Consider the following 284406-nt stretch of genomic DNA (forward strand, 5'->3'; position numbering starts at 1 on the left):
CTTGGTTCAGAGCAGCCTGATCCTCTGATGTTCTACACTTTACAGGGATTACAGGTGTTGGTTTTCTTTCCACTGTGCAAGAGTAACCAAGGTACCCTCTGCCCGACCATTTGTATGCAGAAACCTGATCATATTTAATAATTCAGGACTATCTTGAAACCCCTCCAACAATTAGTCCCTTTAAGACCTCTGGCTTGACACTACTTAGTAACTGCTTGAAAACAAGAGAGCGTGTCTCTCCATTGGTGCTGCCCTCTCACGCTGACACTTAATAATATCAGCTTTTGAAGGGAGCTTTGGTGAGGGGGACAACTTTGGAAGCACGGAAAGGCATGAGAACAGCAGGTTTGTTGCAGTCTGGCTGCATTTTGTTCTCATTTTCTTAATTAATGTGCTTTTCTTCCCACTACTATCCCCACCACAGGTATAAATCTTAGCCAGAGATGACAGAAAATGTTGTGTGTGTGTGTGTGTGGGGGGGGGGGGGTAGAATTGACAAGGGAGCCTTGCTGGTAAATAATGCATGCCGCACACCTCAGAGTGTGACTAATCCAAACCTCTTGACACGAGATGGCCTAGGCTTATCTGCAGCATTAGCCTTGACACACATGTTATTTTCTATCTGCATAACTGTGCATTTTCTAGGATCTCAGCAGAATTCGATGGGCATTCATACAAACCGGCAGCACAGCAAAGAAAGTTGGAACCCTAACTGGAAACGTGCCTGAAGCACCGAGTGAACCTAAGAGTTCATTTGAGGTAAATATTTGGTTACAGTGTGTCATCGCGTTCGGTTATAGGCCAGAGAAACAACCTGTTCTCTGTGGGTGGCGACGAAGAACACACAAATCATCCCAAGAACGACTCTCAAGCAACAGCAGTGACAACTTTATTTAGGCTGAAAAATTCAATAACTGCTTCAGTGCTTCAACAGTAAAAAAAAAAGAAAAAAGAACTCGTTTCACAACATAGTAAACCTAACAGATGAACCCTGCTCTTTTAGTTTATGTGAAATATTCTGTGCTACTGGTAATTTCTACAAAAAGGATTATACAGTCATGCTGTTTCAATATTAGACCTCTATATAGAAGAAATTTTGAGTCCTACCTAAATATAATTAATCTATATTTCAAAATAATGTATCAAAACACTTGGGGTAACACTTTACTACTTAGTATTTTTTTTTAAATTGTACAAGTTGCATGATTTCAAACATAAATGATCTAAAGACAAATAATTCTTGAAGAAAAAAAAACAAAATTGTATAATTTTACGAGGTAAGTTCACTTAAAAAGTAAACGTTTAAATTTTATTTTGAAAGCTTATTTAATCGTTCCGTTTTTTGCTTTTTGTTTTTAAAAATTTCTTGTTATTATTTCAAAATTTAACGGAAAGATTTTGATCAGCTTCTGCTTTTAAAAATAAATGTTTTATGATTTAAAAGAAAAATTTCCGCTTTTCTTTTTTTAATTTGTGTTCATCTTTTAAGTTGTTTTTTTAAATTACTTTTAAGAATTCATCGTTTTCAAAATAAAAGACTTCAATCAATCAACAATAATTAAGTTTAATTATTTTTTAAATAAAAGATTCCACTCATTTTTTTCCATAAAATACTGTTTTCAATTGATATAATTGTCTTGAACAAAAATAAAAAGTACATTTTTACAGTTTTAGACGGAGCAGAAAATCTCTCCAGGGGCTTGTTTTAATCCAGTTTTTCATCACAGTATGAAAGCTAATATAATTACATTTTTATTTTACATTAATAACATATAACTTGTTCTGACACAGAACATTAACCAGATAATAAAAAAGTAGATCAGCAGAAAGAGCTGCGACTGCCAGATGTGACATGTGCGGCTCAGTCAGGTTGCTTTGTCCTCAGGGAAAGACACTGAAGAAATCCTTCTCATTAAAACTGCTGCAGTAAGAATTATGTCTTTTCTCTGGGCAACAATAAGTCAATTTAAAGTTTACCAGTCAGTTTTCAGCTTTTTTCCATTAACATCACTATGGAAACTAAAACACCCAATCAGTCTGGGATTCGCCAGGGAACGTCTCTGGTCTGGAGGTTTCTTTCTGTAGAAGGGCGACTCCTCCTCTCAGTCATGCTCCACCACCCGCACGCTTCATAGGATTAGATCTAAATTAAGATAGACTCTCCAAAAATATGTATGACACACAATGAACTGGCACAAAGGTTTAAAACAATGATGCTCATTAGACAAATTTACTGTATTTAGTTGGACTTTCTTAAAGGACTTTTTTTATTTGTTAATCAATTTAAGAATGTGTAAAGGTTTTTTATTTAAATTCATGTGCCCTTTTGGTTAATATCCACATTTGACAGTAATGATAAAGCTTTGAGTACTGCCTGCCTGTCTTTGTAATTCTAACCCCCTCCTACTTTATACTCCAACTACTTCAACCCCTTTTTTGTACCCTTTGTACCCATCTCACTCTTTTCCTTTTTTGTCCAGACAGCCAAGAAAAGTATGCAAATATGTCTAACACTAACCCACAATGCAAGTTTATTTTACCAGAATTTCTTTGGATCAATCTGGCTAAGAGAAACAACTGTAGAACAGCTTTAAAGATTAAATTACAATCATTTTAACCCGCTTTGAAAATAAAAATTGAAAGGTGGCATCTCTTTTAAAGCATCCAATAAAAAAATTTATGTTTTTTCCATGTATTTAGGATTTAAATACATTTTTTTAACACATTTAGTTTCTGATTGTTTATTGTCCTGGTTTTGAACTGAAATTGAAAAAAATAATTCTCGCATTTGTGTAAATAAATGACAGGCTTTGTTCACGTCACCGTCTTCTGAAAGGCAACTTTCATCGGATAATTAGAGCAATTAGGGATTCCCATGCTGCATCTCTGGTCATGAAGGATCTTCACGGTGATTATTATTATGTAACCCAACCTGGATGTGAACCAGCTTATCCTAATTATTATATCAGCTGGCTGGCATTAGACTATTGCTTGAGCCAGGTTACGTGGAAGAACGACTAATATAAACAAATGACAAAGAATGTCAGCAGAATGTGTGCTATTTTGAAACTGATAGGAATCTAACTGAGGAGATAAGCAGAAAAAAATAGTAAACACTTCACGGCTAAATGCATTTTTTTCATGAAGGCTTGAGGCAGGGGTGAATATCTTCAAGGTGCTATGAGGCGAGATGTGGAATAAGACTTCAAAAAGGCAAATGACAGACAAAAACATGCACACTCAGTTACTTCCACACTCAATTTATCATCACAGACCACCTTAATAGGTAACTTTCAGCACTGTGGGAGTCTGTAAGAAATTCCTTGTGTAAAAATACATAATAACCAATTGATTTTTGTTTATCAGGCAATGAAAGCAGTCACTTGAAGACCCCATAAGTTCTCACAAAGAGCTTTTCTTCTGTGTTAAATCTGCTTTTGTCGTCTGACTGAAAGGACAGATTAATGCACACCTTTAAATCACACCAGGTTCTTTGACTTCAGAAAGAAAACCGGAGCAGGACATGGGAGAGAAAAACAATACAAGAGGAACATTGTGAGTGCGACAGTATTGTTTCAACACAACCAAAACCAAAAACAAACACAAGATATGTAACAAAAAGCTCAGGCTCTGCTAGCAAAGCACAGATACCCCTTAGATCCAGTGTCTCAACCAAAAGCTCTTGTTTTCTAGTACACAGCGACAGAGACAGCAGACACGGCAGGTACGTGTTTGTGTCGGGCCGGGCTAAGCCCCTCAGACTCAGAGAGTCTTTTGACGTCTGCTCAGGTTCCTCGGGTTCTCAGGGTTGGACCTGAGTTCTGCTCCCTCATGACACTGGCCTTAATGGCCACAAACACAAACAGTAATTGTCATCCGCTCACACAAACAGGTCTGTAAACATGCTTGTACCTACGCGCACACACTGGCTGCAGCACCTCTCCCTTTTCATAGAGAGCATCCCAGTGGAATGCGGTGGTGTGTGTCTGACGCCACGCTAAGCCACCTCAGTCCTGCTGAGGAGTCTACTTTTGCAAGCCCTGTCGTCTGTGTCTAGCCATCACAATCATGAGAAAATCACTAGGTGCCTGCGGGGCACATCTCCCTGGTTACAGGTATGCCTGTTGACACATGCCAAATCCTCCTCTTTCTCCCAGGTTCGTGGTGAACACGCTGGAACGCCCTGTCTCAACCGCAGACATCACATAGGACTCAGATGGGCAGGGCAGGACATGTTGGGTCACGTGATGGAACCACTGCCTGCGTCGATTGCCTCATAAACACGCATGACTGCAAAGCCTCTGTTCTACCTTTGCACCAATCATGCTCACACGCTCCAGCACCTAAGCTGATTCACCAGCTAGGGTGCTCCTCGCCTCGGGGGAGCTCTGAGGCCTGCAGGTAGCAAAGGCTTGGCCTGATCAAGTCAAGCTGCTGATGGATGGGAGTGCTGGCACATTCCTGTGACAGGTGATGGGAGCAACTCCTATTTGATCTGCCTCTGAGTGCAGAGAGAAGAGGAAGAAGTTCAGAAATAACCTCTGCTCTGTGCATATTTCTTCCGGGAAGCCTGTGAGGTTGAGCACATGCTGCCAAGACCAGTTTGGAAACGACTCAAATCACCAATGGATAAAACAATATTCACATTAAGCCACCATTTAAAAAAAAGATTAAAGTTAATCAGCATAGTGAAGAGTTACAGTGTAATAAATTATTTTACAAGACACCTAGTGGGTGCTAAAACAAAAAAAAAATGTAATTGAGGCCTGAAGCATTCAAACAAAAACAATATTTAATCATTAAAGCTAAAGTCTTGCTGGGATATTTATGAAATATCCAAGAGGGAGGTGAAATTCAAATACCATTCAATTTCATTTCTACTTTTTTTCTTCTTTGCTTTTGAGTAGAGAAAATGTTTTTTATGTTTATGCTTCAGTTACCAAAGTTTCCCAAACTTTCTGATTGTATTTAGGTCATGAAATTTGAAAAAGAACTGCTTTGGATCACCTAAAACAGACAAAAATAATTATTTATTTAAAAAGAGAAGGGAATTTAAGCTAAGTCATATTCATATATATATATATATATATATATATATATATATATATATATATATATATATATATATATATATATATATATATATATATATATATATATATATATATATATATATATATATATATACATATATGGTCAAATCTCTCGTTATCTATCTATCTATCTATCTATCTATCTATCTATCTATCTATCTATCTATCTATCTATCTATCTATCTATCTATCTATCTATCTATCTATCTATCTATCTATCTATCTATCTATCTATCTATCTATCTATCTATCTATCTATCAATCTATCTATCTATCTATCTATCTATCTATCTATCTATCTATCTATCTATCTATCTATCTATCTATCTATCTATCTATCTATCTATCTATCTATCTATCTATCTATCTATCTATCTATCTATCTATCTATCTATCTATCTATCTATCTATCTATCTATCTATCTATCTATCTATCTTTATATATATACAAATACATATGTATTTGACCATACCAGTCTATCAGATTCAAGTAAAGAAATTTTAACCCAGATTTGATGCCGTGCGGCTGCAAACATTGGTTCCTCTTTTGAATGATCTGTTTTGATCGTGCCTGAGATTTCAATGCAAATGACCTTCAATTTGCATCAAAAACCGTAACACAAACCAAAGGTTGTAACTGACAGATTTTTTGGTTGAATTATTCAGAGTTGATCAGGTTCTACAGATGCAAAACGAGCCAGAATGATCCGATTCCTCAAGAAATTTTTATTCAGACCCCAAACTTAAATGACATGTTTCAACCCTTTAACACCAGCGATGTTGCTGATGACACCTAAATAACACACTCTTCTTTGAAAAATCGTAAACTATTGACCTGTTTTGCGATTAACGTGAATCAGCTGATTCAGACGCAGAGAAAAACGACTTTTTATATCGAATTCACAAACACGAGGCTGTTTTTCTCCTTGACGGAATCCTCTGGAACTATGTTAATTGCATTAACGGCTGAAGAGTTACATTATCCGAAAGAATGTAAACACTGGAGCTAAAGCTTCAATGTAAAACGTTTAGGAGATGGACTGTGATTTGTTGGACGAAAGTCTTTCTTTGTCTGTTCAAATGAATTAACTGACATGGAAATTTGCAAACTAAACTTTAAGTTTAGAATTCAATAGGAAAATACTAAAATGAACTAACAAACTGACTAAGCTAACCTGGACATCCCTGCCCTTAGACCCCCCTTTTGCGGTAAGAAAAAAATTCCTAAAAAAAAAACGGATTCCGGAAAAAATGAAGAAACCTAAGGGGTGCCCACATGAAGGAGGGATCCTCCTCCAGGACGGACATGCGATTTACCAGAACTCATAGAGAAGAATTAACTTATCTAACTCTACAACTACATATTTAAAGTCCAGCAGACGAGCTTCATCCGGACGGAGTTGGGGGGACAGTCGGGGGCGCAAGTCGAGCCGGCGACGGGATCCACAGCCAGGTGTAGGAGCAGGAGCAGAGACGAGGTACACGGCCAGGTACAGAGCAGAGACGAGGCAGAGGCAGGATCCACAGCCAGGTGTAGAAGCAGTAGTAGAGGCGAGCCAGAGGTTCAACCTGACGTGAACCTCGACAGCATGTCTCATTTTGCCCACAAAAACAAACAACATCCGAACTTTTGCAAAGATAGCTTTGCATATTGTAGAGCCTTACAAAAGCATTTTGACAATCACTGCTAGATCTGCACAGAAAGTGTGTCTGTGTTAGCCTGGGTGTGGTGCCGGCAGCGCAGAGTCTTCATGGAAGGGCAGTTCCTTACTTTGTGATGTCACAATGTGAGAACCCACTCGCTTTTGTGGATTAGGAGGGGCTGGTGCACGAGAGCAGGGATTTAAAGGAGCACTCAGAGATGCGAGAATGGATTGAAATACTCCTTTAGGGTTGTTTTTTGTGAGGAATTAACAATACATTACACTTAAAAGCTCAAAAACTTTGATTTTTTTTATTTATATATGAGCCCCTTAAATGAAGCTTGTAAAGTCTGAGAGGCATTTCTGATTTGGAAAGTACTTTTTGCAATCTCTGCAAGTATTGTTAGCAATAAGCAGGTCCCATTCTGGGAAGATGAGCAACTTATTTTAAAATGTTCAGTCTTGGAAATCTTTCCTACTGTAGAATAGATTATCAAAACAAAACACCACTTCCTTTATAGATGCTCAGCAGCTAAAAGTTTGGTTAAAGTTGACTATTTCAGCAGAAAGTCCTGTTTTGGCACAGCCAACATGCTTGCATGTGACATTAGACATTCTCCTATTCATTGTCAGTTATGCTTGAAACCACAATGCGTATATATCACAATTCATACTAAGTCAGCCAACCGCAAAGGCGAGCAGTGCCACAAAGCATTATGTCCACCTTAATTCTTCATTGTCTCCACTAGCCAACCATGATATCCCTTAAGTTTGGTAGAAAAGGCAGGTTTTCTGACTGAGTTACTTTTGTTAATGCAGGCATTTGTTTTGCCACCATAGTAACTAAATCCAGGCGTAGGAGGAAACAAGACCAAGCACAGAAACAGGAACAAGGAGATTCAGATGATCAGTTTGGCATTAAGGGATGAAAAAAAAAAAACCTACAGGACGAAACGGCTATCACCACTTCTGTCACCAAGAAAGAAATGCCAGAGCTTTCCTTGTTTGTTTTCCTCTTACAGGTATCTATCACACCGGTCCAGAGACACAGCAAGCTGTCTCACACCCTTGGCGATGTATTACATTTCAAAGCCAGGCTTGACACTTGGACAGGCAAGAGCAAGTCTGAAGCAATGTGGAGAGAAAGAACTGCATCCCCACCAAAAGAACTGCCTATTGTGTTTTTTCTGGAGCCTGTAAAAGAGGTGTTAAAATCATTTTTTCAATTTTTTTTTTTTTGGCACGTATAGCTGCTGTACCACGTGCTGTCTCTGTAAACAAAGCAGTCTTGTATTTGCTGCTGAGTGCTTGGCGCGCCATCTTTCTGGATCCGCTTAGAAAAAGCCTCGAAGAGAGGACATGCGATGAAGAAGTGTGTGTGTGCGCTCCTGTGAGCTTCTTTGAAACTCTGTGTTTAGTTGCACGTGTATTCGGGGAGTGGGATGAACTGCAGAGGGAAGGTGGTTCAAGCCACCGCCCTGACTGACTTCCAGGCTCCCCCCGGCAGAACCACAAACCCCCGCTTCCCTCCTTCTGCTCACCCCGAAATGGGCCGACGTCAGATTCAACAGAGCATCCGCGAAACAAACACAAACTCCCACTGTTCTCCTTTTTCGTGGCTTACAGTGGTTGTGCAAGACATTTGCTAGAAAATCCTTGTTTATATCCAAACCATCATACAGTAGAGCTACAAAGAGACACTGCAGCCCACGCCAGAGCCATTCAAAACATTACTGACCAACTTCTAAACACTGAAATTGAGCCTCAACCCAATGCAAGAGTCTGAACTTCAGAGAATCCCCTCACATGCATTGAGCATATCTGCAAATCAACTGGTAAAATGTGATTTAAAGAGTCATGAACGTGTTGTCTGGGTCCATACATTTGGCTGTACAAGGCTCTGGAGGGCTGGTCTCCTCATGTCCCAGCTCACTCATGTCCCCCTCCATAAACCTTCAGCACGCCTCCCAGTCTAAGCACTGCCACTCTGTAATTGTGGGGAAACCACAGCACACAGCCCCATATATAAATACTCCATTCTCCCAGCCTTGTCAAAATAAAGGTTGTGAGGGGGGAAAGAAAAAGGGCTTTTTTGAAGGGGAGCCTTCCCCCTGCTTTGGTGCTATTTTGGAGCTAACGCTTTACCTTGGGCTAAAACAGCATATGATACATGAAGACCCATTTGAGGAGGTTCCTTCTTTTATTTTTAAGCACGGCTCAGCATCAAAGGGTAAAAATAGAGCCGCTATCCTCTCTGGGAGCCGTAAAACCCTCCCGTTGAATGAAAAAAACTTTGATTCTTGTAAATATGTTGAAACAGTTCCTGCACCTTTTTTTTATATAGCGTGGCGCCTTTGTTACAACAGACAGACGAGCTGAGGTGACTGCGTCAAATAGGCATGAAGTTTTTGACGCACAGACAAAGACAGACACGAAGACCTGCAAAGCACTGCCTGAGCTATGTACACAAGCAGCCTGTTGACGTGCTGACTGCTTTGATCTGTGTCTTCTATGAGCAGACACTTCCTCATTATCTTTGCAGCCTACTCACCTGTCTGCGTCTGCACCAGAAAGAGTCTGCTCTAAACACTCTCCTTATAGGGAAGGCTGGTTTAAGAAGCTCCCTATGACCATGTCTTTCATCCTTAACAACCTCAATAGTCATTTCAAAATTTTAAAACGCTAACGTGATCCAGGAATATGTTTTAAAGACCCGCTCCAATGAAATCTGTGCTTATAACATGTTCTTGTATACCATCTTTCTGATGATCGAGTAAATATAAAATTAAGATCAAAATTCAGTCTCTTAGTATTTCTTCATTTAAATTGTCTTCAATCAGGAGAAGACGAGAAAAATGCAGTTTGAAAATGATCGTATTTGTGATAGAAAAAATACTTTGCATTCTGATGGATCCACTTAAAGACAGCTAGATCTATGCTTCAATATTGTTCGACTTTTTTGCTGTACTGGTAATGTTAGGTTGGGGTTGTGAGGGGCCGTAAGCTATATAGCAGGACAGAGTGTAAATGAAGGGATGATAGGAAATGAAGGTAAACTCACTCCACCCCAACAGTTCCGCCCACAACTCAGAGGGGAATTTCAAATGAACTACTGCCGCTCTGCTTTAACTAAGTCCTAGAAAGCGACAGTTTGTTTTAGACATTGGCTAATAAATGCATAATTAAAAGAACAATGGGAACACTTTAAAAAAATAGATTAAAAGATAATCGGAGTGGGACTTTAAAGCGATATTCTTTCAGTTTCACTACACGCTGATACAAATCTCAGAATTGCTTGGATAACTATCAAGGCACTCGTGAAGATAATAAACTCTACCATGGAAAAAAAGATATTTGAGTAACACTATACAAGTTGATATTATAATTATGACAAGATACTGACTGCAACAAAACTGGCCCTGTCTGTGTGACGTGGTGCTCCTTGGGTCTACCAACATGCAAGAACAAGTCTAAAGTCCTGGAAAGGACCACTTGATCTTAACATGCAGCATCTTTGAACTTTGAGTCTTGAACCTTGTTTTGCTGAAAACAGTTATCGTATATACCAACAGCAAATAGACAAATGTGGTTAAGTGTAATCATTAAAAGCAATTTAGCATTAATGTGCATAAAAGTAAAAGAGGAGGAAGGTTTTTTCAGAAACTGAAGTTGGATTTCAGAGGAATAAAGGAAAGACTTTTTGAAACTCTGGTGCTACAGATCTTGCTCTACGGATGAAGAATTCAGCAAAGGAACAAGGAAATTAATAGGCAGCAGAATGAAGGGTAAAAAAGAAGGCCGTCTTTACAGCTGGAGCTGGAACAAAAAGTCTTCCAGAAGTTCTTTTAATTGCATGCATTCAATACATTTTCATCACAAAGGAATTAAAAATTTGAGAGGAATGTTTGGAAACTAATATTTTTAGTTCTAAGCTTGGATCTTTCTCCAATCATACGTTCAAATCGTTCCGTAACTGTTCTATTTTGAAAACGAAAGAGAAAATTTATTTAAGGGGAAGAATTCAAATCAGCACTGACTCAGTGCATGCATTCACTAAACAATGTAAAGATGAGAGCCACATTCAGCAGACTGAAGGGACTTCATTTTGGCACTGTTTCTTAATCTTTTCACTTTGTTTGACCCACTTCTCCAACTCTGCCAGGGCAGGTACGTTTGCTGCATCAGCAAGGACTGCATTAAATTCAGGAAATCCGCTGGTCTGCTGTGATTAGCAGCGAAAAGCCAGTTTGCCTCCATAATTACAGAAAATGGCCTGCTAAGTTAAAAGCAGAGGTAATGCAGAAATGCGGGATATGGCTGAAGCAACCAAGTTGCAGTGAAATATCTGTGTCAGCCTGTTGTTACGTCATTTTGCAAACTGAAAATAAACAAAAAAATTACGATTTATCAAAGTTGTTTGTTATCTGTTTAACAAAAACAAAGCTTAAATGCAGAGGCTGTTGTACCCTGGGAATCTTGGAATCACAATGGTTGGTTGCAGCCAAGTGCTGCAAGTCATGTGTGTTTAATTAATGCTGGAGCGGTAATACTCCGCAGCACCATAAAAGCAACATTCTTTGCAGTTTGTTAGTTTTGCCCACTTAGCTTAGACTGACACCTTGCTAATTTGTAGGCTATTATTCTGCCAAGTGAAATATTATTCACAAGTTTGAAAATTCATGACTGTTTAAAATTTTTAATCAGTATTGGAAATCCAACCCATGTAACAACACGGTCAGAGCTACTTCCCCAAACCTTTTTGACTAATCTTTGCAGCATTATAACTTCTGCAACTATATTAGTTGTTTGGACAAAATCAAATCCCATTTTAATAAACATGCATAGAGGTAAGAAGAAAATACAACAATGGTATTGTTCAAAGGTCCCAGTCAAACCTCAACTCTGAAGCATTTTTTTTGAAGATTTGCAAAGATTTTGCATTAAAAAAATGCTTGCAAATGTCAATGAGATGGAGCATCGCAAAGCAGCAGTGCCAAAAAGAGGCCAAATAATTCTCAACTTTTTTTTTAATATGGAAAGATGTTTTACAGTAACTGTTGGGTTCTGGATTAACATAACAACAACAATTTGGAAAAATTTGGAAAATGTTGTTGTTTTAAAGACCCACTCAGATGAAAATGCCGTTTTTGGTGTTTTCAACATGTTCTTGTGGCGTTTTTCTGAGGATGGAAGACATACATAAAGAAAATTAAGCTCAAAACTCAATTTTTAAATAAATCTTTATCCAAATCGTTATTAAACAGGAACAGAAAAAAAACGGAGTTGATAAAGATTGTATTTGTGACGTTGAAAATAAACTGGGTGGGTCACAAACTCACTGTTCCGCTTATCAAAGAGCTCTCAGCAATGGGGAAGGGGGGTTGGCTATGCTCTGCACCAATGGCCCCGCCCACCACTCAGAGGTGAATTTCTAATGAACCACTGCCTCTCTGCAGATACTATGTCCTAGAAAACGCCACTGGGAACACTTTGAAAAAAAGATCAAAAGATGATCGGATTATGAAAAGATTATGTCAAAAGATGCTTCACTATAAAAAAAAGCAACAATTAACTGTCAGTCAAAACATTTCCGGAAACCTCCAAATGTATGATTGTTATATCTAATATTGTGTTCTGTAATACTGATTGTTTTCTTCTTTCCTGTTCTTTCATCTAAAGCTAAAATCCATATTTCCATTTACTGGTGTACCCCTCTTTTAACCTTGAAGTCACCATCCAAAGAGTCAAAATTTAAAGCAAGCACATTTCCTGGATGAAAATCCCACACATCACATATCATATGCACTTCCTTTTTATGCTCTCGCTCTCATGCACATAAAGTGGAGCAGCCATTGGGAGGAGGGAATGCCAGGAATGCTCCAAACCCGGGGCTGATGTTCTGACTCGTCCCAGACTTCATGTCGTCACCGCCGGGGTCTGTGGCCAGACCTCCCTGTGCCAGACCCACTGGCTCCAACACCCGCCCAGGCCGGCCGAGCTGCAGCTAGCGACCCATAATTAACCAACAAGCCGCACTGCAGAGCACATCCCTCCCCCTCCCCATGCTAGTACTGCAGGAGCCCCAGGAAACGTTTATGTGCCCTTGCAACGTTGCCTGTAGATATGGATGCTCAGGAAGATAAATTCATGTCTATTAACAGTGTTGCATCTTAAAGCTTAGCTTTTTGGCCTTTCAGTTTTGCAAGCTCCTAGGTTGCAAAGTGATAATTAAAGCCACCAATCTTGCACAAGATCAAAGACCCAAAGTTGAATGGTTGAACCATAAGAAAACAAGTATCTGGTACCTTTAGATGAAGAAGAGGTATTTGAATCTTACTGCATATTAAAAATAATGCCAAGGTACCTGTAATTGTCCCAAACTGGCATAATTAAGGCAGAGACGTCTGAAGGTACACTTGAAGAATAGGTTGTGATCATATTCATTCTTCTAAAGTCTGCTCTCTTGTTCAGACAGGAAGAGGCTTCTTTAGATCAGCCAGAGGGAATCTTGTACCAACCAAGCCAGGTATGTGTGAGCATTTGCACTAAACCATGACAGAAGTGCTTAAGATGTCTGATTTATCACTTTAGTATTTTGTTTAAAAGGCTAAACCAAAGGCAAACAAATTCTGATAACTTACTCAAATTAGATTAATAGAGACACTGCAATTGGTCGACTCTATTAAGAAGTGGACAAAAAGTCATAAACCTCAGCCCGTGCCTCCTCTTCCCTGTCAGAAGAGTCTCCTTCCCGCTGATGTGGGGTCACGGCTTGTAAATTTAACAGGGCTTCCTCAAGGAATACCTCATCTTTTGAAAGAGAAACAGGAAAATTACATGCTGCACAGCCCACTTGGTTTTTCACCCCCAATCTTGCACTATAATTTGTTACTGCAGCGGGTCGGCCTAAAATAACCTTAACCTAATATTCACAACATAAGAGAGCTTTTGAGTGATGCCGGAGGTCTCCCCTTGGGTGGCGGTGGACCGTCCTCATCCTGTGGGCGTTAGGAAGATTGTTTACTTGCTTACCTCTCTTAGATACATCAAACGCACGCAGGGAAGGTACTCATTTGAACTCCCCCTACATGAAACGTGCACTTCGCAATGCTCCAAGTAGTGTTTGTATGCAGTGAGCAGGATAAGATTTACTCTGAGTATATATACAAGTGCCTCAGCATCTTTTTCCAAGTCTACTGAGCTCAACCAGGAAACCACCAAGTGATGGGAATCAAAAGAAAATGGCCCATGATCTCACTTGAACCAAATGTTCCTAACAGACAGGTTTCTCACTCATCTAAAGCTCAGTTTTACTCCATATCCTCATCATATTTCCATGAACGGCAGCCTAGATAGTTTACCAGGAAGGTTAGAAGACGATTGGCTCATTAAACTTTGTGACATTATTCTCTCTTTAATCGCAGTCCTCATGAATTTGATTATAATTCATGATGCATCAAATGGTTTTTCCTTTCTTTTGTTGGATAAAACATGTAAATCAGTTGAGTGCATTATAAAGTTTAGCAGCTAATTGATGCAGGATTTCACCAAAGTCTAAAGCGGGTGGTTTGTTTTAACAGAACTGTTACCACACCAGGAAACACAACATGTACCTGTAGGCTTGATTGTAAAGCCAGAACTTCTTTATAAACCCACACATGTAGACACACTTGCTTTTCCCCACCATTCCCACTGCCTCTCTGCAACCCCCTCTCTGGTACCCACATGCACCACAGGTACCACACACACACTGGTTCTCATATGGAATATCGTGGGTGGTGCCGGACCGGTAGAGGACTCTGTAAATAGCTAGGGAGCAACCCCTCCATTTAAGCAACCCAAATTTCCTTTTCTGAGGTCTGCTGCCTGGGTTGAAAGTGCTGTGCAGCAAGCCTTCAGTCGCCACGGGAGACCACAGCGGCCACGCTGACAGCACTTCATAGGGACCACGGCAAGACTGAGGTGACCAGATGGCCCTTCACACACACACATCCCAAAACACGGGTGCATCGAGCCCTCACACACGCTTAATCCATACACTGTGAGCAATGCATCCATGCATGTTCATTACAGGCATCATCTCATGGGGAGATTTGTAGGTCACGCTCTCAAATTTTGCAACTGCTTTCCATCTTAGACTTGTCAAGAAGGGAGACAGTGGGTGGGAAGATGGGAGGATGCGGTGCATGTTTGTGTGTTTGGTTTGTAACTAAGTGAAGAGGATTGTTCTTGTAAGCATCTGTGCCATCATTTTGCATTTGATGAGAGGTGGAGATAAAGGTGCCTTTAGTCTGTTTGACTTAATGATTACTAACTTACTAACACTAACAAAGGTAAAGAGTTAGAAGGAGCATCTTCATAATTTCCCTGTTTTGAAGTCATGAAATTCCATTTAACACATGTCATGTTTACATCGGCTTTATATTTGCTTAAAAATTGTGGAACTATTTATTTGAAAACGTTTTCAGTTTTACTTCACTTGATATGAATTACTTTAAAAAAATGCAGAAACACAACTATGACCTTCCAAATTTTAGGCATTGTTGCATAAATTACATGTCTTTAAACAAATTTGTTTACAAATCTATTGTGCATTTGTCCATTTTTATTTTTTCAAAGTAGTCATCCTTGTCCTGAAAGGGCTCTGTACATGCACAGAGGAGCTTTACCTGCACTCCTTCCTCTGCCCACATCAGAAGGCCCCACCTCACAGTCAATTACCAGTTGTGCATGGACTGCAACGTATATGTGGGCGTTTAAAGTGGATGTTTGATTGGGAGTAAAATAAAGTGATGCATTGTAATTTGAAATCTTGAGGGTTTACAGGAGAAAAAAAAAGTTTTTTCTTTTAAAATAAAAAAGGACAAGAAGAACTGTCTGCTTTTCCCTGAACATTTAAAGTTATTGGGAATCTTATCATGCACCATGTAGGGTTTTCTGTTTTGGTAATTCAAATACTTTAAAAGTGTGAGATAACCGAGAAAACAATAGCCATAAAGTTATAAAAAATTTTAATACAGAAACTATTTTATCAAAAGAAGGAAACAAAGTAAGTCTTATTGCCTCTACGGACATATCGTGCATGTGCCAAAGCAGGTTCGTGATCACTAGTGTAGCCCATGGTGTTCACACTGGACAAGCAGGGAGGAGCTTCTTCTTCCTCCTCTTTTTCTACTGTTTCCTAGTGCATGTTCGTCACCTACAGTTGGTGCGAAATGACAACAAAGTGTAAATATCCCTCTCTTACTTCAGGCTTTTTCTTTCACAGCTCTTTTCCAATTTATGAAATATTTGGTGTACCAACCGCAACTATTAATTTCTCTTTCATGACCACTTCTCGAATTGTTGGCACTTCCGTGAATTGAAAGGGACACCATCCATAAGTCACTAACAAATCCAAGTTACTGGTTTAAATTGCAATGTGGGTTCTACAACCACACATTTCATAAAAACTTGTGTAGCTATGCATGAATGCCAGAGTTTTGCACTCAGAAGCCCGAAACACGCATTTAGGCATATTTACATGGAATTTTATTGGAGGTGGCCGCTTGAATGCATGTTGCAGAGGGCGGTGTGAACTTAACTTAAGACAGAGGTGTCCAAAACCAGACCTCAAGGGCCAGCTTACTGCTGGTCCAGCCCCGACTGAGGTTGTAGCTGAATTCCCACCCTAACCCCTAACTACTAAAAAACAATATAGTGCGGCACTTTGTAGTGCCGTTTATTAAAAAAGTACATTTAAATAAATGTTTTTGGTAAAAATTGTTCCGACGCAATGCTTTGTGGTCTATATTCGTCGATCTAGTGAGCATCAATGCACACTGGTTTTTCGCATATACTGGGAAATTTCCAGGGCACTCGATTTTGGAATTGTAGATTCGGACAGCGCTATAAAATGACGAACCCACTATATAGTGCAGCATATAGGGGTCAGGGTGGGAATTTGGACATACCCTTACAGTGAGGCAAAAAAGTACAAGGTCAGCCACCAATTGTGCAAGTTCTCTCACTTAAAAAGGCTTATAATTTTGATCATAGGTATACCTCATTGACAAAAGAAATCCAGAAAATCACATTGTCTAAATTTTTAAAGAATTTGTAAATCATGGTGGTAAATAAGTATGGGGTTACTTACAAACAAGCAAAATTTCTGGCTCTCACAGACCTGTAACTTCTTCTGTATGAGGATTCTCTGTCCTCCACTGGTTACCTGTATTAATGGCACCTGTTGCACTGGTTATCTATAGAAAAGACACCTGTCCATAACCTCAAAAAGTCACACTCCAAACTACACTATGGCCAAGAACAAAGAGCTGTCCAAGGACACCAGAAACAAAACTGTTGACCTGCACCAGGCTGGGAAGAATATCTGCAATAGGTAAGTAGCTTGATTTGAAGAAATCAACCGTGGGAGCAATGATTAGAAAATGGAAGATAAACAAGACCGATGATAATCTCCCTCCATCTCCCAGCAAGATCTCACCCCGTGGGGTCAGAATGATCACAAGAACGGTGAGCAAAAATCCCAGAATCACACGGGGGGACATAGTAAATGACACTAGGTCATTCACTTAGTTCTGTGATCCAAAATTGTACATTTTCATCACAGATTGTCTGAAACATGTAAAACGCCACCACAGAAAACACAGACAGCGATTGTTGAATTCAAAGCAGCTTATGACGTCTTAACTGAGGATATATTACCAACTATAAGGGTTTAAAAATAAGCAATCAAGTAATTCAAACCATAAGCACTTGAGTTGCACATTAATCCACATATACATTGGTGGGATGCTAATGCACAAGTACTGTTATACATGCACTAAACCAAGGAACACTTAGAAGTAATCCGGCTGTCAGTGGGGTCTTATTTGAGCTGTAGATGTGGCCTAAATGACTTTTTAAGACATTTTTATTTTTATTTTATTCATATTATTGAAACAAATATTAATAGATAAATGAACAAGCAAGGCAACAATATAGTTTGTGTTGCCATCTCACTTAAATCTAACATTAAATAATTATTAGGATTTTCCTTTGCTTTTAGAATAAAACCAATTGTTAACCTATCTAGATCAAAAAATGTTGAGCATATGTTTGTATTTTTGTCCATTTTTGATATTTTCTGCAACGGGAGAGCTTCTCTTGGTAAAGGTTTCTCTTCATAATTTTGCTTTTACTCTTTTACCGGTTGATAGAAATATCTGTGAAACAAAAAACTAAAAACATTGACAAATTTTTGTCATTTTGAAGCACAAAGCATGGTGAGAGCCCGTTTCTCGGACCGCTCTTTTACCCATCTAACAGGCTTGCAGGTCACGTAACTGAAAACCATCAATAATGGAATGAGCAACCCAGCTGTGCAAACACAGAAGCATGACTTCCAGTTTAAACACATGCTTAAAACTGACCTCTTCTATAGGTTCCTACGATTTGTTTTGATTCTCATTTTCCCTTTTCTATTTATATACCTCTTTCAAAAGTCCCCTTAGATAAAAAGGATCTTCTATAAAAATTATTGTGTGGGTAATTTAAAATAAAATGCTGAATCATTTCATGTTCGTTTCTTTATTTATTCTTTCTTTTCTGTATTTTTGATATTTTGCTTGCTTCCACTGTTCTACTCTCCTATTTTTTGGGGGGTGGGGTGGCTTGTACTGTCCTTTTTCCTCTCCAAACACCCCTTCAATTGATTTTTGGGTCAATTTATTTTTGAGTAAATCATACATTTTTTGTCCACGACAACTGAAAAGTTCATGCTGGTCAGACTCTCTTGTGTGCTGGGTTAGGGGAAAATTCTTTTTCAGGTTAAATAATTGGAGCTCAGGGATCAGAACCATCAATGTCAGTTAAGGTGTATTCAGACTGAACACATTTGGTTTACTTTAGTTTTCCCTGATAATCTGGAACGAATATTCAGTGTGAATGCGACCCAATCGGACCCTGGTCTGGGACCATGACACGCTCTTGAATTCAAGGTGGTCTCAGTTCATTTCTAATTGGATTAAGCATTGGTTCACTCATAGTTTTCTCAGTCTGAATAGACTCTGTGCTCGGAGTGGAACAACTGAACCATAATGGCCACCGCAGCAAGGCATTATGGGATGTAAACTTGGTAAAAATGTACAAATTTACAATTTAAAATTCACACAAACATTTATTCTGACATCATTTTTTGAAAAGTATTTCTCTGCAATCTGTGACTTTGACCTCACATGATTTTCAAGTTTACTGGAAGCCAAATGAAAGCTGATACGGTTGGATTATTACGGAACTACAACAAACAGTAAAACACAGAATTTTGGGCAGCTAAAGCAGTGAAACTGCAGTGACCATCCATGCCCGTCCCTCAAAGACCCTGTTTGTAGTGGAGAAGCAGATTTTGCCATTCACGTCCGTCGTCTTTACCCAAGACTATATTTTATGAGCCCTTCAGAGAGAACTCTTTGCTTCCTTTTCCTGTGGTTTGGCCAAGGCTGAGCTGTCGGGCGAGGGGAACAGCCAAACCCAAATGTAGATGCTCAACTTGGCAGTCTCTCCACAGAGTGTCCTAACCAGACAAAAGCAGGCAGAGAAATGCAGGGATTTATTTATATTCACTAAGCCTCTTTTTTTGGTATTACATACTAGACTTCCAGTCCCTGAGTGGATATCCCGTCTGAGGACGAAGACAGACGAATTGCTTTCCATTGACACATGCAGGGAACCTCTGAGATTAATCTATGATCCATATGCATTTATCAAGAGCACGTTTTGGATGTGTGGTCTACTCCTGTATACAACCCCTCTCTTTTTTCTGAACAGAAGGCCGGAGGTCTGTTTTTCATAAAGGGTCATGATTAACGGCAGACTTTAATATCATAAAAGCCTGACTCTTTTTTTATGATGGTCTACAATAACAGCATTAGAAATCTGCTGAAAAGTGATCAGCCTCTCTTCAGCAGGACTGACTTTAACACCATCAGCCCGATTATGGAGTCAGTCAGAGGATCTACCCCAGAAGTTTAGTGTGTGTGTTCAGACTCCAACACATGTTGGCCAACTTCCACTTCAGTTACATGTATATTTTAGCTTATTCTGAATGAATTGAATGACTTCCAACAGAAACTGGTTCAGACCTTTCCTGCTTGCATACAGGTAATGCATCTGTGTGGGAGAGCCCATAAATGAGTCAGCTATAGCTGTTTCTATATAGGCTTGGCAGCTGGGGAGGAGGTTTGCGGTTATATATGTTAACTCACAAAAGCACACACACAGTGGCTGCGGCGAGCTAGACCTCTCTGGTCAGGAGGAGATGCCAAGAGTTAGCCAGAGAGTGGAACACTGGGAGTCTTGTGCCTGATTTTGGAGCCTTTGGCTCTCTCCCGACCTTGCTTCAAAATACACTGCGGCTTCAAGGAACAGCACTCTCAGCAGCGGGGAGGCCAGGCATGGAAAAATTTAGATGCAACAAGAAAGAGAGAAAGAAAGTGAGGAAAAAGAAGCAGGGCAAAATGTATGTGCCCATTCACATTTGCAGCAGCGAGCATTTTTTAAAATGGTTTCAGCAAACTGTCAGAGAAGGCAGAAGCAGAACAATCTCTGAAAGTGAAAGAAAAACTGAGTGGAACGACACAACAGTTCAAACAATCTGGGGATTAAACAAGTGGTTTGATATAATGAGTTTCACCACAGACTTTACATACATGCCAGAGTTACTTTTGCTAAAGATTTAGCATTCAAATCATCAGTAAATACACTCACATGATCACTCATTCAGAAAACAATCATATAGCTGCCTGTTTGGCAACGTGTTTGCATTTGTTAGAGCGTAAGCCTGCTGATCCAGCAATTGTAAACATGACATAGACTGGTTGCTCTCACATCTCACATGACACCAAAAACATAATAACACCTTGTTTTGTTAATAGTGTGTGTTAGAGCCTCTGCACCCTGTAATCTATTCCCTTTCTGACACTGGTAATGGCTTGAAATATCAAAACGGCCAGCAGTGACACAATCCAACAAGCACAAATAGTATGTCATGCATTGACATAAACACTCTTGCACACCTTTTAGCATCAAATGAGCTCAACTAACCGAGAAAAAGGCTTCTTGTTTTAGTCAACAAGTGACCGTTCCTCTGTTGTAAGGCAAGGCAAGTTTATTTCACTTTTCAGATACAAAGCCAATTCAAAGTGCATCAACATTAACAGAAACATTTAAAAGAAATATTAAAGGGGTCATTGTGAAAGTAAATCTAGCATTTAAGAAAGTTATAAAAAACTGAATTTAAAGTAAGGGGGATGTAAACTTTTCAATAAACCAACTACCGGTAATCAAATGCAGCAGAGAACAGGTGAGTCTTTAACCTGGACTGAAATACACTGAATAGTTCAGATTAGATCATCTGGTTCAGTCTGTTCCAGATCTGTGGAGCACAGAACCTGAATGCACCTCACAACTCTAGGAGCTAACAAAAGACCAGATCCTAATGACCGGAGAGGTCTGGCTGGTAAGCACTGGGGTCAAAAGGTCAGGCACGTATTTTGATGCTTAACCATCTGCAACATAACCCTAAAATCTAACCTCTAGCAGACAGGCAGCCAGTGTAAAGACCTCAGAACTGAACTGAAGTGATCTACCGTTTTGGTCCTTGTGAGAACCTGGGCAGCAGAGTTCTGAATAAACTGCAGTCTCTTGATTGATTTTTTAGGTCGTCCTGAAAAAACACTGTTACAGTAGTCAAGTCAACTAAGGATGAACACACGGACTAGTTTTTCCAGGTCCTGCTTAGACAGCAGATCTTTAATCCATTAACATTTTTAAGATCATAGTACTCTGAGTTTGTGACAGCATTAATGTGGTTATCAAAATGTAGGTCTGTGACCATCACTAAACCCAATTTCCTGGCCTGGTTGGTGATTTTTAAGTGAATAGACTGAAGTTCTGTAGCAACCTCCAACCATTTCTTTTTAGCTCCAGAGAGAATAACCTCGGTTTTGTCTTTTGTTTAGCTGAAGTAAGTTGTGGTACTTCCAGACATGAATGTCCTCAATGCATTTACTAAGAGCCTGTACAGGCCCTCGGCCTCCTGGTGTCATTGTAATATATATCTTTGTGTCATCTGCATAGCTATGGTGACTAGTGTTCTTTGTAACCTGGGCCAGTGGGAGCATGTAGATGCTAAATAAAAGTGGCCCCAGGAGGGAGCCTTGGATAACTTCTCATGTAATTTCCGATGGCTCAGATGAGAAGTTAAACATTGACACAAAATACTTTCTGCTTCACAAGTACGCTTTGAACCAGTTTAGTGCTGATCAAAAACTATTATTCCCAAAGTCCCACCCCTTTCACATTTTGTATCACTGAAAAGCCCCAATTGTCCTCTGTAGATACCAAAAGGAGATCATTCAGCAGTATGTAGTGGTCGCAAATCTGTCCATTACAGACGACACATTTGGATTGCTGGTAGTCTGGAGGTTTAGGGAAAAGTCTCAGACACAGTCAGGACAGATGTGAGGTGTTAACGTTAGAAGTTGTGTTTCAAAGAAGATTCTAAAAGGAAAGTACACAGGTACAGGTTGAAGTGCAACCAGAAGTATCAAAGTCCCTGGGAATTCTTTTTAGACACCACAAGGAAAGCTTCAGCCATCCTTTCATCATTTTATTAGCATGACTTCTGTCTGCAAAGCAAGAGCAAACACTACCGCACTTCTTAAACAGAACACATCTGACAGGATGTTTGATCATTTCTGTGTGGCCCCATCCTGTCTATCTCAATGCTAATCCCTCCGCTCCAATACACAATTTAGTACACAAACCAGCATTCTTCAGCACCAGTATAAACAGATGAAACAGCCGGGAAGTCAGATTTAACTACGTTTTTGTTGTACTAGTCTGCAGGCCTTTAACTTTAAGACGTTATCCTATTTTAAAAGAACAAGTTTTTAAAATACAATTGCATAAATAGAAAATGTGCCTGAAATTCTATTGTGAAGTTTGGAATCCTCTTTAAGGCTTTGATAAAAGTTTGTTTAAGAAAAAAACAACACATTTTGCCAATTGTTTTTAAGTCATAGTTTTTAAGCCAATAAAGATTAGTAAATAGTTCTTAGTGTGTGAACATAACAAAAAATATATATATTTATTAGACCAGACCTCTATATTGCTCAGTTTTCAATGTCAATTTTTAGATCATTTAAAGTTCTACAGACTTTAAGCTGCGGTACAGTGGACAAGAGTACACAATCTCACGCCAAAAATATTTATTGAATGTTTATAACGCAAGCATTAACTTGAAAAATGTACACTGTGGGATCACATGATCAATTTGTTTGTTTTAGGGATTCTTAGCTCTACTTTTGCTACTTCTGTCTTTCCAGCAAAGCTTAACAGTTGTTAAAAACTCTGGTAAGGCTCTCCTAGTCCTGACAATTGGACTTTCACCTGTTAATCAGAAAGACAGTGAATGCAGGTGTGGGAGCAATTTTGATCTCAAATAAGATAAAACAGTAAAGTTAATGAAAAATGAATTCCTAGTAAATATGTCCAGTCTTTTGGCATCTATGACAGAAGTAAAGAGGACAAAGAAACTAGCTTGTGTCATAAGCCACCTAGCTGGTACCAGGTAAACTGTCCGGACTCCAGCTTTTTCTTTTAAACAGCAAACAGGAAAACAAACAAAACCCCTGCTTGAACGTTACCTACTCTTTGAGGGGATACAGATCCACTCCAACCATCTTTTGATCTATTTTCAAAACGTTTCCAGAGATCTTTTAATTAGTATTATGCCCTTGTTAGCCAAAATCTAAAAACTGGTGTTGTTTTCTAGGACAGTTTCTGCAGAGCAGCAGTAGTTTATTAGAAATTCATCTCTGAGTTGTGGGCAGGCCTGTTGGCAAGGAGCAACTCTGACCCCTTTTCCCCTCCCTGTTGCTGAGAGCTCTCTGTTTACACACTCTCACACTAGCTTACAGCCCCTCACACCCCCAACCTAACATTACCAGTGCGACAAAAATGGTGAGTGACATCGGAGCTGATCCATCAGTTCAGCTTTTATCCAGATTCCAGCTCAGACTATGAAAAGAAAGACGTACATGGATCTGTTTGTCTACAAGTGGATGCATCAGAATGCTGTGTATTTTCGAAGTCACACATACTTCCACTTTCGGCTTCTCCCATCAGGGGTCGCCACAGCAAACAAGTCGCATGGTAAATTTGGCAATGTTTTACGCCGGATGCCCTTCCTGACGCAACCTTCTCTAACCGGGCTTGAAACCGGCAGAGGTAGAGAAGGGAACAGGGAGCAGCCTGGAGTCGAACCCGGGTTTCACGGACGGAAGGCGCCGCAAACCAGCACGAGCACACATACAATCCTTTTAAACAGACTTTTCTTTTTTTCCCTGGTCCTTATTCACAACGATTTGACTAATGAAATTCTGAAAAGTGCAGTTTAAAGCCTAATTTTGCTTTACATGTGTCCTCCATTTTTAGAAAAATGCCACTAGAACATGTGAAGGACACCAAAAACACAATTTCTTTCATGTTCCAAAGTCATAATTCTTCAACAATGGGTTTCCAAACAATCAGACATTCTGTCATGACAAAAGTATTAACTGTAAAATAGTAAACATTTCACTTTTTTGTGTTTTATAAGACTGAGACATTAAAAAGTTGGTAAACACATAGAATAATTGTGGATTTTCATGGAAGACATAAATTCTATTTGGATTAGGATTAAAAGTGTCATCCATAAAGCAAGAACATTTGGTGATATGACGTAATTTTTCCTTTATAAAGTTTCTATGTACGCAAAAGTACTTCACTAAAGCAATGAGTGATGCCAGAGGATACAAAATCAAGCATACTTTGACTGCTGCTCACGCACATATCACATCTCTGCACACCTCAACACACCTCGTCAGACTTCAACACTGAGTGAGTTATGATGCGCAGGCACGCCTGTGGGTGACGGAGACGGACGGGCTGAAAGAAGAAGGAAAAAAAAAGACGTTCGGGAAAGTCACATAACAGAGAGGAGGCGTTGAGAGGAGAGGAAGGTGGGATGGAGGAGGAGGAAAAGCAGTGGCAGAGGAGGGGAGGGGGGCACAAGGAGTAAGGAGCTTGAGGAGCGCAGAAGGGAGGAGGAAGTGATGGGGGGGGGGGTGCTTCCTGTCGCCATTCCTGCCTGCCCACATAGACAGTCACAGAAAAAGCTGCAGTAAGAGAGTAGCTGGGCGGACTGCAGGCCACATGACATTCTCACAGAGTCCCTCGCTTCTCCTCAGCGCCGAGTGATGTGCTCGCACCCTCCCTTCTCGTTCCCTCCCCCTCGCCCTCCCTTCCTCAGCCCATCAAAGCTTTGACATGTCATCTTCCACCACAAAAACAGAGGTGGGAAGACTTGCTGGCGCTACCGCTGCCTCAGGGTGTCTGGCACTAAAGCTGACTGCAAATACAGCAGGGAGAGGAGGAGGAGGAGTAGGAGGAGTGGAGAGACAGAGAGAGAAAGACATAAAGAAGGAAGGGAAGGAAGAAGAAGGAGATGGAGACAGAAAACTCAAAAGAGAGACATGGATAGAAGCAGCTTGCAAGACAGTCTGCATTAAACAAGGCACATAAAGCCCTGGGCGTCAGAGTGTGTGTATGTTTGGACAAGAGCTGTTATTAAGGTGGAGAGACAAAAATGAGTCCTGTCTGTTTTTTTTCCTGTTGTGCTTTTTTTAAAGTCACACAAACAGACTTGCCACAACTAAACGAAGTTTAAGGAGAAGAATGGAGGGAAAATCTGAAAAACGAGAAGGCGGTTGGGGAGACTTTTAGATGCAGAGCCGGGACGCTTTTCTTGCTCTGTGGCCTGTCCCACCATCAGAACCACAAAAACACAATGACACCAATAAAGGTTGAACAAATGGCATAAATTGTTCTATGGCTAATGTGAAATGTAAGCCAACCACAGGCGTATAATTGAAACGATCTCCCGGATCTCATATGTAATTTTCTCCGGTTCGCTGTCATATTTTCTGTGACTTTAAATACAGACTATGGACGGCGCTTCTTTGTGAATAAGTGATCCCATGCCCACTGTTTGCTGCTCAGATACCACAACATTTGAAAACTGATTTAAAGACCAATTATGCACTTGGCTTTTGAACCTTTGAGGCTTTTGGGACCCAATTGGTAATTGGCTCCCCGACAAAGTAAGCGTATCGGACCCAAACGGGCCCAGCTGTGAGCAGAGTGTTGGAAAGGCCACAAGAGTCCAGCATGGCTAGTTAGGGGCCTCCAGGTACCCGCACACACAGATGAGGTGGATGCAGGTGGCTAGCAATAGAAGGCCCCCTGAAAATTAAAAAAAGAAGAAGTTTAAAATCTACAATTCCCAGAGCCCCACCCCTTTACATTTGGTATCACTGAAAATCCCCAAACATCCTGTGTGGATCCCAAATGGAGATAAGTCAGTACCATGCAGTGGTTGGGAGATATTCAGGTTTAGAAATGTCTACATAGGAAAAATGGGTCATGTCTGACAATAAAAGACTCAATCTTTGACTTTTTAAATAGAAGTTTAAATTATTAAAATGAACGAAAACTGAAAATGGATCTTCACATATCATGTCTGAATTAGGATATATAACTTGTTTTCGAATTGTAAAATAATCTCCATGGCAATATTATTATTAGGATTACACTTTGTTTTGATGGGATTGCTCATTTAAAAAAGTGCTTCTTTGTAGGGTTGTAGGATTCTCTTGGTCTAAGAAAATAAGTTGTTGTTCACCAAAATCATGACTAAGCTTTTTTGGGACACCTCACAATCTCATATTTAATATTTTCATCGTCTTAGTTTTGACACTGAACGGTAGGAGACCCTTTTAGAAATTACTTTTCCACAATTATGAAGTTAAAATAATTGTATTTCACATTTCAAATCCTTTGTGATCAATCAAAAGAACTTTATCTTGTCTTTAAATTACTTATTTTGGTAATTTAGTAGTAATTACATTTTGTACATAAAAGCAGACAAAAGCGCGAAATTAGAAAACAATTTTTTTGCTGTTATTCTGTTCCATGCCAAAAAATATACAAATATCTCTAATCTAAAGAGAAAGAGAACAAGCTGAGAACTAAAAATAAAACTCCAAAATTAATGTTTTTTCTGTTTTAAGAAGGAATCCGGGTAGTGGTTGCGTGTCCACCTCAGTCAGCGTTAGCATATTTTTTAAAACCAAACTGTATTTCCACACTTTAGGTCACTGACTTTGCTGAGGTATATTTGACGCACGACCAAAACAGACTCTGTGAAATGGTGACTTGTAATGGGACTTAATCTTATTGTTTCAAACTAAAACACCTTAAGATTGTTTTGTTTTTTTATTCAAATTCTTCTCTTTTTTCTAAAACAAAGTGATCAACTGTGGCTGACATCAGCAACTCAGCCTCAAAGCAAAGGACCATGAAAGAGAACAGAAGTTCAGCAACTCCAGGAAAGGTTACCACCCTTTTGATTCCAGAGCTGAAGACATTCAAACTTTCTCCATCATGAAAGCAGACACAAAATCTTTCACGAAGCAGGTCTTCATAGCCAAGCAGCCGAATAAAAGCCGGGTGTCAAATGTCCAATGGAGTGATGTAAAAGACATCAGAAGTGGAAATGCGGTCTCTGAAGCAATGGTTTTCTCCATTTGGCAGAAAAAAAGATGAATCTTGGTTAGAAAAAAATGCAGTACATCAACTGAGAAGTTTTTCTTTTCGTGTGCGCGAGCTCAGAAATTCATCCATTCCAGTGAAAGGAAGTTCTAGCGCTTCACCTAATCCAACAATTTCCGTTAAAACAATGATTCCAACTTTGATCTAAAAGTTTGGAGAAGCTTCCTTTCCTTTCCTGCATGACTCCATGCACTTGTTTGGGATAATCTAAACTCAACAGGACACTTTTTTTTTGTTTGAAGCTGATGACAGACAGCAAACAAGACTTATTTTTATTTTTAAAGTACATGTCTATATAAAAGGCCTGGAAAACACAGAGAAATAAAGTCTTTCACACTGTCAATACTTTTCTGATAGCATATGAAAAGCCTTCTTTTTCACTGACAATCAATTTGCGTGAAGTGGCTCATCTGACCACGACATTTTATTATATCGAAGAGTAGAGTTTTAGCATTGACAAGATTTTCATGGTGGCTGTGTTTGTGCGACAGAAAAAAAAATAGATGTTCGTTATACGTCATAAATACAAAAAAAACTTGAATTATTATCTTGCATAAAAATATAAAAGAGGTTTTTAAAAACCAAACTACTATCATATTTACTGCCAAGTGGGCATTGACCTGCACCAGTAAGTGAAAACTCTTTTGCATTCAAGTGTGAATTTATAGTCTGAGAACTGACAGGTAAATATTTTTATTGTTGTTAGCGATTTTTCGTCACATAAAGTATACTTCACCTCTTAAATTCACTTTGGCGTTGAAGCTTCTCTTCATGTGGAGAAAAGGAACACAAGCATAACTAAAGGTTTTCATTAAGTGATGCTTTTATGCATTGGAGATGCATAAAATGCTTTCGGAGTGTTGATAAAGCTCAACCTGCCAGATGTCTTGGTCATCCATCACTACAGAGCTCTCTACAGTCTTCCTGTGTCCTCATTTGAAACGTTGCATATAATGTTGCAAACCCAAGCATTTCCCCATGAATCCACGTCAGAATCAACCCCCCACCCCCACCCCCCAATGAGACCAAATCACCACAGTACCAGCCTGAAGCTCCTCATCTTCTCATGCAATGGCAGACAGTTGTATTTCATTCTCAGAGTCTTCAAGAGTCAAATTTATGGTTGTTTTCTAGAGAAACCACACTAAAGAGCTCCAGGGCTCTAAACTGGAAAAACCACTGGTGGAACAAGAGTTAGGAGAACGTCAGTGACAGGAACACAGCACGTCTTCGAAGATTGTACTCCCCCATATACTTTATGCTTGAAAAGTGATTAAACTCTATTCATTTTGTCCTGAAACTTAAAAATTACCGTGCAAATAGTTGGTGCCAAAGCACTTAATGGACTGCACCACTTTAAAATCCATATCATTGGGATGTTTCCTCATGAACATTCAATAATACAAAACACAACATCAAGCTTCTGACATAAAGTTAAAGAGTTTAGTGCTGATAATATTCTGAAATATGTTTAATTCTTATCCTTTGCCCCCTGTGGTTTTATTGATCCAGTCTTTCACCAAAAATGACTTCTAATAAAGGTTACTTAAGGCCAATCCAACAACAAATATGTTTGAGGTGGTAGAAATCTTACATAAGAGACACACAAAAAAGAGACAAGGAAAAAAGCACACCGCAAGAATTAACGACAATTTACAACATGTCACTGATCAAAACATTGCTTGTACATTCTTTCAGTTTTAAGTAGGCCAGTTAAACAGACAAAACCAGCATCACAAGAAAAACCCAAGATCCTTAGAGAAAAGTGTAGATGAAGCCTCCTCGGAGCAGCAAAAGCAGCAGAATGGCTTTTATTTGTGAGGTAACACTGCCTCCTTCTGGTTTGCAGCCCTCCCTTAACACAAACATTTGTGCAATCACAAATCCTCTCAAGAGGTGTTGAACCCTAATGTCAGACTGAGAATAAAAACCAAAGGCACACAACTTAATCACCAAACTTCTCCTGACAACAGAAGGTGTCTAAAAGGTGTAGAACAACTTTGTAGTGTCCTGAGGCAGGTGGGACTGAAGGTGCTGTACTGTCTAGCACATTTGCTCATTCAAGAAAGGCTTGATCATTTTTTGCTGCTTGATCAAATGTGTGTTGTCTTTTGTGAAGCACTTGGTCGTTTTTAAAATAAACCTACCATGACTCAATCCAAATAGTATTTTCCAATATTGATTATAATCAATTTAGTGATTTTATTTTAGAACAATTTTATAAAGGAATAGGTCAATAGGATTAACAACTTGCCACAGAAAGATAGAATGGATTGGATTGGATTGTAGGTAAATAAAATTGTTACACCACTGAAAATGCGTCAATCTGTCAAAGTTTCCACAAGTGTTGCATATTTCCAAAGCATGATGGGAACCTTACTGTACACACTGATTGGATAGTTGTATGTTTTGCCCAAACACATTTGTGTTGCCTAGATTTTGCAGAACGCTTTTAGTCACAAAGGTTTCATCACAAGAATATGTGCTATCTTAGATGACCCCACCCTTACATTGACGTGTTCTCCCTACCATGACAAAGGTGGATAATGGTGAAAAGATTTCATGTAATCCATGGACACCAGTGAAGATCACAAATCATTGAAAAAAAAAGTTTTAACGCACTGTCTAGTGGGTCTAGATGGCCCAACTCCCAATGTTAAAGTGCCTAGGATAGAACAAGGGTTACGGATATTAGGAAGAGGTAATCCGATCAAACCAGGCTCAACTTTTCCAAACCACTTTCAATGTCTTATTCATTACAAACTCCACCAATATGTCATGAATTGAAGGGCCACTTTGTGCTGTCAGTGAAGTCCCTCCAGCTCTGTGGCCTCTGTCAAATATTCCTGACAAAAACTGTTCCTGCTAAATGAGCAATGATAGGAATTATTCAAATAGAAAATATTAAAGATCTCTTAAAAGAATTATGCAGATTTGTTGTTCTCTCACAATTTTATTATCAAGATCTGAGGTTTTTCCTGAATCTGCTGTAGCCACTCCTTCAGCTTGGCGGTTACTGCCTCCGCTCTTAGCATACACCCACTTGATTGTGGCGCTCCATGTATGCTTTCCCTGCCAGCATCTTCCACCCAGCAGTTATGTGTTGGATTGTTTCAGGCGCCTCTTTACACAGCTACACCCTGGGTCTTTTTTGGTGTGGTAGATCTAAGCCTCTATTGCTCTGGTGCTCAGGGCTTGTTCCTGAGCTGCCAGGATGAGTGCTTCAGTGCTGTTCTGTGGTCCAGCCCTTTCCAGCCATTGGTAGGACTTCTTGATATCAGCCACTTTAGTTATGGTCCGGTGGTACATCCCATGCAGGGGCTTGTCCTCCCATGAGGATCTGTCCTCCAGCACTGGCTTGAGCTTGAAGTATTCACTCATCTTGGATGTTTCATCCTGGATAGTGGCTTCTACACTCACTAGTCCTCGGCTTCCTTCCCACGGGGCTAGCATACAGTCTCAGGGTGCACAGCATTAAGTTATCCACGAGTGTGGCATGGAGTCATAGGCTTTCTTGTAATCACTCCAGGCTGTGCACAGGTTGGTGTGTCGTGATCTGCAGTCTTGAGCAATGGTTCTGTCAACCAGGAGTTGGTGTTTGGCTCCTTTGGAATCTCTACCGATGCCCTTCAGTGCATTGCTTATGTATTAATGTGCCTATTTATTTTGGTTGCAATTGCAATTGTTTTATAGATTTTCCTTTCTGCATAGAAACTCTTTAAGGACCCCCTCTTGGTAAAATATTGTCTTTGGTGTTTTTAACATGTGCTTGTGGCATTTTTTTGATGATGAAGGACGTACATCAAGAAAATTAAGGTCTAATTTGCATTTCTGAGTACTTTTCTATTCAATGTGTTGTCCATCAGGGGCAGACAGGAAAATCTCAGTTGAAAAACATTCATTTGTGATTTAGAAAATGCGCTGGGTGTGCCACAACCTCCCTGATTCACTCTGTTCTAATGCACCCACTTGCATCTTTTCTGTCTGAGCTCTAAACTCTTTGGCTGGATAATTCAAATATCTTGCCATTATTGCTGCGTCGCCAATGTTAGGTTGGGGGTGTGAGGGGCTAGCGGGAGGGCGTGTAAATAGAGAGCTCTCAGGAATGGGGAGGGGAAGGGGAGATGGGGTTGTTCAATGCCAACAGTCCTGCCCACAACTCAGAAGTAAATGTTGTTTTTAACTTCTGCCGCTCTGCAAAAACTTTGAGTCTAAAGTTCAAAAAGATAACAGTATTTTTAGAGTGATTCGTCTTGTTTCTCCAATAATAAACTATTAAGTTGCTTATTAGCATGTCCACATTTGTCAGGGCGAAAAAAGCCAACAGTTTTCTTTTCCACTCCTTATTTTCTCACATGAATGACATTTGATGCAAATTGGGCCAGAGGTTAACTTCAATCTGAGCTCCCAGGCTTGAGTCGGCTGTCAGACAGCTGTCCAGATGCTGAAGTGATGCACCCTCACATGGAGATGCAACGTTCTCGGAGCTCTTTGTGACTCAGCCATTTCATATGCAGATGCTGTGCCTCTGATTCCTTTTGATTCGGCCCTCCACATTAGCGCTGGGCTAGACTATGTGCACACAAGGACTGTTCAGGTGTAATTGCCTTTCAGGCCTAATTGTCCCGGGCTTTTCTTGTGTTTGGAAGCACCTGTGTGAGGATCAAAGCATCTGATGTGTGTGTCAGCTTTGTTTCAAGTGGCTGTCCTCTCTGCGCACACATCGCAAAGTAATTGCCTCTCCAGAAATTTCTAGATCCAGAGACTGGAGCGCACTTCTTTCTGTCCATGCCTTTAAACGGCTAAGTAAGTATAGATCATAAAAATGGTTTAATAATGCTGTAATTATCTTGAGAGACACAAAATGATCCCACAATTATTCAGGAAAATATTGCAGTAAAATGCTGCAAAACTGCCCTTTTTTCATCACTTTAAGTTGTCTTAGGACTTAAAGGGATATCGCTATAAATCCAACTACCAGTAATATCAAAATAAACTCTTATAGTAAAGATAACTTGTTTTTTAAGTTTACTATATCCCCAGTTAACCACTGTTTATGTCAACAATAAAAACAAAACTGTAAAATCTTCAAGGTATACCCTCATATTTGACCCGGCGCCTGCCTGTTCTCAGTCATATCAAAGTCAGACGTGACAAAAAACAGAACAGACATCTAATAAAATGCACAATCTTCAAGGCAAATATTTGAATTTTGATATAATTTAACATGTTTTTCATCTCTGGCAGGAAATCCTTGCCAGTTACAGCCTCAGCCTTCAAATAAAAAAAATTGGTGTTTTATTCTGCACAGTATAATTGTGTAAATGTGACAGTAAAAACTGGTAAAAATGTCACAAAAGTGTAACTTTTGAGATCTGACAGCAGCAAGAGCGTAATTTGTAAGGAGGGGCCTTGGATAGCAAGGGGGCTTGAGGGTATAAATGCAGCCTGATTTTAACTGGAACAGACAACAGGATTCCATTTTACATCCTCTGATCCCCATTTGGAAACGCATTTTAACCTTTTTTTTTCCAGCTTCATCTTTTTTTCTGATTAAAGAAAACCTAAAATGGATACCTGGAAGATTCAACTGGTTGTTGTGACTTTTTGTGCATTGGTGCAAACTTATCAGGGTCTATTAAGTAGTGCAGAGCAGGCGAGAGGACTTTCCAATGAGTGGCAAGTAAGAGGAAGTCATTTAAGATAAAAAATAAAAATATTTTTTAAATCCAGTCTGGCTTGATTTGATCAAAATGAGTTGAAATCAATTGTTTTTTTTTCTGGCAGAGTGAGTCACTGGACATGAGGCTGAATAACCCAATGGAGGATCTGATGAAAAGATCTAAAGCTCTTCGTTTCTATGGACTTATGGGGAAGCGCTCAGGTAGGTCAGCATTCTGCATCTAGTCTGTCATTTAGCTTTTTTGACGACCTGTCCCTGAAAAAAAACAAAATGTGCTTTTTCTTTGTCATACAGTTACAAAGAAACCATTTCAATTTAACAGACGTAAGTGGGTTATTTTTTATTTCTAATCAATGTATTGCTTTATATCTGAAATGGGTTTGACATATCGGGCGTTATTGCATTATTCAGTTATTTTTAATGCTTGAATTAAAATAAAATCAAGTTAAAGTAGCTCCAATAATAAAATGTGGCACAGCATTAATGAAGTGTAATTCTTTAAGGCTTTCATTTTGTCCTTAATTTTGTAGGAAATAAAGGAGAGATGTTTGTGGGATTGATGGGAAGAAGCATTTCTAGTGGAGGTATGCAACCAAATTTAAATATGATTGTTTTTAATTGAAGATTAATTTCACAGGAAAAGCTTAAAAGGAGACTGTTCAGTTTAAATGATTTGAAAGGAAAAATATTTGGGTAATTTTTCTTTTCATTTTTGGCACAAGAAACATGAAATTTTGATCAAATTTGAGGGCTTTTATAGCGTTTTATTCTGATGTGTTTTTAATACATTAGGATTTAATTACCACACCTCTATTTTTACAATTAAATATTTTTTTCCAAGAGGTTTGGTGTTATTTTATTCCATGCTGAGCACCTTTGAGGAGTTTCAATGGGATATAAAAAAAGGAAATATTTGACTTGGTATTAAAAAAAAATGTTTATGCTTTTAAATCAAAGCTTGTTACAATGGAGAAACCATAAGGAAACCTTAAACCAAGTGGATAAACCCTTAAAAGGAAATCAAACTGTATTGCCGTTATAAAAAAATAACAATAAAGCAATTGATTAAGAATAAAAGAACCAGAAAATAGCAGTCTTATTAAAAAGTTCCTTTTTATTTTAGAATCTATAATCAGAGAGACGCCATCTGAAGCGTCCACTGAGATCCATGTTGCAGAGAAACCATACAGCAAAGGTATGATCCAATTGGTACAAAACCTGAGGTTGTTGTTTTTTTATGTGCATTTGTACAGTGGTATTGCATTTATCTTTTGTTCAAAAACAAATCAAAAATATCTCAAATTTGTCCTCTTTGTCTGCAGATTTACCAGAGGAATGGATTCAAATCCTGTACTAACGGAGCCACAAAAACACCTATACAACTGCACACCAACCAAAGACAAGGCAATCACTAGTCGTTTTTCTAAAAAAAAAAAAAAGATACCCTGCTTAGCTTCAGTTCATGCCGACGCTTGAGAAACAAACCGCCGTTTTTATGATACACATCAGAAATGAAAAGTATGCTGCAAACGGTAGTTCGTTAGCAAATACCACGTTCATGATTTCCACAACTCTAACATTCATAGATGAGAAGGTGAAGGCAGCTTGAAACAATCAGCTAACCCCATCATTTGACCTGAAACACTCCATCAATAAAGATATGAAATACAAAATTTAGAAAAAGTCTCTGAACAGAAGAAAGTAATGGCATAACAACGCAAAAGAAAGGAACACTGGTCTTTATTGAAAGCTTATGCATTTAGGCAACTTGGGGTTTTTGTGAGGCTGAAGGTGTTTGTCTTTCTCTTTTCCCCGTCCTTCTCAGTAGCCTGATGGTCTTGGCTCTTATGTCCCTTTGGGAGGGGTCCACTTGAGCGAGCTCGGGTCTATGGTTTTGTTGCTGTTACCTCGTTTGATCTCCTTTGCTTTCCACTCATCAATCAAGTCCTAAAAGGCAGAAAAAGAAACATTTTTCTTAATTTATATTCGTAAATACACAGGTGTATTATGAAAAGCAGGTTTTAAAGTCAAACAGACAATTATTTTGAATTAAAAATAATACATTTAGATGAATAATTACAACATCATAAAAGGTTTCCCTCATTTTTCCATCAACCGCTTCTTGAATTGTGGATTTGTAGTTGTCATGTCAACGGCACCAAAGCCACAAAGTGCGTTCGGCTTGAGGTTCTTTATGAGTGACTGACCTCGGGCTACACGAGGAAAAATAAGGCTACGTCCACGTTGGGGAAGAAAAACTCCAGATCTGTTAGTGGAGTCAATTACTTAGCCCTTGTGGGGTCCAGATGACCCCACTCCCAACGTTAACGTTGGGAGTGGGGTCATCTGGACCCCACAAGACAGCTTAGTGAAGTCAAACACACGTGCAGTGACGATTGGTCGACAGCGATGTTTTTACTTATTTTCGATGGCGGGCGATCTACCCACACTTCCCTTTGACATATTGGGCACCCCAGGTTTTAGACTAAATGGGACCCAATTCCTTTTATTGTAATAAAACTCAGCTTTCTGACCCCCCCCCCCCCCTGCCCTGCTTACCTGTCGTTTCAACACCAAGTGCTTTCCCTTCCAGTACTTCAGCATCTGCAGAGACTGCAGCGTGCTCACAATGTCCACAGGATTGACGGCGGTTTCCTGACTGATCTCTGCACACCAAGCAAACAGTAAAGCTGTAAATATGTTTGTTGTCTTGAATAAATACAAGCCGTTTGTGCATTGTTACACAGAACCGGTTTGGTCTTTTTTTTGTGTTTGTTTTTACACTCTGCAGTCGAGCACGACATTCGAACAAGACCTCTGCTCACCTTTGATGGAAATCTCTTTGCCTTGAAAGTTACACATGTATCTGAGTAAAACTTCCTTCCAGTAGCTTCTGTAGCTGATGAGACCCAGATCGGACAGAGGTCTCTCAGGGGAGCCCACCTTCTCCTCCACTTTGGACAACAGATAACCTGAAAAAAAGGTTTGGTAGCTTGATGAAAAAAATGTTTTAAAAAAAAAGTGAAACATTGGAACAAAATAAGGGGGCAAATTTACATTTCTCTCATGCTACGTTCACCGTGCCCTCGGCAATGCGTGTTCAAGCAACCACTTCCAATGAATAGTCTACGGAAACTTGCATTTCGGGCTTCTGTCCTCAAAATTCTACCGTGCAGCTACACAAATTCTTAAGTCTGTTTTTGGGCTCCATATGCAAAACGTGCTGCAAGTTAAATCAGTTGAACTTTGACCAATCAGGGACTTGGACATGGTAGGGATGTATGGGGTGGCGCCCTTTTCAACTCTCTTAAGTGCAGACTGTTTAAAAATGAATCATGAAGGACAAGTTAAAAATCGCTGTTTTTTTAGTGCGGCGTTATATTATTCCAAATCTTTCATGTATCGGAATAGAGCTGTGAAAGACAAAGATACGTGAGATTTGCACCGCTGCATCTCACACCGAGCCTCCTCCAACTGTGAGTGCGTGCGCTGATACACGACACATGCGCGGTATAACGTAACAGTAGATGAGAACAGCATTTAAACCTTTATTTTGTCATTTTTATTGTTCTGTAATTAATTTATCCCAGAAAAAGAACAAGGGTTGCATGGACCCCCTTTAGTCTTTCATTAATATGCAGATTTTGAAAGGCTTCCTGAAAAACCGTGTTACACCTTAAATGAAAATTGTGTTTTTGGAGTTTTTAACATGTTTTTGGGGCATTTTCTGATGATAGAGGACAAATTTACAGAAAGTTAACTGCATTTCTGAGTACCGTATTTTCCGGACTATAAGTCGCCCTTATTTTCATAGTTTGGTAAGGGGTGCGACTTATACTCCGCAGCGACTTATATTAGAAATAAATTGAAATAAATACATTGTTAACCCTCCTGTTATGTTCATTTGTGAGGAACAGAGATGATGTTTCTGGGTCAATTTGATGTATGAGGTATGTTAAGTGTTAAGAGTATGTTAAGTGACTCAGATAATCAGCAAACCTTTTTTACAATAAGATCTTGAAGGCTAACAACATAATATTCTATTTTCCAATGATTTCATAGATTCAGAAATGCAATAAAAATTACAACCGTTTCTACAAATACAGGATGAAAACAGAGTATTAGTTGGCCAATGATGCTTAATGAAAGGAATAAATAAATAAGTATGAGAAAGAATTACTGTGAAATTATGAGATAAACAGTCTGCTATGATTGTGTCACATGAGGTTGTGCAAGTTATTATATCTTGGTCTCAGATTTTGTCAAATAAATTTCCCGTCAAAATGCGACTTATAGTCCAGTGCGACTTATCTGTGTTTTTTTCTACTTTATAATGCATTTTTGGGCTGGTGCGACTTATACTCCGGAGCGACTTATAGTCCGGAAAATACGGTATTTCTTTATTCAAATGGTGAATCAGGTGCAGTTTGTAAAAGATTCTATTTGTGAACGTAGAAAATACTTTAAGTTGGGGATGTGAGGGGCTGTAAGCTAGCAGGAGAGCGTGTAAACAGCTCCCAGTCCAATTTCTAATAAACTCTTGCCGCTCTGCAGAAGCTGTGCCCTAGAAGACGACAGTTTTTTTTTATCTCGGCAAAAAAAAAAAAAAGCATCATCATCAATAAAAGACCAATGGAAACACTTTGAAAATGGATCAAAAGATGATAAGAGTGGGACTTTAAAATAGGGCTAGAAAGATAGAACAAATAAATGAGAAGCGGTGGAGTAAACACGCACTGAAATCGATGAGCATCTTTCCAAAGCCCTGCCTCATGTACTGTGGCATCGTCAGGATGCAGGACACGTTGTAGTTCAGAAATGAATTCTTCTCCTGGAAGCAAAACAAACCAAGATGTTTGCTTTTACATTTGTGAGGGAAACAGGTTTAGAGAAATAAACAAGCCTTCAAACTGTTGAGATAAGGTTCCATTGGTTCTATTCTTTTTCCAGCGTTTTTCCTTTACCTTGGAAAAATATCCCACTAAATGACAGCCTGTGTTGTCCGCCTCAGTCATAACGTAGAAGAGAAACGGCTCCACGTCATAATAGAGTGTTTTGTGGTCCAGGAAAAGCTTGGCGAGCAAACACAAGTTCTGGCAGTAGATCTGGAAACGACAGCATTGCTTCACCGTTTGCACTTTTACAGCTGAATTCAAGTTTGTTTTGGATGTTAAGATAAAATGTCTGAGATGTGAAAATGCTCACCTTATTCTTTTTGCCGTCGACTTCAAAAACGGATATGGAGCCTTTTCTGTACACCTCGTCTCCTGGGGGATGCTTCCACACACATTTGGCCTAAAGACACAACAAATCGTTCCCAGTGAGAATCAAATCCTAAATAGAATTGTATTATAAATTATTTTTTGGCCCCCAAAATGCATGGACTATCTTCATTTCTCTGATAAATGAAGTTTCTGGCCGTCTCACCATGTGTCTCCTGAGGATGGTTTGGCTCTTCATGTACTTGAGGCAGAACTCGCACACGTACAGGCGACCGAGGCGTGCGTACTCCTCCGGATAGGGCGAGTGGTACCAGGTGTCCAGCTCGAAGCGGCCAAACACGATAGTCTTGATCATGTTGTTCCCTTCCGTGATCTGACCCTGAATACGAAGCTTTTCCTGCGGAAGTCACAGACAGCAGGTGTCAGCATACGAGTTTTTAATCAGCCGAGGACAACAGGGGTCAAACGACGCCGTACCAGGTCTTCAGACGCTCGAGCCTGGGCCTTGCGGAAAAGCTCCAGGTCGTATTCACTGGTGATGTTCTCTAGCAGAGGTTCTCTGGTGTTCCCGTGTGTCTGCCGGTGCTCCTGTGGATCACAGGTTAGAACATGAGTTCTGAGCGAGACGGCATATAAAAAAAACCCGCAGAGCAATAAGAGTGTTGGCGGTGGTGGGATGTACCGTGTGTTTTTCTTTTTGCTCTTTCTGCTGCCCGGCGTTTCTTCCCTTCCTCATTTCAGCGACTTGCTCCTTGTATTTGCTCTGTTTTGGTGTTGGAGTCTGCAAAAACAAAACAATATTAAATAACCGACCTCACTCAAAACAGTCATAAACAATTATTGTTGTAAACAAGTTTAACTGTAGCCTTTTTTCTAAAAATTCAAACCAAAACTATAGTGTTGCCTCGCTATTTCACGGTTCATACTTCATGCAATTTTGGAAGTTTTTATTTTTTATGTTCCGCGTCCTGATTGGCTGTAGACCACTGTCAATCAATCTCCTCCATGCCATGTCTTCTGTACAGAATGCAGCCAGTTCGCCAAATCTACATAAATCTTCAACCACTTACAAATTTTTTGTTTTCGTTATTTTATTTTTATACAAAGGTTTGAACTTGTAGAGTTAAAAAAAAAAGTGAGAAAAAGTTCCTGTCTGAGACAAAGAGTATGAAGTATGCAATGAAGAGTTTTACAGCCTTTGTTGATTTTGTCTTGGGTTATTTTTAGAACACAACTCCAGCAATAAACAAGGAACCACTGTATTATTCTATTGGATTGAATCCCCTGCAGTGAGGATAAACGTTGAGGCGGCAAACCCGCTACCTGGTGACGGGTTGCGTGGCGTGAGCTGTTTTCTTCTTGCGTCTTTGCTTCCTCCTCTTGTTTCTCACGACTGATGGCTTTTACCTGACGATTTAATGATACGGTAGTTTTGACAAACACACAAAAAAGCTCTTGGAAATGAATTTAACTTAATCAAAAGTTGTTAATCTTTCCCATAATGCTGTAACAGCTCAATAAAGTCTGGAGGAAAAACAGTCAAATAAAATACTAACTTAAAACTGTACGATATGATTAAACAGAAACTGGATCATTGGTTTACTCACCTTGCACTCATCTGCAGAAAGATTGTGATAAAGAGGGCACCCTGATACGGCAAAATGGCGTTCGTGTTTCCCTGTTAAATGGCCTAAAAGGTTACAAGAAAAATGAAAAAGGGTTGCTGATTTTAAAACACGAAAGAGTTTGTAGAGAAAATGTGTGAGCAAGTTTTACCCAGTGAGTTACAGCCCGGGGTGGGGCATTTCATGTTGAAGTTGTAGGTTTCATGACAGCGGCGGCGTTTGGGTCGATGGGAGAGGTCTTTATCTGAATCTCTGCTGGCTTGGTCTTTGGTGTGGCTCTCATCGTGAGAGGCGTTTGGGCTGGAGATGTCCAGCTCCGATTCAGATGAGGGGGCATTTCCCGTGGGGGTCAGGGGTGGAGATTCGTCATGGTCGGCGGCTCGCTTCAGGTCTGGTGTATCTGATGGAAGAGAATCGAATAAATCCTTCAGAAGACTCATCTATTAGCATGGCATACGTTTGCCGCGCTGCGCTGACGAACCCTGAGAGCTTTGACTGAGGCGGGTGGAGGCTCGGGTGAGGCGCTGCCTCTTAGGCATGTTTCCATCACTCTCTGAGCTGTGGGTCTGTTCTCTTTCAGCAGAAGAGTCAGAGTCTTCCGTCCCGTCTGACACACTCCCGGCCATGGCTCTCTAACAAAAGAAAATAATCATTTATTCACTATTTTTAAGATAATTTTCAACAATATAAACAATGGAAAAAGAGAGGAAACATTGCTTAAAAGAGAGAGGAAAGAAGCAAACATAGTAATCTTGATATATATGATGAAATAATACCATTTATAATAACACCATTCTATTTATTCCTTTATTTTGTTAATTTTAAACAATCAATAGAAGATTTATAGGTTTTATTTTCCCCATTTTTTCTAGTTAAATAAAAAAACAAGACATTTCAATAAACAGTTTTTTTTGTAAGAAAAAGATTTATTTTGAAATATTTTTAATCTTATACACTAAATGCACCCAAACAAAAGAAAAGCACGTTTAAAAACAGTATATGTTTGACACATTTACACGATCAAGATTGCATTGTTTTCCAGATCTGCACGCTGATTAAACTACACAGATTACATAAACAAATACAGCATTTTTAATTTAAAAGGCAGCTTTACACACACACCAGCTTTTATCTTGAAATGAAAACGCCGGGCTTTATAATTGACAAAGAAATAAAACGAAGGCTAATGTTTGGATGGATCCGCCTAACGACAGCCACCAGCCAGTGTCTCATTTATTATCATGGTGCGGCGGCTGGAATCGTTACCAAATACTCTAAAGCACATTTTTTGTTGGAAGTCTTGTGATTAAGATCGCTCTTAAATTAATTTAACGTTATTGTGACGGTTTCCTGAATGGAAAATGGTCGAACATTCTAGCTAATAGTACCCGAATGGTCACACATCGCAGCTAACATCATGGCTAAAAGCTACACCTTAGTGCAACCTAAATGTGTTCTTACCTGTCGTCTGCGTGGCATGTTCACATTAAAACTAATAGTTTATTTGGGTTTAAAGAAAAACAACAACAAAGAGCAATAATGGTGGGAGAACGAAATGAAAAACAACACTTCTTAATGATTTTTTGTCATTGTTGCCGGGCTAACCTGCGCCAAATTCCCCACAGCGGTAGATTTGGGAAGTGCACTTCCTGTTGTAAATATTTTTTGTAAACCTCCTGACCAGCGGGGGGCGCTAAACTACATTTTCAACAACAAGCTTCATGAAAACAACTGTCAAGTACTTAGTAAACAAAAAATAATTCATCATATTGTTATTTATTCAAATGTGCTCTGTAAACATAATTTGTTACTCATTTACTGAAGTTTCCTTTTTTTTATCCCCCCGTTCATTTTCTTTATTCTTCTTCTTCTTATGTACGAATGTTAAGTTTTCTCAATAAAGTTTGCTTCAAAAATTGATGTCTTACATTTGACTAATCATAGCAAACAAATGTGTAATAAGATAAAAATTAACAATAAAAACACTAGCAAGGATATTAGATTAGGAAGTACCTTCTCATTGAAAAGCAGGAGTTCTAAAAATTATTTTTATTTTCTTTTTTTGCTTATATTGACATTGTAAAAAACCTATAGTTGTTTTAAAGAAAACGCAACCAATAAAACAGAATTATGACTAGTACAATTGCAAACTTTAATGCATCAATAATTCACAAAAATTACAACATTAAAAACACATTTTTTCAAAGATGTTCAAGGTTCAAGATGTTTAAGACATTGATTGATTGATTGATTGATTGATTGATTGATTGATTGATTGATTGATTGATTGATTGATTGATTGATTGATTGATTGATTGATCATTGCCATTGTCCATGGTACAATGCAAATGCCACGCAATAATTAAAAAAATAATTTTGCCATTATAAATTTGACAACTAAAATAATAATACATAATTTAAGAAAAAAATTGCATCAGTCTTTAAGAAAAAAAAGAAACAATTAAGAAATGATAAAATGGCTAAAACCAGGAAATAATTATCAATAAATACAAAAGAGGGCGGCACCATGTGACCAGAGTACCATGACTTTAAAAAAACAAACATCCACCCTTGGACACAAGTCTTGTGAGTGGATAACCAGTGTTTTACAAAACCTAGAAAAAGCATCTGCTTTCTCGAGAGTTCCACTGGCAGCCTGTAAAGGGTGGTGGAAGGGGGATTGTAACAGGTCAGACCCTCAGCAGCTGATACCAGCCACTCTATAAATAACCTACAGGGCCCCGCATTTGAGCACACTGACTGAGCAAACCCACACACTTCTTCATCTCCTGTGACTGAAAGGAATAGCAACAGTTCTCTTTTTGAACAAAAATGAATCAGCCTAAAATCACTCGACCTGGGGAGAGGTAATTGTTTTGCTTTATAAAATCTGTTCGGTGAAGGTGATCAAGGTTGTAACTTCTGAACATGTGTGTCTCATCAGCCAGCCTGCACATGCTCTGTGGTTTGACAGAAAGAAATATGTCACTGTCAACTTCTTGGTTCATAAACCTAAAGATGTTCAAGTTGATATCCAGATGGATAAAATGATTTTATGGTGAGCTAACAGGAATTTTCTGAATGAGAATGTGTCAGTGTGAGTCTTCTTTAACTTGCTAAAACATTACTTTCTTTGAACAGCTGCAAAAATGACACAGACGATGTTTTCTACAACGAGTTGTACTTTTACGACCAAATCCAGAAATTTGTAAGTGACTAGGTTTGTGGATCAAAAAAAAAAGCTGCAACTCCTATAATGTGCTGTTTTAATGTTAAATATTTTCACACCTGTTTATTAAATTCTAGGATTCCCGAGAGAGAGTCTATGACCGAACAATTAACGTCTTGCTGAGGAAGATGAAACCTGATTTTGCGTGGCCTCGTCTGCAGAAAGATCCTGCAAAGGTGAGGGATTTGGGAAAAATTAAACATACATTGAGATTCAAGCTGATTTGAGAACATATTCCTCTTTTCTATAGCCCAGTTGGATATCTGTGGACTTTGACAACTGGAGGGACTGGGAGCATGAAGAAGAGGAGGGAAAGGAAGAGTTTGACAAATATGCAGATGTGAGTGGAGACCTTGTTCAGATTTTGATGCCTTTATTTCCACAAAAGTCTTTGGTTTTAGGTTTTTAAATATTTTTTAAGTTGGCATCCATTAGTAATAATATGATTTTAATTTCTAGATGATCCAGGAAATGGCCCAAAATAAACCAGGAGGGGCACCAGACATGGGAGATCTAAGTGATGTTAGTGTTATGTTTTGTTTCATGAAAATATTCCTGTAAATATTTTTATTTTCATTTTTTAATCTGTTAGCGGAAATTGACATTAGTTTCTTTTTCTTTTCCTGCAGTCTGACTGATGCTACTCTTTGTCGCCTGGGGAACCAGAAGATGCAGATGCCTGTAATATTTGCTTGATGTGATTGTGTGTTTCCATAACTATATAGGGAAAAAAATCTGATCAATTTTGATAAAAGAAAGTCTTTAAAATTATTGTTTTATGCAATAATGTAAAATAATTTGTCTTTTTTAATTGTTTTAAGTTGTAACTAATTGGTATATTCTGTGATTGTGGATGTGATTCCCTGAAATAAATGAAAATCTCTTGTTTTTTGTAATTAATTTGAGTTTAATTTAGAAATAGCTTGAAATATTAAGTTAATAGCATTATGAATATAGTATTTTACTTTCCTTTCTTGGGTTTTTTCCTTTGTTAATATTCTGTACTTGCAGTAAGTAACACTGTTTTGTTTTATTGCTTAATATTATTTATTAAAATATTTCTTTTTAGCAATTCAAACCACAAAAGTTTTTTTTAAACGGTGAACATTTAAGCAGACTTTGGCTCAGGTTTTTCTTGCAAATAAAGAGACAACGCAGAGATTTCAGTTCTTGTCTTTAATGAAAAAACACTGTTAATGTCAATTACAAATTAATGTATTTATTTGTTGAAGAAAAAAAAAACACCAAAATAAATCTACTTGTTTGGTGTTTTTCAAACTATCTTTTACTTGAGTAACAGTTATTGCGGATTATTTTAATGCTGCAACTTAAATTTGGCTCTCTGAGAATAGAAGCAATAAAGTCATTAATTAGGTAAAATAGTTTGCTTCACATAACTGATCTACAAAGAGAAAATTTGACAAAAGAAAGAACATTTATCTTTTTATTTATTTTTGTTCGTTTGTTTATGAGAAAGGTGTTTTCTTGGTCACTACACCCCCGTCCAGAAGGGGGCGGTAATGCATTACCAAGCTGGCTGCCAACGGTGACTGTTGGAAAAAAAAAGTCAAACTTGTTATGTTTGGCCTCCTCAGGCATCCGTCCCAGACTGACAGCCGCCGGTAGTCGTTGTTCTGTTTCGTGAGTTTGTGCATTTTTAACAGCAAACTGATCAAAATGGCTTTTCAGTGTCAGCGAGACTGCTATATGACAGAGGTATGAACCTGTGAGACAACATGCATTCAAACGACCGTGATGTTTATGTCAGCTAGAACGGAGAAGCTACTCACTAGGCTAGCAGCACAGCAGCAGCTGCCAAGTTACATGCCATGGGGTTATTTTTGCTTAAAGTAATGCAATAAACCACTCCAAACCACTTTGCAAAAAGTATTACTTTTCTGTGAGCAGTGTAGAAATATACTCATCAAATGTAAACCACATTATCAATAAGTCTTACGTGGTTATGGTAGTGAAATTTCACAACTTTTTCACCTGGAGCTTAGTTGAGTAATGTGGTCTATAAAGGATTGGGATTTTTTTAATCCTTTCTTTCTTTCTTTATAAGTAAAACCTCTTGTCAGTTAAGAAAAGATCTTCTTGGCAGTTTGGTTTTTAATTGGGAGTTTGATCATCTGAATAACTGACAAGTTTGATCTGCACACACAGTTTTTTCCTTCATTGGTTTAAAAATGTTCACCTTTTCCTTTTTTCCCTGTTCCTCAGCTGATTAAATTGTATATTTGTACCCAAACGTCTGCCTCCTCACCAAAAAGTTTCTGACCCCTAACGTTTGCTTAAATCAGCCCAGATTTGAACAAGCCTTTTTTTTTATCTTGAAATTCATTCATTCTATTTTTTTTTTTTTTTTTTATACACTGTATTTTATCCCACGAAGGGAAATTCTTTCTCCGCATTTGACCCATCCCCTTGGGGAGCGGTGAGCTGCAGCCGAAACCTCGCTCGGGAGGCAGTAGCGTTAAGGGTCTTGCCTAAGGACCCTCACTGAGTGATGTGAACTGCTCGCCATTGATATGGTAATTGCCCCCAGTACCATTGCTCATTCCCCTCCGGGAATCGAACCCTGGTTTCCTGCATGGCAGCTTCCCACCTTACCAACCGAGCTACCCAGCCGGTTAATTCATCATTTATTCATCATTTATTCATTCATTCATTCATGACAAAAATAAAATAAAAAATGAATGAATGAATCTTGAAATTGCTGCAGAGAATAGGTTTTTACAGTTTGGATTCACACTCATTGGTTTTACACTGACTTTAAACTGTGGGATTTGATAACTGGGTAAAGTTCAGAAGCAATTATAGCAGCAGGAGAGGTCGGTGGAGAGACTGCATGAGAGCAATCTCATAAATTTATACAAGAAATGTGAGAGAGGAGAGATCTATCTAAACCAACTATCTTGAGCTTAAGATCCTACTGGAATAGTGAAAAACAAACATTTAAAAAGTGAAGAAGAAAAAAGGATTTTGTTTGACGGGGAAATTTTAGAGCCAGAAACGAGGAGCACATTGTTGAATCCATTGTAAAATTCAGAAGAATGAGCTGCAGAACTGTGTTCTGGATTTATGAGGACACAGTTTTTGGATCCTCCACTACTTTAGAGTAAATCTGGTCTAGTATTTAAGTCCTTAATTCTAATAAAGGTTTGTTTTGGTTGTTTTCAGTTCGTTACCTCTGTAGTATCATGCTGCCCTGCAGAGCTAAAACAAGAAGTGAATGGGAAGAAAGAAACCCTGAGAGGATTCAACGTTAAACTCCAAGATACCATCCTGTTTCCTGAGGGAGGAGGCCAGGTATGCAGGTTACTGAAAAGGTTTCTTCAGCGAGCATTTCCTTTTGAATCGTATGCAGTTTTGTGTTATTTCTCTGTAGCCAGACGATCGTGGGCTCATAGGGGAGGTCCCAGTTTTGAGGGTGAAGAGGCAAGGGCCGGACGCCTTACACTTTGTGGCTTCGCCGCTGGAGGAGGGTCAGGAGGTGCGTCTGAAGGTGGACTGGGACAGGAGGTTTGATCACATGCAGCAACACTCAGGTGAGGAGCAGAACTAAAGAAGCGATCTGCTGGAAACTTCCAAGTAAACTTGGACATGAAATAAAAATGAAAAAAGTGCATGAGTAAGGATTTTGAATGACTGTCTGCCGAAACAGTTACACACCTCAAAGGAAATTAGATATGTTATTATACTGTACCACATTCAACATAGGTTCTGCAGAACAGCAGTAGTTCATTAGAAATTCACCTCAGAGTTGAGGGCAAGTCCACCCCCCTTCCCCATCACCCAATAGGTTATGCGATCTCCTGCTAGCCTACAGACGTTTATTTTTCCTCTGCTCCTGATTCACAACAATTTGAATAAAAGACTCAGAAAGGCCTAATTTTCTTGACATATGTCCTCCTTTCCACAAGAACATGTTAAAAACACCATTTTCATCACATTGAGTCTTTAACAATACTAGCAGTTGACTTTTTTAGATTGATCTTTTACAGATTTGAGTCTGACATGTGTTGTTTTTGTCTGGGAAGACGCTCTCATCTGACAGTTAAACGCAAATCCTCTCTTTTTGTCCACACAGCTTTTTGCACAACACAGTTCAGGTTAGATTTCTGGCTAAAGTGACCAAACTTTTCCAAGGTACTGATGAGTCAGTGTGGTCATGCTGATTACACTGACACAATGGTTTCTCCTGATCTTCCTGCCATCAAGAACTCTGAAACTTCCAAAACCATTAACTCTATGACATCATTCACACATCACATACATAGTGAGAATAATTAAAGTACATAAAAACCGAAGTATACAGAATTTCCCCCAGACCTGACCCACACAGTTAAGAACACGTATGATAAAATATCGAATTGAAACCTTAAAACCACAAGTGCTGAAAATAGTTTCAGTATAATGCATTATCAATTCTCAAAAACAACAAAAAAAACTCTCAATTAATCTACAACAACTACTAGAAGTAGACACTTGTACCGAAATAATAGATACATTCATATAATTAATGTTCATGAAAGCAAGTAAGAAGAACGCCAATTTTGTTATTTCTATCTGAAGGACAACTGCTTTACAAAGATTTTCTCCTGCAAAAAAACCGAATCAGTTCTTGTTTAGCAGGGTGACCACTGCTGGAATAAATGAAAATCTGTAACGATTAGTTTTATGTTTGACTGCTCCAAATCGTTTGCCTGAAGGTAAACACTCAAATTCAAGGAACAGAAAGTGACCTGGGTCGTTTATTATTTTCTTTGCTAGACTAAGTGTTGTTTCCTCGTATGTGACTTGCAATGTTTGATGGTCCCTACAACCACAGATCTTGAGAGCTACGTTGAGTAGCTTGTAAATTTTCGTTTTATCTGTGACATCTAGTGCCCCAAACCACACTGCCAGTCTGGCTCGGAGCAAATGTTTCTGGATTCTCAGTTGTGGAGCCCTCACTGAACTAAACTATCTGTTTGTTTCTCCTTTTGCAGGTCAGCATTTAATCACAGCTCTGGCAGACAAAATGTTTGGCTACAAAACCACATCCTGGTACTTAACTACTGCATAGATGCTGTGCTTATTTGGTTATTGGAAACAAATATTTCTGCATTCATGCTTTGGGGGTTTTATTTTATTTTTTTCCAGGGAACTTGGTCATCAGAGAAGCACCATTGAGCTGGACACTCCCTGTGTGACACCGGCACAGCTTCAGGAACTAGAAGAAGCCGTGAACGAGAAGATCCGAGCTCACCTCCCCGTTAGCGTTCAGCTTCTTTCTGTAGATGATCCCGCTTTGGAAAAGGTATCTGATGTGACTTGGATCAGCTTTTTTGGATTGGTTTACTGATAAACGAGCATGCTTTTTTTCCACATTTGATATTCTTAACTGGCCTTTCCGTGTTTGTGAACCAGGTGAGGAGTCGGGGGTTGCCTGAGGACCATGCAGGACCCGTTCGGATCGTCAGCATAGTGGGCATTGACGAGAACATGTGCTGTGGAACGCATGTGTCAAACCTCAGTCACTTACAGGTACAACTTTAACGTCCAGAGACTGTCGGAGCAGCATCTGCACAAATAAGAAAACAAAAATATACTGTGAACCTGCTTTACTATTCCCATGTAAGAGTTTTAAACAGGCATTCTTCATGCTTTCATGGCTGTAATGTAGGTAATAAAGCTGCTGGGAACCGAAAAAGGAAAGAAAAACAAAACCAACCTGATCTTTCTCGCTGGAAGCAGAGTTCTAAAGTACGCAGAGAGAAGCTACAACACGGAGCGCTCGCTGGTGTCTTTGCTGAAGTAAGTTCTCCTCAAGTCTTTGAAGAACACCAGCATTTTGGATTCAACACATTGACGGAACCAGAAGGACTGACGCTTCTGTTGTGGGTCAACAGAACAGGACCCGATGAGCACGTCGAGGCCGTGGACAAGCTGCAGAAATCTGTTAAGCTGCTGCAAAAGGTAACAAGAATTTTGTCGTTATGTTGCTAAGATTTAAGGAGGAAATTGAAGGGGGTTGGACTCGCAGAACCATGTTTGGGTTATCACATTCTTACGCTCTCCTGTTACTGTAAAACTTTCTGCAGACCAACTTGAGCCTCCTGCGAGATCTGGCCGTCCTCATTGCCCAAAACTTTAGGAACGACCCTCAAAGGGGAAACTTCTTCAGTTTACACAAGTGAGAAATTTAAGGAACAACTCCATGAGTATTAATTCAGGATTTACTCTGCATAAATATTTTTTATTTTAAACAACGATATTGTCTTTCACAGAAAAGAGGGCGACAATGAGTTTATGAATATAATCGCCAATGAAATAAACACAGAGGTGAGTTCCCAGATTGTTTTTCCAGGTACTTGCAGATCAGGTCTTTTATTGAACCCATTTTTTGTGCTGCAGGAAACGTTGGTTTTCCTGACTGTTGGCGAGGAAAAAGGACCCGGTTTGTTCCTTCTGGCTGGACCGAGCAAACTGGTGACTGACACGGGATCTCAGTAAGAGAACCAAATATTCGTTTTGGTTCGTTTTCCGAAAAGAGTGTGCACTGAAGTCTTGTTTGTGCTCACCAGGGTTTTAGAGCTGCTTCAAGGGAAGGGCGCCGGGAAGAACGGGCGATTTCAAGGCAAAGCCACCAGCATGGCGAGGAGAGGAGAGGTGGAGGCTCTACTGAGGCGGCGCTGTCAACACGGCGGCTCTCAAGAAGAATAAACTCAATGAAAGGATTTAACACACGGAAAAGTCAAATCAATTATTTTCATAAAACTGAAACCGTAGATTTTTAATTTTTTTTGCATTGCTGGTATTGGAATAGATGTCTGAGATTAAATAAATCAAGAAAAATATGATCAAATTTGTCCTGTAAAGCCGTTTTTTTTTCTGACACCAGCAGTTTTCTGCACAATTTAATGGAGCAAAAGTTTTGTTAGACAGCAGAAAAAAAATAGCTTGTACACAAAGCCTTTTGATAATCACTTGAAGAAGAAGAAACTCAAAGAGGGAAGGATTTAACCCATGGAAACTGAAAACAAGCCAATATGGAAGACTTTATGACTTGAAATTCCAATTTGGAGACATTTCTGTTGCAGATTGTTGTTGTTTTTTTAAAGCTGTTTTTTTAATAGTTACAAATTTGGCTAAAATGAACTGGAATAATCTTTAATATTGTGCTAGAACACTTAAAATTGTCCATTACATCTATCTTGTGATGGATAAGCTGCTTTTTAAGGTACTTTGTGGTTTTTCAGCTCCGTCCATCCCCACCAGACTTGTTTTACAATAAGATCTCCTTCCACGTGAAAGCTCCATCAGTTGGTCCGTTCTCAGTGGAAACATGTTTTTTTTCTCAAATGTTGGTGTAAAAATGGTCAGTCTTATCCATCACAGCAGCTGTACTGGAGGCACGATGACTCTGCGGAAGTGACCAGAACATCCCATTGTGTAACGCCTTCCTTCTGTTTTGTGGCTCTTTTACCGTATGGGTCTCCAAACTGAATCAGTCTTCTTTTCTTTCATGCACTTCTTTTTTTTTTTCAGTGATGAAAGTCTTCCGGGAATTCCCGGAAATCCGGGTTTTTGAGCAAACCGAACGTACTTTCCGGGAAATAAAGACCTGATCTCTACGGACAAATCGCTTTCCGGATTAAGAAATGGTCTGAAATCAGCTAATTTTAGCTTTATTTTCTATATTTCTCCGCAGATCGCTTCCTCTATGGTCGTGGCCATCTCTCGTCTTCCCGGCCTAATTGACCAATGACGGGACGTTTTAGTTGCTTTCGGATGCGTCGACGGGTCTGATTGGCTCTGTCTGCACCACGTGGTCAGCGTGACTCGCTTCCCTAGAGACCAAATCTGGCGGACCCACGCTAAACTTTCACAAACACATCTGAAGAGTTTGCGATCAAATTTGTGTTAAAATAATGGCAGGCATCGTCATTATTGAGCATGGCCACGAGCTCAGTTGTGAGAAGACGATAAAAAACAAATTGAAGTGGTCTTGGCTGGAAAAAAAAGATTTTTAAGGTAGTGTAGGTCAAATACTTTTTTGTGTAAAATAATCTCAAAACCACATTTTGAAATAATTTCAATTTTAGTTTTGAGTTTCAGTTTTTATTTTGAATACATTTCTTTATCTAATTTATTTGTATTTCCTAATTACCATGATTTAGTTCAGTATAGTTGACATTAATTACAAGTATTTGATGGTTTGGACCCGCACTCCCTTAAAAAATAATGTTTACAATGTTTAGTTTAGTTTGTATGTTTGTTTTGATATTTCCCAGATTACTTAGTATTGGTGTTAAAGAATTGATGTATTATGTTATAGAATTATAGTTTAAAGCAGATCCCATATTTTGATGTAATTATAGTTTGAGAAAACAGTGCAAGTGGATGTTGTACATCAGTCATTTCTAAAGCAGAAATAATGTATAAATAACTGAGGTATTTTCATAGAATATCATAGTTACTGGTGTTCTTTTTGCCATTTGGGGCTTTGATGTTACTATATTTTAGCAATTGTATGTTTTGCAGCTTTAAGGAAAAGCGTAGATTGTAGGATTGTGTTACTTTGAGCAATTTTCCAAATTCTTTTTTAGGACCAGCAAGTCCTTAATGGAGAGTCAAACTAGGGGTTTGAATGACAAATCATGATGCTCCAATTAGTCTTAGTTTCTTGATAAAGAAGTGAATAACTAGCTGCCAGAATGCACCAGAATGCATCTAAGACCACGTATTTTTCCAAAATTTTGCTCTGTGCCCGCCATATCGCTCAAAGAAAAGTTCAGGGATTTTTTCCTTACCTGACTTTCATCACTGTTTTTTACTCTCTCAGGTTCTTTCCTTCATCTGAGCACCTCTGTGTTGGTATCGTTTACTCCTAATGTATGTTCTGTTTCACCTTTGCATATGCCCAAACCCTCCCAATCTTACTTTCTGGGTTTTTCTTTAAAAAACAAACATTTCTATCTGTAGATCCTTTCTTTTATTGTGAATGTTTGTAAATTTTTGAATCTGAATTCATCAACTAAATAATGTTAAGCGTATGTACACCTGCTGCCTATTAAAAACTGCATGAAACAAACCTAATCTTACTTTTGCATTTTGTCTTACATCACTGCTGAGTTTATTCATATAAAGCTCAAGCACAAAGCAAATAAACCAACACATTTTTTTATTTAAAAAAAAAAGGTAAAAACAAGATTTATGCTCCAAAATTCCTTTAATTTCAAAGATTTATAAAAATAAAATGAAAATAGACACAAGTTTGCCTCATGGATGCTACAGCTGCCCTGCGGGTAACCACATCAAGAAGAGAAAAATTGATAATCATGTCAGTCCAAAACCATCCTGAATGTTAAAAATAAAGCAAATTGAGAGAAATCTGGATTATTTATTCAATTAGGCGTGTTGCGTCATTTTTGTGCATGGGAAAAACATAGCATACATGAAATACATTTTTTGGAAAGCTTTAACACCAGAGTTGGGACTAGATTTTTATTTTAGCTTCACAAATCTTTCAAAAAACCCTGATTTAGTCAGGTTTTTCAATATTAGTTCTCAAATCTTGTTTTTTAATAAGGTACAAAAAATTTCCACCTGTGAAAAATGGCCCAGCAGACAGTTAACTTGACTGGGATTCTGCTCATATCAGAGGTATATTAAGTAAACGCTTGTTTTTTTCAATCCAGACATTTGGGGATCAAAAATACCAGCTAAGGTGAAGCAAAGACCAAAGTCGAGTACTTTTGATGGTTTTGTTACACGCGGCTGCAGTTCTTGTGCAAAACAATTCAGCAAAATTGGAACAGAGTCATGTTTGTTCAGAACTTGATGGATTTATATGGAATAACTTCCACAAAGATACAAAACATCAACCAAATGTTTGGCTTAAAAAAAAAGGAAAATAGAACAGTCTAAAAAACACAAAAGTGTCTATTGTGCTCATTTGCAAGTGATAAAAGTAGTGGTTTGTAAACAAATCCCAAATGTGCCTCTGCAGCAGCGGTCACATTAAGACTGTATATATATATTTTTTTCCTTTCCACATTAAGACTATATGAAACGTTGAGATAGTGCAAAACACTGAAGCAGCTCTGTGACAGATTGTTTTCAGCTGGATAAATGATTGTTTCTTTTAAGTGTTACCATGGCGACCCCTCCACTTGAGCATTACTGAAGGGGCTTCACAATCTTCATGGAGATGTAGTTCTATTAAAAAAAAACAAGGATTTAGTCAATGCTTATTACAGAAGATTCTGGAGTTTTTGTCCTGACTACTCACCGGTAGAGAGTACAACAGGATGGCGATGAAGAGGATAACTATAGTGAGGATGATAAGGGAGATGAAGAGGCATCTAAACCTTCTCCATACAATGAATTTCATGGTCTTGCAGGGGTTGGTGAACCAGAAGAAAGACGTTTCTGGGCGACTGGTGGAAAACGGAAGACATTTTTGTTAGAAGTCCACCTTTGAGCTTTCCTGAAACGCATCAGCTCACTTGTTTTTTTTGCTCTCTTACTTTGGAGGGTCCAGCCGCGGGTTCATGTTGGGTTCATCCCTTCCTTTTCCTGCAGGTCTCTCGTCTGCATCTGCTTCACTGATGATCTCCAGAGTCATCTCCACTTTGCCCTGCAAGACGGATGAGATGTTGCATTTTATTTTGAAATAAACCAACACGATACGTTAGTGAGCTCTGTTGGAGAGATCGGGAAGTTTCAGACGTATCAAATAAAAGGAACATTTGCAAGAAACCAACAAAAACCTTGGATTTGAGTAACCACAAAATACTTCAATATATAAATACATTTTCTTTGCATTTATTCATTTCTAACTTTAGTAAAATTTGAGCTGGTTACAGGGTTTTTTGTAGTAATGGGTAGACGAATCTATTGTTGTATCAAGAGGTATTGAGAATTTAAGTTCCAGACAAATAAATGATGTTCATAAAACCGAAACCTTTTTTTTGGGATTGCTAGGATGTGTAGGATTTGTTTTCTCAGTCTCACTATTCAAACCTTTGAATTGTCCAGCAGCTTCACCTAACCTTGCAAGAATAGCGGGTGCATTTTTCAGGTGTATACTTACTCCGAGAACCTTTTTCCCATCCTGCTCTATGGCACAAGGCCACCAGCCTCGGACAGCCTGCTGAGCAAAGAGAGATTTGACGTTGTCCAGTTTGTGTGGTCCTCCTGTTTCCTGCTTTTCCAACAGCTGCAGGGAACACTTCTCTGGAGACTTTGAAGGAGCAACCAACTTGTGCAAATCCAGCTCAACAGTACCTAGAACCACAATGAGTTGTTTTCATAAAATCCAAACATAGATTTTCCAGATTTTCAACAAAAAATATCAGCGTTTACCAAGGTAATCATCCAGGGAGAATTTGTCGTTATCCCATATCTGCACAGTTAGCTTGGGGGGAATCCTGAACTCCGTTTTGTCGAGACTCCAAAAGTGTTCCTGTTGGAAGAGAAGTATGGTTTTTACGTGAACCACACAAAAAAGAACTTTAATCGATCCCACAACAAGGGAACTGATTTGTTACCATAACTCCAAAAAAAGAGGATAATAAATAACAACAGATAATAAAAATATACAATAAATAACACGATGAAGTGCCCAGTGTCTTTGAGGAGTTGAATAACTGATTGGAGGAAAGATCTTTTTTATAAACCTTTTATTTATATAAATAAATAACCCATGGAATGAAGGGATTGTGTTTATAAAATGGTTTAGTTTTCCCATTTTTATGCAATCTTTTTGTTCAACCCATGGAATAAAAGATGAAAGTCTGCACTTCAATGGCATCTGAGTTGTTTTATTTAAAATTCACTGTGGTGATAATGTACAGAAACTGAATTAGAAAGAATTTCTATGTCCAAATATTTATGGTCCTGACTGTAGGTGACATCAGCGAAAATGCACCTTCATGCAGCAAAGGTGTTTCAGTCTCTGACTGAAGGAGCTGCTTAGTTACCGGTACTCAAAAAGCAGCTTTTTCTTACAAAATGCTGTAATGTGTACAAATGCTTTTTCTAAACTCTAACCCACTGGTGACAGTCTGAGGATAAAAGCTAATACTGCTCAATTTTGAAAGAGAATTACTCATATTTTAAGGTTAATTTTTTGTCTTTCTTTTATCGTCTGCTTACTATTTAAGATGACTATTTTTGGGCTGAAGGCCACCTTAAACCAGACATGGCAAAGTGCAATGTTTGGTGAAGTCAAATCTGGCCTAGAAGCTGTAAACTAGTTCATAGAGTTTAATGCAAACTAGTGGCATGACCACACAAATAGTCCAGCTCTATTTACAGTCAGTAGCCTCACCTTCCTGGAAACGAGGCAGAGTTGTTCAGCCGGCAGGTATTCAAAGCCAAAAATGAAGCGCCAGTTAAAGTTCCCATCTCCGTCCAGAGACCTGTAGTGGACATCGGTCTTCTGCTTGTCCTCCTCCATACCAGGCATCCAGCTAAATCACAGAACAACTCCAATCGGCAAACAGATAACTCCATTCGAACGCATTTTTGTTTCATAGCTTCAATTCAAAGCAGCAAAAAACGGATTTGAGAGATTTTAGTGGAGAAGAAACAAATTTATCTGTAAATATTTGGGGGGAAAAAATCAAATACCCTTTGACATATATGTCACTCATGCGTTCTCCAGTGATGCTAGTCTCATCCAGAGTCACATCTGTGGTGTTCCAGACGATAACACGCAGGAAAAACCTGAGCATTTAAAAGCAGTGGAGGTTAGTGTCTAACTGTAAGCGGACATGAACAGCGCAGGAGACGAAACTTACTTCTTTGGCTTGCGTGGTGTGATGTCAAAGGGAGGTCCGGGAAGTCCAATGTTTTTGGGGAAAACATCCACCCACATCTGAAGCTTCCCCTGAATTTAAGAGATTAAACTCATTTGAAAATACCTGCCAATATAAACGCAAATGACAAAAATGTGTGACATGTGGATCTTTATATGAACACAAAAATTAAGTTAAATTTCACTTTGGAGGTGGAAATAAGTGCTTATTTGCCAGTTTGGCAAGTAAAAGTACATTAATTTTCATAAACACTACTGCATAACAATGCATGCACATATTAGCTGCTTCTCTCCTGGCCTAAGCTTTTAGAAAAGTGGACTTAATAATAATTTTTTCGTAAATGTGATGTTAAAATCACTTTACTCTTTGTTAAAATGCCCACTGGAATCATCGTTTGAGCTATTTTTAAGGCGTTCTATGTGGTCTATTAATTATAATGATGATGCCGTTTTTAGCCCAAATAAAAAAACGTGTGTCGTTTACTAGGACATAGTTTCTGCAGAGCAGCAGGAATTCATTAGAAATTCAACCCCTCCTTTCCCTCCTCGTTGCTGAGAGCTGAAAGCAGGAAGTTTGTGGCCCGCCCAGGGTATTTTTTACATAGCAAACAAGCTCTTTTTGGAACTGAATTTTTTTTGTCTGCTCCTGAATCACGATTTGAATAAAGAAATGCTCAGAAATGCAAATTTGAGCTAATTTTTCTTATTATATTTCCTCCATCATGACAATACTACCAAAAGATCATATTAAAAGCACCAAAAAGAGAATTTACATCAGAGTGGGTATGAAAAAGAAAGAAAAATATATTCTTTATAGTCTGTTTCCTTCATTTCATCTTATATTTCTCTGGTTTAGCAGTTAACAGTGTTGTACACTATGGTAGAGTTTATTTGAAATATTATTTCAAATAGCTTCTACTGTTAAGTTTTATGAAACTGCTCAAGGTCTGCAAAATTTACAAAGACAGCTTTTAGCAGCAGAGGGAGGTAGTTATAACAGCCAATCAGATATTGGATTGGTAAACTAAGGCTGGAAGGCTGAGCCTTGTGATTGGATAAGAATTTGGGGGAAGCAGAGGAAAGTCACCAACTTATTTTCTTTTGTGCAAAAATGTTTGCAAAGATTTGTGCATTAGGCTGTTTGCCCAATCTCTGTATACTGAATGTTTCTGTTCATGGCTTTTTCTGAAATTAATGTGATAAAAAAAGCAAAAACAAATGGACGGTCTGAGTTAATGCCATTGGCATTCAATGTTAACAAAGAATAACTACCTCATGTAAATGAAACACATAGAGAAACTGTTCAGCAAAAATATTTACATGTTACTCAGGAAAAAAAGGAGGATGGATTTTATTTTCAAATGCGTGGGCAGTGAGCGAGAATGTTGGTCAGTGCGAACATTTGACTTTTATTTTTAACACTACAAGGCAGGCAGTGGGCATGGTGCATTGTGGGAATGTTGTTTTTTTTCTTCATTTTTGAGTGTGTCAAGATTTTAGTTACAGAAAAATGTGTTAGTTGTTAAGCTTTGTACAGTTTTTAGTGTTGTTTTGGGATCCGCAAGTCTATAAACTGAAGATTGTTTTAAGGTTTTTATTAAAATAAACTAGAAAACAGAATCACTGTACTGTTTTTGAATTTAAATTTTTTTTTTCCCTCCCAACTTCCCATGTTTACTTTCCATATTCCATAGTTTGGGAATCTATTGTCTATTTTGGGTAGTCATCATAAAGTTCATAAAGAGCGACATCTAACCTGGGAGAGGTTGGGTTGAAAGCTGCTGTAAAGAGTCCTGGTCTCCACATGTTCGGGGACAAGTGTCTGTGTTCTGAGCACGTGCAGACAGAGCCGTTCGTAGGCTGGACCCAAGTGCTGATGAATTTCTTTGTTGGTCTCTTTAAGGAAAAAGCAAAAAGTTGTTTCATGTATCTTTAAATAAAAAGAATTAGTAGATTTTTTTACATTTTTTTTCAGAAAAACTCACCAAACTGAGCCAAGGTGTAATCTTTTCCATTAAAAGTGAGCGACGTGCCGTTGTCTTCAGTTCTGGGTTTAGACAATCCCTTCAGTCGGGCCAAGTTCTCAAGGATCTGAGATGGTTTCAGTTGATCCCTCCACTGATTGACACCAGAACTTTGACATAAAAAGAAATAAAATGTCACAATTTAACTGAAACGTAACCTCCCTGAGTCCTGCAGCGTTACACTCAAGACTAACTCACATGCAGTAGGTTTGTGGAAGACCACAATAGGAGTTGTATCGGGACAGGAAGCGGTTCTCCAGGTCTATCACGGTGTCACCAACTTTCTCATCGCGAGTCAGCAGATCGTAGTCGTAGACTGAGATCTTCAGGTCCTTGTCTTGAGGCAGGAAACACGTCATCTCAAACATCCTAAATGGGATGGAGGAGAGTTGGAATGGATGCAATTGTTCACAAATCAATTAGTGTGAAGCTGTTACCTTCCAAACACAGGGTTTATTGTGTTGGGTAGGTAATTGTCTCTGTCTTCAATCGAATTCCTTCCCAAAGTGATCTTTATGTATGGATCACACTGAAAAGAGAGAAGATGTGAAATACTTGTTGTGAGAAAGATTTTTGTATTTGTTTTTTAGGCAATTGGATTCTCACTCGGCCGTTGTTGTCTTTGGGCTGCAGGTCTATTCCCCGAACAATGTATATCCTGACGAGACACTCCTGAGGTCCACTCTCAGGGAGCTCTCTGAACTGACGAGGTGGAGGTGCAATACCCGGATCATCTGGGAGGGGGTACACCTTGAAGGCACCCTAAAAATTCAAAAGCATGAGTTCAACTTTCATCATTTCAAAACTTTACTGCTTATTATTACACTACAAGCCAAATATTCTTTGTAGCTTCTTACCTTGAACTCTCCGACCACGGTGGGGTCCTCATCTCCATTGTCATTTTTGCCGCGTTGCAGTTTGAAAGTGTTGCAGAAGTCTGTCAACCCTTTGAATTCTGGGACATTCTCCAATTCATTGTCGTAAACCTGAAAATGTATACCTACATTTAAATAATCTGCAACTATAGAAGACAAACTTTTACCTTCCCGAGTAAAACCATCTGTGTTTACACAGACTCTGAGTGCACTGAGAAGAAGGCTTACTTTAAGGGTATCGTATCCTTTCTTGAGGTAAGGGCCGCATTTGTCCTGCTCGCCTGTTGAAGCGTAGAATTTACTCCACCAGTCAACTGTCTCTTTTTCCTAAAATCCAAGTACATTGAAATGTGATCCATAAAGGTTTAAGCACAAATATCTCTTGATGACATTGTGCCTTCAAAAAGACCCACTCTGATGAAAGTTACAGTATGTTTTAGGTGTTTTTATCATGTTCTCGTGGTCTTTTTCCTCTTTTTTTGATGATGGAGGACATATATTAAGAAAATTAAGCTCAAAATTGCATTTATTAGAAATTCTTTAATCAAATTATTATGAATCAGGTGTGGACGAATAAAATGCAGTTTGAAGTAGAGCGCAGGCAGGCCACAGGCTTCCTGCTCTGAGCTCTCACCAACGGGGAGAGGAAGGGGGGACGGGTTGCTCCAAGTTAACGATCCGGCCCAAAATTCAAATGTGTTTTTTTAATAAACTCCTGCCGCTCTGTGGAAACTGTGTCCTAAAAAACAATGTTTTTTTATTTTGGCTAAAGATGGTTAAATCATAACCAAAAGACCATTGGGAAAGCTTTTACAATAGATGATCAGAGTGGGTCTTTAGGTTTCTTGTTTTTCTTACCTTCTCTGCAAGCTTTGGAAAAAGAACAGAGAAGCAGTAAAAAAAAAAGTCAGAACCAAAGAAAAATATGACAAAAGGCATCAATGCAAAATGAGTGAATGCAAGTTGCTGCAAAGAAAAATGTTGATGAACTGATTTCAGCGTCATGATTGATGGTGATTCAGCAAAGGCGCAACAGGCAGCAAAGCAGACACACAAGCGCCCAAACGATGCTTCAAATAGGGACAAATATTTTATTTTGACCCTTCCAGTTAGCTGCATGACATTTAATTAGCAGAGGTACTGTGTCCAATTTCAGTTTTTTAATATAAAAAATGTTGAGTCGACAAGAAATTCCAAAGGATGTTATAGACACCACACAACAAAACCTATAGAGAATCTGTGTTTATCTGACTGATGCCAGTGTGTCCATAAACGTCTACCTGAACCACACAACAATAAAAAGATGTAGTTCTTAATATAATTAAAAACTGTCTCTATTTAAAGATTATTATTTAACCTCGTTTACACTGTGCGTTACGGTCCAGTCTAGTATGTTTCCATTATGAAATGGACCCATTCAACCAGACTGAACTGTACCATTTCAAAAAATGAAACAGACCGCTTGGGGCGAAGCTACTGTTAAACCCTTCGGATTGGCTGAAGGTCTATACGACAAAAGAAAGCTCCAAGAAAGCGTCTGTATTTCTCTTTGCCGCCTGCAATCTCCTTTGAGTGGAAGCACTCACCTGAATCGCTTGGACCATTCTAAACCGGACCGGACCGGACCGCTCAGTGGAAACAAGGTTTTTGTGATATAGATACTGCTTATGGAGAGAACTTTGGTGTCATTTAACGTTTGAATCTCGTTGCTTTTGTTACGCCCCTGCAGTGATCAAAATGATTGCACATGCTCATCTAAAACATTGAATTTGTTCATCAATCAAAGTGAAATTTCCAACATAGTCATGCGGACATAATGAAAGCTTTATGGATGATGCAGGAAGGACTGGGGATTCAGTGACGATAGTGCCAAGCCTTGTGAATTAGAAAGCAGTATTACAATTAATTATACATACAAAGTAAGAGGTAGGGGTAGCCATTTTGTTGACAGCAGTTGACATGCTGAACATAAGCTGTAAGCCAGAGAATTTGATCAAATTTGACAAGAATGTCAAATTTAAGAAGCAGGCTTTTTGACTAATTGTTAGAAGGAATCTGCAGTTACCTGAGCTTCCAGGAGGGGGCTCGACTCTTCCATGGTGATGGCAACGTCTTTGTGAGGAGAGGCCATCATAAGAGCCACTAGAAAAACAGAAAAACATTACTACATTACATTATGGCCTGCAGCAGCGCTGGACTACAAGAACTAAAACGTTTTTGCAATTGACTGCACCTACACATGCTGCCAAGTTACGTCTACAACCAAGGTTTCCTTGACCTTTGGCCTTGGGAAGATGAGCCATCTTGAACTCCCCCAAAAAAATTACCTTTACTAGCAGCTACATGTTTTAACTCCTCCCATAGCTTTCAATCTTTTGTCTGAAAGCTCCTTGAGCATTTCTGGAAACTTCTTGGGGGAAAAACAAAGTTTCATATAACGTTTGTATATTTTGAACGTCGAGCTCGCAAAAGTGGCCTTTCCCTGTTTCTTGCACGTTTAACGAGAATATTGTTAAATGTATGAAACCTTGACTCAAGGGAACTGAAATTATATGACAAATCATGTGACCATATTAAGAATGTGGGCATAAAAACCTCAGTTGCCAAGAAAATTCAAAGGGTTACTTTTGCCAATTGTTCAAAAATTGTTGCTTTCTTTTACTACAGTTTTTTTCCAATCAGCTCTTACTTTTGGAAGACCTGGCTCCCTCTGAAACGATGACATACGGGTCACATCTGAAGTCCTCCAGAGATGCAATCGTACACTGGCCAACCACAGGCTTCCTGCCAAACGGACGGTGGTCAATCACCTTCAGCACGATGGGAGGAGTGTACATCTCATCCTTCGGGAGGAGCTGTGCAAAAGCAAAGGATTGAGAAGAACTGTAAATATTTAACTAAAAAGATAAAACGGTTTTATGAAAAAGGACAGTGGCACATTGAAAGCAGTTAAGCCTTCATCAATCATTTTTGATCTCTTAATCCCACATTAGTGTTACTTTGTCTTTACCACTTTGATGAAGAGGATGTTGCCAGGAAAGTTGGGGCTCTTCTTCATGTTTTTGATGATTGCTGTCTCTACTCTTTGCCCTCCACACTCCACCACAAGACTGGGTGAGGACACAGATGCCAGCTGATAAGGTTTCATGTTCCTAAGGCCCCAAGCAAGAATCTAAAAAAACAAAAACACAATTTAGATGGCATTGCGAGAATAAAGTTGACAGGAAGTGTCCATGCTTGTACTTTACCTCCACTGCCGTGAGCTGCACCACAGGCCGAATGCCCTGTGGAACCATGTAGAGGTTCTCGGCTCTCATAGGAGGAAGCAAGGGAAGATCTGAGTCACCTGACTGGAGATAAAGAGTCGCAGTTTCCTCTCTTTTATTCTCATGGGATATTTTCAGTTTTACTACCATAATTTAATTATGTGTGGGTAAAGATTATATTAATTCTCACTTGTAAGTCCAAATATATTTTCATTATTTCCTATCATGCATGAAAATCATAATATAAACCTTTTTAATGGACTTAAAGTGTATTTTTACTACCTGCATTAGATTTCTTCAAGCTAGATTTAAGTTGTAAACTGTAAACTTTCTTTTTAGAGGATTGACTCTGCTTTATTTATAGCTGGACAAAGATTATTTCATCATTTTCAAAGCAAACCTTGTCTTTCAGGATGAGTTCAGCAGCCACAAGCACCTCCCCAGCCCTCTGTCCCTTCTGGATGATGGGATGCCAGAACAACCGGGGAGACTGGTCCATTTCTGGACTTAGCTTCACCAGTGGGGTGCAGATGCTACGGCCGAGCATCTCATCTTTCCCCTGCAGGGAATCACATACCATCAAGCTCACAAAGTATAACCAATGAGACAGATTTTTTAGTTTTATGCATTTTTTCAATGCAAAAAGGTAGAGACGGGGAATAAAAGCATGTTTTTTCTACTTGTAAAACACACCATGCAGATTCGAACTGGGTCAAGACACATGATTTAAGAGTATAAATGTTGAGCTATGACTTCATTTTACCACTTGATCTTCGTCATAGAACTCCAACACCACGTCAGGAGGACGGTGGGCGATCTTTTGAGGATCGCCGTAAATCTCCACGCTGTTGAAAATCAGAGTCTGGTCCCAGGTTGGGTTCAGTGTTGCTTTGAGCTTCTCTGTTGTCTTACTGACGTGCAGGAAAGACACGTGTGCGTACGGATCTGTAGTGGGGAGAAAATGCGATCTATAGTTACCTTTTCATGTACTTCCCTTCTATGAAGTGTCATCTCTGTTCAGCGTACGTCAAATCTTACCTGAAAAACTGTCTTTGTCCATAGACATCAGATTTCTTGCCTGGTAGACGTAGACACGGAGATGGTACATATATGACCCTAAAGAAAAGTGTGAAATGTTCTATTTTCCAATGTTTGTTGTCATGTGGTTATCTGTGTTTAATCTTCAGGCTTACTGTCAAATGTGCATGACACAGTGGGGGTGTTGGCGCCAAACATCTTGGTGGCGTTAGCTTTGGAGGTTTTCTCTTTCTCCTCTGTGTCAACGCCCTGCCAGGAAAACAAGCAAAGGTCTAATGTTCAACACATACAGGACTGTAGTGATGTTGAAAAAGAAAGTAAATATTTAAACATTTTTGTGTTTAACTAGTTGGGAGTTAGTTCCTGCTTTTATCATCTCATTTCCTCTGGTTAAACAAGACTACTTGTCCAACTGGATTCGGGTTTTCTATAAACCAAAGGATTCCTTTTCTATCTGTGGAACCAAACACCAGAATAATGCAGCGGTCTTTTTGCTCACCAGCGCTCCCTCCAGCTGAAAGATGGCACTGGCCCCAAGTCGATCTTCTGGTGCCATTTTTCGCCTCCACCGCCTTCGGCGAAACGTATCCGACGAACGCTCTTTTCTGTGAAATTTCCATCCAATCAGAGAAGAGAACTCCCAGCCCTCAGGGTCACCTTTATTTCTCCTCTGTCATAAAAAAAAGAACCATTTAACACTGTGGAATGTGACAACATGTTCAAGAAGAACATATGGTTTGCTTGATAGGATGATGTTTCTTTTTCTGAGCTGACCTCCATAGCTGATACTGAGGAAGATGCATCTCTTTTGCGAGGTCGAACCAGCCTCCTCCTGCGGTGGACATGGTATACCTTCTCTGCCGGGACCCAGGACAGGGGCTTGTCACCTGGAGGGATGGTCACTCCATATTCCCAGCCTTTAAAACATTCAATAATTATGTCATTTCAAAGCATTCTGGACACAGAAACTATTTACACATGTGCAAATAGGACAATTTTATGATGCAATTTCCCAATTTTCCTTTCAGTTTGAATAAAAAGTTCTTTAAAAGTAATGCTACAGGGGGAATATATGCACCTTGGTCATCCACTGCTCTGTTGATATCTACAGTCCAACTGTCCTCCCAAATCCAACCTGGAGGACAATCAAACTCTGATGGGTTGCGGCTCTTCTCCCCATTCTGAACAACACAAAATCCCAATTAGCTGTGAACGTTTGGTCAGTTTTATCAGATAGATGGGGTGAGGGAATGACATGGAACATGTTTACACACAGTTTCAGCCGTTGTACATCAATACTGATGAGCGTCTGTCAAACAAATATGAAGACAAAGACTATATCTGTTCTTAACCAGTCTGCCGTGGTGCATTTGCATGTTGATTTGCTGATCTCACCACATCAGTATATTGTTCAGATGCAGCTTTCCACTCTCCACCTGGGAAGCGGGTCTCATTTTGGAAAACCTCATCCATGAACTCAGTGTGTCCTGCGTCTGCCTCTGTGAGAAGGCTGCATCAAAGACATGAGCAAAACATTAAGATGGATCAGACTTTGGTGTTCTAGCGCACACTCTGGCCACATAAACCGCACACTATGGTGTCGAAAGATGATAGTAGGCTTTTTTGCATTACTGTAGTTTTATGATGACAGTAACAATTGACTGGATACGTGAACTGTACTGAGTGACTCCTCCCCCTGCCACAACCCCATAGACTTCTATAGAGAAATAAACGGCTGTTACTCAAGTCTTTCTATTTGTCTAAATAACCAATTTTGTGGCATCCCTGTCTTTTTTAACATGTTTCTGATAATCCTAATTTTTTTCATGATCATTTTTCTGCAGCACAAATAATAAACTGGCCAGCTAGATGCCTTAATAAAAGTATGTGGTCTCATGTCAAATGTTCGAATCGTTTGATTGATGTATTCACCCTCGCCCACTTTTATATTGTGTAAAAATGGTGACTGAATTTACTTAATTTTGTTGGTCACCCATTTTCTAACCTACCCTATAGCTTACATTAACAGTACATATGCTTGAGTTCAGTTGAAGTCTGTTGTGTTTAGATTTTTTCAATTTACAAGTACTTAAAGAAGAAAAAAGTACACTACTTTTGTACTAAAAACCCAATAACGGATTGCAATAGCATCAAAGCCAAGCAAGGATGTGAGTTAGTGTGGAGCCCAAAGAGTGATTGTTCTTGAGTTTACAGAGGGATATTAAAAAAAAGGAGCTGTAAATTTGTTGGGCACCGTCTGGCCTTTAATCACAGCCCACATCACAAGGAATGTAAACAAGACAAAAATAGACCACTTCCTTTCTAAGCACAACAGCATGCTTAGAAGAAAAGCACAGTAACAAACAGTAATGTTGAAGTTCCTCAAATGACCACTTGTGGCTGGTGTCAGACAGGAGTTTTGTATTGAATTCCATGTTAAAAAGCCGGAATTTATACCAAAAGACATAATCTATATATCCTGGTGTAAATAAGTTATCCAGAAAAATGGGGGGAGAGGAATATATATATTTTGAATTAGCTATCTTATTTTTAGTAGTGCTAAAATTTGGGACATATGAATGTGTCTTTTTTTGGGACATTTCAGCTTTACTTTGTTCCAACCAACTGAAGTTTTTAGAAAATTAATGAGGTGGGTGGAGCAAACTAAAGGCAATGCAGCCGTCCCAATCCAGTTTTGCCATTCAAATCCAGTGTGTGACGTCAGACACAATCCATCGAGTAAATACTTTTCTATTACCCTTTTTTTTTATTATGTGTTCGATTTTAGAAAAGAAGAGTTGTTAAATGGTCATCTCAAGCCAAACTCACGCTTTTTCTGGATCAATGAACCAGTCAGATTCCCACTCCCATCCTCTGGGTGGAATGAAGTACTCTTGTTTCAGCTTCAGTTTGCCTGTAACATCAGAAAATTTGTGGCGCCCCACGAGTCCTGTGGTTCCCCAGTTCCCGAAGACTTTGGCCTGGTTTTCATACTAGAATCCGAGAAGAAGAAAACTATTATTTCCAGAGAAACTTTGTGAGTGGAGACACGGTTGATCATAGTTTGCTTTGTGGGAAAGGTTGATAAAAGAAGGTTAAGTTTCAGATTAACATACCAGCTCGGCAAACACGCTGAATGTTCCCTCTGAGTATGAGTTGAACTTTTTCTCATCTGCAGAGAGGCCCAGCCACATGCTGACTCTAATCTGAACAGGCACCTTCAACCCTTTGGCCTTGTCCATGGGATACTGCAGGGATCACAACCAAAATCCAGCAACTGAGATGAAATCCAAAGAATGTGATTCATAATTTACAGTTTTATACGCTGTTGTGGCTAATATGTACCTTTAAAAAGACAGTCTGTGTTTTTCCGCAGTTTTTTCCGCAGGCCTGCTCACTGTATGTCGAAAACAAGATTTCGTGGGCTGGAATACGACTGTACGCCACCCTCTTCTCACCTCGCAGCATCCAGATGACCACGTCGGGCATGCTGTTTTGTGGCTGAAAGAAGTAAAAAAAACACATGAAGCCGTGCTGGACGGAAGATCCACAGAAGATCACAAAAAACTAAATTAGTGCATAAAAATAAAATATATTAGGTTTGTTTAATGTGCGTGTACCTCCTCAGCAAGCTGTTTGAGTTTGTCAACCCAGGTTTCTATGTCGGACAGGGTGTCACGGATCTCAGAGGCCTCTTGTCTCATACGCAAGACTGCTTCTTTTATGCTGTTTAAGGTGATGTCTCTCCGTTTTTTCAGTTGGATGTCCAAGGATGTCAGATTGGAGCAGCCCTCCAACTCAGGTGTTGGAAATCTTTCAGAGAAAATTGGATTTTCAGTTTTGTCAAAACAAAAACACACATTTTTATAAAATCCCTTTTGCCCGGGAGATATCGTTTGTGCTGGCAATACGAGAATGTTTTAAGTCCACAATTGGATCAAACCAAACACTAATTAAATCTCTGACACGTTTGTCTGTCATTTAGTTTAGGTAGTTGCAGTTCATAAAAAATCAGAACAAAGAGGAGCAACAGAGATGAATTGCTTGAAGTGTGCTGTGATGCCCGCTCCATTTACCGTTCTAGGTCTTCGATCAGCTGGTCAAGAAGCTGCAGCCACACTTCTGCAAGTTTGTTGTCCGGGACTTTAGCCAAAATGGCAACTTTAAATGCCTCCAGGTTGGATTGCTGCAGCAACAAAATAGATGAGCATTTTCTTCTTCCATGGGTATTCATACACACATTTCAGGCTTTAGGTTAAACCCAAATATCGGCAGGTTTTTTAGGATTTCAGAAAATAAATGTGCAACAATACCAGACGGTGAGTTATGCAGAGGATGATGTTGACAGCATTCAGGCGGTGACTGATGTCTTCCCAGAAGGACGTGAGCACGACCACTGGTTTAGTGTTTGCCCACGGTAGGTAGTAGTACTGGTTGCCTAGGTGATGAGTATCAGATACGGCCATTTCACTGCGTGACCACTCACTAAATGATAGTAATTATCCAAAGGAGATTCCGTCACTGACCATCGAACACAGCACAGCTGTACTGGGTGGTGGAGGCCAGAGGTTTGCAGGTGGTGTCCAATTTGTTTCCATAATTACCGATGCTGACTTCAAACTGGATTGGTTCTCCAGGTTCTTGGATCATGGAGGCGCTGTGGAAGACTGCGCAGAGACAGTATTTTCTCCTCCTCTGGTACTTCTGATCAAGGAAAGGATGCACACAAGAAAAGTCGGTTAAAAACATCTGACTTGAGGGGATAAATGGACACAAAATTGAGATGATACTTGTTCTCTTGACTACCAAAAAACCCTTTAAAAAAGAGAAGCACTGATGTATTTTGTATGTGATAAACATTCCATGTACCTGTACAACCAGGATGTCGTCACTGTGGATGTTGTCTATTGTTTTTTCTGCTTTCTCATCCAGTTTTGTGGACAGCTCTACCAAAATCCTGCCTCTGTAGGCAACTCCTTCTCCCTGTACCCAAAAAAAACATTTGCAGGATTCCTCAGAAATCCACAGCATTAAGGAAAGTCACAATTTGTTGATTAATACCTTGCCAAAGTTGAGGTCATCATAAGGATCTGGCAGGCCTGTGAACTCTCTGGGGCTGCCGTACAGATTGATGTAACAGGGTCCAAACACAGGCAGGAATCCCACCTCAGATTCTACTGGGTTCCCTGGGAAGATGTTTACCACGTTAAGTATTATTCCTTACACATTATGCTCAACAAAAGCCACACAAAGCTGTAATGTTGTAAGTACAGGTTAGCATTTCGTGATGCTGGTGAAGCAGGAGGCAGTGACACTGACGGGACATGGGTTTGCTGGACATTAAAAAGGAAAATCTGAAAAAAATCATTAGCTTGTAAAGACATAAATGAGTTTGTGAAGCAGCTTGATCATGCAATATCATTGACTGTTTATGAGATCTGGACATACAGTAGTGCCTCTTCTCCACTGGTGTTCCCAAACAGGAAGTACCTGCTGGTTCCAAAAAATCTCCTCCCCAAAACAAGTTAAAACAAAAAGAATACATGATATTTTCCTTTGTTGTAAGTGAATAAATCTGACAATGGAACTGGAAGAATTTGCCTTAGTAAGATTTTTTTTAAACCCATTTGTGATGTCCTGCCTTTTTAAGTAGTAATAAAATATTTTATTTAGCTATAATTACTCCTATTTTGGTCAATTACTCTGGTAATTGGTCTTAAAATCACAAGGTTTTGCTAAAAAATAATTTTATATCTTTAAAATAGGTATATTAAACACTTTCCCCCCAAATAGGTCTTATTCTTATTAAGTGCTACAACTGTCCAAATATTTAGATTATATTCCTCCTTAGAAAAGAGTAGAATTACTCATTTAAATTTTCATTTTTCTTAAAAAAAATAACATTTACTTTAAACGTTTGTTCTGTTGTTGTTAAATGCTTTTGTACTTGTTGATCATTGCTAAAAACAGTATGATTTCCACTTAAATGCCTACAAGATTTATTGTCTTCAAACAAATCTTTCCATCTTAATGAGAAGTAACTAGTTTAGTCTTTTATCAGGTCTTTTAAGATAATTAAATTAGAAACCAGACACAAATATTTGGTTACATTTTATGTTTTTGAGGAGTAAGCCATTTTGATGATGTCACACTTTGTCAAGTTCCCATACACAGTCAATTTGCACACAAAAAGTTAGAAATTGAGCATGCACAACACACTTGTCAGTTGCATTGCAAGCAACACGTAAAAAAAATGTTAAAAAAAGTGCACGGATAAACCTTCATAGGATGGTCTTTCAGCATTTCCAGCATGTTCTTCTAATCCAGAAAAAAAGGGACATTTCAATATAATAATCAAAATAAATAAATAAAACCAAAAGCAAATGTCTGCTCATCTGTATCCACAAAAAAAGCAAAAAAAAGGGAAATAAATAATACCTTCTATCTCTCCACCAGATGAAGCAATCTTTGCCAGGTCCAGGTATGTGGTGCCCACAGCATCATTTCCTGTCAGGCGATCCCTAAGATGAAGTGTTACACAACTCATTTCATAAAATGCTACAATGTGCAATCATAAAAATCTAAAATGCTTCTCTTTTTCTCATTCTTTCCTATAATCAACGAACTTGTAGTCTGAAAATGAAAAATCCCCTGACACAAAATCAGAATGTTTAATCAGCACCTTTTTAGGGCCCACTTTTCTGACCTTTTTTCCTTATTTCCCTCCAGCCTTCCTGAGTTAACTCACCGCCCAAAAAAAACACAACTTATTAAAGGAAAGGGAGGGGACGCTACCGTCACCGTGCTCCATTAGTGGCCAGTGTCAGGAGATGGAACTGACAAATGGAATGCAGCTAACCAGTGTGCTACACTTTGTTGGGCACGAAGAGCAGAAGAAACAACAATGTAGCTTATTTCCGATCAACTTACCAATCAAAGACGGTCAGCTTGACGCGCTCACACATGGATGGGAACTGAAAAAGACAAAAATGAGCGGAAATAAAAAAAACAGAGCTTTAAGAGTCTGCCTGTGTGTTTTTCTTGCTTTAGATCGTCATGACTTGTTACCTTGACTTGAAGGTGCAGCACTTGGTTCCACTCTGGGTTTGCATTCTTCTCAATGATCTGAGTGCACAACTGGAGAGACAAAAATCCCTCACGCTTGTTTTCCCTTCAAACAGAAACAGTATCACATGTATTTTTTCATTAGATCTGTCATGAACCTTCTTGCCAGCGAAGCGAGCCTCGAGGAAGGGATCTACTAGATTCTTCTTGTTTTCTTCTGCTCCAAAAATCTCTTTTATGCTCTGGACAAACGCATCATCCACTGAAAATTAAAAAAGGGGATAAATATGTATTTTTTATTATTTATAATGTAACATTTTTGAAAAAATTACTTTTTCATTACAGAAAAAGTCAAATTTTACACAATCAAAGGTTAGTTCACAAAAGACTCAACTGAAATCAAGTTAAACCTTGAATAGGGAACTAAACTGATTCAAGATCCACTCCGATCATCTTTTGAGCTACTTTAAAGAATTCTCACCGGCCTTTCCTATTATGATTATGCCGTTTTTAGCCAAAATCCCAAAAATCTTACCGCCCTTGGAAACATGCATTCAAGCAAGCACTTACAATAACATGTACAGTAAACATACATTTCAGGCTCCTGCATTAAAAACTCTTGCGCCGCAAGCAACCCCTTTTTTTGGCTTTACGTACAAAACGCATGGCCATTGAACACGCAGTGCAAGTAAAACCAATAAACTTTGACCAATAAGGAACTCAAATTTGATATTGAATCATGGATGGTGTCCCTTATATTTCACGGAAATGCCAACTGTTAGAAGAGTGTGGTTTGTGTTCGGCTGGAATTGTACGACACCAAGTCTTTCATATGTCACAGTAGAGCTGTAAAAAGAAAAAGCCTGGAGGGAGATTTGCAAAACCTGCCCCACTTCAACATTTCACACCAAGCCCTTTTTCAACTGAAGGTGGCAGACATGCTCTAGTAAACATTGGAAAAAGAAGAAGAAGTCCCTTCCTGCTTGTCCAACGTTAACACCACGGGTTTAACTCACATTCTTGTGTTAGTAGCTTAAGAACTCATACTCTGAGTTACCCTGCACTGACGTCCCATCATCCATCTGTTCACACGCTCTCCCGCTAGGTTATAACCCTTCAAACACGCAACCTAACAATACCGGCGCAACAAACATGGTGAGAAATATCCGAGCTATACAGCCGTAAGCACTATCAAGCCGTACACAGTCAAATGGACGAAAAAAATGAAGACATCCATGGATCTAGTCGTCCATAAGTGTATTTTCTACGTCACAAAGACGCTCCTCTTCAAACTGCATGTTTCATCTGCCGATGATTCACAATGATTTGAATAAAGAATCACTCAAAAATGTAATTGTGAGCTTCATTTTCATAATATATCTCCTCCATCATCGGAAAAATGCTACCAGAACACATTAAAAGCAGAATTATCATCAGAAGGGGTCTTTATTAACATGTGGACCTCATCTTACTTTGGGGAATGTCCTCTGCCCTGAAGACCTTCAATGACAAGGTTGCCCATCGCAGAGTCATACCCGCTGGCAGAAGCAGATTACTCTCTATGTCATCCTGGTCATCATCACAATCCCTCTTCTCAACCTACGCATAAAAAAAACAGGCAAAATGTCAGATTACACAAAGACTGAGGAACTTGGCATCACTAAATGCTGTGAGTTGAGGTGAGTCAACTTTACCAAAGGCTCATCGCCGGTTCCGATGACAAAGAGGCTGACTTTGAGGTAGCCTTTAGCGCCGGAGCTGCTGTCGTCTGGGTCATTCAGAAGGAGCCATTTCCTCATAACACAATGGGCTACACCATGGGACAAAAGAGTCATAACTCTCCCCATTCAATACAGTAGAACCCAGGATTTGACTAATAGTACAAACCAACTTTTCAAGCATTTCAAGGATTAGATTCATGAATTAATATGATTTCTATTTAGTTTTTCTTATACTTGGAATTAGTAGAACATGAAACAAGTTTTATTTTTTAAATATATTTTTTTATTTTGTTTTCTTTTCACAATTCATCCCAGCTAATCTGTCTTTACTTCCCCTTTTTGTGACAATGAACTTGATTCATTCTGGAGCCTAAATCACAACTTAAAGCCAAAATAGTCCGGCTTGAGCATATTTTTAGATAGTTTTAGGAAATTCAAACGAGTCATGAACAAATCATTGACTTATCACCATTTGAGCTGAAAATATTGCTAAATATTAGCCAAAATATGTGTTTTTCAGTTACACATTTACACGGGAATCATACAGGAACCATGCTCCTCTGTGCATTCAGTCAAATTTTGTTAACTTATTTTAGTTTTGTTATTTTATTTCTGGCAAATGTCTAAAGATGCTACAACTACAAATATTTTAAAATTAAATACCAATGAGGGACATTGTGCGCTTCACAAAGCAAAAATAATAATTAACTGAATAAAAAAGGTGCTGTTTAGATTTGGCTCACCTGGTTCATCATAAACATATCCAACATCCAACTGTGTAAAAGAAGGAGAGACCAATCAAACATCACTTTTTCTTTCACCCTTTGTCATTTTCTGGTGGGATTTCGTGACGCTACTGACCTTGAATTCTCCCATAAGGCTGTCGGCCCTCAGCGAGTAGGAGTTATACACCTGAATAGGAGGAAAACCACAAACTAACAACATGCTCACACTTTCAAAGGTCTAAAACATTGACATTTATTTTACTTACCCTGAAGCTGATGCTCTGCTCAAAGAGGTCTGATGGTAGCATGTGAACATTGTAGAAGAACATCTACAAAGAAGACAAAGTTAGTAAAAGACACCCCTGATCTTGGTTAAAATATGTTTCTAGATGTTATTTGTGTTTTCTATTATAATACATAAATTGTAATGTAGCTGTGGTGGGGCCGTATACCTCATCAAAGAAAGGATTGTTTCCACTCTTGATCCTTGTTCTGTGTGTTTGGCCACACACGTGCACCTTTACCACCGGTTTGATGTTGTTGCCAGGCAACTGACGGGCTTCAACGACACGAACACGGATCTAGATGACAGTCCAAAGAAGTGTCAAATTATTCTATTCTGACTCATTTAAGCAAATAAATTAAAAAAAAACAACCACTTTATTTTACTTAAATTCATGTGAAAAAGATGTCAAATTAATAAGTTTTGTTTTACAAAACTTGAAAGGGGTTAAAAAAAACTTCCATGGCATGCTGTCAAGTCATGTGAAAACATTAAGGCATAACACAGAAAGTATTTTTTAATTGTTTTTCTATCATATTTTGACCAATTCAAAGAATGAAATCAATCAACAATAGTTAATTTCTACACAAAAAAAGGACAATTTTATTTTGAAAATCTAACGTTAAAATGTCATAACCTATTATCTACAGCTTAAATACAGTTATTTTTGCACCAATTCACAGCAAATGTCTCAGAGGAAAGAAATTAAATGAGTCTAATTCAAATAAAATCCTATTTTATCTGATTTAGATTATTATTATCAACTCATACTAGACAATTTTAAATATTTAAATCTATTTACACTTTTAGTTGGAACCACGCTATAGTTTACCAAACTGTATTTTAAAAAAGCCCAGGTAAACAACAAGACATTTTATAAAATTCCAATTTCATGAAAATTTGTCTCAACATGTAATCTGTAGATTTAATCACATTTTTTCTTCTCAATCTTAAAATCAGTGATAAAACAAACAAAAGTAAACAACTGTGATCTACCAACTCTTTCTTGCTACCAAGGTCATCTGCAGGTGAATACAAACATTCAACAGCAGCTAAAGGAGCTAAATTGTCAACCTAAAAGACTCCGACTCACCTGGAAGTCCTGAGGCTTAGTCGCGAGTCGATGGCGACTCTGTCCTCTTGTCAGCCGTTGGCGAACATTGGCAGACTGTTTTATGGAAGAGGGGACTCCAGCGGAGCCGCTTTGGCCTAAATCTGTGGCAGTCTCACCGTCATTCTCATCACCTCCAGCCTCACCTGGTATCACAAGGTCAAAACAAACCAGAGATCAAACACATGTCGATTTAAAGGTGGAACCAGTGTGAGAAATAGGCGACCTCCATCAGCTGCAGTTTCCCCAGCCGGAGGATTATTGGGGTTTGGTGCAGCATTCGCTGGAGGGTCGTAGGCAACCACGAGGTTGATTGTAGCCTTGAAAGAAGTGAAAAAGCGTATTTTTTCTGTAAAAACATCTTTATTCAAAAAATAAAAAACATGCTGAAAAGATGAAACCTACCCCAATGTTCTGCCCATTTTCCCCGAGCAAAGGAACATTTTTAGACGGCAGGGATCTCACTTGACCAGCGGCCAGATCTCTCAAAGGGATTTTGGCTGACCCAATATGTCTAAAAAAGCACAGAGGGACATCCTTAAGCACAAATTAGATTAAAAACCATCAATATATGTTAATAACATTGAATGAAAAATGTTTTTTATGCACAGTTCGTCCAAAAGCCCTGCTCAGGCAACACGCAGTAGCTAGATAAAAGAAATGCTTTGTACAATAATGGAGTCACATTCACAAAAGGGCCACCACCAAGAGCTAACATGCCCTGGTGTTCAAACAAATCCACCTCCTGAGTCAAAACACACACTCTTTAAGGTGATGCTTTGATAACCAGGGGCTACCTGCAAACACTTATACTTCTCTTTCCATTTTTATTTTCCATTCCAAAAACCTTTAAACACGAAGAACTCGGGCGCTATTTCATTGTAAACTGGACGCTCATAATGCAGTGATTTTGTAACTGCATATGTTCAACTTCTATCTATAGAAATCTATTTCCTTTCTGTACATGAGGTGGACTTTTGAAGGGGTGGATGTACCATAAATATGTGCCACAGGGAAAAGATTTAAAAGTGTTTTTATATAAATCATTTCAAGACAGTTATTTCATTCTGGAAATACCCCTACGTTTTGAATTTTCCTAAATTAAGAAATTTCCCAATACAGAACATTACAAAATAAAAGTTGTTTCCAGTATTTTTTTTAAAAAAAAGCTATAAAGCACTCAAACAAATTAGTTTTTGGTTTGGCAGAATTCCTCAATAATGATAACCTTTGCTTTCCTGCACTTTTAGGCTTGACCATGTACTCTCTCTGCTCATTTTAAATTGCAAACGGAGAAAAACCACAAGCAAATTTCTGCCATCTCTCCTTCACTCTGCTCTTGCCTCTGTTTGTAGAAGTCATGACTAATTTCTTTCTTAAAGTCCCACTCTGATGATAACGATGTTTTGGTGTTTTTTTTTTTTAAGTGGCATTTTTCTAATAAAGAAAATTTTGCTTAAAATGGTCTTTTATAAGTCTGTCTTTATTCCAAGATTTAGGAAATTTTTGAAATTATGATTATTATTTTAGCCAAAGCAATACATATTTTCTGCAGTTTTATTGGCTTAGGTTATTAGAGATTCACCACTGAGTTGTGGGCGGGACTGTTGGCAGGGAGCAACCCCGCCCCCCTTCCTATTGCTGAGAGCGTGGAGCAGTGACATAGTGGCATATTTTATACGTCACAGATACGATCTTTTTCAATCAGCATTTCTTCGTCTGCACCCGTTTCATAACGTTGTGAATAGAGAAATACTCAGAAATGCAATTTCAAGCTTAATTTTCCTTACATGCTGTATTTCCTTCATTATCAGAATAATGTCACAAGAACCTGTTAAAAAACCCAAAATGTCAAGAAATTTAGCAACTAAGCATATATATTTGACCAAAACACACTAAATGATCACAAAATAGAAATGTCAGTTTAAATACAGAGTGGTTAATGACTACTCCTTCTAATTAAATGTTAAATATCATCCAAACTGGTGAAAAAATGTTTTTTTCTAGCTTCTGTCTTTAAATTCTGGCTGTTCCTTTGCTGTGTTTCATGCCGTCAAATGATTTCCTCTTTATGTCTATAGAAATGAATCACATTCTGTGACTACAGAACTGCAGTTTTTAATAGGCTTGAACTAAGAATACAACAGAAAACCTTATTTGTCAGTTAAAGTCACACGACTGTTTAAGATGCTGTGATTAACTCTATGCTGGATGGAGATGCCTCATTTTATTGTCAATGACAAATATGACTCAGTTCATGGGGAAAAAAACAAACTTCCCTAGTTACATTTTAAGGAACTTATACCCAAACATAATATTTAAAGATATTCTGTGAACTTAATTGTTAATTCTAAGCTGCAGGCTATTTTAAAAAGAATACTAAAGCAGCTCCTTTTCTGGTCATGTTACTTTTCACTGAGGCATGTTAACTTTCAGCCTCAGCCTCAGCCGAGGGGGAGTTCTCCATTACTTTCTGCTGAAATATTTTAGGATTGCTAAAGCACAACTCCAGCCAACTTTAATAATCTTGATTCTCATCTACACACTGATGATGCAGACCGGAACTGGACCGAGCTGGGACAGTGCAGATCTGTTCATTCTGGGTTGAACAGTGGGTAAAAATCTCTGAACATGTATGAAATCAAATGACCCAACATTTTTGCCTCAGAGATTACATCTAAAGTGGAAGCAAGAACATGTTTTGGCATCGAAGCGCCAAGGGCAGAAAACCTCAGATTTTCCTGAACTTTAGTTTTTTTTTTTTTCATTAAATTGTTAGAAGGTTAGCTTGTTTTACTCCCTCGTGCTGCCTGGCAACAGGAAATTACCCAGTGCAGCAGCTGGAAAACTATTTATGAGTTAGAAGTCCTACTTGGCCTCCACTCTGTGGGTCTTTAGGGAATGTGTCAGCCAGCCCGGTGGAAAACGTGACTCACTTTTTCATGGCTGCAAGACACTTAAAGACCTACACCCTAAGGATGACTGTCCCATGCACAAAGTAACTCTCCAAATCTGTGCATGCCCAGTGGTATTTTCATCTTCTTTTTGTTGTTCTTACAGACAAAACTTTGATCTTGATAATAAGTGAGATGGAGGAAACCCTCTTTGTAGTCCGTCCTGATCGTTGACACATGTGTTTGTGCTTAGAGGATATTTATGGGGTTGTCAAGCAGCCTTTAACATTACAGCATGTCTGCTTACAGCAGTTTTTCTTACAGTTTCTCTGCTGGACAAACAGTGGGGCAGAAATCCCAGAGAGCCAGAATACAAACACTGATTCAACCATCCATTGTTGCCCAATAAGGATAAATCATCCCACACAGGCCAGCAAGTCTGAGCTTGGTAGGCTGGGCGTGAGAGGGGGAAAAATCTCTGCACAGCTCACCATGATAGCTCTCATTGTGCAAACATCTATCAGTGATGATGATGACATTGAGTTTTAGCACTAGGCATGTTCTGACAAAGGGATTAGCGATGTGCTCGAAAAGGTTTTTAGACTTTAACTGGCTTATGTGATTCCTTTAGCAATGACCTTGCCCTGAAAAAACGTGTATTCGTGCAGCTAAACCATCAGTTAACCTGTTAAATGGGACCTACTTGCACAGATAAACTAAATAAATGAAAGACAAAGCTATAATACTGTGTTAAAGAACCACTCCGATGGAAAACTGTGTTTTTCCAACCTGTTATTGTGGCAAATTTCTAATGATATAGAAAGAAAATTAAGCTAAGAATTGCATTTTTTACGTAGAAAAAATACATTGGGCGGGCCCAAGCTTCTTGCTCCGCCCCATTCTGATGCCTCCACTTGTTGACACATAGATTCATGATCGTCTTTGTCTTCCTCGTCTGCGCTGGAATCTGGATTTAAATTGTACGGCTGGACAGCTATAATGTTGTTTGCCATTTTGGTTGCACTGGTAATGTTGGGTAGGGGGTGTGAGGGGCTGTAAGCTAGCGGGAGAGCACATAAAGAGAGAGTTCAGCTATAGATGATGGGATGTAGTGCTGCGCCAACAGTCCTACCTACAACTCAGAGGCTCATTTCTTACATGACCATTGCTGCCACTTAAAATCTTTCAATTTGTTCAAAAATCCACCTTATAATCCGGTGTACCTTTGGTATGAGTTCTGGTTGTGCTTCAGGACTTTAAAGTAACTTGTTGTGGTACACGGATCTCAAAAAATCTTTTAAAATGTTTTAAATAGACTTTGTTAAACTGTGAAACTGAGCCGCTTGATGGATTGTTGGAGCATTATGGGTGCTGTAGTCTTGTGGACTGAAACAACCGTTTGTTTATGAGTAGAATAAAGTTTAAGTTACTTCTTTTACATTATTACTTTTCTTTAACCACAGAGCAATGAAGGGATAAAAAAGCCACATGTGGCTCTGGAGCCTCAAGTTGAAGACCCTTGTTCTAGATTTTGCCATTAATCAGGTTTTATATGATTTTCTGTTGATTGTTTTTGTATTTTTTGTCAATTTAAAGCTCAGTCTGTGACATTGTGCATTTTTCTTTCATCAGCCGAGTGATCTTTTTTGTCCATGTGAGCATTTCCTAGAAACTCTTAACTCAAACAAGTCAAGTTTGCTTTGAGATCCAGTAAGAAGTGACTCTCTCATCGCTGTAATCAGCCTGTTACTCAAACAAAAGTGTGGGATTAGTGTCTGTGCCAGAATTGCACTTACATGTTTCTTCCAATGGTTTCATAGTCTTTCACAACCACTTCGAGGAAGGAGCTGGAGTCCAGCGGAGAGCCTTTTAAGTCAAACTCTAGCACCTACAACAGAAGATGTCGTGTTCAGTCGCGGCTCTAAAGGCCGGGACGAATCGATGTTGGGAATTTATCAGTCAGTTGGTGCAAACGAGGGTTTGTGACGCTCATTTTTGCATCCATGCTGTGACAGTCATGTGATGTTTACACTGTGCTGCAGTGACAGTGGGAATAACCCAATCAGGGAACTCATGTGATGCATTCAATTGATAATGTGCAGAAAAGGAACTGATCAAAATTGATTAAAAACCAATGCAAAAAGGGTGCATTTGTCATAGTTAATTACCTCATTCCATACAGGATTCAGCTCATTGTCAATCCGTTTGGTTTTCTTCTTGTCATCTGAAAGTCAAATCATTTATTTGAAAACTGTCACTTTGTCCAAAGTGATAAGAGTTTAAAATCATACTATCTAATTAAAAATAACAAAGCATTTTGTTTGCATGGACAGCCACTGATATCTGCAGTTGAAGATGCTGTCTAATAAAAATGAAAGGAATAAAAAAAAAACCTATATGATGAAATTGGATAATTGGCCCATGGAAAAGTACTCCATTCAATACTAGGCTGTGTTTTGCAATACACTTAAACAGCTGAAGGCTGCCATAGTTTCAAACTTGCTCTTCTCTATCACTGCCATCTTTTTTCATAAACTGTTTGTGCTCCAGCTGACACTCCCCAAATCCCATCCACTGCATTATAGTGAGAAATGATTTAGAATCCAATTTAACTTCAGAAATACAATAATCCACTGGTTATTTTTTTCACGATTTAAATGTACATGATGGAAACCCTTAGCAAAATGTAGTACACTTGACATTTACTTTAATTATTATACTTGAGTATACAAGTGTGGAAAATAAACTATACACCATGATAATAGTGCATGAAGTATCCTAATGTAATGTAGACTACTTTTACAGCACAGTTAACAAATATCTGGAGGAGTTTTTATTTCTAAATAATGCATTCATCAACCAGAAGTATACAAATACATTTAATAAATTAAATGGATGACTTTTGGAACTTACCTTTATATATCACGGTGGCAATCGGGTCAGGACTCCCAAGTTTCTTTTTGGGGAGTCCTTTGGCTGACTCCACCACCACCCGCAGCATTTTAGAAAAAACGTATTCAAAAACAACTCCCGCAACTTTAAGTTAAAAAAGAATATTAAGAATAATAATAAAACATGCGAGGTCTAGACCAGACAGCCGAGCTTCTGCTTCATCATTGGAGTAGAAGATAGAGGAGGACAGGGAGGGTGGGGGGACCGCTCACGGGGATATGATTAAGTATGAGCTTCAACTAAACATCCCAGCCAACAGGGCGGGTTTTTAAAACAGGAAATAGCTCATTTTAGGAGAAAAAACATAGTTTTTATTCACGACTTTGAGATTTTCTTATAAAATAAAGAAAAGGGAAAAGAATTAAAAAGTTACAAAAGTTGAAAGAATCGACCAAGTTTGCGTCAATGTTGCCGTTGCGCCCTCTAGCGGTTGAAGTGGGTAAAGCAGACAAAAGAACAACCCACAAGTTACTTCCTACATTACTTATTAATGCAATTTAAAAGTAATAATTTACTTTAAGATATTATTGTCACAGATTTGTAATTTGCAACATGACTTTACTTTTACTTTTAAGTTAGTTTGTCATTCCTGGAGAGGAGTAGGACATACAACAGGAAGTGACAAAAGGGGTGATACAGTTGGATAATTACTACAAATTACAGCCAATAAACTGCATTTTTAGTGAAATGAATGCAAAGCAAGACTGACCCTCAGCTTAAGTCAGTGTAGTCCATAAAATCAAGATATGGTCCACCTGCTTATTAGAAAAAAGCTGAACACTAAATAGAATATCTGAGACATGATTGTCTCAGAAAAAGCACAAAAGTAACGGAAAATTACTTTACTTTTTAAACAATAGCTAGACGAATATGCTCTGAAAGAAATGTGCTCAACACACCTATTAGGAACACAAAAATTAAATCAACTGGGCTGCTTTTTTAAGCCAAATATAAAAATGGTGTGTTGTTGTCTTGTGTTATAGTTTTGAATGTTGCATAAACGTTTTCTGCAAGAAATCTTCATTCATAAAGTTTATATTTTTATGGGGGAACAACTGCAGAATTATAATAATAATTTCAAGGGAAATGATTTCTGATCATAATTTTAAATACACTGAAGGTCAAACATAATTTGACCCTAAATGTCACTTGTAGAAATCTTTGTCGTCTAAGTTCATTCTTTTTATCATAATACTTTTTTTTCTACTCAGTCATTTCATTTGTTATGGTCAAATTTGTGTAAACTAAATTAATTCTTGAATATTTTAAAGTTTTTTTATTTAATTTATTCAGATTATAACATGTTTTGGCCTTGACTTTAGTGGGTAACGCGTGCAACTGTAGCTTCATTTATCGATTCATTCTTACAGGTCTCTTTTTTTGTTTGTTTACAGACAAACTTTCATAGTAAATTTGGATTTCTTGAGCTAAGATTTAGTCATGAACGTTGAAGACCATATCATTTTAAACAACAAGGATTTTATCACCTTTTTTTTGGACAAAAATTAACTCAAACAAGCTTGAATTGTCTTTTCCAACAGTAAGACTCAGCAGAAAACAATGGAACAAACGTTTCTCTTACTATATTCTGTTCCTGGTTTCTCTATATTGATCAAAAATCTGTAAAACATAAAAAATAAACAGGTGGATCTGTTTGTTTTTTCCTGCAGTTACGGTTTTGGTTAGAGTAGCTCTGAACACGGCACAGACCTCAACATGTTAAGTTACTGATCTCATCTCCTTTGGGTCATGAATGCTTGGCCTCTTTCAATGAATAACCCAGTCAGGTCTGGGACTCTGTTGCCCTCCAGCAGACCGGCAGATATTTAAGAGTCCTTCAGCTCCCCATCGTCCTATTGACTTTCTCTGTTTGGTTTTACGTCTGATGGATGGCGTCAGGATCAGCCAATGAGGACATTCCTTTCCTGTCTGTGGACAACAGGTTTTGTTTAAGGTTGACATGACGAAGAGAACTGGAGGAACATAAAAGCTCTGCACAAGCAGATTTGGGGATTTAGAGCTCGACAGCAGAATGTTGTATTTTTTCGATCTACTTAGATATTATTACACTTCATCATTTGTGATGTTATCTTAAGTTACCTTATAGCGAAGACCTTTTAGATTAGGAGTATGGCTGGTTTAAGAAACTGGAAGGATCTATGGATGCTTTATGAGACGGAGGAGCAATATACCAGGTTTCCGTGAGTTTATATAACCTTCTTTTTTTTATTTTTATGCATCAGATAAGATAAGATAAGATAAGATAAGATAAGATAAGATAAGATAAGATAAGATAAGATAAGATAAGATAAGATAAGATAAGATAAGATAAGATAAGATAAGATAAGATAAGATAAGATAAGATAAGATAAGATAAGATAAGATAAGATAAGATAAGATAAGATAAGATAAGATAAGATAAGATAAATATAAGCATGTTTGCTATGTGCATGAGCCATTTGTCTGCAGTGTGGAAAGAAAAAGTAATTAATAATAATAAATACCCAAGTAAACAGCACACACACATATACATAAGTATTAGCCAGGACAGAGTACTGCCTCTAGGATTAGCTATAACTATATCATAGTCAGAAAAAATCTGTTTTTTTTAATCTATTTGTTTGTTAAATTTGCCTTTAAAAGTATTATTAGCTCTTATTATAGGCTAAAAAGGATATCTGCAGTTTCTAGTATCCCTTGTGCTATCTTAGATGACCCCACTCTAACATTGACGTGTTCTCCTTACCATCACAAAGGTGGATAAAGGTTCTAAGATTTCATGTAATCCATGGACACCAGTGAAGATCACAAATCACTGAAGAAAAAAGGTTCAGCGCACTGCCTAGGATAGCACAAGCAATAACTTTTTTCAATAACTTTTAAAAAGATTTCAGCAGTATTTCCACATTGGGGCGCCACAAACCAGCTTCTGTTATCCATTAACGTCAAATTTCTCTGATTCTCTGATTTTTGACTTCATTCCTACAGAGAGCTTAGTGTGGCACCAATTCCTCAATGCAGCTATAACTCAAAAGTTGCTTTAAAAAAATGACAATCAAGTGCTGTACTGACATACTGCTCGGACTAAGATATATAAGGTGGTAGAAAGTGGCAGGATCTGCTGTTAAATTGAATTCAGAGACATTTATGTCTGACTAACTTTAATTTCTGCTAACATGAGGTTTTTTTCCTATTTCGGTGCAGTGATCAAGCTTCCGGTGCCAGTCCTGCAGAGAAACTCGACCTCGAGCTGCTGCAGCGACTACTGAATGCATTCAATTCTCCAAAAGTTGGACTGCAGACAAACACGTCAAAGGGAAGGAGCGGCGGTCCAGACAAACAGCCTGGAATAAAGCTGGAAGAATTCAAAAAGTCACTGAGTTCTGTGACTTGTAGTGAAGAATCCTGGATAGAAGAATTGTTCTGTGAGGTACACAGAATCAAGTTTTGCCATTTAAAGTGAAAAAAGAAATCTATTACACAACATAATAAATCAGCTTTGAAATAAAATGCATTATTATTATTATTATTGTGGTTAATAACCACAACAATAATAATAATGTCCAGTTTATCTCGGCCTCCAGTCAGCTGGTGTGAATTCTAAGCTACCAAACTCTATTTTTCTCCTTAGATTGACATCAGCCACGCTGGGGAAGTAACATGGCAGCAGCTGTGCTCTTATTTACTTCAAGAGTACAAAGAAAGACAGCGAGCGTCCACTCCCCCAGCTGCTCTGCTGGACGCCCAGCCACAGTTCACACTCTGCTCCCAGAACAAGGTAACTCTGGAGCCCTTCAGTCACAGAGGAGCATCTTATGGCTTTTTCCTGACAATGGAGGACATATTTAAAAAAAACGAAGCTGCATTTCTAAGTATTTCTTAATTCTTATCATGATAAATGAGAAAAAAACTGCATTTGAAGAGCATGTAGAAAACCTCCAACCTCCGCTCCATTCTTTGAAACGCTAGATCCATGTACACCTTTGCCGTCCTTGTTTGAGCTGGCATCTGGCTCAAAACTGTCCGGCTGGATAGCTCTGATATTGTTTGTTCACCTTTTGGCACATCCCTTCAGGGGGCACCACAGCAAAGTAAATTTCACTGATTCGCCCAGGGGGGTTAGGAAGACATTTTTACACTGGATGCTCCTTCTGACACAATCCTGTCTTTAATCTGGACTTGAGACCGGCACAGGCGGGCCCAGACTTGTGACTATGTAGCCCCTTCGTGTCAACATAGTTAGGCAACAGGGCAAAGGGTCTTGCCCTAGAATCCATTCTGGAGGAACCTCCTCTCCTCACCTGGGAAACAAACCCTGATTTCTCATGTGCCAGTCCTACTCACAGCCAATCGAGCCATCCAGCCCCTGGAGCAAGGTTGTTCTGCACCAATAGTCTCACCAACAACTCAGAAGCAAATTTATAATGACTCCAGCCACTCTGGAGAAACTATGTCCTAGAAAACTACTTTTTTGGCTAAAAACCGTATGATCATAATTAAAAGACCGCTGGGAACACTTCATCTGAGATTATCGAAGTGGGATTTTAAAGTAACAGTACATATGTCAACTTTTGAGTATATATAATTGAATGCAGCAAAGAAGTTGTGGGTCTTTAACCTGGATTTATATAAACAGTGTTTCATAAAAAAACACAAGTATTTGCCCAGTCGAACCAGTCAGTCTGTTGTCTGTATCATTTCTTCTCAGCGGGAGCCAACAGTTCGTATTCTTTCCATTTCCCAACAACCTCCACTCCGCTACATCACTGTCAGTAAAGGGGGTCACATCACCGTCTGGAGCAGCAGCCTGCGCATCCTCCAAACCTTCATGGTGAGCCTCATGAAGAGATTCCTTCAAACATCGTCAGACAGATGCAGCACGCCCCCCATTTCCCCTTTGTTCACCAGGTTTCTGGAGATCCAGAACACTCAAGCAGGCTCAGAGGCTGGGTCACCGATGCTGCGTACATGAGAGGCCTCCACAGGGTTGCCATAGTGACCGACCACAGGGATGCACACTTTGTCAAAGTTTCTCCAACTGACATTTTTGAGGACGTCCATCTTTTTGGTAGTTTGGTAAATGTGTGAAAACTGAAACGTTGGCAAATAACAAGAACATTGATTATAATCTGTTGGGTTTCAGGGTTTCGATGTGTTCTCACAGCTGTTTGTTTTGGGTTTGACTCTCAGGTAGGACTGCTGTTTAATTTATTTATTTATTTTTGATGTTCAACTAATGTTTGACTCGAAGGCGAAGAATTCATCCCTTTAATCTAAGAGGTTTTCTCTCCAAGCGCCCAGAGCAACCCCCACTGCTGCTCCTGGGAGATGAAAAAGGAGGAGTTCACTTGATGTGGTTTCTGAACACATCTAAAGGCCTTTTTAAGAGAGCATCCAAGACAGAAAGAGGCCCACAAAGAATACTTTTCTCAGTAGGTGCTATCTTTTGTGTTGTGCTATTTCAGTTGAATTGCTTCTCACAAAACAGAGATTCAAGGAGCTTTGACCTGCTGCTGCTGCACTTTCCTCCATTTTCTTATCTCAAAAGGACCTTGATGATCACGACAACATGGTCTCCTGTCGTCACATCGCCAACATCCACAGAGCAGCAATCAACAGGGTGATGTTTGACCCCGGCGCCAATGTCATCATGACATCATCGGAGAGTGAAACCACATCTGTGGTCTTTATGAAGGTGTCAATGAAGCAGGAGCCATATATTTGGAAATTTAGCCAGGTAATTTGCATCATATTCTCATAGCAGAATTAAATTCTGGACATTTATCAGTTGTTTGAAATAATATGATGGTGTTTTGGGTCACAGTGACCCTGATAGTAAGGATCGGAAAAACGAGTTTGGAAAGCAACCTTTAGTTTGAAGTCAGTTAATGATTTATATAGACTTTAGATGAGTTGTTGCACTTTTTTGAGAACCTACTAGTTTTTATTTTCTTAAAGAAGTCAACCCTGCAAAAAGAAAGTGAATTTTATTGCTTGCAAGTTGTTACTTATAATGAGACATCAAAATCTAGGTAAGGTGTTTCACCCAAGCATTCAAAAAGGAAAAAAAACAAGCTTAAAAAGGTTAACTGTGAGATAAACTTCAAACTATATGTTCTATAGCCAAATAAGAAGTATTTTTTGCTAGTTTTAAGTAAATAGTTTTTATTTTCTAAGTTTTTAAAGGAACTAACTGAGGTTAAATTTGATTACAGGGACCGAAAACTAGTGTCATAAGTGGAAATGACTCATCTTAGAACAGAATTTGGGCAAAATGAGAATCTGATCCTAAATCTAATCAAATCTAAAACTAACATTTTTAACACATCAATCAAAATTTGTGTTCCTAAAATAATGATAATTAATGCCAGTCTAACTTTTTAACATTTATTGAGCCCTTCCGAGCTCAATAAAGTTTGAAGCAAAACGATTTGCATGTATTTTAATTACAATTTCCTTGTTTTTTAAAATCTAATGGACACAAAAATTCTCAATGGTGCTAATTTTGAGGAAAACCTGGAGATAAGGGATGTTTGTGCCATTAATCCAAGCCCAAAACTTACCGTTTTCAGTGTAAAACTTTTGTGCTCAAAACGTTATTTTGCATTTGAAGAAGAAAAATAAGCGCAAACAAAACTTTTTTAATCTTGAAATATAAAAACATGTTCAAACCAAACGATTTTTACTCAAGTGTAATTCTGGCACCACGTTTAACGTTTTTTTAGAAGTTCTCAAAAGAGTGACTGTTGGGCTTGGAATAACGACAGGTGTGGAGCAAAGAGAAGTTAAAACAACTTAAACAGGGTTGTAAACTTTGCAAGGATCAAACGGTTTGCGGTGAAGATGCCACACTATTGTGTGAGACGCCAACCAATTAAAAATGAGGCGCATGCAATCGTTAAACGGGGCAGTGGTACTTCCTGTTTTGTTCAATGACTTTTTCATGACCACACCAAGCTCAGAACGAAAATCCTGTTAAAATCCTGTTGTTTCAAACAAAAATTCATTCTTATTGCTTAACTTTCTTCTCTTTTACTCCATTTGCAGGGAGCATTGTGCTTTGACTACAGTTCCTCTCTGCAGCTGTTGGTCACGGGAGGTAAGGACAGAAAAATCCGACTGTGGAGCCGATATGTGACCTTTAGTCCTTTAGCTGTGCTGCAGGGTCACCAGGCCTCTGTGATGGATGTTGCAATCTATCAGCCTGTTGAGCAGATCTTCAGCTACTCCAGAGACTCTGTGAGTCTTTGAACATTCAAAGCTTTAGCTCTAAAGTGTCTCAGACTTTCATCAAAACTGCGTTTGTTCTCTCGTTAGGAGCTGAGGGTTTGGGATGTTTCCACTCATGTCTGTCTGAAAACGATCCCACTGCAGTTTCCGTGCTTGCAGCCCAGTCGCATCCCCGAGCACGCCACTTTTCCTTTCCTGCTGCTGAGCCCCCCTTTTCCTGAGCAGACGTACCCTCATTTAATTGTGTGCTGCAAAGACTACCTGGCACGCTTCCGTTTGGCTAGAAAAGGAAGCAGAGTGGGTGGCTGGTTGACAGCTGAGGGAAGGGAATTTGGAGGAGAAAGTTCTGGATCTGTCTCCTGTACTCTGTACAACCCCACCCTGAGACAGGTGGTGACGGGACACAGCGACTCATCAGTGTGCCTGTGGGACGTTCAGACCGGGAGGATGGGTCTTTGCATTTTCCATGCTCATGGAGAGAAAAGGCTCACCCGCATGGAGCTGGACTCGTCTCACAGAAAGCTGATCACTGCGGCTTCCAACGGCACCATTAAGGTTTAAAACTGCATCCAATTAATTCCATTTTACCCCAATAAAAAGCTATAATTGAAAAGCTTTTTCTCAAGCAGGTGTGGAATTTACTGAATGGCCACAACTTGCTCAAGCTGGAGCCTTTTTCAAACTCAGAGGTCACCGGCCTGGTCTGTCTCCATGACAACCAGCTGCTTGCAGCGGGATGGAGCCAGCAGATTGTTCAGTACGACATTGCAAAAGCCACGGTAAACGTTTGAAGCGATAAAAAAACAAGAAAAGAGTCATTAAGCACCACAAAAGCAGAAATGTCTTCTTCATCTCAGGCAGAATAGAAGTAAATCTAAGGCGTATTGGGGAAAAATGAGTCACTGGAAGTTATTTCTTTAATTGTTAACTAGAAATGCTAAAATAATTACAAGAAATGTGTCTCTTTATTGCAATAATTGCTTTCTCCTAAAATCTGAGGTGTTTTTGTTTCTGTAAATTTGATCTTTATACCTCAACGACTTTTTCAGGGTCAGGCAGGTCTGACTGAACTGCGTTCCAGGTTTAATAGAAACAAACACAAAACAGTTTTTGAAAAACAGATTCTCCTAACATGCACGTAAGTGAGCTGTGGGAGGAAAATGGAGAATACAAAGCAATATAATTACAACCACAATGTGAGCTATGTGCATTTTCAATAAAAGCATTGCAGTCTGCATTATGGAGAGAAATTCTGCCATATTTTAATCTATAAAATGTTGTTTGCAAGCTTCGAGTTATTTTTGGCTGTAGATTTTTAATTGAATTGAAATTATTTACTCTAAATTATTTCCACAATTGGGCTATATCGTGAAAACTGCATGGTCGTGACGGCTTTGCAAGCTGGTAATTATTTGTCTTTTATTGATTATGATTTTTAAATAAAGTCATATATAGAATTAGGCAAGCTATCCAACATGAAAAGAAAATAATGAAGGGATTTCTTTAAAAGTCAATGCGTTTGCATGAAAAATAAAAGATTGTTTTTAAAGGGTACATCCAAAATAAAAATTTTATTTAGTAACACAAAAAAACTTCAGTTGCCAAAATGACATAATGGACATAAAAGCTTTGGTTGATGGAAAAAAAGGCATTTGAAGAGTAAGTAAACACTTAACCTTAGAAAGCTTAACAGGTTGTGGAATAGTTTCAGATATTAACCACTTTATTGGTGCTGAATGTTATGCCGGGAGGATCCTGACCTTGTTTCTTAGTCCAATATTATTTCTTAAGCAAATAATCCAATGTCTTGTTCCAAAGTTTCCTCCAACCCTTTTGATTTCTTTACTTCTTGACTTTGTTCGGCTCACTTATCGGTTCTCAGTGGTCTAACAGACCTTGGTCTTCAACTGCATGATCCTGCAGCATCAAGTGTGGTACTCATATGATCAGTGATCACCAGTGATGATTTTTGAGGAAGAACTGGATTATCAACAAATCCTTATTTTTCTTAATAGTCTCTGCATAAAGACTTTATCATAAAAAACACTGAAAATACCAACAAGAAGACATTGATTCAGTCTGCAGGAACAGAGCTCACAGCTCTCACTAAGAGTACTCCAGCTTTAGAGTGCATATAAAGGGGCTTACCCACCCCAGGCATGGAGAGAAAAGTTCATGCAGCCTTTGAGCTCATGTTAGCTGACAGCAAGCAGCATAAAGGTTTTTTTTTTCATTTTGGGACTTTACTTGTGACAGAAAACGTCTAAAACTAGCATAAAAAAAACTGGCACAGAAGAATCCTCTCAACATGATACAATCTTCATTTCTGTCTGTACTGAGCTTTGTAGGACTCTGAAGTGAACATAAAGATCTCCTGGGAGTCCAGCGAGGTTTCCAAGTCCAACATCGTGACCATGGGCCTGTGTGCTTCTCTGGGAGTTGTTGCCACTGCAAATCACGATGGAGATATAATAATATGGAGAATAGACACACAAAAGCCTTTGCTCCAACTACACAATGAAACACAGTAAGATGAGGCTTTTATTTGTATGTCGGTCATCAGGTTTCCATGGATTATTCATAGTTCAGCTGTTTTATTTAAGTATTTCACAATTAAAAATGTAACATAAAAAATAGATCTATTTTGTATTTTATTTTAGAAAATCAAGTTAGTTTTTTTCAAATACCTAAAATTCTGAATAAGATTAAATGTCCAAACTTTGGTTTCTGAAAGAAATTCTGCATATTTTAATGACATCCTCCAGTCAAAATCATTGCTGGTAGTAAGTAGGATATGACAAAAACATAGTTTTTATTTTTTATTTTTTTTTTTTTTTGTATTTACTTACAGATCCACTCTAATAAAAATAGTGTTTTTGGTGGTCTTGTGGCATTTTTCTGATGGTTGAGGATATTTATACAGAAATTTAAGCTTAAAATAGCATTTTTAAGCATTTCAGGAAGTGGGGTGGGGTTTCTCTGCACCAATGGTCCCACCCACACCTTAGAGGTGAATTTTTAATTAACTCCTGCAGAAAATATGTCCTAGAAAACTACACTTTTTGTTGGGCTAAAACCCACATAATCACAATTTAAATACCACTGGGAATGTTTTAAGAACTAGATCAAAAGATGGTTAGAGTGGTTCTTTATTGGAAATTGTTTTAAAAGCAGGTCTACGAATTAGTGAACATTGACTATGAAACTGAATCTGCATATAATAAGTATCCACAGTGTAGGAGATGAACCTACAATAAAATCATCACCAAAAGCAAAAAAAGCAAAGCCAAGTAAATGAACCACATTGGGCATAACGACCTGTTTTTGCTTGATTTCTTGTGTGCATGCAGAGAAAAAGAGCTTGTGGACAGCCTCCTCTTTCTCCAGCCTCAAGCTAGAAATGAGGAGTCCAAAACTCAAGTTGTCCTGGTGTCCTCTCAAGCTGGCTGTGTGTGTTTCCGGAACATCACTGGAGAACATCATGTTTATGGTGAGCAGAGAAAAAGGGTGCAGCAGTCAAGCAACGACCAGCTGATAAACATCTGTCAGTTGCTACAACTTAAAGATGGATTAACACGCAGCACAAGCTCTGACAGTCGAGCTGAACTGTCGAATTGGCCTCCCGCCGGTCCCATTCTTGGCAAGCCACAACTATGTCTCTTTCCAGATCCCATCTGTGTTTAGTGGTGTGGGATTCAAGTCCTGTGACCAATGCGTATGTGTACGGGCCTGCTTGGGTTTGTTTGTACGAGTGCAAGTGAACCGTTGCAACTCTGCATCTGTGGGTCTCTGAGAATTCATGCAGACAAGACAAAGATCCTTTGGAGTGGGGGCTCGTCTGGGGTTATTTTAAGGGTTCACCCCACAGTTTTACATTTCAAAAAATCCTTCTGCTCCTAAAAGCTACTACAATTCAGTTAATGCAAAGCATAAAATAGTGTTTTTGAGTTAAATTAGATCAAAAGCCAAAGTTTAAATAAGTAACTCAAACCCAGTCCTGAATTTGAAGCCAATCTGAAAATACTAGAAGCTCCTTGAAGGACCATTGGAGGAAGGTCACAAAAGGGAAAACTTTCCCATCAAATCCAAGATTAAATTACTCCTAAAATAAACTTGTATATCAAGTGTTTTCAAAACTCTTGCAGTGTTTCTTGCTTTATTTTACTTTCCTGACATCTGTGTAAGATTTGAAATAATTTTTGCTAAGCAAGTTATGAACACATAGAATTTAAAGCATTGCATGAATCGTGGGCAAAAACCGCTCCCAAAGCCGCCCCCTTTCGACCCGTCTTCACTGGGTGCGCGGTCGCTACACCTCCCTCACTATCCCCTTCTGCCCCTGCCACCCTGGTCAGAGCTGCATGCGACAAATTCATTAAAAAAAGTTTTTTTTTCAATAAATGTTGGCTTTTTTGTTTTATCTTTATAGCAACCATTTAATTTTTTGGGTGACAAACATATCTGTGACATTTTTAGAACAATCAGCAAAAGTAAATTTTGGAATTTTCTTGGCAAGGGAAGATTTTTTTATTAACCATGCCCACAATCCTAATACATTCAAGTACTATGTGGTATCATTTTGTTTAGCTTGAGCCAAGGATTCATGTATTAAAGTTTCACAGTTTTCCAGTAAAAAATATGGGAGCAATAGGGGAACGCCACTTTTGCACAATCTGCCAGCTTTAAAACCAACACTTTTTGCTCGAATAGTTTCCCAATGATGCTCGAGGAGTTATGAGGTGATAGATCAAAATCCCTACGAGGAGTTTAAATCTGGAGCTGGTACTAAAGGGGGATTTTTCATTTTAATTTAATACGTCAGCCTCTTCCCGAGGCCACAGGTGTGCTAAAATGTGAAAAACAAAATGGTTGCCGAGCTGTGGGTCCTGTGGCCATCCCATAATAATTTTAAAACTTCCTGTCAGTATCCCAGACATAAGTGTTGTGGTTTTGTTAGTGGAATTTGAAATATTCTTTTGAGCCCCATAAGAGATTTTGGCTCCATTTTAATGGTTTATCCCGTTGTGATGTGCTTTTTTTTGGGGGGGGGGGGGGGGGGTCACTATATCAAAAATTAATTTTTACCGGGTACTAGGTCTGTGCACATCTTGGTGAGATTTTGAGTATGTGGTGAGGGCAAATCTTGTTCAACGTTTCTTGCAGTCCAGGACCTAAAAAGGGTTTTTTTGTTGTTTCCTGATCCATGGCTGCATGATAACATTGTCCCCCCCCATCTCAGGAAAATTCTATGTTCCGGAGCAACTAGGCCAGCGTGTGCTTAGTCTGAGCTCAGATCAGAATAAAAACAGCATCCTGGTCTCAGGTGACACAACGGGCTGCCTCCAGATCTGGGACATTTCTTCCTATGCTCTGGAACTCCAACATGAGGTGAGCTGTAGTCAATACCAATGAAACTGAAGGTGTGTGCTTTACAGTTTGTCCCAAAGTAAGTGATCGTTTCTCATCCGTGCAGCCGTTTTCAGAGAAACCGCCTCTGCTTCAAAGATGGACGGCTTACAAAATGCCACTGAGACATGTTGAGGTTCTGGAGGTGGCGGACATGCTGCTCATCCTCGCAGCATCAGACGATGGTTCTGCTGGACTCTGGACAACAGGCGGCAAGCATGTGGGTCATTTTGGGCAGAAGGTGATCCGGAATATCGCAGATTCAACTACCTATCTCAGGTGAAGCAGGATGCTACAACATTGAAGGAAATGTTACCAGTTCAACATGAACAATAGCATAAAAGACAAAGCTAAGGGAATAAAGAAGATAAAACATTCAACGCATGGTCTTTTGGAACTAAGATTAACATTACCTTTTGATCATTTAAAATCATTCACTAAAATGGTTATTTGATCACTCAAACAGAAATACTGGTTTAGGAATATATAAATAAATAAATAAAAGTAGTAGAATTGTAAAATAGGGTTCAAATTGTCACTTTTCAACAATGAAACAGTGATGCTACGTTCAAATCGGCCTCAGCAATGCACGTTCAAACACCAGTTTCAATTTAAAGTCTATGTAATCGCATGTGAATATGCATTTTTGGGCTTCCATGTCCAAAATTCTCATGATCATCTGTCGCTACAAAAGACTGAACAAAAGTTCAGTCCAGTTTCGGGCTCCACGTAATAAACGCGCATCATTAAACAATTGAACCTGGTTAGACTTTGACCAATCAGGGACTCTGATTTAGTACTGACGTATGAATGGTTTCCATTTGAATTCAATGCAAATAACAAAACAAAACAAAAAACTGCACAAGTAGCACAATGATTCACAACCCAAATGATGATACAATAATTCTTATCCTAATGACCTTCTTTCTCCAGAATCCCGTTTCTTGGCAAAAATGTTGTCTTTTTTTTAAACATACTGCACAAATGTTTTGCTTCATTTTTTTTATAACTTTGAACTTATTTATGCTGACAAACAACAAAGGTGTGTGTAGGAGACCCATTCAAAAAAGGAAATAATTTAGCAAATCATGGAAAATTGTAAGGAATGTATTTTTTACCATTGTGCCTCCAAGTTTAATCTTCAGCAGCTTTAAACAGTTTTAAAGCCTTCATCTACTTAAATATTTTGCTTGAATGATCCAGACTATTGCGACCTTTCTAAAATGCATATTTTGACTCGCCAAAATGGCTCACATAGAGAACCTCTGTGTTTTCAGTCTGAAAATTTCACGGCAACCTTTTTCATTTGGAGGCTCTGACCTGTTTTCTTAGTGAAACTGATATCATAAAAACCTTTTTTGGCCAGACCTTAAAAACAGTCCCAAATTGATTTACTTTATTGACATATTTCCTTTTTCCCCCCGTCTCCTTCTGCTGCAGACATGGCTCCAGATTGCACGAGCCAACAGTTTCTGTGTTGGATCTGTCGAATAAGTCCCACAAAGTTGCTAACATGTCTGGAGACTTAATATAAATGTAAACAACTCAATTTAGTCCTAACAATTTCCACATGGGAACTGCCAACAACTAACTGTTAAGCGTTTTGCACCACAGAACAATGAAGATGTCAGCTGTGTCTCCATTTACAAATCCCTTTGCAGGCGTGTCTGACACTGTAAATGTGTGTTGTTAATCATGCACATGTTGAAACAGAGGTTTATATTATTTACTGAAGCAGGGTTAGCATACATGGAAGCAAGTATAACCCTCAAACCTGTCTACTTTCAGGGTATGGATTTTTATTAATTCCAATAATCTCTCACAACACAACTCCGCTTCTATGACCACATGTTTCTACTGCTATTTTTTCATTTTTGATTGCAAAACAGCTATTTAAAATGTCAGTGTTGAACAATCTAGGTCAATTATGAGAGTTTCTGTGTATCTCAATGAGGGAAGTCGGAGCATTCCTCACATTCTCCTCCGCAAATGTTTGGAGCTCCACTCTGAAACATGTTATGCCTATAAGACGCTGCAAGATTTTTAAAGGGACCAACATTAACAAAGTTAAACTCTATTTATATTATCATTATTAAGTGTTTGTCAAAAAAAATGTATTTTGTTTTTATATTCGCTTACAGGGAGTTCACAATTATCCAGATTTTGTCCTCCTTCATTCCGCTTAAGCATTCATTCATCATTATGGAGAAATCTGATTAATTTGTTCCAGAAGACAGCATATCTGAGTTTATAAAGAAAAGTCTTCATTAATTGTTGAATCTAATAGTTTATATTTCTCATAGTTTAAAATGAGTTCAGACAGTAAACTACTCAGATGTGTCCGTTTTGTCAAAGATCAGAACAGAAAAAAGGTGTTAAAGTCAGTATTTTAACCAACTTAAGTGATCGATTTTGATAGAACACACAAAAAATATAGAATTTTATTTGATCTTAACCTCAAAATTATTCATCTTTACTCAAAATGTATGGGATTAACACCAGCATGTGACGTGATGAACATGAAACAAAGAAAAAGATAACTTGGCTGCGGAATGATTATTTAACCTGCTTCATAAAACGCTAATGTTAAAATATGAGCTCTCAGAGAACACTTTAACAATGTTTTCTACAAAGCTCTCTGTAAAAAGTGTTACTAGCTTTTTTTGGTTTTCCTCAGTGGCTGTGTTCATTTTCCAGATTTGTCTGGGTGTGGTATCACAAACTAATAGAGTTCAGCTTTCACTGTCTGGGAAGAAAAGTGAGTTTCTGTTTAAAAATAGACAACATGAACTTTGTTTTCCTGCCTTCCTGGTTTCGTTCCGACCCGAGTTAGAAAACGTCTGTCTGTATGTGTTACTCTGTGACGATGGGTTTCCACTTCAGAATCAAGGTTTGATGAGAAGTTGACACATTTTCTACATAGTGTTTCCCCTAAATTATCTTTTAGTTTATGTTTCATTTAGTTTTAGAACTTTCTGTGCTTACTTTTTAAATAATTTCAATGTGTAATATATATTTATTTTTATTAGCCGGTAATGGTTTACTAGCTCAGACAAAATATTGGTAATAAAGTGAGTCTGTAATGTGAAAGAATACAGTATATAGCTAAATCTGTGTTTGGATTTGATTATAAATAATTCAAAAATTGTGTCTATTTCCGATATTTGTCATTTGAAAGGATTAACTGCAGTTTTCTTTTGTTTCTCTGAGGCCAAAAGGAATACTTGGATGTTACTTTATCAAACCAACAGTGTAACAAGCCTTGCTCTCACTCAAATGTTCATGGGTGAGGTTAAAAATAAACATGAAAATGTCTGTCAAGTTTTAGTTCAAACACTTGACTGCAGTGGAAAATGTCATGAAGTCAAGGAAAGATGCGGAAACTTTAAGGAAAACAACAACTGTGCTTCAAGAAGTCGCGGAGTGCCGCGATCAAACTATACAAGAGGAGAAAACATAAAGTGCTTTGTGTTCCTTGTTTATGGCTGCCATGACAACCAAGTGAAAGTGCATCAACACTGCTAAGGTTTGTGATCTTCAAAACAAAGAAGAGGAATGAAGATTATGAGGTTCATTTCATTTAATAAAGGTGTGTTTCAATCCATGGAAACTATGCTCTTCTGCTCAGTTAATTTCTTCCATTATAAATACAGTTTAAATTCTTGGGAGTTATGCTGATTTATGGATATATTTAAGACTAATTATAACCTAGAGGTCTCCAAAAGAAGGTATGCTTTGCTGGTGAGTCCAAACAAACAAACAAAAAATAGATAAAAATTAGAAGTTTTGTTAGAAAATAAGTTTAAAAACACTATTGAATATGACAATACTAATGTTAAACATGGTGACACTGGTCCAGAAAGTCAAATGATTATAATAATAAGCTTACTAACTAAAGTTTGACAAACACCAGAGTGCTGAGCAAGAAACACATTTAAGGAAAAACATAAAACTTGTCAAATATAGAGCTGTCAACTAACAATGATTTCATTTGTCATCTTTACATTTTAGAAAAACTAAGAAATGTATTTTTTCTTTCAAGAAAGTTGTACATCCTTTCAGAAATCAGTAAAAATAAATAAATGTGCGTTTTTTTAATACAGAAAAGCAAAAGAGAATCTCCTTTGGTGTTAAATAAATGGGAACAAGTTTCTACCTTTACTGCTGTCTCTCATTCATTTTTCATTCAAACTTGTTTGTATCTTCAGCACTTGTGAATGAATTTCTCTTCAGTTTTACCTTCAGTATGTGACTATCAACTGCAGCGCTGTCTTCTCTCATTGTCCTGCTACTGTTTGTTATTATTTACAACTATTTTGTCTGAATTTTAATGAAATATTGAAATTTCCCTTTGATATTACTAATTTGATGTTTATTATCCCTAAAGTTAAGCCAATAATAAAGATGGCCCCAAAAACAAACATCGACCACGTGCATATTGGGTATTTCCACCGTTTGCAGCAATGACAGCTTGTCTCATGCTCCTCGCCAACCTCATGTTATGTTGTTCTGAGGCGTTCCACCCTTCCTCAAGTGCTACGCGCAGTTCTGCCAGGTCACTTGGGGGTCCAGTCATCCAATCTCTGCTTCAGCTGGTCCCAGACGGGACCTCACATCTAGTAAACGGGAATGCAACTGTTTGGCGTTTTCTAAACCATGTCTGAGTACAGAGGTCCTTAGGTACTGCTCATGGTTGTGGTCTGTCACAAACTCTGACAGTAGTTCTCTGTCTTGATGCAAGTTCAGCTGCAACATCTGACTGCCTACTACCAGTCCAAAGGCTCGCTATTGCCAAGTGGCGCTGCTTGTAGGTTATGTGATGTTGTTCATTACTTTGTTTTGATTCGATTACAAACAATATATGCTTTTTATACCGACAGAATGTTTAAATTGATGCCACACTGACAAGGGTTTTCTTTTAGATTTTTTTGGTTTTTGCCCCAATAAGTGAGCCACAAAGTGAGACCATTATGTGGACAAAATGAGGTGTTTACGACCACAGTACAATTACCTTCCTATACCCAAAATCTGTGAATTGAAACAAGCACCGTACGATTTCCACCAAGTTTTTTTGAATGGTGTAAATGAGCTTCTAAATGCTAATTTACACTTTGAAGCTTGACTCTTACGTTTGACATTGGACTAGTGTCTGACTTGTGAGAATCCACTCATTCTATTTCACTGCTTTTCCTTCACCATGAGATATTGTCTAAATTAATCCTCTGGAGGTTTATTTTTGACAGAAACACAAACATTAGCCTCCTCCAGTCATCCCAACAAAAAGCAACCTGCTCTGATCATCACAACCCAACTGAACCACACAGGTTTCTCAGCAGCACTCCCACTTGTGTCCTACTTTAGTTTGTCTATGTATAATTGATTTTAAAACTTCTCAGCCTGGATCGCTTTAAGTGTTGGTTTGAGAGTTCTGTGTGGGAAGCGGCACAATCAGTGTTTATGTCTCGAGTTCTCGGTGGATAAATATGAGCAGAATCAACCATGACAAGTGGAAAGGGCTTTCTTTCCCCAAGAAACCACTGATGCTTCACTAACGAACCCAATTGTCTGAACTCTGTTAAGCTGACTCATTAATACAAAGAGTTTAAAATTAAATACAATAGAAAAAACACCCTCACTCTGCAGATCTTGTGAAAGCACTTTTCCCAGGGTTTCTGCAGAATCAGCAGAAACTAAAAATGGGAGTGATGTGGTAACTTGTTTTCCTGACCCAACCGTACTTTGTGCAGATATTTACTTTCAGACAATAGCTCATCATTTTGCGTTGTAACTGCGGTCTTTGAAAAAGAAGAAAATGTTCACAGATCTTAGTCATCTGCCTTGTGTGTAAACAAATCAGAGGCTCTGTATCTGCAGAGGCTGTGACGTTCAGTTTTTGGGTTATCCATTCTTAATCATGAATACTACATTTTCAGCATTTATTTTTATGTTGGTTGAAAAAAAAACCTCACATATACCTTTTTTTTTGCTTCTCTTAACTAGCATGAGTGATGCCCCACCCGTTCTCTTGTGTTTGGTACTCACTTTCCTAGCTCAATCCATCATTTCCTGTCATTTATGCAGCTTATTGTTTTTAGTTAGGACCATTGACTGCATATGAGAACTGGACTGAGTGACCCCTCCCTCCTGGCGTTCCAAACAGGAAGTGCCCGCTGGCTCAAAAAGGCCGAAATTCCACAGACTTCTACAGAGAAATGTCTAATATTTAAAACATTTGATTGACAGATTTGCACGAGCTGCCTTTCAAGTGGTAGGGGTGTGGACTCCCAACAAGCTCACTCCTGATTGGCAAGAGTGGTTGCCATTAAAATGATGACTCAGACCGATTAGGACCAATCACTGCTTACCGGCAACGGCTGGCTCCAACATGACGTCCATATCATAAGAAATGGGCGTCTAAATTGACTTTAATTCATTTGGAGCTGGAATTAAACCCTTTTCTATGGGTGATGTCACACTTACTCGGTCCAGTTCTCAGATACAGGCCATGGTTGGGACTTATGCATGGAGTTTACTCAACAAAAGTTATAAATACAGTAAAATGAGTTTAGTTTAGTTTGGTCCGCTCACCTGTGGGGAAAAAACCAAAAACAGCTTAAGAGCTCATTTATTAAAAGCTGTTTAGGTAGGAACATTTTGTACTTGCTGATTAGCTTAAATTTACAGAAGAGAATGTGGAGCTTGAAATCAACCCAGTTGGATTTAAATTAGTAAAAAAAAAAAAAAAATCTAAGTCCTGGGTAATGAATTTTTTAGTTTCCTCATTCACAGAGTTACACTTTTTTTGACAACTGCTAATTAAACACATGCAAATTTAAGGCTGATGAGACCAGTGAGCCCTTTTCTAAACAGCATTTTTTCATCTGCTCCTGATTCATGATTATTTGAATAAAAAATCCTCAAAAAGGCCATTTTAAACCCAAATTTCTTTTTATTTGTCCTCCATTGTGAAAAAGAGGACATAAGAACATGTCAAAAATACCAAAACCACAATTTTCTTTCTCATTTAGGAAATCGATTTGTGGCAAATTCAACTGACCAACTTTAATTCGTACGGTGGTGTGAGAAAGTTTGGACACCCCTGATAATTTTCAAGATTTTTCTTCATAAATCATTGGTTGTTCGGATCATCAATTTCAGTTAAATACATCATATAGCAGATGAACACAGTGATATTTAAGAAGTGAAATGAAGTTTATTGGATTTAAAGAAACTATAATAAGAAACAATGATTACTTAAACAAAAATAGGCATGTGCGTAAATTTGGGCACCCCGGTTGTTTTATGGATTTGACTACCTTTAGCAATAATTATTGGAACACTAAATTTGTTTTACAAGCTTATTGGCCCTTGACCTACATACACATGTGAAGCCAATCATAAGAAGAGGTATTTAAGGTGGCCAAGAGCAATTTTGCAGGGGTGCCCAAACTTTCTCACACCACTGTAAATCTGCATTTTGTGAAGAAGTGAAAACAAGTGAAATGTTCATAGAAATGGTTTAATCCAGCTAAAAGAAATAAACTGCATCCACTGCTTGGTATGATAATAAGACACAGCTCTTCCAACTGGACAGCAAACATGATTTTAACTAGATCAGTGCTTTAAAAAATGTAATTATCTGTGCTTTTTTAGCCCCGCCGGCCAATCATAGTCAGAGATTTCCTGGCATTGGGGGTACGTAGAAGAAAAGATGCTAATTGAAACAAGGTTTGGGAAAGTAAACTCGTAATGAGAAACACATATTTGATCTTGAGACCATGTTTATTATAAATAAATGCTGACATGATTCATATTCAGTCTTCCTTTCACTTGTATCCCTCATCAACAGCAGATTCTCTCGACCTTTTCCTGTGGAGAAAATAAAAGACCCCGGAGAGCTGCTTCCAGACGCGTAAGTCCACACACATACAAGCACATCCAGATGACAGATGTTCCAAAATACCACAATAACAGCAATGCAATAAAATTGCCCCGTGAGAACTCCGCTGCCTCTCCGTGAAGCTGTTAAAAACGTTTTTAGCCGATGCATGTGTTTTTACAGGAATCAGGTGGCAGACTACAGAAATGCTGGCGTGTGATCACTGGGCGGTGTTATTTTTACTGTGTTTCCTCATTTAAAGTTGAGCAAGACCTTTTTTCTCTTTTTTTTAGCACTGCTTTTCTGTGCTTCTCTGTAGATCAGCGCGTCAGGGGGAGAAAAAGCGAGGGATTTGTGAGGACGGCAACTGCAGAGGGAAGGAAAGTGCAGCTGGGAATTTCTGCCTGAAGCTAGACAGACTGGAGATCAGTGGTGAAAAGTAAGTAAGGCGAAAGGGAAAAGAGAGAATGAGGGGAAAGCAAAAGAAGACAAAAGTTTGAAGCTTGGCTGATGTGAAGTATGGTGAAGAGAGGGAAGGCGAGGGGAAAAATAGATTTAAAGAGCTGAAGAAGTGAAAGATTCCAGAAAGGAGGAAGGATGAGAAGATGAGAGAGAAAAAAAAGGATGTTTTCTACACATCGTAGGTTCATCAGAGTGAAGACCCCAGAAGGACAGTTTCATTCAGCTCTTGTCTGATAAGCCTTCCAGCTTCAGAGGATTTCCTCTATCTGTCTGCCCTCCTTTGTTGTGTTCACATGTTTCAATCTGCAAAGCTGTGATTGGCTGTCCACATGCACACCTGCACACACAACGCTGACTAGAAGCACACAAATGCTCCTCCTCGGAGCAGCAGGTCCCTGGAAGCGAACTGTCAGGGACTGCCGCTGACACACGCTCGCTCTCAGCCTTCTCTTTAGCTGCTGCCAAAGGAGGAGGAGGAGGAGGAGGAGGAGGAGAAGTGAAGCTGGAAGGGAGCAGACTTAAGCAAAGACAGACTCGAGGAGCTGAGAGACTTGGACAAACCTGTCGGTGTGGGAGGCTGGAGGACACCTGCAAGTGATGCCTTTGCGGACTCTGCTTTAGCATCTTATAGTCAGCTTTTTTTTTTTTTTAATCCGATTCCCATTTTGCTTTTAAAGATGCGAAGAGATCGTTTCCTTGTGGCTGCAACCCTCACAGCTCTGTTCTCCGCTGATCTATATTTCATCCTCCTGCCAAAGCTGTGGACCTTCATGCAAACACCGGGACACTTTTGCTCATGCGGCTCCAAAAATTTCAGCCTTTCTGCACCTGAGGGTCTTGGCCCTCCACAGCTCTCCAACTGGACATTTACAACACCTCTGGATGATACAACTACATCCCAAATGGCTGATGGAAGCTCCAAGCTGGAGAAGCTGTTTGCTCATCCCCTTTATAACATTCAAATTCCACCGCTGGCGCCAGAAGAGAGCCTGCTGCAGGTCGAGCAGCTGAACGAATACTACATGAAGAAAGTGTCTCACTGGGAAAGGTCAGTTTCTGTTTAGTCGGGACGCTTTTGATCATATCTTCTGCAGAGCTTTGCAGTTTTTGCCTGTGTTGGGTGCTTTGTGAGCACGTGCTGAAACGTGCTGAAGGTCAGTGACACAACGGCCGATCCCCTTCAGGAACACAGGAACACAAATACAAGAATGCACTTTGTTCACGCACCCGCAGACAAGCTGTCTGTGGGATGTTTACACCAAACGAAACCGGGTTTAAGTCTCTCACAAACATGTCATTTTGAACCACTTTAAACTGCTTGAAATCTTAATCCTCAGAAGATTTACTCAGAAGCCTGCTCGGTATCCCAGCACACTCCCTAAGGATTGCAGATTCTGGGCTCTTATTGTGAAAAATAATGGTAAATGAACAATGAATTTGATGTCGTTGAGCTGTCAGATTTACAACCCATTGCAACAATTTAGTATTTTCCTATTGAATTCTATGTATTCAATCCTTTTGATTTTCTTGTTTTACTTTTCCAATTATCTATACGAAGCCCGTCGAGACGACTGTTGTTGTGAATTTGGGCTATACAAATAAAATTGAATTGAATTGAATTGCAACAGCATCTCCAGGAGGCAGCAGAAACCCCTGAGGGGGTTCCCCTGTTTAATCGACGCTCTGGTTTGCCCTTTTCCGGTCCCTTCAGGTTGCTCAGGGACAGAACAGGTCGACCGACCTGCAAAAAAACTTGCTTCCCCCTTCACTTCATTGCCTAAGTTTACTGTCCAGCCTGTGATGGGGTTTGTTTGGGTTAAAAATGAGCGTCCCACTCGGTGCGGTCAGCTTTGACCCTGAGCTGCCCCTCTCACCACAGGCTTATTTCTGCTGCTGCCAACCAATTTTTACAGAAAAGAAGCAGACAGAAAACTAAATAAAAGTGTAAAACAGAAGCCAAATAGTCTGTCCTTGCAGTGAAAATTGTCCTCATAAATCTTCACTGCAAACGACAGCTCTTCTGTTTGGGCACATGTTGCTAAATCCTCACTGACGCACAGATCTGTTAGTGAGGTTTCACACCTTCACTTGAGGAGTCTTAGATCATTAAGCTCACACAAAGTTCAGCGCAGGCTTAGATTTACTTGCACGTTGTAGAAAATCACGAATCAAGTTAAATCTCCACATCATTTTCAAATTATGGCTTCATTTTTCTGATGATGGAGGACACATATGAACAAGATTTATTCAAATCGTTGTGAATCATGAGCAGACGAAGAGATGCTGTTTGAAAAACAGTTTATTTGTGACATAGAAAAAATGCCACAAGCTCCCCGCTCCGCTCCATTCTGATGCATCCGTGTACGTCTTTGTTCTGTACGGCTGGATAACTCTGCTATTGCTCACCCTTTTTGTTACACCAGTAATGGTAGTTTGGTGGGTGTGATGGGCTGTAAGCCAGCAGGGGAGCACAAAAACATGGAGCTCTCAGTTATGGGTGATGGGAAGGGGGGTGCTCTGCGCCACAACTCAGTTCATTTTGATCTAAAAACCTTGTTTTTAGATCAAAATGAACTAAAATTGGGTACATAAAAATACAAACTTTTAATTAACTAACTATACTGTATTTAGACCAAGCAAAAAAGGTTCATTATTGGGCTGTATAGCATTCAATTTGAAGTAATTCTATCTTACAGTTAGCTTTATAAGCTTATTTGCACTTTTTGAATGCTTCTGTGGAACTTCCTGTTTCTATATTTTGATATCTTATTGTAAGATTTATTGCCAAGAAAAACTTACCTGCTGCATAGACAGATAATTTTACTATTTGCTAGTGATTTAATTTTTAAGATTATTGTTCTTTTCCAATTTTTATGTTACCTCTTTTTGCTGTGTAATGAACTCCTGCCTCTCAGCAGAAACTATGTCCTTAACACAGCTCTGATTTCTTTTCTTTTTTTTTCTAAAAATGGCATAGTTATAATTAAAAGACCACTGGGAATGCTTTGAAAATAGATGGAAAGATGACCAGAGTGAGACTTTTATGCAAAAATTGAAAAGCTAAAACTTTTATGAAACAGCAAGGAAAATAAATTCTTAATGGTCTGATTTAATCTAAGAAATGTAACTAACTTCGGGATAAAGCCATTTTCAAACAAAAATGGTGGCAAATATATTTTTATTTATGTGAATAAACGTGGTCTAAGCTGGTTTTAGTCTGTAAGTTCAGAGAAAAGGTGTGTGCTTTTTTTGTGTTTTGTTTACATGTTAAATGTAGCGAGTGGTTGTGTCAGCTTCTAATTCCCCTCTGTTTCTTTTTTTAATCCTTAGACATCTGAAACTCTACAAAGAGGTGGCAGTTTTATCGAACATCACTGTGAAGCTGCAGGAAATGACCTATGACCCCGACGCCAGTTGGCTCAACTTTCACCTGGGAATAAACCGCTATGCTCTTTACTCGCGCGATGACCCCGCTGTCCTCCAGCTTCTCAAGGACATGAGCAACTTGACAATAGTCAATGCAGGTGACACAAAACAATCTGGTTGCATAAAACTCACAACTATTTTGTTTGGGCAACTAATATATTTTCTGGCAGATTACACTCAGGATGAAAAAGCCCTGAAAGGAGCTTGCGACTGCACACAAGGTATAGTCCAAACGTCTTTTGTTGTCTTTGACTTACACTGTTTGGCTCTAAAAAGCCTCTTTGTTTCCTTTTCTTTTTCTTTTTTACTGCGCCACCAAAGACAGGCCCACAGCTGCTTTGGCGATAGTGCAGATTTTTTTTTTTTTCACTTGGCACCGGGATTCAGAATTCTTTTGTGTACAAGACTGTTGCTGCAGGGCACAAATGCCAAACGTTGGTTTAAGTTCAAAGGCACATTTCTCGATTAAACGCTTGATGTCTGCGTGTTCCAAAGGAGACGTCCGCACACCTGCTTCAAAAACAGCATGACAGCTCAGACTGCGAAAGTGACGGTCCATGACAGGAAATTTAAAAAAAAAAGATGTTTTCTTGTGGCTGCTTCATCGTTTTCATCTTGAAATTGGGACATTATTCAGAAAAAAGGGGGGAAATTTGCATTTTCTTTTATTGAATGTCTTTGTCCTGTTAGATTTTGCTCAACCACACACACATTGCTTACTGCCAAGAAGAAACAAAGTCCAAAAACAATCCATCCACTGCATTTCATTTCCCTTTCATTTTGGAGGACAGCTCACCAGCCGCTTGTGGCACTTTTTTATTCTTTTCCTAGAAATGTTTTGAATGCAAACACGACTTGATTGATAACTTTTTTAAGACGCAGAGTGTTTTATGGAAAGCAGCAGATGGAGAAGGTTGGGATTATTCCAGCTGTCTTCCACAGAAAAGACACGTTTGTTAGTATATTTCTTGCGCTTTGGTATAAAAAAATTGAAAAATATTGCATTAGTTTGTTTGGAAACATTTCCTAAATAATTTAAAGGAAGTGTGGTTTTAAAATTTTCGAAATAATTCAGAAAATGTTCTTTGCTTTTCTCTGTTTTAAGTGGTGAAACCCAGCGGGCATCACCTGAAGCTGGCTCTGAAACTGCGTAACTTTGCCAAAGCCATGTTCAAACCAATGAGGTGAGGACTAAATGGGTTCAACTGTGAAACAAGACAAAATGGATCTGATTACACAAAAACAGGTAGCAGGAAAATAGAAAAAAAAACACTAGAAGGTAGCTAAATCATTTTTACATATCAGGAAACCTTTTAATAAGATATAAAAATCTAGAAATAATGAGTTTTGTTCAATAAAGGGAGAATAAGTTAAAAAAAAACTATTAGATAGAATTACTTCCAATTGAATGTTCTAACCTTCAATAACAAGTATTTATTTGCTAATTCTAAGCAAATGGTTTGGATTTTTCGAGTTTTTTTAAACTTAATTGTAGTTTGTTTTGATATCAGTGACAAAAAACTGGTTTATTAAGTGGAAATGCCTCATTTTAAAGCAAAAATGAACAAAATGAGGAAACAATCTTAGTACAAGTTGGCCAATCTTAATAAATCCTCATAAATCCTGTAAAACTGACACTTTAAAACTTTTTTGTTTCTAAAATAATGACAATGAATTCCAAATGTTGAACTTTAAAATAAGACCTTTAAAATTAAACCAGTGCAAATTTAGTTTTTTGAGTCTTAAATGAAGTTTCTCTGTTGCCACTAGTTTGGAACAAAATGATTTAGATACATTTAAGCATAATTTTTCTTATTTTTCGATCCTAGCTTTCAATGGGACATACGATTCTTGACTGTTTTTAAGAAAACCATGTAAAGGTGTAGAGCAAAGTTAAGGTAAAATGACTTAAACCTGGTAAAATATCTTGAATGTCTAAAAACAAGGCTTTAAATCTTTGAAAAAATCAAACAGTTTGAAGTGAAGAATAACAAAGTAGAGCGTTTAATCTAAAAACAACAAAAATGCAGCTTAATAATATTGTAAAATCTGAAGACATGCAGGAAAATCCCAAACCAGTCAGGTGTCAAAAGGTTTGTTAAATGTAAATGTTCAATTGCAAAACAAGTGGAAGACTTGAGGAGTAAATGTATGAGGCCTGGCATCAGTGAGACCACACAACAGCGCAGTGATCTCAAGCAAAGGAGCAAATCTAGCGCGACAATAGCTGGTTCAAAACCACAAAATGAAGCAGATCTGAACACTTTGGATGTAATTTAGCCTAATACAAAATTAATAAATCTACAAACACACCCCTTTTTTAGGCTGTGTTTAAAGCAGCTGGTGTGACTGCATGATTTTAATGAATGCATATATGACACGCTCCATATTATTTAAAAGCAGCTAAATCATCTGTTTGGCAGTTGAAATTGCAGCATGTGTCTTGATGATTACATGCTGCAGGCTAATGTAACAGTCGTCTTCATCTGTGTTTGTGTCTCAGGCAGCAGAGAGATGAAGAGACGCCCGACGACTTCTTTTATTTTGTCGACTTCCAGAGACACAACGCTGAGATCGCAGCTTTTCACCTGGACAGGTGAGAAGGCTTTGATAACTACATGTTTGTTTTCTTTTTTCGGTCAATAAAGTCAGGTGAAAGTGCAGGGAACCTCAGTTAAAGGAGCATATTTGTCTTTGAATTATTCATTTATTTTAACAATTGTTGAAAATGTAAAACATTTAATGGTTTAAATACATTTAACTAGTGGAGCAAATAAGCAAACAGCAGGATTTTAGTGTTTCTAGGAAACAGCTGCAGACTAAAAGGTGGAGCAAAATGCAAGTCCACAACCTTCTTCTTAATTGCAGTCTTTTATTTTTTTTTAACATACAGCAAAAACTGAATCTTAAGAAAATAAAAGACCATTGTTTCAGGAAAATTTGTCTTGCACGAAAAATAATCTCATCAACAAAGTTTTTTGATAGCAAAATAATCTTAGTTCTTAGTTTATACAAATAAATCTTGGTAAGATCCTTTTTTTACCCTTTGGTAGATCTTTTTTTCATCTAAATAAATTGTGTAACCCTTGTGCTATCCTAGGCACTTTACCATTGGGAGTTGGGTCATCTAGACCCACTAGACAGTGCTCTGGACCTTTTTTCTTCAATGATTTGTGATCTTCACTGGTGTCCATGTTATCCATGGACACCAGTTATCCAGTTACCTTTGTCATGGTAGGGAGAACACGTCAATGCAAGGGGGGGGGTCATCTAAGATAGCACAAGGGATACACTTAAATCAATTTTGGACTTATTTGCAGAGCTGTTTTTAGCATGTCAGCACGCAGACGTTTGCATGCAGCTTAAAGCTGCTCCCATGTTTAGGTGACGGACGCCTCAAGAGAATTGTGGGATGTCAGTCGATCTGTTTTCAGCATGGGAGCCTTCTTGGGAATATTAGGAATGGGGATGGTTTCTTTTTTTATTTTTAGAAAAGACAGTTATTTGTTGTCGATGAAAAAAAAAAAGTTTCCACAGTGATTGCAACACCAAATAAAATCCAGGGTTTCCCAACTCACTACTAACCACGGTTTGAACTTAACACTCACTTTGAGTAAGTGCACTAAGCTGAGGTGAACTGATTCCCTCTGAAACACAGTCATCCAGGCTAGACGGTATCATTAAGAGGCCACACACAGTGAAGTCATCACTTCACCAGACGAGGCTGAAAACAGCAGGAGTGCCACGTCAGACACCGAAACAATTACTGCAGACGCTGCAACCTGCTGCTGAAAGGCAGATATCTTCATAATTATAGCGTGAGATTATTTGGCAGTTTCACATTTAGTTTTGTGTGTGTGTTAATGTGTCACACTGTGTTACCCTTTCACTGTTGTGACTGTCTTGGCTGCCAGGAGCTCTCATCATTATCACTTTCAATCAGGGCTGGTTGAACGCCGGCAGTTTTAGAAACAGCTTCACACCCGGATTGTCTGATTACCGTCAGCGTGGCTGAAATGTGGCCTTAAGGAAGACATAAACTCTTCACGGAGTCCGTGAGCACGGCCAGACAGAAAACACAGCAGGAATCTGTCAGGAAGTTGCATGCATGGTGATAATCAGCTTAATAGAAGAAGATAAAAATACAAATGACATAAAACTGTCATCATCTTAATGTTAGCAAGAACTGTTCTCCTCACACTGGAGGAAGTGGACTAAATATGTTGGCGAAGTTGTTAAGATGATTTATCTCATTTATAAAATGATCCTGCAGTTTAAGACAAGCTAATTATGAACTTTTATACCGGAAATCTTCCCTATATCAAACGTGAGTATTTCCAGATGATGACACATGTCGAGACCGTGTCTGATTGACAGTTTAGTTGACTGAATATTCAAAACTACTGTTTAGCGTCTTTTCTATGCGAAAAAAAGCAGCACTCTTGTTTTTTGAGGGGCTTCTCATGAAACTATTCCTCTTTATGAACACTGCAAGCATAAAAGCTCATGGTTTTAGAGGAATGTCTGTTTGGGTTTGTCAATTTAGCATTTTTTTTCTGCGTTTCTTTGGTAAAACAAGAAGAAATTGCTGGTTTTCAGTCATTATGTCTATAATTAGTCTGATTTTAATTACAAATAGTGTTGGAAGAACAATATTTTTCAGCTGACTCATGGCTAGAATCACTAATTGAGAAGCATCTCTGTGGAAATAGCAGGAACAAACTAAAACTCAAGAGAAATAAACAACAACAACAGCCTGATATAAATAGGATAAATAGCTAATTACAGTCTGAGAATTTCAGACATAACAGATTCTAAATGTCTTCTGAAAGAAACGTGTCAAATAAAACCTGTTGGAAATTTTAAAACTGTGATGAATCTCCATTAATGTCATTCAACTGTCTGTTAGAATTCTAGATTTTAGGAGGGTCCCACCAGTCGCCGGCAGAATAGTCAACGTCTCAGGAGAAGTTCTCCAAGTGACCCTCAATGATGACCTACGAGCGGTTTTCTTCACCTCACCAGGTACCAACTGCCTCACAAAGATGTCCACATCTGGCTCATTTGGTGCCTTCATCAACAAAAAATTAAACAACCGAATTGTCAGATTTATGGCTTAAACTTTGGTAAATAAAACCTGCACTTCTACTTTCTCCTTGATGATTATCTTTGATTTGATCTGAAAGTAACAAAAGATCCCAGTTTAAATTGATGCCTGGGTTCTTTTTAGAATACCTCTTTTTAAATTAAGCTCCACAAAGTACCTTTTTTAGTGAGCTGATAGCTTTTGTTGGGGTGTTATTTTAAAACACCAAGTACAAATGAATTTCCCAGATGCTGCTCTGTCGTAGTCGTGGTGCTAAATGCTGAACTGTGGATTAATTTGAGTCAGATGTGGTTTGATAAACACAACGGCATAAGACTGAGATGAGATTTTATCATCCCAGTTCTTACTAAAGGAGGAATTTTGGAAACCGTTTCACTCTGATGTATTAATGCAAAAGAAAGAAAACTCAGGGCACAAAGTCTAGAGTTTTTTTTATTATTTATTTATCTTTTATGTTAGATAATTTCCTTGTGGTTTGAATTTTGCAAACATTTTAAAAGCTTGAAAATCGAATCATTTCACATCAGTTTTGGAAGCAGCCCTGAGGTGTGGAACATGATCTCTATTAGACACAAACACAGTCCAGAAGTCTTTCTCACATAAAGCAAAGTTTTCTAATGATGATGAGCTACTTCAGTTTAATCTGCCTTTCAACATCTAATCTTCTCCCTGACTTGTGCGTCCTCAAACAGCAAACAACACGTGCTTCTTTGCAAAGTGCCTGTACGTTTGTAAGACCGAATATGCCGTGTGTGGGAACCCCGACCTGCTGGAGGGGTCGCTCGCCGCGTACCTGCCCGGCCTCAGCATCGCCCCCCGCCTCTCCATCCCCAACCCCTGGACGCGCTCCTACTCCTTCACTGGACGCCAGGAGTAAGAGGAGTCATTTATTTCAACATCTTTTTGACTGTTTAAATCAGGGGTGTCCAAAACTTTTGCAAAGAGGACCAGATTTGGTGAGGTGAACCAATCAGCCTGCATTCTTTAAACCCTTACAACATTAAATGCAAAACAAACTTTTTATATATTGGAAATTTTTTTGCAACAGATGGAACAGAACATCAGCTAAATAAACTACTTTAAATTTCATGTTTAAAGGCCTTGTACCATTTTTTTCCACTCAGCTTGGATGGCTCGTCTTTTAGTGCCACTTGATAATAAACTCCTTGACAACAGCCAGTCTATTAGCATATTGAGGCCTGTTCACGCAGCTACTACGTGCATCTTGCCCATATTGCACAGATGAAAGTTGGTCATACGTGAATACATGTGGAAAAAGTTAGAAAAGTTTGGGTTTTATGCAAAATTTACGCAGATGTATCACAAATAAACCACGTTAACACCACGCAAAGAACACGTAAACAGCGTAGAACATGATGTGTGCGTGATTATTGCGCTGTTTATATGCAATTAATTAGTGATTTGTGAGTCAATTATGTAAATTTAGTAGGTTATGTGTGTCGTATACGCGATATACATCGGTGGTGCATGCGTAAAAAGTCTGTTAGACATTCGTGGAACGGTCATGGAAAGCCACAAATTTGTGTATACATCTAACAGAAAGTCACGCACTATTGTGTTAGATTTGCGTAATAATTGCACATAAACTAGGTAAAATGTGTATAAACTGCATAATTCTCAACCAACCAAAAATTCTGAATGTCTCAAAACCGAATTCCAAGAAACCACATCGACGAATGACGAACACAAGAAACATTTATGAATATTGTATATCAAGCATGGATCACCTAAATCTCATCTGTGGAAAATGTGCAAGACATTCGTGGCAGCTTTTTTTAAGCTTTGTAGAAAAAAATAACAAAAGCGATATTATGAAATGAAATCTCGAGCCTCTCAAATTGTTTACGCCCGCCTTTCTGGAGCATGAAGACCAAAATCTTTCTTGTTTCCACGCTACTTTTTGGAAAACTCAGGTTTTAACAAATCTTACTAAATGCCACGGATCATAACTCATTCATATGTTGGATCTGAAGAGTTCTGAGTTTCGTCCAGTTGGTTTTAATATCAATAACAATAATAAAACTATTGATCCTTTCATTTGTAATGGTCATCCTAAATCCAAAGTCTTCTGTGCCCTTCTCACCGCCCCCATATAAAATGTTTTAGGTTCAAAAGCATAATTTAACCAATTGTAATCAATAAATTGTACACACCGTTTATTGAAAGTGCTTTGGGACGCATATTGATTTTATGACAGGAAATTTTAATGGACATGCCTGATCTTAAGTAAAAAAAAAAAAATGTTCAATTGCAATTTTCCAACGGTCATTGCAACAAAGCCCTTGCACAACATGATTGCTGAAATGAATCTTTCATTCCTCTGTCATCTTCCTGGTGTTTTTCTTCCAGGTGGGAAGTGAATCCATTCTTCTGCGACGCAATAAAGCAGCTGCATCCTTATAACTCAGGCAACCGGCTCCTCAACATTATCGACATGTCCATCTTTGACTTTCTGATTGGTATTTACTTCCGCTGTTTAATAACTTTTGATTAAAGCAGTTTGGTTGCAGTTTGGTTTTGTTTTTTGTCCTTCCAGGCAACATGGACAGACACCACTATGAAATTTTTACCAAATTTGGAGATGAAGGTTTTCTTCTCCACTTGGACAATGCCAGAGGGTGAGTCAGCTCTGGATTATTGTGGAATGATGCATTGCTGCTCCTCTTAAACACACAATTCCTCTATCGATCAGGTTTGGGAAGCACTCTAAGGATGAGATGTCCATCCTGGCTCCATTATCTCAGTGCTGCATGTGAGCTCTTCTGCTGCAGATTTAAAGTAAACCGATAAAAGCTTTCATTTTTACTCACTTGCCACCATTTTTTTTTTTTTCTTTTTCAGGATAAAACGCTCCACGCTGCTCAGACTGCAGCTCCTGGCCCAATCTGAGTTCAGGTTGAGTGATGTGATGATGGAGTCCCTCAAGACAGATCTGTTACGGCCGGTTCTGACCAAGCCACACCTCCTGGCTCTGGACCGCAGGTTGCAGAAGGTTCTCCGAACGGTCCAGCGCTGCGTCCGGAGGTTCGGGAAGGAGGAAGTGATCACCAGTGACTTTATTAAACCCACAGCTGAGACTCAGACTGTGACACAGAAAACAGAGCCCAGGTAACACAGGGCCAAACCAAAGCAGCGCGGCTCATTCTTAAGACTTCATGATGAAGTGCATCCTCGTTTTGAGCCTCGGAGGCTTTGATTTTTTTCTAAAACCTTAAATAAACAAATGCAACCTGACGAGGGAATTATATTGAAAGGTATTTCCAACGTGAACCACTTCACCATAAGGAAAGTAATGCATTTACATTGACTTGACCACAACTGTTAGCCTCAAAATTCACATGAGTTTCAATCTTTCTGAAATAAGCGGCAGAGAAGAGAACAGAAGTTCTGAAGAGATTTTGTTCTTTTTTTAAATAACAGAGGTGTGAGTGGAGGGGAAAAGTGCTGCCTATTAAGAAATCCTTGTCGTTTACTCCACCCTGTTTCCCAGACGTGTAATCTCCTGTTTCATCATAATTTAAACACTTTCCTGTCCTGTCAACTGCAGACAGGCTGAGACAATGGAAAAATTGGCAACATTTCACAATTTTTGCCCTTTATCTTGCAACTTTAGCAATTGTGGGTTGCATTTTTTTGGCAATAAATCCCTAGTTTGTTTGTTTTTGGGCTCTCATCTCACACATTGAGAAAACAAACGGGTTTTTAGAGAATTACTAAATTGATTTTGGAATAAATAAAAGTTTAAAAACGTACAAATCTTTTTTTTTAAAAACATAAATGAAAATAATTTTTGCCTTTTTTTAAGTTTTCTATCCTTCACATAAAGTAGCAAAATGTCTCCCTCTAGTGGACAGATGTGGTATCCAACGTTTTACACAAACCAGACAAGAAAAACTTTCTTTTGCTAAAGATTGGACAAAACTGTTATATATTTCACTAAAACAAAAACAACAAACACAAATTCAATTCAATACAAATAACACAAAAGTCCAAAAACTGAAGCTCCACCTTTAATTTCTGTCATATTCAACTGACAACTGTGGAGTTTAAAGCAAAAAAAAAACAATCAAGCTGAATGATTTTTTTACTTTTTATTGCTTAAACTGCCATCTGGAACAATCTATACCAAAAGGATAAACATCTTTGCACACAGAAGTCAAACTAAATACATGGGAAATAGAAAAAGAATGGTCCTCTGGCGGCCTGCAGCTGCTTGTGCTGCACACCGAGCAAACTCACTGAAGGTCAGGCTCGCAGGAGTGACTGCATACTACAATAAGCCCAGGTAAAGTAAGCTAAGGCAAACCGGGACAATTGCAGAGTGGCTGGAAATGCTGTGGATCGATGCCGCTATTTACACGAAAACGGCTTTAATGAACGTTTCCTATGGATCGGGCGGGATGTGCCGTCAACGGAAATCGCCTCCACGAGAAGAACTGAGAGGGTGACTGGGAGTTCAATCGGCATTCGGGCTACGCCAACCGAACCGAAACGAAGCCAACGCCTCGAACGAGCGAGGCAAACACTGACAGCATGAAGGAATGAAGAGTTAAGAATATAATCCAGACGTGATTCGGACGCGATATATTTATAAAAAGTAAAAATTAAGAACGAAAAGTAAGAGATGCTAAATAGTCACGAAGCATTGAAGCTGTAACAAACCCCCCTTCACCAGGTCACCGGGCTCTGAAGCAAAACCACGTCAACCTGCAGCCTCCTCTCCAACTCAGCAACGACACGCATCTCAAACCGACAACCCCGTCAATCACTGTTTTTGGGGGGGTTTCTTTTTCCCCCCCTGTCACATTTTTACACAATACAATTACATACTGTTATGTCAGTTGACAAGAAGAAGCATTTATTTAATCATTTGTGGCACTGGACACCTACAATAGAATTTATGGAAAAATAAATGTTTACAAAAGACAGTTAAACATTTTTTTTAAGTTCACTCCGAACCATTTTTACCATAAGTAATATAACTTTCTGACTATATTCTGCTCACATTTGGATTACAAACCATAGCAGAAGTTAATTTTGAAGGAAGCTGAATACTGAAACTCACTTTAATACTCTTTTTTTTCTTCCTATTTCCACGGTTAGAGTATTCAAGGCAGTTCTTTCAGGGTCTTTACAATAATTAAAGAGGACATTAAGAATAACAACTACTTCCTGCTGGAGTTCCAGGAAACAGATTACGCACTGCATTTTCCATGGCTATGCATCTCAGCGCCGTGAAAAAAAATCATTTAACATTTGGCACTAGCCTGGCAGCTGCACACACAAAAAATTAAATTGTACAAGCTTTCTCAAAACGAAGCAAATCAGACACGCTGTTGTCTCCTCGTACGATTAAAAAAAAATAAAAGCGCAATTAAATGTGTAACATTGGAGCTGGAACCTAAAATAAAAAATAAAAGGTGCAACAACGTTCTTCCTGCTTTCGACAGTTCTTGATCTCTGCTATGTGAACCTAATCGGGTGTCAAAAAGGAAGCCGAGTAATCTTCCCCTCGATCTGTGACGTAACGAACACTGAAAGCGCCGGCCGGGTCTGATTGTCTGTCTCTGAAGTCCTTCAGATCTCTCGTTTCAAAGGAAAAATTCACAGGTATTTACACAAATGAGAAAAACCGTGCCTACAAGGTAGCGTACAGCAGCTGGTAGAAGCGCTGGTGAGTGGCCAAAAATCACCTCTGCGAGGCGGGTGTAACAGCAAAACCATCTGTGTGTGTGTGTGTGTGTTAAACAAAGAGAGGGCCAAAAGAGAGGAAAAGAAAAAGCAAATTGCATTGGAGGACCCTGGGTCTGAGAGGACGGAGGGTGAGAGGTGAGGGCAGCAGAGAAGGGGAGGACAAGCGCTCCCTCAGACGGACAGCGACACAAAGCTGTTGTACTGTTGGATGTTGCGTTTGAGTATGTCCGAGCAAGGGCCCAGGACCCGCTCGAAGCGAGGCCGGTCGAGCTTAACGCACTTCAGGGGGCCGCGGGCGACCACGGTGGCGGCGCGGGGCCGGTTCATCAGCAGAGCGATCTCACCTGGTGAACGACGGCACAGTTTCAGAAACAGGCAGATCCATTGGACGATAATCCACGCCTCGGCTCTTACCAAAGTAATCCGAAGGGCCTAATCTCCCCACTTCAACAAACTCCTCGTGCTCCGAGCGGCGCTGCAAAACGGCTGCAGAACCCTGAAAACAAGCAGACGCCTCATCCCGTCAGCCACACGCTAACAGCTTTGTCAACAATTCAAGAATCTTCTTTGACATCTGACTACTGAAATGATGCAGGAGCTCATTAAAAATGCTGAAAACATTCAGCAACAATGGTTTACGTGTCCCGTATTCTTCGTTCTTTTGCATAGTTTGGCCAATAGTGCGACGTATGCTAAGGTTCACATTGGGCTTGGAATGACACAAACACAAAAACACAAACCTGTGCACATTTCAAGCTTCCGCATTCAAAAGCGGCTCAGGTGGTTGAGCAGGTCGTCCATTGATCGAAGGGTCGTCGGGGTCGATCCCCCCTCCCCCCAGCCCACTGTCGTTGTGTCCTAGGGCAGGACACTTCACCCTCCCTGCCTCCAAGGTGGCTCCAAAATAAATGAACCTGCCCTCTCCACATCATCCGTGTCTTCCATGCGTTGTAAATGAGGTATACAGTGAGCCTAAATTGATGGTAGCCCCTCCCACATGCAACGTGTGTCAAAAGAGGCGGTGGCTGCAATTTTGTCGTCTCCATCAGGTTCGGTGTGAACGCAGCAGTTTGTTGGTTTTAGCTGGTTTGTTCAGAAGTTGCACTTTTCTCCCAAACGTACGACGGAAACTCCAGAGCGACTTATATATATGAGGAACTTATACTATGAAGAAATGCGGTAATAATTTTAAGCCTTTAACACACAGTCTTTGATTTACTGTAACTTATCAAATGTTTATGCTACATTCTGTTACAGTAGTCGACAGAATGTCAACACTGAAGCTTCTGTGTTAAAGCATTAACCTGCGTGATTTGGCACCAATGAAACAATCTGATCGATTCGCGTTCATCCGTAGAAGAGTGAGCTACCTCCAAGATGATGAAGAACTCGTCTCCAGGCTCTCCCTGCACCACGATCTTTTGTCCATCCTCAAACTGGACCGGTTCCAAGGCATCGGCGACTGTCAGACGCTCCCACTTGTCGAGAGACTCTGAAACCGGACGAGTTTCCAGATGAGCAGACAGACACCTTCATGGTCTTTCATGGATGAAGAAGACTTGAAAGAATGCAACCCACCTAAAATGGAGACTTTCCTGAGGAACTCTTCGTACATCTTCCTCTTTCTCAAAGTGCTTCCCTAAAGAGACAGACAACTGTGTAAATGAAACCCAACACAACCAGAAGTGGTTGTGGTTCCAGCGACAGAAGAAACAGCGGCCTCACCATGAGTATTCTCCGGTAGCTGTCTCTGTCGATGCCCCACAGCTTCACGTTGGTCTTGGCTTTGACCGTGGCCGCTCTGGGGGTGCCGTAGATCAGCGCCAGTTCTCCGAAGCTTCCTCCTTCGCCAATGCTGGTCACCCATTCGTTGTTCACGTACACCTGTCGGAGCAGAAAGGTAGTAAGTAGATCGGACAAATGTCCCAGAAAAAGCCACGAGGCGGATACTTACGTCCATTTCTCCTTGGTCGATGACGTAGAAATTGTCACCTTCGTCACCTGAGAGAACAGAAAAATCCAGCGTGTCAGACATGAAGGTTTCAACACATCGCTCAACTTTTCCCCGTCAGTCTGACCTTGAAGAATAACGGTTTCTCCAGCAATATAGGTGACTGGAAACATTGCGTCAAAAATGTCACTAGAAAGAAAAGATTCATTTGATTATCCAAAAAGTTGCAATCCATACCGATGTTTAAGGTGAAAATGTTATCCGTACCTCCTCTCATTGTCATCCAGATGTGCAAAGAGAACATTCTTTTCTATAGCTTTAGCCAGAGCAGCCATTGTTTTGTAGTCTTTAGGAATGACCTGGAATCCCAGGTAGAAAGTGGTTAGAGGAGGTTTTCCCCTCATCCGTTCCTCACCGCCGACTTGAGTTTTTACCTTTCTGACATACGACGCTGCATCCTCCTCTGTGTACACCTCTGCGCTGAAGGCTCCTCTTCGCCTGCGACCCTTCACCACAGGGTTCATGGGGGGAGACACCTCCTCGTCACGCGAGTCCGAGCGAGAACTGCCGGCCTTCTGCTGGTTCTGAATCTGCTTGGCCTCCTCCTTTTAAGGCGGTTAAGAAACTGAGTCAGCGACGGCACTCACAACCTCAAGAATGAAACTCATTAGACAAAAAAAATAGAAAATAACCAGCTCTTCTAATTTTACTGCAAAAAGTTGCAGGTTTGGTGCAAAAAAGTTTGACCCAAATTGTAGAAGATTTCAGATTCTGCCTTTTATGGCTGCGTTAGTCTGCCGATAGAAATGAACTCTCCTCAGCTGAGATCACGTGACTTTATCAGCAAATGTGGTTTTATGCATTTGGCAGAATGTCAAAAACATAAGAGTGCAGAAAGTCTGCACTCCAGTGAGCATGGGCACATCCCAGCCTCCGGGTTCTGAGGAGACCGAGGGTTCTGGTCATGAAGGTCCCCCTTCCTCCCCGACGAGGAAACCTGCTCCTCTGCGTTCAAAGACAAAGGGATTTTCTTGGCTCTGGGTACGACTAATTAATTTAACGGCTAACTTTTTCTCAGTGTTTGAGAAACACGTCACTAAATTCTCCTGACTTCATGTCAAGTTCTAAGAAAACTGTTTTAATGGCATTTACAGTGTCAATGCTCGACTATTTCAAACTGCCGCTGAAATAAAGCTTTCAGTTTTTGACTAAATGTGCTGGAGAAGCAAAAACAACACAGAAAAACCAAAGAAAATAAGTTATTTGATTTAATTTCACTTGTGTGGCTATAGGTTGTATTTAGGCCTGCACAATATACCGCAAATTTATCGTTATCGCAATATCCACTTCTGCAATATGCATATCGCAAAAGACAGTGAAAATCGCAATAAATCGTAAACCTTAAATGTGTTAATACAACCTTATGGCAGCTTAAAGCATTTAACAAATCAAATAAATCCCTTTATGCTTTGACCAATCAGATGGACGCCTTCACCTTGTTGACCAATCGGATGGAGGCCTATTATGTTAGATGTATGTCTCTTATGTCAACGAGGGTCATTTGGAGTATAATTTTTAAACTGTTGCAATTAAATGGGAATGATGTTTTTGTTTATTTTTTTATTTGTTTATATAACGCAAATTATACCGTTATCGCAATATTAACCTTAAATATCGCATATTGCGAGTTTTCCTCATATCGTGCAGCCCTAGTTGTATTTATTCAACAGTTTAGGGGAAAAAGAAACAAGACAAACAATTGAAGGTAGTGATTATGGAGACGGACATCACAGCCAAAAGCTTGTTTTGCAACAAGCACTTTAACAATTACCTGATATTTACAGTAAATCTTTCTAAGATGGCTTCCTCAAGCGCTCAGGTTTGTGTGAACAGAAGGTTTTTTTCAAAATGTGTCAAATATTTTGCATTTAAAAACTCTAAAATCACGTCTTTACGTGTTTGTTTTTTTGTTACAATCTGTTTTTATAAACTTCTGGGTATATAACAAGTCAAGGGTTTGGTTTCAGACACTGGTAAAAGCTAAAAAGATTTTTTTAAATGCCCCTGCAGAGTTAAGAAAAGACATTTTTTGATTTTTTTTTTGTTTTGTGTTTTGTTATTTAATGTTTACTTATTTAACTTTTTTGGTTTGCCTACTATACAATCAGAAAAAAATGCAAAAATGGATATAAAAATGTGCATATATCAATATATACGCACATGCTTTAGCACACTGACAGAAAAACACATAACTTTAGAAGCCCACACCAGTGAAAATACTGTGTTTATGTTTTTAACAGGTTCTTGTGGCATTTTTCTGATGACATATTAAAATCAAAATTGCATTACTGAGTATTTCTTTATTCATACTGTTGTGAAACAGACGCTAACGACAAAAGATTGTCTTTATGGCGTAGAAAATACTCCATGAGCTCCCTGTGCTGAGCTCTCAGCATTGAGGACGGAATTGGTCTGCGCCAACGGTCCCGTCCACAACTCAGAGGTGAATTTCTAAGGAGCTACTGACGCTCTGCGCTCTACAGGTTTTTTCAATTTGGCTAAAAACAATATAGTCATAGTTAAAAGACGGCTGGAAATACTCTTAAAATAGATCAAAAAATGATCTGAACAGAACAGATTGTATATGTTTAATGCTAAATAAAACATATACAAATAAATACATAATAAATAATATGATCTTCTTCAGCAAGTCATTTTCATCTTCTTCCATTTTGTCCCTTTCGGGGTCACGGGGCTGACGAAGGCAGGGGACATCCTGGACAGGTCGCCAGTCTGTCGCAGGGCCACATATCACACACTCTCACACTCAGCCAGGACTTGAACCGGGGGACTTCTTGCTATGACGCAAGAGTGCTAACCACTGTGCCACCGTGCAGCCCCTTCTTCAGCCAGTGTGAAAGTTAAATAAGAACTCACGGCTTAGTCACAGTCTTTGAAGACTGTGACTAAGCCGTGAGTTCTGGGATGCTCATCCTAACATCTGTCCACTAAAAGTTACAGTTTAAGGGCAAACCAACCTTCTCCAGCCTCTCGAAGTACTCCCGGAGGAAAGCCATGGGCCTGTCGGGCCTGGAGGTGCACAGCTGGACAATGCAGTCCTTCAGCAACTGCTGGATGTTGTGTTTCTGCACGTACTGCTCACACTCCCTCAGACTCCGCTCCTCCTCGCTGCTCGTGCTTCCAGATGCCATGACGACAACCGCAACCCTGCTCTGTGACCTCTACCCTTGTGCTGGAGTGGGGAAAAGAAAAAGAAAAACAGCTGGATGTCAAATCAGCAACGTGGGATTCACAGATTCAGTGATGTAAATTTAAAACTTTCTTCTCAAGATGGGGAGGAAAACAAAAAAGATAGGCAGAGACCAATGTCATGAGAGACAAAGACAACCCAAGAGCTCAAAAACAGGATGAGTACAACCACAGAGCAAAAAGTGGTCATATGATACGATCAAACATATCTCACTAAAGAGATCAAACTGAAAGAGAGCAACGAAATCTGTATTAAGGAGGCATAACTGAACAATATTAAACAAATATGTTGGGCATTAAAGATCAGGGATTAAATTCTCCATAAGAATGAACTCTCTCATTCTAGAATTGAAAAATCCTCTGGAAGAAAGGGTGAAATAATCATGAAATATTAGTTATTTTTACTTTGATGTACATTTTTAGGTTACACTACCGCTTAAGAGCTAAAGAGCCTGAATAAAGCTTGACCAACTGTGATCTCAGTCATGGTTTCAGATGCATTTCTAAAGCCTAGTTGGGATCAATGTGTGCCCTTTAGATGAATAAAAGGTCAAGGACGAGGCCCGGGGAACAAATCAAACTATGCGCTTTGTCTTCTCCACAGTCATTCTCCACGCACACACACCAATAATAGGAGGGAGATTACGAACCATGTGATCAAAAATGAGTCTGGCATCGTTTTACTGTAGCTAACTACGACAGGAGGTAGAAACTTGAGTTTGGTTTAGTCCAAACTAGAGCAAAATACAAGCCAGACAATAATCTGTTCAGGTCTGATGTGTTATTTAGGAATAAATACATTGTCTATTGTGTTTGCATCTATTACATTTATCTAATAACAGAGTAATAAAATATTAAATGCAAATGTTTTGTCTCATTAAATTACATGGAGAAGCGTTAACGACAGAAACAGTACGTATTTAGCAAAAACAATGTGATGTCATGTAACTAACTGTAAGGATGCATTACAATGAATTATACTTAAAAAAAACTACATGCAGAAAACAACAGTTTATTTACAACCACGGAAATATGTTAGCTTATGTTCCTCGAGCCTCGTCTACTAGCGTCAGGATAGCTAGTTCGACAAGCAGAAAGCAACAGCCAAGTCAACTACAGCCAGAGGATTACATTAAAAACACACACAAAAATCGATTCTTATTACTATGATGAGTTATTTCTTTGTCCAATTTAAGATCCTAATCGACTATCTGTGGCCTACGGTGTGCCGTAATGAGCGCGTCTCGTGTGATGCCTAGCTGGCTAGCTCAGTGCAAAGGCAAAGCTCCCCTTCAATGACGCCATCTTGAGTTCTAGCATAAACAAACGAGGAACGAAGGAAACAAATTTCACCCATTTAAAGGTCAAACGCTCCACGCGCCGAAACAACAAAAACACTCACTTGAAACTGTAAAATCCCACCGAGCCTTTCGACAGACACTCGGTAGATTAGATATTTTATAAAGCGCCCCGTTACCCGATCCTCCTCCTCACTTCGATTTTTTTCCTGGCCCTGGACCGCTGCCCCACCGGATACGGTTGAGGACCAATCAACAGCCGTCATTGACGTCAATCCTTCTCGTTCTGACATATGAGCCCGTTTCCCCTGGCAACCTTAAAGCGATCGCACCAAATTTTGATTTAAAGTATAGGTTTAAAAGTTTTTATTTTTCAGAAAAAAAAGGATTCTGTTTCTAAATAGTACTGAATCCTACACTACGAAAAAGCTGTTAGAACAGTTGACACATGGTCACATTCGAGACTTTCGCAGAATCCCTTATCTTTATTATTATTTTTTTTATTTATTTTACCTGTTTTATCTTGCTATTATTATGGCTTTTTTCCCATTTTTGTTTATTTTTCTGGTAAATGTCAAAATGTTGTCATTTGCACAGTGTTTCAATGTTTGATAGTCGGTTACAGAATATTTGTTAATAAAGTTGATTAGAAAAATAAATGTTTCCTCTTTTTTTTCAACTTCACTTTTTATTTTATTTTAAAAACTAAATAAATCAACTTATACTTGCATTTATTTACTTACTTTGGAAAATGAAAACGTTACAAGTCAAATAAGAAGACAACATAGAGGACGGACAAAAAAAACAACAAAGTAGTTGAACAAAGAAACAACAAAAGTAGTTGAAACAGAACCAAAAGACACAATTTTTGGGGAGAAATTAACAAATAAAATCCAGCAGAACAAGTTTTCATAAGCCAAGGTTCATGTAGAATTTGCATAAAGCTCTATGACAAATAAAATTGACGTAATTTATAGAATTTAACCAAAAGGGGGGTTGTTTTTGAGTTGGCTTTCCTTGTGCTATCCAATGAAATCACCAAAACATTTCCTCCTGACAAAACCCGAGGTGCCCCTGACCAATCAACAGTAACATTTTTCCAAGAAGGCGGGTCTTATTTGATGTCTCGCTGCTTTGTCCAATCATATGGCAGCTTGGAAAGATCTAGCCAATGAAATGCGGCTAAAGACAAACTAGTTTGTTCCCATTAGCCAATGGTGACTCACCTCAAAATGACGCATCATCCCATCAGCTGTTTTTGTTTTGTTGTATTAACGTTCTTAATAACACATTAATATCACATTTGAAACTAGCGGACAACAGATTAGCTATCCCGGTAGAGCAGTTGGCGGTTTTTAAAACCCGTTCGGGATATTACTGTCGGCGGGTGATGCGTGCTGTCCGGGGGAAGCTGGCAGGACAAGATTCGGGTCCATAAACTAAGAGTGCGACTAGTGCGAGCGTGGCGCTTGATCGGGAAGCAGAGAAGGGGAAGCGGACTCCAGTGTTGATCGTCCCCAAGCCCACGGCCTCCGACCTCGGAAAGGCCGGGGTCCGCCGCGAACTGGGCGGCTGAGATGGAGTCCCAGGACGCGCCGGAGAGCCCCGGACTACACCGAGGCTTCATCTGTGCCTCGTTCAACCAAGACACCACGTAAGCGACCTGCGGCCCAGAATCTGGGGTCCTTGGTCGGTGCACCTGGGTTTTGCAGTTCATTTCACAGAAACCTTTCTTACTCAGCTCGACAGAAGATGCCCGGTGGGACTAGCGAACAACTCAAACAGTTAAACTCCCAGAAGAGCTGGAAAGGAGGCCACCGTGTTAATCTGCAGGCCCTGTTGCACACCAAAGTGCTGTTTGGCAACACAACTAAACTTGTTGCTGCTGTGTTATTAAGCATATGTGTGTGGAAACACACCCCAGACGCTTAATAGAACCTGTTAATAATTAAAATGTGAATTATATATATATTTTAAAAAAACACTCTTTCAGACTTAATTTTATTTGGGGGAAATATAAGATCTGCCCCTTAAAATAGTTCAAAAATAGTGGTAAAATTGTCACCTTTCATAAAAACCTGACCTGGGATTTGACTTAAACACAAAACAGGTGGTCAAACCGTCCTTCTTATCTCTGTGACATTCTGTATTTGTCATCTCCAGTCAGGATAACACAAATGAGGCCTTTTTCATGGAGCCCTTTGTTAAAGCCATCCCAAACAAAAAACAGAAACTTTAAGACATGCCATGTTTCTCTAATAAAGAAATAAAATTGCTGTGAATATATCAGAAAAAGACTAACTCAAGCAGTTGTTTTGTTAGTACATAATACTTTGTCAAAAATATAAACGAAATTTTCTAAAAACAGTTGCTGAGTTCACTTTTCTGTAGAAAAAACCCCTCATAATGATCAGTTTGTGGGTCATGGAGTTCGGCTAAGAATCCGTTTGACTGATAAGATCTTCTGTGTTTGTGTATGTTCTTTTAGTTCCTTGTCTGTGGGCACCAAAACTGGTTACCGGCTCTTTTCTGTCACAGCGGTGGACAAACTGGAATGCATCCACGAGGGAGGTATAAGGAAAACTGCTCTGCACTGCACTAAATGACTCTCTGAATTAAAATTTGTGTTTTTGCTTGTTTAAGTAATTCAGTTTACACATAGCAAGTGTTTTGTGACCCTACGTGTGTGTCACACCTCAAATATTATCTAAACTGTGGTTAGATGATTCAGAAGTGCCGCTGAATATGTTTCCTGCAGCGTTTATATTCCAGACAAATGATTTAAAGTAATTCAAATAATACTTTTAGGACCCACTCCAATGAAAATGGTGTTTTTGACTCGTTCTTGTTGCATTTTTCTCACGACAGAGGACATATACGAAGAAATGTCAACTTAAAATTGCATTTCTGAATATTTCTTTATTCAAATCCTTGTGAATCAGGAGCAAAGAAAAAATGCTGTTCTACAATCGGCGGGGCTCCCTGCTCTGCTCCATTCCGATACATCCACTTCCAGACAAATAGATCCATCTTTGTTTTCCTCGACCGTTCTGGCATCTGGCTCTAAACTGTACACCTGGATAGCTCCGATGTTGCTCGCCCTTTTTGTTGCATTGGTAATGTTAGTTTGGGGGTGTGAGGGGCTGTGAGCTAGCGGGAGAGCGTGTAAACAAAGGGATCACGGGAAGTGAGGCAAAGCGCAACAGTCCCACCCACAACTCAGTTCAATTTCTAAAGAACTCCTGCTGCTCTGCAGAAACAACACCCCACAGGCATTGTTAATGTGGGCTAAAAACTATCAGGTGCAGCTCAGGCAGACACAATGGTGGAGTCAGGGAGTGGCAGATTCAGAGTTTTTAATATAAGTTCAGGAGGCCATCCAAAAAGAGGAATAAATCAGGAACTAAAGCTCTAGAACTCTGGAGAGACGGCTGGATTACGCGCAGTGAAAGAAAGACAATCTGGCACTGGCTTGAGAAGAAGCACTGCTTATATAGGGAAGACAATGAGGCACAGGTGGAGCACATTAGGGAGGAAACAGATCACACAGCAGGAACTGGAAATGAAGACAGAGAAAAGGCAGGACTTCAAAATAAAACAGGAAGTGACAGCCAGAGGGCTAACTAGTCCTGACAAAAATGGCATAATTTTAATTAAATGACCATCGGGAATGCCTGGAAAATAGATCAATAGATGATCACAGGGGGGCTTTAAATTAGTTGCATAAAGTAAAAATGCCCTAAGTGACTTGTGTGTTTTTTCTCAAGCGGAATGTCCGGACATCTACATTGTGGAGCGGCTGTTCTCCAGCAGCTTGGTGGTGGTGGTCAGTCTGTCCATGCCCAGGAGAATGAATGTTTACCACTTCAAGAAGGGCACAGAGATCTGTAACTACAGCTACTCCAACAACATCCTCTCTGTCAGGCTCAACAGACAGGTGAGAGCAGAGAAGTTTTTTTTTTTTCCTGTTTCTTCTTTGGACTTGCTGTTGAACTCTGTCCCCCGTTGTTTACCGTGCCAGCGGCTTGTGGTATGCCTGGAAGAGTCCATCTACATCCATAACATCAGAGACATGAAACTGCTCAAGACCCTCCTCAACACCCCCGTCAACCCATCAGGTACAGTCAAACTGCAGAGATGCATGTAAAGAATTGTTGTTGTTTGTTTGTTCAATTAAAGATTAAATAAATGCCCTAAAATATATTAAAGAAATTTCTCTGGATCGTTTAAATTAGAATGTTTTAGCTACTTTTCTAATAAAGGGCCGGGTAGAGGATGAAGTGTCACCCAGCTCTTTGACTGTTAGGCTACATTCAACACCAGGCATGTGTGTTCATGAACGCGCTTGAATGTAGGTTTTTGAATGGTGTCGTATAAGTAAAAGAAGCCTACCCCTCCCTCACTACCAAATCTGAGGCCCCAATTGGTCAAGTAAAGGTTAATGGCCAACGTAGTGTGCATTATTCAGAAATTAACCCACGGCATGGAAGCCTGAACCATCCGACACAAAGTGGAGGGCATTAACCCTGCTTATACCATGGTCACTTCCAAAAGAAATAAAAATTCAACCAGTTTTTAGTACCTTATACCTGTTATTTTTTTCGGTTTGTGTCTGTGTTTTCGGTAACGTGACAACGCGCCGCTCCGACCTCTGATCTCGACTGAAGGAAAGCGATATATATGCTGGTCGTCACAATGGCTTCAATAAAGCATCAGTTCAGAAAGAAAGTTCACCTCTTACCGCTTGTTTTTGTCCAGATTATAAAGCAAAAGTTTGTTTTAAAGAAACCAGTGAAGTGATATAGAACATTTAAGTTATGTGACCGGAACTTCTTTTTTAGGCGTGCATTATCACTGTGCATTATCACTTTTTAATACACACCCAGCAGCCAATCAGAATTGAGAATTCACCTTGACCATGGTATAGCCGGGTTTGACTATCAGTCCCCCTTCATGGGCCGAGCATTTTGTACATATAGCACAAAAACCGACTTGAAAACGTGTGCGGCGACTCTTGTGCACGAAAGTTTTACACGCAGAAGCCAAAAAACGCCCATACATGTGCGTTGACATAGACTTTTTATTGGAAGTGGTTACTGGAACAAATGTTTCTGAGCCCAGTGTGAACTTTGCATAGTTTTTAGCTTATATTTTAATGCAACTTTGCGATTAATTTAAGACCTAAATCATATATAAATTATGTAGAATACAAACATTTACAATATTAAACTAAAAGACAATAAAAGTAGTGCAAATCCACTGGTGCAGGAAGGAATTCATAAGACAAAAATTCACTCTGGTGAACAGAATTTCTCTTAACATGTTTAGGTTCACAATTGGAAAACAATATATGTAATCCTAAGAAACATTCTTTGAAGAATATTAAATACATTACACAAGTCTAATTATAACACTGAATTGAGAAGAAAGTGTTCTCACTACTCTGTTGTAGGCTTGTGTGCACTTTCTGTCAACCAGAGTAACTCCTACCTGGCGTACCCCGGCAGTGCCACCATGGGAGAGATAACCATCTACGATGCCAACAACCTGGTGAGGCTGTCATGTGTCAGCAGCACACGGATTTTCATGGGAAAGGGGGAGTCTAAGGACAGCAGAAAACATTTGTTTTCCTCTTTAGAGCACAGTGACTCTGATCCAGGCTCACGACAGCCCTCTGGCAGCCCTCACATTCAACGCCTCTGGCTCTAAACTAGCCAGCGCATCAGAGAAGGTGAAGATGTGGCGTGTGAACATGAACCTCTCTCTGACTTTTGCGAAGCTTCTGGTATTCAAATGAGTCTGGTTATCTCCCCCTCCTTACCTCCTCCTCCTCCTCAGGGCACTGTAATCAGAGTCTTCAGCATTCCTGAAGGTCAGAAGCTGTTTGAATTTCGACGAGGGATGAAGAGGTCGGTGCTCAAGTGTCCTTTAAATTCAACTGCATGACAAAAAAAAAATGAAGTTTGTTTTGCTTCAAACTCACTCATTGTTCTTTTTGTCCATTTCATGTGTGTTACAGATATGTTAGCATCAGCTCGCTGTCCTTCAGTGCAGACGCTCAGTTCCTGTGTGCGTCCAGCAACACGGAGACCGTCCACATATTCAAGCTAGAGCAGCACAGCCCCAGGTAAGAGCAGCAAAGCTGTCTCACCTGTTCCGAAGCCAACAGGGCAAATGCTCGTGTGTCAGGTGACCCACCAATTAACCCCCATGTAGTTTGCGCCAAACACTTTTACGGGTTGATTTTTTTTTTTTTTTTTTATTTCTTTATAATTAAAGACCCACTACAATCATCTTTGGATGATCGATGAGATAAATAAAGAGAAATAAGATCGACATGTTAACAAAAATACACAAAATATACAAAAAGGTGGAAAACATGACCTTTAAGCCAGTATTTTAGAGAAATGTTTGGGTTTAATGTAAGTAAAGATTTTTGAGACAGAAATGTTGAAAGGATCCATTTTTATGAAGTCTCAAATAACAATTCACCATTTTTAATCATTTTGTGTTTAAGTCAAGACGAAGAATCTCCAACATGGTCAGCATACGTTGGCAAAATGTTCACCGCGGCCAGCACCTACCTGCCCACCCACGTGTCGGACATGATGCACCAGGACCGAGCGTTTGCCACTGTACGTCTCAACATGTTTGGCTTGAAGAACATTTGTGCTCTTGCTACGTAAGGAAACAGAGAAGAATTTATCGCTCATTTAAAAGGGAATTCATGTGGAGATTTATTCCCGTTGGGTGTTTTTTGTTCACAGAATTCAGAAACTTCCCAGACTGCTGGCGGCGTCCTCAGACGGGTTTCTTTACATCTATAACGTGGATCCCCAGGATGGAGGCGAGTGTGTCCTCGTTCAGAAACACAGGTATGTTTTAGAGGCGGGGTTAGCTCAGGTGTTGGGTTCTCAGTTGTTAAGACTCTTCCTTCTTTCAATTTGCAGACTCTTTGAAACCAGCGGGGAGCAAGATGAACCAGAGGAAGAAGAGAGCCCAGAGGATGTCTGTCCACAGCCAGCCAGTCAGTCTTACGCCGCCACTGTGGCGCTCCCATCGACCCCGCCATCATCCACCACTCTCATAGGTAATCAGAACTGCAACAACGTACAGGCCGTTTAATTGGCCTGCTTTACTGTAACATATTTAACACATTGGAACCAACAGAGCAACTGTGAGATCAGCGAACTGTTTGAATATTCTGTGATTGGGATTTTATTTAATTAAAGAGTAAATATGGCAAATATTTACAGTTTTTTTGGACAAAAGCAATTTTTATTTTGATAAATGAGGTTGAAGATGAATGTCGATCAGACGGCTGCAGTGTGGAGCGGAGGACCGCTGAGCTCTTGGCTATCAGAAATCCAATAACCAGGGAATCAATTCTTATTTTATTTTGGAATGGGGACGGACAGGATTTTTCTAAAAGAACAAGCACCAGCGCTGTGTAAAACTTGTGGAAACTGCGCGGTTCACTGCGAGAGTCCCGCCTGCCGCCGTTAAAAGAGACGAGCAGTTCGAGTAGTCACACCTCCAACCGTGGAGCAGATTCCAGCCGAGCACAACACCTGATGTCCAGCTGGATCAAACTCTACTCCAAAAGACCTTTTTCTTTTATTCTTTTCCTCTGAGACAATAAGGAAAATTTGAGAAAAAAACAATTAAAAAAGCAGCAAAAAACTGAATTCCAAGAAAAATGTCAAATGAAGCAGTGCACCCAGAAGACTAAATCAAACTTTGTGGGCTTCCTGAAAAGTAAACCCACACAGGCAGACTGAAGTGAAGACAATGCCCTTATGACAACATAAGGAAGGCCACATCGCAGAGCTGTGAGGCCTATGATGAGCCTCTAGGAACAGAAACCTTTTGTGTGTGTGGTACAAAGAAATCGGTGAATTTTGCCTGTAGTTTTTCTTTCATTTTCATTCAAAAACATGTAAATTAGTTTGTCCAAACTTTTTTTTTTTTTTTTAATGAAATTACACCTAAAACCTTCATTCTATATAGTAAATACGATTCGTTGACCATTTTTTGGGCTTCCACAGCAAAATGAATCACCCTTTTCCTGCCAGAATTTTCTGTTTTTGTCTGCATTTAGTTCGAGTGCGTGAATACAACTGGGAAAAATTACAAAATAAAGATAGCGCCACATACGTGAGGTTGTGCTGATTAAAACAATACCAGCTATGTTTTTTTCTGTATAAATATACTTTTACATTTGACATAAACTCAAACTAAAGCTTTAACAGAAAAAACGACTAAACAGGCTACTTTGTTGTTCCAATAAAATTGATTTATCTAAATTTTAAAAAAGGCCATATTAGTGTCCGAACTAGGATATTATCATCGTTTGTAATCAAAATTTACTTTAAAAGGATGGTATTTTAATTTTATATAAATGTGACTATTTTAAAGTGTTATAAGCCGATCCAAGTATCTATTTTAAATAATGACGACTGTTTGTAAAGGCAGAGCAACGTTAAAAAATATCATGGTGGTCCAAGTAATCTACAGTTGGTTTTAGTCACTGTTCAAATGAATTGATTTTACTGAAACTGGGAAAATCTTTTTTTTTTCTTTTTTCTTTCAGGCTATTCTGAAGACGGTGGAGCCCAGAAGGGAGAAGTTATCCCAGAGCACGAACTGGCTGAAAGCCCCATTTGTCTGGATGACGAAAATGAGTTTCCTCCAGTTAGTAGTAACTAACCAAACCTTCCCAGCGTCTCGTGAGCTTCTCCCAACCCCGCTTTAATATCAAACGTGTTATTTATTTTGAGCGGGGAAGACGCGTTCTCAACGTGTTGACGCGCTGTGGCACTATTTTTGCTTTTTCGGGTCAAAATCTTAGAAATTTCCCGCTGTGTCTGTGTTTTCCGTTCACCCCTCTCACCAGGAGACCTCATGAGAAGTGTTCACAGCAGACAGTTCAAATAGAAATGTGCTTTGTAAAAGCATTAACATCAGTGTTAGGTAGATATTTCTGAAAATGATTGCTTAAAGCAAGAAACCTTTACAGCACGTAACATAACTGAAAGAGGCGAGAAGATACCGCTGTGGGTGGAAGGCTGAGTCTTCATGGGTTTAATTTTTTTGAATGAGCAGAAAGTCTGGATTAAATTTAGTAATCTTAGTCTCTATTCCTACTTCATGACCTGATTCAGGGGTCTGCAACATCAGGCTAATGCTTATTAAAAAAAAATAGATTACTTAGCTATTTCACACAGGATGTATTTTATTTTGAAAGGAACTTGGATTGTGCTGCTGTAAAATAAATTCAAATGGTTATAAATACATAGAGCACATTTTAACACAGTTATAATTCAATTATTTTAAATATTTAACAGCTAAATTTTATGAATGAGAGGCTTAGTGGCCACAAAAATATAAAAAACTGTAATTTAGTTTGGTCCAGAACCTGGCCCAAATGGCTTTTTCTAGTGTTAAAAGGTTGCAGACCCCTGACTTTATTTAACCCAAAGGTTAAATAACTCCATTAAAGATTTTCCAGATTTTTTTTATTAAAGAAGATGATCCTACATTGGATGTAGATCTTTGCACATTTCCTCATATGCAGTAACTGTAACTCGGGGTTACTGCTGATTGTGTGTCCATCCAGCATATTAGTTTCCAAAGATTCTTCCCGATTTCTCTCAGGATGACTTTAATTTGAGGATATTTCCCATTTTCCCTCGGGACCTGCTCACTTGAGACACTTTTAATTAGCGTATTTGGGTTGAGAAAGATGTTTAAAAGGTTTGAGTGAAAGATTTCCGTTTTGTAAGATTTTAAGTCCACTGAAGAAAAGCATTTTTAATTGCGCAAACCTTCAATTCAAATCTAAATAGGGTTTTGACGTCATCTGTCAACCAAACAAATTCTCCTTCCTTCCAGTGGATATAGTTTTGACAACATTTCTGATTATTTCAAACACAAACTCCAGCAATCCGTTACTTTTACCTGATTTAGGTATTTAAAGAAGGTAATAGCTGTTCATGAAGATTTGAGATGACGTTTATAGCATAATCACACTATTTCATTTTATATCTCATACTAAGTGCCGTAGGTGAGAAAATACATCTAAAAAAGGCCCATTGTCTGCACAGATAAAGCTCATCGTGCACACAAACATCCCAGTCTAAGGTCACCTGATATTTGCAGACCATGCTCAGTAAATTGTGGCTGTTGCAAAAAGTTTGAGAAGATTCCCATTTTTTATTTTCGTTTGGGTGTGTCATGTTGGATAAATCTGGTCAGTCTGGGTTTACCTGGTGGTTGCACAGGATGCTTACTAACTTTAGTTCACTCACAGTTTAGGGAGATTTTGTTCAAACAGTGAAGAAAACCGGCACATTTGTTTCAGAGCCAGTTTAGAATTCACGAAAAATATTTCCCAAAAAACTATGAAGATGGTGCCATAAATCAGGGCTGCTCATTCCTGGTCCTGGAGATCTACCACCCTGCCTGTTTTCCAGCTCTCCCTGCACTGCTTGCTGCTGATGACCCGGACCAGGTGTGTTCATTCAATCAGAATGTGGAGTCATCTGATGGAGCTAATCAGCAGCTAGCAGGACTTGGAGATCTGGAAAACAGTCAGGGTGGTAGATCTCCAGGACCAGGAATGAGCAGCCCTGCCATAAATCATTTCCACAAATCCAGAATTCTGATCTGAACACAGAGTGACGTGTCTGACCCAAAATTTAGAAAAATAAATCTATCTAACCTCAGAGCTAAACTTTCATAAACTCACAGGTTTCAAGTATTGAATAATTACAAGTTTCTTTATTTTATATTTTACTTTTTGAACTTCACATTCTGATGATGCTCATTTCTACAAACTGGAGTAAAAAAAAAGTGAAGGTTTTATAAACTTTACAGCCTATAAATGCCTGTAAATCACCTCGGTAACAGCTATAAGATCAAGTTCATAGGTCATCATATAAAAAAGAAGGATATTTAGCAACAAAAAAAGTGAGATATAGTCAAATTTGAAGCAAAATTAGAGGTTTCAGTCTCTGAGGAAAAGAACATCCAGAAGCTTTTAGACCTATGAGTAGGGTGGGGATGGAAGACGTGTCATACCTCATAAAGGTCGAATAAAAATGCATAAAGCATCATTCAAATTGTGACACATTTCGACGTTCTGAAGCAGCTATGATGCTAACTCTTGTAGCAGCAGATGTGAAAACGGAAGTCGCAAAGGTAACTTGATGTGTCTGGAAGAGCAGCAAATGGCAAAGTTACAGGTCCTTCCATTTCAGTAATACTTTGAGGACTTTTTTATATTTACCGAATGAATATTGAAAATATAAATCATAGTTATTTTTACGTTTGACGTATCAAATATTCCCGTCAAAACAAGTATTACACATCCACACATACTTACTGCATATAAGTAATTTATATCGAGGGTTTGTATTGTATGTATATAACATTTCTATAATGTACTTGTGTAGTACAAAAACTAGATAACAATGTGACTTGCCAAAAGATAGCAATGATAGTACACCTTTGAGCTGTGTTTATCCATTCAGTACAGAACTTTTAAAGCAGATACCCAATAAAATGTCATGAAACTTTTGCAAGGAGTGTTTTTTCTTTATTATATTCAGAATGTTTTTAAAAAGAAAGTAATTTTTGCTAAGTCTTATCAAACTGAGGCAAAAATCTCTCCTTTTTGGTTTCTTTCCTACTACTATTTTTCATTTATGATGTAATAAAAAATGATCTGCATTGTTGCACGCATTAAAAATCAAATTATTGATCTACAAGAGACAAATTCTGTTCCAAAATTGACCAAAGTTCAACTGCTGTTTGCACATCTGCTGGATAAGACATTGAACCTCAAAATAAAAAAGTAAAATGCAGCAAACATCCAGCACATCTCTTTTGGATCTTTGCTGCAGTGTTCATCCAAAAGAGATCTCCTGCAAACATCCAAAGGAGAGATCTGCTGGACAACATTGTGTTCAGATATTTGCACCAGTGTTTGTGTCTTCTCCGCCTCAGTCCAGGGTGTTGCACCGGCAAACAGCCTGCCTTCGATCGCAGCACGGTGCTGCTGATTCCTCCTTCCTGTAGTCCGCTGTGGACACTGACTTGTCAGTGGCGATGTCCCACAACAGCTCCTCCCTCCTGCGAGCGATCCTCTGTGCCACCGCCAGGTATTCGGGTGTCTGGACCTGCAGGGGTGTTTCCTCCGCCGTGTCACGCTCCAAATCAAATATCAGCGGCGGATCATGGAGCTGCGGGCGTCCTGTTGTCCCACCACAAGCCTCTGCTCCACCTGACAGGACATTCACTTCACATTTATCAATGTATGATTGCAACCTGTTAATATTAACTGAGCATGATGTTTTTAGGAGCATCCCTGCAAACTACCACCACCGTGATAAAATTCTTAACTCTAATGGTGACAGGGCACAACACGTGTTAAACATTAGGCCTCTACAGGCTCAGGAGATGGTTTCTCTGTGATTGCAGTAACAACGCGAGCTCGTTTGGTGGCCTGCATTTGCACCTGTGATGTAGAAAGCTTTGTATTTTCCAGCTCGAACCGTCTGCAGGTCCCCAAACTGTCCTGCAGCACCACTGTTGGGATGAAAGAGAAACTGCAAAAAGAATAAAAAAAAAAAAAAAAACATCTAATTCCAGTCAGACTTTATATTAGAAATGATGTTTGTACCTCATGACCCATGTGTTCCTGATGTAGGAGGACGTTGGTGGCGTCCATACCATCGTAGCGTCTGTCTGCTGGGGGGTTTATTCCTGCCAAGGAAAGAAGAGTCGGGAATATGTCCATGCCACTGTTGTAGGAGAAGAAAGATCAAAGCAACTTATCATTTATTTTACTGTAGTAGAAAAAAAAACATAATTTTAATGTTAAAGGTTTTTTTTCTTTACATAAGATACAAGATGATATGTGGTTCAACGATAAGACCAAAAAAAGGAAAAATACGTTTTCAACTGAGTATTTCTTGATTTTTTACTTTTTAAATTTCTTCTGCTTTGTTGAATTCATTTAAATATAAATAAGACTAAAAAAAACATATTTACGACACTCAGCATCACTCTGAGTTTTGGTACAGTGACTAATAAAGTCCTAGTAAGCAAAATAAGCAAAACACATTTTTGCTTCATGCTCATTTAAACTTTAACCCTTGTGCTATCCTAGGCACTTTAACATTGGGAGATGGGTCATCTGGACCCACTAGACAGTGCTCTGAACCTTTTTTCTTCATGATTTGTGATCTTCACTGGTGTCCATGGATTACATGAAATCTTTCCACCTTTGTCCACCTTTGTCATGGTAGGAAGTACACGTCAATGCAAGGGGGGGTGGGGTCATCTAAGATAGCACAAGGGTTAAGGGGGGGGAAAACTTGTTATTCCTCCTCGACTCAGGAGCTGTTTTTGTTCAACTGCAATACATATTTTAAATATTGCTTAAAAAAACTTTACATTCAAAACTGCAGCTATGGGATTTTTTTAAACTGGCTGCATTTTGGTCTTGAGTTTTTTTTAATTGTATTTATTATTGTTGATTAATTGATATTATTGATTTTATAAACAGATGCACCTTTTAATTTTCTCATATCAATCTATCTACAGGTATCTATCTATCTGTCTGCTTGCCTGCCTGTCTGTCTATCTTTATATCTGTCTGTCTGTCCATCCATCGCATGCATCTAGGAATTGGGCTAAGTGACTGTGACATCTCTCATCAGAAATGGTTTTCCGTCAGTTCCACCCTACGTAAGTTTAGTCGCCATTTTTTCTCGATATGGATGCTGCCATTTCAGCACTAAGCAGTGATTGGTCAGAGTCATTGTTTCTATGGCAACCACTCTCGCCAATCAGCAATGAGCTTCCTAGAAATCCACACCCCAATCAAACATTTTAACCCTTGTGCTATCCTATGACCCCACCCCCCTTGCATTGACGTGTTCTCCGTACCATGACAAAGGTGGATAAAGGTGGAAAGATATCATGTAATCCATGGACACCAGTGAAGATCACAAATCATTGAAGAAAAAAGGTTCAGAGCACTGTCTAGTGGGTCTAGATGACCCAACTCCCAACGTTAAAGTGCCTAGGATAGCACAAGGGTTAATTGTTGGACGTGAGACCTCCTACTTTAATTGAGGCATCTGATTGATCAGTTTAGTTTGAAAAATGGACACTACAGAAAATTAGGGTTAGCAGAAACATGTTTAAAGGGATAGCAGATCAAAAATGGTTATTCTGACAAACTGAATACATAATAACTTGTCATTTCTCTTTAGAAGTCTGTGGGATTCTGTTGTTTTTTTTGAGCCAGCAGGTAGTTCCTGTTTAGAATTCCAAGGGGTTCACTCAGTGCAATTTTCATATACAGTCAATGGGTTCTATACAGTAGTCCCAAAGCATCTTGAGAATCTGAAGCTGTCTAAACAAGTGGGTAATGTGAGCGTGCCTCAGCAGGGCCGAGCTGCTTGTGTTTTCAGGGATCCTGCCGGGCCAGTACGCCACTGCAGGCACCCTGTGACCTCCCTCCCACGTGGTCTGCTTTGCAGAACCTCCACCTGATGCACAGAAGAAGTCACAAAAGTTTAATGCATCCAAAAACTCCCACCATCCCTCAGCTGGAGTATCAAACTCATTTGACCCGTACCTTTGTTGGTCTGCCATTTTCCTGTAAAAGACCCAACACTTCCTGCATACTGGCACTTCTGCTCCCACGGTCCGTTGTCACCTAAAGCGTACAGACATTGTTTTAACGAGACAGCAGATTCTGAAAGGAAACATCCCATCCAGGTGACTAACCAGTGAACCAGATGAGAGTGTTGTTCTTATCTGTGTCATCAGAGGCACTTCTTATTGTCCCAACCAGAGAGTCCATTTCTTTAAGGCTGGAAGTGTAAACTCCTTCGCTGGCAGCTCCTGCAGGAGGTGGAGGAGCCAGTGGGACATGCATGTGAGCCAGTGCCATGTAGAGGAGATACGGCTGTCCTCGTGCACTGAAAATGTACAACGCTGTTTTAGAAGCTGCAAGACAAACCTTTTTTTTCCGTAAAAGTCCCTGTTTTATTCAGTCGTTCTATTCTGAAGAGTCCGATATCTACCTAGAGGTTTATAACCACAGGAACTGAATGTTCCGGACTAAGCATGCACCCTGATCTCTCTAAACACAGCAAACACGGCTAAGCAGGTGAAGAACAACACTGGTTTAAGGAGTCTCTGCAGGAGGAAAGACACTCCTCGAAAGCTTAACCTTCAGAGAACAGACTCCACCTCATGTGAGGCCAAACAATCTCTGGTTTCTGCTTGGTTCCTAAAACAAAATTTAACCTCTGGTATGACGGAATCTTTAGTAGCATTTAGAGAAATCAAATCAAATCAAATCAAACTTTATTTATAAAATAGCGTTTATCATGCATTTTGTGCAGCTCGAAGCGCTTTAACACTTAAAACAAAAAACACAACTTTAGAGTAAAAACCCAACCCACCCTTCACCCTTCCCACTCCCCTCCATTAAAACACATTAAAACACATGACCCACGACAATGAATATTGACTATGCAAGTTTAAAAAATAAATAAATAAGCAAACAAACAAACAAGTATGGCTTGGCTCTGCTGTGAGGAAACGGTATTTGGGAAAGTCTGGACGTTGTTGGTTTAACGCATCCGCAGTAAAAATTCAGTGGAGGTAGAATGCATCCAATAATAGTTGCCTGTCCACGACACACAGGCCCAAAACCTTATCGAAATTCTAGAAATGTCAAAAAAACAAAATTTTTTAATTATGCTGTTTCCATTAAATGATAATTAGGTGAATAGGCACAAACTAACCTACACGATAAGTCATTCAAAAACATGGATGTGAACAATACTTTGATTTACAGCAGATCCATTGAAAATTTCTGCCACGGCACAAGCGCTCATCATCATCTATCAAAGGAGACGTTCTTATTCAGGCCATGGAGCATCGAGCTCCTTACACGTGAAAGCGGCTACGGATGAAGCGATTTTGGAAAATGGTGGTTGGTGACTTTACAAAGGAGCTGTGGATCCGACTATTCCGAATACTTAACTTCTGATGAGCGGTGTGATGCTGTGGGACCTCTTTTGGCGCCCGCTGTGCAGCGCCCAAGACAGCCGGTTCCTACCAAGAAGTGCACTGCCATCCTGTTGTTGGTCGCGTAACCCATGTAATTCTAAATAGGTGTTTCCATTGCAGTTTTGCGAAATATGTCAATTTCGATCAACCGTAAGAACCACCTCCTTCAAGGGCAAAAACTTTATTTTGATAAATGTGAGTGAGGCGACTTCAAAACCAAACAGTCGCTGATGCTGGGTACGGGCATTGAGAGACGCGCTCAAAACACCATGAAGCATAACGAAGTTTGTATTTTGAAGTTTTAATAATGAAAAAAGAAGGTAATTAAATCCACTTATTATATTGTGATCAAAAAAGAAAAGAAAAAAAGACTCAAGAAAAAGCACAAAAGCGAAAAAAGCGTCAACAAAAAATACGTGGACGTTCCAGCTGGAAAACAGCATGGGTCACCCAAGCTTTCGCTGAAATCCAGCCTGCTGCAGAGCGTGAACCCACCATGGCTGCAGGAGGCCAGCTGTTTGCAGCTGCTAGCCACATGGGCTCATGCCCCAACCTCAAACACACAAATGCTCACCAGGACATTCTGTCCAACACAGCCTACTGTTACACTCCAAACTGGAGTTCCTGTGTTCAGCTCAGCTGCACGGATCGACTGTGGAACGACTTTGAAGCCCAAAGATTTAGCTAAAACATTTAGCTAAACCCTGACTGACGGAGTGCTGTGACTCACCTGCAAACCAGTGTTTGGAGTTACTCACTATGAAAATAATGGATAAAAACATCCTTTTTGTCATAATGAAGGAGCATAAGGCACTCCCACTGACTTTTTTATTGATACATGTTCAGCAACTTGTTTAACGACCTAATTTTGAAAAAGGTTTCAAGACCATGAGGCCAAAACAATTAAAAATTTGTCACAATTCAAATGTGTTCTTTGTCTCACATTCAGTCATTTTTAGATTGTTTAGATTCATTCGGACTTGTTTTATTGAGCCAAATTTCCTGTCAGGCTTTGCAGACACTTTAATATCTTTTTTCTTTTTCTCCAAGGTCTTTTTTCACTGTGCTAATACATGGGTCTCTCTTGTTGTTGGCAGATGTTTTGGTTTAATCCTTTAGAAGCACACAGGCCTTACATTCGAAACTTTAATTCTCCATATATTTTCTCGTTTTGCAATGTTAAATGTCCGTATTTTTACTTTATAGACTAAATTTTTGAAGATAAAAGAATGGTTCTACAACTAAACTTCCTTTGTTTTTCACTTGACCCAAAAATACTCTATTAGGAGTCATTATTGCATCATATTGCCTTCATTTTAGTGTTAAACACTTTACATTATATTTTACTTCTGCTGGTAGTATTACAGGTTTTTTTACAGGAATTATGGATAATGAAATTACGGAGCCCGTGTCCTGACATTGAAATATTAAAATATATCTTGTTCCCACAGATTAATATCTCGTTCGCACGAAATACTATTCCGTTCCCACAATATACTATTGCGTTCCCTCGAAATACTATTCCGTTCCCTCAAAATACTATTCCGTTCCCTCGAAATGATTAACTTGTGCGAACGCAATAATTAATCCGTTCGAACGCAATAATTATTCACGTCATAAGTCATTCACGCGGATATGCTCTCTGTACGCCGGCAAAAGCCGCTTTCAGCGGTAACTTCCGTGTCTCTGTGACCCACATTCGTTCAAAAAAGGAACATAAAAAACAAAAATGATCACTTTATTACTATCTCAATGAATATAAGAAAAATATCAAAAGATTTATGATAACTAGGCTGCTTTGTCTTACGATAGCTCCTGCTAGGCTACTACTAGCTCCGCCGCAGAGCTCTTTGATGTATGCCTGCATTTGAGCAATTGGCTGGTCGGTTGACAGACAGCTGATATTGTAGTTTAGCGTCCAAAAGGAATAATAATATTCAGGACTTAGTTAATCATTTCGAGGGAACGGAATAGTATTTTGAGGGAACGGAATAGTATTTCGTGCGAACGAGATAATAATCTGTGGGAACAAGATATATTTTAATATCTTAATGTCAGGACAAGGGCTCCGTATGAAATAGCACTCCATTGTCTTACTTAATAAATAATCTGCACTTGATCTATTAGGGAACGAATTAAAAGAATCAACTCAATAGAGGTGGGATTATATAAATTGGCTTCCACCCACTTCCTTCTAAGCATCAAATCAAACTATACTTGATTGTATTTGTCAATAATTATATCAGATACATCTAATGTGATGTGTGTGTGTACTTTTTGTTTCATTGCAAAATGTCTATTTATGATGAACAGTAATTATACTGTCAAAAAAAAGCATCATATATGAACATATATTCACTCGTGATTTTCTAATCAATATTACTTGATCACTGGAATGGATTTGATAAATCTGTGTTTCTATGAATTTTTTAGTGTAGTATTCAATTATTTTCTAATTCTTGAAGCAAACCAGTTAATCAAATCAAATCAAACAATTTCTGGGTCAGCAATTTTGTTAATTAAGAGGATAAAAAGTAATCTGTAATTTATTGAAATTTTTAAAATAACCCGCGCAACACTAATGCAACTAATACAAAATAATAAGATCTATGAGTTGGTTATGGGTTTGTGATTTTTGCATTATGTGAAGAACAAATTACATAAAAATGTGACCCAAGCTGCTTTATCAGACTAAAATGAAGGTCTTGCTTCATCCATTACCCTCTGTTTATATATCAAAACACAGTTCTCCTGTTATTTATCTCCTAACCCGTCCAAATGGGACTCTGATGTTTTTATTAAAAGACAGTCGGCATCTGGTGCTCCTCAGAAGGTACAACCCAACAAGGCTGTAAAAACACATTATCGTTCACTTTTAAAAACATGGACATTTTGTTCCACATGTAAATGCTGTGCTGTGCATTATACCTTGCATTGTGTATAATCTGGAGTGCAGCAGATTTGTATTGATCAGTGAGGCTCCACAGATCAAGAGGTTGCTCCACAATGCTGATGTTTTCAATCAGAGGAAGGGCCAGCTTGGAATAACACCCTCCATGCAGACTTCTACATTCAAGCAAAAGAACATAAGAAAAAAAAAAGGTTTACATTTTATACAAGTTTGTATTTAATGTTTGGCTTCCAAGGTTTCTGACGTTATGTAAAAAATGTGTGAAAAATCAGCTTTCTACGCTTTTTTTTTCTTAAACCTTTTTACGCACTTTCACTCTGGGTTTCAAACCACTAGACCCTCTTCAGGGGATTAGAAATAGATTTATTTTTACAAAGTTTGATATTTAGTGTAAAAATCCTTGATAAAATGTTGGTCAGGACAAAAGAAAATGTAACAAAGAGAACTTTTGAGGATTTTTACATGACCTTGAAAACGCAAGTTTAAAACTATTAAAAGAAATGGAAATAAAATCCTGTAAGCAACAAAAAATGTATAATTTAGGCAAAATCCTAAAATTGAATTCCGCCTTTAACCTTAAATATCTCTAAACTTACCAATCACATGAACTGTTTACAATGATGTAGAAATGACAAAAGCCCCCCTTCAGTGTAGGTTTCATTTAAAATGTTATATGAAGGTTTTTATCTTTTACATTTGTGATTCAAAACAAACATAACAAGAGATATGACTCATAATTGTGATTCCCCTTGGAAGAAATCCTTACGAGTGGAGCTTCGCCTGATTAACCCTTGTGCTATCCTATGACCCCCCCCTTACATTGACGTGTTCTCCCTACCATGACAAAGGTGGATAAAAGTGGAAAGATTTCATGTAATCCATGGACACCAGTGGAGATCACAAATCATTGAAGAAAAAAGGTTCAGAGCACTGTCTAGTGGGTCTAGATGACCCAACTCCCAATGTTTAAGTGCCTAGGATAGAACAAGGGTTACAACAAAGTTTAATGTGGATTTATACAACTATATCTTGTCTCTACATCTTTGATATTTGTTATAGAACATGAAAAAAGTTTTATTTCAATTTTTGGAGTTGAATGTACTACTCGGAATAGTTTTTTTTTACAGTTTCAGGTTCGTTGTGGAATTATTGTGTAATATAATCAAGAATATATCAATTTTAAAAAAAGACGAGGTTAGGTTGTACTAAATGGATGAAAAAGAAAAAAGGTTTCCTTTTACCAAATACAGAAACTTTTTTATGTGTTTCAAACATATTGGAAATGATAATACAGTCAATATGAACCGAACGTAAGGATGATACTAACAATAGAAGGACAAAAATACAGACATGTTGGAAATTGTGCAATTATCCAAGCCTGCCCCAAAAAAGACATTCAAAAACTTTTCATGTTCAAAGTTTAATACGGGTTATAAAAGGAAAAATACCCGTGCCTCATCAAATGAGATCCAGTTGATTCACAAGGAGGGCATTTGGGTAGATTATATCCTGGTTTATCAGTACATCCCATGTCGTTACTGTAAGGAATGCCCAGGTAGTAGTCAAAACCTGTGAGGGAGGCAGAGAAAATGCAGCAAACATTCAGGTCTCGACCCACAAACACAACACGCTTAAATGAAAGCTCATGATTTGTGATGCAATCAGGAAAAGCTGACAGCTTTTGTTTCAAAGTACGACTGATGATTGACGACACAAGACAACTGCAGCCGACTAGTTTACGAGTTCCCACAGCTGCCTGTCCTGCTAGGATCGTCGTGAGGACTTTTTCCTGCACATCTCTGTCAGGGTCGCTTGGCGGGTGAGGGGCTGGGGGTTGGGGGGGGGTCATCAGTCAGCTGAGGAAGAAACCAGCTGCTCGTTTTGTCTTTTGTCAAGACAGAGCTGGGCTTGTTTGTCACAGGTGACCCCGTTTTGTCGACTTGCTATAACAAGCTGAAGGCTGCAGGGGGTTTAGGAAGTCTGAGGTGTGGGACTGAAGTGGAAAAATACCCCCAAAACGTTTGTCAGGTCACGTTGTTGTGTAACAAGTTAATGTGATTTCATTTGGTTGTCAAGAGATCTTTTGTGTTTAGGACCCTTTTTCAGGAAGCTTACTCATAACGGAGAAATTAGGAGTCAAATTTGCATACATTCTCATGCTTATCAAAGCAATGGCTATTGGGTAACAAGCTTGCACACATCAATAACTTGTATGTCAAATAAATGCATGTCATTATTAATAGTTAAGGTGTTTACGTGTTTGATGGCTTGTGATAATTTGAAAGTTGGATGAAAATAAGTGAAAATATGTGCTGTTGGGCTTAGCTTTGCTGTGCATTTCCATGATCTGGTGCTCTCCTCTTTGTTTCTGTTAATTTTTGGGCAGAACTGGGTTTATCACATCATCACTTTGTCCGATTTCACCGATTTTGATTTTTTGGTTTTTCATTTCCAAGGACTGCAATTTTCTATAACCTGGGCACAATGCACCTTTTCCCATTTCACAATAGCAATATTTATCTGTGTCTTTTCCTTTTGTTAAACCCCTTAACTCAGAGTAAAAACATGTTAAAGATCAAAACGACAATTTAAAAAGCAATAAACTAATTAATAAAAAACAACAACATTACAGTTTGAAAATCAGTATTGTCCAGAAATCTACCAGTAAATGAAATGTTAAAAAATGGAACTAAATAATAAAACGAAAAAAGGAAGGTATCATGGGACCCCACTGACTGAATGATGGTGTTGGTTCACCTTTTCAACAGGAAGTTATTTCTTTAAGCTTCAGTCACTGCAAAAGTTGGCTGATTGCTCAATCAACTCTTTACTACAGTGGCCCAGAAGTTCAAATCAAATAAATCGCTCAACACAAAAACATAGTAAAGATCAATTAAAAAAGCAAAGCAAAAATCTTTCCATGTTGCTTCAATCTTTCAGCCAGTTGTGGGAACAGGTGGTTCCCCTCAGGAAGCAGGTAGACTCCACTGCCACAAATGGATCAATGGCTTTGTTCTTTTGTAGTGTTTTCTGTCTCTATCTTCTTTTGTTTTCAGCTGTAGTGGGAAGTTCTGTTTCTTTTTCTTCCCATCCTATATTTGTGTGCAGATTGGAGCCCAAATTGTCCATAGCACCTGATTGGCTGAGGACGTCCAGCTCAGGGTTTAAATACTGCCCCGTCATCTTTTGGTCCTTGTATTTTGGTTGTTTTTGTGTTGTTTTGAGTTACAGTACATTTCTAGCTTATTTTCAGCCTGGGTTTGTTTGTGATAGTTTTTGAATCGTTGAAGTATTTCATTTTTTCCTTTTAACCTTTATGTTACATCCTTTTACATGCCCCTAGACAGGGATGTAACACAGCCTTATGTGAAACCGAAGATCCTTAACTAAGCCACCTTCCTGTATGTCAGCCGCTTTGATGTTTGTTTGGTTGTGTGAATCCAAACTCAAAATTCATCTGTTTAATCCAGCTGGTTTGATTGTGTTTTTAATGTATATTTTTAGTGATTTTATTGGCTCTTGCTTTTTCTGTGCAGCATAATGGAGTTTTTTGAAAGAGGCCTTCAAAAAAAGTCGATTAGTATTATGTGTTTACAATATTTGGGTTATATGCATGAGGTGAACAGTTCTGCTGTAGACACCACTAAATTGTGAAAAATAAAAGAGAAGACATAGTAAATAGCATATACTTGGCTAGGTGGGAGTCGAACCTGCAATCTTCTAACCGTAGCTTGACTGCCCTACCGCTGCACCATTACCATCTAGACAGTACAAAATTGACCATCAGTTGATCAGGAAGTTGGAATCTTTCAAGGCGAACACAACAGGGTCACAAGAAATGTGAACAAAATTCCGAAAAGTGAATCAAAATGGTGAAAATAAGAAACCAGAAAAGGTAGGTATTATGCTGACGTTTGACGTTTGAATTTTTTCAAATGGCCGAATACTTATAAAAGTTTTATAATTAGAACGGACCGTATCCAGTGTTGCTTTATGCCAAATAACTTTCAGTCGAAATGATGGACAAACGTCTTTATTCAATCAGCGATATCCCAAAATACCGACCATTTCCAGTTTCTTGTGGTGTTCTTTCCATTTTGATTTCTGGATGCTACTTTCGTTTTGTTCTTTTTCTCCATATTTTAGTTGCTTGATATAAAAAAAAAATCATTTTTTTTAATTTACTAGTTGTGTTACTTTTTACATTTTCGTTGTAATCTTTAAAATGTTTTCATGTTGAGTGATTTGTGCTTCAGGGCGATGGTAGGGGTTTGGTAAATGTTGTCGGACTCAGAAAGGACACACTTCACCTCTCTTGGTTGGCCTGTATGGACCATTGTGTCCCAGGTGCCATTTCCCGATCATAGCTGTGTAATAACCTTCCTTCTGCAGCAGCTGGGGGAAGGTGACTTCAGACAGAGGTAATCCCGCCACAGACTCCACCGCAAAGTTATGGGTCACCCCGTTTCGGAGGCCGTAGCGGCCTGTCAGGATGGCCGCACGCGACGGAGAGCACGTCGAGGCCGGGGAGTGAAAGTCTGTCATCCTGTTAAAAAAAAAGAAAAAAAAAGAGGTGTTATTGTGAATAAATACAAACTCATGAAGTCACTTCACTCCCAACACTTCTCACTTCAGTCCTTGCGCAGCCATCAGGTTCAGATTAGGAGTGTTGTTGGACTTCCTCTCAGGCTGGTTGGCATCCAGGTCGCCCCAGCCCATGTCGTCTGCCAGGATGATGATGAAGTTAGGCCTTTTTGCTGGTTTGACCTCATGGGAAGCTGTGAGGAGCATTAAAGTCCATAACAACACCCAGACCAGGAGCAGCCAGATATGGAAGTCTGACATTTTGGGTCCAAACCTGCAAGGGGTTGCAAAGGTTCAACCATATTAAAACTTTTCATCCAAAAAAACAAAAAGTGTTTATGGAATATTTGCTGATTGCATAAAACGTCAAAGACAGATGTTACCCTCTGGGTGAGGGTCAGTTTATAAAAGTAAATAAACTGTTTTTTGTGATTAAATCCAATTTGTTTATTTTTTTTTCAACCTTTATTTGACCAGGAGGATCAGTTGAGAATAAGTTCTCATTTACAATGAAGACTTTTTGCTAAAAAAAACAAAACTACGGTGGCCCTGAAGTGCAAATCACATAAACAAATCACTCAACGCAAAATTACGAAGACAATTTAAAAAATCAAAAGAAATAATTAAATAAATAAAATTACATTTTAGAAATCAAAACAAAAGTACAAAAAAATGAAAGGAATAAAAATGAAATGTTCCAGAAAGCAAAAGTAGTTTTTAGAAATTAAAATGAAATGTTAAAAATTGGAGAAACCAGTGTGGGAAATCGCTGATTGGATAATTATGTCCAGTATTGCTTTATGCCATGAGTGATTTTTTAGTGTGATTTGAGCTTCGTGGCCACCGTAGAAAACACATTTTCCTAAAGATACAAGCCAGGAACTGAACACCCCTGACCTTGAACACCGGAACACTGGTACGTACATCATAAAAAATAAAGAACAATCAATACTCTCAAGATAAAGTTTGCTTTTTTTGGCTCTGAAAACACACCAACAGAATTAAATGGATTTAAAAAGGATAAAAAGTGTTTATACTTTTCTTTAGATTTTCACAAATGCTTTTATTTTGTTTTTTGTATGCAAAAAGTTACAGGTTTAAAACTCCATCTGGGGCAGTTAACATATGACAAACAATCAAAATGTTGAACATCTATTAATTCCAGATACATGAAAAATAAAAATAAAAAAGTAATTTAAAGTGTTGCCCTAAATTTAACAAAGTACACAACTTAAATTATTATCAGACACTGAGAACAGGACTAAGCAGGATTTTGAAAAAAACAAAGTACGGAAATCCTATAGAGAAAAACAAAGATTTATTACATTTCTTGTTAAACGTTGGTTATTTTTCACAGATTATTACACTAATAATGAGCTTTTTGTGACCCTTTTGCAACAGCTGGACATTCTGTAATCAGGTTTCTGCTAAAACAACTCCTCATGTTTCTGCCATCACACCAGTCTGTCCTGACAGGCCTGTAATTCACTCCGATCTTTGGATACCTGAGGAGGAAATGCCCAACCAGTGTCAAAACACATCAACCATGGCTGAAAGTTTTCAAAAAGATCAGCATTTACGGTTGATTATTAAACGTCATGTCGGGGATACGAGTTGATATTTTACATGTCAAATGTGCTGATTTCAGGTAAAGAAGGGGGGTGAATTCCCAAGTTCGAAGATGATTTGGGGCAAAGATGCAATCAAATATGACTCCACAGATCCAACAGGACAGTTATTAGGAATTGGAATAGCCAAAAACAGACACTTTTGAATGAACTGCCATAAGAATAAATTATTTTGTGTGACTTTATGTTCAAAAACAAACTTTTTATGCCTCTTTTTAGTAGTTCATGGTTGGATATCTGCTTCTTACATGTAAAACCAAAGTTTAAAACTCATCTGTTACACAAACTCGTGTTTTTAAAGTTCACCATATATTAACTGACAAGTCTGTGTAATAAGAAGGGGAGTTAATGGAGGCGCGCGGGGGGAACGGTGTTGGAACTGGCTGCAACCAGATTTTCTTTAACCCTTCTCCTGCCCCTCGTGGTTGTATTTTTGTGTCACGCAGAGCGTGTCTGTGCTAGGTTGTAGGGCGTGTGTCTTTGCGCGTGCACGCGCCTGCAAGTATGTTTCTTCATAAATGCGCGTGGACATGTACAGGAGGAAGCATAAAGCGCAATGACGCAGCGCGGCGCACAGTAGGATTACTGGAGAAACAAACAGCTGCGCGCACGGGTGAGACTGAAAACTTACAATCGGGTTATTGGGAAGCACGAGAAAACACGGCTTTCTAATTTGCTTGAATGAGTTTGAAACATTTTTAAAAACTGAAATGTCTGATTCAAACCGGCGACGTAAAAGTACTTACATAGAGTATGTAGTAAAGCGCGCGCTGCTGCGTCACCGGTAGTGAGACTGGCAACACGCGCTCATTCATTCAAACCCCCCCTATAGTCCGAACTATGAGATGGTAGCTCCACAATTTATTCGGTCATTTTCAATTTAATTTTTTTTTTTTTAATTGTTTTGGAACATGTTGTTCTTCAACTAAAATGTTTTGTTTATTTAAAAGAATATATATATATATATATATATATATATATATATATATATATATATATATATATATATATATATATATATATATATATATATATATATATATTATATATAGTATATGCTATATATATGCTTCAGTAAACAGGATGACCCAAGAAAAAAATAAATCATCTTTGTGCGTCAAAAAGATATAAAAGACAAATCAGAAAAAAACAAGGGGTGTGTTTACATTTTGTAACTTATTTACAAAATCCCATAGCGTGTTCATTCCATGCACATTATCAGACTAATAAAAGCACTTTTTTTTCTTTAATACCTTTACTTTATTATATTCATATTACATTTCTTTACCAAGACAAAATAAACATTTGCCACAGAAGGAAAAAGTTAAAATAATGAGAAAAAACCTCAAACAGCTTTTTAATGATCAGTTTGGATTAGAAACACATCCTTTAAACTTCAAACAAATGATTCAATGATTGAGCCTAAAAATCTTGCATTTAAATTGTGACACCAGAGATAATTAATCATAAATGCATGCAGAAAGCATCTCACATATATATCTGTTTATTGATAACAGTGAGCTTAAGTTTTTGTGGTAAATGAAACAGACACAAAAGGGGATAAATGTAAAGAATAATCTACAAGAATCAAAAAGATATGATGTTTTTTGGTTCTAAAACACCACAACAGAACATAAATGACTTCTAAAGGACAAAATGTTTTGCAATTTTCTTTAGTAATGCCACAAATATAGGTTTTTAACTTGTATTGAATTTTGTTCTTAAGTGACAAAAACACACAAACTCCAGATAAAAACTGAAGCCACAAGGGACCCAGTTGTTTATGTTACACCAACTAGATTGTGCAGCATTTGTGTTATTTTAATGCAAAACAATACAATAAAGGGTCAGTTAATGCATTTTCTTTTGAATTTATTGTAGACATTCTTTTTACTATGCTCCATAAAGAAACATATTTTACTGGAACAAAAACTGAGCTTAAGCCACTACTGTGTTTTTCCAACTATCTCTGCGGGGACGGTGTTTGTACAGTAAACATCAGTTGGTGAAATGCACAGAAGTATTTCATCTGAGAGGAGGACGCCAAATATTTCGGGTTTTACCTCCAGCCTCACCTGTAGAGACGGGTGGAAGGACTGATTTGTCTTTTGTTCCTACTGTGATCTCCTCCTCAATGCTGGTGAAGAAAAACAAGCTGACCCATGCGCGGCCGCTCCGTCCTCATCTGACTCCCAGCAGAATCCGGCCCCCTTTCTGCGCATGAGCGCAGCCTCGAACCCGAACTCTGATCTTCAGCGCTCTTTATTTAAAGCGGTGCAACAAGCACGTGAGGGAAGAACCTGCTGCTCGGTTTGGTTTGATCATATTCCTGGTTGTAAGCGTGAATGAAGGAGGAGAACTTCTTTTGATTGTGTCCTGCGTCTGTTTCCAGTGGTCTCCCTGCTAAATCTTTTTTAACCCTCTATTTGTACTGAAAGGTTTTGCATTGTTAAAAACTGACTTCTTCCTCCACAGGGAATGACACTGTGCAGATTTAAGAATTTAAAATTCCTGGGGCCCAACAAGTACTCCGAGGTGCCTGATGGAGGCTGGGGATGGGTGGTGGCTGTGGCTTTTTTCTTGGTGGAGATTTTCACTTATGGAACCATCAAGATTTTTGGAATCTTCCTGCTGGACCTGAAGACGGAGTTTAAGGAATCTAACAGTCGGATCTCCTGGGTGGTTTCCATCGCTGTCTTTGTCATGACCTTCAATGGTAGGGAGTCCTAGAGGGTTTTTGAAGCAGAAATAGACGCCTGATTAATGTGCTTACTGTTGTGCTGTAGGTCCTCTTGCTTCTGTGATGACAAACCGCTTTGGGTACCAGTTTGTCGTCATGATTGGAGGCTTACTTATTTGCTGTGGTACCATTGCCACCAGCTTTGCCAGCTCCATCAATCAAATCTACATCACATATGGATTTGTTGCAGGTAATAATTTAGCTTCTTCTGCCAAATTCTCCAATTTTGTTGACAATTTTTGAAATTGTATGTCATCAACTGTGCAGGCTTAGGCTACTGTCTGACCTACTTGCCCACGGTAACCATCCTCTCTAAGTACTTTAACCGTCGGCGGTCTCTGGTTGTGGCTGTGGCTTCCATTGGGGAGTCTCTGTCATTGTTTGCTCTGGCACCAGGTAAGAGATTCTGCAGGTCCTTTATGGTTGTGTATTCCAATAAGTAAGGATGAATTTATGGTAAACTGCTTAAAAAGGGTAAAAAGTAAAGCCTGCTACCATTGAAATGTTTTTTGTATGCATATTAAACAGCAAGTAATAAATAATGATATGAAATCTGTTTAGGGATTATAGTCTTTAGAGAAACTTATATAAAGATAAAAAGGATAAAATGAACACCTAAAAATGTAGTTTTTTTTGTTTTTGTTTTTAACAACTAGAACTCCCAACCCTACAAAAAAGTGGGCCTATAAAAGATGCATATTTTAATTGCCAAAAAGTTTTTATGTATTCTTAACCATAGTGGTATAAATGTCTTTTTTTCTTCCTGATTGTTAATTATTTTGATTATTTCTCATAACATATTAAAATTATATTGAATTTAAGATGTATTATTCGTCAGTCCCAGCTGACCCAGTCCCAGTTTATGCTCAGCTGATTACCAGCTGAGCATAAACTTTTGGGAAAAAGGCAAAACAAAAAGTATTTAGAAAAAGGGGGGAAAAAATGTAGGACTTTGCGACTAAAAAAGAAAAAAAGTTTGAGCCATTATGTACCCATAACTAAAAACTGAACAACACTAAACCAGAAGTTGATAGATATGATAGAACGAAAAAGATAAAAATACAGACTGTGCCTGTCCGGCTACAGTGAAACATGGCGGTGGTAGTATAATGGTCTGGTTCTCAATTGATATTCACAGCAGTATTAGACTTTATCAACATTTCTCCACAGACACGTGAAAACACCTCATTGTCAGTTATTGCTAACATTTGATTGTCGTCACTAAATTTAGGGTGCAAAAAGCCCTCGGCTATGGAAAGGTCTGCCAGGCGACCTGAGGGCCACAGAGAGCACAGAGATTTTTAAGATAAGGCTCAAGACCCATCTATTTAATCTGACTTTTAGCTAATTTCATTATTACTATTATGTTATTTACTTTGTATTTCATGAAGTCTTGTGATTTTTACACTGGATGACTTATAACTCATTTTTAGTATTCCTTATTTTATTTATTTTTTATTGTATATTGCTTTATAAAATTTATTTCGATGCTTTTGTATGAAAAGTGCTATATTGATAAAGATTGATTATTTGATTGATAATTAAACATAATTTATCCAATCATAAACAAAGCTATGATTTAGAAACAGCGTTTTAAACATATTTAGTGTGATTTAAAAATGTGTTTTTACGTTTATGAATCTGAAAAATGTAATTTACAACGCGAACCAGGAAAGATGCAAATATTTTTGTCTCAAACTGCAGTCAGCTGAGCAAGCCAGCTCGGTGGCCTTGTGGTAGAGTGTCTGCCTTGAGTCTGGAAAGTTGTTGAGTTATACCAAAGACTCTAAAAATGGGACCCAACACCTCTCTGATTTTGAGTCAGTAAGAGATAAATTATTTAAAAATTCCCAAAACTCCAAATGGAGCTGTTCCCCTTAGATCAGAATGCTGAGATTTGAGTCCAAATATTGTGCAACAGGTCAACGACCCCAAGTAGAGCAACAATAGCACAACAGATGGGCAGGAAAATGTGAAAAAATCAATAAGCTGCAGCAGGTCAGTCAAAGTCCAGACATGAGTTCGATGGATGTGGAGCAACCGTGCGCTTCCTGTTTACAAACCTGCAAAACTTAATGATAGAATGACCCGTGTTAAGAGCAGAGGAAAAAATGTCCATGCAGAAGATGATTCCATGCTATTTTAACAACAAGTTTACTTTGTGTTGCTGAACAAATAAGGATTTAGTGAAAACTAAAAAAATGTTTATGAAAAAGGTTAAATCTTTTTCTACATAGCTGAAAAAAATCTCAGGTTTCCACTAATTGAACACTTTCTGAATGTGTCTGCTTGTCTTTTAGCATATTCGGCAGTAAGAGACAAAATTGGCTGGCGGCATACCATGACGTTGATTGGAGCTTTGCAGAGCATCGTCATTGTCTGCGGTGCGCTGCTCCGGCCGGTCCTTATCGTACCCAGAGAATCCGACAGCACGGATGCTGACAAATCATCGCCGAAAGAACTGGAAGCCCTTCAGGAATGTGGACACGTGGAAGGTTCAGACCAAGAGAGCTGTTTGAGAAAAGAAAATGAGATGATTGACAGCTACGGCACCACTGGAGTCTCTGACCTAAAGTGTCTCAAGGATGAAAAGAGCCCAGAGGAGAACGCTTTACTACAAAAAGGTGGAGTAAAAGAGACAGAGCGGACACCAACAGTGACAAGTCAGGAAAATGATAACGAGAAGCAGGGGATAAAAGACTGTTCGAAGCTCTTAGACTTCTCCATCCTCCGAGAGTGCAGCTTCATTTTGTATTCCCTCTTTGGACTGTTTGCCACTCTGGGCTTCTTTGCCCCGCCGCTCTACGTCATAGAGCTAAGCGTGAGTCACGGAGTGGAACGCGACAGAGCCGCCTTCATGCTCTCCATCATAGCTGTGGCTGAGATCTTGGGACGATTCTTCATTGGGTGGATCTTATCGCACAGGCTTTTCAGCGGAAGGAAGCTCCTGGTGCTTCTGGTGTGCGTCATCATTATGACCCTGGATCTGGTGGGATTCACTCTGGTCAAGGAGTTTTACGGCCTGGCTGTTTGCTGTGCCCTGTATGGGTTCTTTATGGGCACCATATCGTGCACCCACATCCCACTGCTGGCTGAGGATGATGTTGTGGGAATAGAGAGGATGACTTCCGCGGGGGGTGTCTATGTCTTCATCCAAAGCTTTGCCGGATTGGCCGGACCACCGCTTGGAGGTAAAGATTTAAATTTAAGCTACGTCATCACCCGCGTTTAATTAGCCACTGTCATTAACTAACCGGGGACTCTGATTTGGGAGTGTGGTGTGGACGGCGTCCCTTTTAATTTACGCCAACTGGTTTAAAAGTGACCTGCAACACCAAGTCTTTATCGTAGTAGAGCAAAATTGTAGGTGGCGACATGCACTAGAAGAAAAAAGAAATAGAAGTAGAAGAAGCCCCTCCCTGCTTGTCCAGTGTGAACTCCATGGTATAAATACACACATAAGAATGGGCTTTTGACCCGATCTGACTTGTGTCACATACTCTGTGTGCCTGTAGCTTTACTCGAGTAGAACTTTAATCCTTTTCAGCTGTAGCAAAATCAGAATTAAACTCATAGGGCCTTAGTCACATGCACCTGTACGGATGCTGCAGGTTTTTGGGTTGTCCGGGCCCTCTCTACGACCCTCTAGGTCGTAGAGAGGAGCGGCCACATCTCAAGGTGTGTCTTGCAGTTTCCACCTTAATCCTTGTGCTATCCTAGGCACTTTAACATTGGGAGTTGGGTCATCTAGACCCACTAGACAGTGCTCTGAACCTTTTTTCTTCAATGATTTGTGAAACTCACTGGTGTCCATGGATTACATGAAATCTTTCCACCTTTATTCACCTTCGTCATGGTAGGAATAACACGTCAATGTAAGGGTGGGGTCATCTAAGATAGCACAAGGGTTAAGGGACGTCATTAAAATGGAAGATACCATTGTGCAAGTGATGCGTAAGTTTCCATAGGACCAAACACACTTCAATCGAAATGACAAATTTCCTTATTTCTAAAATGCCGGAGCACGCAACAGGCGCACAGCTAGTGTGCAGGGGGGTTAAAAATTTTTTAAAAATTTTACAACATGCCTGCGTCTCACCTACCTCCCCCTTACTGCGCTCTGCATGTTTTACAAGTATTCACCAAGACCTGTCGCTGTTTGAAATAAATGCGTACGAAGAATATTGCTGTCGGGCTCAACAAGCAGATCTTAAGATTTCCTGCAGGCGTCCCGCGTGCCCCGTACAGGTTTACCCCTTTTTATGCCTGCAGACAGCGCGAATCCACCCGTGAGGGCAGTTGCGACTGAAGCTTTAGGAACTTTGACCTTCAGAACAATGTTTTTTGTACATGTTTTGTTCATAAAACAAAATGATAGATCTCTGTAAACATAACGCTGTTTCCTCTTCCTCGACTCTCAGGTGTGCTGGTGGACATAACAAAGAACTATGGCGCTGCGTTCTACTCCTGCGCCATCGGCATGGGGCTGAGCGCCTTGTTCCTGGGTTTAGTCAGACCTGCAAAGAAAGGAATGCTCTGCAGAAGAGGATGCTCCAAACAATCTGCACTAGATCAACAAAATAAAGACAGCTGCGAGGAACAAAACGGAGAGCAACGGCAAGCAGATGCAGCTGCTGCACATTAATTCTCTTAGGATGGAAGTCTTGTAGAGACAAGTCAAGCAATCTAAAGTACATATTCCGTAAAAATGTGAAAAACTGGCATGAATTTACAAAGTGGGAGAAAAAAAGAATTCTGTTAGTGCAGATCTGCATTTTGACATTTTTTTAGGAAACTTTTGGAATGAGCAGTTGTGAATATGAAATACTAAAAAGTGTTTTTTACCAAAAGTCATTTGTGAAAAGATTTTTGAAAAAGCATTGTTTTTTAAAGTAATTTATGTCTGTTAGCCCTGAAAAGACAATGAAAAGGTGTGTTAACCTGTACTAAGTGACCGTATCATAGAAAAGTCTAAGTAAAGATTTTCTTTTAGTTATTGAAATTGAAAGGTGGATGTATTGTGAGGCAAATGAACTCCAAATTGTAAATGTTTATTAAAAGATATTCTCTATGAGGCACTTTTGGATTTGACAAAGCAAGTTTGAACAATCTGTACTGTTTGCACAATTCATGTTTAAGGCAATTTATGGATCCACTCAAATGAAAATCATGTTTTTGGTGTTTTCAACATGTTTTTGTGTCAATTTTCTGACGATAGACGACATATGGGAAGAAAATTAAAATTGCATTTTTGAGTATTTTTCAATTGAAATTTTTGTAAATTAGACGCAGAGGACAAATGCAGTTTGAAACAGATTGTATCTGTAGAAAACACACTGGGAGGGCTATGACTTCCCCTCTCCGAGCTCTCAGCAATTAGGAGGGGAAGGGAGTGTGGGGTTGCTCCACGCCAACAGTCCTGCCGCTCTGCAGAAACTATGTCCTAAAACGGTATAATCGCAATTATCAGACCACTGGGAACACTTTGAAAATATCTCAAAAGATGATCAAATGGGATTTTCAAAGGCTTCACAGCAACAAAAAAAACAGTAAACAGTAGAATCATACATTTTAATTTTAATCTTTTTAAAACAAGAATAAAAGTGCATGTAAAAAGCCTTCAGTTCACTAAGCTGTGAATGTTGTTGTTAGAGAAGAAGTTTGTCTAAAATCAAGAAACTGAGCTGTGTGAGTGTGTGTGTGTGTGTGTGTGTGTGTTTGGGGGGGATACCTACATACCTAAAAAAGATATGTTGATTGATATAACAGATTGTAATGAAAATACCTCATTTGTTTCCTGTGTAATGTCTCAAAGAAGGAGAGGAACTTTTTTTTATTTTTTGTAAATTAAAAGTTTTCAATCAGATTATTAGATAAATTTGATATTTTTCACCTGAATGCTAATAAAAAATAACGTTACCTTTAAAAACACGTATACGTCAAGGTGGCTGTGGATTAGAAGGGGAGAACTGTGGGTGGGTGGCGCCACCTGGACACAAGGTGGGATCTGATCAACCCCAGCTAGGTCAGAGTGTACGATGTTTGAAAGACAAGAAACACTCCATGGCCCCAGGAAACATCACTGATGACATGTCCAGGTTGCATCACTAGTTGTATGTAAACTCACATTTTTAAATCCTGAAAAAAGCACAAAACAATGATTTGTACAACAACCAACCATCCTGGACAATGGATCTTTCTTCTCTGGTATGCACATATGATCAAGTGAGAAGTTAAAAACCTGTCTTGTATCATTTTTGTTATATTTTTGGAAAGACTTTACTGATGAAATTCCTTAAGTCCAATGTTATTGAAATGTGGAATTAAATGAAACACTGAGGTTTTTAGCACCATCTAGTGGTAATATTTATTTTACTTGTACAGCTCACAGAGAAATGCAGGGCTCCTTATTTTATGGTCTAAAAATTCACCCTTATTGAGAGAAGCCTGTCCAAAAACAAAATTCCAAGAATCGTTGGAGTGTAGAGATCAATCACTGTGAATCCATCAATGCGAAAAACATCTTGTGATTTTTTTTTAATTAATAATTACTAAACAACATTTTGTTTAAAAAAGTAATGGTTGTCAGAAACATGATAGAAAGCATATGGTACAAAGCCAAGAGTGACTGTTTACAGCTCAGTCTGAGCATTCACTTCTCCAAGTTAACCTAAAACAAAGAATAAAGACCAAACATCCATTTAAAGTGACATTACTGAATGTCACGCATGTTTCACCGTTCCCCCCTCCAACAGACCATCCCCACAAGGCCCTAAATGAATCAAGGTGTCTAATATGCGAGTAAAAGTGGAATGGAGGGCGGGCGCCAACGCGACCCCAAAGAGAGACACCCCCAGTGAGCCCCGCCAGCATGTCTAACCCATCCAGTTCCCGGAGCCCTATGCGGATGGGCACAACCGGGGGAAGAAGGCACCCCCCGAGCGAACGGCCCCCCAGCATGCCGCACTAGGCGCTCCCGCCTGAATATATTGCAGATTATACTTTTGGTCATATGAAAGGCATTCAGACAGATCTGTAGCCAAAATTGATCACTAGAATTCAATGAAAGCTCAGACTCCCTTTTTGGCATGGGTAAGTAAATTTTTGTCACCTATGTTAGATATCAACTAGTAAATTTTGGAAGTGAGCTTTGGATTTTTAAGGTCAATGAAATGTGCTACTGTAGGAGAAAGTTCTAGGTCTTTTTGGGTCAAGCAGTATTTAGTGCTTATAACCACATTTATCTATTAAACCTGACCAGAATAACCATGTAGAGAAACTGAATGCCTGCATCAGAGACATCAAGACCTGGATGACATTTAATGACCTCCTATTGAACCCAGAAAAAACTGAGGTCATTATACTAGGTCCTAAAAACCTCAGAGATGCTCTGTCTGATCGGATAGTCTCCCTGGATGGCATAAGTATAGCCCCCAATTCCACAGTTAGAAACCTTGGGGTTTTATTTGACCAGGATTTATCATTTAAGGCTCACATATCTCAGGCATGTAGAACTGCCTTTTTTCACCTGCGGAATATTGCTAAGATCAGAAATCTACTTTCCAAAAGTGATGCCGAAAAGCTCATCCATGCATTTGTTACATCTAGGCTGGATTACTGTAACTCCTTGTTAGCAGCGTGTCCTAAGAGTTCCTTAAGAAGTCTCCAGCTTGTTCAGAACGCAGCAGCTAGATTGTTAGCAGGAACTAGCAGAAGAGATCACATCACTCCTGTGTTAGTTTCGCTCCATTGGCTCCCAGTTGATTCTAGAATCAAGTTCAAGATCCTCCTGTTAACCTATAAGGCCTTACACGGTATGGCCCCATCCTATGTCAAAGGCCTCATAGTGCCTTACCATCCCAATAGAACACTTCACTCACAAAATGAGGTTGTGGTTCCTAGAATTAGTAAGTTGGAGGTAGAGCGTTTAGCCACCAAGCCCCTGTTTTATGGAATAAACTCCCAGCTCATGGAAGAGAGGCCGACTCAGTTTCTACATCAAAGTTAGACTGAAAACATTCCTCTTTGGACAGGCTTATTGTCAGACTAGTTAGTATTCAGAGATTATTTAACTTAATGTTAATGTTTTGAAACATAAATTAGTAACAATTTGTTTTTAGTAGGCTGCTAGAAGTTGAAGCTGGGGTAACTATGGTGCACTGGGGTTCTGTCCTCTTTTCTCCTCTACTTCTACCCTCCTTCTCTCCTCTATTCTTGATCAGTATTCATCATTTAGTTCTCCATGCCTCTGTTTGGTGCAGTGCGATTCATGTAGTGTCCCTCTTCTCACTCCCCTCCTGGGGAGTAGGAGTGCTTCCAGATTGCAGTTGGCTCATCCGTGCTCCTGTTCCTGACCGTGTACCTCGTCTCTGCTACTGTTTCTACACCTGGCTGTGGATCCTGTCTCAGGCTCGACTCACGCCCCCGACTGTCCCCCCAACTCCCTCTGGATGAAGCTCGTCTGCTGGACTTTAAATATGTAGGTGTAGAGTTAGATAGGTTAATTCTTCTCTGTGAGTTCTGGTACATTGCCTGTCCGTCCTGGGGGAGGATCCCTCCTTCATGTGGGCACCCCTGAGGTTTCTTTGTTTTTTCCGGAATCCGTTTTTTTTGGGAGTTTTTCCTTACCGCGAAGGGGGGTCTAAGGGCAGGGATGCCAGTATAGCTTAGTCAGTTTGTTAGTTCCTTTTAGTATTTTTCTATTGAATTCTATGTATTCATGATCCTTTTGATTTTATGTTTCACTTTTTCAATTACCGATATGAAGCCCATCGAGACGACTGTTGTTGTGAATTTGGGCCTTTACAAATAAAATTGAATTGAATTGAATTGAGTTGAATTTAATTTAATTTGCTGATATTCTAGAAATTTGTTTTTACTAATCCCATAGATTGAGGATAACGTTGGGAGGGACATTCTGAATTATATGCTGACACAGATGGATCCCGTTGATCTTCCATGAAGCAAAGTGAATCATATTTTTGTTAGTTAAGATATCAGGGTTGTTCCAAATGGGGGGGTGGGGGGGGGGTTGCAAGGAAATAATGTGAGGTTGTTGTATTTTTTTTTTTGTACCATGTAGAACACTTTAATTGTACTTTCAAACAATACATTTTTGTTGAAAATAATGTTAAGTGTCAAGAATGTTACATTGCACAAAAAAGATAACATTTCTTCTACAATGTCTTTATTTTACTTTTTATTTTATTTTACTTGTATTCCATACCGGAAGTTGACTTCAATGACGTCATGTAAACATGGAGGCGGAGCTTTAAGAGAGAGAAGCTCTCTGCAGCGTTTTGCCGGATGTCTACGAAGTCGAGTTGAACTTTTATTAATATGTTTATAGCCCGATTCCTCCATAACACACGTGATTAATTGTTTCATCCGACTTCGCTTGAGTACGGGGAATCGTTAAACATGACCAACGGTGGGTGGGCTGACTACGAAAGCGGAAGAAGTTCCTGTTAGCTGCTAGCTTCGCCGTGATGCCCGGAATTTCTCGAGATTACGCTTCGTGAACGAGAACTCCCCGCGGGCAGCTCAGCTCGCGCGAGCCGTTGGCGGCCGACAGGAACCCCTGACGGGTGTGAACAGGCAGCGGCTTCTACTGAACCCTCAGCCTGGAAGACTTTCATTCAAACTTCCTCCTTAAATAGAAGGAAGCAACGCGGATATTTATAATTATAGATCAGGACTGACTCCAAGACGTCTCCACCCGGCGAACAGGGAGTGTCACCTTTCCCTTATTGCCAGGATATCATCTTCATGGCTGCGGAGATGCTGACTGACAGCAGGTAACGGGAATTTGTCTTCAGTGTGTGCTCCTTTAAACATGACTGCAGCACAGTCCTGGTATGGCTGCTGCATGTTGGACCCTTTAATCATCTGTGGGAGCTAATGACGGAGGGCCTGCTCATGTAACTGTCTGTCTATTTTTGGGTCTTCTTTTCTCTTCCTGATACTCTGGCCCCCCCCCGGCATCATTTTTGTCATTCCATTGATCTACCTCTGTCAAAGGAAACGACACCGAAGCTGTGACAGTGAGGACGACCAGCAGCTGACACCTCAGGCCAAGAGGTCAGGGAGTGGCCCCAGCCTGCTTTTGTCAGACCTGGACTCTGAGGTAACGCAGAGTTGTCCCAATGCCCGCCCGCCCCCCCCAGTCTTCATACAATCGTGCATTTCTTGACGCCCCCCCCCCCCCCTTTCTGCTTTTGCAGTCCTCCAGCAGCGACAGCATTCACAGCAACTGCACCAGCCCGAAGCCCGAGGACTCTGCCAGCTCCTTACACCACGGTCTCCATGGCGACGGGAGAAGTGTCCCTTACTACTACATCAACAGAGTCCTGAGGGAGGCGCATTTCAGCAGTTTACAGAGCAGAGGGCACCCTGGCTCGACATGACCGCCAGCCCTCCGCCGACCGCCAGTCCGTCATCCATCAGGGCCAATGGCATGACCCCCCCTCTCGCCGTGTGGGGAGGTCATGTCCAGGGAGCGCTGCTTCACCTTATCCCATTTGTTAAGCACATCCGCCTTTTCATGGCCCGACCACTGTGGTTTCTCTGTGCAGTATTAATGCATATGTGTGTATACGCTCTGTGCACTTTATGAAGAGGAATCGCTCTCTTGACATGTGTCGACGGGTGGACGTGTTCACAGGTGCTAACGGAAGGGCGAGCGTGTCCAAAGTGCTCGCTAACAATAAAAGCACTTTGACTAGTAGTTTTTTTTCTCCGCTGGAGACACCAGATGCATGTTTATGTCAGGATCTGTCCCCCAAAAAGATATACAAATCAGTCCAATACCTACACTTCAACCAAAGCTAGACAAAGATCATTTCTGACACTTTTTCTAAGTGAAAACAGAAAAGTTGTTAAGAAATCAGAGCACAGCTTGTAAACTTAAACTGCAAAAATCTAAATTTAGATACGGTTATTTATAGACCTGCGAGAAGACGAGGGCAACTGCAGGCAGCAGAACAAAATAACAAAAAGTCAAACTGCGTGTTTACATTTCACTTTACACATTGTTTAGCAGTGTGTCATGAGTCTCTCAGCCATATTTGTGTATGGATGGTGTAAAATGACCAGTACACTGTGTTGCACATAACAGATGTGAAAGTGATGAATATGCCCTGTAATCTTCCAAACTGTTGGACATTGAAATAAAGTGATGCCAAAACCGTCGTCGTGTGTTTTAAATGATGTTTAATGTTCTGTCGTACTTTCACTGCATTTGTTGGGTTAAATGACCCACTATGATCATATTTTGATGTATTTTAGAAGCATTTCCTGTGGTCTTCATTATTACTCTGTTTTTAGCTAAAAAGAAAAGAAAAACCTGAGTTGTTCTTTAGGACAGTTTCTGCAGAGCGGCAGTAGTTCAATAGAAATTCACACCTTAGTAGCATGCGGGACCGTTGATGCACAGCACCGACTTTCTACGTCAATCTTTTTCAAATACCATTTTTTAATTTACAGATACACAAGAACTTGAATAAAGAAATACTTAAATGTAATTTTAATTTTTCTTGTATGAATGTCCTCCGTCATCAGAAAAATAGCACAGCACCAAAAAAAACCCCACAATTTTTATAGGAGTGGGTCTTTAACCAACACCAAATGCATCATGGGAGTCACTGTAACATCACTTTCTCTGCACCATGGGTTCATCACTGACAGAGCTATTTTATCCACACAAGCTTTCTCAACTCTTAAATTCACTTAAGCTCAATTTCATGGAAAATAATGCATTACCCAATTCCCTCAGATGTGAGAAAACGTCGAGAACGTGGAAGACAAACGTATTTCTGAAGTTCATTTGAACAGGAGCTGCAGTGCAAAGGCTGTGCAGCTGAGGAGGAATAACCTTAAGCGGTCACTGGTGTCTAAACGAGACAGAAGAAGTGAGTTTAGTATACATTTAGGCAAAGCAGATCAGACCTGCTCACGCTCTTTATTTCTGCCGTTTCATTCAGCTGCACCAAAGAGATCAGGAAAAAAAAATCATGTTTTAGCAGTGTTCTATCTTGTAAACTTTAGTCTGCATATTATTTTTATTTGTTTTCATTAGCTTAAACCAAAATCCTCTATCTAGACACAAACACGTCAAAACTGATCAGCACTGACTGCATGTTTTATTGCAAGAAATCCTGCAAACAGTTCAATATTTCTGTGTTGTCGTTTATTCATTTAGCTAAAATAATTGAAACCGGTTACAAACATTTTTATTTATCAATTGATTTCCTCTTTTTTTTGTGATTTTCTAAACCGGTGATGTCTCATAATTGGAAGGTGCAGCTGCCACATAACACCACCACTGTGTGAAAGCAGCGGAATCAAACATCAGAAAGAAATAATTCAAGTGGAAGTCCTTTTAATTCAGTGAATCCACATAAAAGCTGACTGTTTTTTTTGTTTTTAGTTCTGACATGTTCTTTTAACAGCTAGACCTGATGACAATGCTAAACCATTGAAATGGCACTCAAACCCTTTTGTCTCCTGCCTTCTATCCACATAAATATTCTTGTTCAGTCATTTTCACTTTGCCGTTGTAGATGCATATCCTCAAATACCACACCTTCATTTGAAAACAAGTGGAGAAAAACGGAGGAGGATGATGACAGACGCAGCTGCAGGAAGCTGGTCTGTGGTCAAGAGTTTAGAAAAGAGAACGCTGAAACTGCCTGATCTCTATCAAATGACGCACAACAGCTATTGGAGGAACTACTGGCATTCACAGACGATCTTAAACCGTCTTCAGCGCCGTCGGCTTTGGCGCTCACGTCCTTTTCACATAGCCTGACTTTGGTCACCATCTCCATGCCACTGAAAAGGGACAGAGCGCCCTTTTGGGCCGGCGAGGGTTCTTCCTTCCTGTCGAGGTCCGGATTTCTCTCAGCTGGTCTGACCAGCTGCGTCTGATTGGGGTCACGGTGAAGCTCCTCCTCTCCGTCGTCCCTCGTCAGCTCATCTGCAGAGCATCTCTGAGGACGGTCCCCACCGACAGGGGGAGACGGTGGGTCTTGTGCAGGGGCGACACCCGCAGACTGATGAGGTTTCAGGTTTGTGTCGTTGGCCGAGTCTGCTGGCAAGAAGCTCTCAGAGAAAGAGGCGACTGCGGGCGGATGGCTGTTGTTCGCCGCATCGAGCTTGGTGACGTGCAGAGATCCACCGATAAGAGCTTCAAACTGTCGAAGGATCTGGAACAAAAACAAACCAAAGCAACTTATTAAGCAGCTTTGCCTCTTAGATGTAACCTTCTCTTTCTTTATCCGCTACCTTGGTAGCTTTGTTTGCCACAGGTCCTCCAGAGCCTTCGCTCAGCTGACGAAGCCTGCGTTTAGTAGCTCCAAACATTTGCTCCAAAGAGAGAAGGTCAGAGGTCATAAGGCACGAGATGGCACACAGAGCCCTCTGTGGGATTCAAGAAACACAGATCTAGAGGCATGATTCCAAGTAAGAAAACTGGTCAAAGTTCCGCTCTTACCATCTGAAGAACGCTTGAAGGATTCTGGAGCTTGCTTGAAAGCAACTCCACCACCACGTCGCAGTTGAGAGTGGAGCACCTGAGAGGTCAGAGAGCACGGATGTGAAGTACAAACCTCGAAGAGGTGAACGTGGCTGTCAAAAAGGAAAATGCACCAACTCTTTGATGAAGTGCTGACACTCCTCTCTGGTCAGGAAAACTCTGGAGCCTTCAGTCAGTCTGTTGATGAGCGCCACCTCCTGGCCACAGTCTCCCAGCTGCAGGGCCTCCACCCTGGAAACCAAAGTGATGTGAAGCATCTCAACCCCTCTTGGCTTATAAAACAGAGCCGCTTAAACAGGTTTAAATACAATTTAAAAGCCTTATTTAATGTATTCCATAATACAATTGCAATTATTTGGGGAGGGGGGATTGGGTTAGTTTTTAACCTAAATTGAGGATCATTAAAAAAAATCCTGAAAAATTTTGCCCCATCCTTTTGTCATCTTTAGTAAAGTAAATACATTTAGTAATAAATTTAGACCCCAGTCCTTCAAACAGAACTGATTGGAACCACGTACACTTCTTTTGTGACAGTTTCATGTTGTTGTTTGCTTGACTGTTGTAGAATGTAGTCTGAGTTTGTCTGAACAAGCAATTGCCTTATTGTTTTTTACAGCAGAACAATACAGAAGAAAAATTGACAGTTAAAAAGGCATCTGGAACTCAACACAAGCTAAAAACAAACAAACAGACAAACAAAAAACTCCAGACGAACAGAAACACCTACCGCTCTAAAAGATCCCCATTACTACCTCTGCTGGCTCCCGATTGGCTCCTTGTTCCAGCTGACTTGCTGCCCAGAGACGCCCTGCTATCCGCACTGATGTCCTGAGAGGAGTTGTGGGAGGAGCCATTGCTGCTGTCAGTCTCCTCCCAGCCACCGCCTACCTGCCCCGGACACCATTGTAACACTATTGATGTGTAAAACAAAAAGGCATAAAAAAACCCCACAAATTTTAATTTAAAAATATGAGAGATACCATCCATTTGTCGTCTAAAGGTTTCTTCTCAAACTGGCGTCCTTAAATGTCTGACCTTTTGCTTTGCTTGCAGGGTGGTTGTATGCGCACGCTGGAACGGCGACTTCTATGGGTGCAGATGGGGCAAAGACGGCGCGGTAATGGTTATCGTGGAGGCGGAGGCCCTGTTGTTCCGTGGGGGGAAGGACAGCGCTGGCCACGACCTCCGCAGCTTTTTGGATCTTATCCAGGAGTGATTCGCTGGCTGCTGCGAGACACAGATGTTAGAACAGAGGTTCAGAGGAAAATGAGAATCCCAGACGGCCCTCTTTGCAGAGGAGATTGACAAAAACTCTCCTTTTAAGGGTTAAGAAAAAAATATATATATTTTTGCCCTGCTCTGCATTGATCAACATATCACCTGTTCCTTGTTTCCCTGGACTATATCCAAAACCCTGCAGTGCTGACCTGTGGGACAGAGCTGATCCCATACCTGGACAGAGAAAATAAAGAAGTTATTGGAGGGAAATATCTACATGAACAGAATATCTTCAATGTAAAGTGATCATTTCTATTCCAAATAAACAAAAACACAAGTTAAAGCTTTGATTTTGAATAATAATAACCCTGCATAGCAGCCATAAATGCAGCTGAGTAGAGAAGGAATCAGAATCCTTTATTGTCATTGGTGATACAATGAAATTGTAGCAGCCTGGGAGTGGTGGAGATAAAATAGAATAAAATAAAAATACTGTAACTCACATTTCTAATCAAAATATGTACAATATGTACAGAAACAATGAAATATTAAATACGTAAGAACAAAATAGAATGGAATGAGTTGAGTTGCCATAACCGGACATTACTGGTGCAATAAAAATGTCGAGCACTTTTGTAGCTATCTAGCCATATAGGTTTGAATCAGACGCCAGCTCCATGACAAAAACGAAGACATACGTGGATCTAGTCGTCTACAAGAGGATGAATCAGAAGGGAGCGGAGCAGGGAGCTTGTGGAGTTATTTTTATTTATTTTTTTACATTCTGTCTTACAGTTAAAGTTTGTCTATGATGGACATTATAACCAAACTTATCTTTTTACATAAAAAAAACCCTACAGAATCAGTGACTGACAAATACTTTCTGCCCCGATATAAAAAGTCAAAACAGGAGCTGGTTTAGCTCGTGCTGGTTTGCGGCGCCTTCCATCCGTGAAACCAGGGTTCGACTCCGGGCTGCTCCCTGTTCCCTTCTCTACCTCTGTGCCGGTCCCAAGCCCGGTTTGAGAAGGTTGCGTCAGGAAGGGCATCCGGCGTAAAACATTGCCAAATTTACCATGCGACTAGTTCGCTGTGGCGACCCCTGATGGGAGAAGCCGAAAGTGGAAGAAGAAGATAAAAAGTCAAAACACAGGTAAACCTAAATTCTACTCACCCATTCCTGGAGGGGCAATAGTGTGTGAAGACATGCTGCTTTTGGTATTAAATGAATCTGTGAAAAGTAATTGAGCCACTTCCTGTAAATGTAAACAATTAACACCTAGTAAGTAAATTCCAACTCAGTTTATAAACCAGGTAAAAAGAATACACCCAGTCTCGTACCTGTGCCGTACTCCTTACTTTCTGGTAAAGTGCTGAGCCATGGATGGGATCAGGAGGACCACTGTAAACTTATAAATGGACATTTTTCAACTTTAAAACCCCATTATCACGTGATACCTATGATATATTCCAGTGGTACAATCTCTTATACCTGATGCTTGCTGGATGAAGGTGGAGTTTCTTCTGAGTTCTGTAAGGAAATGATCTGAACCATGACCACAAAGGTGGACAAAAATCTTTAGCACCTTCAATAACCAGGAGGAGAACAGAGGTTACACTCAGTTAGATGAATGCAGAAATGAGTCTATGCCCAGATGTTGTTCTCACCTTAAGTTTGACGTGGCAGGACTCGACTTGCAGTCTCTCCAGGAGGTATTCAAGCAAACACTGACCACAACCCAAGGACTCATGGGATATTTCTAAAGTGTAATGGCAGTTAAGGGCATACTTTAGTAGTCAGTGTGTGTATTAAATGGAACAAGTTTTGCTTATCCGAAAAACAATGAAAACATTTTTTCCCCTTGATTAGGCCACCAACAAAGGATACTTCCAATCTCCTGAAAAAGGTAACCAGGACAGGGGTTTTCATCATCTGCTGTTGCCTTCATTAAGGTGGGAACCTGCAATAATTATGAGAAACTATCAACTTTTATTTATTAAAATAATGCTTCCAGCTTTAAAATCGTAGAAAATAATCTACTACTTTAATGGGTATTTAGAGACCCTAGCCTAAAATAAACACCATGCTAAAGAGTAGCAAGCAAGCTAGTAGTTAGCTAGCTAGGTAACTGCTACAAACAGGGGCGTCAAGCTACGTCGAGTCCGCCACGCGCTCCCAAAAAATCAACAGTTTTGTCTAGAAGCAAATTTTTTCCGAACTTTACTTACTTTTTGAATAAAAGCTAATCGTTCCAAAAATGTAGCCATGATTTAGCAGGTGTAGCCGCGGGTTCCTCATCTTTCTGAAGCTACTATAAGGAGGGCGTGGCTAAGGTGACAGGCAGCCAATCACCCTCATTACTTTGAGTCCTCCTCTACGTTCATTGGCGGATATTGGCACGCCTTAAACTGGATGACAACGAATCAGATACTGCGAGGGGAGTCACCCACTTTAGATTGACAGCAATATAAGCCAATCATAATATCTAAAAATGTAGAAAGGGAAGGTTTTAAATGACAGGGTCATCAAAATGGCGCTACCCGTAGTTTACACGAATTTTAAGCCTTTTTTATGACATTTTTTCCTCGTAAACATGCTCTAAGATTCCTAATCTAATACTCAAATAAAAGCCTATATGTGTTTTAAGGTTTAAAGACATAGATGCATATAGCAGCATGTCGGGCTCAAATGTTTGGACCAGAAGCCGGGAGAAAATGAGAAATTTCAGCGACATCTTTTCAAAGTGTGCCGACGAGGTGAGCCTTCTCAAATTAGTATTTTTCATCTTAATCTTATTTTGGTTAAAATATTCAGTACATAAATATGCAATAATAAACAAACTGTTTTGGGTGACTAAATATCGCATCAGTAGAAGAGTGGCATTATTTTGTCTGTTTTCTTGGATTCTAGCTTTGTTTTGCACAATTTGAGACTAAAGATTTGCGAGATAACTGCTGATCATTCTGGCCTGTTGACTATAAAAACCTCTACTTTGCATTTTCCAGCTGTTTTACCACAGCTGGGGTTACAAATGTGAACATTTATGTGTGAAATTGTCATTTCATGCACTCCTCTTTTAGAATATTTATTGAGCCCCTAATTCATTGGGAATTATTTGATACTGAAAAATACTTTAGTATCTGTTTAAGTTCAGGTGTAAATAGGAACTCAAATTATGATGCAACCACCACCATGTTTCATAGATGGAAAGCAGTTCATCTAACTACAAAATTAAAATTCTGACACTCATTAGAGGTATGCTATTATTTTTTTATATTTCTATACAAAATTCTCGATGTTAAAACATATTTTTACGTTTAAAAATATAATTATAAAGGTTCAACTCCATTTGCATTAAAGTATAAATCTTGGAGACATGTAAAAGTTTGTTTGCACAAATAAGTTAGATTTTCAGTATTTAACAAAAAAATATTTACAGGAAAACTAATTCAAGAAAACTTTGTACCGTCCATATTTGTGTAATTTTATTCTTTTTGGTGAGATTTGTTTTTCTTAATACAAAGCTGTTGTGTTGCAGGCTGCAGCGTATGGAAAGTGTGTCGCAGCAACAACGGCAGGCAGACAAGAGCTGAAGAAGGACCTGTGTGCCAAAGAGTTTGAGGCTCTAAAGACCTGCTTTGTGAAGGCTGTAAGCATCAGGAAGAAATCTTCCTGCTGGTTTGGACGGATGCTTGTGATGGATAATCATTTATCCGGTTCTGTTTTTCAGGCCAAACGTCACGGCAGATGACAACAAATAAATAAGAGGAGAAACCAGCCTGAAAACCCGCATGTGGAATCATTTATTCTTATTCTAATCCCTGATTCCTGTCAATATTTTACCTGATGCAGTTCTGTGGAGCTGGAAAGTAACTGTATATGCTGTAAACATTAACCAGTGGTTGATATTTTATTAGGTCTTATGTACAGAAATAAATTGCACATAGAAAAATACTTTTGGACAAAGTCAAGATCTGGAATGTTGAACCTCTAACAAATAAAGAAAATTTCTAAAAAGTTGTTTTGGAACATCAAAATATTTCAGAGTTTTTTTTTAATATATAAATAAAAGGGTTTGAAGCTGCAGCATCCGGACCAAGAAGGCACTAAGACATCAACTAGGAATAAATACTAAGAAAATGATTGAGAAATTCAGATTCAGTCCAAATGAGCAGTTTTTCTTAAACCTTAAGGCTACAACATGTGTATTTTAGCTCCAGCATGAAACTGAGTATTTAAAAAAAAATCCACATTTACAACTTCAGCAAATAAGAAACACACAAAAACCTCAACCAAACACTAAATATAACATTTGCTCAATAAAAATACACCTTTAATAGGATTTGCATAGATGTATTTACATTTTAATGTTGACCCCTTCTCCATTGTAACTTAAAATAAGTTAATATTTACATCGTTTCTCTTTGGATTGTCTTCAGAATACACAGCATCTAAGCGTTCTCGGTCTCCAGCCATTCTGCTGGAAAGAGCATAAGGCAACGACGTTGGGGGGTTTGTCTCATTTGGTCCCATCATCCTCTGGGGCTTGTTTAATCTGCCGTGAGTGCACCATGGCCCCGGCCACCAGCTGCTCCTCCAGGGCTGCGTGCAGGTCTGCGCCCCCCAGCTCCAGCAGAGGCTCCAGTCCACGGACCCTGGCGGCAGCGGCGGATTCGTCCAGAGGGGCTTCGGCGTCTCTGGGTTGCAGCGCTCTACGCCGCCGCCTCAGATCCACGGCTCCCTGGTCCCTCCCCTTCTCCGCCTGCAATTTGTGGGAATCTTCACCTCCTTCTGGGACCGGTTGCTCCTTGAGGTCTCGACCGTTTTTCTTCAGAGCTTGACCGTCTTTTGCTTCACCTCCCTGTGCAGAATCCTTCTCATTTTTGGCTTCTATGACTGGATGCAGCCTCTCCTCACCTTCCTGTGCCTTCGGTTCCTCCTTTGCTTTCATCATTTCCTTCTCTGCTCTTTGAAGATCCTCTCGTTTTCTCTCCAGCTCCTGCTCTCTGAGCAGCTTCTCTCTTTTCTCCTTTTCCAGCTCTTCTGGATCGACCCTGGCTTGAACTCCCTCTACCTTGATTTCACTCTCTGCTTTTTCCTTTTCTAGCTTCTGCTGCACCTTTTCCTGTTTCTCTTTTTCAAGTCGTTCTTTTTCCAACCTCTCCAGCGCCTCCTTTTCTTTCTGAATTCTTTCCAGCTCCTTTTGTCTTTCCAGCGCCTCCTTTTCTTTCTGAATTCTTTCCAGCTCCTTTTCTCTCTCGAGCTTTTCCTTTAGCTCTTTCTCCTGCTGTTCCTTCTCCAGACTCTCTCCTTTATGTTTTTCAAGGGCCTCCTTCTCTGCATCAATGCTTCTTTCTTCTTTCACCTGAGCTGCCTGGTCATTTTTTGGCTGATCGGGAGGTATTTGTGGCACTCCCCTCGCCCCCAACTCACTCTGCTTCTGAGAATCTCCTCCAGGTACAAGACCAGCGCTTTCTTTCTGAGCCGCTTCCTCAGCATCCCTGACTTGAACCCCTGCATCCACAGGGTGAGCATCGCCCCCCTCAGGCTGTGGGGCTCCAGGTACCTTTAGATCTCCAGACTCCTTAACTTTGGCTGCGCCTCCTTCTGAAGCCTTCTCCGCCTCACCATCAGCACCTTGAAATAAGAAAATTCAGCCTCAAATTAAATCAGCATCTTGCATTCTCACCCAATGTTCAAAATTCTGCCGTCACGCGTGCTCAAGCTCTCACTCCAATAGCGATGAGGCCAAATGCCATGAAAAAGAAGCTAGAAGCAGCTGAAAGGCAGCCAATGAACGTATATAATTAACGTCTTTTGAGGCAGATATCATGAAATCAAACCACAGGTGTCATTCGCTGGTGGGCACAAAACAGATGTGCCTTTTAGAAATGGTCCTTTATTGAATGAGGAAATTTTCACTTCATAAAATGTTTACTTAAAGAGAAAAACTTTAAGGTCTAAAAGGCAAAACTTCCTCTCATTCTTCTAAAAAATTCAGATATACAATGTTCCCTCGCTATGTTGCAGTTCACCTTTCATGGTTTCGCAGAATTATTTAAGAGCAATTTTGCATGCTTTTATTTTGTTTGTTTTTTACAGCGCACTGTTCTGCATTCTGATTGGCTGTAGACCAGTGCTTTTCAACCACTGTGACATTTTAAATTTCACCAAATTGGTCTAAAGAATACCAGGAATATCAAAATATTTTTCGTGTTAATCTGATTCCAATTTGAGACGCTTTAATAAATATTGTTCGAGATAGATAAAAAAAATCCCTTGTTGGTGTAAAAGTAAAGGTTGGAAGTCTGTTATATAAGGAAAGCCAGTTTTTTAGATGTAATTTTATCTTTTGCTGAGCCGCAATGTCAGGAATTTTAATGAAAACGGCTCAAAATGAGTATTTTTAAGTTTAAAATAATTGTAAAAATAGATTTAATTAGAATAATTAGTTGCATGTTAATTATTTCGCACAAAATAATGAATGGCACGACAGCCCCATCAATGACATCTGACAGAAGCTGAGGACATGAACACACCAGCAGGCTGCTTCTGGTGGATTTCTTTGTGCTGCTCTTCTATGACGGCCAGCAGCTTCTCCTGCTGGTCCAGGAGCCTCTTCTGTTGCTCTTGTTGCTCCTTGATCACCTGCAGCAGCATGGCATGGTCCATCTGACCCTCTGCAGGAAGATTAACACACAAAAACAGGGGGGGGGGAAGGAAGTTAAAACCACCCCTGGAAGAATGGAGTGGTGAGAAAATGTGGATTTTGTTCTGCAGCTTCACATTATAGGTTTAGGTTTCTGCACTGAAACATGGATTTTTAAGAAAAGCGGCATAAGCCATACATTTTTACAAAGAGGAGAAAAAGCCAAGAGAAAAATTCATACCTGCAACCAGCTTTTTAATCACTGCGGTTCGAGTCCAGCAGAGAAAATGAAGATAAAAAGAGGATAGAGGAGAAAGAGCAAAAGTAAACATAGGAATATGAAAGTCGACCAGCCAACAAAGAGCGATAAAAGCACCAGGGGTTGGAGAAACCCAGTACGTCACAAAAAGACCGCCAAATGTAAAACATGCAAGGATAAGAAGACCAGAGCAGAACTGCAATATTTGGTAGAGAGAACTCTGCCTCATAGGGGACTTTCACTAACTTTCACACGTTTTAAATCACTGGTTTTCCCGTTTTCAGCCTCAGTTGGCCTCACTCACTCACCGTCCATCTTCTCGTCTGCCGCGTCTTTGTTCTCCACAGCCTCACCGCGTTGCTCTCCTTCAGGGGGCGGAGCTGAACAAAACGGAGAACACAAGTCAGTACTGCATTTTGGGTTACTGCTGGACGTAACCAGAATATTCAACCTTTTCCAGCCTCCTCAGGACGTCTGCCCGCTTCTCCCACTTCCACTGCAGCCTGATTGGCCGCTCCGCCTGCCTTTACAGCTCCAGGCTCTTTAACGGCCTCCTCTTTTCGGGAAGCTTCGTCTTGCTTCTTGTCAGCAGGCTTCTCCAGCACCTCACTGGACTTGACCCGGCCATCTGGTTCCATTTTGTCTTTCTCCACAGCAGCCTGGACGGCTCTGTCGTCCCGCTTATCGTCTTTGTCAGCCGCCTTCGGAGGATTTCCAAGGTTTTCTTTCACGTGGACACCTTCCTGGACACCTCCTTCAGGAAGGGGAGGCTGCTGCTGCTGCTGCTGAATCTTGTCCTCCGCCAGCTCTTCATCATTCTTCCTGGAGTCTACCTGGACCTTATCATGAGGAATGGGTGGCTCGTGGCGATGTGCATCTCCCTCTGGCACGGCAACACCTGCGCCAAGACATGAAACTGACTCGACATCGTTCAACATGCACTTATTGTTCCAGACACGGAGCAGGTTCTAACCAGCATCTGGGCGGTCTAGCTGCAAGGTGTCCTCCTCCTTTTTCTCCTTCTCAGATGATTCAAGAGGTCCTTTGATCTGCGGGGGCTCAGCCTGACCCCTCTCTGCGGGGTCTCCACCCCCCACAGGTAAAGGATCAGGCTTCTTTATATCCACTGGCTTATTAACTGCAGACTTGTCTGTGTGGAAGAACACAGAACGGTTGGAGAAACTCTAGAGTTTTGATGACTAAACGTAAGTTTTGCAAAATAATTATAGGAAAAAAAATAGTTTTCTATAAAACTGCTTCATTTTTGAAGTCCTTAAAAACAGCTACAATCTTGGCATATGAGGCAGAGAGCTGTTTTCATATTTCACTGAGCAGTTTCCACACGGTCAATTTACCGCAGACATTTTAGAAATTAGCTAGAAAGTGTCACAGAAATGTTGCACGACAGTGTTGCCACAGGTTTACAAGGCCTTAAAAAGTAATTTAGCTAACCCTATAAAGAAATAGTGCACTCAAGATTTTATATAGTTTATATTGTTGATTTGTGCCTGCGGGCCGGTGGAAAATGGAATGCGGGGCCGCATCTGGCCCACGGGACGATGTTGATTTGACCCCATAGTCTTTTTGTTAAACTAAAACTAACCAGAAAATCTTTAGGGAGGAAAAGTTAACAGTCTTTGTGTGAACACTGCAGCTTTGTGCTTTCATGTAATCCTGGTCAAACACTTTAAAAAAATCAGATGAGGAATCTAGTTTCCAATTGACAGAACTTTGAAGAAGATGCTGAACATGAGAGAGAACTGACAAACTTTAGTACAGACGACTAAAGATTTTGACTTTCATGACACTAAATTCAAATTCTTCTCGTCTGGAAATTTCCATCAGCCAACTATTGGAGAGTTTGAGAAAATCAAATGCTGATTTTAGACTGAATCATCCACTAGGTGGCACCAAACGCCACATTTGAAAATAATCTAAGAAATAAGGAAAATCGGATAATTGAAGACAAATTAGGATAAAAAGACGCAGTCTGTTAATCTGAATTAAAAAAAACGAATGAAGGCATAATTTCGCCATAAATAAAAGAAAACCCACAAGAGAAAAAGGAATTAGTGAAAGGTGAGGGTAAGGATCCCTTAGGCGTCCTTTTCTTTCTCCAAAATAGTCCAAATGCTTCACTTGTAAGCCTCATCAATGCAGAATACAGAGGAGAAGGAGGTGAAGACGATGTATTTTAAGGAGGAGTGGGGGCAGTGATGAAAGTCAGGCAAGGAAAAAATCCCTGAACTTTTCTTTGAGCGATATGGCGGGCACAGAGCGAAATTTTGGAAAAATACGTGGTCTTAGATGCATTCTGGTGCATTCTGGCAGCTAGTTATTCACTTCTTTATCAAGAAACTAAGACTAATTGGAGCATCATGATTTTTCATTCAAACCCCTAGTTTGACTCTCCATTAAGGACTTGCTGGTCCTAAAAAAGAATTTGGAAAATTGCTCAAAGTAACACAATCCTACAATCTACGCTTTTCCTTAAAGCTGCAAAACATACAATTGCTAAAATATAGTAACATCAAAGCCCCAAATGGCAAAAAGAACACCAGTAACTATGATATTCTATGAAAATACCTCAGTTATTTATACATTATTTCTGCTTTAGAAATGACTGATGTACAACATCCACTTGCACTGTTTTCTCAAACTATAATTACATCAAAATATGGGATCTGCTTTAAACTATAATTCTATAACATAATACATCAATTCTTTAACACCAATACTAAGTAATCTGGGAAATATCAAAACAAACATACCAACTAAACTAAACATTGTAAACATTATTTTTTAAGGGAGTGCGGGTCCAAACCATCAAATACTTATAATTAATGTTAACTATACTGAACTAAATCATGGTAATTAGGAAATACAAATAAATTAGATAGAGAAATGTATTCAAAATAAAAACTGAAACTCAAAACTAAAATTGAAATTATTTCAAAATGTGGTTTTGAGATTATTTTACACAAAAAAGTATTTGACCTACACTACCTTAAAAATCTTTTTTTTTTTTCCAGCCAAGACCACTTCAATTTGTTTTTTATCGTCTTCTCACAACTGAGGTCGTGACCACGCTCAATAATGACGATGCCTGCCATTATTTTAACACAAATTTGATCGCAAACTCATGTGTTTGTGAAAGTTTAGCGTGGGTCCGCCAGTTTTGGTCTCTAGGGAAGCGAGTCACGCTGACCACGTGGTGCAGACAGAGCCAATCAGACCCGTCGACGCATCCGAAAGCAACTAAAACGTCCCGTCATTGGTCAATTAGGCCGGGAAGACGAAAGATGGCCACGACCATAGAGGAAGCGATCTGCGGAGAAATATAGAAAATAAAGCTAAAATTAGCTGATTTCAGACCATTTTCTAATCCGGAAAGCGATTTGTCCGTAGAGATCAGGTCTTTATTTCCCGGAAAGTACGTTCGGTTTGCTCAAAAACCCGGATTTCCGGGAATTCCCGGAAGACTTTCATCACTGGGGGGGTGGCAGGAGAAATTAACATAGGCAGAGCGGTGGAGAAAAATTGCTGGAGTTTGAAGGGCATCAATCTCACCTCATCAATGTCAAGCACCGAGCGCTGCTTTCAGATATTATCAAGAGGTTATCTCCTCACCCTGGCTGCCCGTCTATCACTCACCCCGTCTGTCTCCATCTTTTCCTTCTCAGCGAGATAAAAAGACTCCTTTCTTTTCTGCCTTTGTTTTAGTCTGGCAGGCCCCTTTTTGCTTCTGCTTCACATTTTCCTGACTGCCATCATTCGGGGCGCAGTCCATGACTTTGAAAACAAACACATCTCTCGTTGCGCCGCTGCGTTTTACATGATATAATTGCGTGTGGCGACACTGTCCCAGTCTAACACGCTGCAGCCAATCTCTGCTCCGGTACGTAAATGTTTCCATGGCTCATTAGTAAACCACTTTCATTTACAGTCCATCAAGTGGGTAAGTGTCTGCCAGACATTAGGGAAAGTCATGATCTTTACCGTGCACTTCAGGAAGGTCTGGAAGAGGCGCGTTGCTTTTGACGCGTGCCGGAGGGGGAGGAGGTCGGACCTTGTAGCCAGGGGTGCCGGCGGAAATTGACAGGGTGGTGAAGGTGCTGATGAGCAGGATTCCCAGGCCAACAAAGAGCACCAGCTGGAGAGTACAGATGGAGCAGATGCATGAGCCGCCAATAAAAGCAAGCGGACAGATTTTGAGCACACAGGCTGAGGGACAGAGCAGATCCGTCACCTGGGAGACGACGCCGCTCTTCTGGATTTTCTTGTAGATGAGAGCAGGACAGATGAAGCATATGAGGCTCCCCATGGTGGCTCCAGTCAGACCCAAAATGGTTTCCACTGAGGGGGGGGGGGGGATCTTTAAACAAGTGTAGCACCGCCCCCCGACCAGCACCACTCCCGTCCACACACACAATCTCCCAATTGACTGTATACGAGAACTGGACTGAGCAAGTGTGACCCATAGAAAATGGCTTATTTCTGGCTCCAATAAAGTTAAGTCAATTCAGTCGCCATTTTTTCGCGATATGGACCCCATGTTGAGTCAGACGACATCAGTGATTGGTTCAATTTTTATTTATTAAACAACTTGCAATACAGAAAAAATATCTTGGGGGGGGGGGGGGGGGGACTAGGACTAGCAAGACCTTATTTTTTATTTAACAAGTGGCAACACGGTAAGCTGCCATCAACCATAGCTCCGTGTTTTCCCGTTTGTTTTTCTCTCGTTAAGGCCTGTTCACACCGGGACGAATTTCGCCGGCGATTTTCGCCGACGTTTAACGCCTCGTGACTAAACAAAGGGCACCAACGAGAGTGTGCACACCGACCCGAAAAAACGCCAGGCGTTAAAGCGTCAAAAAAAAAAAACGCCTCGGGTTCGTTTTTTTTTTTTCGACGCGTCGCGTCGAAATCTACTCGACCAATGAGAACGGCGCTTTTGCTCACGTGTCTGGAGCTTCTGAAGTTACAGTAAAACACAACTTGGGGGCGCTCAAACACAAAACTGCCTTGCTGAGCACACATACCAGCGAAGAAGATAGACGCCAAGTAGCGTCTACACTGCCGCGAAGCAATAATGACGGACATTCTTAAATATCCCCGAACCAAGCACCAGTTGGAGCTACTGGTGCTTGAAATATTCATGTTTTCTTTGTATGATTCTGACAAGCGTGTAAATACTTGCTCTCTTCTTCTGAGTGAAAAGCGACTTTAAGAAGCGTAAAGTTGCGCAGCGCCACCTTGTGTACAGGAGTATTTCTGTTTTACATTAAGCGCCATCTAATGTCAGGGAATGAAATTGCATGTTCACTCCACTCATCGTCAGCGAAAATCGCCTGGGTGTGAACACAAAAAACGTGGCGAAAAACGCTGGCGAATAACGCCTGGCGAATATTCGTCCCGGTGTGTACGGGCCTTTAGTAAACTGTATTTGACAGACATGGACTTTCTTTTAACATGTAATGAGTGCAGCGGCGTAACTTTTTCGACTATTTTTCCCCACTTTCCGAGTCTACAGGTGCTTCGTCTAACACGATCAGCTGTCGACACTAGGCAACAACAAAATGGGATCGGAGATTGCAGGAGAGGCTGGGGAAACTTAGGTCCGTCAGAGTTTGAGTTTTTCCTGCTTTCTTCTACGGAGAGAGCTGCTGGGGGGGAGGGGGGGGGGGTGCACTGATGGGAACAGGAAGACGACAAACTGGCGCAGAGATCCGGCTCCATGCTGGGATGAGTCTGTGACTGGTGGGTGAGAGGAGGATGCAACACAAACTGGAATCCATCATGGACAATCCTCTTCATCTTCCTCCTCTGCATGAGGAGCTCCTTCAGTCAGAAACTAGCACCTCGCTGCAGGAAGGAGCGCTTCTGCAGATCTATCTTCCAGACAGCGATTAGATGCTAGAACGCTTTATAAATGCTGGACCATAATTATTGTTCTGATTCATTTTTGAGTGGATATTTATAGTTCTTTACCATCTTTCTGCAGTTTTTAAAAAGGGTTATGGTAAAATGATGAAGTCCCCCCTCTGTGGGATCAATACATTTCTATTCTCTTCTATTCTTATTAAGGGTATCAGAGCAAGAATGTTTATTCTGAAAAATAGAATGATTGACTAATAGCTGTTTATTTCTCTATAGAGGTCTATAGGATTTTGGCTTATTGGTACCACTTCCTGTTTGGAATCTGAGGGTGTCACTCAGTCCAGTTCTCATATACGGTCAATGGATCTGGCGGGCATCCGGCCCAGACGCCATGGTTCATCCAGAGGATGGACTCCATATTGTGCTCCTCAGATTTACTATCTGATCTCCCTGGGGTCCCCCCCTTCTTTTCTGCTCAGTCTATTAGTCTGATTAGATCCACAAAGACCCACTTTATGTCTGCTCCCATGCTTGCCGAATCAAAAGTTGAACAAAAAAAAGCAGAGAAAACCAGACAAAAGACGAATGTAAACTAACGCCGACCTTAACATCTCCACCATTTTGGAGCCGTTTGTAGGAGGGGTCCCAACTCAGAGAATGACAGAGAGCCAATATTGGTGTGTGTGCACGGACCTGTGTTTGTATGACGGAGAGTGTGAGACGGCGTCTGGGAGAATAATAGCCCCATCTACCTGTCAGCCCGCCGAAGGGGCGATAAAAGTAAGGGCCCTGATTTAAGGACTGTGTTGGAGTGTGACAGTCACTGACTCATAAAGTCACATTCACACACATCGTAAAGCTCCCCAGCTGCCCCGCCCACATAAAGGGGCACATGCACCCCACACACGCATAATGTTAGTCCAGTCGTCGCCATACATGCATGCTTGTGGGAAGTACCGTTGGGGATGAGAATGCCTCCCAGCATGGTGCCGAAAACGATGCAGAGGGTGATCATCTTGAAGCGCAGGGGGGGCATGTAGCCCCCAGCAGCAAATGTCCCATCTTTCTGCTGTAGGATGGAGATAGAGGAAGTCGAGATTGGAGGGAGGGGGGAGACATTTTTTTCCTGACATTTTTCCAACTGTGAAGCTGAAGACGTGCAGATCATCAACAGAAGTTCACAGATTCTTGGTTTTCTTTAAACTACAATTTGGATTAAGGTGGAGACAGACGAGGAGAAAAAAATCTAAACATACATGTTAGATAGCAAACAGCATTTGTTTTTATGGAGACTTTCTAAAACAATCTAAAAGTGCTCTTTTGTTTACAAAAGAAAGTGGCGGGCGTTTCTTAGCTAGAGCAGTTGTTTCCAATTTTTTTCAGGCATTTCATGTTAGACAAAATTGTCACGGACCAATCTGTACAAGGCTGATGCGGGCGTCTGATGACTGTTTTTTTCTGTACCTTTCCTTAACTTTTGAGGGTAACGTTTATCTCCATCCACTGTAAAATATCTGCAGATGCTTTAAACTTTATCTGTACACTAGATTTGGTGTAGTAACCATTCAAATGTGATATAGGTTTTCCCATAACACATAAGTGTCAAAGTGGAAGCTTGTGACTTTAAATGTGGCGTGGTTGTTGGTGTCAGACGGGCTGGACTGAGTATTTCAGAAACTGCTGGTCAACTGGGGTTTACAGAGAATGGTTAGAAAGAGAGAAAATATCCAGTGAGCAGCAGTTCTGTGGGCAGAAATGCTGTGTTGATGTCAGAGGAGAATGGTCAGACTGGTTCCAGCTGATCGAAACACAACAGGAACTCAAAGAACCGCTGGTTCCAACCGAGGTCTGCAGAAGCTCGGCTCTGAACGCACAACACGTCCAACCTTGAAGCAGATGGACTACAGCAGCAGAAGACCTGAATGTGGTTGCTGACCATGTCCATCCCTTTATGACCAGTTCCAGGATAAGGAGCCATGTCATAAGGCTGGAATCCTCTCAGACTGGTTTCTTCAACATGACAATGAGTTCACTGGACTCAAATGAACTCCACAGAGAATGTGCAGCCGACAAATCGGATGCTGTCATGTCAATATGGACCAAACTCTCAGACATGTTTCCAGTACCTTGGTGAGTCTATGCCATGAAGGATTAAGGCAGTTCTGACGGCAAAAGATACGAGCAAAGTGTCCCTAATTAAGCGGCCAGTGAATGTAGTTTAACTATTTTAAAACGTAATCTAAAAAAGGAAATAACACTTAAATGTTCAACCTAAATGTTCAGTTACACACAAACCTTTTATCCACAATTCAGAAACACAGTCCGCGCATTTTCATGTTGAATCGGTTTCTATGTTTTTAGAAATATGAAAACCGTGACATCCTCTCCAGATCTGAGAGGTTTTCACAGCTTCTACCGACTCTGCATGGAGTCCAGGTGTTATTTTACGCTCACCTGCTGCTCAAAAAGCATGGTGTTGATGGCCTGCCGGCAGGGCAGGATCATCATGGGAAATCCAACAGCCACAGACATCATAAACCCAACGCGGATCATCTCCGTCACCAGGTTTGATGGAAAGTTCATCAGCACGTTGCCCGCGATGTTGTCGGTGAAGCTGACGTAGCCAAAGAAGCCCACCTGGGTAACAGAGAGGCGGACAAAAGGCAAAAAAAGAATAAACTCTGTGGACTCAAACTTTGACAAATGACCAAAAAAATACCTTTCAGGTTAAAACTGATCAGTGTTGGTACATAAAAACTGAAGACTGTTGGTCTTTGAGCTTGTCCCTTACACACAGGGATTCCTTTAGTTTTTTTGAAGTCTGGTTTTGCACTGCAGACAATAACATTTTGTAAATCTTTGCAGGTTAAAGTTTTTAAACACCAATTTTTATACCAGTGAAAATCCCTTTTATAGCAATTTGTGTTGCAATCCTGACACCAATGATCCTCAAAAGTTCCTTTTCTAGCTTTTCTATCCTGGTTTTTCAATTTCTGCCAACAGTTTGGGGATTTGACATTCGCATCAATTTGAAAATGTGCTTATTTGTGAATAAGCCATCAATATTTTCCACTTAAACATTTCTAATTAATAGATGTTTTGGATAAATTACTGACTTTTTTTATTTTTAAGTTTTCTTTCTTAAGTTTCAGCCATATCTAGAATTTAGTTGCATGTTTTGATGCATAAACAAACAGAGACGTTCTCAAATATCAATAAGAAGACAACCAGCACATGCTTCAACGGTGAGGGCAGAGCGACATGCGACGGCGTGCAGGGCTGGCACTGGTGTAAAAGTGCAGATCCACTCACGGTGATGTAGAAGACGGTGACCACGTTGAGAGCAGAGGTGAAGATGGTGCTCATGCGTTTGACCGAGGGCTCTTCCAGGCTGTCGTAGGTCGGGAGCACCTGCCTGCCAGAGACAAGGGGCCCAACAGAGACACACTCGGCGTGCTACTCCAGAAAACACTTTTTCTGCCTGCATCATCAGCTAAAGCTTGCGAATCCCAATCCCCCAGCAGCCAGCAGGTCAGCGCAGTGCTTCCCCACAGATGTTTGGTGAGGGTTTTTCTCCCCGCATGGCAGCTGACAAAACAACAGTCTTCATAGCTGCAAACTTCAAATACAGTAGTGGAAGATGCAGTGTGGAGTTGTTTAATGAGCAGCCATAAGGGGGTCCATTTGTGCGGCTCGGTCATCAAATGATGCACCGTTTTCTCAGCCACCAGGTTGCAGTTCTGAGTCCTTTGTTCCTAATTCCACAATATTTCTTTTTCTTTTTTACTACCGTAAGCCCTCATGAAATCCATTTCAAATTAAAATGTATACTGTTGAACACGCAGACTTGTTTGCAGTGCTGCCAGGGGCACTAATCTGTAGCTCGCCGCTAACTACTGCAAAGTGGCACAGAGAGCGTTTGCCAGTAAGAAAATACAAATAACAGGAAGGAGCAGAACATATTCCTCAACACTGCTGGCATACTGGGGATGAGGAGGAGGAGCACCTCACATGCTTTACACCTTAACTCTGTTTCCCTTTTATCCTCTCTTTCACAGTTTTCATATCAGTCTTTTTCATCAAAGGTTTTCAAGGTGGTGTGAGGAGTCCCTCAGGAGGGGGTTATTACAATCTTGCATTGTAAAACACAGCTGCAAGATGAAGAAAACTCATAGAAACTTTAATTTTGGGAGTTGTTTTACTAACTTCCCCAGTTACTTGCAAAAGTAATAACAGATCTGTTTGAATCGTCTATGTGCGACACATTGAAAACCCGTGATTTACTACATAGGCAGTCCCAAAAGCATCCTCCAATTCAGATTTCAGGTGGAAATACATGAAGTTAGCAGTTACGAGTCTGGCAGGACATGCAGAATGGCTGAAGATGGCGGTGTCTGTACAAAAAGCTTACAAGCACTCACTGGAGGTGTGCGACGCAGAAGGGGTGACAGTAGTCAAGGCAGGCTGAGGTTGAACCCATGACTGAGTGGCTGGCCGTCCATTAAGTTTCCTCTGTCACTTCCTGTTCTGTGCTATAAGGGGAGTGTGGGCGCGTGAAGGGGCCGTCCGCACATTAAACACCAAATTTACTGGCTTTATATATAACAGCAAGTGCCTGACAGGTTTTAGAGCGTTATAAACTTTCTTGGCAGACTCTTTTTGTTCGCCTCCTTACTCTCACACAAAGGACGAGGCACAGAGCAGAAATGAGAGCGCGAGCGAGGAGCCATTACTTCGGCGTGGGCTCTTGTTCTCCCCCTTGATTGTCTCACTTTCACACACACTGGTTTTATTAGCAAGGTCCGACTCTTCACGCTAGTCCTCGGCGCTTGTTTAATCCCCAAACCAGTAAATCTGATCGCCAAGGTTAAATAAAACGATATATTGTTAGTGCAGCGTCTAATGGTAAGTCAATAGTCCTGGCTGAGAGACTCATGTGCTTAAACAAAAGAAATATGATAAAGGCTCCTTCAAAATTATTAGTAAAAAAGAAAACTTAAAGTAAAGACCATCTGATTTCCTGATAGTACATAAAAAAACCTCTAAATGTATCAATTTTTATTTGCAAAGAGTCGTAACAATTAATCTAAATCAATTTGTTTGTCTATAAATTTATTTCTTCTAGCAGCTTTTCTGTTAATTTGTAATGTAGGAAAACACAGGTATAGTCATTAAAGGTCCATCTTTGTTCTGGTTATTTTAAATATCTCATCTTTTAATAACCCAATTAAAATGTTGGGAAAAAAATAGGAATCTAATCCCATTTTAACCATTGGATATCCGATATAAAGCTTTATTCACATGCATCCATATTGGGGGAAGGTTGACCTGTACGGGCACGAAGGGGTCTTTGTGTTGTCTGGGTTTCGTGGAGGGTTAGGGTTAGGGGAGCGGCGGCAGGTATGTCCTGCAGTTCCCTTGAGACTCTTACGGCCACCTCAAGGAACGTCATGAAAATGGAACGTACCATTGTTGTGTGTGTGATAAGGTAAATGGCGTATACTTATATACAGGGACAGTGCATATCCTGGCTCAGACTTGTTTGACCCGTTGCCCTCTGGGAGGCGCTACAGAGGCATCAGAACTAAAACAGACTCTAAAATAGCTTCTTTGCTCCACTCCAAAATGCGCAGATAAAATTTGCTACAGCACATGCCAATGTATATTTTTAAATATATGTTTATCTGGTAATTTAAGTATTTATCCCATGTAAACTTGTCGACACTTCCCTACCTCCATGCTGTTTTTGCACATCTGACATGTTTATATCAGTACATATCATTCTGCACACAATGAGGGACATTTTTATATCTTCTCACACTATATTTTGTGTATTTGCACATTTCCATTGTACATAATGACATGTTTTATATTATTATTTATATCTTGCATGCACGGGTGTACATGTGATACATAAGGCCTACTGTGGGATGCCCACACAAACTACACTCTGCCTAATTTCCTCAATTCTAACAGTACGGCTGCATGCGCACCCATCATGTGAACAGCATCAACAGGGTTCCCTGCGCAGTGCGCAAGTTTTGGAGGGGGTTGAAAAAAAAAAAAAAATCTGACACGCCTGCGTCTCACCTATCTTAAATGTTGCATAGGTGTTCACTACATTCAGCCGCCGACAATAGGCTCAGAGGGAAAACATGTGCATGAATATTTATGCTCTTTGGATTCACCGAGACGTCAACGACATTGGCATTTTCTGGGGGCCACCTGCCTGTACAGGTTTGTCCATTTTCTTCCCATAGACAACTTCTGTCCACCCGTAAGGAGAGTTATGACTAAAAGCCTAATTGATTAAAGAGTTTTTCCAGTTCATTTATCTTTTGATATTGGATTAGTGCCTTGACTCTTGTTTAGGTGACAACATTCCCTAAATCTATAAATAAATACAGAATTTCCATTTTGTTTGATTTTTGAGCGTCTTACATGGTCCGAGATCATTCTTAAAATATTTAACAGAAGATGTTGAGTTGCTCATTATCTTATCTTGGACCTCGTTTTTTTACATTTAAATCATTTCCTTGTTTGTCTTTGTAATCTACTTTAATTTAGTGAATCTCAACACAAAGTCTTTGACTTTAAATTCTTTCAATCGCACACAGACCCGATCCAGTCTACGAGCTGATTGGAAGAACTTCTGACCAATCAGAATCAACCTTCATGTCCATGTGACCCGTGATTGGCTGACTTTTGTGGCACATTTTTAACGCAGTGCCCTGCTCTTTTCCGAGCGCAGAAGAGAACACTTAAAAATTATCTGTTGGGCAACACAAAATTTTTTACATTTTACGTCAAAACTGTGAGTGTTGCGCTTGGAATTATGACACAAAAATCACTCCACAGAAATCCCCAAGCATGTTGGTTTGTGTGACTAATTCCCTCTTTCAAAGTGGTTTATTTAGCTGCATACCTTCTTCAGATCCTCATGTGAGTGTTTCATTCTAAACAGTAAAAAAACATTTTTCATACTTTTTTTTTTCCTGTTCTGCTTGATAATTCCTGCAAAACCAACAGGGACAGCTCTTATCCAGTCATTATGCTGATGCTAAGTAATGTTTTAATTGAAAGTAAATACATTTCACCAATGTAATAAAAAACCCCAATGTGCTGAAAGCTGTTCAATTGCCGTGTGAAAACATCAGTGTGTCTGTAAGATGGCGGCAGTCCAATGTGTTGATTAGTGGCTTGGCTTGAGCTTCCTGCTGCCTAAAGGAGCGCTCGCCTGGCTCAGTCTGACCACAGGCCAAGAAATCCCGCTGCCAAATGGTTGCAGTTAACGCAGCTGCTGGAAACCAGCGAACAAAAACACACACAAATCCGACAAGCCCCTACTTTCTTCACTCTGGGGTGGCGTGCACAAGCCCGATGCACCATAATGTTTCACTGGCTTTCCATGATTCTGCTAATTAACATTGGCGTTTCGGCTCGAGGCAGCAGTCGCTCCCTAACACCGGTTAACTAAAGCCTCAGTCCCAACTGCCCTTCCGGGTGGATACGGGCTGCCTTAGGGTGAAATATTGGGTGGTGAAGGTCACATTTCCCAACAATGGCAGTAAATGTATTCTGATTCTAAAACCTGTACGAGGCACGCAAGTGGTCATTGTTCACCTGTCGGCAGAACCCGTCAGGGGTCGCCTCAGCGAATCAGCTTTCACTGAGTCGCTCCTTTGGTTATGCAGAGATTTTTACACCGGATGTCCTCCTTGATGCAGGTGGCCCACACGAACTTTTAAGAGCGTAGACCGCTTGGTGAGCCCATTGATTTAAAACGTTAATGCACTTTTTTTTTTCTACGGGCAAAGGCTGTAGTTAACACTTATTCAGCACGTAAGAGGCAAGTAATGGGGAAGTAGGTGAGACGCAGGCGTTTTGATTGGGTTTAATCGTTATTTCAACCCCACAAATCCTGCCCACTGCGTGAGGAGCCCCTTCACTTGATAAGTGTGCGCTCCTTGTGTGCAGCCTGGTTTGAGTGTAGAGTGTGTTGGAGCATCCTGTGACCCAGAACTCACACCTTACCAATGACCAATGGCAGACCTAGCAATTTGGGGGCCTCTGTCCATCGAATAACGTCTTCACTTTTACATTGTATCAATAACAAGAATCTAAATGTTTGGATAAGCATCTAAAAACGGAAATTACATGTTAAAGAAATGAATGATGGAACAAAACAGTACACTATGGATAAAAAGAAACACTCAAAATGAACATTTTCTGAACTTTCATTTGCCTTTCCTGTCCTTTTATGTCCCTTTTTCCCCATTCTTCATTCTCTCACCAACTTGCTGCTGACGGAACAGTCCATTGCTGCAGATGGAGGGGGGAGGTTAAAACGCTTTCACATAAGCAGTCTAACGTGAGTTCAGTGATTTGGGTTCTATTATGACAGAGTTAAATAATAACGGGGTTGCCTAATGGTGAGTCCACCCGTACTGACGATTACAGTGTGGCGTAGGAGCATTGTATGACATCACATTTACGTCTGAAGATGGTGTAACTTACATTAGCCTTACAAACACTTCACGATACACTTATCACATGCATAATAATGGTACGTTCCATTTTCATGTACAAGCCTCAAGGGAACTGACAGAAGCACCTGCTCTCCCTTAGATATGTAACCGTTTCTCTTTAGTACCCTCCACGGGCCCAGACGACTCAAAAACCTGCAGCACCGGTACAGGTCGACCCCCGTAAAGTTGCATGTGACTAAGGCCTGACTAATAATCTTGGTGGAGCCAGTTATTAAAATAATTGTGCATTTTGTGGTATAAGCACCAACCAACAGCATGAATGTACCTTAGGATCGCCTCTTTCAGAAAAGCACAAGAATATATAAAGTAGTATTCTGTAGGTGCCCCTCAAGTTTAAAGACTGCACTTGGTGCATGGCCAGCTCATATTTTTGAGACGGGTAAATAGACATTGAATATTTTTGTAACAATTGAGTGTATGGCCACCACCTTTACAAAAAGCCCCCATTTTGGATTTTTCTCATGCTAACATGCTTTTCTTTAACCTAGGATACATCTACGCCAAAATTGGTGCTTGCACCACAAAATAGTTTGAAATATCAACCTACTTGGCTCTGCTACCTCACAAATAAACCAAGAATGGATGACGTCACCCCGTCCTAACCCGGCATTCAAACCCCCTCTGACAGGTCATGCAGGAAACGTCCCACTTGAACCCAAAGCAAATGAGGAGGTTACCCCCACAAACATGAAACTCGATGCCTCGTTTAAGTATTTAGCAATTTCTGAAAAACGTTTTCATTCACTTATAAACTCACTTAAACCTTAAAGTAGTAGAGAGCATACAGACAGTAGTTTTAGTATTAGATTCCTTCTGATGGGAGCAGATTTAGTTAAATTTATTAGCAAGCCATGAAACAAATTAGCACAAGAGAAGGCTTCCTTTTGCAACATAGCATGCAACCGTGTTTTCCTTTAGCTGCAAAACTCTTCCCAAACCCTTCGCTTTGGCATTAAGGAATGCGGTGAGCATACAAGCAGCAGAGGGACCTGCTCAGTTTCTACATGCAGCAATGAAAGACCGAATTCACACGATCACGGAGCAGAAAGGCTTCAAGAATTCCTCTGCAAGATATTTTAAAAGGACTGCTGTCAGATGTTTCTAAATTAATGAGCCCCGTGGTGAAGAACTCTCTTTTTCCCTTTAATTACACCGTCCTGAGCGGGTGCGAGGGCGTGAGGGGTACTTACGACTGACAGGCGAAGGCCATCCCACAGATGGGGAGACAGCGAAACACACCCTCCCAGCGCACCACATTGACCTGCCCTAGCCACCAGCCGCCGAGCAGCCCGTGTTTGAACGAAGACAGCACCATCTGAGGGGAAGGAGGCGGGGATGGGGAGGGGGGGTTACAGCCAAAGTAGATGAACACAAGTCGGGGTGGGGTGGGGGTGGCGGCTGCACCCACGTCGACCGCAGAAAATGAAAGCAATGAAGAGATGGGGGGGGGGAATGACAGGAAATCCCATACTGGACAAAAACTTGCAAGAAATTATTGGATAAATAAATGTAGTAATTAATCTGACCCAAAATAATGATACAAATTAGTGGTGTGAAGGACTTTGACAAGCTTTTCACCAGCATGTGTTTTCTGTGTCTTGCCCCATTTATTGCCTGGACCCCTCCAGCTGCAACACTGACCCAGCGGGCTCATTCTGGGCGGTGTGGCACCGGTCATGAAGACAGCGTCGCTGCACTTTGTCAAACCCCTCTGCCTTATTGCTACTGCCACCACACAGACGCGCCGTCACAGTTAATGAAGGTGGAGATGAAGATGGAAGGAAAGGGAGGGCAGAAGTAGGAGTTTACAGGTGCAGGAGAAACTCTAGGCTTCCTTTGCTCTCCACTCCCAACTGCCCTTACAGTTGGGGGGGTTCAAAGTCTACTTACGGGTGACAGCAGAAGGTTGTGGCGATAATGGGCAGGCACTGAATCACGCCCTTGAAGCGCCACAGGTGAACTCGCTCCACCCAGGAGCCCGAGATTATGCCGTAGCGCAGAGATGACAGCACTATCTACAGCACCGGAAGCAGACGGAGCGGTGGGTGGGAGGAGGGACAGGAGGTGTTTGGACGGTGAGGAAGGAGAACGAGGGGGGCAGGACAGGATAAAAGAACAAAATTGGAGGTGAAGAGCAAGGAAAAGTGGTACAATTAAGAGAGGAGAGGAGAGGAGTAAAGTTAGGGGAAAGATGGCAGGAGGGAAGGAAGGAGATACATCACAGTTAGAGGGTCGGGGATCTGGGCTGGGTCTGGTCTGGATCTAAAGCCGGACACACCGCAGCACGATTCCAGGTTATCGGCACAGTCAAAACGGCAGATCGAGGTCTTTGAATGTCGGTACAAACCCGTGAACACTCAGAGAGTAATCAAACTCAATCATAAAGCAGGAAACTGCCTCTGGACTGTGTCAGCATCCAAGTTTTAAAGTCCCACTCCAATGAAAAATGTGTTTTTAACAGGCTCTAGTGGCATTTTTCTCATGATGGAGGACAAGCTCAAAATTCGGAGTATTTCTTTATTCAAATCCTAGTAAATCAGGAGCAGTAAAAAAAAAGATTGTATTTGTGATGTAGAATATGCAATGGGCGGGCAACAAGCTCCCTGTGCTGAAGTCTCAGGAACGGAGAAAGAAGGGGGGCGGGGTTGCTCTGCTCCAGGGGTTCTCATTTAGAAGGACATGTGGGTAGATCGCAGGCCATCAAAGATAACCACAAAAAATATATATTTTTTTTTTAAAAACTGTCAGCGAATAATCACCCTCACATAGAAGTTTGTGACATGATTGACATGCAGAACTGCCAATAGAACATCCTTTGATACAAACGTCACTGCACATGCGTGTTTAAATACACTGAGCGCAAATTCTTTCAGCCATCGGAAAGCCGCTACTGGCCCCGCCGCGCGCCGGGTCTGCAGCGGAGGACCACTCCAGCTGTGGTTAAGCCAGCCGCGCTTTAGAAATGTCATGCTCCTACCATTACACGGTTGAGCCTGCTGTCTGTTGCTCTCATGCCCAAAAAGTGTGGACATCACTGCTCAACGCCAACAGTCGCGCCCACAAGTCGGAGGGCAATTTCTAATGAACTTCTGCTGCTCTGAAGAAACTATGTCCTAGAAAATGACAGCTTTTGCCATAATCATAATGAAAAAACCTTTGGGAACCCTTTAAAATAAAAAGATGATTGGAGTGGGACTTTAAGTTAAAACATCTCAAAAATTCAGCTACTGAAGAGAAATTATTGATGAAAATTAAAAACCTTCAGAATCCATGATCACACTGTATTTTTAATGCATTTCCACAGATTTATCCTCAAGTTTTTACTGTAAACGTGAAAATATTCAAACTAAACCAAGAAAATGCGTCTTTCAACAATAATAGCCTACATCAGTTCAGAAAGAGCAGTTTCCACTCTGTGATGATTCAGTTTGATTTGTTCTTCTTTAGAAATGGGAGCAAGACTTTGTTGTTCTCAGAAATTCACAAACCCTGGCAAAAGAAAAAATGGAATTACCACAGTTGGAGGATCAGGATTCATCTGTTCAGGTAGAGTTTTAATCACATGTGTGATTTTTTAAAAACATTTTAGTAAAAATAAACATTTTGATGATGCTTCTTTTATAAACTAAATAGATGGGAAAAAATTGAAATATATTACCTGTCCAAGAAGAAATCATTTTAACTTGCATTTCAAAGACAAATTTAGATTAAAAAAAATGTATTTTCATTAACTGATACAGCCACAGAGAAAAGAGTTCAGTGAAAGAAAAAGAAAAAAAAAGAATTCCCAGATGGATGTTGGTTTCTTCCAGGGTCAAACAATAAAAGAATAAATAATAATAATAAATGTGCAATTACAGTTTGTATATTCTGGATAAAAACAAGAAATCCTACCTTAAAAATTAAAAAAGCATAACCCTTGATTTTGTCTTCAAAACATTTTTAAAGAAATCATCTAATAATGGTGGTAATTTTTTTTTCTTGCCAGGGATTGTACTTCTGAACAAAGAGCTACAATATTTACATGAAACACTTCAAAATCCTTTCTGTTACAAGAAAAACTGGAAAGCAGATAAGATGATGAGTTTAGCAAGTTTTCCATTCATACGCAATTTTCACTAAAAGCATGTAAACTTAAAGACAGTATAAGAATGAGCCCTTAAAGCTGGAAGTTAGATTAAAACAAGCTGTTATAAACAAAGAATCAGTTAAAATCTCTCTGTAAGGACATCATCATCCACAAAAAACAATTAGCATAGAAGGAAAACAATGCTTTTAAGCCAAACTAAAGTTTTTTTTTTTTTTTTTTAAATCTATGAATGACAATAATGACTGATTTGTCTCCGTGTGGCTGCATGTGTGCAAACGGACTCACCGTGAACATGAAGAGGGTGTAAAACATGAGAGCCATGGCCGAGAAGGACTGAAGGGAGGCCATCATGTTCCTCTGCAGGCTCAGAGGGAGCACAATGAACAGAGACACGGCGATCAGCAGCAGCACGCGGAAACTGCCCGTTACCTTTTCAAAGAACAGACACACAAGGACATGCGGACTCCAAAAACTCTACATTTTTCTTCAGAAATGACAAAATAACCGTGACACAGAAACATCAGAAAGTTTGTGTAATTCCAAACCTGCAAACCAAGCAGCTGGGCAAAGAAATTTGAACCCAAATCGGCAATGACAACGTAGAAGGCAATACAGGTCCCCAACATCAGACCAATCATACTGCAGGGACAGCAAAAATGACAAAAGCAATAGTCATTAAGGAGACAGAAGAAAAAACAGAAGAAAAAATAAACTAGCCTTGTATCCTCAAATTTGGTGTATTTCTTTTTAGCAGGAAATAAAAAACAAGCATTCAAATGAGATTATGTGGTTGTGGAACATGCAAACTCTTCTCACCTCATCTCTACCAGTGTTTTTCCTGGTTTCCCATAAGCATGAAATGCTGCAGAAAAGAATGGAAGATCCCCATAAACATCAAGCACCAAAATAATCATCTACATTTTAACTAAAACCAAACTGTAATAACTACAATAAAATTCACTTTAGATGTGGTTCCTAGTAAGTTTAAGTCAGGGACACTAAAATGTTGTTTTTATTGTAAAAGCATGATTCTTTTTTATATGATAAAGAACAAAGGTGGTTAAATGGATCATTTTTGCTCACCTAGGCCTGCATAAGTCCTCCGTTTAGTGTGGCTGGCGGTGTGGACCAGGAACATGCAAGACTTGTGGGTCATCCAGGAGCATAAGAACAGCAGCAAAGCTCCCAAAAATATCCCACACTAAGAAGAGGAGATCAACAATCGTCACACAAAATCAGGGACACTCAACAGAGTAAACTGTCTGCAGTATATTCAAGATTTATTAAAAAGCTACACCTTTATTTCAGTATAACCTTTTATTCTTTTACATGTTTAATCTTTCATAAAAGAAAAAGGTTGTTTTATCCGTCATTTAGATTCACAACACAAAACAGAGATACAATCATCTTCAACCTGATTTTATCTAAATAAATGAGGAAGTTGCCACTATCGGGGTTTGAACTATTGTCTTCAGGCATGAGCTACTGCTTGACGATACAAAGTGACACCACAAGAGTACAGGTTGTAATTCTTAGATGCTCTGGGGGGAAAAAATGCATTTCAAAAGCTTTTTACATATGTTTTGTAGTTTTGTTTTTCTTTTTTTTAAATGTTTTTTAAAGTTGTGAAAAAGTCTGACACATGTAACTGGTTAAAAAACTGACCTCTAATTCATTGTTTGTGTTTCCAAATTCAGATCCAACCAACATAAATCTACAACAAATTAACAGAAGGGACACTGCCTGTTTTTGTGAGAATCACAAAGAGATAACATTTATTTAAATAGAAGACTTTGTTTGCAATGAACAGACTAATGTCATTGAGAAACAACTTCCAAAAGTTCTTAAATGCTAAATGTAAAATACATGTTGGAACATCTTTAAAAAGAATTCTGTCTGTGAATTAAATTAAGGAATAAAAGTGTCAAACTCCAGGCCTCCACGTCTGCACATTTTCTAACTAATTGTGTCCTAGCAGCCTCTATTTTAGCAAAATCCACCTGATCCAGGTGAACAGATAAAGGTATAGAGGAGGGAAATCTGAAAAAGCAGCAGGAGGATGCCTGGCCCTCAGGCTTAGATTCCAAATTAATTTCTAAACTGTTGAAGTTTGATAAACATCTTGTCTTTGTTTAGAAAAATGCAAAATGTTTATTTTCTTCTGTCTCTGATTCATAAATTGCATGCTGGTGAAATGCTTGTGTTTATGTACACGAGACACGAGTGGAGGGTTGAACTCCACAGGGTGGGTTCTGTTGAGCCAAAGGTTAAGAACCACTGCGTGATGGGGGTATTTATGAGAACAGAGATGTGTTGGATGTGACCCACCTGTTTGAAGCAGAAGGGCATGGTGAGCACACTGACTCCAACGATGCTGTTCACCACGTTCATGATGAGCCCCCAGTTCGACGCCGTCATTTTGACCTAATAACTATCGTGCCTCGCTTTGATGAGGGGGAAAAGCCGAATAAATAAGTGAAGCCGAACGGCTGGACTCTCTGGAGGCTTCAGGTGGTTCACTCTGACCTCCTTGGGTTAAATCAGTCTCCTCTGTCGATGCGTGACGTGGCGCTGCGAGAAGACACGAAAACAACCGACTTTACACACTTTTGCCTGTCTACATTCTTCAAACTATCCTAGCTAAAGCCAATACTTAAACACAAAGCTCTACAATCTACACATAATGTAGTAATTTAAACCTATTAGCCAAAAAAGCTAACTCGAACAACATGTGTTTTTATTAACTCACTCACTTCCTCCAGCCTCGTTATCCTCTTCACGTTATCATGAGGAAGTTCGAAAAAAAAAATTATTTACTGTAACAATTTCCGACTTCGTGTGTAAAGATTTAAAAGTAAAACCCACTAAATAAAACGCGAAAACTATAGAAAACAGTGGAACGCGTATCCAGGAAGTCCAGATCACAGTCGAGGAAGGAAACGTCGTCGCAGATTCTTCACTCATGAAATACTTTGCTGCCAACTAGTGGTCAAACAGCAGAACTGTTTTTTTAAAGGCCAATCTACCCGAGCATCAAGTTACTTTGGTAAAAGTACAGTTACTTTATAAATAATTTTAAGGAAGTACAAGCAAAAATTAATCACCCAGATATTTGTTCACATAAAGAAAAAAAATATGAATGAAAAAAACTGAGAATCACCTGATTTGCAAACTAAAATCAATAGAATAATACAGGGGGAAAAACAAATTGTAATGTACTAAAAATTTTGTAAGTATAAATAAAAATAAAAAGACAAAAAGAAACAATTTGCTTGCACTCGTCTACCTGGCTTTTTAACAAATAAATAAAACACACTCAGGGCATCATAGTATGCCACCTGCAGCTTCCTCATCCTGGTGTTTCTTTAATTAACATAAAGATGAGATGTGTACAGAGGAGTACAGAATGCCTTAAGTCTGTACATGAGTCAAACCTCCGTAAAAGAGTGTTGGCTTGATCATGCACCAGCTCAACACTGTCAGTCATCTGACATGTCCTCGCGGAGGTTATGTGCCCAAAATACTTTACCTTATCAGAACACTCTGCAAACAATTAGATCCTTTAAACTATTTGATACTGGTTGCAGAGATAGAAGATGTTTTATCAAGTTTGAAGTTGTTTTAACTTTTCTTTGCTCTACACCTTTCTAAGCTTTTCTAAAAATCAGCACAGTTGAGACATTTCTGTCTCATTAAGAGCCAGAAAATAGTAATAAGGAAATTCCTATTAAAATGAGTAAACAATTGTTTTTGCTTCATACACTAGATGATAGGAAAACTTGATTTAAAACTAAAAAAACTGAAATTGCACTGTTTTTTTTTTTACTTTTAAGGATGCTATTTTAAGATTTAATAAATATTGACAAGTTAGACTGGCATTCATTTTGGATTTAAAAAAAAGTTGGATTTATTGTCTAAGAAAAAGTGCTAGCTTTCGTGAGGATTTGTTAAGATGGGCCAACCCACAATAAGATTCTCACTGTGTTCACATTTTGTTCTAAAAAGAGTCATATCACCTTACAACACTAGTTTCTTGTCACTGTAAATAAAATAAACTAAATTTAAGGCCATACAAATTCAAAAAATACCAACCATTTGCTTAGAATTGGCTAAAAATACTAATTATTGGGCTGTATAAAATTCAATTTGAAGCAATTATATCTAACAGTTAGCTTTTGTACATGAGACTCTTTGAGAGTTCTAGAGTTTTTTCGACTGTATAGTTATTTTATTGTTATTTTATTTTATTTTTCCTCTTTTCTTCCCTGTATATTTTGTGTCTTGTGTTTATCTTTATCCCCCTATTTCCGTGGTGCTGCTACAACAACTAAATTTCGCTTCGGGGATTAATAAAGTTGATCTTGAATCTTGAATCTTGAATATTGAATCTCTTTTAACCTCATTTACCCTTTTTGAACGATTTTGGAACTCTTTGTTTCTGGATTTTGATGCACGTACAAATAACTTTACCACTTTCTAGTGACTTTTCTTCTTTAAATTTGTTTTCTTTTCCTATTTATGTTCTTTTTTGCACTGTAAGCCCAACATTTGAGAGAGAATTATTGTTATTATCATTTTTTAATCTTCCTTGGTCTTAAGTTCACACAATTTTGGGCCCAAGCTATGCTGAATTTATAAAAGTTTTGTCCTAAATCGAAAAATGTTAACCTAATTCATTGTTTTTTTAAATAAATAATTACTTAGGCTATCATTATTTTGTGGTCAATTACCTTTTTTTGGGTTTTGACTTGACCTTTTGGAACTTTTGTTACAAAAACTTAAAATCCTCAACAACAGCCACTGCAGAGTCTAGATGTTATTAGATGAAAGACACTGATGAAAGGGCCCAAGATACAAAAGTACACCTGGGGCCACATGACAGGAATGTGACATCTAGCAGTTTTACTCAATCAGCCCATACCGTCTGAGTTTCTGAACAGAATGTGACAGTAATTTTCAACTAGAGAAACACATTTTAAGCAGTAAGACGTGATGCAAAAATACAAACACACTGCAGATCATTTCTGAACTGCCTTTTTTTTTTAAATAATTTCTAGCAAAGATCTGAACATAAAACTTTGGCATCTTTGTGTCTCATTCTACATTTTACTGTAAGAAAAAAAATTCAGCATGTTGTTGCCCTGAGGCAACAAACCCCAATCTGGCAGGGGGGCTGGAAGGAGGACTTGTTTCATGTCAGGGACCACAAAGCTGCAAAATAATAAAAACAAACAGAAAAACTTTTTGACTCCTTAAACAAAAATCTGAATTTTTGAACGATAAATCAATAAAGATGGCTTTCAAAGCTAGACATATGGATGCATATTCTTTCATCTTACAATCATGCAGTTTAAATTCAATCATAATGTGGCTCAATAGAAGTTAATTTTCCTCTGCTAATTTTACATCACTGAGCCAATACTGCTGGTTAAACGAGGACTAACAAGAGTGTGATGGCTTATGAATCACTATAAAAAAAGGATAAATACCACTTTGCATAAAAACTACTGTCTTCATCATTGTTGTGTCAACAAAAGTGGTGTTCTGGTGTTGTTCAGACTCCTGGGTGCATTTTAACAAAAATGTCTTTTCTTTATTTTATTTGTTTAATGTTTTTTTTATTTAGCAAAGGAATAGCATCGTAACATAAGACGAGATAAAACAAAACATAAACTAGAACATTGAAAGAAAACAGTAAAGCGTGCAGGGAGGTGGAAGAAGCCACAAACGCTTATGTTGAGCAAAAGACAATGAATTTAAGAAAGTACAAAGAAAGGAAAGGAAATATGGCAAAAACCAAACAATATAACTAAAATAATTAGTATTTGGCTCATTTGGTTTTGTAAACTGGCAAGGAAGATGCAGTGAGCAGTAGATTAGCATAAGAATTGCATGCGTCCATGATATCGCATGGAGAATTGTTCCCCTGTTCTTTTGTACAAAGGTAAGTGAAGTTTAGGAGCCTGTCTATTTGAATGGTGGTGAATTTTGGTGATTGAACGTTAAATAATTATTTATGTGCGAAGGCCAACTTGTATTGTAAATTTGCACTTTATACAAATGTACAGGTGAGGAGCAAATTAATACCATGAATGCCTAGTATCCTTAGTTTCTTAAATTAAACTGTTTTTAATACTGATTTTGTCTCATATTAATTGTACAGCACTTTGTAATCTGGATTTCGAAAAGTGCTATATAAATAAAGTTTATTATTATTATTATTAAATAAATGTGTATTCCATTAGGAAAAGTTGCAATTCCCACAAATTTAAGTTATAAAATTTCCACACTGGTTTCCAAAAAAAATGTAACAAGCTAAAGAAACTCAAGCAACAACACTTCCCCATTTCCCCCATAGATGTCAGCACATTTATCTAAAACACCAAAGTACACATCAGTTCTTTCAAAGTGACCAATTTTGACACAGAACTGGTGATGAAATGCTCAAAACTGTCACTAATCTTCACAAAACACAGATGGATTACTTTTATTTTGACAGACACCATAATTAAATAAATAATAATATTTTAACACTTCGCACAAAAAAATGACACTCTAAGAATGAATTTTTTTAAAAGCCCATATCTTCTTAATGTAAAATGACATACCAGTTCCCTAAGTGTTTTATTATATTCCTCAAAATGAAACATTTATTTTAATCTCTTGCATTATTATTGAAACAAATATTTTGTTTTTTGTGTGCTTTTAAATCAAATTTTCATTAATTCCAACACTTTTTAAGTTGTTTTGTCAAATATTTTGACCCAAGCTTGAGTGTTTCTTACTCAATTATTTTTAGTTTATATAAATATTCAGTCTTGTTTCTTTTTTTTTACAATTATATTTCAAGACAATCTCTAACAAAATTTTTATATTTCTTTCTTGTAAATTAGTCTTATTCTGTTTTTTCTGGTTGTACATTTTCTGTTTCTTATTTTGAAATTACAACCCAATTTAGTGTATTTTGTGTGCTGCTTTATAAACATTCAGTCGCTCATTGATAATTTTGCATCTATTTAGGGATGTGTTTTGTCTTCTGATGAATATGTCCAGGGACAATTGCCCTGTCCTGCCTTAACATATTTATTTTTTGCAGGGTGGAGTTTAACGTAATATTTCTGGAACAAATTATGGAGGCAGCAGGGGAAAATGAGCCCATAATGTGTCGCTTCCCATCAGATTTGTTGCACTGAACCTGTAGAGCCACTGATACATTTTTGTGAAGATCTCATCGCATGAAGAAAAGTGATGCATAAATGCCTCCTTTCTATTGGAATGCTGTAAAAATAAATTCCAGCTGTATTTTATTTTGAAACTTTTAGAGTGTTTTTTTTATGTATATTTCTGGGGTTTTTTTTTGTCTTTTGGGGGACTTTCCTTGTGACACTTTTTTTTTTTTGCATTGTTGTATTTATTTAACTACAAGACTAACAGCTCAAATCCTGTTTTTCCAGACGCCTCTGATATTCCTCTCAGGAAAGGGAAACAAGCAACAAAAGGCTAAAACAGCACAAATCGAACGCGGATGACGTCGGAAAGAAATATTCATTCAGCCTTTCGGCCTTGCACCTGAAAAACCAGTTTGCTTTATTTCCGTCCACCACAGTGCCTGCCTGGTGCCCTCTCTGATACTTGACCATTGTGTTGTTTGACCAGGAAAGAGAAGAAGGAGCCCGGGTGGGACAAAAGAGGGGGTGGTTGACCTAAGAGTTTTCTCCCAGCCGGGTTGTCATTTTCCCCCAGGGATGAAGGATTTTTCTGATGAAGCTCGGAAGGGGAATTTTGATATTGCAGAGCAGAGAATGCACGTCTGAATATTTTATTTTGCATTATTTCTATGCCTAATCCTTGAGCGCTCTGGTCCTTTAACACTCAATGTTCTGGAAAGCATTTTTTTCTAGAACATTTTTGAATGTAAATAATTGAATTCATGTGTATTGTCTTACACTTGAGTGTATGTGCGTGTTTGTGTGTGTGTGTGTGCACGCATATGATCAGAAAGGTTAAGACAGGAAAACCCTGGCCATTGTGCACCAGTGACCCCTCAAAATCGATGTGACAGACCGGTTGATTGGCTGGAGGGTCCTGTCTCTCTGCACATAATCCCTCAAGCTAGACCCTCAGCCCGGCCTGCTGCACTCATGCATGTGTGTGCGTGTGCATTTGCACCTATGTATATGCATGTATCTGGTTTGCATGTGTGTCTTTCTGCACTTAATCCCTCAAGATTGACCAACGGCTGCGGGATGAGGTATTAGTGCAGTTACAGAGGGTCAGGCCTCTGTGTGTGCGTTTGGAAAGGGGGGGTTTGAGTGTGCGCACTCCTCCATAGTAGTCCAATTAGACTTGCAGAGTGTATTTCTTTGGGACTCAGTTATGTGTAGAGGTAGTAGTAGCTTTAAGGGGACGGAGGCCAAATTTTAGGGCAGATTTGGACGGATAACCCAGTTGGGGTGAAATTAGACGCAGGCATCTGGATTTGACCTCAGGCCGTCGGAGTGACCCCAGGTCACTCAGAGGTCACGGGGCATAAAGCAGAGTACTGACCCTGCACAGGTCAAGCATGCAGGCAACTGAAAGGACGCCTTTGTGGAGCCCGGCATGCTCGCGATTTCCCATGATCACCAGGGGACCGTGTCTGCCCAGGAAACCTCACCGCAGAGCAGGACGGACAAGGTGAGTGTGAGAATGGAAGGTAACTTTTGTTTTCATTCTTCACTGATTTAAACATTTTCTTCAATTTGATTTGAAACCACATGACTCCACGGTTCTGTATTTGCTTTTCATTTCCTGAAAGAGTTCTATACAAACGATGCGGCGTTCGTTTGTTTAAAGCGTCACGGCTGACGAATCAAATTCACATAAAAATCTATTAAAAAGAAAACTGACCAGATTTTTTAAGTATCCTACTTTTTTTTTTGCTCTACCTGAAAAGTGGACTCTTTAAAAATTTTCATCTCTATTTGTGTCAAGATGAGAGAGGCGGCTTTCTGGGGTATGCCTGTGGTTGTTGCTTGTGTACATCTGTTAGCGCCTCCTTAATGAGCGCATGCACGCTGCCTCCAGTCCTGTGTGTGGCCCTCAGAGAGGGAGAGCAAAGCCCTCTGCTCCAGTAATCACATTTAATTACGCAGCAGCATTAGACGGCCTTTGAATAGGGTTTTTAGGCAAGCCTCTCACACAGAAATTGGCTGCATCCAGCTGAACATTGCCCACCTTTGTCCTGCCAGTCCCACTATATTCTATTAAGACTTTGTCATTTGACCATCATCAAAGCACTATGGACTAGCACTAACAACTGTGGGCTAATGCTACACATTAAAAACGGGAAGGTAAAGGGAACAATAGTCGTTTTCTTGGCTGAACGGGTAGCGTCTGCCCCATTAATGAAGCAAATGGACCACACATTAGACTCCATCCACAATTAGGCTGCAGCGAATCGCAGAGAAAGGATGCATAGTCTCGATAAAATACTCCATGTCCACCTTTCCGAGGCTGAATCTGCGGGTGCTTCTTTCGGAGAGAAGAAGCGAAATTCACTTTATTAAACTTTAGGGGGGTTGTTGTGCTGTGAGATCAATGTTGGAAGCATAGTGTTTTTAAGATGATGGGGGATTTTGTGCTGCAAAGTGAAAGATGCCAAGTCACCATCTGCAGCGCTGAGCTCTGCATGCATGTGCAACTTGTGTTTATGTGTTAATATTTACTTTAGTTTATGGATTTACAGATGATACGTTTCCGGGTCGATGCTTGTCAACACAACTTTGCACTTGGAGAACAAAAATTCCAATCTGGTGTTAAAAAACATATTTTGTTCTCTTTTCATGTGTTGTGTTCACACGCTTTTCCTGTAATCCAACATAAATCCCAGCCTAGTCCAGCGTTTTATGAACTAAAACATTTATTACAGTTCTTTTCACACAACCTATCATAGGAGAGAAAAGTCAAGAAATAGTGAAGTCATCGGCGTATCGTCATGTTGACCTAATGACCCTCTTGGCAGTTTCAGAGTACACTCTTAGTTCTCTTGTCCTGTCAGGAAATGGGACACATTTTCATTTTTAGATAGACGCGTGCTTGAGTCAACCAGAAGTCGTCGACTGTCTGTGTGAATTGGACTGAGTGGCCCCTTGCCCTTGGCGTTTCATACAGAAGGTACCTGCTGGCTCCAGTAAACCAAAATCCCAAAGACTTCTAAAGAGAAATAAACAGCTATTACTTAGTCATTCTATTAGTCAGAATAAGTATTCTTGCTCAGCTACCTTTTTTTTAATGCTACATACACAAAGAGCATGTAATGCTTTTAGCATGCAGTACTCATACTTGACTGTCACTGCTCAACACCAGCATACGTATTCAAAGTTGGAGGTTTGGTGCGAAATGTTAAAACGGTGCAATCTCAAGAATCTTTCTTCAGACTTTTTCTTTCACAACTTTATTCTGATATATTAAAGACTTGGTGTCATATAACTCTGTCATATAACTTAATAATTCCGTATCCATGATCAATTAAAAAAGGACGCTACCCACACATCACTACCAAAACCTACCAAATCTGAGTCCCTAATTGGTCAAAGTTAAACTGGTTTAATTTCTGATGCGCGTTCAATGGCCTTGCATTTTGTACGCATCAATCAATCAATCAATCAAAGTTTATGGTCACTTGCCTTTTTTACAGATGCATTGCAAGCAAAGTTAAGAATGAGAACCGTGAGAGTGAAGGTCAAAACATTAGGATGAAATACTACAACACTAGTGAAACACCAATAAATAAGAGAACCCCCCTCACATCTAACTCTCCTAACCCCCAACTTATCTCCATACACCCATGAATGAGATTGCACAATGATGTTATACACCAACCCAGACAACAACTCTATACATTAATGTCCAGTTCCAAAGGAACGTACAACATCCTAATTGTTGATCCAAGTTTAAAGCCTGAAAACAGACTTAAAAACTTAGCGATGTTTGAACGCAAGATTTCTGACGCAGGAGTAAACGTAGCATAACATGTTTTTGCTAATTCTACTCATTGTTTTCACTCCATTTTTTTTTTTTGGTAGTACAAATAAGTACTAAGTCAGGTACCTCAATGAAAGTGAGTGGTTTTATGTCAACTTTTGAAAAAATTTTCGTGTAGCCCGCTTTCAAGTGGTAGGGATGTGGACGTCCAACGAGCTCACCCTTGATTGGCCAGAGTTGTTGCCATAGAAATGATGACTGAAACCATATCTGCTTACTGCCGGTTCCAACATGGCGACATCCGCACCGCGAAAAAAAATGGCAGTTGAAGGAAGACATTTTCTATTTTCAGTCAGTCCAGTTCTCATAGAAAGTCGATGCTATAAGTCCTGTCTGGTTTCAAAAAGCAAGACTCAAAGAGTAGAAATGTCTGATGGGTAAATTTGGCTCCGATCTCGCTGCACCTCTACACCCTCATGTCACTTTTACAGAACCTTCTCGATCACGTGTATCATGTATTTTACACACCCTGTCAGGATGAAAATGTTCCGTCACATCCATATGCATCTCTTTTATAGATCCGCCTCTCCTCACATACTAGAATGCACTTGTGCGTGTGTGGGTTTCACTGTGAATGGTGTGTTTGACTAGAACAGAATGACTGCAGGGATTCATGCTGGGTCTCCTCCATTAAATTCTGCAATAAGGCCCACGTTGTCTGAGAGTGCTGACATCCCTGCCCACCTCAAGGATCTACAGCCTGTGCGTTCACGCTAAATTCTCTACCTGTTCCCTGTGATATATGGCTCCAGGGGATTTTTTTTATACACCATATACACCATTTGTGAGCATTGGGTGTGCGTTTAAATCAATGCTTGCGAGTGAGCGTGTCCACGTGGGCGTGCAGCTGCATGCTTCACGGCCGCAGCTCGCAAAGGTTTGGGGTTTGGCACTAAGAGGGAGGGAATTCCTTCAGATTTGATCTGAGACAGACGAGGGTCTCACTTTTGACTCCAAACTACAGTAAACCTTGCATGAGGGGAGGGGATAATTTACAGTCCGAGTGAGTTGCAACTGAAGGGGACTCAGTAAAGTGGTGGAAACGGCCTGGCCCATATATCTCCTGGTAATTGACGGCGTTTGAGCCGGGTGGGGAGTTCAGAGCAAAGAGGGACGCCGTTATCCCAGGTTGCTCCACCACTTTCTTTTTTTTTTTTTTTTTTTTGCTGTCTGGCAATTTGCGGCTGAACGGACAGAAACAGGCTTTTCTTTTGAAAGGTTGCTTTTGCTGCTTCTGTGCCAGCAGCATCATTAGGATTTTAGGAGTGGTACTCAGCATGTGAAGAGCCAGGTCCTCACACAACAAACATCAGGATTATTCCTTCTCTTGCCCCCCCCACCCCCCTGCTGAATCATCGCTCTGGAAAAAAGACGGAACATCTTCAATCCAGAAGGAGATGATAAAGGACGGAAATTCACAACTATCCAAGCTGATTTTTTCAGCATTTGAATGTAAAAGATGTTCATTTATATTTATGACCTTCTTTATATTCCTCTAATAGAAACACAGAATATTTTTAGCGCCTCAAAACGAAACTAAAATTTCCCAAATCTTCAATTTTTTCGCTTAAATAAATTTTTAGAAATTGGAACAATTTGACACCAATAAATGAAAGAAAAAATAACTTTTTTAATTAATTTTATTTACATTTTAAAAGCAATATGATTTTGTTTTAGGTTGATTTATAAAACTGAGTTTTACGTCCACTTTTGGACTCCTTATTTTGATCTGTGTTTATTTATTCTTTTTTTTATTTAAAAACATCAAACTTATTATAATAGATAGGTAGTAAACTAAAAAATATTTGGTTGCTCCTCCAGGTTTTATTGAGTATTCAAATCAAAATATATTTCACTTTTTCCCAGCACATGTAATAAAACAATAGTTGAATATTTATAGTTTTTAAGCTTTAGGTGATTTGCAGAACAAAAACAAAAAATGTAAATGGCGTTGTGTTAGCTCTCCACCACATAAGCTTCAATATTAGATGTCAAACTTAAGCCTGCAGCAATATTTTCTCCTAATTTGGGTTGACACGTTATTTTTCTTTTATCGCTTCGACGACCTGCTGTGAAGAATGTGAGCCAAGGTCAGAGGTCGCATTTGGCCATGAATGCATCCCAATAAGACCACGCTCGGACAGAAAATCTTTCGCCCCCATGATTCAGATCCCGACTTACAGCTGTGGCTGTTCATGAAACCTCGTCCGGCACATTTTCTCATCGTTCTGAACATGTGTGTGGACTCAACAGCCCCACCCCCCACCCCCCATCCCATAAACAGGAAATAACTCTTAAATCGCAGAAAGTAAAACCTGGGTATACTGGTATGGATGTCAGCACAAATCATGGGCTGCGTTTTACTTACAAAAAAACACTGCAATGAAAACTGGTTTTGGTGTTTTTAACATGTTCTTGTAGCATTTTTCTGATGATGAAAGACATGTAAAGCAAATTGGGCCTAAAATTGCTTTTCTGAATATTTCCTTATTCAAATCATTGGACCAGACCAAAAAATGCGGGCTACAAGCTTCCTTCTCCGCTCCATTCTGATGCATCCACTTGCAGACGACTAGATCCATGTACGTCTTTGTTTTCCTCGTCTGAAAACTGTACAGCTGTATAGCTCCGATATTGCTCGCCCAAAGGTCTGGTCCACAACTTGAGAAGTAAATCTCTAAAGAATTCCTGCCGCTCTGCAGAGACTATGTCCTAGAAACTGACAGTTTTGTTGAATTTTGCCTAAAACTGCATAATCATTACAGACCACGGGGAACTCTTTAAAAAAAAAGTGGTCTGAGTGGGACTTTAAAAGATATCTCAGCAAAAAGAATACGTGTAAACACTCCAACTGCAGCCATACAGTATTAAACATTTAGACTTTTTTTTTCCTTTCCAAACGGAAAAAAAAAGTTAATCATGTGGTGTTCCACCTTCTTCCTATTTCTTGAAGGATATACTATCCTCCGTCCCTCTTTCCCTTTTCACATGCCTTCCCCGCCTCTGCTTGTTCTCCCTTCCTCTTCCTTTCTTCTGTTCTCATCGAAATTCAGCTGTGTAATTCCCTCTCCGAGGACACCATTGATCTCCCCCTTCCTGCATGTTTGAGAAACCCTGGGCGGGCCAAAAGCTCAGATTTTTTTAACGTGAGAGAAGAGCGTCACCGAGAAGAACGGAGAGGAGAGGGATGACAGAAAGGAGCAAAAAGAGAAAGCTGAGAAGGAGGGAAAGGACAAAAAAAGACAGGGGGGGTAAAGCAGTAAGGGAAGGTGGAAGAGGATAGCACCCCCCCCTCCCTCCACACACACTTCTATGGCTGCTGGAGAAGAAAAGACACGGGCTTTCCTCGTGATCGCATCTTCCGCCCCTTTTTTTGAAGCGCAGAGACAAGAGAGCAGCTATTTACTGGAGCCCACACATAATGGCCACTTTTATTTACTTTCATCTATTTAGCCCCTGCCAAGGATTCTCTAGTATGTGGGCCAAAAACACAAACCCCGAGTGTTTTACAAAGTACCGTCCTGCCCTCCACCTCTTCTGTCCAAAGTCTTTATTTATTTACAGAAACTAACCTTAAAAAACCCCCCATAAAAATAAGAGTAATCTTTATTCTTCACTCAACATGTGGGTACATTTATATATGACCTGCTGTCAAAGCTCCTTAAGCACAGCCCACACACACACACACACACACACACACCCTGGTGACATCTGAAAGGTCAGCGGTACCATCCAGGCTGTGACGGACCTGACCCCACGTCCTGAGGCAAGGCGGATCACCAGCCAGGCCTTCGCCAGCCTCCTCCTGTCCTCCGAGTCCACAGCTGACCTTTCCGGAGTTTCATTGCTCCCAGACCTCAGATAAACTGCAGCTCATCAGGAAAATTGGGCTGTTTTTTTTTATTTCCCCACAACTTCTGCTGTTTTCAATTTGCATCAGACACGTCGCAGCATTTGGTTTTATGTTGTTATAAACTAAAATCTTTCACTTTAAAAAGATAAAATCCAGCACCACTGTTATTTCACAATATTTCAAATATAATTATCCACCATTTAATGGTCATGTATTGTGTGTGTGAACACAAATATGTTTATTTTTTATTAAAATGATTTATAATAGCATCACTTATGTATGTGGATACATGGATTTGTTTCTTTTTTCTTTTTCTTTTTTTAATCAAACCATGACTGTTCATCTTAAGTTTGTTTAATCTATGGATAGATATTTATCTCTTTTATTTGTCTACTTTAGTGTTTTTTTCTTCTTTTTTTTTGATCGCTTAAAACTTATCAATTCCAATCCAAAAAAATCAATTAAATGAAGTTTGTAAAAACGTTTCGGTAGACTTTTTAGTATTTTTATTAGATTTTAGATTAATAAAGAGCTGATCTATGTGTATATGTGTGTCTATATCATATTCATGACCTTTTTTTTGTTTTTCCTGGTCCTATACTTAACTCTACTTTGTCAGCTTTTCTTTTTTCAAAAATCTGAGAAGAGAAACTCTTTGGGAACAAGAAGCGACATCTCAAGGATCTAAGCCTTCTATTGCTTATCAAATGTTTCAATAAATAAAATAAGTTATTTCATTTGTTGATCATTATAACTTGGTTAAGAGAAGAAAACAAAAATAAATCATAGCGATGTTTTTTTTAGGACTACTTGACGGAGGGTCCATCCCAGCAGACACTCTGAAATCTTTGCAAAATGTGAAAACTTAAAAAAAAAACATTTAAATCGAGTAATTGCCATTGTATGATAAATAAAATGTGATTTTCTTAATTAACATCTTTAATTCTTGATTTTGTTTATCAATACTTGTATTATTTTCTATGAGATTTGAAAAATTCAAATTTAAATTACCCGTATATTGTTTAGCAAGAAGGACATAGAAATGATAATCTGCAGCAGAATTGCTGCCTCAGCTGGTTTAGTATTTGAGTCAATAGTGTTTATCTTCAGTTTTTCACTTGTTCCTGTCACCTGGAATCTTTCTGTAAGGTTTACATCCTTAAAAAAAGCAAAACAAAGCCTAAATTTGTGACATTTTGCTTTTGGAGTCTGGGATCTTCTCTACAGCATTTCCTCTCTCTTCATCTTGAGAAACTTGTGTGTGACTGATCACCTCTTCTTTGCTTGTTTCCTCTGCAAAAAAGAGAAGCCGTCTTCTCTCACAAGACACATCAAAGTGGGTGTTTGGCCCTTTCCTGTCTCATTGCTGCGTGTGTGTGTGTGTGCACACTGGCAGTGCAGTGACGGATGCCCCTCTTGCCCCGCGCTTGATGCCTTTAGTTAAGGGCCTCCTGCATTCAAAAACAAATAAGCTGCCACATAAAGATCATCCTTCATTTCTTCTCCAGTCAATCAGTAACTCACAAAGCCACATTCTCCTGCTGAAAGAATCCTTTTCTCTTTGCGCTGCTAACCATGCACAAATGTGCGTGTGCAGGCATGCACCAGAGGATAACATCTGCAAAGGATTTGTACATCGAGATGATAGCCAATAATAAATAATGTGAACATTTGAAACTCATTTCGGTCCCCCTCTGTGTGACCCTGAAGCAGGTCAGAGGAGCGTCTGTGTGTTTAGTGACGGCAGCACCAAAGTTTTCATAAACAGCTGAAGAAGACGAATCTCACAGGCGTTCCCAATCCCTGAATGTCGCTGGAGTGTGCTTTCTGCTCAATCTTCGCGCACTTTTGGATCCTTTAATTGGGTTCTGAGGAGTTAAGGTTGTGAAGTCGGTGTGATTTCCTGTGCGGCCAGCAGGGGAGGCTGTGGCACACCCTTTTTTTTCTGACTCCAGCACACAAAACCAGCTGATCTTGCAAGTCAGAGGTCAGCCTCTGAGGAGCAGCAGGCATTCCAGTTCCGAATTTGGGAGGCAAAAAACCCCTGCAGACCGGCCGGTGGAGACGCAGTGGAGGAGGAGGAGGAGGATGGGGGGGTGAAGTCAGCCTGACCGTCAAAGTTTACACTGACGGAGGATGTGACTCCTCATCTGTCCACCTCCCACTCTAGCCTCTGACCCCCCCCCCCCCTCCTCCTCTTCTCTAGCACGGCCTGTTGCATATTTCTGCGGTTGTCATGGCGACATAGGTTTGTTTGAGACCTTGACGGTATCATCTATTATGTCACCCGACCTCGGTCTGAACCTGCACACACAAGTGTGATGTGGTCTCAAACAGGACCACCTTGCGATGGGACTCTGGTTTGTGCTGTTGTGTGTTAAATCTGTGTGTGATCCCTTTTTTTGGGAGGTGGGGGGGGGGGCTTTGCAGAGCAGTGCAAAGAGTCAGAAACTGTTCATGTGAGAGGAAGAAGGAGCTGCGCGACATGAATGTCAGGGGCAGTGACCCCGTCACACACCTTGCAGCACCAAAACACAAAAACGGGGAGTGCACACGCCCTCACATCTGGTTTGGTCATCGGTCCACCTCTCAGCGGACGCGCCCCTCCTCCAGCGGACACATTAATCCCCCCGTAGTGCTGCTGCTCACCCCTTTCTCTGTCACTGGCAGAGTAAACCCACCGAGTGAGTATGATGAATGGGCTATTTTGCACCGGAAGCACACGTTAGAAACCTCCTCTGCCACCGTGGCCCTGCTTCTCACACACACACACACACACACAAACACCCCATTTCTCTCTGCCTCTTCACTCCGTTATCCTTTCCCCTCCTTTTCTCTCATGCTGACCTTACAGGCCTCCTTCCTTCCTATAGTCCCCCCGCATGCAAGAAACCCCTTCTTGTCGTTCAGCCACCTGCAGAATTGTGGTTTTTGTGTACGTTGTTGTTACCGTTTCTGTTTCACCACCAAAAAAAACCCACAAAAAAGCTGCTTTAGTGTTTTTTTTTTGTTATTTATTTAAAAAAAAGAAAATTTTACATCATTTTTCTTAGTAAAACAAAAAAGATAACATGCAATTCATGCAACATTACATTAGTTTCCAATTGCTAATTACATTTTTCATTTGTCTTCTCCTCAGCTATAGACAACACATGTACAGTTGATCAGCGGGAGTCTGAAATCAGCCAGGGGAAATGTTGGAACTCCAGGTGGCCCACAATCAATTAAATAAAGCATCACTGTGTGTCTTTTTGAAATGCAAACACACATACAGACAAGTGAAGCCCTATTCATGCAGGAGAAGAGGAAAAAAAAAAGAAAAAGAAAAAGCATCCCCACAAAACCACAGTCTAATGCTGGAGAAGAGAGAGAGGGGGGGGGGGGGTTCATTTTCTGTCGAAACATTTGTAGTGGAATTAAACATATAGATGCCACGGGCAACGTGAAGGCTGGAATATATTAGAGCCGCACCATGTTACACTAACCCTCCAGTATCATACACGGCTCCCAGAGATTAATGGCATAAAGAGGAGAGAAAAAAGGGGAAAGAATGAGTGAGTGAGTGCTCCTCTGTCTTTCTCAGGCCACTGCAAAATCAATATTTTGCCGTGATGAACGGCCCCCGCTTTTGGCCACAGATTTGCTTTCAGATGTACTCATCAGAAGCCAAATATAAGGCGCCCCGCGCTGCAGCCTGACTTCAAAGTTAATCAGTCACATCTGTTTGAAATTGTAGTATTTGATTTGTTTATGAATGTGTTCATTCGAGGCTTCCCGTTTTGACAAAGAACCTAAAAGCACATAAAGCTTTTTCTGCAGACTCCTGCAGCGAAAGCGGGTCGTCATCCCTCACTCTGCACGGCACATTGTTCCAACACGTTTGCTCCTACTGTATCAACACGCTGCTATCTGTCACAATTACAATAACAGCAGCAGGAGGATGGAAAACCTAAAGAGGATTTGAACATTTTCAAAAAAATATAAGGAGTTTTTTTAAGAATATTTGTTGAAAATAGGGGAAAAGATTAAATAATAGGTTAACAAATGAATTCTTGTTGTTTTATGCCCTGAGTGATGAGGGAATTGAACTACGTCTCAATTGAACGTGTCTCGAGGGGAACAGGGGAGGAGCAGCTCACCAGCAGGCTCGTCTGTAGCTTAGAGCCTCGACTTTGCATGAATATGGATCGGCTCAAATGCTGCGAAAGAACAAAAAAATGCTGTTGACATTACTAAAAATAAATCACATTTTCAAAAGTCATCATTGTTTTTTTGCGTCTCCTTCAGGGGACGCGAATTATTTGCTCTGAATGAGTCACAAAAAGAGCTTTGTGGTTTGACGGTTCTGACACACTCACTAGGTGAATTTGGGGTTAAATCCGTCAGAATATATCCTAAAATGTATATTTTAAAAAAATTAATACACTTTTATTTTTCCCACTTGAAATTTTAAATTATTTCCTTATTTGTGTTTCTGTGTGATGTAATTTTTAGGCTTAAACTTTAGCATTTTCAATCACACAAAATTACAAGAAACAAGAATTTGCAACAAATCTGTAAAAAAAATACATGAAATATTTTGCTTTTATTTACCTTTTTTTGTTTTAATGAAACAGGAAACAATTTACCAAAAAATAGTTTACGATAAAAAGTTTACCCCTTCAATCGTTTTAAGCAGTAATATTTAGAAAAGATTATGTTTTTCTATCTTTAATGATTTTTTTTATGGTTTTGCTTTTATTTTTATGTCATTTGTGGTGTTCAAATTGAAATAACGCTATCCTAAGAAAATGTATTGATTGAATAAATTTTATATTTTCAAGCTTTAAGCACAATTATGATCAATTAGTAGTTTTTTTAATATTAAGAGTGAGCCATATTGTGTCAGTTAAAGCTTCCCTCCTCCTTTTCTTCCTCTGACAGGATCTTTTTCTGCATGTAATTATTGTTTACACTGTTTACTGCTAAACCATCTTTTTCCCGTGTACTAATTTCACGCTAGACAGCCAGAAAAATTATTCCGCACTCTCTCAATATGCTAAAGTCAAAGAAACATTTTAATTTTTTTCAGTGGCCGTTCTCTCTTTATGGGTAACAATGTGGCAATTTAGTAAATATGGCAGTATGACCTTAAACACACGGTTTTTTGAGACAAGCCTGGTTACCAGAGGCAGAATTTCATAACAAAGGTGCAGACAGACACTTGCCCCTCCTACGGTAAATTTTGTAAATGTGTGCCTATGCATATTTTACATAACGATTCTGCCCATTATTGCAATTTCAGGGATCCTGCAGTGTGAGAAGGACCGCCAATTTATCATTCATTGCTGTAAATCGCAGCAGAGACTGCATTTAATTGAGTTTGCATTGTGTTTCGTAGCTGGGTGCCTTTCTCTCTTTAGGGCGGTGGTGCTTGTGGGGGGCTTTCTGCCTCAGTCCATCCCTGAGCAGTGCAGGACCGAGGTGTGCGGAGAGGAATGGAGAGAAGAGGGAGTCAGGGTGGTGGTGGAGGTCGAGGAGGGGAGGAGGGACTCACCGCCTTCCTCCTCCTGCTCTCAGCTCCACCCCTGCCTCACAAAACAATCAACTGGTCGTGAAAATGGGCATCTCTGCTGTAAAGTGGAGCAACAACAGGCTTGCATGTCTCTTGCATGCACAATCTCAAAAGAGCAGAGTGGTTGCATTTTAATGTAAAGCTGTTTGTTCCTCTCCCTTCCGTGGTGTAATAAAGTAGGTAAACAATCATGAGCACCATTGTTATGTAAATGTCCAAAGAAAGAGCTGAAAATTTAGACATTCATCAAATTGAACCAAAAGTATTTATGCAAAAAGGTGTGCTAGTTTTTACTATTAAAAATTTGGCACTCTTGGCTTTCCGTACCACATTGCCTATAGCACCTTTTCTTGTCCTCCCCCCACAGTTATCTTTGTTGTTTTCCTTCTTATCCACAACTGAGATTTAGGAGGACCGTGGCTCTTCCCAAATGAACCCCCTTCCAAATTTTAACCCACGAGGACCGATTCTACAATGGCGTGGAGTAGCAGGAATCCTCCTTCCCTGCGCTCAAGGAAGGCCACCAGCAGCAACGACGATGTGCGCGCCCAGGTTTGCATAAATTACGCACGCACCAAATCACGCAAACGCACACTAAGCTGTGCTGTTTGCGTTGCAAATTTTTTAACCGCTCAGACAGACCTTCGATAATTGCAAATACACACACACACACACACACACAAACGCACGCGGGACACGAGTGCGCCTAAATCAAGGAAACAAGTGTGCGTTCAGATGTTGCTGCTGCGCCATCAAACACACACAAACTAAGACGTGAAATGTTCAAAAGTGCTGAGAAAAGTAGATGACTCTCATTAAAGGTCAAGTAACTCAAAGAATGAAGAGTTCAATCGTTCATCTGCACCAAAAAGAGGAAAGGAACGAGAAACTTTACGCATTTCCACAACCATTTTATGTCAGGTTTCTTCAGAAATGCACGACATAGCATAATACATACACATTTTATAGTGCAAAAATTACATATTTTATACTCAACTTGTAAATTAGGATTAAATAGATTAATAATTGCCCATTTTTTAATATTTATTTCAAACATAATAAAGATTATCTTTCTTAAATTGCATACAAGTTAATACAACACATGAAACATATGAAAACGCTGCCGTGACATTTCTTGTCATTAAACAAAAAAGGACCACTGTTGCAAAAATCAGCAAACTATGATTAATAACATGATTACAGTTTATTTTAAATATATTTTTAAACTGCTTTAATCTAAAGCCCTGTAATCAAATAGGTTAAGGGCAAAGTTTTCTCAATCCAAATTGTTCTGCCTACAATTGGTTAATGTTGTGTTTGGTTTTTTGTGTGTTTTAGTTTCGTAAATCTGTAATTTCTTTTTTTTTTATCTAAAAAAAAAAAACAAATAAAAAATACGTCGATTACGCAGCAGCTTGGATTAACCTCAGCAGCGCGCACGCTCCTGACCGCGGTGCGTAAACAGAAAGGCACTATTTTTTATCCATTCTTTTATTCCTCCAAAGTCTCAAAAAATTCACTAAATATATCAAACATTTAAGTTACTTTTTTGTTGGTTAGTTTATGCACCTAAACTCGAAAAATACAGTGTTTGGGGGAGGAAAAAAGTAAGAAAGAACCAAAAAGAGAATCATGCAGTTTTAACCAAAAAGTTCAAACCGCAGCGCAAAGACCGCGAATAAGATAATAAGGATAATATGTTTGGGTTTTGTTGCGCAGCTGTTGAGGAAGCTGCGATGAAGAACAGAACTAAAAGCGTCGTCTTCAAAGTGAGCAGACAACTCTGCTGTATACTTTTATGCAAAGCAGGCCTGTATGGGGTAGTTTTCAAAGCAATAGATTTTAAAAGCAGGGGAAAAACAAGATGTATGAAATTAAATTTAGACTTTACGAGTTTGTTATTCTATACATGTTTGGAATAAAGGTTTTGTTTTTTCTAAACTGAAGCGAATTTTTATTTTATTTTAGTTTTACTTTTGTTTTTAAAAATAATTCTAATAAAATTGGTGGTCATTTAGAATTTTAAAAATGTAACAAACTTTGAATTTTAAGGTAAAAATAGAATAAAGAGAAATAAATCTTTAAACACACGGTCTGCTCATAACATGACATGGATGCGTCTAATTGAAACTGTCGTACAATTTTGTTAAACAAATTAAACAATTTATATCTTTTAAATATCATATTAAATATCTGGAATTATGTGTTTTATTTTTTCTGTCATTGCTATTTTCACAATGTGTTAATAATCTAAAATCGTATAATTCAGGATTAAAATGATCGATGTACTTTGATCTATTTGTCCCTTACTAATACTAATTTGCTAATTCACTAGAAAAAGTAGAATATTTGTGAAAATTTCTCACCTTTGAGAAAAGAGAGAAAATTAAAACATGAAGAAATGTGCGCGTTTCTTCCAAACGTTTCCGTCGGTCCATGCTCCTCCAGGGCGTACGGCTGTGTAACATGAGACGGCAGGACGCTCTGCAGCCAAATGCATCTCATACATAAAGAGAGGCTTTTGAAAATGGCGCCCCAGCAAATGCCTCCCTGTCAGCGTGGAGCTGGGGGTTGGGGAGGGGCGTTACTGGGAAGGCGTCCCATGTGCGTCGTGTTGCGCGCGACGCTGCTGTAGCCTCTGCACCCGCGTCGATTCCTGAAGGTTGATATGAAACCATCCGCCGTCTTGATTCGGCACAGATGTCCTCCGTGCTCCTCGACTCAGTCGCCTTCATCGTTGCGCACGACGTACCGTGTGGAAGCGCGCGCTTCTCGTGCGTTCGCGGCTTCTCTGCCCACCCCCCTGCAAGATTTAAAAAAAAAAGGGAAGAAAAAAACAGAGCCCTTCCGCGGATTCCACCGCTTGTACGCTCCGTCTCTCTTCGTCCTTCCACGCCTTAAATTTCTTTGCGCGCAAAATGCCAAATGAAGTCGGAGCCACACGCGACCGTCTCCGCGTGCAGGCGGGCTGGCCGCTCGTGTAAAACCGCGCAGTCTATCCAGCTGCTGAGGCTCCGAGGGGGGAGTCGGGATGTGGGGATCTTCTCTCTCTCGTTCTCTCTTTCTCCCCTCCCCCTCTCCCTTCAACAGTGTAGGGGGCAGCGAGGGAGAAGAAAAGGAGAAGGAGGGAGGGGGGAAGCCCACGCTGATAGCTGGAGGGAGCCCCAGTGTGTTGTGCTTTGCGTGCGCGATGATAGACGTTGCTGAGCGAGGGAGGATCCCATGAAGCAGCTGCTGCTGCAGAAAATAATGATCGTTCCATAAATAAAATAATATTTAAGTTTTTACGTGAATTTGTAGGTTTGCTGGTAAATGTGAAGACACTGATGTTACTTATGGTTTTTATAAGGGTGTAACCATTAATCAGCGTATTAATCAGCTGTTGTTGTTGTTTCTCAGTTATTTTTTTATTCTTCTACGGTTACTTCTGCTGTGTATTTTTACATAGTTATTTTCTGTTTGCTGTTTGTACTTCTGAATTATTTTTTATTTTTTTATTTTTGCTGCTGTAGATGAAAGAATTTCCCCATTGTGGGACGAATAAAGTTTTATCTTATTTTATCTTATCTTAGCTTACATTCTCACATCCAACCAGATTGACGTGTCTGAGGCAAGTTATTAATTAAATCGTCCTATATCGTTAGAAAATGGATTCTAAATTAAATAAATTATTTTTGGAAATATCATATGGATCAACACACGTGTGATGTCATCAAAAATGATCAGCTCATCATTTCAGTCCAATGTGTGGAAACACTTTGAATTTTGCAGACATGTGACCTTACAGTGTGCTAGAATGTTCTACTAAACAACAGTGGGCTGAACTTTATGGAACTAAAATGTGAATGGATTTGACATTCATTCTTGTTTACTTGTTTGTTTGTTCACATATTTAATTTACGCTTGATAATCTTGCAAGAAACACAAGGAATCTGGAAAACTTCAAGTGAACTGTTCAGCATTTATCTGAGTCGCACTGGTGGAAGTTTTGGCTACAGATGTCCTGGATCCATTTTGAATGGGATTGTTCAAGTTGTTAAAGAGCCCGTGTCCTACTTTTCTTAAGCCTTTTAGAGTAAACTATGTCCATATATATATGGTAATATATTACCTTTACCGTGATTTATTAAAAAAAAAAAACAAGTCATTTTCGCTGCTCCTGTTTCTACATGGAAGTAAGACAAATCGATCTCTGACGCACCGCCTTTCTCTCCTTGTTGGTGGCGCCCATTTCATGATGTTAACTTAGAGCCGACCTCATCAGCATTTCTGCATTTTGCCCACATGCATATTGTGCATATAAAAGGAAAGTATTTTGCAGATCACCGCTAGCTACCCAAAAAGAACGTGGGTGTGTGTGTGTGTTAGTCTGGGGGCGGAGCTGAAAGGGCAGACTCTTCCTGGAAGGGGCTGTTCCTCACTTTGTGACGTCACGATGCGAGAACCCATTCATTTTCATGGATTGGGAGGGGCTGGTGGTCAACGAGGAGGGTTCTCACTCAGAAATGTGCGAATGGATAAAAACACCACTTTTGGGGTTTTTTTTGTAAAGAAATCACATCATAATACACTTAAAAACATCAAAAAGTGCATTTTGTATGGTATAGGGCATTTGAAAACTGCATTTCTGAGTATTCCTTTTTTTTATTGTTGTGAATCAGGGAAATTATAAAAGATCATGTTTGTGATGTAGAAAATACCCTGGGCCAAAAGATCCCCCATCTGCTCCATTCTGACGCATCCACTTGCAGACGTCAAGGTCCATGTAGGTCTTCGTTTTCCTCATCTGAGCTGACAACTGGCTCCAAACTCTACGACTGGATTGCTCACCATTTTTGGTAGGTTGGGGTTGCAAGGGGCTGTAAGATATGGGGAAGGATGGATGACGGGAAGTCATCCTCCATCTTCCACAACTCAGAGGCGAATTAATGAACTTCTGCCGCTCTGCAGAAACGACACCTTTTCTTTTGGTTTTGGCTAAAAACAGCACAACGATAATTAAAAGACCACTAGACTCGCTTTTGAAATAGATCAAAAGATGATCAGAGCGGGACTTTAATGTTTACATGAGCTTCATCCTTTGTGCGTTTGTGCATTTCCAGGTAAATCACTCTCTGCTTGCAGAACAGTCAGTCCTCACATATGTAAACGCACCCCTGAGGGCAGCAGATTTATCTGCAAGAAGATGCTTCACCTCCCTCTCTCACACATACAAACACCTCCCTCCCTCCTGCCTCCCCTCACTCTGTTACCCCCTCATTCCCCCAGCATGGAGATGGATGGCCCACGTCCCTTTTGTCTAGATGCAAATGGACTTTAACCCCGAATTAATGGATAACTCCCCAGAAAGGCCTAATAATGCTCAACAGAGCATCAGCGTTGCACCCTGCATGTGTCCATAAAACAGCGCAGGAAATTTTTTAAAAAAAAGTGGAACTTGCTGCACATTAAGCCGCCATTAATTGCCAAACGGCTGTTTTTGTTTTTATTTTTCTCCACAAGGAGTGTTTTCCAAATAAAATCCAGCCCGCCTGGGGGAATTTCAGAAACCACACAACCGCTGTGACCAACAGTCTCCCCACAACAGAAAAGGGAAGAAGAAAAAACTCTTACTCGCCTGCCTGCTGGGGTTTTTTTTCCTTCGGCCCTCTTTATAATGCAGAAATATCACATTGTTGTAAGTCTATTTTGGTTTTATGTGCTGACATTTGAACTTTAAGGCCCGTTTTGTTCTCTTCCAAATGCACAAGATGATGACAGACGTCGGGGGTTAAACGTGGAGCTGGGTGTAGGATTAGGGGAGAGTGTAGATATGATTCCCCATTAGCTGCGGCGCCATGCTGCTCTGCAACATTACCACGGCACTAAAATTTTATTTTAGTAGCCCGCTCACTACGGTTGATCAAGAGGAAGCCTCAGAGCTCGTGTTCTAAGGACGGAGCATGCAAGCTCTGGTTCTATCTTTTGAGAACAATAAAGCCGGCTCCTCTGTGTATACCTGTCACCCCTGAGTACAATCGATGATAGGCGCCCATTTGCTTCATGTCAGGAGCAGACTGGATTAGCGCGGATGTAAAAATTCATCTGGGGAAGAGGCCACTTGTTGCTGGAAATGACTACAGCCAGCAAGCCAGGGGGATACTGAGAGGGAGATAAGAGGAGAAGGCGGAGGAGGAATTCCTCGCAAGTAAGATGGATGTTTTCAAGGCATTGATTGTTTCATGGCTCTGGAAGACACTCACGAATATGCAGCGAAGAATTAAAGGAGGTGTGTGGAAATCACACATTTGTTTTTTCTAAAACCACAACGCGTGATCTACGTCATTCATAAGTGTCTCCTGCGTTCGTCATTCGTCGATGTGCCCAGATGTCCGTCGAGGGTTTCGGCCGACGGGTCTTTACGGGAATTCTTGTTTTGAGCTGTTCAACCTTTTTGGTCGGTTGAGAATTACGCAGTTGTACGTAGTTTACACACAATTATTACATAAATCTTATGCAATCATGCATGATTTTTGTGAGATGCATACACAAATTTGTGGCTTTCCATGAACGTCCCACGTATGTCCAACAGATTTTTCAGGCATGTACCACCAGTGTCTGACATTTATGTGTCATACGTTGCACATATAACATTAAAATTATGTAGTTTAAGCACAAATCACTGATGAATTGCACATACACAGCACAATAATCCTGCACGGTTCATGTTCTACAATGGTTTACATTTTCTTAGCGTGGTTTATTTGTACTTCTTCTGTAGTTTTAACATGGTTCACTCGTGATACATCTGTGAAAATGTCTCATAAAGACCACAATTTTTTCGACGTATGTTCACGTATGACTGATTTTCATCAGTGCAATATGCGTAAAATGTACAGCAGTTGTGTGACACAACCTAAAGAATGAAGGATGGAAGTTTGGATTCACTGATGGGACCTGGTTTTATAGTTGTTTTTGTGATAATCCACAGATGCAAACTGCAGGTTGTTTTACTTTGTTTTCTTGTCACTTTTTTTTCTCGCAGTGTTTCAGTAATTATCTTTGTATTTTTATTCAAAACAACTAAAAAAAAAACATGGTAACCAACCAGTTTACATGTCATTATTTGTCAGGTGTGATTTATTGCAACCAATACTCAAAAGTTCTGAAGCGTTTGAACATGCCTGCTTTGATTTTTTAAAAACTTTATAAGAAAAGAAAAGAAAAAAAATTCAATTTTTTTTAATCAGTTAAACAAACTCTAAATGTAGAAAATAGCCAACAACTGAAACCTAAATTACATTTATCACATTTGATAAATGTAATGTTGCAATTATGGTCTCTCAGTTCTTCTATACGTTCCTCATTACTCCCCTTAGCAAAAAGAAGTCTATTTAAGTGTACTATATTTAAACTTTGTCTATGCCAAAAGTGAGGCAGTGAACTTAAAGTTGACTTTTTATGTAAATTTAAAATGTTCCCATTTCTTCTGAAGAAGTATTCATTTACATGACATATACATGGTCTACTTTTGCGTCTGCGAGGTCTGGATGTTTGCCAAGAGCAAAGTAGTAGCTAAAGAACAGCTTTCTTTTATGTGACATTAAAGTCATTTTCCAATCATCATCAAGAATTTGAACAAATTAATTCAGCTTCCACGTTTACAAGATAATTAGCAAGTAAACCCAAAAAAGGCTTATTATAATAAAAAGCTTTAAATAAGAATTTTTTTAAAAGTTTACCCCATAATTCTACATTTTGCTGATTCCTCTGTCAAGTTTTATTATTTATTTTTACATAAAACCTTTAAAGATTGTGTTACTTATGGGACTCTAGACTTTTAATACTAGGATTATGCGTTATATTTGTTTTCTATAAAAGAAAATAACAAAATAGCAGTGAAAGTGTTATGATTCCTGCTATTTTTAGGTTTTGAATGAAAGATTACTCTTAAATAAATCTGAATGCCCAATAAGTGTTTTATAAAAAATAAATTTTTATTAAAAATTTCTTCCAAGAACATTTTATTTTCAAAAAATGTTTAAATTAAGTTTTTTTTTTTTTTTTTAAATAAAAGTTCCTTTATGTTTATTATCAAGATGTACCCATTTGGTGCCTGAATTTATCATCCATCCAGCTATATTTTAAATAAAATTACTTATATTTTTGTTTTCTAGTAGATGCAAAATTAAGGAAAGTACGGAGCAGGATTGGTTTGATGCATCAAGAGGTCAAACAATCTTGTATAAATAAAGCAAATTATGGCATTTTTCCTGAAATCTAGTCCCATCAAATGGTTTCATTACAACTGAATCCTTTTATGTGATTAGTTATACAACATTGTTTATTTATTCTGTGGTATATAAGGTTTATGCCCTTTGGTATCAGAATATGACACAAATGGCCTGAATTTCCACCCAAACCATTTCTATTTGCAATGTTACTAAACACCCTGTAATGACGCACGAGAAGCGAGCAAAATGAGCAGAAATGAGATGTGAAATGCAACTTATATTTAGCTCCTAGTGCTTTGTGTGGTGTTTGTAAAAACTTTGAACTTTTCACTCATTCCTTCGCCTCTGGTGATGCCACATTCACTGGGTCTCATGATCCACTCCGGGTGCATAAACAGGCTATTGTTGTTGAGCTGGATGACTTATGACTTTGTGGATGCGGGAGCTTTAGAATGTGTCCACACCTGTTGCTGCCTCCGTTTACCGCTGCTACAGAAACGTTGGAGACAAATTTAGAAGTACTTTTTGTGCACAAAAAAACAAAACTGCACAGATTTTACCCTACTAATCTGTACCTAATTAGTTAAAGACAAAGACTCCAAGTGTACATTTTGCAATTCTCACTCTGAAACTGGTGCTCTTAAAAATAATGAGTAAAAGGTGACCAACTTAATCCAAAATAAGGTCTCTGATGATTTCATCCTAAAATGTTCTTTTTATTTATTTTTTTGCCAAAGTAGACATGGATATTATTATTTTCCTTGCATAATTTCCTATACATAGGTCTAAATACTACTTTATGTGAAGAAAAAACACATAAAATAACCCAGAAAATTGTTTTTTGGGGGGTTAAAAGTGGACTAATGGTTGTGACGGTCTCCCATAAGACTATTTATGATTTTTCAATAAAGAAAACAACTGAATGTTTGACTGGGAAAGCAGATCTGATCATCAGTCTTGTGCTGTTCCAGTCTGTGCAGGCTAAGTAGCTTCATCCTCTGGAGATTTCACACCGATGAAGCACAACCCTTTTGCCCCTATTGACATTCTACAAGTCAACGTTCAGAATGAGGTGTCTAGTCTCCGAGCAGTCGCTGTCTGTTACACGCTGTGATGAGGTGTCTGATATTCTTCGAATTTTGAGTTTTACTGCCCACATCTGTAATCAGAGCCCGTCTCGGGCTTTGGAGCGAAACGTTTGGGTCAGGCCAGACGGCGGAGAAGAAAGAGGCGATAGTTTTGAGGACGGCTGAAAGGAGGGAAATCCGGGGGTAAAAGTGAGACGGCCCTTGTGTTGATTCGAGCTGATTGGATCAGCGTTGAGTTGACCCCTGACCTCCCAGCTGGACCAAAAATGGCTTTCGACACACACTTCCCTTTTCTTTCCCAGAACATCGCGCAGATCACATGACTGTGCGAGCCGGCCATGCCAGGCCGCGTGATTCTCCTGCAGATGTGCGTGGAAAGGGAGGGGGGTTTAAAGAAGGAAGAAAAGACGGTTTTTAGTGAAAGATTGGAAGGGGAACAAGGGCTTGGGGATGACATGGAGAACAAGCAAACGCGTCAGCAGACAGTGCAGAGGGGGGTGGAGGTCACAAAGCTATCTTTGTTCCTTTTCTGGCTGCTACATTAGCAGCTGCGATAAAAAAAAATAAAAAAAAATACTTCGGGAGAAGAGAACGGATAGACGGTGGCATGGAAGGGTGAAAGCCTTGGCATGATGTTAAAGAGATGTCTCTGCGTGTTACTGCTCACAGAATACGAACACAGCCCATAACTTCAAGACCTGCACGGCGATTTGAGATAAGGGCCCCACTGTATCCAGTGACGTAACACTCTTTTATGACTGATATGCATTACTATATGAGAGCAAAGATGAAAGAGTTTAATGCTTTGGCACAAAGTCATATCCCAGGATGCTTTGCTGCCTTAGCTCACTCGTTTGTGGCCGCCTCAGTTATTCAGCCAGGCTCACCTCTGGGGTCACCCGTCCTCCATAAACTTGTGTGTTTTCTGTTCGCCATTGTGCATGTGTGTGCGTTGAGAACCACCCCCCCTTGAAACAAACAACCTCTGTCTTTTAAAAAAAATCTCCTGTCAACTGTGGAAATCAACATCATCTTCAGGCCCACCAGCATTCAGGAGTGGGTTTTTTTTGTTGTTTTGTTTTTGTTTTTTCTTTGACGTGGCCCAAATATCAGCCCCCATCCCACCCTCCCCCAAAAAATCTGAAAAACGATGAGTAAAACGCAACCATTTGTTCGGGTTTATTAACACCGCCATGTGTCTGCAACATCATGATCGGCTTATGTTCGGAAGGTGCATGCCAAACGCTGTAAAGGGTAAGTATTGTCTTTTCTGCAGCTGCTGGCTTTCATAATGAATATTACAGATGTTTCCTGTCTGAATGTGTTTACTACATAATGCCATGCAGTCAGAAACTTTTGCAGATACCTTCCACTGCAAAGCTGTTGTGCGTTGTGTGGAATACAGACAATGGGATGCAACAGTCAGTAACTTTGTGCCAACAGGTGTTAACACTCCATACATGATAGTATCCATGAGTGAAAGCCACCTGACAGCTCTGATACTATCTCATGAGGCGTGTTTACCCAACACCGGTTGTGAGCTGAGCTGGGAGGGCCCGAACAAGTCGGGTGTTTTTCCACAGCTGCCATAGTCTTGAATCACTCTCAATATTGGGTAACATCTGCTTTTAAGGCTGCAGGCGATGGTTTGAAAGTGACACATCTCTCTCTTGTTGGAGTGTTTTTCTTTTGATGCACCTTAATGCGTTTGAATCATTTTACATGTGTTATTTGAGGAATAACCCTGGTTGAAAAACATCGACCTAAAGCGTCAGGGTTAGGTGAAAGAAAAACTTTCTCTTACGACAAAGTAAACAGAAGCTACTTCTTTCCAGGTCTTAAAATGGTCTCAAATGAGAAAAACCTTCAGTTTAAAAAATTCCGCATAGCACAAACTTTTCAACCCTTAGCATTTGAATTTAAACTCCAGTGTTTACGTTCTCTAAAATTGCTGTCACATATTTACCTAAATATTGTAATTCCAAGTAGAGAATAGCAGCTTTGCACTGATATGCTGCACTTTACAGCAGTGAATTCACACAAATCAGGGTAGAAAATTCACTCAAAGCCGCTTTTCTGTTTGACTGATGTTAATGGCGTAAACAGTCTAAAGCTACCTTCACACCAATCGTGATTCACACCTCGGGGGTGTCCAGATTCAGGGCTAAGTCAATGTACAGATCAAATCTTAGGTCTTGTGGTGCGTTTTGATGAGTGATGAGCGCGGCGGTCTGGTGGCAATGCAGTTAAAAAATCTGAACTTCTGGAAAGAATTTGTGGCACATCAATCAACCAGGGACTCCGGTCCGTGACGTGTTGGTGATGTGATCAGTGGGCGGAGTCCCAAACCAACATGGAGGAGAATCTGATCGTTCCTTTCCTGAACCTTATGATATTTTTCTTATTTGCACTGAAAAAATAGTCATCTAAGCTGGAGCATCACGCTTATGAGCACATTGTTCATCAAGCGTAGAGAAAATAGCTTGAATTTGACGCACCAATCGCTTTTGGTGTGAAGGCATCATAAAAGTCTCTGTCACGTGGTGAAAGCTCTGGTGTTAAAGGGCTAAAAAGATAAAAAAAAAAGCTGGAATTGTTATAATTCATATCTGGTCTCTTTGGTGTAAAATAAAAAGTCTAAGAATGAAAAAATAATGCAGCCACTTTTCTTTGTTGCAAAACAGGCCTAAATCATCACCCTACCACCACCGTGCATTACAGCAGGATTGAGACATTCATGCTGTGTTGTGTTTTCAACAATCTGTGCCATCTGTCATTTGGACATTCCTTTTGAGTTTTTGTGAAGCTTGAACCTTTTGCAAGCAAAAGTTTAGGATTTAAGATTTGGTAAATAATTATTCAGAGCTTGTTTGCTGTTTTTTTTTTTTTTTTTTTGCCAGCTGCTTAATTAATATTCAGTAGGTTTTGGTGTCACTGCAGTTTTAAATGATAATGTTCTGTAGCAACTCTGTGCGAAAAAAGAATTTCATGTCAGGAATGTAATTTTATGGGGTTTTTTTTCAAAATAAAAGTCCTTTATCCGGACGTGATAAAAGCTTTAAATAGATATCAGTGATTTTGATCAATTAAATAAATTTAAAACTAAATAAAGACTTGTTTAATAATCATCAAACCCAACCTGACCAGAGAGCGGGAAACAAAACAAACTTGTTTCACAATCATGTCTTCTGTCTTGCATCAGATACAAAAGTGAAGTCAGATCAGATCACAGTCTCTGCCTGGTGTCTTATTTAAATCCAAATCCTGCACAAAAAGGGGGCAGGAGGGGGGGGGGGGCAATTGATTGGCAGATGAATCTTCAGCTTTATTAAAACTGAATGTGGTGTGTTTCCACAACGTTCATTTGCTTCGTTTGTCTCATCAATTACATTATCATCAGAAAAACTGGGATTTAGTAACGTTGCTGTCAGCTAACGTGGAGCAAAGTTCCTGCTTGATCCATCTTTTTTATGGAACGTAATTCTGTTTCTGTTCAGTTTTTATATAAAAATGTCTCAAAATACTACAGAAAAAGAAAAACAATCAAACAGATGCTTTATTAATAATGATTATGACTATTTATTTCAGTCCGGTTCCAATGAGGCCATATTTTCTTAATAGCATGCTAACGAGCTATGTGAGAGATTACATCAGAGGGTTTTTAGTGTAATCCCCTTACTTAGCAAGCAAAAGGCGACAGTAGAGAGGAAAATTCCCTCTAAATGGAAGATTAGGGAGGAACCTCCAGCAGAACCAGTCGGTTAGAGCGACCATCTGCCGTGACCGGTTGGGGTCTGAGAAGACGGAAAAGAAAAGGAAGAGGAACTGAGAACCCCATCTGATGGAGAGCAGAACCCCACACTGCAGCAGAGAGAGATCAGAAAGCTCATAACACGTTCCTTTTTAAGACAAATAGATGTCTGCAACAACAACAATACAGGATGAGGATTAGCTAAATCCATATTAGTAAGACCTGTAGACAGCAGAGAAGTGTTGGGAACGATGAGAGAGCAGGAAGAAAACAAACCCCAAAACAGTGGGTCTGTTCTATCATTAGTTCTCTAAAACTGTTAGCACGTTTTAAACCTACCGTAACATTTTGTGTGGAGTTCAACAACTTCCTCCTCGTCTGTTGCCATCAAAAATGTAGCTTCTCTCGCTGCACAAACTGTTAATTTAGCGGTTCTGTGGGGGTCACAGCTATATAGCCAATATGTGCATGATTAAAGTGGTCTACCCCACAAATCAGGATAGCAAGCGTTGTGTTTTCTTCTACTTTTTTACATTAAAGCCGACGACGATCTTCTTTTTATTTATTTTCAAAGCGTTTCCGGTGGTCCTTTAATTAGGAATGTGATGTTTTTAACCAAAATCAAAAAAATCTTTTTTCTGGGGATAGTTTCTCTAGAGCGACAGTAGTTCATTAGAAACTCACCTCAGAGTTGAGGGCGGGACCACTGGCGTGGAGCAATCCCACCCCCCCTTCCCTTTCCCATTGCAGAGCAAAACAGCAGAGAGCTTCTTATGGCCTGCCGGCGTGTATTTTTTTGCATCACAAATATGATTGTTTTTAAATAACCTTTTTTTCATCTTCGTTTAAAGAAATGATGCAATTTTTAGCTTAATTTTATTTATATATGTTGTCCATCTGCAGAAAAATGTCACAAGAACAAATTAAAAGCACCAAAATACCATATCTGTTCATGATTTTGCTAATATATCTTCACTTTGTAATGTTCTCTTCAGAGTAAAGTTCTTACACAAAGTTATCTTAAAAAGAAGAATTATTACATGTGAGATTTCAAATGTTTTGAGGTGTTGATCTCAGAGTACAGCAAAGCTTGGTGGTGTTTTACAAAGTGATGTTAAGTTTGTGGGACCCCTATAAGATCGTAGATAAATATGCAAACACAGTCTAAAATCGTCTTCATGGTTGCCTTTTGCAAAAGAAATAAGTTGAGCTTTGACTTTGTTCTGTCGCTTTAAGCAGTTCAGCTTTCTGGCATGAAAATACAAAGTCGATTTCTTACTGCGACTTACGGAAATGTGAAATAAGACAAGCTGAACCGCAAACAATGCAAGGACCGGTCACTGACAAGTGAAGGTTACTCTGTTTGGTGGTTGCAGATGTGACCCATTCACTTCCCCTGTCCATAAATCTATTCAAGGGCAAAACCTAAACTGCAAGGAACAGATTTATGTCTTTATTGTTGCTTTTGGTCTTGAGAATAGCTTTTTTTATTCTTTAACTGGGCGGTGGTTCGGAAAAAGCCCAAATTGAATTACTTGTACTTTAAATTTCAAATCTTCAAGTTTGGGTTGAGCGCCCTGAGTTTTAATGTACAATTTCCAGGCTACGTAAAAAACTCTGTTGAGTCATTTGATTATTTTGTTAGTATTTTCGGCCTTTTTTTTATTGTTGATGCCTAAATATAAAAACCTGTGCATGTCAAGAAATTTGAAAGTACTTTGAAGAAAGTGTCCCTCATTTTTACCAGACACATCATAATACCCGCCCTCCGAGGCGCCTGGGGGTCCCTGCACCCCAGCTCCACAATCCCCTCCTCTGCGTTCTGCTCTGCACAAACCCACAAGCCCCCTCGACCCCCTCTTCTATCCTGTGCGCGGCGATGCAGGGGTTAACGTGGTGACGTGAGCTCCTGAAGCGGTGACCTGCGGGGCAGCCGGTGGGGGCTGCAGGGAGAGAAGAGGATCAAGCCGAGGCCGAGGTCCTGCACATGGTGAAAGGAGGGGAAGAGACTCCCAACCACCATCAAACTTCTGTCCAAGTTTCAGCTCGCGGTTTTTTTTTTCCAAACCTGCGTCTTGTCTTTTTGTTTGTCCTCTTGATCCGTCAAGCGCGTGCTTCCTTTTTCTTTTAATCGTGCTTACATCAGCCTAAAGCACGTCACGGCGAGGCAAGCTGAACCCCTTTTTTTGCTGCTGGAGTAAGAACGGGTGCTAAATTCACTTTTACGCGCAAACTTGTCTGAACCGTTTGGACTCGATCAAAGGCTGCGGGGCGAGAGCGCAGAAATGCCGCGGACTCTTTAACGCATGTGCTAAATCTTTATAGCCCTCTTTTAATTGAGGCCGTGTGTGCAGGGGGGCTGTTTTTCCTGCCGTCCCACTCAGGGCAGGGAAAGCTGTGGAAAGCAGCTTCTCACAGAGGCTCTGATGAAGGGGGTGATGAATTTCAGAAAGGTGGATAAACCGTGACCTCCAGTCGGTAATCAGGCCTATCATTTGTTAAATAACCGCCACTATAAACAAATATAAATACACTTTTTGAGAAGGTCTGATAGCCTTTTTCTTATGTCTGACTCCAATAAAAACTCTGAATTTGGTTTGCGCCGTAGCCTAAAGCGCAGTGTCTGGAATGCGCAGCTTTTTAGCGCACTTAAGCAGAAGTGGAAGGCGGGGATGCAGAGATTCGTTGAATAATTTTTGTCCTGGATAGGTGCGTTTTTGGAAGGCCTGGTCCTCCTTCACGCACAGATCCGGTTCAGTGCAAACACAAATGAAAGCAAAACAGTGAGAGTAAATGCTGGCCGGCACTTATGAGAAAAGGGGTGTGTGCGTGTGTTCCATGATGTGTAACCCATAAGCATGCTTGATGTCCCTTTTCCCCCACCCCTGATGAGAAGCAAGCAGGGGGGGGGGGTGGCAAGGAAGCCTCTACTTTCCAAAAGGAGACTGAGAGGCAAAGATAAAGAAGGAAAAGGGAGAGTTTCTCTATCAAATTTCTGTTTAATGTCAGCGCTCCAGCTCCACTGTGGGGGAGAGAGGACGCGTCACTCAGATCCACATTTGCTGGTAAAGCGGCCTCACGAAGACTCAGCCTGCAGGAGAAGCTTTTAGTCGGGGAAAATCCCTCGGTGGATAAATTCGGCAAGAAGGTGAAGTAAAAGTATCGCCATTTAAGTCTTTGAATGGTTTCCATCATTTGTTTTTCTGTATTTCTCATGTTTAGGGTGAGAAAACTTCCATTTTTTAGCCTGTACTTTAAAATCTAAAACTTTTTTTGCGTAAACTTTTTGGTTTAATTAGTTTGTCAATTTGCTGAAGCAATCTGTGATGTCTTTCTTTTTCACTTCAAGGCGAGCCGTTACAATACCAGACTATATACGTTTGCATGAAAGTGATTACCTGGATTTGTCCATTTTTCATTCGCTACTAAAACACGCAGCAGCACCCCCCCTCCCCCTCCCATTGCAGAAAACACTTCTATCCCTGTCAGAGGACGAATAGTGCTGAGATGGATACACGATTTTATCAGTTTAGGCAAAACTGCAACAGTTAGAAAAGTTTTATGCCCCCCCAATCCCCTTGCTCTGTTGATATGAAGCACATGCTTCACGCGCGCATGGCTGCAGCATAAGAACGTGTGACTTCCCGGAGCTGCTGAACAGAGAATGGATTTGCTGTTTTTGTTGGGTTTGTATTAAATACAAATTCAGAGTGCGCTCCAGAGGCCAGTTTGCTTTCTTCCTCGCGGGCGCACACAGCCAAACACGCGCGTTGCTGAATCAGAGATTTCAAACTGTAAGTTTAGAAAAGTGGAAGTAAAATACAAAGCAGTTATCTGATCTTGGGGTTTGATAAAAAGACAGGAAACTCTAATTTTTTTTCCTCAATCTTTTGAAACAACAAATGTTTGTTTGGAAAGAGGCAGCTCAGGGGAAAGACCTGAAAACTTTTCTTAAATGTTTTGTACATTTAGGTACCAGCGAGATAAAAAAGAAAAAAAATGAAAACAAAAGAGGGGAAAAAAAGGATTTTATTTATTTTAGATATTTAATATAAGCATTTTTTTCATGTCTGTAACTAAAACAATACTAATAATAGAAATAAATAAATCAAATTTGAGCGTTTTTAAACTAAGAGAACCAACTAATCTATGCGTTTTTAATTAATTTATAATATATCATGATGAAATCTCTAAATTGTTGGATTTGCTTTAAGTTCAGACTCAAATGTCATGTATTCTTTAAAGTCATTGTTTGATCAAACTTACAAAATTGGACTAAGATCTTTGCATCTCGTGCTGCTGTTCTTAAGCATAATCTGTATTATTAAGAGAACGTTTCCAACACTTTAGTGTTTTCCTCTTTTAAACCTGGAGTGGGTTTTCTTAAAATGCTGAATGATCAATTGCAGGAGGTCAGGTGACCCATGACCTCCACCCCCTTAAGGCTGCCTTGGCCCTCTCAATTCTTTGCACTAGGACTATTTGGGCGCTCACGGATCCGCCAGAACTGGACGATGGTCTGCGAGAAGCATACAAAGAGGCTGCTTTCATTTCCAAGCTCCCCTGAGCGCGCAAGTATATACATGTTGGCAGAGCAGGAAGTGTTGTCGAAACTTTGAAAGACAAATACACAAATTGAGGTGGCACCGGTCTGGCGTGGTGTGAGACACGCCAAACACTCAGAAGATTTAATCCCATTATTTGAGTGGCGAACATTTGATGAGCTCTAATATCCAGATTTCCTCTTGGCATCCAGAACATAGGCTGAACCACGGATGGTTTGCTTGCAAAAAAAGACGACAGGAAGGCACGGTGTGTGACTCCTGAGAAGGTTTTGTTAATTAAAGACCCTTGCCTGTCTGTTTAGGTCGTCCAGAAATAGATGGTTGCGCTGTCCGAAGATCCATACAGACAGACTTCGTGGTGCTTTAAGATAGATATATGGTTGCGCACAGATCCTAATTTGGTGCCAAAACTATTCCTTCCATCGCCATCATCATTCTCATCTTTCTTCGCAGCTCAGCAATCACTGTCCGGATCTAAAAGTGTCTGAAAATCTGCATAATCTGTATCAGCAGTTCCCCTAAACGAGGAAATAGCCATCTAGTCGTCTTGTTAAACTATTAAAGCGTTTGGGCTGTAATCATCCAACAACATACACATGTCCTACAGAACCATGGACAAAAATCATAACACTCCTCTCTGTAATGAGTCATCTTTAACATGTTAGTTAGCATTTTTGGCCTCGAACTAAAGGAGAAAAAAGAAAAGGAAGGGAGTCTGATGCTGTGGCCACGTCGCCGCTTCCGCGTCCAGAGAGGTCAGCTTTTTTTCATAAGCTTGGCAGCGATGCTTTTCTTTCCACATCAACGTGGCTCTGTTGTCTCCTGTCGAATCACCTTTAGATAGCTGGGGCGTGTCAGTGGTCAGCATGCTGGTGGAAATGTAATCATGGAGTCGTGGTCCACTCATAACGGCTCGCCATTGGGACTCGGATTCTGCCTATTTCTGCGTTTTCAAATTTCACAGTTTCACGTTGTAGCTCTGATATTTTGGGAGGGAGTTGGAGAGTCAAACCCAAATGCAAAAAAATATATATACATTTTATAAAAGCATGCCAGTTTACGCACAATTATGTTAGATGTCCCGCATCAAAATGCGTAAAAGATTGGAAATGAACTAAAGTCAAAAAAACGCTTGGAGTTGCGCGTCGGCGCCATTCTTGGAACAGAATTACGAGAAATTCGCACAAGCCTGACCGAGAAGGAAGTCTGAAAAGCGGCTACGATCGACACTCTTGCCGGGCATCACGGAGAAGGAAGCAAAAAGGAGGAGGAAGCGAAGAAGGGACGGTGGAAAGTGTCAGTCAGGAACGCTTCATTGCTTGAGGACAATCCGCGCGCAGGACCGGTCCGTTTCAAGAGCAATCAGTCAACCCGCATTAATTACCCCCCCCCCCCCTCTCCAGGTCTTTCCCTCCCCCCACTATACGGTTCACGCTAGCACACGGAGGGAAAGGAGGCTGCTGTGTTTGTGCGCGCAAGGGGTTGACATCGTGTTATGCTTTCTCTCCCATCCACACACACCCAGCCCCCCACCTTTTGAGGTGAAAAAGAACCAATAAAAATCAAGCAATAAAAGGCTTTTCCTTGTCACTAAATAAATTAAATGCAGATTTCTGTTTTAAGTGGCGGCCCCCTTTTGTGAGGCGCGGGACAGGATTCTTTATTGTGGTCTTGTCATTAGTGCTGCGGACAACACTGTCAGGGGAGAGGACGGGCAACCGAGCCATTTCACGGTAAATACCCCTCTATATTGAGTCTGTCCACATTTCCTGCCACTGTCTTCTAGAAATTGTTATTTTTTAAAAACATTTTTAATTGCGTTAAAGTCTTAAGAACAAGCATCCCTTTGCCTCAATAAAAACCCTAAAACTGATATTTTTTAAGAAGAAAAAGTATTAAAATTGCCAAGAGGGAATATTAATATAAATATTATAATTATTTTCTCCCAAGTATACACCAACTTTAAAACCGTATGTATCATTTAAACCTAAATGTATGCATCTGTTGTTTAGAGTTTCTTAATAATGTGTTTGATGAACAGTGGAAGTTTGCAGACTCTTGCTACTGTGCTACACACAAGCACACGCACGCACGGTGTCTGAACGAGGGGCATGGACACGCAATCTTCTACGGAGGCTAAATGGGAAATGAAGTGATACATCTGCTTGTTTCTGCGTTATTTCATGTAAGATGTATGTATTAGTTACTCTTCAGAATAAGATGTAAATGTTGTACTCCAATAAACCTATCACTCTGCTGTAAGTGTGCTTCCCTTTTTCCTTTTTTTGGTTAGTGTTTTGTATGGATTTCATTGCACATAGCTTGGGTTTTAATGTTTTAAGACATCATATGGGTGCACGCATATATATATATATATATATATATATATATATATATATATATATATATATATATATATATATATATATATATATATATATATATATATATATATATATATATGCACATATATATTTAATTCATTTTTACGGGGCTAGGGTAGTAAAAATAAACGTGGCAACGTGTCTCTTCTTTCATTTTCATATTTTATAGCAAGAAGAATAACTTTTCCCCCCACATGATTCAGTTTAAAAACCAAAAAGAGCCCTTTTCTCGGCTGCGCAGCGTCCGTCTTCCTGTGTTTGTTGCCGCTCTCGCTTCCATTTTCCAAACAGCAAGTTGTTTCTGCGAATCTGGCCTCTACATTTAATTCAACGTGTAATTTCCCTCCTTTTGCCGTATTCCCTTTGATTTAGTCACTCTTGACTCTCCTTTTGCTCTGGGGCCAACGGGGTTCGCCGTGGGGGGCGCCTTAAAACCGCCCCTCCTTATCTCCTTTCATCGTTCAGCGCGGGGCCGCCTTGAAACCGCAGGGGCAGTAATTGCTTTTTTCAGGCAGCCCAGTGCGGACTGGCCAGCAGCCAATCAGAGCCTTGTTTACACTCTGTGACTGACAGCTCCATGGCAAAGTGCCAACCAATCAGGAGCGTCGGTGAGAGCGAATCCGTGAGTTTTAACCCTTTGTTGGCACATATAAACAAACCTGCAGGAGAATATTAGTCCGCGCGTAAAGCTCGTATATATTCGGCGTGTATCCTTCCAATTTTAATTGGCTAAATATGTGAACCCTGCTCAGGACTAACCCCAGGGAAAGTTGCCTTCAAATTAAGCAGATTCAATTTGTGGTGCGTTGAAAAATGTATAGGTTTTCATATAATGTAAAAAGGAACATTTCTCCATATATTTTTCATACATACAAACATTTTTAAAAATGACTACATTTGTTTCAATTAATGGATTCAATAACTTTGAAAATATTCTTATTTTAAAAATTTGTTTTGCAATTATACCAGTATAAGATTGTGTAATTAATTCCATAAACATCTCCTTAGCTGGTTGTTTTAGATGTAAATATATAAAAACGGAGTTATTTTTTTAGAACAGTTAGAAAAACATTTAATTTTTCTAAAATAAAAATGAAAAAAGCGCACAAGACTTAGAAGATGAACATGCAGAGTGCGTCAGGTCCGCGCCTCTCCACTCCGCTCTGGATGCGCCGCTGTGCCGCCTATCTCCCTGCGTTTACTCCCGCACTCAGTGCGCCGAAGGTTGGAAATCAAACGCCCGCCGTTTTGCTCGGCGGCTCCGGCGGCTCCCTCATTGGCTCCCAGTTGCAGCCAATAGCCGCTTCTGTTTACTGTCAAGGAGGCGGCGGTTGTGTGTTGGAGGGCGTGCGTGCATGCGTGCGTGCGTGCGTGCGTGTGTAGGGGAGTGTTCAGGGGCACGCTTTCACATCGTCGTTCGCAAACCAATAGGGCCTGCGCGTCCACCCCTCTCCGCGCACACACCCCTTCATCTTTTACCTTCTCCTCCTCCTCCTCTTCCTCCTCCCGGCGTGTCTGAGTCTCCGGCTGCGTGAACGAACCTCGATTCACTACAAGCCTGAACTTCTACGATGCGTCTCTGCCATACCTCAACTGACTGCACAGCACCGTCTGCAGCAGCGCTGGATGTAATCAATCCCACATGTTTCATCTCTGCGAGTCGGGGATTTTCGCTTTGAATATTTTTGTACTTTTTCTTTCATTAAACCACACACTCCACGCTAAGGATCCAACTTATCAGTAAGTGGAAAATATGTTGTCTTTTCATTGTAATTTTGGCTAATGGCGCTTTTGGTCTTTTTTATTTTAAGGATCACAGTATCGACCCAATTTGTAGTTTTATTTTGATGGATTAAATTCTGGTGTTTTATAAATTAAATGTCAGGCATCTTACCTTTAAGAAAGAGACAACAACATGATTAAAGCTCTTAATATTCAGAGTATTGTGGTAAATCCATGTTTTATTCATTAACTGTAAGGAGGAAGATCTGGATGTTGTATTTTTAAGAGGACCCTCTTCTGTGTTGTCACTTATTTCCAACTCTATTATACTTAATTCATTTCTCTTTTATTTTCTTTATCTTTACGCGTCGCCGCTTTTTTAATTATTGCGTCTGCGCTTGTTTTCTGCTGTAAGAGCGCGTTACAGATAGAAGCGATGCGGAAATGTGCTGCGGTCCTGCCTCGGTGTGAGGGCTCTGCAGACGCCGGGCTGCCTAGCCTCAGCCGGGCTCGCCGCTGCCGCACAGCCGGGCTCACAGTGTCTGGAGTTCGTGCGCATCTCCTGCCACACTTCCTTCACTTCCAAAATTTGATGAAAATAAATATACTTATTTTCTTTCATTTAAATAGTTACATTTTCTTCATATATGATAAAGGGTTTATTTTTCAGCATCAGACTTCAACTGCACGAGATCTGACAAGCGGAATTGTTTGCGCATTTGATGGCTTTTGTGCAAAGTTCGTGTAATGACATTTTGAGCAGCAGTGGGTACTTTTGTGGGGAGATTTTCGTGTTTGACCCTTAGCAGGGCAGTGACGGTGGATGTGTGTGTTCGTGGAGGTGTGTGTGTGTTTTAGAAGTACGTCTGCACGCCTGCATGCTGGCTGCACACACAAACAGTGTTTTCGCTCAGATCTGCTTTTGTTGCGTGGATAAAGCAGCATTTAGATTGTTAATGGTGACTCCAAGGCGAGTGTTTACGGCGTGAAAATGTAAAAAACGCACGGACAAATGTCAGATAAGAGTGGTGTATGATTGATGCCCCCGTGGAGAAGGGCCATTGTTTCTCACAGCCTAGGGGACAAGAGGGAGAGCCCACTTTGCCTTCCCTGTGCGCCTGCAGTAGCCTTCCCTCCCTTGGTTTCTCCCAGCGCTGTCGACTAGATGTGCTCCAAAGAGATAACGCAGCACCAAGTAACAAAAAGGAAATTTAATAATTCAAATGCACTTGCAGGTTTGGGAAAAATGCTCGTATGGGAAGCATTTGTTATGCTTGTTCACGTGCGGACGCACCATAAGAGCGGCCGAAGTTTGGATTTTTTAAAAATAAGAAGAAGAAAAAAGAAAGTTGCAGTGTTTTAGTAGAGTGTGCGTGTTTGAAACACTTGATCGGTAGAATGCACGCAGCTTGGGCTCTTCACGAGCCCCTGGTTCATCCAGAGCATTTGATATTTTCTTTGTTCCCTTATCGCGATGCCTGGGAGGTGCCTTCTGCATCTACTGAGCGTCCACCTAACGCTCCATTGAGAAGCCCCAGAGATGGACCACGGAGGGAGTGTTTGGGTGGAGAGCACGAGATTTTTTAGAAAATATCTCCTGGAGGCAGATTTAAAATGTTTTGTCTCAGATATTCTGCTCTTTTACGCACGAGGAGTTAATTTAAAAGCTGTACAGAGTTTTAAACTACAAAATGTAAACACTCAAATACAGTTGTTTTTTTTAATAAATAAAAAATAAAAAATGACATTTTTCCTCACAACTGCTGCAAAGTATAACAGCAGTACTGTGTTTTAACAAATTAAATCAGTTGTGAGATTATGAAAGCAACAGATATTACGCACATTTTGGCTCACTTTTGAATATTTTGGACAGCGAAAATATTCGGATTATTTAAATTGGCACCAATCAGATCAGTGAAAACTTCTCCTGCCTGTCAGGAATCGCAGCGAGGATGAAGCTGCCTACGCGCTGAGCGTTTTCTCACTGTTTTCAATGCTGGAGCGCCGAGGTCCGCAGCTTGTTTTATGATCCGTCCTTGCTGAGTCCAGAATCGACATCTCTTCAATTGAAGATGACTTTTTAAGGAGCTGTAAAGTACTGTGCCAAAACGACTGCTTGTACCTGCCTGTGTGTCAGATGTCTCCTTTCCTTTCTCTTCTTTTTCCACTGATAAAGAAAGCTCTCTGTATTTGCATTGCTCGGCTAAAGTAGGAATAGTGTGTGTTCGTGTGTGTGTCAAATGTTGGTGCCAGTCATGCTTTGCAGGGAAGACTCGCGTTGTCCTTGTAGCTCTTTCTGATTTAAAAACTTTTCAGTAGTAAGATGTGCATTTTTGTTTTTTCTTTAGACTGAAACAGAGTTCGTGAGCTGAAACAGTCTTGGTTTGAAGCGAAGCACTGACCCACTCACAGGCGTTTCTCCGGCGCGCTCTCCCTGTTTGGCTCCTTGTCAGCGCTCTGACTTGTCTCTCCTCTTTGTAGGACATGACGGGGACTCCGCTCCAACCCCGCAACGCCAAAACTCCGCAAGAAGAGGAGGAGAAAGTTAATAAATAAAAAGGATTATTTGAGTTTTGGGTGCCTGAGACCTTCATTGCCTCTGGATTTTACTCTGGATCTGGGATTTATCGCTTTTCATCGCCATGGAAAGCCGCGAATTCGCCCCGCCGCACCACCTCCTGACGGAGCGGAGCGCTTTGGTTCACAGCGCCGCGTCTCGGATGGCGCCAGGCGGCCACGGCTCCGTGCAGCACCCCGCTCACTTTCAGCCTGGGAAATATTACTCATCTCACCTCTCCATGGGTCCGCACTCAGGTTAGTGGCGAATGTGATACTTTACCGTGGATTTATCACACATGCGGTGTTGGAACATGCATCTTTGGAGTGCAGCGCAGGCATATTCTTGCAAACTTTGTGGGATTTTATTCCCTCTTGGGGGGAAAGCACAGTTTTAGAGAATTCCTCTCTAATATTTTGTTTTTTAAATTTTGGAGTTCATGACATTGCCTGATACTTACCAGTCAAAATGCAAAGAAAACGCCTAACCTTTACAGAACAATGGTGGTGCACAAATCTGAGAAATTCTGAGATGAGAAATTCTGCGAAATGAATCCACACGAGAATTTATGAACGCAGTTTTTAATTCCTTAACAGGGATTATTAGCTGTTTCCAGTGGAATAATCTTGTTACATATTTATTAGGGTTCATCAATTAGTAAAGTAAGATACTAATCGTTGCCATTTGCAATTAAGTTCAATGAAAATATACTTTTAGCTGAACAAAACATGAAATGTACACGCGTGAATGTGCGCGCCAGTCCCTCTCCTTTGTGCTTGGGTGCTGTGGTGCCGATGGGTTCGGGGCACATGCTGGTTTTTGTCTCAGGCTGGGGGTCGGTGGGGAGGTAAGTGAGGCTCTGGCTGATAGAGGTGCGGGTAATACCAGAAAATCCGGTTTCTATATTGAGCGGGGACTTGACGGGGTGAGAATGGGTTGACAGTGCATGCATTAGATTTAACAAGTAGCTTTGGTATCCTGTCTCAATAGGGAGGGGGGGGGGGGGGATGTGCGTGCGCCCGTGCGCTTGTGATTTGAAAAGAATAATAATAAAAAAAAGGTTCAGCTTGGAAAAAATTATTTCACAAAAAAACCAAAACAGGTGGATTCTTTTCCATGCAGGTTTAGAAATGTTTTTTTCTTACAAAAATGCTGATTAAGATGTTTGATTCATTTTCCTTCCAAATTATTCCTGAATCATATTTATATAACTTGCATCGCCAATATAGTTTATATGCATGCTGCAGTGGGGGTTGTATGATCCTATTTTACTTCTATTTTTTGTGTGTATTTCTGCGTCCCTGTCATTTCCTGTCCGGTGATTAACAGTCATCTGTCCTGCGCAGCATCGCAAACATCCCTTCATTTCTCTGCGCACCGACACGCTTTACGCCCCAATTTATAGATGATTCTGTAACGTGTGAGGGGGGGGGGGGTAAGCATAGTAATGCGCACCGATAATGCTATTGTAATATATTCAAGACCGGGCCTCTCGCTGGGTCTCAAGGTGCATGACACTGTATTGAGATTCCAGATATCCAGACTCTCCATGCATGTCCCTTATGGGGTTTTGACTGACATGATGGGCATAGTGGATTGTTGTTTTTGCGTGGGAGGAGGGGGTTTGGGAGTGCACCCGCTCGGCTGTATTTGCTGGAAGGTTAGAAATGGGGAGGGAGGCGGGGGGGGGGGGTCTCTTACCTTTGTCCTTGCCCCCCTTAGAGATTGGGAAAGCTGGTCCTAAGCCTCGGCACAGGGGGTAGGTATGATGTGGAACTGGACGCAGCAAAGCAGGGGGCGGGGGGGGGTCATGACAGGGGTTTGCTGCAGGTCTTTGTGCACACACGGACTTACAAACACACACACTATTTACAGTCTCGGACAGATTAATGAATATTCAAACGAAAAGGGACTAATAAATGCATCTACATTTCCTGAAATCTCTGGCATGCTTGAATTTGGTCGCTCCTGACGGTGAGCCATGACGCATATTTGGGAAAGCCTAGTTTGTTTTTGTCATCTGTGCCGTTTCGTGGCCTCCGGGGCAGTAGTTGTGCGCGCGGGGTCAGTTTGGGCCTGGAGTGGTGCAGGTGTGCGGTGGGTGTGGCTGCCTGTCATTGAACAGGTGTGTCCCTTCCCAGACAGCAGACGGGTTTTGTTTGCGCGCTTGTACGAGTTTGTCTGTGACCTACAAACAGGGGAGAGAAAACAGCCAGTGTGCACGCATGCGTGCCTCACTTTTTGTTCCTTCCCCTTCAGTCCCGTTGCCCCGACCTTCCTCCTGTTCTTGCCCCCTTTTCCTCCCTCCTGTCCCGCTTGCTCAGACTTGTCATGTATCGCGTAAAACATCAGTAGCATCACCTCTCCTGTGCGCACCGCACAAATAGGACGGATTTGCGTGTGGAATTTGGGATTTGAAGGTCCCGAGGATTCAGCAATAAAAAACGGAGAGCAATGATGGATGGAGCAGCGGAAGAAGGACGAGTGGATGGGCTGAATGTTTCCACCTGGTTGGTAATCCGCTCAGATTACCGCCGCCTGACAGCAGCCACTAGCCCCGACTCCCCAGCCTCGCGTCTTCTCTGCCTCTTAAGAGTGTGAGTGAGTGAAAGCAGGAGAGGCTCGGCTGTTGGGAGAAAAAGAGAAATGAGTCAGCAGTGGATGAGTCTCAGTCAGAGAGCCCCCCCCTCCCCATCTCCACCAGGGCACCAGGGGCACATCTCGGGTGAAGCGTGCAAGACGGCCCCCTGCTTGGAGGAGACAGCTGGCGAAGGCTGCGGCCAGCTGAGCTGAGGCTGGAAGGAGACGAGTGTAAACTGTCAATTCAGTGCATCTCAAATAGAAAAAATCCCTCGATTTGATCATACTGTACCACACTAAGCCCAACATTTTTTAAATAAATGTGCAACTGTTTTTTTTCTGTGTTGCATCAAAGCAGATTTACCACTTTTTTTTTCTTTTCTAAATTAAACTTTGCCAAAACACATTTGGCGTTAGCCGCTTGGTAAACCGACACAAACACATTCCTTTTAGCTGAGAAACTGGAGAAATGAATGTGCCTCTTTGAAATTTGCTGTCACATAAGAAGCATTAAGTCATTAAAGAGGACCAGTAAAGTCATTAGAATCATTTCCATTCCTAATTAGCCTCTTGTGTATGCTTTGATGGTTCAAGCAAACCAGGACGCAGTCCTGAATGTCCCCCTGCCATCAATCAGATTGACCTCGGGCTAACTGTGACCAAGATTCCAGCCGCCCGAAAGGTCACGCAGAAACAAAGATAAAAAATATATCCAGCCTGGATCTTTTTCATGTGGGACCTTTGAGCAAAGCTTGTTCTGAGGCACATGTGCCAGCGCGACAGAAAGACTTTTGTCTCATCTCCAGCTCTCATCCAACGCGAGAACAGCTGCTTATTGTCGGTAGCAGTGATTTGAAGGGGTGCGTTTTGGTTGTGACATCTCCGGGGTGTGAAAACACACCACCATCTGATGACTTGGCATGTGAATGGAAAGCGCCAGACTTCCTGTGTCCATGTGTCTTTCTCACTCTTCTTCCCCCTTTTCTTCTTCCTCCTTTTTTTTTTTCCAAATCGCTGCTGCCCCTTCTTTTTCCTCCTTCTGCTTTCCTCTTTCGCTTCCCCTTCGCCGGCCCGCCCTCTTCCTCCACCACATCCTCGCTGCCATGTTCCTCCCTTGCTCTCTTCTCTCTTTACAATCAATCCTCACACCTCTTATATCCATCTTCCATTCCTGTAACTCCCAGCACACCCATCGCCTCTATGCGTTGTTAGCAGGCCAGCCTCCATCAGCACTCCCTCTACTGCTGTCTCAATTTCAGCCTGCTTCCTTTCTGTTTCCATATTGCCTCGTTTGTTTCTCCCTTTTTCTTCCCTCTGCACTCCCCCTGCCCTCTTCTTCTCACAACACGGCTTTTTCGTCAATGGGCTCGTCCCGTTGCTGCTCGGCCCACGGCCAACTCACTAAATCAGAAACGTTCGGGGGATTTGGCAAGAAGGAGTAAGAACTCAGCGAGGCGCCTTTGAAGTTGGAGCAACGAAGAGAATGACATTTTAAACAGCCTGCAAAGCACAAAGCTAAAGCAGCTTCTTGGTCTGTGCAGAAGCAGGGATGCATGTGTGCTCGTGAACGAGTCTGGTTCCATTCTGTTGGTGTGACCGCATGGAAACTCGTGTGTGAAGAAGGTGTGCCCTGTAATTGTCTGCTTCTTTATGGCCTCCCCTCCTCTTCAGCGGGGTCAAGGCGATTCCATGTTTACGCAACAAGACAGAGCGGTGGCATCACTTAGACATGATGTCACAGTCCCGGCAGATTCACACAGCGCCGGCTAAGGCCCCTTCAGCAGACATGTGAGACGGGCCGGTTTTCACCCATCGTGGGGTCACGTTTGCGGATGACTCGCCGTCACTCCGGCTGACTTGCTTTGGCCCCTTTTTCTTGCTTCTCTGTTCGATTCAGTTCAACTCTGTTTGGCTCATTCATATTGTAATGGACTCCATTCAGGCCGGTCTATGTCCAGTTTGTTTTGCTGTCAGGGGGTTAGATGGATAGCAGGGGACGCAGGTTCATCTGGAGGTGAGGTTAAAGTCCTACTCCAGTCATCGTTTGATCATTAAAAGTAGTGGTCTTTTAATTATAATTTAGCCATTTTTTGCCCAAATTCAAAAAAACCTATGGCGTTTTCTAGAACGGGGTTTCTCTGCAGAGTGGCAGAAGTTTATTAGAAATTCACCTGTGAGTTGAGGGTGAAACTGTTCCCATCATCCATCTGTTTACACGCTCCGCTAGCTTACAGCCCCTTACAACTCCAACATGAGGGGTGCAACAAAGATGGTGAGCAATATTGGGGCTTTTTTGACGAGGGAAACGATGATGGACGTCTGCAGGTGGATGAATGCAGGGACTGCACCTGCACGTCACAACAACAAGCTTTTCCCAGCAGCATCTTTTCGTCTGCTCCTGCTAACATTTGAATGGACTTAGAAATGCAATTTTTAAGCAAAGTTTTCTCATATACGTCATCGGCAAAATGCTACAAGAACAAACTCAAATTTCACAGGATTGGTTCTTTAAAGAAGTGAGCGGACTGCCTCCTGAATGCAGGACTCCTCAGTTTTCATGACTCTGCTGCTGGGCTCAGAGCGAACAGATCGGTGCGAAAGACAACTAATGTGCTCTTAAACGGGAAATAGGTCTGTGTGTGTGAAGGGGGCTGGAGAGTAAGAAAAAGAGAGAAGCAGCTGTGTGGAACAGCATGGATCGTTACACAGTGACACACATGAAAGCATTAAGTATATTCAGGAACCTTTGCTGAATATACATGGAGCCGAGTGCTGCTGCTTTGTGTGTGCAGGAGACAGAGAATCCTCTCCCAAACCCGAGCTGAGAGTTGTGAGAAGGAAAACAAGAAAAGAAAGCAGTAGAGGGAGGGGGGGAACAAAGATCCGTCATCAGTCATTCATGGCTAATCAGTCTCGTGGGACATGCACACTACACACACACACACAAACTCAACATGCACAGCGCTAAGGTCCTAATCCCACTGGGACTACTCGTGCCTCTATGTGTGCCTGTCTAAATTTTGGATCCAGACTGATTAGAAGCAAACTCTCTTCTCCTCTGCATCTTTGATTGCTGGTAAAGTGTCTCTTCTCCTTCTTTCTGTTTTCCTCTGTTGTCTCTTTAATACCACCTACTGTCTTTTCTGCTCGTTTTGATGTGTGTTTTTCTAATGTTGAGAAGAAAGTGCGCATGCATAATAAAGGGGCTTGCATGTGATCTTACAGATTCAGTTTTTCCTTTCATTTTTTTTCTAGACTCTTCATTGCACGTGCGCTCACTCCTTTCCTCATGTGTCTGTGTGAAAGCACGTCCTCGCCTCTTCATTAGACCGGTCTGTGTTGCTCTCCACTCCTTTTTCAGCTTCCAGCTAATCAAATGAGATTGGTAAAAATGGAAGCTAATGCTATTTCTGAAGCCAAATGACACAATATTTGTGGAGGGACACAAATAAACTGGAAGAGGACTATTTTAAAGTGAGGGATTCTGAGCCAAAACAAACGAGAAAGCTCAAGATTTTCTCCATGTTAGTTGTTTGTGTTATGTTTACCTGTTTTTTTCCATTATTTTTAAAATAAGCAGCATTTGTCAAAAATAGGTTTAAAAAGACTCAACACATTAGATAAAATCAATATATATATATATATATATATATATATATATATATAAATATAAATATTAAGCTTATATTGCAGAATACTGATAACATCTTTCAGTTTTATAAGTTTTATTTTAGTATTTCCAAGGCTTACAGTTGTTTTTTAATTGTTGTCTCCAAAAATTTGTTTGACTCCATTGGTGGTTGTAGATAAGTGAAATAATGTCAAGCCTAAACACGAAAACCTCACAATTTGATTTGTTTTTTATTAAATACGGTGCTGTCTTTTAATTATCCTGCTTTTATTTAACAGTTTTTGGCTTTTTACCAATCAAAATGACTAGAAAAACCTATTTTAAGTATATGTTTATATGTATATAAATATGCAATTACCACACAGGAAAGACTTGAGGAGATACCATGAAATTACCAAGTATTGGGAGCTTCCTGTTTAAACTCTGTTATTAGTCCTCTGAATTCTATTTCCTTTTTTGGGACAAAATACTAAGAAAAACATCAAAATAAAAAAAAAACATTACATTTTTCTTTCCATAAAAATATATTAGAAAAGGTAAATGATTTGTTTTTAGAAGCTGCAACTATATGAACATATATGTTAAGTTTATGCTTTTTTCTTTCATAAATTATAAAAAAAACACCATACTGTAAAGAATTTAAACAATATATAAGCAAAAGTTCTAGATAAATAGACCTACCTGAGCTCTATTTGCCTAATTATTTTCAATTTTTCCTATATTCTTTTCAAGTCACCGTCATGGATCTCTAGAATAAACCTTTATTCTTCCATAAATATAACCGTAATTAGTGAATGCAAAGGCGGCATACGCCACGGCGATATAATCTCACCTGCTCTCTGTGTCTGACTCTCTGCTTCCTCCCCTCCCTTCGCCGCCTCTTGTTCAGTCTCTTCTGCCTCTCACACACAGAGGCGCACAGTCAATTTCTGACGCCCACACATCCAGCAGCTACTTGCAGACACAAGCGCAGCGGCGGGGGCACACACACATACACCGATGACACCTGCATCTCGAGTCGTTGAGGGTCTAATTTAAGTAAAGTGCTTCTCTAGGAAGCAAAACCCCTCAACTCACGATGATGGAGGGTGATAGGGTACGGCAGGGTTGAACACACAGAGTTATACTTGGAGAGGCACACACACATCTTCCGCCTGTGCGATATGAGTCTCCTTGGTGTGGGTCTGAGGAGGGCTCACCAGTAGCATGTTGCAATAATAATGTGATATCTGATCCCTGCAGGGAAATCACAGTCTCGAGCCTGCTGGCAGGCCCAAATGAACGGTCAGCTAAACCTGTGGCAGAGCTGCTGGGGGACTGAGTGTTTTGCTGAAGCATATTTCAGTGGGATGGAAGCGAGCTGACTTGGATGTGGTTGAGTCTGCTGGTTGAAGGATGTTGTCTCGGCTGCAACCGCCCTCCTGCTACGCTTCTGCAGCGTGGGTGTGTTTGTTTCCACTGGCTTTTGAGCTAACTTTAGCCGGAGCAGGATTTGTGCAGCACTGCTGATGCATTTGTGTTGCATTTACAGAAATAGCTTTGAGTGTTTTGATTTCGGTTCACATTAGTCCAAAAAAACTAAACGACTGTGGGAGGCAACTAAAACAGAGTAGGGCCTTTCAGATGTGTGGTAAGCATTGAGGGAAGATGGAATTTGATTTGACAACCTGACTTTTTATTGATTTGTCAGCCAATAGGCTCATTTTATATTTCCATCAACCATTTCTCTTGCAAGTCTTTACATCCGCAAAGATTGCACAACTAAAACAAAGATAGAAATACATGATCTTTTCCATATTTTGCTTTGACATTAGACAAGTATAAAAACAAAAAACGGTCAATTTTTAGCTTGTCATAGCCTACAGATAGGTAGCCATATTGGCACGCCTTTGGAGCTGATGTACGCAGTCAATTAGCCATGTTTTTAGGTCTGTTTCTCAATTATCAAGCTGCATGCTGGGATGTCTGCTACATTAGCATTTAAATGTTTTCACTGTACCTGTTTGGTGTCGATTTTGGAAATATTATGCAAAAAACTGCTGCAGTAAAACACTAAAACAGCTAAAGCATGATTTTTTTTCGGACCTTTTCAGGAAAAAGTGAATTTGGAGCTTCAGAGTTGAAAAATTTAGAGAATATAGGTTAGCACGATCTTTAAAATGAGAAAAAATTTGTGTAAAACTATCTGTTATTGAATGGAACCACAATAAACAATCAAATTTGTTGCTTTGTATTTTGTTTTTTCCCCAACGTGTTGTGTCTCTGCTAAAAAAACAATTTTTTTGTCACCTTCCTTCATCTACCCCACCTCCTCCTAATTAATTTAATGAAATAATGTGTTTTTTATTTAAAATTTTCAAGTATTTTAGCCATGCAGATGTAATGAAACTCACATTGTTTTGACTAACAACTACTTTTAGGAATATTGTTCATAAGTAATAATGCAAAAACTGAAGCTTGAGAAGGTAAAAGGACCTTTGTTTCTAGAAAAAAATGTCATATTCTCCGTATTGCTACAAAAAAACCACCTTAAGAAAGTTTTTCAATTGCGAAATAATCTGTTTTTCACTGGAAAAACACAAAATGTCACCAAGTACTTTTGTCTGCAGTTTAAATATTTTTATTACAACTCTTCAGTAAGAAGCACCAAATTGTTTTAAGACAGTCAATCTTGAATATCTTGTTGAGTCAAAGGATTTTGAAAACATCTTATTTTTAGCAAAAAATTTTTTTCATTTTATTCATTTTATTTGTGAGTGGTGAGTGGACATATTTCAAGAGACATGCTTGTTCTCTTTAGGGAAACTGGAAAACATTTAATTTGACTCATAACACAGAGCAAATGCATTTAACAACAACAGCACAAAAGTAATTCATATATAATTTTAAAGAAAGAAAACATGGAACTTTAGTCTTTAAGATGATTGTGGTCTAAAAATTAGGATAGTTGGACTATTTTACCACTTAAAATACAATGTGTTTTGATGTGAAAATGTATAAACATGTCCATTTTAAAAGAAATAAAACTCTTTTGAGCGTTACTTTTATTTAGAGACATTATTTCTAATTACCAGAGAAATATACCTAAATATGAGTGTTTATAGGTAATTTAAATTTGTCCTAAAAGGATAGACATCACAACTTATTTTAAGGAACCTTACCAAGACAGATTCTACTGCTTCCATTGGAAGATCTTTTCACTTACAGCACAGGAAAACATCTTGTTTTCTATATTTTAACTAGTTTTGAAAAGGACATTTTTTTTTCAGAATAGTGACAACAATTTTTTACCCTAAAAAATAAGATTTCTTGGTTAAACCATTTGTCTTACTCCACAGGCAGAATTTATTTTTGCTTAGTTAAAGAAAATCTGGCAATGACGTAAGAAATTTTGACTTATTTCTAGGGGGGAAGGGCTGTTTTTCCAGTGTAATCGAATCACACAACACAGTGCAAAAAAGCAGACTTAAGTTAATAGGGATTGCTTGCCCCAGACTGCAATTTGTAGCCAGGAGATAGTAAATTTTGAACTTTAGATGATGGTGTGATTCACGGAAAAGCCCAACTCGGTGTCTCCCCTTTGTTCCCGGATGGCGGTGACGTGTTTTCTCTCAGACTCCCTTCTTCCAGGTGTCCTGACCTCCAGATGTATTTCATCCAGCAGCGAGTGCACGCAGCTTCAAATCATTACAGTGTGTGTATCTGCTGGAGAAGGAACGGACCATGGAGGAGTGACGACTAACTATGAGAACTGGCTTCTTTAGCCTGTGCGCACAAACTTAAGTTCGACAGAATTGCATTATTGACCCTCACCGCAGGCTTTCCTAAAGGAACAGCAGCCTTCTGCTTTTAATTATTGCGTCTGCATTTGTGTGTGCGTGCTGTGAGTCTGATTCTATTCCGGGCAGGAGGAACTGTCTCGTATGACCTGCGTTTTCCTCAAATTCTTGTGTTTTTTTAGCTATAACATGGAAAAACCTACATTCACAGCCCTCCACCCGTCTTGCTTTTCCAAAAAAAAAAAAACTCCTATTGGGAGTTCCGGCTTCTCCGTGACCTTATATGGGCCTTTTTTCCTGTTGTGGGTGGGTGTCGAAAAAAACCTCTGTGGTCAACAGCAAGAGGAGTTCCCTCAATCATACTTTACTGGAGCCTTTTGTTGGTCTGATGGAAAACTCCAGATACCCTTTTCTTCTATTTCACTGCAAGAAGAATAGGAGAAGAACACTAACCTTAAGAAGACAATCACTTGAAAGTAGTCAAATGAATTGTCTATGCAGAAAGCCATTTGAAGAACTCCAGAACTCCTATGATAAGATATCAAAATGTAGAAACAAGGAATTCCAAAAGGTAAAAAAAGGTGTTAAGAATTACTACAAATTAAGTGCTATACATCCCAAGAAGTATTTTTCCAAGCAAATAGTTAGTGTTTTTTTAGTTTTTTTGTACCCAAAGGTGTACACTACAAACTGCCGGTACTTGCAAAGATTTGAAAACATTGTTTTTAGGTATTCAAGATATTTTACCAGCTTTAAAGTTGCTTTAACTTCTCTTTGCTCTACTTCCTTAAGCTTTTCTGAAAACCAGAACAGCCGAGAGTTACTTTGTCTCAGCTAGGATCTAGAAAAAAGGAAATATTAGTAAATAAAAAAGTCAAATCCATGTTGCAAGTCGTTTTACTTAACAAGAAATCTTATGATAAAGTATCAAAATCTAAAAACAAAAAGGCAAATATTAGCTAAAAAAAAGCCAACTGTTTGGTAGAATTACTTCAATTTGAATGTTTTTCAGCCTGGCAATAGGTATTTTCTTGCAAGTTTAAGCAAATAGTTTATTGTGTTTGGGTTTTTATGAACCTAATTGTAGTTTTCAACTGTTGCCAGGTTCCAACAGTTTGCAGTGTAGACATCGGCATCACCTTTTCCTCTCTCTGTCCCTCCGATTCCCCCCCCTGCTTTTATTTCCTGTAATTCTCACGGAGTCATCGCCACAAGATGATCCTCCTTTTAGCGTCCTTGTTGGCTTTTGATGTCGTAAAAGCACACGTGTAGTTGCAGAGGGATGAATTTGCTGAGATGGTAATAAGCTGTTCGTGTGTGTGTGTGTGGATGGCATGGCAATGCTCCGGTCCAGCCTAGGAGTCAGGCTTTGAGCAGTGCTGTTCATAGTCTGCTGATTTATGCGTCTCACAGGGAAATCTCTCATTTGTTGCTCTTTCATCTCGCTGCCACCCCCACCCCCCCATATCTCTCTTTTTTTTTTCCTCTTCTCTGTCCCTTCTCTTCTTCCCGCTGTAATGTGATTCAGCAAGCCTGCTTGTCCCAGGCGACATGCCATGCTTTTGCTTGCGCACCCTTCTCTCTCAAATATGAATGAGTCAAGAGGAATCGTTGATGAATAATAAGATAGAGCAGAAGAAAAATGCTATCTGGATCTAGTTGAGCAAAAGGACCCCCCCCCCCCGAGTGTATTCTTTGCTTGGGCTCTTACTCACACAGTGAATGTGTTTGTGTCCCCGGTGCCACAATGCTTTTTGTGGACCTGTGTGTGCTTCCACCACCTTGTTTGAGCAGCCCTGTCACTTGTGCAATTCTGTGGTGTCAAAACAGATCAGAAAGGTCTAGTCTGACTCCTGCTCTTGAACACACACACACAAAAACACACACACAGAGACTGGGGGCTCTGTGCCAGGACCCTCGGTGGTTGGAGGCTTATGAAAGGGTCGGACTGACGAGAGGTTGCCAAGTGGACGGCAATAAGCGTAACAGCCAAGCTAACGAGAGCCGAAACCTCTGACACACACACTCGGAGACTGTACTTTCAGGCTCTTAAGACCCACTCCCATGAAAATCGTGTTTTTAACATCTTCTTGTGGTACTTTTCTAATGATGGAGGACATATGTAAGTTTAAAATAGCATTTCTCAGTACTTCTTTATTCAAATTGTTGGGAATAAGGAGCAGGAGGGGAAAAAACAACGTTTGAAAAAGATTGTAGATGTCATGCATCTAGATCACATATAGATCCATGTACGTCTTTGTTTTCCCCGTCTGAGCTGGCATCTGGGTCTAAACTCTACAAGTGGACAGTTCCGATATTGCACGCCGTTTTTGTTGCACCAGTAATGTTAGGGTTGAGGGCTGTAAGCTAGTGGGAAAGCGTAAACAAAGGGATGATGGGAAATGGGGGAAAGCTTACTCAGAGGTGTATTTCCTGCTGCTCTGCAGAAATTATGTCAGAGAAAGCGTCCCTGTTTTTTTTTATTTTGGGCTAAAAATTGCATAATTATCTTTAAAAGACGCTTTGAAACTAGATCAAAAATGATCAAAGTGTGACTTTAAGCTGGCGTGTGACGGTGTGTGTGTCTGTGAGAGTTCAGTATATCAGCGCAAACACAGAGTCTTTGGTTAATTGGCAAAAGTGACAATACAACACAAGAGGGTATTGATCTTCAATCGGATGGAGATTGATTTAACTCATCATCCTTCCAGGTGTGTGTGCCTGTGTGTGCGTGTGTTTATTGATCAGCAGCAGTCCACTTAGAGCCATGCAGCAAAGGAAATCACTCCTCCGTTTCATCCGGGTTCGCCCCTCCATCGCTGTGTGACATTGGTTTATCAGTGAGGACAACCTTTAGATTTCCCCCATTCGCTTCTTCTTTCTTTTGTCTTTTCTTTAGAATGAAGAACCTATAGGGACACTTACTCTTTTTCATTTCAATACATTTCAATACAGAGCAAAGAAGCTTTTTTCCCACACAATACTGCATTAACTGGTTTGACAAATGTAAACCAGATGTTTTGTTCCAAAAAAGAGGAAAAAAATGTATTTTATTTTTGTTTCTTTTGGTTTTTGCCTTGTTAACTTTCAAAATGAGACATTTGGCAGTCTTTTATGTACTCGTCAGACAAAAGGGGAATTTAATAAAGAAAGAACTCACATGCCAGAGAGTTTTTCTTTTTTCAAAGAGTCCACAAACGCAACTCTGCAACTTTGTGTTGAGCCGGTAGAATCTTCCAGCATTTTATTTAAAATGTGCAAATAGAAAGGGTGCCTATAAAAGAGAAAAACTATATCCAATTACTTAACTTTTATCTATTTTATCAACTTTTTTGGAAACATTTTGACAAAGAAATTCACACCAAACCAGCGGCTAGTAACATTCACTAAAAATTGGAGCTTTAGTTTTGACTTTTGATGACGCGGCGCAAGAGAAGTTTCTTCAGTGTTTCTTGAAAGTGTAAAGCAATGTGGAAATAAAGTTTTTAAAACTTTCTATAAATTATGGCTAAGCAAACAAGAAGAAAAAGAAACATAAAATGTTTTTTTAAATGACAAACTTCAGTATTTCTGACAAAAGAAATGCAAGGATTTTTAAAAACAACACTGTTAAAAAAACTTTCCCCACTTTTTATTGCAACCTTTAAACCCCATTGAAGCAACTTCATCAAAGAATTGACTTAGTAATTCTTTGACAATTATGATATGTTTGGAAATTTTCGTCATTTTTTGTTAACAACAATGTTAAGATATAAAAATATTGATATGAGTGTTCTGGAAAAAGCACCTTATTTACCTACTGTCACACATTTGATTGACACATTTTAACATGCTATAACTGTATTATAAAGAATTATTGTTTAACAGATTTTTCATTTTTTCACTAAGGCAAGTATTCCTTTAAAAAAATAAATGACAAATTGAGTTTAATGAAGTTTTCAAAATTAGCTAAACGTTTCCTGCCAAAAGTGAGATTTCATGGAAGCAGCCATTTTGAAGTGAGCAGGAAAGCCCTTCTACTGCCCCTAGTGGAACGACGATGAACTACAGGGAAGAAAACATGGAAAGTTAACTTTAAGGAAAGTTTGGATAATGCTTATGACGTTGGATTCTCATAAATGTGTATAAAATATTATACGCATGGTTATATAGGGTTGAAATTGCTCCTCGTCAAAGTTAGCATGTACAATTTTTTAAAAATCAATTTAACAGATAAACATAACGTGTTTTTTCTTTATATTTTGTTGTATCTGATCTATTTCTGAGGACCAGCCACTTTTTTTTTTATTTGAACTATATGGGACTTCAAAGTTGAAAAAGAAAACAAATACAGATGACTTTCTATTTTCAGACATAATAAAAATAACAAAAGAGCAGAGGGAAATTGTGTCACATGTCATCTTCATTTTTTAAGTGTGCCTAAGTGTTTTTAAGTGGATTTCCTCCTCAGCAAATGAAATTAAAGCCAATCGTAAATAAAGCAGAGTGGATTCTGCTCAACGTAAGTACAGATGAGGGTAATGACTGTGTTTGTGAATAGAAACTCATAATTCTGGATTGAATTACCTCGGATTGTCAACATAGGAGGATTCCCTGCCTGCATGTTGACACACTTTTCCAAGTTATGATGCCAATTGGGAAAACGAGAAGCAAACAAATTCCCTTTCTTTTTTAATTACCACTGCAGAGACTGAATATGACAGTCCTCCGTTGTAGTTATAACGAATGACAACTATGAAATGTGAGGTTTTTGCACTCAATTCTTATTACAAAATGAAAAGTTGTTTTTTTTCTCCACAGTTTTATTGTGTTTGCATTCATAATTTGGTGTGTGGAAGAACAGGAAACTACAGGAGGATGCAGCGCTGACAGATGGAAAGGGAATGTGCAGATCGTGAACAAAACAAAAGCGGAAAACAGGGAGGAGAAGAAAGGCAGGAGGGGGAAGAAAAGAAGAAAAAACAGGGACAGAAAGGAGATTCACGTTAGTGGTTGGCCTTAGAGAGGATTTTCCGTATCAGCAGGGCAGAGGGAGTGAGGAAATATGATTATCTCCTCAACTTGCCAACAGAAAACAGACAGAAGGTGTGTTGTCAGGTGACAGGAATAGGAAAAAGAGATGAGTAAATGTAAAAGGATGGGCATATAGATAAGAGATTAAACAAAAGACAATATTTTTTATGATAAAAGTCACTAATTTTAAGGTTTTTCTCTGTGCAGTAAAACATCATTTTTACAGATCCTCCTGTAAATAGTGACCAGAAAAACTTCAAAAGTTCCTAAATGCTCTTTCTTGCCAACAGCAGCTGTAGAACATGAGATAAAGTTTTTGATGTGTGTGTGTGTGTATTTGTGTGCGTCTGATTTGCCAAAAGGCCTTGTGAACACGATTCGTATATGCACAGAATTTTTGTTGTGACTGCCTGGAAGTCCATTGATGTGCAGTTGTACCACAAGAACAAAAAACAGAGCAGTAAAAATATCCCGTCTCAAAGAGAGAGCTGGAACAAAACAGAGAAAATAAATGTCTACACGGCTCTTTTGCTTCAAATTTTTATTATGACTACAGAAAGTGAAAACACCAGGAGATATCTCCACTTTTCAACTATAGTAAGCAGTGAGGATGGAAAAGTCTGCAGCACAAAATGAAGCATCCGCTCAACCATCACATTAAACCTTGTTCAGGATATTTTACCAGGTTTAAGTTGTATTCATTTATCTTTTCTCTAAACCTTTCCAAGCTTTTCTATCTAGAAAATCTAGATCTAGAAGATCTGGAAATAAGGACTTAAGATGCAACATAACTTAAATTTCACTGTAAATGTGGTTACTGTCATCAAAATGAACTCTAATCAGGTACTTAAAAACTCAAACGATACAAAGTATTTGCTTAGAACTAGCAAAAAATCAATAATTATTGGCTGTATAACATTCATTCATCCTATTTCTTAGCCCAATGTATCCCATTTGGGGTCAAAGGGTTGCTGGAGCCTGTCCTGGCTACTGTAGGGTACAGCATGGACAGGTTGCCAGTCTGCCACAGGGCACACAATCCCCCCCCACACACCTATACAGGAGGCACTTAGGAGTAAACATTCATCCTGTAAACCATGTTTAGAGACCGTGGGAGGTAGCCGGAATGTCTGGAGACCATGCAAACTCGATCCATATAGAAATATCCCAGCTGGGCTTTAAACCAGGGTTTTCTCGTTGTGAGGCAAGCCGCTAACCATGCAGGCCTGTATAACATTCAATTCGGTGTTTTCGATCTAGACGTTGGCCTTTTTTTTTAGCTTGTCTTGCCCTTTTGAATGCTTGTGCAGCACTTCTTTTTTTCTAGATTTTTGTATACATTTGATGAGATTTTTTCTTAGTAAAATGACTTGTTGCGTTGACAAATGTCAGAACTTTGTCTCCCTCTCTGGTCACCAGCAACCGTCTCCAGAAGGCACTTCATCTCCCAGCAACCCCGGCGTGCACTTCCTGGATGCCACGCACCTGACTCTCATTCAGTCCATCACTCACAGCATACTTAAGCACTGCACTGAGCCTCACTCCGTGTGAAGTATTGTGTGTGCCACTCTGCCTTCGTTACTGAGTGGTGTAGTTGGACAAGAGGTTCTGTTTCCTGACTCTGTGTCTGACACCGTTTGCCCTGACTCTCGCCTGGATCTTGACTACCCTGTCTCTCCTCTGATGCTCTTGTCTGCCTGTTTTTGTGACAGCAGATAATTTTAGTCTATTTTTTCTTCTTAATATTAGTGTTCTCTTCCGAGTTCTAGACATTTTTTGCAGTTACAGATAGTAAATGTCCTTAAATAAGTTAATTTGTCCTCAAATTTCAAATGATTTTTTTATTATTAGCAGCAGCTTTAAATCTTTTTTACAAATGTAGATAGATCATATTTTTTTAGCGCACTTTATTTTAATAAATGTCATCATTTAGATTTAAAAACACATTTTCTGCCTTTTGTGTCAAAAGGGTGGACGCTTTTGTTTTTACTGGAACCCCTGTTTTGGACATGTGGACAAACAAGACACTTTCCTATGAGTCTGTGTTGGAGATTTTCATGAGCTGTGTGTGCGTCAAGGTTTAGGATCCAGCTGTCTAAATAGGTACACACACTCTGATTTGTCTCTAAATACATGCGGCTGCTCCATCTCGCTCTTGATTGTGCCCTCCCTCCGGTCTGCACGTGTGTGTTTGGCAGAGGCTGCTGATGGCGGCGGTGGTTGTGGTTGTCGGGGCGTCGAGATGTCGTTGAGGTGTGGGTGCTGTGCGTGTGCTCGGCTGTGGACTGTTGTGGTTGTGGTAATTGCCTCTGATGCAACGCGGCATTTATGGGTACCGACCCAGCCCGCCACCTCCCTGCCTCTCTCCATCCACTGACTAATTACCTGATTCCCTGTGGATTTGTTTCCTCCTTCCCCTGCAACTGTTGAGTTTGTTCCACTAAATGGGAGCAGGCTAATGAGTGAAGAAACATTCAAAGAAAGCCAAACTGAACTCAGCCAACTTCCTCCGTTTCCTGACACCGAACTTAGTGGCTCAGCTGAGAGCTTGAACTCTTTTTTTTAATTTTTTCTTTTTTTTTATATCTCCTCACAAAGTCAGTGTCAGATATTTCAGTCGTTTGTTGGAACATTCTCTTTTCTGATGTTGGTCTGGGAAAACTGTTCAGAGCTGGAGTTTGTTGTAGCTGTCAGCAGGTGAGAGGCTGGGATCACCCTGGACACTTTAGCAGTCCACAACAAGGCACAGACCATGAACATGAACAATGTCACTGGAGCACTGCACACAACTTTTTTAATTTCCAAAATACCTAAAACCCCAGTAAAATAGGTATAATCTTTTTTTTGTATCCTGTAATCAATTCAGAAACAACAATAAGTCAAACTTGCGTGTTTAGGAGCGTAAAAGAAAAAAGAGGGATACCCACTCAAATGAAAATGGTGTTTTTGGTGCTTTTAACATGGTCTTGTGGCTCTCAGCAATAGGGAAAGAGTTGCTTGGAGGTGAATTTCTAATAAACTCCTGCCGCTCCACAGAAACTATGTCCTAGAAAATGACACAGACCTTTGAGTTTGGCCAAAAATCCTAGTTAAAAGGCCACTGGGAACGCTTTTAAGCTAGCTCCAAAGCTGATTCAAGTGGGTTGTTAAACATAGCATTGATCAGGAATTTCTGAGTGACTAAGATCTGTGATGTTTGTCAACTTTCCGAAAGAAACAGAACAGGAAGACCATTATGTTTTATCAAAACAGCTGTTTACATAAAGCCTGGGAACCAAATGAACTGAGAGCTAAGGTTTCATTGGTTTTGGCGTCTGCATCTGCCCCCTTTCCCCCCCTCAAAACACATATATCCACCCACTCTCTACTGACACGGGCCGATCATAGCTGTTAATCTCTGACCAGATGAGTTTCAAACCATTAACTGCAGCGTTGAAGAGCTTGTTGCTTTTAAATCAACATACTTTTAGCACATTTGAAGGTCTTCCATGTCGCACAAGTCAAAGACGTTTTGCATGATGAACTGTTTGCCGCGGCTGAACCACAACTGATCCTTATTTTGCTGATCACATGGTGAAAAATGAGAACCTTACCTTAATGAGCCAAACCGGTTTTGTCCCGGCTGGGCTTGCAGGAGCCCATCAACACTAAACCAAATGCTTTAAAGACCCACACCAATCATCTCTTGATCTATTTTCAAAGAGTTCCCAGTGGTCTTTTAACAAAGATTAGGTCGTCTTTAGCCAAAAACGTCTCGTTTTCCTGGACATAGTTTCTACAGAGCGGCAAAAGTTTATTAAAGGTTTACTTCCAAGCCAAATATATCTTATTATCAGAAAAAGACACAACAACATGTTTAAAAGCACAATTTGTATCAGATTGGGTCTTTAAAACAAAACGTGAAATCTATAATAAAAAAAAAAATCCATTGAAGCCAGAACCTTCTTGATGAAACCGATTACAATAATTTAAACCTGAGCATGAGAGTTTGTGCACAAATCTTTTTAGTAATTTGTAGATGCAGAGAGGTTCTAGGGGATCAGACTGCTCGCATCTTAATGTCTATGAATGCACCGCTCTGCATAGAGAAAGCAATGTAAGCATTAAGACTGTTACTGGAAGAAATACTTTAATCTAATTTGCATAATGGACAAAGGGGTAAAAATGATGCTGGATTGGACATTTGCCTAAGAAAAACACAAAGGTTTTCCTGCAGATGTAGCAAATGTTGCAGTACTTCAAAAGACCACTAGGGGCTCAATCAATAGTAAAATTTGGACATTTTTTTTTTGATTGACATGTGGGTGGGAACATCCACTTTCCTTTTTGGTTTTAAAACTTTTCTGGTAAGGAAATGTCCAGGATGAAAACACACTTTTACACGTTTTTAAGGTGGGCGAAGTAAGCACTGGTTGATTCTGTGACGTCAAATTTTCTGTCATTATGTTTATGAGTATGAAAATTCGTAGCAGCTTCCTATGTGCGTTTTATTTTTGTTAACAACTATTCCCCGCAGGGGAGCATTTTATATGGCGGGGGGCAGAAGACTTTGGAAGGGTGGTAATTAGAGTCGAAGGCCATTGCAATTGAACAGTTTTATTTATTTATTTATTTTTAAAGCTTGTGTTTATGACTTCCTAATATTTGTCATAATATTTGATACTAATATTGGATCAAAAATCAGGGAGCAAGTGGGATGCAAAGATTTTTCATGCAACCCCCCCTTGTCCCCCTTTTGACTCTGCTCCTGATTCCTTGGGATCCATTCCTTGCTGTGTCCTGATTCCTCCCCTATAATGGCTGGGACAGCTATGACCCCCACCTTCATGAAGCTAAGCAATATTTACTAAAATAGTTATATATATATATATATATATATATATATATATATATATATATATATATATATATATATATATATATATATATATATATATATATATATATATATATATATATATATATATATATATGACTCAAGATGTGTTTTTATTTTTAAAAAAATGCAGAAAACAGAATTTACAAGTGACATTTCTGTTTCCTCTGTCGCTATCACATTGACTCCTCTTGAACAATTACGGTTAAAATCTCCTCCAAGTGGCCTTCGACACTCAGCCGTTAAAGTTTTTCATTTGACGATTAAACTAATAAGACCTGACACGGGACTCTCAGGTGAGAAATATCAGCCTTGACAAAATCTTATTAGTGTGTTCAAACAGAAGAGACATGTCAGATGGACACCTCAGACCTCACTTATTGGAGTCTGGATGAGAAGGGAGTTTAAAAAAACACATCAGCGAATGAGAACTGGAAGATTTCCAGCTGCAGGGTGAGAGGAGATTCATTTCTACAAATCAACCCTCCATTTTTTCAACACCTAATTGCAGCTAATTTGCTCGCAGGAAGTGAAACAGGAATCCAGCAGAGAGAAACCTTTGGACTAATATTTTTTTTTTTTTTTAACTTTTGAGGAAGTTTGAGATTTCTCTTCTTAATAAGGTTTCTTTGTGTCACTCAGGTGCTTCCTTCATGGGCTCATTCCTGGCCCGGAGTCTGGGACCCCCGCCTTCCCACCCTGCTCACCCTTCTGGACCTGCTGCCTCCCCTTCCTCCCCTTCCTACAGGGCTGGACCCCATTCAAGCGCTTCCCCTATCTGGTTCCCCCATTCACACGAAGGTAAAGGCAGAAAAACACGCACACACAGCGCAGACACACAAGTGCACAGGAAGCAGCTTGGGTCTCTGGCTAATCCAAGGTCTTGGTTTGGGATTAGATTAAGATGGAGCCATTAAGTGGTTTAACCAACACTGAGCTGACGCCAAACATGTGCAGCAGCGATGCCTCTGATGATGCTACTTATAGTATGAACACATACAACTCAGTTTTGGGTCTGTTTGTCTCGAAGCGTGTGGTTTCGTGTTCGTGGTTGTTTTCTAGTTCACAGCTTCAGCGCCTTAAATCAAATTGATGTACAATTTACCGTGCCAAAAAAATAAAAATAAAATAACAATCCAGGATTGCAAATCTGCTGTTTAGTTATTATAATCTAGTTTGACCATTTACTTCAGCCAGTAACGTCTTTGCATTATCTCCCCTGCAAACGTCCTACAGATTGTCAGCATCTATCTCTCTTTTCAGGGGTGAGCCCCCCCCCCAACACCAAGCCAAACACTGAAACTCTCCCCCATTTCCACCTCACTCCTACCAGCACCCTCCCCCCTCTGACCGCAGCCCCACCCTCAGGGCCCCTTCAGGGCTAACCGACCTCCAACGGCCCCCTTCCTGATCTGACACACACACACACAACCAGCAAAAGAAAAATGAGCGCATCCACGAACATTGTGTCCTCTCTTAACTGTTAACTGTTTGTGGTTGAAAAGGGGAGTTTGACTTAGTTATCTGTCTTTTCCAGGTGTGTGTTTTTGTGCCAACGTGAAGGGATGGGTAAAGAATACTCAAACTGTCCGCCAAGTCTGACTTTAAAACACAGTCAAACATCCCGAAGAACAACTAAAAAGAATTTTTTTTGTGGATTATTTTCTATTATATTACTACCAGGAAGCGCTGTCTGACCAACTTATAAAATACACGTTTGCCCATTCTTTTCACTGTATTCACAAAGGCAAAAATGTTTACTTTCAGCACTCTGGAGTCCTGATTCTGCAACACCGCCATGAAATTAACTTCACTGTTATTCCACATGCATGAGCCTTTCCTGCTGTGTCAAGTCAAAGCAGGAACTCTGCGTTTCTAGATTTTCATACTTTATTATCAGATTTCTGGTTAAGTTAAAAATTGAGTACCTCTTTTTGCAGTGATGCTCTCCTGCATTGAGGCTCAAGTCCTGCCTCTGGCTTTAATTTTGGAAGGCGCAGCTCATTTTTAGGACACGACTCTGACAAATAAAATGACCTCAAAGGTATCTGCCGTCATTTGGCAGCATCACTGAAAAAACAAGTAGTCTAAACTAGGCAAAGGACACTAATATTAAAAATAAAATCACGAGGAAAGAATGTTGATGTTAAAATGTAGTAAATTGGGAGAAAAAGCTAAGAATCTAACTACTAGATAGAACTACTTCAAATTTTATGATATACAGCCCAACACTAAGTATTTATTTGCTACTTCTTAGCAAATAGTTTGTATTTTTTGAGTTCTAAGAACCTAAATGTTGTTCATTTTGATTACAGTGACAAAACATAGAGTTATAAGTGAAAATTAATCCTTCTTTATTTTTTTAATTTCCAAAAATCAACAAAAACAAAAGATTTTGTTCCAAGTTCCAATACAGGGGAAATGAAAGGAAACACAAAGAAGAAAACTTGTTTCGCTGCAACCTTTTAAATTTTTTGCTAAACCAATTTAGGTGTAAAAAAGTAATACCTTATAACCTTATAACCTTCAACAGCAGATTTTCAATGTTCTGTGTATACAATTAAAAAAGTTTAAAAAGGTACTTCATCTAAACATATCTGCAACATAGCATATAGATATGTTTGTAGTTCATATCCGAATATTCCACACCAGAAATATTTGTCTTAATTACTACTTTCTAAGTCGTTCTTGGAATTAGGCAACAATTTATTGTATTTTGAAGCAGCCCTTTTTAAAAGGTTTTTGAAGGGGGATTTGTTTTTTTTATAAATAATTTTTTTTCAGAACTTAACACTTAAAAACTGGTCAAATATCCTGAATGTCTAAAAAAGTTTAAAATCTTTGCAAGGATCAAGTAGTTTGCAGTGCAGGACTGAAAAGGGAGCAAAAATGTGTGAGTGTGTAGGGAAAGTGTGTGTCTATCAGACAGATTTGACATCTGTGTGGCTTGGCTTTGATGTTTGAACACATACACGTGCGTGCACACACTTGCGTGTACTCGCACGGGCTCACATACTACAAATGATTGTTTTTAAAGAATTCAAGCCAGGGAGCTCCGGCGGGCGGTCTGCCAGCTGGCCACGGTCCAGAGAGTGGAGCGTAGCCAGCGTGCACGGAGACAAGAAACCTGGCTGATACGCACAAACAGCCATATTCTCGCACATATTACCTCACACAAAAAAACGACTTTCCTCTTTCCTTGTCGCGCACACCGACGCAGTCACTTACCATTTCTTCCACACCTGTCCTTTATTTCTCTTTGTGCCCCGCTCATGTGCCTCTCCCCCATCTACTTACTTCCCGTTCCCCTGCCCTCTCATCTCCACCATCTCAAAGCCCTCCACTTCCCTTTACTCCTTTATCTTTCATTCCCCTCTGAAACACACACACACATCTCCCCTCTCCTCTTTCCAGAAGACGGAGGCTTTTCATTCTGACAGCCTTGCTCTTCTAGTGTCTTTTTTTTTTCCCCTTCTTCTTTTGCTGTCACCCCATTCATTCAGTTACTAAGCGTCTCCATCCACCTCCCTCCTTTTCTCTCTCAACATTACATGGGGGACTGGCCTTAGATGCCTGATAGAGCCTTTTGGCTAATTGTCACCATTTAGATTCACTGGTTGTTAAACAGTCAGAATAATCACACACACACAGACACACACACACACAGTAAGTGCAGTGTACACACTCCTGCATTTATATTCCAGCAGGAGCAGAGTTGTCCCTGCACACACACAACTCTGAGGGAGCAGTGAGGGGGTGTTGGTGGTTTTGCAGTGTGACTGTGGAATGCGTAGGATGAGTTTTTATGGAGTGCTGTTTACTTTGGCCACCACCGTTAAACTTTTAACGGCTGCCAATTAACAGGCCGGCAAGGACACTCTGTGGGGCATGAAACCAACTGCTGGAAAACACAGTTTCACACACAGTCCAAGACTTCTTTTATTTATTTTTTTGTGTACTTCATAATGCGGGGTGTTTGTGTGCTATAGTAGACAAGTTGGTGCGCATGTGGGCTCACCCCGTCAACACCATTTGCAAAAGACCTCCTCCATCCCAGGATGCAGTTCATCGTCCTTGAAGACATGGAACAGAGCGAAACGACCATTTACCTCCAAGTGACCTCCTGGGAAGAGTCAGCATGTGCTTGTGTGTGTGTGTGTGTGTTGGCGTGATGGCGGGTGGGGGCTGTGATCCTTCGTGCTATTTGTCTTGGGTTTGAGGAGAAATGGGTTCAGTAAAAGAGTTACACATTGAGAATGCTCGATGGTGGCTGTGGTTTTTGTCACCACTTTAAATAGTGTCAACCATGCTGGCATGTTTGTGTAAAAGTGCATATATGGCAAAAGTAAAAAAGTAGCCGGTCGTCGTCTTTTAAAAAAAAAAAAGTTTTCCCAAAATGAGGCCGTTCTGTGATGGATCGTACAGATAAACTGCTGTTTGGGGCTGCTGAACATCAACGCTGGGAAGAAACATCAATTCTGTCTTACTCTCCTCCCACTTACAGGGTACCCCAGCTATTCAGGAAGTCTTGCTTCTCCTTTTCTCCCTATAAGTCCCCTGGATCACCATAGCAACAGTCTCTATGGACAGCACCGCTTCTACGAAACTCAAAAAGGTATGTTTTTATAGCATTAATTTACCAGAGCTGAGCATTTTTGTTTTGGAAACTTCTTAGTTCTTTTAGTTTGTTTTGGTGGATTAATCCAACAGAGATTGCAGGTTCAGTTCCCGCCCTGCCCGCTCATGCATCGAAGTGTCCTTGGGCAAGACACTGAACCCCACATTGCTCGTGGTGGTTATAGGTTCTGCCATCAGTGTGCAAAAAGATGCAGCCTAAAGTACAGAGCAATTTCTTAAAGTTCTGTATCTTAAGCGGCTCCGTAGAAAAGAACATTAAACTTTAAGAACAAAATCACCAGAAAGTAGTAAAAATATCTGTCTGTGCAGCAAGTTGGTTCGTCTTAACTAGAAATCTTAAAATAGGATATAAAAATCTGGTAAATCTTATTAATTTTATTGATATCATGATGGGAGCCTCTGGCCGATGAAAATTTGAAAGTGGGCCACATTTGGCCCATGGGCCAGACTTTGGACATGCCTGATGTACCTAATTGTAGTTCCTTTTTATTATAGTGACAAAAAACTAGTGTAACAAGTGGAAATCATTTTAGAATAAAATGTGAACAAAATGAGAATATGATCTTAGTACAAGTTGGACCATCTTTTTAATTCCTCATAAAATCTAAAACAACGACTTATCAGAACATACATCTAATTTTCTTGTTTAAAAATAATGAAATTAATGTCAATTTAACTTTACTTAACTTTAAAATAACCCCCCTTACAAATGAATTAGTGCAATTACAGTTTTTTGAGTCTTAAATCAGGTTTTTATACTGTCAAGAGTATTTCAATAATAATTTCCAAATTTCTAGATCCTAGGTCTTCTCAATGGTGCTTATTTTGAAAAATTGTAGAGCAAAGAAAAGTTCACACAACTACAAACCTGGTAAATTATCATGAACATCCAACGCCAGGTTCGAAATCTTTGCTGCATGAAATAGTTTCCAGTGGGAATGGGCGAATGACTGCGAAGCGCCTTCTAAGGAGAGAGTATAGCGCTAAATAAGTACACGCCACTTACCATTTCTCCTTTTCTTCTAGATCACTTCTATCTGAGAGGCCTTCCCCCCCAGCCCCCTCTGCTCTCCGCCAATCACAGCCTTCCTCCTCTGTCCAGGACGGCACCAAGCCACCCGCTTGGCTCTTGCAGCCGGGAAGCCGACGGTTGTGGGGGAGGAGGAAGGAGCGCCAAGGATGTCGGTGATAAAGTGGTTTTGTCAAAAGAAAAGGAGAGATCGAGCAGCAAGGAGCGTCACCAAGAGAGCAAAGACAAACAGCTTCATCATCACCAGAATAACTCCAGTTCTACTCCGTCTGGGTATCACCAGCAGGCGTACCCCCACCATGCTCTCCTTCCGCACCTCGCCCTCCAGGGGCGGGATGAGGAGCACAGACACTCTCTGGAGCGGCACAAGGATTACAGGGACTGTGACATGGGCGGTCAGGGAGTGAAACATATGAGTGCCTGCAAACTGTCCAGCAGTTCAGTGACAGAGACAAGCTGTGGAGGGAAGGGGGCAGTACTAAGCAGCTGCGCTGGTGGTGGGGTGGCCAGGCCTCCATCTGGAGGCAGCAGACGGGGATCAAAAGATGGACCCATTAATGGCGAAATGAGGCTCAGTGAATCTTCAACGTCCTCCTCTGAATGTATGAGGCGAGGAGCGGCGGCAACGACGTCGATTTTGGCCCCACCGACTCCTCACTCGTCTTACTCCATGCCACCACCCCCTGCGCCTCCTCCTCCTCCTCACGCCATGCACATGGGCTCCCCGCTAACTGGAGGTTGGCTCCATCACGCACACCACCATCCACATCCTGATTTTTACTGCTCTCCAACCCATCTGACACTTGGCCCCTCTAAAGACCCATGCAGCAGGGAGGCAAAGGGTGTCGGCCCAACTTATGTGCCTTCAATAGGGCCACAGCGGGACGTGGCGGCCCCTGACTGTCGCGGAGCAGAAGGAGTTGGGAGAAAGGCGGACGATAGGTCAGAGGAGGGGACTTATGAAAGTTCCTCTCATCACCACAGCCGCCTTAGCACTTGTCAGAAGAAAGACAAATCTCAGCACCACCAACAGCAGATGGGATACGGCAAAGCAGACAAACCCCCCGACTGGAGCCCCCAGACGAACCCCCCTCACAGGCCCTGCTCTAACCTGAGCTCCCAACCCGAATTGCGGTCCTGCAGCCTTCAAACATCTCCGCCCTTCAGGGACGTAGAAGTTGCGGAGGAGATTGGTCGTCCCTCAGGTCCCGTAGACACAACCCAGGACACACCTCCTGTACCTGAGCAGGAAACATCCAGGAACGGCTTGGAGGCAGAGACCCCGCCCCTCAGGGATTGCTCTCTGTCGGGTCACGACGGGCAGGTAGGGCACAGGTCGGCACCTCAAAGGGAAGGACAAAAAGTTGCAAGAATAAAGCACCAGCAGCACAGCAGCCAAGCAGTAAGTGTGGAGGAGAGGAGCAGAGAGGGGAGTCACACAGCACCTCCATGGGGAGCTCGGGGGAGCCACCAGGAGGACCAGAGAAAAGGCAGTCACAATGCATCACTTAGTAAAGGAGCTCAATCGCAAGTGCCTCCACTGCTGTCCTGTTCCTCATCACACAACACTGATGGTGAGGGAAGTGCCATGAAGAACCTCATGAACTACAGTTCCCAGCAGCCACAGCTTCTACCACAGAGGAGCCCCTTCGGAGGTTTGGGCTACCTCAGCAAAGGAGGAGATAGATCAGAGAAAGGCGAGAAAGGAGCCAAAAGTAACACTTTCCTGCAAGACCCTCCCAAACAGCCTCTCCCTCCCCGCCGAGGCTCCGTAAATGAAGGAGAGAAAGGCGACAGGAGTGCAAAGGAGACGGGGGATGCAGGTGAAGGAGAGGTTCGGCAGCCACCCGTGGGCATCGCGGTTGCAGTGGCCAGGCCTCCCCATCGGTCTCCAGACAGCACGTTGGGACACAGCAGGCAGGGCAGGGTCCTGCCGAGCGTGAAAGGTCAAACATCTTTCCACCTTTTTCTCCGTGTGATTTACTCTGATCTTTGGTGAAAAGATCTGAAAGTTATGGTTAAGTACTCACAAACTAAACACATCAAATTCACGATAAATTCCACTAAAAAACAAGGCCCCTTAGAAAGAAGTAAAATTCTTACCCCATTTACAGATTTTCTATAAATACGCAAAACAGTTGCCAATGGGGTCAGAAAAATCAAGAATTCTTTTTATGAGAAAAGAAATTCTAGTCACTCAGACATGTTTTTTCAGAAAAAGATTATTTTGCTATTGAAAAACTTTCTTAATAAGGTTATTTTTTATACAAGATAGAAAATAATCTTGAAGCAAGGGTCTTTTCAATTTCTTTAGATTCAATTTTTATTGTGAGAAAAAGAAAAAAATACATGATTTCTACCACCACACTGCAAAAAGAAGTAGCCTTAAAATAGATTTATAAGTTATTTGTTCATGCAGCAAGTCATTTGGCATTCAAAAACGGAAAAAAAGATACAATAAAAAAAGAAGTTTATAGAATGTTATACATCACAATAGTACGCATTTTTTTGTTAGTTCTAAGCTAACAGCTTTTATGTACATAATTGAAGTTATTTTTGATAGATTTGACCAAAAAAAACTACTGTAATACGTGGAACAGGGGTGGAGCTGCAGTGGGCAAGAGGGGGCAGCTGGCCCTTCAGCATAAAGCTTTGCCCCCCCAATATCAATCTTAATAGTAATCTCATTATTGACAAAGATTAATGAATCATTAATAAACGCCTTTTATTTTTTTTTATTTAGTTTTGCCAGACTTCTAAAGCCTTCTACCCCCCACATAAAATGCTCTAGCTCTGGCCCTGAGTGGAAATGACTCATTTTATGACAAAATGTGAACAAAATATAAATACCAACTTAGTACAAGTTGACCCATCTTAGTAAAAATTCATACAATCTTTTTTTTTAGAACAAAAATGTAGATTTATACTCCCAGAAAATGACAATGAATGCCAGAGTAGCTTTATTGAACTTCAAAATAACATCCTTAAAACCTGAACCAGAAATGACAGCAATTAGTTTTTTTGAGTCTTAAATCAAGTTTTTCTGTTGTCTGGAGCCAATTGATCTGGACTTATTTTAATAATAATTTCCTTAGTTTAGATGCTAGCTCCTATTGAGACAAAAACATTCTCAAATGCTCAAATTTTGAGAAAAGCTTGGAAAAATGTAGTCAAGTCAAGCCTGCTAAAATATCTTGTGTGTCTAAAAACAAGGTTTGAAATCTTTGCAAAACACCTTGCAGAGTTGAAAGGCTTCCAGGAAATCTTTAGCATGTTGGTCTCATTTTAAACTCAGGCGTGTCGCGGCCGGTCTATCCTCTGGGTCGGGAGGCGGAGGAGAGGAAAAGAATGACGGAGGACCAGATCGGTCTGCACCATCTGGACAGAGAAAGAGACGTGATCATCAGGTACGATGACAAACACCATCACGTGCTCGCCGCGCTGACGAGATGCTCTGTTTTAATTCTCTTGGCGTCTTTCTCCCATTTCGATGCTCTGTTTCCCATTTATCTCAACCCCCTCGTCCATTTACTCCTCTCACCCTTTGATGTGATATTTCTGTAGCTCCTCACTCTTTCTGCTCCCTGCCTCTCTTATTCTTCCTGAGATGAGATGCGGTGCATTAATGTTACAGGGACTAATACGAACCTCTCTGAAGTATCAGGTTCTTATTATGTAGTCATATTAAGGGAAGAAAACATATAATGAGAACTCATAGACCAAGGACAAGATGATGGCTGTTCCCACTGCCCACACATTTCCCTTTCTTGATGATTATAATGGTAGTAGTGGTAATGAAGATGACTTGAAGGAAAATAATGATCGTAATGACGGTGATGACGGTAAGAGGCATGATCAGCATAATGGCAAAGTTCACCTTGCCTGACGCTTTGACAGGGACAACAAGGACTGCATGGAGTTTTCCAGGATTCACCCTTCCAGCAGCTGCCATGGTGACCTGACCTCTCACCTGCTGGTCCCCGGAGGGGCGAGCCAGTTAGGGGCAGACCCAAGTGCACACGCTCACCCAGCTCACCACTGGATGCAGAGGACAGGAAGTCCGTCGCTTTGGATGGGGCATTCATACGGTGTGTTGAGTGCCTAGGTAGACTAAAGAGGCTCTCCATGTTTTACTTTTTTTATTTTAATTGTTTTCACCTGATTCCAGGTCTGAGTCATGTGGGAATGAGCCCAGGCTTTCCGCCAGGTCTCCCCAGCTCCCTGCAGCCTGTTTTGGGGTCACTTACGCAAGATCCTAATTCCCCCCTCGTCGTCCTCCCCGCAGAACCCGGAAACCATCATCCCCTTGGTATGGAGAGCCTCCTCCTCCTTCAATAATAGCCGACTCACATTTCTTCCCTTTGGTTCCATGAAACCTACTGCAGTTTTTCTTCCAGAGTTTTAGCATCATTAGCCAATCAACGCTCAACTAAGAACCTCTGTCGGTGGAATCATGTTTTATAGCTCAGTTAATGGGAGCAGCCACCTCCCCTCGATTGTGTGCGGCATTATGCAAACCGTTTAGACGGGCATCTCATCTCTCTTGTGGCCAAGGATGTGTCGGAGCATGTGCATGCCCTAAGTTATGGGAAATAAAACATGTGAAAGGTTTGGTTGTGCGCCTCAACCAAGTGCCAAGGAAACAAGGGTGTGTGTTTGTGTGTGTGTGAGTGGTGTGTGTGTCAACACTGCTTTGCAAACAGGCTGTGAAATTTAATTATCTCCCACCTCCCTTGACTCGTTCTGTGAGAGTTCCTGCAGAGAGGGGAAGTGCATCCACTGAACCCTTCCCCTGGGAAACATTAGCCCACTCAGGCTAATCTCACAGAACAAAGGTTCCCAGCGACAAGGCAGCCAAGGAGAGGATGTGTGTGTGTGTGTGTGTGTGTGTGTGTGTGGGGTTGTGGACTAATGCAAGCCCATGCAGTTCGATCTTTTAATTAAATCAGATAAAAATCGTGCTTTTGGTCTGTGTGGAGATGTTCTCTCCATGCAGTCATGGACTTTCTTCTCTTCATCTCAGAGTCCAGAAATCACACCTTGTAGGTTGGCTTCAAATTGCCCTCCAAAAGTGTGAGTCTGTTTCTGTGTGTGGTTGTGTGGTCTAATAAGCTGGGATTTTCTCCAGGAATCTGACCCTACTCAGAACGAGGCGGGAGCACTTGCAAGCTACGTTCACACTGCCCTCAGGCAACGCGTTCAAACAGCCACTAAATGCACGTTTCGGGTTCCGCGTTCAAAACTCCCATGTTCAGACAGCTGCGCTTTACCAATGTTTTCAGGCTTTACGCTAAACGCGTGGTCATTGAACGCCCTCGAAAGGTAAACTGGTTGAACTTTGACAAATCAGGGACTCACAAAAAGTGCCAACCGTTGTGGATATTGATCATGGAGGAGTAATAAATAACTATGACACATAGTGTTTCATATATCGGAATAAAGCTGTGAAAGAAAAAGCCTGGAGCAAAATTCACGAGATATGACATTTCGCACCAAGACTCTTCCAGCTGATGGTGGTTGGAATGCGCTAGCAAACAGTAGAAAAAGAAGAAGAAGCCCCTCCCTGTTTGTCTAGCATGAACACCATGGGCTAAATGCGCGTTCTAGAACCCACGTTTGGCACATTGTTGAACACACGACACATGTCGGGGATGTAAATAGCTACAGAATAAAAAAAAACGACTTTATGCAAAGTTACCAAAAAATGTTGCACATTTGGGAAATATTGGTCTTTTTCTTTTTATACCTCTAGACGTTTTGGAGCAGTCTGGACTTTGGGCGCCTGTCTACAGGGCTAGAGGTCCTCCCTCTCACCTGCAACACCACCCAGTCTACTCCAGCTCCTCGTTCTTACGGCAGCAGGAGCTGTACACCCTGCAGCAACAGCGAGCCATGGAGCACATGCAACGCCTACCTTTTGCACATGTAAGGCATACAAGACAATTTGATGAGAAATAAGTCATTCTATGCTGATTGGTCAACACAAAAAATGAAAAGGAAAACTCTAGAATGTTAATAAAATGCTTAAATTTGGGGGGAAAAGTTTTAATGTAGCTTCTTTTTTTAATTAAAGGTTTTAAATTTAATAGTTTTTGAGAATATTCCTAACATTTCGTGTTTTTCTTTTTACTTCCCATTGAAAGAGAAAACAGGAGGAGAACACTGTCGCTCTAGAGGGCTCCCAGAATAAATCCTCTGCTTCCAGAACGCCGTCATCCTGTGCATCCATGGCCTCATCGCATCCAACAAAACCCTTTTCCCACACCCCTCCTCCGCTCAAGACCTCCACGCCATCTCCTGGACTGTGTCCCAGCAGCCGACAGTCCCCCTGCTACCACTCCCCTTCCACACGCCCCCACCCACCAAATCCTCTGACCCCGACGCCAAGCCCCGCCGCGGCTGCTCCGTGCTCGCCAGCTCTCAGCCCCGCTCCGTCTCACCTGTCTAAAAGGCTGGAAGGGGGCAACGACAGAGGAGAAGGGCAGCCCCCTAAGGATTACCCACAATCCTTGGAGCCAGGTGGGGCATTTAGAAGCTAATACGCATGTAAAATTATGCTGAATTTAAAGAACTGTACTTGCAGGTCCCTGGAAATAAAAAAAAAATTAAAGACAGCAGCCAGGAAAGACAGATAGACAGATATGATGTGAGAAAAAAAAAGGTTGGAGAGATGAAGGCTACTGCTGCTCAGGCCTTTGAAGCGTGGTATTCTTTTGATTCTGCAGAAATTGTTTGAAGCAGGCCCTGATCCTCACTCTGTGTGTCCTTGAGAGAGTATGTGTGCACTTTTGTCTGTGCAAGCTAAAGAGGGACAGCACTCAGACCGGCCATTAAGGTCAGCATATGGGCGCTCTTTGTGTGCACACGCATGTCGCAAGGGGAAGGTCAGTGGCGTCTTCAGACAGGGCCTACTTATCCTTCAGGGGTCCTTGGAAAGCACAGGCGGAAGGATACGCATTCATTTGGCCGTGTTGTCGGGAAGGCGGAGGGATATCATCAATAATAACAGAGGAGAGGTGACAGGGCCAGTGCTGCAACCAAAGGAAAACAGCTGGGGAACTATCAATATCACACATAGATCCATACTCTCACATTTACACACAAGGAAAGGGTCGTACACACACGTACATTTGAAATACACATAAAATACTACGGTAATCTCTGTATCTGCTAACTGCATTTAAAATCCCACTCCGATCATCTTTTCATCTCTTTTCAAAGCGTGCCCAGTGGTTTTAATTATGTTATTGCTGTTTTTAGGCAAACTCAAAAAACCTGTGTCGTTTTCTAGGACATAGTTTCTGCAGACAAAGCAAAATATTATTTATATATGTCTTTCAAAAATGATGGAAGCACCTATTAAAAACACCAAAAACACAATTTTCCTTGGAGTGGGTCTTCAAAAAAGATAATTGTTTGCAGTATTTTCCCCCCAAATATGTAATTTTCATGTCAAATTTCTTACAGATTTTCTTACATTTTTCCAAAATGTTAATATAATAACTTTTTTTAAAATGCAGCTGAGATCTTTCTGCAGATATAAGACAGTGCAGTCCTGAGATTCTAAAAAAAAGAGTAATAAATTGAATGCTATAACTGTAGCTGCCATATATTATTTTTAGTCCTATAAATGGGTTATGCTTCATCTTTCATGCTTGAGAGAAATTATTATAAATACAAAACTTAATTGTGCTCTCTATTAAATTTCCTATGAAAAAGTTATCGTGTTTGATTTCTGCTCTTTTTTCTCTCCAACAGATCTGCCACCTGTTTATCCCTACTCTTTGGTCGCCATGGGTTACAAGGCTGGGCCCTTACCTCCTGAAGCATTGCTAGCTGAACAGTCTTCAGCGGTGGCAGAGCCAGCAGAGGCCGAGTCCAAGTCCAAGTCCATCCCACGCCCGCGTCACATCCAGCCTCTCACTGTGGAAGAAGAGCTGAGGAAAGAAGAAGAAGACAGTCGTGAATGCGATGTGGCGGAAACCCAGATTGGAGTTACAGACGAGGAGAGGAAGGAGACAAAAGGATGCTTCATCTCTGAGCCTCAGAACAAGATTTCTGGATTGCCGCCATGCACTTTTCCATCCCCAGTGTCAGATCCAGCCTGCCCAGCAGGCGAAACCCTAAAAGTAGATCTCTCTACGGGTTGCTCAGGCCAGAAGGCGAGCCTGGAGGAGCCCCAACCATCCAAAGAGCAGGAGAATGATGGGGAGCATGAAAAAGAGGACATAAAGGAGGACGAGAAAGAGGAGACTGACCCAACTGAGTGTTTTGTTTCTGTGCCTGTAGAGTCTGGAGAGGAGGAGAATGGATGCAAAGCTGAAGAGAATGTAGAGGTAGTTGAGGATGAGGAGGAGAATGGAAAAATTCCAGAGGAAGAGTTGGTAGAACTAATATGCAGTTCCCCCGCTCCTCCTCAGTCTCCTGAACCAGTCTCCTCTCCTGTGGCAAATACAGCTGCCCAGCTTGAGGGAGCTTACATTCGCAGCTTGGAGCTCCTAATTGCTGCAGCTTTATGTGCCACCAGAGATGCAATGCACCCACCAGCTCCCGCTGGTCAGAACCCATGCCCTTCATCTCACCATGGAATGGAAATACTTGGGGAGCTAGCTGAGCTGGAGATCCAGCAGAGGAGGAGGGAGAATGAAGGAAAAGGCCCCGAAGGTAAGTTTCAGTCCATTTAAATCTAAATTGGTTTTATCTGTGACCTTTTCAGCCTTCAAACACGCTCTGACTGACCAGAAGAAAAGTTGTCACATATAAGAAAGGTGGCTATGAAAGCTTTTGCGGGCGGTATCATGGTCAGGGCTCATGTCAGTTGATCTCATCTAAATGCAGCCTAATGATTAACCTAAAAATGCTATTAACTATATATCCTGATGCACTTCCTCCACCATCGTACTTCTCACATATGATGAAGGCAAGACCTGTCCTTTAGGATTCCTCCTAATCCTCTTTTGAACCATCAATGATACTCAAATGAAAATAAAAGCAGACATGATGCATCTAAAGCCTTCGCCATATACACCCATACAGGGGGTAGACGTGTACGAGTGCTACGGATTCTTTGGTTGTCTGGGCTCGTGGAGGTTCGTAGAGAAGAGTGGCTGAGTCTTAAGGGACAGCGCAGGCGTGTCTAGCAGTTCCCTTGAGGCTCGTACAGCCACCTTAAGGGAAGTCAAAAGAATGGAAAGTACCATTGTGATACATGGGGTAAATGTATCATGAAGTATTCATAATGGTAATGGAAGTTGCACACATCTATGAAGTACGGTTAATGCTGTCAAACTGTGCCCTTACACCACACTGTATGCTGAGATGTGACTCCTTGCCGACTGCATGCAAATGTGTACAAACGTAAGTGCCCATAGGGCACTCGCTGGATGCCAATGCAGACCATGCTCCGATTGTCTGACTAACAAACTTCTAACAGTTCAGCTTCATGCAATCACATGAACAGTGTCTCAGTTACTTCCCCCCTGTGAGTTGTACAATGCTATGTTCACTCTGAGCTAGGAAAACGCATGTTCGAATGATCACTTTCAATGAAAAGTCTACAATATTTTGGGATTCCACAGTTAGAACTCCCGTGTTCACATGTCACAATGCAAGTTTGAAGTCCGTTTTTGGGCTCCATGTCCAATGAACGCACATAGAAAGTTAAACTGGTTGAACTTTGACCAGTCAGGGGCTCAGCTTAAAGCTTTCATTTGAAAAATAATCATGAAGAATAAATTAAAGATTGCATTGTATTGACATTGTATTTGCATTGACATGTAAATTACATGATAGAGCTTTGAAAATAAAAAAAGCCTGGAGCAAGATTCGTTAGAATAGCATTTGCACCGTTTTGACATTTCACACCAAGCCCCTTTTAATTGTGAGTGCATGCGCTATTATCAGGTAGCGACAGTCCAGTGTGAACACCATGCTAAAATGTGTTTTCAAGAACCCGTGATTGACACGTTCTTTAACGCGCCACTAATGCCTTAACTGTTCACTACAACCTGTTGCCCACTGCATGCCCCTAGAAAAAAATGTGCGTGAACATTTTCTCACTACGGGCTTACCAAGCAGACTACGACCATGACATTTTGTACAGGTTTGCCCATTTTTTCGCCCCCACAGACAACCCGTACCCATCCGTGAAGGCAGTTGTGACTAAAAACGTTCCTCATCAGCTCACATGTTCTTGTCACTAAAAGGTGTCTGGAGACAATGAAACCCCAATATTATACGCACACACTGTCCAGGTTTCTTACTTTGCTGTGACTCCTCTCGCTCTCGGTGGAGCATATTTCCCCAGGGGAAGTGTGCGTTTGCAGTGAACACAAAGACGGACAAACAAGCCTCAGACACAGGCCAGGACACACACCCATACTCCCTACCCACGTGTCCCCGAAGGCTCCAGAGCCTTGCTTTGCTAATTAGACCCTTCCCTTTAAAACACTTCTCCTGTAAGCGCTCCTATTTTCCTGTCGTCCCTTTGAGAGAAAGTGTTTTTATTTATGCCGGTATGCGTGTGGGACGTGCACGCTGGTGTGTGTGCGTGTGTGTGTGTGTGGCTAAGCTGTTAAGTAATCCCAGATGAATCCCTGCTCTCCTCCATCAGAGTCTGTGTGTCTCCACACCAGGCTGTCTGCTCCCTGCCTGCATAACCCCCCACTCTTTATTATTCTCCTCTTTCTTTCTCCTATTTTTTCTTTATTTTTTTTATAAAACCAATGTAATCTTGTGTATAAATCCTGCCTCTGCAAGCCTTGTTGACGGTATTAATAAGTGTAAAAATCACAAGTCGCTCAGCCACTGTCTGTGCTCGCGTGTGAGAGATGCAAGGTTTGTGAGGTTGCATTTGTTTACACGTGCATGCACATGGTTAGCATGTGTAATAGGTGAGAAATCAATAAGTCATGTCTTGGCATGGAAAGCGGACTCCAAATTGCAACACATTTATATGAAACCGGCTTGTGCTGCTGCGCTCTGAACAACATCCAGTTTTTTCTTTTTGCTTTTTGTGTTTTTTTTCCTTCATACAGAAGGAAAGCTCTGGCTTTTCAGAATTATATATGAAGGAATCGGGACACATGTCCTCCTTCTTTTCCAGTGAATGACTTCACATTTCCTCAGCGCTGGTCTCAACCAACGTCCTGCTTTGCCTCTAATGAAGGCAGATCCACATTTTCCTGCTCTGTTTTTGTTTTTTTCCCCTTGAAATCCCTTGTGCCGCCTCTTATTACAACCCTGTTAGAGACACGCTACGGTGTTATGCTGTGGGCGGAAGGTATCTATCGATCGTGGCCGTCCTCCAGAATACTACACTAGGCGTGGTGATGTCAGCGGTGATGTCATCCTGTCAGAGTAATCGGAGCGTGCCATTGGCTCCGAGGGCTGACAGATGAGACGGCGTTGACCTCTGTGAGCCGGGACAGGACAAAGCCACGGCTATGGGCCCTCTCCTAGCCTCTCCATCGCTCTCTCAGGAGCTACCTGTCGTTCTGGCGTCCGTGTGCGCCGTTACAGTCTTCACATCCAACTTGGTTTTCAGTCGAGTCAGATGTCAGGAATCAGGCCTTGCAGCTCCGACGCAACAGCTCTTCTCCTCCTCCTCGAAGGGGGAAATTGGATTCCGTCCATGTCCATAATGAGGGAGATGTAGGAGAATAAATAGATAGCTCAATAAACACTTTGCCTCTTATTGCTTCTCCTCCCCTGTACTCCCCACCCCTCCCTCCCTTCTTCTGTTGCAGTCCTCCTCCTTCTCCTCCTCCTCCTACCACCTGCCGTTCTCCTTCTCTCCTGCCCCCCCCCCCCCCACACACACACACACTCACAGTTTGCCCACGACTGCGTAGCTCAGCGAAAATGTTGTAGGTGTTGGTGTGTGTTCAGAATGACTATGTTCTATTTGCATAGGTGTGTGTGTGTGTGTGTGTGTGTGTGCATGGAGGCTCTCATGAATATTCTGTTTCATCTGCCTCTGCTGTGACAATGACAGAGTTAATGACAGTGACAGATGTAGAGATTGCCCCCCCCCCTCCTCGCCGCTGTCTGTGTGTACGATCAGGCACCAACACAAGTATACATCAAATAAACTACACAGCTAATATCATAAATATCACCACTTTTCCAGGCGCCTGGAAATAAATCCGTTCAGCGTGCGACACGTTTTATAACGGGCGCCGCGCAGCAATCTAAACCGAAACAATCCATCTCCTGTGCAGGTGAGGAAACGCTCACCCTTGACCTCCACAGTTTGGCAACACTGGCAGCCGCCCGGGCCTTGGAGATCGAGGGAGGGGCTGTGGATGTGGGGGGCGAGCAGCAGTGTCCAATCAGGAAGAGGCTCAACCTGCGCAGGAAGTGCAGCTGGACCCCTCGGCACGAGCCGGTGAGGACCGAATGTTTTTGTTTTGTTTTTTTTCTACTCAGGCATCCCGGTCATCAATCATTCCTACTAAATTATGGGTTGGTGAGGACTAAAACAATTGACTCACCTGAATTTATATAAAGAGACAACAAATAAATCTCAAATAGAGCCTAAATATCGGCTATTTTTACTCTGCGGTTTTTTTATGTTTTTGGGCAGTTGAACCACATAATCAGCCGCCCTCACAGGAGCAATTCACCAGGAAAAAAACACTTCACCTTAGAAAAACAATAAATACCGCAGTAAACAGCTTCAAATGACAGATTTCTAAGGCTTATAAGGCATTCAAATAAGGAATTACATCCTAAATTTAAGAAGAGAGAGTTGGAAATAGTTTTAAAATTGATTTTCAGAGGGTTGAAACTAGGGATGCAACAATTCTCGGTTTAAAACTGAACTGCGTTGAATCGAATCGTGGGGAAAGCGTTGAATCGCTGCATCCTTTGCACGTGTTTTTACTGAAAGTGTGTTGCTTTAGCTTAGGATAAACCAACTGAAAGGTCTTTCTTCATTTGTTTTTGCGTTTTAGCAAAATTTAAAAAAGGATATTCCTAAATCTTTTGGTTTTGTACACGAATCATCGATCAATCGATTCCAACGCCAGTTCAGTCGCCATTTTTGTGCCGCCATGTTGGAACCAGATGACATCAGAAAGCAGTGATTGGTCATTATTTCTATGGCAACCACTATTGGCAAATAGGAAAGGGCCCTACCACTTGAAAGTGGACGACACAAAATCAAATGTTTCAAATAAGGCCACCTGCTTTTATTGAGGCGTCTGATTGGCCAGTTTATAACTTGCAATACAGAAAAAATATGAAACTTTTTGGTTAAAAATTGTTATCCTGCAAAAATATATAGACTAAGTAACAATATTTTACTATAAAAGTCTACAGGATTTTAGCTTCTTGGAACCAACGAGTACTTCCTGTTTGGAACGCCGGCGGGAGGGGTCACTCAGTCAGTGGTTTGAACCAAATCATTGAATGCCTAGTTGGAACAGTGCCCAAAAGAAACAAGGTTTTCTAAATCACATTTCATCTGGTGAAACATTTGAGGGGGAAAAAGCTGAAAACAACTCAGCGAGCGGGAGCCGGTTACATATTCAGCGCCCGTTGGTGTTGGACGTTTGTGTTCAGCATTTAAATTCCTATGCTTTGTGTGTCAGGTGTGCCCCGTAAAGGGCTCCATGGAGACGATGGGGGGGGAGGAGCTGGCCATGCGTGTCCAGCTGGCTGAGCTTCAGCGCCGCTACAAAGAAAAACAGAGAGAGCTGGCCAAACTACAGAGGAAACACGACCACCAGTGAGCGGAGACAACACACACAGCTTCTGAGATGTGCATTCCAGCATCCACTGCTCTGCTTTCATGCCGCATCCCCCTGATTTGTCAGGACTCACTGCCTGCTCATGCCTAATGCAGTTTGACCTGTAGCCGATAAACCCCCCCCCCTTTTCTGATTTTTTCCTGACTGCATTTTTTAATCCCCCCCCCACCCCACCCCCTTTTCTCCATCATTCCCTGCAGGAAAGACGAGACGTCTCGTAGCCCCGCTCGCCGGGGGCCCGGCCGCCCCCGCAAGCGCAAGTCCGCCCCCGGCCCAGCTGCCACCGAGAGCTCCAAAAGGCTCAGGTCAGTGCTCTGATGCTGGGTCGGTATAATCAGTGTGATTGGCGAGCCCAGCTCATTCATCCTGATTTCTGTTTGTGTTTTGGGTGAAAAGCACGGTTGATTTTCAAGAAGTTCTTCTTCAGCGGAATTGATTCAAATGCGCCATAGCTGATGATTTGCTTGATTGGGCACGCACGCACGCACGCACGCACGCACGCACACCGGGGTGTGTGATGGGAGCGGCGAGATGGCTGTGATTTTTAATGAGAGGAGGTAATAGAGATGAGGGCTCCATTAATCATCATTAATCACTTTTAATCCTATTTATCACTTGTATTGATTATGCCCTGATTCCGCATGAACCTCCAGCATATATTAAAACATCTGGACAAAGTCCTGATGTGCAGTTATTACAGTGATAAATGACTCAACACCCCCCCCCCCCCCCTTTCCTCCCCCAGCACCACCAGCTGCAACCACACATTACTTAACACCTTAAACATGCAAGACGCAGAATTTCAAACAGCACCCAGATTCAATTCTCACTGTGATAGATGTGTTTTCTCACGATGCTCCACCCCTGTTAACACGCTAACCCTTGATGAAATGATAATTGTAAGTCAAGGTTTGTTCCTGTGATTAGGAAGTGCTAATGAAAATGACAAAGTAAGTCTTTAGTCATAACATGGCGTCACACAGACTCACAACAAACTTGTTTAATTAGTGGAGCCGGTCCGTGTGCCTACGCAGCAGATTTAAACCAGCGAGGATTCAAGAGGAAAAGTGAGACGGTTCTAAAGAGGTGGGATAAAAACGCTGGGTTTGAAAGTAAAACAGGTTCACATTCAGAAAATCCCTTCAAGCAGATGTTTCAATTCTGCAAAATTAGGAAAAGAACACTAAACTTAATAAGAAAATCATTAGAAAGTAGTAGACAGATATGCACAAGTCATTTATACTTAACGAGATATCATATAACACGATTTGCCTTGTTTGTCCACATGTCCAAAGCAAGGCTTCCAAGTTTAAAAGCCTAAAGCTCCGACCCTTCATTTAACACAGGAGACTAAAAATGTGGATTTATAAACCATTTACCAAAACTAAAACGTGCTTAAAAAGTAGAATTTATTCATATCTGTAACAAGTTAAAGCTGCTGTTCATGAAAAGAGAGTTATTTAAGGGAATTTTATTTTTATATGTTGCAAAAAGAGCCAAAAAATAGGAAAAGAGCACTAATCTGAAGAAGAAAATTACTAGAGTAGTAATATTAAACTTTGAAACCTTTTAATATATCTAAAGCTAGAAACAAAGAGTACTACACAAGCATTTAAAAAGGGGAAAAATAAGCTGAAGAAGCTTACTGTTAGATAGAATTACATTATTACAGCCCAATAATTTTTTTTTTTGATAATTCTAAGTAAATAGTTTGTATGTTTGGGGTTTTATCAGTGTACTAAGCAGAAATGATTCATTTTAGATGTGAACAAAACGGAAATCTTAGGACAAGTTTTGTCCGTCGTGAGAAATCCTCATCAAATCTAAAACTAGCACATATTCCTAGAACATTAAATCTACATTTTTGATCCATAATATTTGGCAATAAACGTCAGTCTAACTTTATTGAACTTTAAAATCAATTACTTAAGATTGAACCAATGCAATTTGAGTTGCAAGTTTTTCAATTGTCAAGAGTATAATAAAAATAATTTCCTTATTTCTAGATCCTAGAAATTCTGGAATGTGCTTATTTTCAGAAGTTAAAACAACTTAAAAATATCTTAAATATCTAAAAACAAGGTTTGAAATCTTTGCAAAGATCAAATATATGTTATTTTCAAACAGTTTGGAGATCCAGATTTTTTCGGGGGTTCATTAGGATGCTTTGAGACAAGCTGCAGAGAGATGCAGACTCCTCTCCTCTCCCAGGAGCAGTGATGCTGAGAGCCAATGCTTCCCTCGGTGGGACTATAGGATTCACCTGCCTCAGACAGCAGCTGCTAACATCATGTGTGTGTGTGTGTGTGTGTGTGTGCGTGCACTGGCTGCCTGTAGTGTAAGAGTCCACGAATGCATTGAAGGAAAGACAGAAAGAAAGTGAGCTTGGGAGGAGTAGTGTTCGATAGAGGTTAGTGTTTATCGATTGCGCCCTGAAGCTCCGGTCAACGGACAGACTCCCCCGAGACTGCTTCATCTCTCTCTCAGTCTCCCTTTCCTCTCCCTCCTCCCCCTTCTGCTTCTCCCTTTTCTTGTACGGTTTCTTTACACCTGATAATCCCTCTCCTTTTATGTGATGATTCAGCTTCACTTTCACACGGCAAACAAACATTCGTGAATTTAGAGGAAGAAGCAAAAAATAAAAACAAAAAAAAAGATGAACTGTGATTTGTTTGAAAACTTTCTCATTTGAGAGCATTTCTATTGTTTTCCAGGGCTGGAATAAATCTACTGGAGGGGAAAGCCAGGAACTCGGTGTTCAATCATGCTTTCAACAGCCTCGGCGCTGCACAGGTCAGTCTTCCTCACTGACAACCTCTTCCTGCCGCATTTTCTGCTTCCTGGATATTTCAATTAGCAGGAAGAAGTCAATAATTAGTTGTTCCGTTCTGCAGATGAAAGCGCGCTGTAAGCACAGAGGTCGACCCAGCACCCTAAGCTCCAGGCTGGCCAGGCGGGTGACCCAGCTGAAGCAGAAGGCCGCAGCTCAGCATGGCGCATCGGCGGGTGGGCTGCACAACAAGAACAAGCCCTCCAAGAGTCACTGCCGACAAGACGGGAAAGGTGCGGTTTGAGGGGAACCTCCGTGTGATCTCCATAAACCAGAGCGGTGAAACTAACCCCAACCCTGCTGTTGATCAACAGGCCTGCAGGACAGCACGGCTGCTCAAACGGCGAAGAGGAAGAGGGGTCGAAAACCCAAAGGGCTGCTGGGCGTGGGCCCTAACGGAGCGCATCACAAGGCCGCTGAGAAACAAGAACCAAAGGATGAGAAGAGTGAGAGTGAAGGGTCAGAGCACGGTGAGTCTGCCAGACGCCTGGTGTCCTTTCATCTAAACGTGGCATAATTACATTACAACCTATTTGGCAACTAGATAACATGTAATCTTGCAATTAAACATCTTAAGCACCACAATGTAAATGAACAGGCAAATTATTCAAGTCAAGCAGGATTAATTGAGCTTTTGGGTTGAGGAACATTGATAATTTCAAGATTGGACCCAGAGCGGGTCTGTGCAGGAACGTAGAGTGAGATGTCTGCCGTCACCAGAGGCCTTTTTCACTCCCCAGCTCGTCTGTCACACCGTTAAATCCCTTAACGACTTGCCACAGGCATGCAGCACAGCCAACCCCCTCATTGCCCTCATCTCTGCGCCGTAACATGAGCTCGCACCAGCCCCATCCAGAATGTCGCACCCCTGTCCTCCCATCTCATCTTCCCATCACAAACCTCATGAAAATGTCCTCGCTGGAGGCCCCCTTCTCCAGGAGACACAATCACACTCATCCTGGCTTTTGGGGAAATTGGCTAAAAATCTCGAGACGTCACAGACACTGGAGGGTTTGATGTCCCCATTGGCGTTAGGAGCATGGAGAGGGCGGAGGATGTAAATGCGCGTGCACAACCGAGGCAAAGTGTTGACGAGAATGCCATGGAAGTGACAAGTGTGTCAAAGATGTGATGACACTTGACCCGGACCTCACTGTCGGCGACACATGGCTGCCAATAACAATCTACTTGAGCGCATTGACGCTGCCTTCCGCAGTTAAGGAATAATCTGTGCCTTATTATGTGGGCAGGTTTGCTCAACAGGTGTTAATATGTGACAAAATGACCCACTTCTTGACCCGCCGGCTGCTGCGGTCCTTCAGATTAGGGCCCTAGGCTTGGGAGAGCCATGTTGCAAATGTAAAGGAATCTCAAGAGGTGGCTGTCAATACACGTCAAGTTAGCTGTTAACAGCGCTCCCATGTAAATCACTCCAAGTGCTCGGGCTGATCAATCTGACTCTGGGATTTCACAGAGGAGGAGGAGGAGGAGGACGGCAGTTGTGACAGCGAAGATGGAGCAGGCGACATCAAGATAAGCTCTAAAGAAGTTCCTACAAACCCAGCTGGACCTTTTTTCGCACAGACTTCCAAACTCCAAGCAAACCAGAGACCCATGAGTAAAAGAGCGAGACCTCCTGGTGAGATGTTTACTCTTATATTTAAGAAATGCTAGGGAACAAAATCTATTTTTTATGTATTAGTACCTCTAATAGCTCGGGTTTATTCTCAGGGTTGGGGAGCTCCTCTTGCACAGATCAGAGGAAAACATCCAGAAGGCCAAACGTTCACATGATGGGGAGAGAATATCCAGAGCTAGCAGGCATCAGCAGATCCACCATGCCCTGCTGGGGTCTGTCACCGCTGGCCTGCAGCTTTGGGGACAACAGTGAAAACTACCGAGCTCTCGCAGAGGCAAGGAGAACGGGTAAAGATGACGCAAAGAGGACGTCTACATCGCAGGGATTACAAGGAAAGGTGAGACAAACAGATGTTACTTGATCCTCTCATCAGTCGCTTCTGGGGATGTGGAAAACTGTACATTTTTCTATTGCGCCTTGAAGGCATCGTTGCCTTTGTGTCACAAAAGTACGCAAAAAAAAATACTAGTTCAGAATAAAAGTCATAAATCTGAGCCATGAAGATACAGGTTTCTAAACAAGAATGCATCAAAGGAAACCAGTGAAAAGTCCTGGGTTCAATGCCTGAGCAACATACAACCTGCCCCTGCAATGCGCCTTCAACGACAGGCACTTTGTTCGGATTTTTCCTTTTTTCAACCCTCCCATACAGTCCAGGCAACTGCTCGGTACTTCCGTATCACCTGCACACCTCGTGGGTGCAGCATTTGCGCACGGTCAGTAAGTGGCCAGTATTGACACCTTACTAACAACTAGAGTGTAGTGCAAGGACACAGTACGACAGCATCACGTCAGAAGTGCATGTAACTTTAGCCTTACAAATACTTCTGATACATTTACCACACACACACGACAATGATACGTTCCATTTTCATGACATCCCTTGTGGTGGCCGTTTGAGCCTCAAGGGAACTGCAAGACACACCTGTGCTCCCCTTAAGATGCGGCCACACCTCTCTACGACCCCTTTGACTAAGCAATAAGGTGGTAAAGTCAATTCCACAGATTAACCTTGACAGAACATACCAACTACTCCTGCTCTCTTATTGGGAGAGGTTTAACCTCAGTCACTTTGTTGAGTAATTTTTGCAATAGACGAGCATCTGTGGATGCATAACAGGTGATACCCGAGACACCCCCATCTTATTTTAAATATGAAATACCCCAAGGTCACTTTAGTCTTTGAGTTTCTGTGTGAGAACGTCCAAAACCTGAGAATAATCAGCAACCAAATCTACACAAACCCAGACGGTGGTGAATGAAATAGCAACCATGCCCTCTGGGAAAGAAACTTCTGTACATAAACTGTGAAAGCTCAAACACAAGCAGGAACCTGTCCGGCAAGCTGACTTTTCCATCATCAGTCATCTGTCATCCATGCATAAACTGGCTTTAACTGGTCTGAGGATGAGTAGTGTCTGTTGTTTTTGGATTATAATACCTGAACTGAAGCGTCCCCCAGCAAAAAGCGGTGAAGTAACAACATCCTGATCCTTTTTATGATATCACATCCTGTTTACCCGCTCAGGACAAGAGTCACGGCGTGAGCCGGCTCCTGCAAAGCTTCACAGCCGATGACGGCTTTCACTTGGATGAAGAGAGCAGCTTTTCTGAAGGAGAGAAGGAGGAGGAGGACGAGGAGAGACTGAAGGAGGGTTCACTCATTCACCTTCCTCCCAACATGCCTTGCAGAATACCTGGTGGGCATAAGCAGTGGCACATCACTCATAAATACAAACAAGTCTTCATCTTCCACACGTTATTGTTCAACACTTTTTCAGTTCATGCTGTCTCTCTCCTTTCATCTGCCTCACCCATTCATCTTCTGACGCTGCCCTCTGTCTTCAGCTCTTCCAAACTGTGTGCTGAGCAAAGAAATGCTAGTAGATGGACTGAAGATCCTGATCTCCAAGGAGGACGAGCTCCTGTACGCCGCCTGTGTTCAGACTCTGGACCTGCCCGACATGTATGACACAGCTTTTCTTCTTTTCATCCAGAAACACCTAATCTGCTGAGTCAGGAGGCCACATTTCAAATCTGACTCTAAACTGTTAGATCAGTCAGGATTTCTATCGTAGTGCTAGGAGTTGGGATGCTCAATCTGTTGTCTCTTGATTAAATCAGAGTTTACAGAAAATGCCTTCAAACTAAACTAAAAAACCAAAAAAAAATTACAGCTTAGATCTTGTGTGTTCTTGTTTCTTACCACATTTTTTACTCAGATTTAGAGTAGTCATCGATGGGGAGCGCTGCAATCGACCCAGGATTTACTCCCTGGAGCAGCTCCTACAGGAAGCTGTGAGTCCGACGCTCAGCTGTTCACTGGGTTTTGCAGATGAAAGCGGCTGACTTTATCTGGCAACTTCTGGTGTTTTTATTCCAGGTGTTGGATGTGCGACCACAAACAGAGGCCATCCTCACCTCTGGAACGCGGGTTTGTGCCTACTGGAGTGAGCGCTCTCGCTGTCTCTACCCTGGTTACGTCCAACAAGGTAATTGTCGTTTACCATAAATCTGCAGCTCATTCTTTCACAATAAATGGCTCAGTTTTCCATTTTTGTTATTGTAGGAGGTCCTGGTGAGGAGGAGAAAGAGGGCAGTGTGATGGTGGAGTTTGATGATGGAGACAGAGGAAGAATCTCCCTTGTGAACATCAGACTTTTACCTCCAGGATACCAAATTCGCTGTGAGTGTGGATTTCTGTCGATCTGAAGGACGAGTGGTGAATAAATCTGTTAAGTAGGTTGATCTTTGATGTCAGGTGCAGAACCATCTCCTGCTCTCCTGGTGTCTCTTGGCCGTCGAGGTCGGCGAAGTTCCACCCTGGATAAGAAGGAGGCTTCCTCTGAGAAACTGACCAATGAGGAGGGAGGAGTGAAGCCTCAGGAAAGAAGACGAGGTAGGAAGCAAAAAAGAAGTCCAGTACTTTGCTGCTTATGCCGATGTCACAACTGCCCCTACGTGTGGATACAGGCAAAAAAATGGGAAAAAGGTGGTTTCGTGCAGGTGGCACACACAAAATATTACACTCATACACCCCTCGCTAAGCCTGTATAGTGAAAAGTTTTTTCTATGGGCATACTACGAGCGACAAGTCATGGGGAACACTTAAACAACATATAAGGGTAAGTAAGGTACTTCCATTAGACTTACGAATACTTCATAAGACAACTACTAGATGCACGACAATGGTAGGTTCCATTTTCATGGCATCCCTTCAGGTAGCCGAACGAGCCTCGAAGGAACTGTAAAACACATCTGCACCCCCCTTAAGATGAGGCAGTACCCAAAAAATCTGCAGCATCTGTACGGGTCAACCCCCCGTAGGGTGCATGTGACTAAGACTTTAGATGCAAAGTTTAGTTTGTTGCTAATACCAGTTGACGGCCCATTACTAGAACCCCAAACGCAGGGCCATACTTACTAATCCAGCTGTCAACACTTACCAGGTTTGTTCATGTCACAACCGAGTGCTAGGGGAGACATTTAAACTGAAATTCTCGTAAATTAAGATTGTTCGCTGCCTATTATTTACCCTCCATATAACCTCATAAATCATTACCTTATGGAGCCTCGTCAGCTTGCCTTGTAAAGTTGGGCAACAGACGAGCAACTCATCTCAAAGTAGGAGCGACAATAAAGCCGGGCAGAGAGACAGGTTTATCAGGTTTGTTGTTCTTTGAGTAATGGATATGTCAAAAGTAGGTGAAGATCAAGGAGATAAAGATTAAGTTTCACCAAAGCTCTTAGTTTCACAATTAATCACAGTTTGCCTTTAAGACCTGTCATTTCATATTGATTATAACACCCCCTCCCTCCTTTTCTGGCTCCCTGTTCAGTCGGCAGGCCGAAGAGAATCAGCTCAGTGCAGAAGATGGCCAACATTCCTGCTTCAGGAGCAAGCATTGTGCCCAAAGGCAGCAGCTCCTCGTTGAGCTGGTCCGAGCAAAGGAAGAGACCACCCGTTGATTTCTTCCTCTTCAATGGGACCTCTCGTAAGACCCAGAAGAAGATCCGAGAGCGAGACCTGGGGCTCTTTCATCGACCTAGCTTGCACTCTCTAGCACCACCGCCGACCCAAATCAAAAGCATTTTTGGCTCACCCTTTAAGGTTGACTCATTCAGTAGCATTGCTAATGGTTACTCCACCTTTGGAAATGGTGGTTCATCAGGAGCTGGGAGGCCAGTGACCTCCATGGCTTCCATGGGCCTCAGAGACTCCTCTTCATCTGCCCCCTTGCCTCTGGCCGGCTGCAAGGCCGTGAATGATCGTGACAGGAAGCACTTTTTGGTTAAGCTCGACCACGAGGGAGTCACCTCTCCTAAAACAAAGAACGGCAAAGCTTTGCTTCGGCTTGGAGGGGCTGGAAGTAGAGGACATAAAAACCATGTCTCTGTAGGAGCGCCTCTGCGATACATTCAGCCCTCGCTGTTGGTGAAGGACAGCAAGAGCTCCACTGGACAAAGAGACATTGGGGCTCGGTCGGAGGCTCTTGTTAAGGGAGTTCCACCTCTAAGGAAGGATCTTCTTCCTAAAACTATTGGAGTACAAGGAGGGGATTATGAGTTGGACTATCCCAGTGACTGTCCTAGTTCCTACTCTGAACTGGATGAGGACGATGAGGACGATGGTGAAGAAGCTGAAGCTCGAAGAAGAAGAGCATCGGTCACACCCCATCGCGGCGGCCGTTTTCTTTCACAGCCATCCATCTGCTTCTCTTCATCTTCCTCCTCCTCTTCATCCTCCGGGTCAATTTCCTCATCGTCTCTGTGTTCCTCAGACAACGACTCGTCTTACTCCTCAGACGAAGAATCCTCCTCGGTGCTGTTGCGTCGCGCACTTCTCCAGCAAGACAAACACAAAAATAGACACAGCGTAAACTCTAACCCGCAAGGCCCCGACCCTTCCACCTCATCTCCCTCCTCTTCAGCTCACGGCTACGTTGTGAAAAGCAGCCTAACCGTTGGTGGGTTAAAAGCGAGAGCAGAAGACAGGAAGGAGTACCTGTCCAAAGGAGGAATGATGACGAACAGCAACACACCGAAGGTGCAGCTGAAGAGGAAAGAAAGTGCTCCCAACAACCACCACCAAAGACCAAGTAGCCCTGCGACCCACCAGTTGAAGTCTGCCTCCAAGGATCAAACGGCCAAGAAGCAGAGGATGTCTTCACCTGAGACCTTTCCCAACACGCCCCCTCTGTTGCCTGGACGCCACCTCTGGAAGTGGTCTGGCAACCCCACTCAGGTATAACCCTTAGAGCCAAAAAAAAACACTATCGTTATTTATGTTTTTTTGTCAGTTGATTGAGTTACTTCCTCAAAGATAGTTGCTCTTGCATCACACCGTCTGTACAAACAGTTGAGTCTTGAAATGTCTTGTTTGTTCTGCCCAACACTTTAAACTTTGCCCCTAATTCTACCATCAACCCTCTGATTAACAATCATAACAACAACAAAAAAACAGTTTCTGGCTTGATTTTACCACCCTGATTGCTTTATTTTGATGACCGAGGGGTGCAGTCAGGCACAAAAACATGCAAAGTCAAAGTGGCTCCTGAGACGCTGTCATTAAAAAAAATGGCTATGGTCCACAGAAGTCTTTGTTTTGAATCAGATAGGGGCATAAAAATAGTACACAATAAATGATTAGCTGTATTTCTTAAATTAAATCATTATAGTGCAAATAGCTTCTGTTAAGTTACTTTTTTCCTTTTGAAATTAACAATGAAAAGGAACTTTCCCGGTTCTTCTTCTTTAAGGACTTTACTTGGCTTTGAGTCATCTTCTGGTTTCGGTCCCTCCAGATTGTTGTAACACGATGAAACTCAACATTTACCTTCACAAAACGACCAGGTGAAATGGTGAACATATGAGCAGAATCAAGGCTTTGTTTTCTTTTAGAAAAAGGATGTAAAATCGCAGAGAATTAAGCCACGGACACACTTGGCATGTGACAGACGAGAGTTTTGAATGCAGGAGCCGGAAATGCTTATTTATAGACTTTTATTTGGAAATTATTACTTGAATTCATGTTGTGAAGGTACTGTAAACGTAGCTTGAAGAGTTTAGAGAATTCCTC

At 40.3% G+C, this 284406-nt stretch overlaps 14 protein-coding genes and 1 long non-coding RNA gene across 39 annotated transcripts in view; 8 read left to right on the plus strand and 7 right to left on the minus strand.

Moving 5' to 3' along the window:
- The first annotated feature begins 32883 nt into the window (after positions 1-32883).
- LOC105356520 (uncharacterized) lies at positions 32884-34481 on the plus strand. 2 transcript variants are annotated; one of them, XM_020712005.3, is made up of 6 exons: positions 32884-33110; positions 33215-33311; positions 33405-33434; positions 33641-33694; positions 34234-34305; positions 34433-34481. In XM_020712005.3, the coding sequence occupies exons 1-6, from the start codon at positions 32997-32999 to the stop codon at positions 34465-34467; spliced, it is 402 nt and encodes a 133-aa protein (XP_020567664.1). In that variant the 5' UTR covers positions 32884-32996; the 3' UTR covers positions 34468-34481. The 2 variants fall into 2 exon arrangements, with proteins under 2 accessions (XP_020567664.1, XP_078793440.1); XM_078937314.1 differs by lacking the exon at positions 33641-33694.
- On the minus strand, positions 34207-41601 carry kat7b (K(lysine) acetyltransferase 7b). The gene is made up of 14 exons (XM_004080168.5): positions 41419-41601; positions 40439-40589; positions 40109-40357; positions 39940-40022; positions 39656-39739; positions 39015-39113; positions 38810-38920; positions 38538-38729; positions 38316-38405; positions 38075-38215; positions 37848-37941; positions 35936-36082; positions 35670-35776; positions 34207-35057 (listed from the first exon to the last, which is right to left on the minus strand). Exons 1-14 carry the CDS (start codon positions 41434-41436, stop codon positions 34956-34958), a joined length of 1668 nt encoding a protein of 555 aa, XP_004080216.1. The 5' UTR covers positions 41437-41601; the 3' UTR covers positions 34207-34955.
- Positions 41602-42665: 1064 nt separating this feature from the next.
- On the plus strand, positions 42666-50039 carry LOC101172535 (alanyl-tRNA editing protein Aarsd1). 2 transcript variants are annotated; one of them, XM_004080227.5, is made up of 17 exons: positions 42667-42824; positions 42902-43015; positions 43099-43165; positions 43264-43362; positions 43437-43526; positions 43646-43708; positions 46370-46498; positions 46578-46737; positions 48181-48238; positions 48335-48491; positions 48602-48718; positions 48858-48988; positions 49084-49150; positions 49276-49367; positions 49462-49516; positions 49589-49683; positions 49759-50039. In XM_004080227.5, the coding sequence occupies exons 1-17, from the start codon at positions 42790-42792 to the stop codon at positions 49895-49897; spliced, it is 1668 nt and encodes a 555-aa protein (XP_004080275.1). In that variant the 5' UTR covers positions 42667-42789; the 3' UTR covers positions 49898-50039. The 2 variants fall into 2 exon arrangements, with proteins under 2 accessions (XP_020567764.1, XP_004080275.1); XM_020712105.3 differs by lacking the exons at positions 46370-46498; positions 46578-46737; positions 48181-48238; ... (6 more) ...; positions 49589-49683; positions 49759-50039 and adding an exon at positions 43816-44082 and having other exon boundaries at positions 42666-42824.
- A 2348-nt stretch (positions 50040-52387) lies between these two features.
- On the minus strand, positions 52388-80184 carry LOC101172285 (myoferlin). 3 transcript variants are annotated; one of them, XM_011487915.3, is made up of 54 exons: positions 79916-80184; positions 79171-79226; positions 78799-78890; positions 74514-74622; positions 74335-74428; positions 74091-74254; positions 73167-73295; positions 72981-73043; positions 72851-72901; positions 72733-72763; positions 71963-72078; positions 71741-71867; positions 70427-70530; positions 70272-70340; positions 70134-70177; positions 69642-69724; positions 69483-69521; positions 68265-68389; positions 68073-68186; positions 67730-67907; positions 67517-67641; positions 67280-67389; positions 66824-67016; positions 66549-66704; positions 66320-66451; positions 66033-66196; positions 64599-64713; positions 64282-64384; positions 63978-64120; positions 63703-63873; positions 63359-63452; positions 63204-63281; positions 62929-63110; positions 62566-62724; positions 62148-62249; positions 61910-62071; positions 61589-61754; positions 60965-61041; positions 59758-59769; positions 59128-59226; positions 58882-59010; positions 58631-58786; positions 58462-58553; positions 58223-58393; positions 57986-58134; positions 57757-57896; positions 55984-56072; positions 55814-55909; positions 55512-55653; positions 54545-54644; positions 54273-54466; positions 53707-53816; positions 53469-53616; positions 52388-53395 (listed from the first exon to the last, which is right to left on the minus strand). In XM_011487915.3, the coding sequence occupies exons 1-54, from the start codon at positions 80001-80003 to the stop codon at positions 53357-53359; spliced, it is 6174 nt and encodes a 2057-aa protein (XP_011486217.1). In that variant the 5' UTR covers positions 80004-80184; the 3' UTR covers positions 52388-53356. The 3 variants fall into 3 exon arrangements, with proteins under 3 accessions (XP_011486217.1, XP_004080274.1, XP_020567765.1); XM_004080226.4 differs by lacking the exon at positions 69483-69521; XM_020712106.2 differs by lacking the exon at positions 59758-59769.
- A 1700-nt stretch (positions 80185-81884) lies between these two features.
- On the plus strand, positions 81885-112719 carry LOC101172029 (cilia- and flagella-associated protein 337). Its single transcript, XM_023949092.2, has 27 exons — positions 81885-82155; positions 83159-83384; positions 83586-83732; positions 84663-84785; positions 84863-85022; positions 85098-85144; positions 85249-85386; positions 85503-85691; positions 87002-87193; positions 87272-87739; positions 87814-87963; positions 89533-89711; positions 90535-90674; positions 92424-92572; positions 92658-92869; positions 100440-100502; positions 100789-100908; positions 104262-104455; positions 104528-104578; positions 105463-105541; positions 106861-106953; positions 109267-109382; positions 110157-110337; positions 111835-111944; positions 112022-112103; positions 112178-112237; positions 112327-112719. The coding sequence occupies exons 1-27, from the start codon at positions 82085-82087 to the stop codon at positions 112595-112597; spliced, it is 4011 nt and encodes a 1336-aa protein (XP_023804860.2). The 5' UTR covers positions 81885-82084; the 3' UTR covers positions 112598-112719.
- An 842-nt stretch (positions 112720-113561) lies between these two features.
- On the minus strand, positions 113562-122118 carry LOC101156203 (cAMP-dependent protein kinase type I-alpha regulatory subunit). 3 transcript variants are annotated; one of them, XM_020712115.3, is made up of 11 exons: positions 121895-122118; positions 120169-120383; positions 117565-117735; positions 117398-117489; positions 117258-117319; positions 117134-117180; positions 116905-117063; positions 116758-116818; positions 116550-116671; positions 115594-115675; positions 113562-115523 (listed from the first exon to the last, which is right to left on the minus strand). In XM_020712115.3, the coding sequence occupies exons 2-11, from the start codon at positions 120340-120342 to the stop codon at positions 115351-115353; spliced, it is 1143 nt and encodes a 380-aa protein (XP_020567774.1). In that variant the 5' UTR covers positions 120343-120383; positions 121895-122118; the 3' UTR covers positions 113562-115350. The 3 variants fall into 3 exon arrangements, with proteins under 3 accessions (XP_020567774.1, XP_020567773.1, XP_004080214.1); XM_020712114.3 differs by having other exon boundaries at positions 121878-122007; XM_004080166.5 differs by having other exon boundaries at positions 121803-121965.
- Positions 122119-122901: 783 nt separating this feature from the next.
- Positions 122902-133278, plus strand: LOC101171782 (WD repeat domain phosphoinositide-interacting protein 1). The gene is made up of 12 exons (XM_004080224.5): positions 122902-123352; positions 124187-124269; positions 125466-125635; positions 125720-125816; positions 127151-127248; positions 127337-127429; positions 127537-127607; positions 127718-127825; positions 128216-128380; positions 128466-128573; positions 128649-128788; positions 130292-133278. The coding sequence occupies exons 1-12, from the start codon at positions 123276-123278 to the stop codon at positions 130405-130407; spliced, it is 1326 nt and encodes a 441-aa protein (XP_004080272.1). The 5' UTR covers positions 122902-123275; the 3' UTR covers positions 130408-133278.
- Positions 132467-147749, minus strand: arsg (arylsulfatase G). The gene is made up of 11 exons (XM_020712113.3): positions 147669-147749; positions 145341-145568; positions 145021-145256; positions 142165-142279; positions 140728-140865; positions 136504-136697; positions 136352-136432; positions 136154-136262; positions 134384-134504; positions 134219-134309; positions 132467-133984 (listed from the first exon to the last, which is right to left on the minus strand). Coding segments are annotated over exons 1-11 (1596 nt in total). The 5' UTR covers positions 147671-147749; the 3' UTR covers positions 132467-133703.
- Positions 147397-154920, plus strand: slc16a6a (solute carrier family 16 member 6a). 2 transcript variants are annotated; one of them, XM_011487909.4, is made up of 6 exons: positions 147397-147535; positions 149398-149638; positions 149709-149852; positions 149930-150058; positions 151963-152853; positions 154084-154920. In XM_011487909.4, the coding sequence occupies exons 2-6, from the start codon at positions 149401-149403 to the stop codon at positions 154305-154307; spliced, it is 1626 nt and encodes a 541-aa protein (XP_011486211.1). In that variant the 5' UTR covers positions 147397-147535; positions 149398-149400; the 3' UTR covers positions 154308-154920. The 2 variants fall into 2 exon arrangements, with proteins under 2 accessions (XP_011486211.1, XP_078793441.1); XM_078937315.1 differs by lacking the exon at positions 147397-147535 and adding an exon at positions 149028-149232.
- A 3980-nt stretch (positions 154921-158900) lies between these two features.
- On the plus strand, positions 158901-160852 carry si:dkey-21c1.1 (protein FAM104A-like). Its single transcript, XM_023949748.2, has 3 exons — positions 158901-159459; positions 159683-159788; positions 159886-160852. The coding sequence occupies exons 1-3, from the start codon at positions 159431-159433 to the stop codon at positions 160066-160068; spliced, it is 318 nt and encodes a 105-aa protein (XP_023805516.1). The 5' UTR covers positions 158901-159430; the 3' UTR covers positions 160069-160852.
- A 934-nt stretch (positions 160853-161786) lies between these two features.
- tepsin (TEPSIN adaptor related protein complex 4 accessory protein) lies at positions 161787-166788 on the minus strand. Of its 4 annotated transcripts, none has more exons than XM_023949743.2 (13): positions 166644-166788; positions 166303-166375; positions 166083-166174; positions 165907-166000; positions 165756-165823; positions 165589-165670; positions 164577-164648; positions 164232-164420; positions 163924-164107; positions 163314-163427; positions 163155-163233; positions 162947-163081; positions 161787-162867 (listed from the first exon to the last, which is right to left on the minus strand). In XM_023949743.2, the coding sequence occupies exons 1-13, from the start codon at positions 166680-166682 to the stop codon at positions 162319-162321; spliced, it is 1770 nt and encodes a 589-aa protein (XP_023805511.1). In that variant the 5' UTR covers positions 166683-166788; the 3' UTR covers positions 161787-162318. The 4 variants fall into 4 exon arrangements, with proteins under 4 accessions (XP_023805511.1, XP_023805510.1, XP_023805512.1 ...); XM_023949742.2 differs by having other exon boundaries at positions 164232-164423; XM_023949744.2 differs by having other exon boundaries at positions 164232-164423; positions 165756-165816; positions 166644-166750.
- Positions 166789-166910: 122 nt separating this feature from the next.
- On the plus strand, positions 166911-168432 carry ndufaf8 (NADH:ubiquinone oxidoreductase complex assembly factor 8). The gene is made up of 3 exons (XM_004080163.5): positions 166911-167171; positions 167954-168064; positions 168146-168432. Exons 1-3 carry the CDS (start codon positions 167091-167093, stop codon positions 168164-168166), a joined length of 213 nt encoding a protein of 70 aa, XP_004080211.1. The 5' UTR covers positions 166911-167090; the 3' UTR covers positions 168167-168432.
- On the minus strand, positions 168301-212744 carry slc38a10 (solute carrier family 38 member 10). 13 transcript variants are annotated; one of them, XM_078937846.1, is made up of 19 exons: positions 192595-192797; positions 192372-192416; positions 192174-192289; positions 190929-191046; positions 190662-190707; positions 190391-190484; positions 190131-190274; positions 186946-187070; positions 180519-180621; positions 179661-179843; positions 178164-178275; positions 175573-175679; positions 175323-175476; positions 172297-172473; positions 171775-172221; positions 171632-171703; positions 171306-171326; positions 170955-171095; positions 168301-170052 (listed from the first exon to the last, which is right to left on the minus strand). In XM_078937846.1, the coding sequence occupies exons 3-19, from the start codon at positions 192261-192263 to the stop codon at positions 168935-168937; spliced, it is 3252 nt and encodes a 1083-aa protein (XP_078793972.1). In that variant the 5' UTR covers positions 192264-192289; positions 192372-192416; positions 192595-192797; the 3' UTR covers positions 168301-168934. The 13 variants fall into 13 exon arrangements, with proteins under 13 accessions (XP_078793972.1, XP_078793969.1, XP_078793970.1 ...); XM_078937843.1 differs by lacking the exon at positions 186946-187070 and adding an exon at positions 187646-187770; XM_078937844.1 differs by lacking the exon at positions 186946-187070 and adding an exon at positions 187646-187770 and having other exon boundaries at positions 192599-192774.
- Positions 212745-226294: 13550 nt separating this feature from the next.
- The window catches only part of bahcc1b (BAH domain and coiled-coil containing 1b), a 61929-nt gene continuing 3817 nt past the window's right edge, over positions 226295-284406 (plus strand). Inside the window, exons 1-26 of one of the 3 annotated variants that reach the window (XM_023949737.2) lie at positions 226295-226477; positions 234482-234814; positions 255079-255237; positions 258941-259051; positions 260101-262050; positions 263400-263511; positions 264002-264192; positions 264273-264413; positions 265857-266029; positions 266248-266623; positions 267863-268768; positions 272326-272492; positions 273700-273836; positions 274059-274163; positions 276573-276651; positions 276753-276921; positions 277003-277158; positions 278163-278327; positions 278420-278664; positions 279856-280027; positions 280176-280293; positions 280550-280625; positions 280711-280819; positions 280897-281013; positions 281089-281226; positions 282167-283572. In XM_023949737.2, coding sequence (XP_023805505.1) covers positions 234643-234814; positions 255079-255237; positions 258941-259051; positions 260101-262050; positions 263400-263511; positions 264002-264192; positions 264273-264413; positions 265857-266029; positions 266248-266623; positions 267863-268768; positions 272326-272492; positions 273700-273836; positions 274059-274163; positions 276573-276651; positions 276753-276921; positions 277003-277158; positions 278163-278327; positions 278420-278664; positions 279856-280027; positions 280176-280293; positions 280550-280625; positions 280711-280819; positions 280897-281013; positions 281089-281226; positions 282167-283572 — 7650 coding nt within the window. In that variant the 5' untranslated portion in view covers positions 226295-226477; positions 234482-234642. Of the gene's footprint in view, positions 226478-231627; positions 232019-233118; positions 233236-234481; positions 234815-255078; positions 255238-258940; positions 259052-260100; positions 262051-263399; positions 263512-264001; positions 264193-264272; positions 264414-265856; positions 266030-266247; positions 266624-267862; positions 268769-272325; positions 272493-273699; positions 273837-274058; positions 274164-276572; positions 276652-276752; positions 276922-277002; positions 277159-278162; positions 278328-278419; positions 278665-279855; positions 280028-280175; positions 280294-280549; positions 280626-280710; positions 280820-280896; positions 281014-281088; positions 281227-282166; positions 283573-284406 lie in introns of those variants that run through there. The other 2 variants (XM_023949736.2, XM_078937853.1) reach the window with 2 other exon arrangements.
- On the minus strand, positions 263348-271728 carry LOC144987957 (uncharacterized). The gene is made up of 3 exons (XR_013651649.1): positions 271592-271728; positions 267923-268041; positions 263348-263482 (listed from the first exon to the last, which is right to left on the minus strand). It is a non-coding gene; the product is annotated as an uncharacterized LOC144987957 (long non-coding RNA).

Source organism: Oryzias latipes, chromosome 19 (assembly GCF_053564925.1).
Source record: "Oryzias latipes strain Hd-rR chromosome 19, Olatipes_Hd-rR_3.1".
Taxonomy (NCBI): Eukaryota; Metazoa; Chordata; class Actinopteri; order Beloniformes; family Adrianichthyidae; genus Oryzias; species Oryzias latipes.

Excerpts from the sequence above, each read along its gene's own strand:
- LOC105356520 (XM_020712005.3), top strand. The coding sequence starts at position 32,997 with ATGGATACCTGGAAGATTCAACTGGTTGTTGTGACTTTTTGTGCATTG. Across the intron at positions 33,435-33,640 it reads ACCATTTCAATTTAACAGAC|GAAATAAAGGAGAGATGTTT; the intron begins GTAAGTGGGTTA and ends TTAATTTTGTAG. Across the intron at positions 34,306-34,432 it reads AGAGAAACCATACAGCAAAG|ATTTACCAGAGGAATGGATT; the intron begins GTATGATCCAAT and ends CTTTGTCTGCAG.
- kat7b (XM_004080168.5), bottom strand. Across the intron at positions 40,358-40,438 it reads CCTCAGTCAAAGCTCTCAGG|ATACACCAGACCTGAAGCGA; the intron begins GTTCGTCAGCGC and ends CTCTTCCATCAG. Across the intron at positions 40,023-40,108 it reads CCCGGGCTGTAACTCACTGG|GCCATTTAACAGGGAAACAC; the intron begins GTAAAACTTGCT and ends GTAACCTTTTAG.
- LOC101172535 (XM_004080227.5), top strand. The coding sequence starts at position 42,790 with ATGAATCAGCCTAAAATCACTCGACCTGGGGAGAG. Across the intron at positions 43,527-43,645 it reads AGTTTGACAAATATGCAGAT|ATGATCCAGGAAATGGCCCA; the intron begins GTGAGTGGAGAC and ends TTTAATTTCTAG. Across the intron at positions 49,517-49,588 it reads CCAATGAAATAAACACAGAG|GAAACGTTGGTTTTCCTGAC; the intron begins GTGAGTTCCCAG and ends TTTGTGCTGCAG.
- LOC101172285 (XM_011487915.3), bottom strand. The coding sequence starts at position 80,003 with ATGCTGCGGGTGGTGGTGGAGTCAGCCAAAGGACTCCCCAAAAAGAAA. Across the intron at positions 66,452-66,548 it reads CACAGACTGTCTTTTTAAAG|TATCCCATGGACAAGGCCAA; the intron begins GTACATATTAGC and ends TGATCCCTGCAG. Across the intron at positions 62,250-62,565 it reads AACTCATCCTGAAAGACAAG|TCAGGTGACTCAGATCTTCC; the intron begins GTTTGCTTTGAA and ends CTTTATCTCCAG.
- LOC101172029 (XM_023949092.2), top strand. The coding sequence starts at position 82,085 with ATGGCTGGTTTAAGAAACTGGAAGGATCTATGGATGCTTTATGAGACG. Across the intron at positions 87,194-87,271 it reads TCAGCTACTCCAGAGACTCT|GAGCTGAGGGTTTGGGATGT; the intron begins GTGAGTCTTTGA and ends TTCTCTCGTTAG. Across the intron at positions 90,675-92,423 it reads TGGAGAACATCATGTTTATG|GAAAATTCTATGTTCCGGAG; the intron begins GTGAGCAGAGAA and ends CCCCCATCTCAG.
- LOC101156203 (XM_020712115.3), bottom strand. The coding sequence starts at position 120,342 with ATGGCATCTGGAAGCACGAGCAGCGAGGAGGAGCGGAGTCTGAGGGAG. Across the intron at positions 117,181-117,257 it reads AGAAACCGTTATTCTTCAAG|GTGACGAAGGTGACAATTTC; the intron begins GTCAGACTGACG and ends CTGTTCTCTCAG. Across the intron at positions 115,524-115,593 it reads AGGCCCTTCGGATTACTTTG|GTGAGATCGCTCTGCTGATG; the intron begins GTAAGAGCCGAG and ends GTCGTTCACCAG.
- LOC101171782 (XM_004080224.5), top strand. The coding sequence starts at position 123,276 with ATGGAGTCCCAGGACGCGCCGGAGAGCCCCGGACTACACCGAGGCTTC. Across the intron at positions 125,817-127,150 it reads CACCCCCGTCAACCCATCAG|GCTTGTGTGCACTTTCTGTC; the intron begins GTACAGTCAAAC and ends ACTCTGTTGTAG. Across the intron at positions 127,249-127,336 it reads TCTACGATGCCAACAACCTG|AGCACAGTGACTCTGATCCA; the intron begins GTGAGGCTGTCA and ends TTTCCTCTTTAG.
- arsg (XM_020712113.3), bottom strand. Across the intron at positions 142,280-145,020 it reads ATACAGGCCAACCAAGAGAG|GTTTTGACTACTACCTGGGC; the intron begins GTGAAGTGTGTC and ends CCTCCCTCACAG. Across the intron at positions 136,433-136,503 it reads CACTCTCATCTGGTTCACTG|GTGACAACGGACCGTGGGAG; the intron begins GTTAGTCACCTG and ends TGTACGCTTTAG.
- slc16a6a (XM_078937315.1), top strand. The coding sequence starts at position 149,143 with ATGAGCGCAGCCTCGAACCCGAACTCTGATCTTCAGCGCTCTTTATTT. Across the intron at positions 149,639-149,708 it reads CTTTGTCATGACCTTCAATG|GTCCTCTTGCTTCTGTGATG; the intron begins GTAGGGAGTCCT and ends GTTGTGCTGTAG. Across the intron at positions 150,059-151,962 it reads ATTGTTTGCTCTGGCACCAG|CATATTCGGCAGTAAGAGAC; the intron begins GTAAGAGATTCT and ends CTTGTCTTTTAG.
- si:dkey-21c1.1 (XM_023949748.2), top strand. The coding sequence starts at position 159,431 with ATGGCTGCGGAGATGCTGACTGACAGCAG. Across the intron at positions 159,460-159,682 it reads GAGATGCTGACTGACAGCAG|GAAACGACACCGAAGCTGTG; the intron begins GTAACGGGAATT and ends CCTCTGTCAAAG. Across the intron at positions 159,789-159,885 it reads TGTCAGACCTGGACTCTGAG|TCCTCCAGCAGCGACAGCAT; the intron begins GTAACGCAGAGT and ends CTGCTTTTGCAG.
- tepsin (XM_023949742.2), bottom strand. The coding sequence starts at position 166,682 with ATGGCTACATTTTTGGAACGATTAGCTTTTATTCAAAAA. Across the intron at positions 164,108-164,231 it reads CCCTGCAAGCAAAGCAAAAG|TGTTACAATGGTGTCCGGGG; the intron begins GTCAGACATTTA and ends ACACATCAATAG. Across the intron at positions 163,082-163,154 it reads CTTCAAGCGTTCTTCAGATG|AGGGCTCTGTGTGCCATCTC; the intron begins GTAAGAGCGGAA and ends TGAATCCCACAG.
- ndufaf8 (XM_004080163.5), top strand. The coding sequence starts at position 167,091 with ATGTCGGGCTCAAATGTTTGGACCAGAAGCCGGGAGAAAATGAGAAAT. Across the intron at positions 167,172-167,953 it reads TTTCAAAGTGTGCCGACGAG|GCTGCAGCGTATGGAAAGTG; the intron begins GTGAGCCTTCTC and ends GTTGTGTTGCAG. Across the intron at positions 168,065-168,145 it reads AGACCTGCTTTGTGAAGGCT|GCCAAACGTCACGGCAGATG; the intron begins GTAAGCATCAGG and ends TCTGTTTTTCAG.
- slc38a10 (XM_078937842.1), bottom strand. The coding sequence starts at position 192,263 with ATGACGGCGTCGAACTGGGGGCTCATCATGAACGTGGTGAACAGCATC. Across the intron at positions 175,477-175,572 it reads AGAGCGGCGTCGTCTCCCAG|CTGGTGCTCTTTGTTGGCCT; the intron begins GTGACGGATCTG and ends TGTACTCTCCAG. Across the intron at positions 171,327-171,631 it reads GGCAGACGAGAAGATGGACG|TGATTAAAAAGCTGGTTGCA; the intron begins GTGAGTGAGTGA and ends CTCGAACCGCAG.